At 43.6% G+C, this 288,358-nt stretch overlaps 4 protein-coding genes across 7 annotated transcripts; all 4 read right to left on the minus strand.

Moving 5' to 3' along the window:
• Positions 1-272: 272 nt before the first annotated feature.
• On the minus strand, positions 273-15,603 carry FAM8A1 (family with sequence similarity 8 member A1). Its single transcript, XM_030552457.1, has 5 exons — positions 15,530-15,603; positions 12,811-12,931; positions 2,871-2,994; positions 1,681-1,820; positions 273-1,140 (listed from the first exon to the last, which is right to left on the minus strand). Exons 2-5 carry the CDS (start codon positions 12,882-12,884, stop codon positions 996-998), a joined length of 483 nt encoding a protein of 160 aa, XP_030408317.1. The 5' UTR covers positions 12,885-12,931; positions 15,530-15,603; the 3' UTR covers positions 273-995.
• An 8,521-nt stretch (positions 15,604-24,124) lies between these two features.
• CAP2 (cyclase associated actin cytoskeleton regulatory protein 2) lies at positions 24,125-123,735 on the minus strand. Of its 3 annotated transcripts, none has more exons than XM_030552454.1 (13): positions 123,458-123,735; positions 112,393-112,517; positions 108,704-108,804; positions 77,322-77,399; positions 54,872-55,015; positions 54,287-54,372; positions 52,186-52,291; positions 34,032-34,221; positions 32,840-33,015; positions 31,313-31,436; positions 31,008-31,090; positions 27,854-27,994; positions 24,125-25,936 (listed from the first exon to the last, which is right to left on the minus strand). In XM_030552454.1, exons 2-13 carry the CDS (start codon positions 112,514-112,516, stop codon positions 25,853-25,855), a joined length of 1,437 nt encoding a protein of 478 aa, XP_030408314.1. In that variant the 5' UTR covers position 112,517; positions 123,458-123,735; the 3' UTR covers positions 24,125-25,852. The 3 variants fall into 3 exon arrangements, with proteins under 3 accessions (XP_030408314.1, XP_030408315.1, XP_030408316.1); XM_030552455.1 differs by lacking the exon at positions 123,458-123,735 and adding an exon at positions 123,354-123,446; XM_030552456.1 differs by lacking the exon at positions 123,458-123,735 and adding an exon at positions 111,898-112,089 and having other exon boundaries at positions 112,393-112,477.
• A 47,571-nt stretch (positions 123,736-171,306) lies between these two features.
• Positions 171,307-182,445, minus strand: RBM24 (RNA binding motif protein 24). Its single transcript, XM_030552458.1, is given in 6 exon segments — positions 171,307-173,204; positions 173,207-173,426; positions 179,524-179,578; positions 180,832-180,955; positions 181,905-182,035; positions 182,038-182,445. Coding segments are annotated over 6 exon segments (675 nt in total). The 5' UTR covers positions 182,072-182,445; the 3' UTR covers positions 171,307-173,093.
• Positions 182,446-230,951: 48,506 nt separating this feature from the next.
• On the minus strand, positions 230,952-246,673 carry STMND1 (stathmin domain containing 1). Of its 2 annotated transcripts, none has more exons than XM_030552460.1 (5): positions 246,553-246,673; positions 245,106-245,235; positions 242,023-242,177; positions 234,613-234,738; positions 230,952-234,158 (listed from the first exon to the last, which is right to left on the minus strand). In XM_030552460.1, exons 1-5 carry the CDS (start codon positions 246,634-246,636, stop codon positions 233,883-233,885), a joined length of 771 nt encoding a protein of 256 aa, XP_030408320.1. In that variant the 5' UTR covers positions 246,637-246,673; the 3' UTR covers positions 230,952-233,882. The 2 variants fall into 2 exon arrangements, with proteins under 2 accessions (XP_030408320.1, XP_030408319.1); XM_030552459.1 differs by having other exon boundaries at positions 245,055-245,235.
• Positions 246,674-288,358: the final 41,685 nt, after the last annotated feature.

The raw sequence follows: 288,358 nt of genomic DNA on the forward strand, positions 1-288,358 counted from the left end.
GGCCCCTGGAGCGGGGTCCTTCACTCGCTCCGGGGGCCCCAGAAAACTCTCGTGGGGCCCGGGCCCCCACAGCTTCCTCCACTCTGGGTCTTCAGCAGCAATTTGGCAGCGTGTGGTCCTTCCACCCCAGGACCCGCCGCCAAAGTGCCGGGTCTTTGGCAGCAATTCAGGGGTGGGGGCCCCTGCTGCCAGAGACCCCAAGCCCCCTGAATCCTCTGGACGGCCCTGTATTCTGTTAATTTTATAGCTCTGAAGTTATTTACACAAACCTATTTCACAAATACCACAGTAATTTATTCTTCCCACGAAGTAGTAAACTTATTTATTTCATTAGGATAGACAAATAGTAAGTGACTCAATGCTTAACACAGTCATGCAAAAAACCTGCCACAATACATGTTTAGATAATACATTTAAAAAGTGGTAAAGGAATACAATTCTTGAAGTGAAGGAGTTCACTAAGCCTTTAAGGGGTTGATAATACCCAACCACCGCACAATGCATCAGTTTAATAGAAACACATTAGCTATATTTTTGCCTCCATCCCCCCAAGAAACACTGCAATCCCTTCTAAGGGATACTTTCTGTAATGTGTTTTGTAAACACCAGCGTAGACCACAACTACATTCTCCAACTTATTTTTCCCATAAAATAATCAAGTTGTAGAACTAGTACTTCTTACGATGGCAATATTTCCAGGTATCTCCTTTCTGGAGATGGAGAGAAACTGTCCGTTATGGAGAAATATAACCAGTTTCCTTCCTGTCAATCTAATGTTAATACTTTCAAATTGAATATACTATTTCTCTGAAATGTCTTTGGCATTTAAGAAAAATCAACACTTTCAAGATAATCACTGGCACCATACTGGAATGACTCATTGTTTAACATCTGAATCTGTCTCCAGTTAATTTGGGCAACCAATACTGATGGTCTTCTTTACTTTGTTTTTTAGGAGTTCAAAAAAAGTTTGGTAATCTGGGCTTCTGTTGGTATCATCTGACTACATTTCTTCTTACCACAATAGTTCCTGCTACGATGTCATAGGCTGTTCTGTTATGCTGAAAAAATAGCAGTGTAATGAATGCAGGAAAAAAGGAAGCAATAGAAAAATTCTTGATCAAGGCTCGTATTGTAGACCTAGAATGAGAAGGAAATTAGTTTGTTTTAATTTTCAGTCACTGCCCAGAGAAGTTTTGCCACTGATCCAGTACCTCAAAGTTATGCAGCATAAAGTGAAACATGTGGATTTAGAAATCAAGTATTTTAACATGCAAAGCTAAAATACACCTCTCGGTTTAAGTGATTAAGTAGTCAGGACATGATTCTTGGGTCACTGCAGGATTCTGTCTGATAAGACTCAGTGCCAAAGAGACACAAACTTTAAAGCCAGAAAGGACCATCATGATCCTTTAGGCTGACTTCCTGCACATTGCAGACTACAGAACCTTGCCCACCCACTCCTATAATAGACCCATATTTCAGAAGAAATAGATCCCCTCAATTCTTTACTGTTAACAGACCCCTTGCTATAAAGTATGCACTGAGAGATCTGATTGTACATGATGGTTTTAATAAGAAAACAAATTAGCAAAATGCTGACAAAGTAATCTTATTTCAAATCATGTACTTTCAACCCTATTAATTTGCGAGTGATACAATTAAGTGAAGAATACTTACGTTGTTATGCTAACATTAGAGGATGGAATCACTAACACACGATTTGGTGCAATAAGTACAGATGTATCACACGTCACAACTCGAAGTCCAAGCAGAAACTTCCCTGGGGTTGCCCCACCAGCTCCCCAAATACAGATAATCTGCAAGAGAAATCAACTATTTTATTTCTGCAATCCATCACTGTTGGTTGCCCAAAACATATATAATTTTAATAAGTCTGATCTATAAATAAGAGCAATCCAAATGGCACAGAAGTATAAGTCTTAATAATCTTAATACATTGAATATTTAATTTACATTTGTAAGTTTACATTTATAGTTTTAAAATTAAAAGGTTTAAAGTTAGTTTATCTTGGGTAAGAATTACATATGTGTTTAGTAAACTGTGTAAAGAGCTAAATCAAATGTAACCAAACCTTGAAAAATAATTAGTTCAAATGCTAAAAAAAAATGCAACATCTAACAAGACAAGTTTTGGGACAAGGCTATTTTTGAAATATGGCTAAGAGAGAACCCTCTGAAAAAAACCCTGGTTCTTACAGACAAAAGGGTTGTGATGAATTTATATTTATATTTCATATATCTTAAAATATGGGCCCCTGTAAAGAGAGAAAAGACCAGCTTTGACATTGATACATTCAAAGAAAAAGGCCCAGACTGCCCTATCCGGTCTTAGCCAAGGTCGATGGAAAGCCAAGAGAAGAGCAGTCCCAGACAGCCAAAAATTGGTTCTTAGCTGGAGTAAGCAATAGGCAATGACATCATTTGTTTGTTATACTGTATAAAAAAAAAATGTTTGCTAAGGGTAGTTGTCATTCCTATCTGATCAAGCTGATGGCAGTCAGGATGAGAGAGATGTCCCTAGGATGGGCCTTTTGAAAGTGTACTGATCAACTTATGTTTGCTATTGTATAGATGTACTGATTGCTTATTGTTATTTAGGTTTTTAGAGCAACTGTACAATTTGGCCTTTGGATTTAATAAAGGAATTTATGGTTAAATGAATTTCTAGTAGTATCCTATCTTAATAATTCCAACAACTTCATGGATCAGACACCAGCTGGTGTACTAGTGTTAGATTTCTTAACAAGTTAATGAATCAGTTTTCAAATACTTCTGATAGTCATGGAACAACATTTGACTTGGATATCCAGTTGATAAGTTAGGATTTAATATTCATGACTAGTTACCTCATAGAAGCAGACTAACAACCTGTAGATAAGGGCCACTATCATCATTTTCTGCAAGTCTTCCATGGATGTGTCTTCATCTATTTCTTCTATTATATAATGCATAGCAAACTTGGAAATGTCCCTGTACAAAAGAAGACTTCACTTTAACAAGTGAGCCATTCCACAAGGCTACTGCATTTGACCATTATGGTATTGCCATACCTGCAGCCACCCCTTTGGAACCTAGGCCTGGCCTACACTGAAAGGTTATATTGGCATAGCTATGTCCATCAGAGATGTGAAAAACACACTCCCTTGACAGACGTAGCTATGCCAGCATAATCCCTAGTGCAGATGCAGCTTGCTGACTCAGCCTCATAGCCCAGTTCTACACTACAAATTATGTCGACCTAATTTACATGGACATGCAGCCACCACAATTGTGTGCACACATTTGGCTCCCTGCGTCAGCAGTGCACATTCTTACCAGGAGTGCATGGACTACATTGTCAGGGTGGGACATTGTGGGGCGGCTCCTGGAGGTCAGCAACAGTCAACATAACCAACGCAGTGTCTACACTGACACTGCATCGACCTAAGTACATCAACCATGACAATGCCGCTTGGGGAAAGTGGCACAGAGAAGCACGTTGGCAGGAGCCAAATTTAAGTGAAGACATTTCCACAGCTAGGTCAACGCAAGGCTGCATAGGACTTAACTGTAGGACAGACCAGGCCACAGGCTTCAAGGCTAGAAGGGACCATCACGAACATCTAGTCTGACCTCCTGCATGTTGCAGGCCACAGAACCTCATCCACCCACTCCCTGAATAGGCCTCTAACCTCTGGTTGAGTTACTGAAGTCCTCAAATCATGATTTAAAGACTTCAAGTTACAAACAATCCACCATTTACTCTTGTTTAAAGCTGCAAGTGACCAATCCCCCATGCTGCAGAGGAAGGCGAAAAACCCCCAAGGTCTCTGCCAGTTTGACCTAAGGGAAAATTCCTTCCCAACCCCAAATATGGTGGTCAATTGGACCCTGAGCATGTCAGCAAGACCCAGACACCTTGGTAAGAATTCCTTGTAACTCCACAGCTAGTGTCTCATCACCAGCCGTTGGGGATATTTGCTACTAGCAGTCGCAGCTTGGCTACATGCCATTGTAAACAGTCTCACCATATCATCCCCTCCATAAACATATCAAGCTCAGTCTTGAAGCCAGCTAGGTTTTATGCCTTCATTGCTCCCCTTGTGAAGTTGTTTCGGAAATTCACTCCAATGGTTAAAAACAGGGCCGGCTTTAGGCCGATTCAGCCGATTCCCCGGAATCAGGCCCCGCGCCTTAAAGGCCTTTTATTTTTATTTATTTATTTATTTATTTTTACTTACCCCGGCTGTGGTCTGCTTCGGGGTCTTCCATGGCCCCGCTCCCCTGACCAAAGTGCTGGCGGGAGCGCGGCTGCCCCACAGCCCGGTTCTCCCAGCTGGAGCCCCGGCCGGAGCGGGGCAAGCCCTACCCTGCAGCCCTGCTCTCCCGGCTGGAGCTCTGGGCCCTTTAAATAGCCCCCAAAGCCCTGGGATAGCGGGGGGTTCTGGGGGGTTTTAAAGGGCCGGGGCTCCAGCTGCCTCTGCCACCCCGGTCCTTTAAATAGCCACCAGAGCCACCCCACCCCCAGGTATTCTCCAGGGCTCCCGCAGCTATTTAAAAGGTCCGGGACAGGTAGAAGCAGGGGAGCCTCAGGCCCTTTAAATAACCCCCCACGCCCTGGGATAGCGGGAGCCTTGGGGGCTATTTAAAGGTCAGGGGCTCCAGCTGCCTCTGCTGCACCCCCTGCCCGCACCAGCCCTGCACCCCCTGCCTGCAGCCAGCTCTGCACCCCGTGCCCACAGCCAGCCCCTGCCAAACCCCCTGCCTTGTCTCCAGCCAACCCCTGCCACACACCTCTGTAGCCCTGCTCAAAGCAGCCAGCCCCACACACAGCCCTGCCCGCACCATCCATGCACCCCCTGCCCACACCCAGCCCCACACCCCTTGCCCTGTCTCCAGCCAATCCCTGCTGCATTCCCCTGCCTGAAGCCAGCCAGTTCCGCACTCCTCTGTCTCCAGCCCTCTCAATCCCTGCTGTATCCCCCTGCGGCCCTGCCTGAAGCCAGCCCACCCCACACCCCCCTGTCTCCAGCCAGCCCTGCACCCCTTGCCCTGCCTGCAGCTAGACCTTACCTCCAGTCAGCCCCTGCCCTGCCTCCAACCAGCCTCATGCCCACTGCTGCCCTGCAGTTCCCAGGGCAGTAACCCTGCACACCTGCTTCAATGAGGGGAGCAGGGAGCAGCTGGGACCCACACATGTGCACACCCGCAGGGAGTGGCAGGGACCCACACATGTGAAATGGAGTCATTAATAAGGAATCAACAGCATATATGATGCAATGTACAAAATATATAATTTATATAGTTATGGAAAGTAAATAATACATGGAAGAAATAAAAGGCTTTTTTTTTGTAACATGTTTTTGTTTTTTCAGTCATCCCTGCCAGGGCCCCGCCAAAAATGTTCGACTTGGGCCCCGCACTTCCTAAAGCCAGCCCTGGTTAAAAACCTTTGTCTAATTTCAAGCCTAAACTTGCTGATGGCCAGTTTATATTCATTTGTTCTTGTGTCAACACTGGCACCTAACTTACATAACTTCTCTCCCTCCCTGGTATTTATCCTTCCGATATATTTAGAGAGAGCAATCATATCTCCCCTCAGCCTTTGTTTTGTAAGGCTAACCAAGCCAAGCTCTGAGTCGCCCTTGCATAAGGTAGGTTTTCCATTCCTCTTAACATCCTAGCAGCCCTTTTCTGCACCTTCTCCAGTTTGACGTCATCTTTCTTAAATCTGAGAGACTAGAACTGCACACAGTATTTCAGATGAGGTCTCACCAGTGCCTTGTATAACGGTATAACTTCCCCCTCTCTACTCGAAATACCTCACCTAATGCATTCTAGGACTACAATAGCCTTTTTCACAGCTGCCTCACGTTGGCAGTTCATAGCCATCCTGTAGCCAACCAGTGCACCCAGGTCTTTCTCCTCCTCTGTCATTTCAAACTGATTAAGTCCCCAGCTTATAGCAAAAATTCTTTTGTTTGTCTCTCCTGCATGCCCTTGCACTACTAAATTTCATCCCATTTCTATTACTCCAGTTTTCAAAGTCATCCAGATCTAGCTCAGTGGTTTGAGCATTGGCCTGCTAAACCCAGGGTTGTGAGTTCAATCCTTGAGAGGGCCATTTAGGGAACTGGGGTAAAAATCTGTCTGGGGATTGGTCCTGCTTTGAGCAGGGGGTTGGACTAGATCTCCTGAGGTCCCTTCCAACCCTGATATTCTAGGATTCTTGTATGATAATCTCAATATGGAGGAGGACTGAAATAGCTCTCATCTTTTTGTCATCTACAAATTTTATTAGCACACTCCCACTCTGTGTGTCAGTCATTAATACAAATGTTAAATTAGATTGGTTCCAAGACCGATCCCTCAGGAATTTCACTAATAACTTCCCTCCAGTCTGACTATTCAATATGACCGCCTCTAGTCTTCCATTTAACCAGTTCTTTATCCATCTTTCAATTCTCATTAATTCCCATCTTCTCCAATTTAATAATTTTCCCCACCTGGAAATGTATCAAACGCCTTATTGAAACTAGGTAGATTAGATCTATTTCATTTTCTGTGTCTAAAAAGATCAGTTGTTATCTTTTCAAAGAAAGATCAGGTTCGTCTGGCACGATCTACCTTTTGTAAAACCATGTTGCATTTTATCTCAATTACCTTTTCACCTCTGTCCTTAACTACTTTCTCTTTCAAAATCTGTTCCGAAACCTTACATATAACTGAGGTCAAACTAACAGGCCTGTAGTTTTCTGGATCATTTTCATTCTTCCTTAAAAATAGGTACTACGGTGACTTCTCGCTTAACATTGTACTTATGTTCCTGAAAAATGCTACTTTAAGCAAAATGATGTTAAGTGAATCCAATTTCCCCATAAGAATTAATGTACATGGGGGCAGGGGTAGATTCCAGGGAATTTTTTTCACCAGACAAAAGATTATATATCTATACATACACACACAGTGTAAGTTTTAAACAAACAATTTAATACTATACACAGCAATAATGATTGGGAAGCCTGGTTGAGGTAATGCAGTCAGAGGGTGGGATATTTCCCAGAGAATGCCGTACTGCTAAATGATGAACTAGCACTCGGCTGAGCCCTCAAGGGCTAACACTTTGTTAATGTAGCCTCACACTGTACAAGGCAGCAGGAATGGAGGAAAAAGACAACAGACACATGGCAGTGGCTGCAAACATTTCCTGCAGAAACCTGAAAGTGATGATGAACCCACGCTATCTCACTGGAGCGCACCACTCCCTCCACTTTCCAAAGTGCCGTGCGAGAGAGAGATGCACTGCCCCTTTAAGTATGCTGACCACACTAAGCATATTGGCTTTTTAAGTAGATCAGCAAGCTGAGGCAGCAGCTGCTGCCAGCAAGCTACCTCCGTCCTAAGCCCAGTCGTGTCCATCCACTGCTCTGTGGAGATGGGGTACAAGGAGCAGGGGGACACCCTGACATCAGCACCTCTTCCCCCTAGCCCAGCAAGCAGGAGGCTCCCGGGAACAGCTCCAACACAGAGGGCAGGAGCAGCACACGACAGTGGGGGAAGTGACACCTAAACTGCCTGGCAATTGACAGCCTGTTGGCCGGCTGCCACACAGGGATGTTAGGGGAGCTGATATGGGGGCTGCCGGCCCACTCTGGTTCCAAGCCTCCACCAGCTAGCTCCAACAGGCTGCTCTTCCTGAAAGCAGTGGACAAAGCAGGTGGCTGCCGAACAACATACGGGAGCATTGCGCAACTTTAAACAAGCACGTTCTCTAATAGATCAGCAACGACATTAAGTGAAGAGTTACGACACCATATAGTTAAGCGGTACAACTCCTAGTAGGGATATAGTTACAGCAATGTAAAGATGCAATATACTGATATGGCTATTCCCATACAGGAAGGAGAATAAGGGCTTGACTACCCTTGCGAGTTACAGCGCATTACAGGAGTCCCCCGGGCGCACTAGCTCACTACCTGTTCACACTGGCAAGACACGTAGAGCGTTCTGACTCAGTGGCTAGAGCGCTCCTGGTACTCCACCCCCGCAAGTAGAATAATATTTGCTGTGCCCCTGCTGGAGCGCCGCAGCACCAGTGTGAACTCTGTGTGAAATCACACGTTACTGCACTCTGATTGGCCTCCAGAAACATCCCATAATCCCCTTAAATCAAGTGGCCACTCCTGTCTTTGTTTTGAATCGCAGCAGAAATGTAGATGTGCCCTTTGAAAGCTCCGTTTCTGACAGCCAGCTGCTTATCTGCCCCAAGACAAAAACAACTATTACTGTGGAATGCTGTGAGAGAGAGAGAGAGAGAGAGAGAGAAGCAGGGGGGAGAGAAGAGGGGTCTGCTGCTCTCTGAACTTACAAGAAAGCATGCTGACATGCTCTCAGCCCCCCAAAACCCCACTCTCTCCCTCCATGTACACACAACGCAATCCCTGTCACACTCCACCCTCCCCTCCATTTGAAAAGCACATTGCAGTCACTTGCATGCTGGGATAGCTGCCCATAATGCACTGCTCCCAATACCACTGCAAGTGTAGCAAATGTGGCCACGCCAGCGCACTTGAAGCTGTCAGTGTGGACAGACTGCAGCGCCTTCCCTACTGTACTCTACAATGGCTGGTTTAACTCAAAGCGCTCTACATCTGCAAGTGTAGCCATGCCCTAAGCTATACCAGTATAGGGTACATTTACACTGGTTTAACCATTTAAAAGAAGCCACACCCCTAAATGAAATAGTCATATATGCCTAACTGTCAAACTTGCATACTTCAGTCACATGTATCGAATATACAGCTGTGTTGTAAAGTCTAATAATTTAAGTTAGAAGGCATTATAAAAAAGCATTTCTCCCCCAAAGACTGCTTAAATTAGGTCAAGAGTAGGTGGTTCAAACAACACTGACCCCAACGTTCCATGCAGACTGAGGGCTTGGCTACATTTGCATTTATAGCGAAATAAAGCCTCCCAGAGCGCTCTACCTTACTCCCCGTCCACACTGGCAAGGCACGGAGAGCACTCTGACTCCCTGCCTAGAGCGGTCTTGGTCCTCCACCTCCCCAAGAGGATTAACAGCTGTTGCATATTGGGCGAGATGCTGCAGCGCCAGTGTAAATGAGGACTAACGTTATTACACACTGATTGACCTCCAGAAATGCCCCATAATCCTCTTAACTGAAGTGTTCTCTCTTGTCTTTGTTGTGAACTTGGGACGTGGAAGTGCCCTTTCAAAGCTCCAGTTCTGAGACGGGCTGCTTATCTGGTATGAGAAAAAAACAAACAGGTAATGTTTGCCTTTGAGTATGTGAGATAGAGGAAGGGGAGCTCCGTTTGGACTGAGAAAAAAAATCAGCTACTGTTTGCTTTGAATGAGTGAGAGAGAGGTGGGGGAGTGAGAGGGGTCTGAACTTACAAGACAGCATTCTGACACTCAGCACCCAAAAACCCATTCTCTCCTCCCCTACACTCCTTGTCACTCTCCACCCCATCCCCCTCTGAAAAACATCTTGCAGCCTCTTGAATGCTGGGATAGCTGCCCATAATGCACTGCTCCCAATGCAGCTGCAAGCCCTACAAATGTGACCATGCCAGTGCGCTTTCAGCTCTCAGTGTGGACAGACTGGAGCAATTTCCCTAGTGCACTCTACGAAGGCCACTTTAACTTAAAGCGCTACAGCAGAGTAGAAAAAAGTTTTTCTATGATTAGGATAGCAGTAGACCCTACAGCTCCTAATCAAGATCAAATCCTATTGTGCTACATGCTGTGCAAATATGTAGCTAGAAAGCCTCTGCCCTGAACAGTTTACTTTGAGAAAAATTTCAAAGAGGCAAGAAGAGGACAAGAGTAAAAAACTGGATCATGTGGTTACACAGGGTAGCTATGTTGCAGCCTTGTGAATCCAATTATTCTATTTCAGATTAACTCACCTTTCCCATAACTGCTACACACACAGACATCATTGGTTGGCTCTCTTTTTAGTATCACGGCAGAAATGAATCTGTAGAGAGCAGTAATCTTACGGGTTAATTCAGTGTTCCAAGCATAAGGGCATATATAGAAAGAATAGAGATGTTTGCAAAAGCAGACAAATCAGCCTTAAAAATCTGCATCATTTGTGCAGTAGATAGGAGAACAAACTGAGTTAGAAAGGACTTTGAAGTTGAGAAAAAGCAGTCATCTGTAGCAGATTCCCTCCATTCCCTCTTTTCAACCAAGGAACAGAACCACTTTGACCTCTTAACAGGCCACTTCTAGGCTACTGCACTAGGTTCATTATGCCTCCTTCATTATTCTAGATTACCTCTTAGTTTTATTAAAGTAGATCCTTCCTCTGTATACTCACTTGCAGGATCTGGTGCCCCAGGTGTTGAGTTGAGGCGCTGTCTTGAAAAGCAATATCCTTTGAGGGGTGCACAAGAGATTTTACAGGAAGGAAGCTTCATCACCCAACTCTGTATAAAGGAGAGGAGCCTCAACTACCTCAGCTCCTTCTCTGCTGCCACAGATAGCAAATGGTACTTGCCTTCTTGTCCTAAGGCTAGATCTTCCCTTATTCTAGATTATTTTCATATAATGAGTCAGTGCACAGTACAGGATAGTTTGAGTATACAGACTGCCCTTGTCCTGGGGAACAACTGACTCTCCGCTGTAACCAAGTCCCAAGCTCTTCAAGATGTGCACCTCCTGACTGATCGTACCTTACACATCCGGTACCTTCTACGTCTGGATTATCAAGTGGGTCTCGCACAGCCTGCCACACTTTCACTCCCTCCCACCCACACTAGAAGGGGGAGACACTTGAGGCTCAAGGCTCATCTGGTTTTTCCATGGCTGCAGCCTGATATTCAGATGGGGCCACTGAGGGAACTGAGACTAGCCTCTGTGCCAAGGTCCTCTGACACAGGACCCAAGACATATATTGCCATTCTGGCCTTAGGTCCAAAACTGGAATGCCTTCAGCCTTATACCAGGAGCAAATCCCTTATCCAGCATTATTAGCAGCAGCTAAATCAGAAGTGGCACGGAAGACCAAACCATCAATGTCTACTGAGGCTCTAAAAGTCTTGGTGACTATGCAGGAAAAACTCATCTCAGCACCTACTCCTCATTTGGCACCAACTTTGGACCTATCTCCAGTGCCAGCACCTTTGCAGTGATACTGCAAGTCCACGCAGATGCCCGTCAGGGAAAAGAAAGTAGACCTTTCTACAAGAAGGGCAGAGTCATCCCTTTTCTCCTTTTTATTATGAACCAGTATTTGGGGATCTTGATGGATGATCAGCTGAACATGAGGTCCAGGTGAGATGCTGTGGCCAAAAGGGCTAAAGCAATCCTTGGATGTATAGACATAGGAATATCTAGTAGGATTAGGGAGAATGCATTATCTTTATTTGGCACTGGTGCAACACCCACTGGAATACTATTTTCAGTTCTGATACCCACAATTCAGGAAGGATGTTGATAAATTGGAGAGGGTTCAGAGAAGAACCACAAGAATGATTAAATGATTGGAAAACATGCCTTATAGTGAAACGCTCAAGGAGCTCAATCTTTTAGCTTCATCAAGAGAAGGTTAAGGGGTGACTTGATCAGTCTATTACTGCCTGCATGGGAAACAAATTCAATAGAAACAACAGGAGTACTTGTGGCACCTTAGAGACTAACAAATTTATTTCAGCATAAGCTTTCATGGGCTCACTTCTTCAGATGCATAGAATGGAACACACAGACAGAAGATATTTATATATACAGAGAACATGAAAAGCTCATACTGAAATAAATTTGTTAGTCTCTAAGGTGCCACAAGTACTCCTGTTCTTTTTGTGGATACAGACCAACACGGCTGCTACTATTAAAAAAAAAAAAAAAAAAGAAAAAAAAATCAATAGAGGGCTCCTCAATCTAGCAAAGGTATAACAAGATCTGAAGCTAGACAATTCAGACTAAAAGGCACAAGGGACAAGTTTTAAAACAGCAAAGGTAATAAGCATTGGCACTTACAAGGGCCGCAGTGGATTCTCCATCACTGACAATTTTTAAATCAAGATTTGACGTTTTTTCTAATTTTTCTAGTTCAAACACAAATTAATTCAGGAGGTCATGCTAGATGATCCCAGTGGTCTCTTCCGACTTTATAATCTATTAATGTTCTCAAGTAGCATTTAAAATTACATTTTATACAAAGGAGTAAAGAGAACAGTCAAGGTTGACAGGTTTCACATCTGACTTATCATAACCCCTACTCATACTAAAGAATGGCAAACAAGTGTTTTGTTTAGTAAATGCTACTTAGCCCTTTTTTTAAAATAAATAAAAATTCCACACCAACCATGTAATTTGTGTAGAACAACTGATGGAGGAAAAAACCCTCAAATATATCAGCTTTCAAAGTTTTTCCAAATAGGGCACGTGAGATTTTTGAAAAACCCTAATAGCATCTTTTAAAAGTACAAGCTAGTTTAAAGTGTTTTCCCAACCTGTTCATACTCAGAAATTTCATTTTTATACAAATTGTGACTGCCAACTACTAAGCTTAACCAGAAAAAGTAAACATTTCAGAGCATTTCTAGGCATGTAGAAGTAACTTTTTATACTACACACACCTGTATAATGTATTATTTTAATAAAGATCTATTTTTAAAGACAAAGTATGCTTGAAAGGAGCCTCTTAACAATTAGGGTTCTGTCATGTGCAACCCTAGCTACTCCAAAATGCGCGCGCACACACATATTATATATATTTTCTTTAATCACAAGAGTGAAAAGCTTTATATAATAATGCCTTAAATGGTTTAACTTACTTTATTCCACTGAGATGCATAATACTTAAGACAATGGTTGCCTTTATAAAGAAAAGAATAAAGAAATCCACCATCTCTGCTATAAACCTGTGTGCCAAGGATGGGATAATGTATTCCCGACCTGTAACAAAAACAGTTAATTACCCAAAATTTTACTGTGCTAAAGCAATTTATAACTTAAACTTGAACGTACATTAGTTTGTGCCATACAGAATAAGAGGCAATATTAAAATCGTATTCCACATTGTCCCACTGCAGGGAACATTTTAAAATCCTTATTCTGACCCAAGGAAGCCCATATTATTTTTATTCAATTATCTCCTTAAAATGTACTTTGATACAATGGGAATTGGATGACAAGTTAACTAAGCATGTACCTAAACCAAGTTAACATATTTTTGCTGTTGCTCTTCCTCATCCCATCCCATCCCCTCCCTGCTCCCTTTGAGTCACATATTACACCTAAGTAACTAGACATGGTCTCACCCTTGAAGAGCTTACTTTTTGCAGTGTACCATTTTTGCAGTCTATTATATTTACAAGGAACTTGATACAGAATGTTTTCCTGCAGTTTAATTTTTTTGTCTGGGATTAAAACTGCCTCCTTCCCACCACTCACTCATTCTACCTTAGAAGAAGACTTTAGAAAGAGCTGAGCACCAGCCCTGTGAAAATCAGGCAGGGTCCTTTTAGATATCTCAAGTCAGGTTCCTGAAAATCAGGTATTCTAAATGCCTAGCCACTTTTAGCACCAATTTTTTTTTTTTTAAATAGAACCAAAGACCAAGAAGTTGTCTATTTTTTTAAACTTCAGGAGAAGTAGACAGGTGGTGATAGTAATAAGAGAAAGTTTAAAAACAAAAAAAACAAAAAGACAGGTGTCATATAAAAGAATTGTAGCTAGGCTGATTCTCCGCATTGTATTTCCTCAGCAGCACTTACAGGCGTGCCTATATGAAACATATTCTATCAACTACAATTTAAAATATTCATCCACCTGACTTAATATAACCATATTTGTTAAAATTCACACAAGTATATTTTGGAAGGGAGAAGGAACCCTTTACTATTCCAATTCTTCCCCCACAAAAATCTTCACCACAATAACCTCTCCTACCTAAAAAGCCATCTTCACAAGGCATCTACAGAAGCTGCACAAATGGCACTCTGAATACTAGCCTCAACAAGTTGCTTGAGAGCAGCACAAAGCTCTCAGCCTCTGTGTTCTTGCTTTAAAATGGCAAATACAGTTAGAAGAATGGTTAGGAAAGAAGGGCACCTTCCTAATATTTGCTTCTGTGTATTTTCCTTTTATATCTGCTTATCTCACATACAAAGTCACTCATTAATGCTAAAGAATAGCAAAACAAATTCAATTCCCATTCTTGCATTGTCATAGTTGTCAAATTCTAATTGTACAACCTTTAACCAAAGATGACGCAAGAATGTGAAGAACACAGCTTAACTTCCTCACACCAAGTTGAGCACGCAGTACCAGAAGATAGAAATCAAATGAACTTTCTAAAATGAGCATGTTTAATATGAAAGTTAGTGATATGGAACCTCTGATTTTATTCTTGTATGGCCATGCTAATATAGTAAATGCACAACAACTGGTTAAGATGAAAGGTAAGTGTTAAGACCATGAAAGTCACGACTTAAATATGACACACTTGTTAAAGTGTTGAATTCTTAAATCTATTAACATGGATGGTGCTACTAATATAATACTGCATATGCTATTCTTTGAGGATAACTGTCTATGCTGCATTAATAAGAATTATTGCTTCCATGAAATTCTGACTGTGGTCATAACTATCCATCCTTGACATTCAAAATCACTTTCAGATGCCAGAAGAACACAAAGTACCAAGTATCCCTCATTCCACATTTTGTCCCCTGGCACAGCAGATTAGTGTACTAATTTCTGAAGACAAGGATAAAATTGTTGATTCAAGAATAAAATTTTGATTGTATTTAGTATTTGGATCACCACCATTTCTTTCATTAGGCAGCTAAAGGGGCTGTCATGCACCCAAGTTCAGAGGCACTAAACAATCCCAATAATATTTGAGGGGTAGCCGTGTTAGTCTGGATCTGTAAAAGCAGCAAAGAATCCTGTGGCACATGTTAGTCTATAAGGTGCCACAGGATTCTTTGCTGCCAATAATATTTGTGCTTCTACAAAGAAAGCCCTTTGAGGATTTTGAGAAGGGTGGCAATCTTAACATCTAAAGCTCATCAGTCATAGTTCCCTGTAGTAAAGTGAAGAAATTGAAGCACAGAGATGAAGTTTGCCCACACACCATAAGCCAGTGGCAGGGCCTGGAATGAAATACAGACGTTCCCATTCCCAGGCCAACCACAACGCTACTGCGTCGAAAATATAAAACGCTAAATATCAGAGCCGAAGTGGTGCTCGGTGTAGCTTGTCTCTCTCCCCAACAGCCGTCAGGCCAATAGAAGACAGCACCTCCCCCACACAATCCATAGCAGCAAAGCCCCACCACGGAGAAGCCTGGCGACCAGGCGTGGGACGGGCGGCGCGTTCACAGCACTGGGGAGACAGGAATCCCAGGACACCCCGGCCAGGCAGCTCCCAGATCCCGCCGGGGCCACCCGCTGGAGCCAGAACACCAGTTAGGAGGCTCCTTCTCCCGCTGCCCCTGAGGCTCCACCTCGGCCCGGGTCTCTCGTCAGCCACGCCCCTCGGTCTCACCTGCTGACCGGCCGCTCTCCCTCGGGGCGCTGCTGGCGGCGGGGCCGGGCCGGGGCACAGCGGCCAGGCGGGCGGCTCCCGGCCAGGCGGGCGGCGCGCGGGGCGGCGGCGCGGCCAGGAGGTAGCAGGGGGCGTAGTAGGCGGGCGGCGGGGGGCAGCCGGCGGCGGGCGGGCCTGGGCTGCCGTAGGGGGCGGCGGCGGCCAGGAGCGCGGGGAGGCCGCTCTGCCAGCTCCAGTAGCCGCAGTACGAGTCCCAGAGCCACTGGTGCACGCGCCGCGCGTACTCCCCCGCGCTCAGCGCCTTGGCCTCGGGGCCCTCGGCCGCCACCGCCGCGGGCTCGCCCGGGGCTGCCGCGACCTCCGCCATAGCCCCGTCCCCTCGTCTCTCTGCCCTGTGACGCAAAAACGCTCCCTGACCGCCTTCCCTCACTGCGCAGGCGCGGGGAGCCGCTCCAGCCAATCCACCCGGCGGGGGGGGGGCGGCGTGAGAGAAACGGAAGAGCTCCCCTGTCCCCTACTGCGGTGAGATGGTATCGTCCAGGGTTGAGCTGATAAAGCAGGAGCTCCTGGGCCCGCGGGGGCGGAGTCTGGGACCTTGCAGTCCCGGGAATGGAACCGCGGGGCGGGGCGGGGCGGGGCGGGGCAGTCGCATCCCTTTCCATTCGACCAGGTTCAGTGCAATAGGGACACCCCTAAAGCAGGTGACACAGCTGGGGCTGGGAGGATGGTCGCTAATTCTGAGCGTTTCAGTGTCACCAGGGGTGGGCGGGGCTAGGGAAATCACTCCCCAAAATGCGTTACCCAATTCATGGAGAGTCCCCAGGAGACTTCCCTGCCCTGCCCATCTGGTGAGAGAAAGAAGAGAAATTCCCCACACCTCCTACACCCCTAAAGACCCCCGCCACTGCTCTCAGAGGTGTGTTGGACCTGCTTGGCAGTGGATTTTGTCACCTGTGTCCTTCTGTCATTGCTGACCCTTTGTGGTCCAGAGGCAGGTGCACATGGTCCCCTCAGCTGTCTCTCTCCTTTTTCCAGTTTGGCCTCTGCTTTTTGAGGAGAAGTCTTTAATGATGTCCGCTGATTTGAGAAAAATACCCTTCTCATGCTTCCTCATAGTGAGTACATGAGAATGGCCATAGTGGGTCAGATCAATGGTCTGTCTAGCCCAGTATCCTGTCTTCTGACAGTGGCCAGTGACAGGTGCTTTAGAGACAATGAACAGAAAAGGGCAACAATCCAGTGATTGATCCTGTCCACTCCCAGCTTCTGGCAGTCAGAGGCTACGGATGCTCAGAATGTAAGGTTCTGTCCCTGACCATCTTGGCTCATAGCCATTGATGGACCTATCCTCCTTGAGTAAAAAGTGTTCTCTGCTCCCCACTAGGTTTAGACTGCTTGTGCCGCCTCCTTTCTGCCTCTAGGTTATGGTCACTATACTTGGTTAGAGTTCAGGTGAGTCTTAACACATTTCACTGCAGTGTGAGGTAGTCTTTTTGTCTGGGATCAGTAGTCTGGCAGCTAAAGGTGCGGGGAAATGACCACAGGAATTTCCACTGTAAATCATTTAAGGAAACAAAATAATGCCACTAATGCTAGTGAGAGCCCAGAGTGCAGCAAATGTGATGGTGAGAGCGTTGCTGAAAGATTTCTCAACAGAAATCTGTATAGCTGAGTACTGATTTCTTTATCAAATGTCTTAGTATTCAGAGTTTCTGAGAGAGACAGTTTCACACTCTAAGCTCCTTTAATATCTTCTCAAATGACCTCCTGCATTGCAAGCCACAGAGACCATGTGCACGAAGATTTTTTTTTTAATGTGAGAATGTTAACCTCTAGCTGAAACACACGTGTAGACAGACCCTCCATTCCCAAAGGCCTTCAGCTCTGTTCCTTGGTTAACAAGTTTCTTTAGTCAATGAGAAACATTTGGGGCTCTGCTGTTGATAAGCAAGCATGACTTTGTTTCATTACTCCTATAATTTAAGGTATTTCCATCCCAGTGCTGTCCTCCATCACACTCATGCAATTCTACTGAAGTAAATGGTGTTACATGAGGTGTAAAAGATAGAGTTGGTCTTTTGTACAAACCCCATTACCATGTTGAAATTCAGAACTGAGTTTAAGATGGTATAACAGATGTGCTAAGGGGGCAGGGCATAAGTTACCAATTCAGCTTTCCATAAACTTACCTCTGAATTTGGTTGGCATCACTGATGAATCAGTCTTACCAACAGCTACCTTGTCGTGCCAATAAAGCTTCTGAAATGATTAAAATGTACTCTCACCCTACCGCTACATTTCTGAGCAGATGTAGCTGGATAAATTGAATTTTCTCTGTTCTTGCTATTGCCCATCTGCTTTCAGCTTTTTTGTGGCCTCTGGCTACTTTCAAATCACTTTCTGTTCTGAAAACTGAATTAGGTTTGCAGTTGCATTTTCTAAACTGAAATTAGCCAGAGGCAACAGAATTAGCTAGAGGCATCAAGGCGCAGGAGGATGAGAGGTAGCTAAACGTTGCCATTTTTCTATATATCCTAGTTGTTTCCAAGGCACTTGTCACCTTGGTATCTAGTGATGGCTTTCCTCTGAAGAGCCACCTTCAACAGAGCTGGCGGCAGTACATCAAAGAAAAACCACATCTTCACGCTGCCCGAGTTATGGAGCTCAGCAACATTGGAGAAGCAGCTGCCTATATTCCCTACAAACCTCACAGGGATTAAACCATATTGATTTTAAAGTCAATCTAGTTACTTTGTTGCAAGCCCCAATACAGATGGATTGAAACATTTAAATCATGCTTAAACTGATTTAACTGAGTGGGACAGACATATTAGCTAAATGAGTTTAAGCACATCTGTAGTTAGAAGATCCACTCTAGTGCATGTTTTCTAATATAGCCCAGATGAAAAGTAAAGATCAGATTAGGTAGATGAATTGAGATCTTCTTATACTGCAAAGTCTGGCATAATGGGGAAAGATAAGAGGAGAAAAGGGTAATGCATAAAGTGGTCTGGAAAAAGTGTTTGTGTGGGTCTAATATTTTCTGGTCATCTGATCACCCTACTCTTGGGGTTCTTTGCCTGTCTCTCCTAGGCTCAGGGGCTGCACTGGGGTCCCCTCTCCAAGCTGGGGGGAGGCAGCTCCAGGGGCTCTTCACTCCCATACACTCTCCATTCAAAACCCATTTGTTGCGGGGTGGGGAGGAGGTCCATGAACCATCCCATGGTTCACAGGAGGGAAAGGGAGTGGAGCTACCCTGTGTTTTTTGTGCTCCCTCCAGTGAGAAGGGCTTTGGCTCCTGAAAGGAAGAGGAGAGAAAACGGCTTGTTTCCTGCAGCAGCTCTGATTGAGTGGCCCCAGGAGATGGGCAAGAGAGGAAAGCAGGGCATATTCCCCTCTTTCCCTCCCCCTGCCTCCCCAGGCACGGCTGAAATGTCACCCTGCTTGAGTTTTAGAAATTTTATTTCTGGGCCTCTAACCCAGTGCACTTTAATCACTGAGAGAGGGAAAGGAGAAAAGATAAGAAAGGCAGTAAAGAAGACAAGAACTGCACCATGCGATTCATGTAAGGTAACCTTTTGGATGGAAGACCGTGAGATCAGGAACTCTTACAGTAGAGAGCTGCTCTGCTGCTGAATGACGATGGCAAGCCCAGGGATATTTTTAAGAGATCCTGAAGTGGATTATTAATCCTTAAATGGAGATCTATTCTGAAAAGGGACTGTAAAACTGGTATCATGGGGCTCCTTGTTCATTACTTTTCACTGATTTTTATATTAACTGTACTTTTTAAAAATTTTGCTTTAAATAGGTTTTCTAACTTCCAGCCCTGCAAATTCAACTAGCCTCCAGAAGTCCAACTTAGCTCTTTCCTTCCTGGGCATTACCACTTGTATACAGAGTTCTGAAGGCCAAATTAGACCTCCAGTTACATCTGTGCAACCTCCCAGGCTTCAGGTATGCCCTCAGTGACACCTGTGCAATCCCATTGTCCCCAGGGGTTTTACACAGGTGTAACTGGTTGGAATTTAGTATGTAATTCTGCTCTTGAGGCACAACATGAAAGAGAATCGAGCTCCCTTTCCCACAGCTGTGTTGATTCTGGGGCTGACAAATTTTATTGAAAAAGCAGCTACAAATATCCTCTTGTTATGTAAGTGATCAAACAGGATTGTGAATACACACGGAGAACAGATCTGTTCCATAAGAAGGTGCTATTTTTACATAGTCACTTTTCAGAATAGGACTGCACTAATTCCTTGCGAAGTTAATGAAGTTTGGTGAAAGTATGTAATTCACCTGCAGTGTGGGGTGCACACAATCAGGTGCACTCTGAGTGTTGTGAGTTATTAATATGAAGTAATTTTATTCCCCTGGTACACTTTTGTAATGCTCAGCTTGGTCTTTGGATTCTCAGGCACCAATCCTGTAAACTTGGGTGCTTAACTTTAGTACTGTGAATACTGATTGAAATCACTATTCACGATACTAAAGTTAAACACATATGCACTTGCAGGATTGGGACCCAACCCCTTATCCATAAATAACAGAGTAAATCCATTGTCTAAGGGTTAGCTATACTCTCTTGTGAAGGAAAATCAAAAGGGGGAAGTGGTCTCTGGTAGCCCAACCTGCCATTTGAAGAGAAATAGGAGGGGATGGCCTTTAACAGCTTATTATTTTCTTCTCTAGAGCTGAGACCTAGAAGAAAGCTCTCATCTCTGTCTTCCTCAGGGCAGCAATAGCTAAGGAGTGGAAGTCTCTCACACTAGGTTCTACCTATCTTAAATACTTATACGATCCTCATTACTATAGTATCTGAGTACCTCTTTAATGTATTTCTCCTCACAACATCCCTGTGAGGCTGGGCAATATAATTATCTCCATTGTACAGATGGGGGAGCTGAGGCATCGAGAATGGACTCTTTCCCTAGAGATCTGTAGTAACTCATCTGGGATGGCACTTGAGGCACATAAAACACCACTTGAATGCAATTAAGGACAAGGTAAGAAAAACATTTTAAATGCTTTCATTTCCTTTTATGACAGACTAATTTTTTTAGTCGGTGGAAGAACTCCAACATAGAAAGGAGTAGTAGTGTCTGTGTAGAAAGAGGGCTGAATACATAGTGCTAGTTATGCCTCTGCTATTAATAATGATATCTGTGACTTCTATAACGTTTTATATGGTCAAAATACTTCACAGACATCAGCTTATTAATCATTACTATATAGACCAAATAACAAATGCTACTATCTACTCCAATCTCTCTCTCTCTTATTATGTGGGTGCAGAGAACCTTGGATTGAGCTGAGTGGCTGAACATAGTAGCTGTTTGTGGATAGCCTGGGCCAGACCAGAGAACCCCTTGCCCTCTGGATTCTCTACACCTTCTCCCCGCACCCTGCTAAGTAATCAGAGGGCATTAGAGGCTGGAGTAATAGTCACAGAGTCTTTCTTACCACCATGTGGATCTTCCATTCATCCCCATCCTCTGCAGGTGCAAGGGATATGGAGAGAAATCCTGTCCCCGTTGAAGTCAATGATACCAGCATTTCACCCATGTAGGCTATTTAGCTCTTAGGCTGGAGATCTCCATTGACTTCATGATATTGGCTGATGTTTGGGAGTAGAAATTGGGGTTTCAGGTGTAGGTATTTCTGGGATATGTATATATTACAATGGCACTAAATTAAATACTGAATGCAAGGTCTACAGGGCATGTGACTTGTACAAAGCCGAGCACCCTAACCACACGTAACAATTAAAAATAACATGAATGCTTTGGTTGAACACACTGGAAAGATTTCTGTATTTCAAATGCAGACTGGAAATGATTTCCCCTGTCACCTTCTTTAATAACCCTGCTCACTAGACTTCAGTGCTCTAAGCCAACTAGGTATTTCCTGTTGCATGTCTTTTTAAAAATGGTTATTATAGAAGGTTAGCTGAAAACGGATGAGCTGAATTATTCGCTGATACCTAGAACTGGATGTTCTCTCCCCCCACCCACTGCCCCCTCGGCACTTTCTTAAAAAAATAAATCCTTTTATAACTCTGGATTTACTCAAATGATCGTTTTCAGAATCAATCATTTCTTGTTTTTAACAGTGTTAATTTTGCCTTGTTTTTGGAGTGTAAACTTTCCTAATTCCTGGATTAGCTGCAATTTTAAATTAATACATGCATTCTATGTAAATAGTATAGTTCCTACATTGTCTGATTACCAACAAAGCTTGGAATTGCTTGCACCATAATAGTTTTCTGCCACCCGGTGGATATATAGGGTCAGTACCTCAATACTTACAATCTCTTATGTTTTCCTATATTTTTAATGACAAGTTATGATTAATTAAATCAGGATTTTTACAGAGTTTCCTTTTTAAGACAACATGAAACAAAGGGCCAGTTCACCATTTCTTGATAACAGTTAGGGAATTATTGCATTTACTACCTGAGTTTCTGCTTTCAGGGATATGCCCTGTCATCAGTCTGTATCAAAAATTGGCCCAGAGTCTATTATATAATGTTGGGATTATTTCTAGAATTGCATATCCCTTAAAGTACTTAAGGTGTGATCCTGATCCCATTAAACTCCATGGCAAAACTCATGTTTTTAATTTGGCAAGAGCAGGTTCTCTAGGCCCAAATACTACACAAAATGCAAGGCAGTAGAGACAAAGGCTAAGTGTCAACAAAGGGTGATGAACTTCATATGGGATGTTGCCCCACAGTATCAAGCAATGAAACCTTTATTTTGTGGCTTTCTACACACTTGATCATTCTAACACCATGATATGCAAACTTTTAATTATTTTCATTATTTGGCAATACACATTGTATGTGTCTTTTTGGCCACATACTTACAGTATCACTGAAATGCAGTAACCTCTGGAGTGGACGGCAGTGGCCAGCCAGCCAACAAGTGGCACAACAGTGTGGAGAAGGCAGGGCTGTCCTTACCCATGCACAAAGTATGCAGTTGCATAGGGCACCAGGAAACTTGGGGCACCAAATTTCCTGGTGCCCTGCACAGCTGAGGCCGCTCCAGTCCCTGCCCTGCCTCTTCCCCATGGCCCCCAGCCCTGCCCCCACTCCACCCCTTCCCCAACGCCCCTGCCCTGCTCCGCCTCAGCCCTGCCTCTTCCCACCCCTGAGAACTGCAGCACGGCTGGGCCTGCACTCATTGGTGGCGGGAAGTGCAGGGACGGACCCAGCCACTGCTGCGCCACTGGTGAGTGCTGGGGGGTGGTTCACCCCAAGCCAGCCTCCCACCAGCGGAGGCCTGGGACCAGCCACACACAACCTGTAGAGGCCTGGCCCCCCCCCCCACACCCCCTGCACTGGGCCCCAGAATAGCTAGGGACGGCCCTGGGAGAAGGGACACTTTTGGCTAAGAACCATGAAGCAACCCCTACTTTGTGGAAAGTGTCATAAGATCTCTAACATCCTAGCAAACAGTCCCTCAGGGAAGGTATGATAATAATAAAAAAGGATCTACACAGTGAACAACTTATGGTGCTGTTTATACACCTTGGAAGGATAAAGGGTGGAATTGATGCCAGAAGGATTTTAACCTGTGGTTCCAGAGTCTAGATATTGTCTCTATTAGTACAATGATGATGATCACATTTATCTATAATTACACTGATGAAAAGAAGTTGAGATGTGTTCACAAGATACAACCTTGTGTCCTGTATTTATTACCTTGGATACAAGGCTGACTCTTCACTCCAAAAGCTACAACTCTTCAGCCACTGAAACTAGAAGCTGCTATTTTGGCCACCTCATAACTCCCATCTCTTTCCATTAACAAACAAAAATATACAGACAATGACAACATTGAGAATAAAGGCTTTAAAGTTCAAAAGGGCCCGTTCTCTGTATTATTTCCAATATTTAAATGTTTTGCTTCAGCAGTCCAAAGGTTTGGTTGGCATCATATTGCTGAGTGATGACATACATAGTATCAATATCAGATGTAGGATTAGAAGAGAAGTCGGTGGCTGAGGTTTAAAATGTTCTTTGTGTGATTGTTTTATGGCAGAAATGATTAGTGTTCTTAATGTTAATAAACTGTTCTGTCATGACATACACCAGCCGCCTGTTTTCTTTAGGTATGTGCTCTACATCCAGGTGAAATATATTGCACAACTAGTGGATGATGCTATGCTGTGCATCTCTGACAATCAGCCCAAAAGGGACAAGCCCAAGGGCCCACATTGAGTTATAGGCAGAGCTGAGACTAGAAACAAAGTTTCAGCGACTCCAACTTGAATATGGTCATTTCCAGGACATACTCTATAGCACATACAGGTGCACCAAAAAGAGTGATGTACAATGCAATTATTTAAAGTGAGGGCCTCCGAAGTTCTATAGTTGCTACTAAGGCTTTAATTTTGAAACTATAAGTCTGCCCATTATCAGTAATACATTATATCCAAGCTGGGAGAGGGAAGGGTTGGATATGATGTACAAGAGACACTCGGTCAACAGCAGGGAGTCAGAGCTGCCTCTCCTCATTCAAACCTTTTGAAATGGCATTTAGGAAAATGGATGAAAACACTTAAATGAAGTACACTTTGAACTCGCTGTATTTAAACCAAGTACAGACTCCTTTTTTATTTCAGAATAGGTTTACTGTTCAAAAATGGTATGTACTAAAGCCACAACATTATACATACAGATAAAAACATCAGATAATAAAAGCACTATTGGTTCTGGTACAATCAGATACTTTAAAACTGAAGGAATTTATGTACTCTGAAAAGGTGCAGTAGGCACAATGTATATCCTGTAACTAGCTTTGCAAGCATATAACTATGATTTCACTCTTACAAAATATTACAAGTGATCAAAAATGAATGCTGAATTTTGATTACTACCTACTGAAATTGTAAAATGTATAGCACACTCCACCTTAGTGTTAAAAAAGCATGTAAATAAGAACTGTAACATAGAATCAAGGGTCTTAAACAAGAAATAGTCCCTTTAATTTGGGTTCAGAATTCAGATGGAATACATCTATGGCTTTTATTTATGGACATGTTTGAAGATTAGTATGCAAATCTTGCAAGTGGCTAAAAAAACTCCTGGGACTACATCCCCAACAGAACACTTATACAATAGAATACTTTAGAGAAACAAAATCAGCAAGGAAACCAGGTATAGGGCATCTGACACTTAGGCCTGTTTTATGATTTGGGGCACATACTATCTCAAGCTACCATGGAAAGTCGATCTACATTATGCAACTCCAGCTACACGTAGCTGGAGTCGATGTACCTTAGGTCGAGTTACCGCAGGGTCTACACCACGGGGGGTCGATGGAAGAAACTCTCCCATCGACTTACCTTACTCTTCTTGTTGGGGATAGAGTACAGGGGTCGACTGGAGAATGATCTGCTGTAGATTTGGTGGGTCTTCATTAGACCCGCTAAATCGACCGCCAGTGAATTGATCTCAGAGCATTGATCCTGGCTGTAGTGTAGACCTGCCCTCAGTTTTCAGAGCAGGCTGTGACGTACTGTGTGAAGAAAAAAAATTCCCCTCCTCCCCGTAGCCCCAAATAAAGGAACACAAGAGAAATCAGAGAAGTGAAAAACCTTCAGATGATATGCTGAACATTAAGTAATATTTTCTAGAAGATATTAAGATTAATAATTTACAACCAAAAGGGATACAACAGGTCTGTGTAAACTGAAAGCTGAGGGATACTCTACATATACATATTAGAAAAATGTTTGATTAAAATATCCTGTTTTTATATTCCACTGGCAAAATGTATTGCTGAAAATTGTACTTTTGCGTCTTAAAAACCCCTATGATGATTAGAACAGAACTACAGGAATCACACACTTCCTAGGGGTACATGTTCACCACATCATACATGAATTGTCTAAAAGGTAAAATAAACATCTTAACTGTTTTAAGATTATTTTTGACTAGCAGAAACGTAAAAAAGAATGCACTGAAACATGGTAGCAAAGTATATCATGCAATATTTTTGGCTTATTGTGTGCAGTGTAATAGCCAATAATGTGAATGGAGGTTTTGTTTTTTTTAAATCCCTTACGTTCACATGACATCATGTAGAATCAAAACCATAAATGAAGGCAAACTATGTGGAAACTTTAAAAATATCAGAATGCCTAATAAAAGCGTGCCAGACATGTCATTGTTTCTAGCATACAGAGCTGCTGTTTGAAGACTGACTACAAAAGTATGAGCTACTGTTACTTCTAGTTCTTTATGTTGCAGTTTTATTTAGGCTGACCTTGGTCTGAGATTGTGGTCAGCAGGTGCTGTATGGCATTAGGAAGTTAACCTACAATCTCTGCAGGTTCAGTGACCAACTTAGATCCATCCCATGCTGTCTTGAACTGTTCAGGAACAGGAAATTCTTTCTGGTAAATGGAAAGAGTAACAACCAGTGTTAGATAAACAGTGGCTATCTTATAAAAACTAATGGAGTACTATTAGTGCTGCATGATTGACAAGGCATTTGTAACTCAGACATGCCTGGATTACAAAGAGGCCTTCTTCATTGCCTGCAGGAAACTGTTTGTTTCAATGCCACGCAGAAAACAAGCTCATTACTACCATAATTCACATAGTTTTGTTCATGTGCTAGTTTGTAACAGTCTCCTTTCCTCATTAGTTGGGCAAACTACGTCAATGTACATCTCTATCCCGATATAACGCAACCTGATATAACACAAATTCGGATATAACGAGGTAAAGCGGTGCTCTGGGGGGCCGGGCTGTGCACTCCAGTGGATCAAAGCAAGTTCAATATAATGTAGTTTCACCTATAACACAGTAAGATTTTTTGGCTCCTGAGGACAGCGTTATACCGAGGTAGAGGTGTACCTTCTTTCAAAAAAGACTATGGACTCCATTAGCAGGCAGCCAAGCTAACTGGATGGGAATGAAGAAAAGAAGGACTTAAACCTGGTAAGGTAGTGACAAGACTAACAGGAATTTTAAAGAGAACAGTGATATCCTACAGAGCAAAACCCATGGTCAATCCCCAGAATTCAGTGGCAGATTTAATCTCAGATCTCAAGATAACTGTTCACCATTCTTAGGTGGATGAACAAAGGAGCATGTAACAAAAACGCTGTCATGTTACCACTTTAACAGTGAAGTATTCCAAAAGACACAATATGTACAGTCAGTGATGCAGGACTTCACAGGAGTCCTTAGCTCATTCAGTGTACACCTGTGAAGGTGGCCAGGGACTCTGTTGGAGCCCTGGCCTCAGGTTCTGCACACCCTGTATGGTAAAAATTGTGTGATGCTCCTAAGATGTGGAAGAGAGGGCTCCTTTCTTCATACCCTGCGAAGGCATTTCAGTAGATTTACATTTTCTTAAATGACTAGTGATTTTGGGTACCCAGCTCGAGACACGTTTAAAGGGGCCTGATTTACAGAAAATGAGGCCCTTTTAAGGTGTCTGAAGTTGGGCACCCAGGACCACTAGCCACTGCTGAACATTTAGGGTATAGTGTCTAGCTTTTTTTTTTTAAATTAACAAAGCTCCCCAGTCGAATTGGAGCACAAAAATATTAAGAGAACGTTAAGGTAGCCTGATTAAGCCCTCAGTAAAGTTGCATACACAACTTTAACCCTGCCCCTTTGTGTGTATGTATTACAATACAGTCTAACTATATGCTAACCTGCTGCTGTACTGCATGCAGTGAATGAGGCACAGTTCCACGGGAGGTGCTGAGATACTGCAGTCCTAAGTGCAGTATGAGAACCTCAGTAGAGGAGTCAGAGCCCTTGCTTCAGGTAACGTGCACCTTCTCTATGAATAGCTTTCCTGGACTCTGTCTGGCACACGCAGAAAGTACTACAAGATACTATATGTGTACAAAAAGATTGTATTTAAAAATACATTGTATTATTTGAGAATTAATATGGGATTATGTTGACCTTAACACTATCGTTTCCTGTCTTTTGAGTTAATGTTTTTATAATGTGTGTCAGGAAATTATAGTTAGAAATCTGTTTCACACTGGCTAAAGACTAAATTGACATAGGAGACACTGAATTATTTTCCATCACAATGGAAAAAGATAAAGGCTTTATTAATGTACAAAATTTCCTTGCACCCCAGGAAAAGGTGTTCTTTGATGGACTGTAGCTGAGACTATTGGTGTATGAAAGAGGGTTTATTTTTATGATTTGAATCACACTTTGCTGGGGGGGGAATTGTGGCACTTTATAACTTCTACTTGCCTAGTAATATGAAAGGCTAATCACTGCACAGATTAAAAGAGGGAGAAAAATTGAGTCTTTAAAAATATTCCACTTACATAATCTCCATTTAGGGGGATGAGAATGTTCATTTCAGATGACTTGGCACTCACAATCTCACAGTCTAACGAATCTTCACTGAGGTATATGTGGCAGCCTTCTGTCTTGTTAATCGAAATGGTTGGCACTTTCCCCATTACCTGAAGAACAATAAATGCACCTAATACCAAATGCCACTGTGACAGTGAAAGTAACAGTTAATAACAAAACTCCCATCCACCTTCTGATCCTGACTTTGGCCACCAACCTCTGATGTATGGCAGCTGTATTTACATTTGGGGATTTAAACAGACTAGCATTGACCAATTAATAGATGGTGGGAAGGCTGCTACTGTTTAACTGTATTAAATGTTATTCTCTAGCCCAGAAGTTCTAAAATATCAACTTTTAGACAACAAGCTTCTACTCCTCTCTCACACACACACACAAAGTCTCCACCCCTTGGCACTCTTTACCGAAGGGGATAAGATCATGGACACACACTCCCACCAGTACTAGTGCATAACTTGCATGTAAGTCAGTGGGACTTATGGGGGAAACAGATCCCCCCCACCTCCCCTACACACATACAAAATGACTGACTGCAAATACTCCTTCATTGGAGAGATGGTCTATAAGTTTCTGCATAAAACATTCTGCAGCCTGAAGGGTGTCTGAGGTATTGCAGCACATAGTAAGAAATAATTATTTTTTTTCCCCTGCCAGCTATGGTACAGCTCTAAAAGTGTATTGAAATTGATTACAATTTAAATTAAACAGACATTTCTTTAAGTCAGTTTGAAAGCAAGTGCAAGATTTTTTTGAGGCGAGAAGAGGAAACAAGCCAACTCTTCTTTGCATCTGTGGGGTTGTAAACAACTCTGAGTCACTGTTTGTCAGTAAGAATCCCCTTCTCTGCCCTGCCTCACTCCTCACCCCCCCCAAAGCAGTAACTAGAGCCACATGGTATATGCTCGGCAAGGTGTCAAAAGGACAGAGGTTAGTTAGGGTCATAAAACAGCAGCAGCAGGGGGAAATATAATCTTCAAATATAAATAAAAAGGAGCGTTTGCTCACATCATTCACGTTAATACATTTCAGATTCAGTTCCCGAACAACATGCTGATAAACACAGAGTGTTAAGTGACCATGGCCTTGATTCTATGGCTAGTCTGTGCAAGTGGAGCACTGTGTCTAGGTTGATTTTAATAGAGCTCCACTGAGGCGAAAGTATGCTCCTATATGGATCATATGGTATGACGGGGGATATTTTATTTGATTAAATATTAACCCACCAGGAAAAAAAACAGTAAATAGTTATACTGGTGGGGGTGAAGAGCTAAGAGCATTGCACTACTATTGCTATTTATGGCAAGATCTGCTTATGAATTCCAGTGATCTGTTACATTAACATATCATTCATATGACCAAACCTGCGAAGTGCTGACAGAATTCAGGTGCTCAGCACCTTGCAGGATCAAACCCTTAAAAAGAAGACAGCAGCCTGCTTGAAACAGCTGTTAGTCAGCCTGACTCATACTTTTCTTTAAGTGCAAGACCAGCCATGCTATAAGGCACTGAAATCTTATGCAACATTCATGAAGCCTGAATCATCAAAGGCATTTTGATTTTAGCAAATATATTTCCCTCTTACTTGAAGTTTAACAAGATGTGGCATTCCTATTCATTATGTATATATTTTTCAGCTTTTGTGAATAGATCTAGTCAGAGGCGTAGCGAGCGCCCTCCGTACCCTCCGACCAGAGGGGGCCCCGCAAGGAAGGGGGCCCCTAAAAGTGGCAAAAAAAAATGTAAGGTATAACTAGGTAAGTGACATTTATTGATGCTACTGCACAATCCATGTCGGTTTTACTGACAAAACCGTGAAGTCATTATGATACATCATAATGCTACTGGCTACATCAGTTGTCTGTCGGTCAGTTTCGAATTTTAGTTGGACCCAAAGAATGTGTATTTGCGTTCATAATGGCGGTCGGCGGATAAATGTTATTAATTTAGTTGTTTAGTTTTTTATCGTTTCTGCATTGTAAGGGGCCCCGGACATATGTTCGGAGGGGGCCACGTTCTTTGTTGCTACGGCCCTGGGTCTAGTGCAAACAAACAAAATCCTCTGTTTATTGAAAAAGAGATCACTGTGTCCTAAATAATCATGCCCTTTTCTCTCTCCCAACTGCCTCTTTCCCACAAAAGGAAATGTAGTAATTACCTATAAAGTTACTGGTTAATGTTCAGAAGTAGACACGTAGCTAGTAGTAATGGCATCCACTTGTTTAACATTTAAAAGATACAAAATATCTTCCTGTTTCTCTCCCTGTGATGGCTTTGACCCACATTTCTGAAGCATAGTACACTATTCTTCTTTATTAATGTCACTCACTCTGCTGTATCAGCCCATCGACATGTAAGTAGAAGACCCCACTGATTTCGGTGAGGAAGGTGAACCTTGAGACCAATAGCAGGATATGAGCTGATGAATGTTTCAAGGGTTTTATTTTTTATTGATATTTTAAAGAAAAGCCATTGTCTGCCCTTCTCCCAACGAAGCCGGAGAAGCCATTTCAATTCCATTCTGTTGCTAACAGGGTAGACTTTCAAGGGTGCAGCACCTAGCTCTCAACTGAAGGAATTGAGAGTTAGGTGCCATTTGAAAATCTACTCCAACATCCTCAGTGGGCAAATGGAAAAAATTAGCCGAGCCTCACAACCACTTTCTTGACTTTAGCACGTTAGGCAAACGAGTGGCACTATGCCATGAAGCTTTGCCAAACTCTGGCACTGATGGATCAGGATGCATGGAGTCCAAAGTTGAGGGCCATTCATTGAGAGAACCTGACCACCATTCCCCAGAAGTGACAGTTCCCAGACTATAAGAAAATACCTCTGCTGATCTCAACTATGGCACTAGAACATTAAGGAAAGGTGTTCTTGAAAGGGAGCCTTAATCAGTGGCACTTCAAAACTCAAAGGCAAAAACAATAGTAACTTTTTATCTTTTTCGAGACAAGTTAGAAGAATTTCGTGCATCTAAAAGCTAACTTTTGGAAATATAGAATTTTTTTATATACTCCAGGGAAGCTGCAATCATCTCAAGTAGCTGAATACCACTTTGAAGTTGTTGGTTCTTTTCTTCTTCTTTTCTAATTGGATGTTTACCTGAATCTGAATATCCCTGGAATTGATCACTTCCACGATACCCACGACGTTGTCAAACAGAAGGCCAAACTTTCTGCAGTTGTCTACAAACAAACAAACCCCAAACAAATGAAGGCAAAATAAAAAGATATGTTTTAAAAAAAAATTACATGACCACATTAAAAACTAAAATGCTTCAACCCTTCAATGACTTACATGTGCGAGTACCTTTACACAGGATTACTCATGTCCATAAAGTTAACTGCATGTGCAAATCTTTCCAAGACTTACTGCCCCAAAGCTCATATGTGAGACTGTTCACTCACCAATTGTAATGGAATTTATTTTTCCTTTCATTTGTAGTGTAGATTTGTTGCATTTAAAAATGTAAGCCACTTGCTTGAGTTCAGTATCAGTAATAACAAGGTCGTTCTTATCCTCTTGGTATTCCTGTTTTAAAAAATGCATATAGTGGTTTCATTATCTTTAATAAGGCAGCAATAAGGTAGACTTTAAGCACAACTTATTCCAGTCACTGCATCTTCACACAGAAAGAGAAGGGGGGGAAAAAAAGATTCTCACTTATCTCAGCCTGTGATAAGTCTAACTGATTGGGTTTATGAGGGCACATATTCAGTGTTGTGCGTGCATGATTTAGAGCTGAAATGTCTGTGCTGTGAAGATCTTAACACTGACCAAGACAAAAACATGTTTATTTTGGTACTAGGTTCTTATACTCAACTATTTAAAACTATTCCAGAGAAGTTGTTGCTTGGTTACTACTCAGTTTTAGAACAAGAAGGCTCCTTCAGGAATAGAACAAGTTGTTTGTGCCGTACTGTTATATAATTCATTAGGGTTAGGTGTGAGCAAGGCAGTATCCAACAAGGGGTAGCGCATGAAGACCTTCCCTTCTATCTGCAAGACACTGAGGGCCCATTTTGTGCTCAAGACTTTCAATTGATTTCAATGGGAGACTTGAGGTACGTAAGCTACACACTGCCTGTCCCAGCATGGTAAAACAGAATTCATAGCAAAATGCTGGTCTACTTAGCATGTACACAGGGGCTCTCCCATGTTTTGCCTTTACTGCACTTTCCTGTCTCAGTGAGAATATTCCAGGTACTCTATCACTAGCATAGCACAACCCATGTAGACAATGGCTGTCCCTCATGCACACTGTGACTCATGCAAACAAGGGCCTATGGAAGCTACCAACTGACTAAATCATGTCTTGTCTTCCCCCCCTTATAAACAATGTAACTTTCCATTTAATAAGTTCTTTGCATGCATATGCAACACCCACCCCTCACCCCCCAAAAAACCCCCAAACAAACAAAAAAACCCACCTTTGATTAGTTTAATCTATTCGTTCTATGGGTTGGGAAAGAAGATGGAACACAATCGTTCTCTCTATTTGTAAATACTATGATATCGTGATGATATGAGTACCTAGACAGGTGCTTCCACTGGCTAATAAATGAAGAGAACTTCCATTGCGTCACAACAACTATATCTCTCATATGTAAGAGTGGCTTGCACGATGGGACCTTACTCCCTCTGCGTTTCCTGCTGAGGGACTTTTTGACTGATTTAAGAACTAAAGTATTGGTTCTGAACTTTATAACAGTATTTTCCAGTTCAGGTAAACCATTATACTAATCTCACCAACAAATGAACAAGTTATAAATCCCACAAGAATATTAAGGACTAAGCTGTGGCTATATGGGACAGTGCAGAGCCACTGTGCCCCCAGAGGAGCACTGGAAAGATTGTGCTTCAGGCAGGTACAATTCCTCTGGGGATATTCCAGGCACAAGTACACGTGTATGTGAGATGTGAGCTGAACTTACCACTCTCCATTTCTTTCCCTCTAGTTCTAACAAAGGAGAATGAATCTGCTGAGGAGAATTTTTGGGAGAAGTGGGGCTTGGAGTATGGCTTTTTGTAGGAGAACGAACTGGAGGACCCTGAGCACGTAGATTGGGATTCTTATGGGTCTTCTGGTCATCTGAGACATGTCGTAGCCCTAAAAAAAACAAACAAAAATAAACAAAGAGGTGTTAATATGCCTAAGAATCTCTCTCACAGCATTAGACCCCTAGAGAGGTTAATATTAAAACAGGGAAGAGAATACCATAGCTAGTTTTATTACAAATGTATTCAAATGTCCAACATGCTTTTATGCTGCTTTAGGTATTTAGCCAAAAAGGAACGGTCTGGCCTCATACTTTTATTTAAAAGTTCTTTGACTGTGAATGGACTGGCATTATGTCTCCACAGATAAGCTCAGCAATGTCTATTGGCATCTCTCTGTACATAGATCTGAAGGTTCACTATATTTGTCATGATCTGTGCATGCTGCCACTCCATTAATTTTATAGGTTCATCTGTGAAAATTAGATTCTCTATCTAATCTGATTTGTAATGCACCCATCCTCAGAATATCTAGGGCCAAAGACTGAACTTTACTGTACTGAGTATATTTTAACTCAAAGCTGTGTACACTAATTAAGACTGTCCAGTCTTCTTGAGAAAAGCTTAATAGCTTTATCTAGGTATACTTACGACAACATTATACAGTGGTATAGCAATCGGTACCTGCTTATCTAAACCAATGTCTCACTACAAATCAGTGTACTGGGTGTGAAAATGCAGAGTGGACAAATTCTGGTCTCAGTGACATTTGGGCACTGCCACTGAAGTCAACAGGACCCAAAGTGTCAAACTTGGGGGTCCATATTAAGGTGCCCAAATTCACACCAAGGGATCTAAATAAGTGGCCTGAATTTCAAAGGTGCTGAGCACCTATGAGATCCTACTTATTCAATGCGAGCTGCCAGTGCTCAATATCTCTGAAAATCAGGCTATTTATTTGGGTGCCTCAGTATGAATTTAGATGCCTAAATTTAGGCTTCCAAGCTTAAAAATATACTGGCTTTGGGCTGTATGGATGTGACTGAAGGGAGAATTTGGCTAAGTACGTTTAGCAGTAGCTAGTATCAGTTGGCTGAAGAGTGACAAGTTGAACTATTTCCCTCTAACCTTTGGTAATTGCTTCTCCCTGGTTAAGCTGGGCAAACAAGGCTGAGCGAGATGTGGTTGCTTCATCCTTTCCACTTTCTGTATCAAAGACAGGAGGAGGTCCTGGGGGCAGCGGTGGAGGTGAGGGTGGTGGGAAGCACTGCCCACTTGTTAGAGTGGACAACACAGATGCTGTTGATGCAGTTGGACCCTATGTGTGAGAGAGATGGAAAATATGTTTAATACAGTTTTTCAGAAAACCCTCTATTATGGAATCTCTTACTACTTTTCATCCTTGAATGCTGCTGGGAGCTGGACTTCGGCCAGCAGTGGACTTGGAAAAAATTGATGGTACCAATGAATGAACTTGCATATTAAGAAAGATTAATAGGTAAGGAAGAAGGTTTCTTCTTTCCCCAAATATCCAGATAAAATAAAACCCAGAATGATGCACATTCAATATAGGCCAGACAAATAAAAAAAGCATTTCACTTTAATTTCCAGTGATAACACAATGAATAATAGGGTGGAACTTGGCCAGCCAATTATACACATGCAAAGTGGGTATAAAATGCTACCATTCAGATTTTGCATATACTTTGCAACATGGTGTAAGACTGTGGTGACTCAGGCTGTTAAATTCAACACTATATTTCAGAATTCTGATTTGACTGCTTTTTATTTTTTTAAAATTTCTGTGTTTCTAACACAATTGCTCCAGGTGCATTCATAATACAAGTTAGACACATACTGTAATGGGGGACATGGATATAGTGTGAATAAACTAATCTTTCTAGCAATTAATTTGTATAATCAGCAGTATACGGTATTGGTCTGTCTGAATTATATGTCTATGCCAGTGCACTATGAAAAGAAACAGAACGGCTTTATTAGTAAAAAATCAGATTCAGATCTTAGATTTCTAATTTGCCTGACTCACAGGAAAGTCAGGAAGGATCAAAGGAATAATATTCTTTTTTCTGTCTGACCACTCATTGAGTGTCACTTTGATTTGACCACTCACTGAGTGTCACTTTGATTCCAAGAATCCCTCATCTGGACAGCACCTCTGCAGAGGAGGACAAAGACTATATTTGATAGGATCCATTATGGAAGATCAGACATTTGGAATCTATACCTGAAAACCTCATTGTTTCAGGCATAACTACCACCTAGCAGCAGCAGTCCAGGCTGATTATATGGAAGTAGCATGAGGCCCTCTGCCCCAATTATATCCTGCATGGGGGCTGCACAGGCGGGTTGCTAGGAGAACGGATGCATAATAGTGCCTGGCATCTGTGTGGGTCCAGCACAATCCAATGGGGAAAGTGACTATGGAATGAGGCTTCAGGAAAGGCCATAGGTTCACATGTGAGCAGAGTCACTGAATTATTTCAGCCCATAGACTAGAATAGCAGTCAAGAGGGTGAAGGCTAGGCTGGGCTTCACAAAACCTGAGATGGGAAGGTGGATTTTACCTCCAGAGCCACTCCACTCCCATAGAGCACAGATACTTGAGCCAGATGGGAAAATTTCTCCATTAGAGAAAAGAGAACTTTTTGTGTGGTTTTGGGATCATTTTTCCCCCATGCTGCCCAACTGCCTCACATCCTATTATAGGCCTGGTCAAAAGCCCATTGCAGTCAATGGGAGTCTTTCATTTGAGTTCAGCAGGCTTTGGATCAGGCTCTATAACAATAAGGAAGCATTCTGGCAATTGTGTCAGAAGTAAAAAGCATGGCAGTAATTGACAAAAATATGCTAATAATATATTCAACCAACAGTACCTCTGTAATGTACTTTCCCACCGTTTCAGTCTGGGGTAAGATCGTTGCATACAAGTTATGACTCATGTAGTGAGTAAAGGATCAGAACTCTAAACACTGTAAAACCATCAGTGTTTTGTATTCCTCCTGCTCTGTGGGCTAAATAAACAATAGAGGTTACAAAAATCATTATACTTCCACTATTCTCCTAGAATTCATAGCAGCTCTCACTTAGCCATCAAAGATTGAATGGTAAACAAGCTGCATTTTTCTCTTGTTTCTTACTTTTATGCACATTTAGGTGGCTTGGGAAGGGGAGAAGAGAAAATAACAATCAAATTTGTAACAGAAATCAAGGAAGTTCAAGAGTTAAGTTGAACTTCTGTTGCAAACTTTTTTCCTGTATGCCAAATTCTCTTCTCAGTTACAGCCAAGCAACATAGACAGAATATCAGCAGACTGCAGATAAATCGATCTGCACAACAGCCTGGAGTACAATCATAGGTTTTGAAAGAAGGCTATAAAAGTTGCTGACATCAAATAGGGAAGTGTCTAGAACAGTGGTTTTCAACCTTTTCTCATTTGTGGACCCCTAAAAATGGAGGTGCAGATCCTTTTGGAAATCTTAAGCAGTCTGTGGACCCCAGATAAAAACCACTGGTCTAGAAAGAAGAAGAGTTACAGCCAAGTAATCTTATAAAATCAACAGAATAACATGGGTGTATGTGAGAGCAGAATTTGTCCTGTATTTATGCATAGGAAGAGATTCTCAAAACCTAGTCCCACTTTTTAACCTGTCATGAGTTTCAGTCATAATTTAGGCCAATGAGACATCTAAAAACAAATCTAAAGTAATAAGATTGCTGAGCTATAACTCAGGACTGAGTTTGCTCCAGTGTATGTACACATCTCAAGGCATGAGGAACTCAGATGAAGTTACCAAACACACCCAGTAAGCACACCTGGGATAGAATGACAAGAGAAAAGACAGACAAATTTAAATAATTAGGAGGCATACAGAAACATACTGCAAACACTGGTGCTGCTGTTGTCAACTGTCTGTCTCTGTGTCTACTGTGTCTCTCTCTCTTTCTTTTAACCTGTGCAATATTGAGTTGACCAATTGAGATCAAGTAAATATTCATGCTTCATGAAGTTCATTCCACGGAGGAGGACCCATGTGTAGCACAGAGGCTCCTTGGCCAAGAGTCTCCTGTTCTTTTAAAACAAATCTCACCTCAAACCTGACAATCTCACTACACCAAGCACGTCTTACAGGATATTTAGCCATAAAGAGCCACATGTAAGGTATCTATCAAAAGCTTATAACCAGACATGCCAAAACCTGGGGGGAAAAACGCAGAAATTTGGCTTGTTTTTGGCTTAATTGGCTTGTGAGTTGCTTGTTGACTAGTTTTTTGGCTTGTAGCTTGTTGTGGCTTGTTGCTTCTATTTTTTTGATTGGCTCCCGGCAAGCTGGGGCAAAAGGGGGAGAGAGTTAGGGGTGCACAGCAGGCCCACCACAGTCCCCCACTGCACGCTGGGGGGATCTAGTCACAGAGCATTGGGGTTCTTAGGGATTGGTTGTTTTGGCCTTGTTTTGAAATGGGATTAGCTTGATTTTTGGCTTATTGTGAAAGTCAGGGTGCTTATTTACCACATGAAAGTTGGCAGCTGTGCTTCTAACTTGTCAAGACTCATAGTCTTTGCAAGATATGTATGGCTAATATTTAAGGAATAATGTATTTTATATTGAAATTAGGCTTTATCAATTTGGAGCAAAAGTTAGTCACCAGGGTAGTCTTGGGTGATGACCTATTCGAGCAGGCGTTGTCACCTCTCCCTAGTCAGCTGGTGAGGTAATGCAAGATTCTATTGTCTACCATTGCCACATTGCAGAACAGTCAATGGAAAACCATCAAAGACAAATGCCAACAATCAAAACCACTTGGAGGTGGAAAAGAACATTTTAGCAGGCAGGAGATTACCCTGGCTATGAATAAAAACAAAACATTGTTTCAGTATAACAAAGTGTAGGAAAGGCGCTCTGGACCCATTCACTGAGGAAACCCATTAACAAGGGGGCTTTCATGAATGTTTGGATCCTGGTTCTTGGGAAACCAGCCAGCTCTGCAACAAGCTGAACTTTGGGGGAAGCCTACTTTATTGTATAGGAAAGGTAACTATTGGTAAGCATAGACCCAGGTTTGTGTTTTACAATTGTTTTGTGTTTGTAACCAGTTGTTTCCATCCCTTTCTCTCTAGTTAACTTCTACTTAAATCTTTATTCTTTCTTAAATAAACCTACTTTTGGTTTTTTGTAAGTGTTCACAAGTGCTGTGTGGTTTACAGGAGTGGTGGTTTAAGGTAAAACTTGTAAACTGGGGTACACTGTACCTCTGGGTGCTGAGAATCTGGAATTTCTGTGAGTAGCTAGTGTCTGGGGCTAGATGTCACAAGAGAATGATTTAAAGGGACTCAGGGCTTGGGGTGCACCTATTGTTAACCTGCAAAGTGAAGACAGGGCTGACATAGCCCAGAGGAGAGTGCTTGAGTGGCTGACGGGTATCACCTCCCTGACACCACCAGCCTAGTTACCAGAAGGAAGACTCCCTCTTGCTGGGGGCAGGGGTAAGAGAGATGACTCACAGTCCTGGGTACCCCGAGAACCATCACACCATGAAAGGCCCTCATGCTGTGGAATCCCTGAGATTCCTCTTGGCAAGGGGACAGGGAGCAGGCAAGCAGACTGGATGTGCAGGAAAGTCTCTGCATCCCTAGCCTGCCAGGGCAATGGGTTTTGTGCTGCTTCCAAATATGCTGGTATGGAGGGCAGTTTTGGAGTGGGCTGGGTTAGGGGGTCCACTGGATCCATAAATTGCTCTAATACTTAGGAATGGCTGCATAGAGATGACAGTGGTGCAGGAATCATCATACAAGCTGGAGTAGTAGCTATTGAAGGGGTATTTTACGGTTGGGTGACCTGTCCCTGAATTGGGGTGAATTCCATTCCTGTCCAATTTCCACTGAGTTCCCTTCACAAAGCCCATTTATTTGTGCTTTGTATTGCGTGGTGTGTGTATGCGTGAGCCCCTGGGAATAGGAAAAACAGCACATTATACGCTCATAAAAGTTCATCTTTTCTAGTACAGCAGGTGCTTAAAAGGCTTGCTATTTGCAAACAACTCTTTACATTAACTTTGAGCAGATGTCCACAACAATGTATCTTTACACAAAGAGTATTTAAGAGCCATTTGAGAAGCGAGTGCTGTTATCTGCAAGCCCCTGTCTTCTGTTTTCATTTCAGCTGTTCTCCTTGGTAACAGCTGCTCTCCTCAGTTCTCTGGTTTACATACATCCACTCAAGTTATGCTCAGGGATGTCTGTTCCCACTTGCATCTTTGGGTGGTCATTTTCCATTTGTAATTAAGATCTTCTTGTTGAAATGGTGTCATCACTTGCAAACGTGCCCCTTGTAAGAAATATTAGGGAAGTGACTGACTTCAGCACTAGCTAGCTAAAATGACAATTTTATACAAATACAGGAAGACATCTGAGAAGAAGGGAATGTATCAATAACTTTAAACCCATATATGTTTCATCATACAGTACTAGCAATCTCAATGTGGTTTAAAAGCTGCTTTAGTGAAGATTTATATAGCTGGACAAGGAATTCTTTGTAGCTGTCTGAGTAAGATCCTATGAATATTGGAAAGGCTAGAACCTAACTCTAAGTGGAAATAGCTGTGTAGGGGACAGTAAACTCCACAGGATTATCTTCATGGTGTTTCCTCTGCAGCCTTCCACTGGGGTCAGGGTTTGACCCCGTGTAGGTCAGAGTCATCTGCACAGAGGCCCTGTGCCTCCATACTGACTCTGGCTCCCCAGCAGCCCCCTGTACCTCAGTGACACTGTTCCAGTGGAGTCATGCTTATAAAGCTCCAGCAGCTTGTGCATGCCCCAAGAGTCTCTGTAAAAGGGGAATGCTGCTGTGGAAGGGGTGTATGAATGTAATACAGTCTGTGGCTGTATTATTTCTCCACGCTTAGCTCCACAGAGATATGACATGTTCCTCCTGACCTACCTCTTTTCCCCCACTGGTGAAGGAGTAGAAGGTGAAGGAGTAGAATGTTGCATGGAAGAAGTTGATACCCTCACACCATGCTGGAGGGGTGATATCAAATGTGAAGATCAGTAGGAAGGGGTGTTTGGACCCAAACTCCTTTATTCTGAGTAGCTTCTATATGGTAGCTCTTGGAGCGTAGTTTAAGCCAAGTAATGTGCTTGAGATAACCTGGCCATTCCAAGTATAATGGCATCAGGCACAGAGGGCCAAATTTATTCCTGCGGCAACTCCTTTGATTCAGTGAAATGACATGAAAGATGAATTTGGCCCAGTGCTTGTAGGAGTCTGGGTCTTGATTATGAGAACATTCTCTACTTGGGCAAAAGTACCTATAGCTTAATCTAGAACACAAAGCAACAGCCCATCTCTTGAGTCACGTTGAATGCTGTATGCACATACCATCAGTGCTCCATGCGCTGCCCTGGCACTACCTGTTTGTTGCTACAGGCAATTCCAGGTGTTAGTTATGACCTCTTTAGATCTAAATCATGTCTTATCTTTTTTATTTTTTTATTTTTATGTCCCAGCACAGGCATTACAACCTACCCAGTCACTCTTGCTGCTACTTCCCAAGGTTAAGTTCCTAGGAAGTTTCTGTAGGGCTTGAAGCAGAAACGATTCACTTCTGTCACTCACTCTGACAGAACTGAGTGAGTCACAGAAAGGTATCTATCCTTATGGTAGCATCCAGATGCCACAATGAGAAGTGAGGCCTTATTGTGCTAGGTGATGTACAAACACACAGAAAGACATGGGTGTGCCTCTCTTTTTGTTCAAGCTTATGGTGATCTATTGCAGGGTTTTATGTGTAATAACAAGGAAGATGGGAGGATGAGGGTTCCAGTGTTGTGTGAGATTGCTGCGGAACATTTAAATGGGAACACATCTCATTTTGTAGTCTACTGATTGCTTTTAATGAGGAAAGACATTGGGTATAATTAGACATTTCTAAATGATACATACAATTATATTCTATATAACTAACTGACATAAGTTAGAAATAAAATGTATCCCTGTATATCTATTTCATGATGCAAGTATCTACCTGAGGATGAGACAAGTGGTTTTGAGGGGCATAACCCCCTGAAATTCATTGAACACTTTCCTTTTCAAGGCAACAGATGAATAGGACTCCCAATGGGGAGGTTCACTTTCTCCTCATAAAAGGATACCCCACTCCTCTTTTTATAATCCTAGTTACATGCCTGAAATGATTACTGCTCTGTGTTGTTCTCCTCATACACATGCAGGCACAAAGATGAGGATCACAGAGCTCAAAATATCATGTAACCGTCTCTGGGAACAGGTGGACTGTGACACAGAGACATAGATCTTTTGTTAAGGTGTTTCTTCTGTAAAAGTGGCTTAATGTTATGGCCCTATTAACTACAACATGTTAGGCCACCTGTCTGCAAGCATTCATGCTGCCCAATGATATGGAAGTTATAAGATGAAACAGCTGATGTGCAGGGGCTGCAGTCTTTGTGAATTAAAAAAAAATCCTCTTTTTCTGGTTCTCGGCAGGATTATTTATCTGTCTGGCTCTCCAGCTCTGAAGCCGCTTTTATGCATTTGTGCCATTTATCACCTGTTCAGGATTTAACATAGGGCCTACGTCGCCACGGAGCAATGGTACCATTCAATCATGCAATCAGAGATGCTTTACAACGTCTGGGTTCTCTAAATCACCCTGGAGCTGAATGGTGATGTACTATCTTTAAGTAATTTGTTTAATGGGCCTATTTAAGATGCTTCTTTTTTAAAAGTAAGAAAATGTGGAAATTTTTTGTAATCTAATAAATAGATTAGTAGACATCTTTCTCTCCTTTTCCCTCTATGTATGTTCAGTCCTCCCATTCCGTCCCCCTACTTCTGGAACCTATGGCTGTGTTTCTACTACAGCTCAAGCTGCACTTGATGGTTGGTGTCAAACAAGCCATCCCAGGGTTCTCCTTAACCAGGGCTGAATAACGTTTGGCCACTGGTGTGGATAGGGTCAAATTAGTATACAGTGTCGCCAACCTCTGCTAGAAGCAGGGAGCAAGGACACTTTCTTAGTAAGTGTATTGGATGTAACCGACCCTATCTACACCAGTGAGGAAACTGATTTCAGCCCTGGGTGGTGTTCTGCCATATTCGCAGGGGCGGCTCTAGGCATTTTGCCGCTCCAAGCACGGCAGGCAGGTTGCCTTCGGTGGACCTCCCGCAAGCCACGGGACCAGCGGACCCTCCGCAGGCAAGCCGCCAAAGGCAGCCTGCCTGCTGCCCTCGCGGTGACCGGCAGAGCGCCCCCCTGGCTTGCCATCCCAAGCACGCGCTTGGCATGCTGATGCCTGGAGCCGCCCCTGCATATTTACATTGAATGTCCAGCATGGCAGTTTCTATAACATTAGTGTCTCAGTGGTGAGACTCTGTCTTACAAGGGAAAGGTAACGGCTGAAGCTTTCTGCAGGAACCTCTGCCAGGCAATCTCCAGCTTGGCACTGCACCAGCAACAGTCTCGGAGCACAGCGTGTTCTGTGAAATGGAAGTGGCTAACATTAAAGTGATATAAGTTGGTCAGCAAAATGAGTGAGAGGGAAATACAACATGAGGCAGAAGGGTGTCCCAGAAAAGATTTTTTTTTTTTTTTTTGGCAGGGCAGAAGCCAGGGGGAAGGGCAGGGCAAGCTATATTCTCTTACCAAGACCTAGAGAATTAAAACACTATGTCCAGACTCTGCCCTTACTTATATTTGTGCAGTCCCGTTGAGGTGAGTGGAGTTGCACTGCTATAACTCGGGGTGGAATTTAGCCTGATCATGTTAAGCCCTTGTTTTATGAAAGATGAATGTTGCTGGCAATGGTGGGTGCATCGTTTCTTTTCTAAAGTTCTTGTTGGAAATATGGAATTGCATCAGGTGTGTGTTTATACCTTCCCAACGTCTCTTCTTTTGAGAGGATGGTCAGAAAAGAAATATGAACTGTACTCTACATTAGAACGCAAGACTTATAATTCCTCCTGGACGTGGCTATGTGGATTCTTGATAAAGAGGTCAAACTAAACATAGCATGACAGATATACTATAAAGATAGCATGAGGTTGCTGGTTGCAAAAATCAGCCTTTGCAGCCCCCTCATCTGAGCATGCAGATGGTAGGCACGAGACAAAGTTCTATGGGAAAATGTTGAGGTGTTAAAGGAAATGGTGGAGATTCCGTGAGAGAATGTCTAGAGGAGGCTTACGTAGCTGGGAATGAAATGCCAAATTATTGTATTGGGACTAATATACAGGCAGACTGGCATGCTAATTTATGAGCTGCAGTACTTACCACTGTTTGATCTATCTCTGGTTCTCACTGAAGATGCTTATGGAAGTTTTAATCAACATTTCAGTTTTTTAAAGAACATTTAAAATATTATGTATTCCATTATTAATATTTTAGAAAAATATGTGTTAGGAGGTAAGACTTGCAGACATGGATAAAACTCTCATTGGCTTCAATGGGAGTAGAATCGGGCCACTGTAAATAAATCTCAATTTTGAAACTGTTGGTAAATTGAAGATTTTCTCCCAGGTATCTGTGTTTGATTTATAAACGGGGAAAATGTTTAGTGTTTCCTTGAGATTGTGTTTAAAGAGAACATTATCACTAAATTCACTACTATTTTGAGACTATTTCATCAAATTGAAAACTGGCCAATTTTGTCCCAAATGACCACGGTCTACAGAAAATAATTTATCCCTGCTCTACACAAGTAACTTTAGATGAATGTTTTGGAAAATAATCCTCAAGCAATATTTGTTTGTTAACACTGATTTGAGGTACAGTTATCTACAGCAAACTTGCCTTATTGCCAGTTGTTTTCAGGTCATAAAGTAAACCTGCATGAATAGGAGCAGAAGTGTTTCCCTGGTCCCTCCCAAGACACTCAACCCTTCCAGCAAACTAAAACTTTTATGAGACATTCCTGATAGCTTATACTACAGCTGTTCAGTCCTTTTCTCAAAAAAGAGGGGGGAAAAGTGGGGCGGGGGGAGGGAGAGAAAGATAGTTTAGTAGTCTCTTGCATTTCCCTAGTGACAACTGAAAGGAACACTTTATTACTACAGCTGTATATTTCGTCTAGAGTTCAGAAAGTGGTAACAAGGAAACATGGTTGCAACTGTCACAAAACAGAGCAGTTGTTGTGTGGGGGAAATGCTATGCTGATCATTTTCAACAGTCTCTTCTGACATCTGAAAATGTCCAAACATTAATTAATTAAATTTTACAGAGCTCTATTAGGTAAGTAAATATTATTATCCCCATTATACAGAGAGGTATAATGAGGCACAACACTTAGTGACTTACCTAAGGTCACATAGGAAATGTGTAGTAGAACCAGGTATCATGACTCCCACCCTTTCACGTGATTTCTGAAACTTCACACATTCCAATCAATTCAATGAATCCCAGAAACTTTAGGGAAATGATTTCAGATTTAATTATTTTGGATCATACTGCCAAGAACAGCCTCTTTGAGTTGCACAAACACAGTTCTGTTAACATTCATTGAAGTTTATGCTTGCATATCATGATGAAAAGATAATTCTATATTTTATTCTATAGGTGTCAATGGGGCTGAGTGGTGGGTGGCCTGTATGCACTGGTCAATTACCAAGTTGCAGTCAGGAGATGAGTCGGGGTCAAACTGGGTAAGGATACAGGGAGTCAGGGTCAGGCACCAAGTTACAGCCAGCAGGCAAAGAGCAGAGTCTGGGACAAACCAGGGTCAGAAGCCAGAGTCTAGGGTCCACCGCAAGGCAAAGTCTGGAGAAGAAAGAAGCAGGGAGTCTATATCATTGCTCAGACAATTCCTCATGATGGCTTCCTGGTTTATATACCAGTATGAGATAATCAGTGGGCTATGAGGGGCTGCCACTCAGACCCTGTTAGGCAGTATTTCCTGCAGTGCCTAGCTTCACAGGGCACTCCAGTGAAAACCTGGCTTAAGCTTCCGATGACGATGTTGAATTGTTAGCAGCCCAGAATTCTCGTGATCCAGGTTCTAGTCCCCCGCCCCCACCAGTTCTGGGTTGAGTTCTACTTGACTGTTGGGGGTGGTTCCAGAGCATGAGGTGTGGTGGTGCCCAGGCTGTACCCCCCCTACTGGGCCTGGTCATTTCCTGAGCTGGAGAGGAGGCAAGGGGGAATTCTGGTCCCACACAGTAAAAACAGAGCTTCACTGCTGTCTGTTTTCTCCTGAGATCGGGTGTTGGTGACCCTTGTTGACCTATATGGATTCAGGACTGGGTCCTACAGGCTTTGGTGTAGAGGGTGGACATGGCGGAATCCAGCCACCCCTCACTTCCTCCTGTTACTCACACAGCTGAGAGTTGATGTGAGTTCAATAGAGGCCTGTAGGCAGGTGGGGCAGGCTCGTTCATCTTTTATATACTCAGTGAGCGCCACTGGAATTGATGTAGTTGGGCAGCATCATTCCATTGGACATCTGCTGCACACTGATGGAAATGCCAACATAGTGGCTGGCCCTTGCTCCTGGGAAAGCTTCCAGAGGGCAGCCTCTGCAGAGCTGCTACAATGTGGGTCATCAAAGATGGTTGAGAAGGCTTGCAAGAAGGAGTCCCAGTCAGAGACCATGGGCCTGCTCTGCTCCAACAGGAGGGAAGCCCAATTGAATGCTTCACAGGCAATCAGGCTGACTATTAGCTCCACTTTTGTCTGGTCTGTGGGGTACATTGGGAGCACAGCAGGAAGAGAAGCCTGCCTTGGTTCAGGAACCCCTGGAATTTCCAACAATCCCTGTCAAACTGTTTGGGCAGTGGCACCGCAGGTGTTGGTTCAGGCGATGGGTGATCTGTCAGGCACATAGTGTAGCTGCTTCACCTGTAAGCCTGCCAGCTGTTCGTGTAGGGTTGTACTTTGGCAGTGAGCTGCATTGCTTGGGTCTGTAGTATGAAGTTCTCCGCCTGCAGGTTGGTGACTTGGTCTTGCAGGTTCCAGGCCCTCGGGGAGCTACTGGTTGGAGGGCAGCCCGCCCCTTCCATCATCTGAGGAGGGGTTGGATGGGCTTAGGGGGTGACGGTGATCTGGGCAAACTGTCAGGGCTGGGCTGTGGGTAGCCTATGTGCATGGTCAGTTACTAAATTGCAGGCAGGAGAAGAGCAGCAGGGTTGGGGTCAAGCCATGTCAGGATACCAAGACGTCCGGGTCACGCATCAGGCAAGTAGCAGGGTCAGAGTCAAGCTGGGTTGGGATACCAAGGAATCAGGGACCAAGTTACAGACAGCAGGTAAATAATGGAGACAGGGACAAACCAGGGTCAGAAGTTGGAGTCTAGGGTCCAGAGCAAGGCAAGGTTTGGAGCAGAAGCAAGCAGGCAGTCTGTGTCATTGCTCAGACAGCTCTTCATGGTGGCTTCCTTGTTTATATACCAGCATGAGCCAATCAGTGGGCTGTGAGGGGCAGCTACTTCAGGCTCTGCTGAGAGGTAGTTCCTCCAATGTCTATCTTCACAAAGTCCTCCAGAGGAAACCCAGCTTAAGTGTCCAATGGCAATGTGGAAGTATCAGCAGCCCAGAACCTGCCGTCATCCTAGTCCCTCACGTTCTTCCAATGGGAGCCAGTCTTGTGAATAGTTTTTTCCATGAGCAACGTGCCCAGAAATGCACTAACCCTATTTATTATTTGTTAAAAAATCTGCAAATACAGGTGGCTCATTTCTGCCACCTGTATGCACATTGAGAAGTAAAGTACTCTTCAGATAATTACACACATTTCAGTGGGATTGCTCGAGAAATAAGGTGTTACTCAACAGGGTGGCAGAATCAAGAACAAAGTAAATAAGGGTGACAGAACAGGGCACATTATCAAAATCTTTCAGTCTGTTCAGATCTGTATTTATCAGTGAAAGCACAATAATAAAAACTGTTAGAGTTCCTGTGATTATATTATGAGGGCTGATTGCTTATGTGTGCTTTCACCCTTATTGGCATTAGTGCCTCCATATTGTACTCCATTAAGACCTATCTTAACCCTTCCTCTTAAAGCATCCAGAACTGGCCAGTGCCGGAGACAGAGATACAGTTCTTGATGCCCTAATGGTCTGATCTAATTTGGTAACTCCTATCTTGATTTTGTACATTTTCCCAAGATATTTGCAAACTGCTTGGAAAAAAGTAGTACTGTAATTTGCTAATCATTTTCCAATACACTTTTCTCTCTTTAAAACCCCCCAAAACACCAATCTATTTATTTTATTTGTGTGTATGTGTGATTTCTAGCATTCCTTGTCCAGTTTTATAAATACCATAGGCAAATTATTTGTATGACATAGTACTTATAAATATGCATTCAAGTTGTTCAAAAGTTTTTTTCTATACACGATAGCAATTCTGTACCAACATTTTCTTTTCATAAGCATTCCTCTTTCTCAATGCCTAGCCAACCTACCAGGTTTTCCTTTTATGCACATAAGCGGATGCTATTCCTTGCAAGGATTAACAATTTTGTTTGTAATAGGCCTACAGTACCTATCTATGACCCTGATCCTGCAAACACCTGGGCATGTGCCCGACTTTATGCACTGTGGGTCTGGTCCTGACCTGTTGAAGTCAATGGCAGAGATCCCATTGACTTCAATAATGCAGGATCAGGCCTTGTGAATAGTTCCACTGATTTTATTGGGAGTTACACCTCTGCGAAATTGGTCAAAAGTTCCCTTTTAAATGCAGTATCTTTATGATACAGTCACTTTATGCCTGGCCAAAACTCTTAGGTGTATCAATTTTGAAAGCCTGAGTATATACTCAGAGACTCATTGAAAACTATCCAAAAACATTGATATGTGACTGTTTAATTCTGACTTTAAAAAGTAAAAGAAAAATCAAATTACCATTTTAATAACTCATGGATCTGTTACAGGTGTCTGGTAGAAAATATCTAAAAAGAGAAGATACATGCTAATTTATTAAACTTCTGACTTTGTAAGGTTCACTTGATGGTATGTCAAAAGAATTACATATCACATCAATAAGAAAATATGTTTAGAACTTGACATCTCAGTCCCAGGTCATCTGACATTTAATTGAACCATACTTTCAGGATAACCCACTTCAGATATGAGTACATACTTCAAGTGAGTGAAACTAATACACCTCTACCCCGATTTAACGTGACCTGATATAACACGGGTTCGCATACAACGCAGTAAAGAGCTGACACGCTGCTCTGAGCAGTGTGTTAAGGGTGCCAGGCTGGGGCAGAGGGTCTCAGGGGCAGTCAGAGGCTCCTCCAGCCCAGGGTCTAGGAGGCAGGAGCTGAGGGGGGGCAATTTTGGGGGCACCGCAGTCCCAGAGTGGCCCGGAGCATTAGTGGGGGGCTGGGAGCAGCCCGCTCTGCTTCTCTCACCCCGGCAGGTGAGTGCGGGACCTATCCCCAACCCCCGCCCCCCGCAGCGACATCGTGGCTTCCTGAGTCTCCCAGCTGCAGTGCTCTGCTTCCCGCCGTCGGTGAGTATGGGGGACATCTTTTTCCCAACCTCCTCGCACTCACCAGCGACGGGAAGCGGAGCGCCACAGCCGGGAGCTGGCAGAGTGGAGTGGGATGGGGCCACATTGCTCCACTTCCCGCCGCTGCTGGTGAGCGCCTGTCAGGGAGCGGAGTGTGTGGATAGGGGTCGGAGCAGTCAGGGATCAGGGAGCAGGGGGGTTGGGTAGGGGGTGGGGTCCTGGGGGTTATTAGGGACAGGGGTCTCTGGAGAGGGCGGTCAGGGAACAAGGAACAGAAGGGGCCAAAGCAAGTTCGATATAACACCGTCTCACCTATAACACGGTGAAATTTTTTTGTCTCCTGAGGACCGCGTTATATTGGGGTACAGATGTAATACTGTGGATGAAGTAAATCGTCTTTAACCAACTGTGATGGATTGAGTACTGTCTGTGGAGAAGTTATATTTGATATGACCAAATAGTGGGTCTCGGTCTGTTTGCATACAGCACTCTGACTGACAATTAAACCAAAGGAAACAGAGAGACCCTAGGTGAGAGGTTGAGATGCTGTCTTACAACCAGTCAAATGTATCCTGCAATAGCTACTATTCTGAGAAAGATTGTAAGTGCCCACAAAGCTAAAAATGACTCCTATTTGACAAAATGCAAATGAGATAGCTGTGTCTTATAATATTAGTTCCATACCTGTAAAGTTCCATTATGTGAAATAAAATTATTTCTTTTATATATTAGCAGATATAAAATTGGCCCTTATTCTGATGCTCATTCTGCTAACAGGGTAAGAAGAGTTCCTTAGCCCTGTCTTATAATCATTTCAAAATGGGTAATTCTTCTCACACCCACTGACTGGATTAAAATAGAATAGGATGCAGCAAGGGTGTAATTTTATACTAAACACTGAGAAAGAAACTGAAGTTTAATATTTTAAGCCTTTGCTAAATAAAGAACCCCACAAAAAGCAGCTAATTTCTCAGACACCTCAAAAAAGTTTAATATTTTACTTTGGTTCAGACGAAAAAGTACACACATTTCAGCAAATGCTAGTTTCTTCTTTGATCTTGAATTTGCACTTGCACTTGCTATGCTGCAAGGTCTTGCATGGTGCTCAGGGAAGAGTGCAAAGTTGTAGTCCAGTGCAAATCTGAGCAATGGCTATCCCTGGGCACAAGTAACATGATGTACTAGGCACACTTGTTTTCCCTGAACAGAAGTAAGTTGCAAACCCCTTGAGTGCAAAGCATGTGCAGTGAATGTATGTGTCTAAAGAGACATGTCAAGTGTGATCCTTGGCATGCTAATACATGTTTCTTTCTCTGGGCCAATGTAATTCCTATTAAAGTCAGTGGAAAGACTCCCATTGACTACAATAATAGTTGCATCAGGGCCTTTATCCTGACTCCTACTATTAGGCTGTAGTGATTTGGCAACCATGGGTTTGTAATATTAGAATAAGTCTCAGAAGAGGTGGCTTAGTGGTTAGGACGCAGGCATCAGTGGTTAGAAATAGATGCAGTTTACCACACAGATCTCACCTCTACATATGTGTCATATATATTGGGGGCGGGGGAGAGAGGTATTGTCTTCATAGTTGAAGTTAAAGCTAGTTTCCATTATAAAACACTATTTTAGCTCCTCTATGTCTTTGGATTGGAAAATTGTTTTGGCCTGGAACTGTAACATTCTGGTGGTTGTCCCTTCCCACTTAATTACAAATTTTAAAACTGTCTTTATTTGCTTACACAAAAGAAACTATGAACAATATTGTATGTGTGTGCTTTTTAAAAAAAAATTAGGACACTCCAAAACCAAAAACCTGTTAATGATATTTCATCAAGAATTCCTCTAACTAGATCCCAAGATGTAAGAGTCTAAGATTCTTCTTGGGATTTTAAAGAATGTACACACATTTCAGCAAATGCTAGAATGTACATTCTTTAAAATCCCAACAAGAATCTTAGACTCTTACATTTTTATATTGACAGGGGATCAAAATCCTTGCATGTGTGTAAAACACAGCAAATTCTTTAAGAATAAAGTTTAACCTTATTTAAGAGAAGAATAGACAACAGAGTGCCAGATGATCCTCTCATCACATCACATCATAGCTGTAACACAATGAAAATGTACTTATATTGTATATATGTACACACAATATATACACACCGCATGGAGCTCAATAATTATTTATATTTGTATAACATAATAAAATAAAATTATCTATACTATAATGTGGTACGTGTCCGTTGTATTTCTTTTTCTCATTATTAAACCTCCCTCTTCTCTGTCTTTCCCTCGCATTCTTTCACCTTTCAATCTCTCCTTAATTTTTATCCCCTTCTTAATCTTTCTTCTGCTTTCTATCCCCCCCAACAATGGCGCACCGGACCTGGAGAATCTAATTTTCCTGCTCCTCCCTCATTGCTGCTGAGAACTAGGAGCCCAAAGAATTTCTCTACCTCCCCAAATGTCTAAGCCACAATTGTCCTGAAGCATCATTCCATCCATCTTTCACATGTTTCAGCTGTTCTCAGCAGAGAGCAAAAAGAATGTCACTTCTGATACTGGCTAAGAACAGTGAGCTGTGACTGTTGCCTGCTCTGCCCTGGAGAAGCACAGTTGTGCAGCAATACAGCCAGCACTATTTTGTCTCTGATTTCTGTAAGATATAAAATTTCTGGGGAGGCTTCACTTCCCTAGGGCCCATCAGTCATGATGCTTTGGCAGAGTGAAAGGAAAGATGAGGGTAGAGATGGCACCAGGACCGGTGCCAGGGTTTCTCGCGCCCTAGGCGCATGGCCATTTCACCGCCCCCAGCGCTGATCCCACGGCTCCGGGGGAGCTGCTGCAGGTATTCCTGCAGAGGGTCCGTTGGTCCGTGGCTCTGGGGGAGCAGCCGCAGGCATGCCTGCAGGAGGTCCACCGGAGCCACGGGAGCAGTCGACTGTCCGCAGGCATGCCTGCGGCAGGTCAACCGGAGCTGCCTGCCGCCCCCCCGGCAAAATGCCACCCCCCCAATAATCCTGGCGCCCTAGGCGATTGCCTAGGCTGCCTAAATAGTAGCGCCGGCCCTGGATAGCACTACCCACAAATGCAGATTAAAGAAAGAAAAGTCTTGCAGCCAGCATGCATTGAGCCTAGTTTGTTCATGTCTGATGACTATTTGATTAGGATGTCCACCTCTGCCCGCTGAGGTCTCCGTTTTATTTTATCAATGCACCCAACCCACTTTAGATCTTTCATACTAGGAGACTAAGGCTTTGTCTACACCAGCACTTTTGTCAGCAAAACTTTTGTCAGTCAGGAGTGTGAAAAAACACACCCCTGACCAACATCATTTCCGCTGACAAAAGTGCCAATGTAGATAGTGCTATGTCAGTGGGAGACACTCTCCTGCCAACATAGCTACCACTGCTCATTGGGGATGGTTTAATTATGCCAGCAGGAGAGCTCTCTCCTGCCGGCTCAGAGCAGCCATACAGGAGACCTTACAGCTGTGCCGCTGTAAGATCTGTAGTGTAGACATAGCCTAAAAAGCTACTTTACTACAACATTCACTGCTTTGCACTGTCAGCTTTTGTTCTGAATCTTCTTCCTGTGTCACATTGGTCTTATCCCCTTCTCAAAATATTTTGAGAATTTTAAATACAGAAATGTCTTGTCTTGTTTTGTTTATCCTTTCCTCTCCCAGAGATAATGTTTGGGCTTGCTGCAGTAATGCCAGAATCTGGTAAAAGCATAATCAGCCAGTGTTGTTTCACTGTTAGAACAGGAAAAGGGGAAAAGCACTCACGGTTTTACTCCAGGTGAGGCCTGTGGTATGATGCTCTTTGATGTAAGCTTGAAGCTCAGTCCAGATGTTCAAGTATGATTTCACCCAATCAACATGACGTAAGTCACTGTAAGGGGAAAAAAAAAGGGAAATATTTCTATGTATGATTTATAGTGTTTAAATATAGATACTTGCTACCCTGTATTTAAAGCAGACTAGATACTGCATCTGTCACTGGCCACAGACAATTAAGTCAGAAGACTGCTGACAGACAGGCAGCCCAGCAAACGGTGAGGCCCAGCAGACTGATGAGCCTTGCAGAGGAGAGATAAGGGAACAAGAGGGCTCCAAGACAGAATGCTTCCTGCCGAGGCTCAAAGTGAACCAGGGCAGTAATAAAGCAAGATGGGGCCAGGAATTCAAACCTGGTTCCCCGCAGTGTTTTGATTTTTAGAAAATTAAAGATCAGCATATTCTGTAAAATGTCCTGGCTTCTGAGTCCAAAGGTAGCTTGTTGCTCTCCTTTACACCTCTCAACCCAGAATGTGCTTTGCTACCCTTTCCCCTTGGAACTTTTTAACCAGCATCTTATAAACTCTTAAACACAACCAAAATATTAATCTCAAAAGAAAAGGAGGAGAAGTCATAAATTAAGGCTGGTCAGGAAGCAAAGGTTATATGTATCTTTAGGCTAGATAATATGGTGTCACATTATAATTTCAGTTAGACTCATATTTATAAGCCAAGATTTTAAAAAATAAGTTAGGTTCCCAAATTATTATTTAGGCACCTAAATAAGTGGCCTAATTTTCCTAAACTCCAAGCACTCGAATGACTATCACTGACTGAAATGGGACAATGAGTGGAAGTAAGAATATGCACAGGAGTAACTGTTTGTAGGATGGAGCCCTTAATGGTGAAAATCTAGTTAAAGATAATAACAGTGATCACTAAAAGCCTGATCCACAGCCTGCTGGAGTCAATGGAAAGACTCCCATTGATTCCATTGCTTGGCAGTGGGATCAGGTCTTAAAGTAAATGAAGCCTCAGAGGAAAATCTCCACACTTAAATCCTGTGTCTTGCTTGTTTATTTTTATATAACTTTTCCAGCTCCAATACTCAGAAATATCTTGGTGTGAAATACTAAACAAACATCACCCCTAAAAATCATGCACATAGTTTAGTCCTTTTAAAAAGGCACACTTTCCCAACTGATGCTTATGCCCCTTCAAAAAGTACATTCTAAAATGGAGCAAAGAATTACCCAGAGTAGATAATTTGGGGCTCCAGCAGGCAATTCATAACTATAATTAAAAGAACTTTCACAAAAATTCAGATCTGCAGATTAATTTTTACTTGGGTAAAAGATTAAATTACTTGAGAGCTGCTTCACTTCTGCTGACCAGTGTGGATGAAAATGTGTATCAACAGCCCTGATATAAGGACTTAAATCAGGTATGTTCTATAAAAGAACAAAAGTGCATTTTGAATCAGCCTAATTTGTCATGGAAGATGATGGCTAAGGGGAAAAAAAAACAAATTTGCAGGTATTATATTTTAGTAACAATATGGTACTAACGGCTAAAAACTGACCCCTCTGCAAAGGCCAAGGGAATAGGATTTGTGCCAGGGTTCTCCAAAGGCGCTCGGAAAAGGAGTCATCCTCTTCCTATCTCAGGCCACAGAACGCCAGTATCACTGCACCGTATCTGCTGCTGCAACCACATGCCTCCCTGTGCCCACACCCTTAAGACCCCATGCATTGGTGCAAACAAAGGCCCTTTGGAAACACAGCATCAAGGGGCAGTAAAGTCTCAACTGCATGGAGCCGGACGCCAGGTGACCGAGCCAAAGTGCAATTTTTCAAGCAGAAAAGCAAGATGGGCAGTCAGGGAATTCCATCTCTGCAGCAGTGTATCAGTCAGACAGGGTAGTGCTGTAGTTGCCTCTGTGTGTGTGTGTGGGGGGGGGAAAATAAGTTCATGTGTTGAATGCTTTTCAATTTTCAAAACACTTTCTTGTGATGTTTTTGCAAGTAATACAGTACTCTCTAGCACCTCAGTAAAGCTAGTTCTAGGCTATCAACAGAGAAAGTGTGGACATTAACACCAGGCAACATACCTGTTTTTGTAGTCCTTTAACACCCTGTTAGTATAAAAGGTAGCAGCATCATTCATCTCCTTGACATAAGGGCCTGGTTTAGGAGACTAAGAGAACAGCACCATCACCCAAATATAGCAAGAAAAAAATAAAAGAGAAGATTTAAAACATTAGTCAAAACTGCCCACCAGTATTTTAGACTAAGGGCTTGACTTCACTACAGGGGAGATCAACGAGGCTGCGAGCGATGCAGTGGGGGAACAGTCTAGTGAAAACCCGCTAAATCGACGACAGAGCACTCTTCGGTCGACTCCGGTACCCCAGCTCTCCAAGAAGAGTAAGGGAAGTCGACTGGAGAGCGTCTCCCATCGACACAGTGCAGTGAACATACTGGGGTAAGTCGACCTAAGCTACATTAATCACATAGCTGGAATAGCGTAACTTAGGTCGACTTACTCCCCTAATGTAGACAAGGCCTGAGTGTAGAGATAAGGAGATGGGAATGCAGAGTTAAATAATATTAGGGACTGCTCTGGTGTGGTTATTTGTTTATGGAGTACCATTAAGAAGTGTGTCTAAAAATGCCCTAGTCTGTGTGTAACTCACCACTGTTATCCACCCAAGTGCAGGAATGCTTTCGCTGACAGCTGAAAGGTGGTTGAACATTTTACTTCCTCGGTTTCTCTCTCTGAAGGTCTGGATTTCCTGGATCTTGTCAGATATTGGTTTGAGTAGCACGGCCATCTCACTCTGCAGTAAAACATAAAACTATTGTAACCACTGGAAGACTGGAAGCACTCTGTGCTCAGTACTTCTCTGCGTAGTGCCATCGATTTAGGGAAGGAATAAAGGTCAAAGTCTTGTATCACTTGTAAGCTCACCACACAACTTCATTTGCCCTACTCCAATTACAACAGCAAAACATCCACCCATTAAATACTGATGTGCATTGCAACGTAAATTACAGCCAGCACCAGCAGTGTCTGAGATATGTGCAACCTATATAACAGGGCTGGCCAAACTGTGGCTTGCGAGCCCACATTCTCCCCCATTCTCTGCTTACCAGACTGGGAGGGAGCTCAGGACCTCTGCCCTGCAGTGGGGTGGTGGGGTAGGGGCTTCTGTCCAGCAGAGAGGGAGGGGTCTTGGGGCTTCACCCCTGTAGGGCGCACTTGCCGGGGCTCGGAGCTTCAGCAAGAGCGAGGCTGACGCCCCAAGTCCCAGCTCCTGCCAGGTGTGCTCCAGCTCTCGAACTTCTGAAGATTTTAGTATCTGGCTCACAGGGCAAGTAAGTTTGGCGACCCCGCTACTTAGTTAAACAGGGACCTGTGCTTCCTGAGACCTGTGATGCTCCACAAAGGTACCCAGGGTTGTGAGGCACCTCACCACTACCTGCTAGCAGACACAGACAAGACTCCATCCTACTGTGGATCAGCTCCCTGAAACCAATGGCCTCTGGCAGTACAAGCACTGACTTCCAGGCCTCTGTAGGCTTCACTCCCGCTGAGCAGGTTGGCACACACCAGCGGCCAGGCTCTCTCTGAGCATTCTCTGTTTTGTCCAGCCTCATATGCACTAAACACTCAGAGAAATACCAGGACACAAAGAACACTCACACTTGGGAAAACACATACAGAAAAAACAAACATACACATGAGCGTACACCAGCTTGTAAGGTTCAGCTCAGGACCAGCATTTGCTTAACATCAGTGCACTGAGATATATTTATAGTGAAAACAAGAATAAGTTTATTATCAAATAGTAGATATTCAGGAGATAGTGAGTAAGGATACTGGAAACATGGTTACGTATGAAACAATATAACATACTTGCGAGAGACAGATTAACCTCCTGTCTAAAGATTGTCAGCATTTTCAACCAAAGCTAGCTGAGATCCCATTTTCATGAATATAAACACATCCATTTACTTCCTAGGTACAAGATGAAGGGGTTGTGATGTTGCACTCCATATGTTTTATGGAAATATGCTTATGAGTCTAAATATGATGTAACTGGAATATGCTTTATGCAAAAGGTCTCTTTCTATGTCTGGAGTTAGGAGAATAAGATATAAACTTGTATTACTGATGTAAACATATTAAGTGGAAGCCATTAAGGGTGCTTCAGAATCAATGAACTGTGAATGGGTTTATTTACCTGCAAGCCTTCCTGTGTACGTGTGGGCCAGCCTGTGGGTAATGAAGAATGAGGTCTCACAGGACATGAGACCATGTCACCTGAAATCCATCTTAAATCTTGTACTTTTCCATTTAGAAGGAGGGGTGGGGGCCAAGCACAGACAAAAGCTATAAAAGAGGGTGGAGCAAGGCAAAGGGGGCTGCTAGTCATGAGAGAGCCCCTGTTACCACCTGAGATGTCTGCTGGAACTAACAAAGACTGTGCCAGAGGAAAGGATTGGGCCCAGACTCAGAAGGAGTCTAGTCTGTGAAAGAAGCTTATTGGAACATCTCTGCAGGTGAGATATTACGTGTAATCAGTTTCTTAATGTATTAGGTTTAGACTTGCATGTTTTGCTTTATTTTGCTTGGTGACTTACTTTGTTCTGTCTGTTATTACTCGAAACCATTTAAATCCTACTTTTTATATTTAATAAAATCACTTTGGTTTATTAATAAACCCAGAGTAAGTGATTAATACCTGGGGGAACAAACAGCTGTGCATATCTCTCTATCAGTATTATAGACGGCAGACACTTTCTGAGTTGACCCTGTATAAGCTTTATATAGAGTAAAACTGATTTAGTTGAGGTTTGGATCCCATTGGGAACTGGGTGTCTGGGTGCTGGAGAGGTAACCTGCTGAGCTGTTTTTGGTTAAAGTCTGCAGCTTTGGGGGCATGGCACAGACCCTGAGTATGTGTTGCAGCAGGCTAGCGTGTCTGGCTCAACAAGGCAGGGTTCTGGAGTCTCAAGCTGGCAGGGAAAACAGACTCAGAGGTAATTTCAGCACAACAGATGACAGTCACAAGGGGGGTCTCTATGGCCAAATCCATCACAGGGGTATCTTCTTTGTCTTCTAGATATACCCCTGAAGTTCATGGTCTTTACTCACAGACAGTATAACCTCCCACAGAGTGTCTTTTTTCCTGTGTGTCCCTTCCGTGTTTGCTTCACATCTCTTCATTAATATTTGACTTCATATGTGCTTACAATCCTTAATTTACATCCCGACAGAGAGAGAGACATATTTCTTACCTCTCATTTGGAGGAAAACCTGATTTTCACCTTTGCTGGTGACAAATATCTTGATACAGACTTAAACATATTTTCAGTGTATATATACATAACTTCTTCACACATTTGACTATGATAATAATGACCAGTATGACACTGACTTTAACTTGAGACCTCATGTGACATTCTTTGGTGAACCAAAATGTACCTAGAATCAGGATATGCCCATAACCTTATCAGCCGGCATTAAGTGATTCTTGGGTCATAGGACCCCACTCCTAAAATGACTATACATCTTGGAGTTACTGTGACAGTTAGTTTTTCATATGATATTCCAGAAACTTCTTTAGGACATTTGAAATGCTCTGGGTTTTCATTTTATCTATCAAAATGTATTTTATGTCTGATTTTGTTTTTTAGAATTACAAAATATTTGTTTTGATGTATTGCTATACAAAGGAGAATTTGCTCTGTGTTTACCAGCATCAAACAGTCCAAGAGAATGAGTACTCGGTGCGATGAACAGCGTTTGGAATGCAGAGAAAAGCTGGATGAGCACGGACCTCATTTAAGCTATTCTTTTATTCAGCGTGAATATTAATCACACTTGTCCAGTGTATCAGATAAACTCATTCAGAACATTAAGTTGTTGGAAAATTTACCACATTCAGTAATATACACATGTTGCTGCACAGTGAGAATCTATCAGCATCTTCTTGTCTGTAATATAAACTATCTTGCGACCCTAAAATATGTTGCCACAACAGTGGCTCAGTTTTTGATTTTGAAAGTTCAGTCACCTTACCCATGCCACACACTGATATGTGACCGACTTGAGAGAGCACCATTCCTCAGTGCCCACGCTCTTTCCTCAAATATAACCAGGGGGAGAAGTTGGCACTAGTATTTACAAAGTTGTCTGAGACGGATATTTCTTTTCACTTTTCCTAAGAGTGTAACTGTTTGCCTGACTTAACTGTTTATTGAAGAAAATTCATTTTTCAGAATACTTTGAGGACCAGCATTACCATGCCACATTATTGTACAATTACCTGCCCAGTCTAGGTGCAGGTCCATTCTGTAATAAGAAATTGGTATATCAGAGTGCTTAAGTACTACAGTGATGGATGCTATACAATTCCTAAAATAGGTAGGTAGTGTAACAGAGAGATTAATTATCAGAAAGACTTTCCAGTCAGCAAAGAGAGACTGATTGTAAGTGGCTTCATTTGCAAAAGATGTATCCAAAAGTGGGATGAGTGGAAAAGGTGAAAGCTCCTAAATGGCCTCTTGAGAGCTACACATTCTTCTTTTCTACATATTCAGAAAAGAAGAGAGAGTTGTAACAGAGAGTTCAAATATTCCCCAGATCAGTGGGGAAAACCTTTACAGGATGACCTTCTTCCTCCCTTGCCATTAAAATATCTCATGACTTCTGATTGGGTAACAATATCTCATGACTTCTGATGGCTGTAAAAAAAAAATAACACAGCAGTAAGCTTTGCTCGTTTATTTCCCTCCCCTTTAACATGTGTTTCAAGCCATTCCGCATGACCTAAGCTTCTTAAAATATTCCCCCTACTTAAAATAAATGCATCAAAGTTACCATAAGTCAACACATGGTCAAAAGGCTTTCCCAGCAACAGGGGAAAGATCAGAGTTTCAAAAATTTTAAAGGAGTCAGTCTCGAACATTATTACCGTAACATTGAGGAAGACCAGTGCATCTGGAAAGTTGGTGATATCTGGCCTGCCTCCACAAAGGGAAAAAATATGATATTTACAATATTACGTGGATCAGAAAGGATTCTTGTTTATCTTTGTCTCCCCAACTACGAGTCATTAAGTCTGAAAAGACCCTGCGATCTCTTAAAAATTGGTTGTGTGACCATAATATTATCAAGTTTGGGAAAGTTCTTGTTTTGGTTTTGTTTGTTTACAATTTTTATTTTTTCATATAACAGTCAGGAATCTGAGTATAATAGCGGTTAGCAAAAATGAAATTAAAAAAAAAGTATTTGCCCTGCTTTTGTGTTGTGCCAAATTGTTCTTAGAGTATAAGGAATGTTTACAGTCTCTAGCTCATCATGAACCTTCATGGACCAGATCCAAACAACCCAAGTGAATGTCAGGAGTAGAACATGTAGCTCCAGAAAGGCCTTGCATATCAAGGAAACACGGTTATGGGGATAGGGCACAGGATTGGTAGTTAGGAAACCTCAGTTCTCTTCCAGGCTCTGCCACTGACTTATTGTGTGACTTTTGGAAAGTCACGTCAGTTCCCTGTGCCTCAGTTCCCTATATGTAAAATGGGGCTAACGATGCTTATCATCATTTGTAAAATGCTTTGGGAGCCAAGGATAAAAAGCCCTAAATAAGAGATAAGTATTATTATTACTGCGGGCAGCCAGGGCCCGCTCCAGGGTTTTTGCTGCCCCAACCAGCAAAAAGAAAAAAAGAAAGGGAAAAAAAGCCGCAATCATGATCTGCAGCTCTACCGCTGCCGCTTCAGTTTTCGGTGGCAATTCAGCGGCTGGTCCTTCGCTCCAAGAGGGATCCGCTGCTGAATTGCCGCCAAAGACCCGGACGTGCCGCCCCTCACTGTTGGCCACCCCAAGCAGCTGCTTGCTGGACTGGTGCCAGGAGCCGACCCTGGGGGCAGCGGACTCAGTCCCGCTTTGAAAATTTGAAAATTTTAGCTTTAACTTAAAAACAAAAGTAAGTTTCTACCTCTGCCCCCTCCCTCCCCTGAAGTAGTTGTGGAGCAAAGCTTGAAAATGTGAATCGTAAACCACAAGGCAAATAAAAAGAAGGCAATGTATTACTTTTAGGCCTGGTTCACACTACACGGTTAAATCGATTTAAACAGCGTTAAATTGATTTAACTCTGTACCCGTCCACACTACAAGGCACTTTAAATCGATTTTAAGGGCTCTTAAAATCGATTTCTGTACTCCTCCCCAACGACAGGAGTAACCCTAAAATCGATATTACTATATCGATTTAGCGTTAGTGTGGACGGAAATCGAAGTTATTGGTCTCATTCTTTTACTGAGCTACCCAGAGTGCACTGCTCCGGAAATCGATGGTAGCCTAGGACCATGGACGCACACCACCGAATTAATGTGCCCTAATGTGGACGCATAAAATCGATTTTATAAAACCAGTTTTATAAAACCGGTTTTAATAATTTCGATTTTATGCTGTAGTGTAGACGTGGCCTTAGTCTCATAACTTTAAGCCAATGTCATAGTGTTTTGGGGCTTGACTCATTTTTAAAAACTAAATGCTCGGGGTTGACAATACTTAGGGTATATCTACCCAGCAACTGGGAGGGTGTTCCCCAGCAGGGATCGACAGACACGTGCTAGCACTGCTTGAGCTAGTACACTAAAAATAACCTCGTAGCCAGTGGTAGCACAGGAGGCAGGTCAGGCTAGCCACCCAGCTATATACCTGTGGGGTTGGGTGTGATTGTATTCAGGCGGAAGTCTGAGCCACTGCCTGTGCTGCTAAGGGACACTTATTTTTTTTAGCACACTAGCTCTAGCAGAGTTAGCATGTGTCTCTATGCCTGTGCTTGGAGCAACAGTTAGCTTGAGTTAGTACATTCCAGTTACAGTATCCAGGTTACCTGACTTTTGAGTGAGAGCAGAGAGTGGTCACACTGCAAAACAATGCTGGAGCTACGCAAAGTGATTGGATTAGCATCTGATGAGTTGTAACCTGAGATGCTGCATCCTCACAGCTATCTGGTCATCCTAGATCCTTCCCATCTCGGATTCCAAGTTAGAATAATTCCCTGCACCTCCACCAAGCAGTACAGTATATCTTTGGGCTGGTCTACACTACGAGGGAAAATCGATCTTAGATATGCAACTTCAGCTATGTGAATAACGTAGCTGAAGTTGAAGTATCTAAGATCGAATTACTCACCGTCCTCACGGCGCAGGATCGATGTCCGCGGCTCCCCGTCGATTCCGCAACTCCGTTCGGGTTGGTGGAGTTACGGAATCAATATAAGCGCGTTCGGGGATCGATATATCGCGTCTAGATGAGACGCGATATATCAACCCCCAAGCAATCGATTGCTACCCGCCGATACGGAGGGTAGTGAAGACATACCCTTTTACTGTGAATTGTGTATGGCCATAAGGTAGGCCAGAGTTAGTGATATCACTGTGTATTGCAGAGTAAGGCATTGTAGTTTCTGTTATCACTGATGAGATGAAACTCTTTTATAGATGGATAAAATCATCTAAGAGTTTCTGGCCTAACTACAGTTGCAGAGTTTATGTGCATTAACTGTGTTTTTCCATACTTTCAAATGTTTGTGTTTCTTTCAAAGGAAATCTGTAAAGAGCATTTTTTTAAATTGGACTTGGACCCTTCTTTTATTATGCATAAGGAAGACATGAAAGGTTGTTTTGTTTTTGATATTCAGGAATGTCAGCACTGTGATGGAATAATTTTTCTATTTTATTAACAATCTGAACTCAACTGATGGTGCTTGTGTTAGGCTGACAAATGATTTTCAGAGCTGAATCTAAATAAAACCAAAACAAGCTGCTAAACAGCCTTGAAACTCCAGGGCTTGCTTGGGAAATATCTGGATTGAATGGTTACAATTTTCTATTTATTTATTTCTTAGCAAAAATGTATCCAGCTTTCAAAGACAGCTGCCAGACTGTTCCTTTTGCACACTCCTCTTCCTCCATGGGACGAGATGATTCATCCCTCCTTGCACAATTGGGCTTTGTCTTATGCAAGGTTTGAGTGGGAAGAAATTTCAGCCCCTCTGCATCTGCTACTTCAGCCTATGGGCCAGAATAGCATCTTCTGCCCTGTGCAGTGGGGAGCAAGTAGGTTACTGCTAAATATGTGCAGCTGCAGCTTCAGTAGAACTTTCCCCACCCTGGGCCTATAGGCCCTCACCACACCAGCTTATTAGAGATCAGTACAGAGATCCGTCTTTAGAGATCACTCTGTGTGACCAATCCACTCACACCTCCCTCAGGGAGGGCTAGAGCAATATTTCCATGCAGGGGCCCTTGTGCAGACCCTCCATACGTAAGTGAATTTTCTGATTTTCTTAAATTAAATGCATCGCCAACACAATTGTACATTTAGGGCTTGTTCCTGCATTCACAGAAGTCAATGGCAAAGCTCTGATTGACTTTAATAGTGCAGGACGAGGGCCTTAACAAGGTGCAACAAAAGTGTGGGGAAAAATTCCTGGTCTTACCAAGTCAGTTGTCTATTGACAGAAGCATGTAATTCAGCATAGATTCATAGACTCTAGGACTGGAAGGGACCTCGAGAGGTCATCGAGTCCAGTCCCCTGCCCTTATGGCAGGACCAAATACCGTCTAGACCATTCCTGATAGACATTTATCTAACCTACTCTTAAATATCTCCAGAGATGGAGATTCCACAACCTCCCTAGGAAATCCATTCCAGTGTTTAACCACCCTGACAGTTAGGAACTTTTTCCTAATGTCCAACCTAAACCTCCCTTGCTGCAGTTTAAGCCCATTGTTTCTTGTTCTATCCTAGAAGCTAAAGTGAACAAGTTTTCTCCCTCCTGATGACACCCTTTTAGATACCTGAAAACTGCTATCATGTCCCCTCTCAGTCTTCTCTTTTCCAGACTAAACAAACCCAATTCTGAACCTTTAATCATTCTTGTTGCTCTTTTCTGGACCCTCTCCAATTGCTCCATATCTTTCTCAAAATGCAGTTACCAGAACTGGACACAATACTCCAGCTGAAGTCTAACCAGCACAGAGTAGAGCGGAAGAATGACTTCTCATGTCTTGCTCACAACACACCTGTTAATGCATCCCAGAATCATGTTTGCTTTTTTTTGTAACAGCATCACACTGTTGACTCATATTTAGCTTGTGGTCCACTATAACACCTAGATCCCTTTCTGCTGTACTCCTTCCTAGACAGTCTCTTCCCATTCTGTATGTGTGAAACTGATTGTTCCTTCCTAAGTGGAGCACTTTGCATTTGTCTTTGTTAAACTTCATCCTGTTTACCTCAGACCATTTCTCCAATTTGTCCAGATCATTTTGAATTATGACCCTATCCTCCAAAGCAGTTGCAATCCCTCCCAGTTTGGTATCATCTGCAAACTTAATAAACGTACTTTCTATGCCAATATCTAAGTCGTTGATGAAGATATTGAACACAGCCGGTCCCAAAACAGACCCCTGCAGAACCCCACTTGTTATACCTTTCCAGCAGGATTGGGAACCATTAATAAGTACTCTCTGAGCACAGTTATCCAGCCAGTTATGCACCCACCTTATAGTAACCCCATCTAAGTTGTATTTGCCTAGTTTATTGATAAGAATATCATGTGAGACCGTATCAAATGCCTTACTAAAGTCTAGTTATACCACATCCACCGCTTCTCCCTTATCCACAAGACTCGTTATCCTATCAAAGAAAGCTATCAGATTGGTTTATCTGATGTATTTCTCTTAAAAACTACAGCAATCCCAACCTAATAACTAATAGGTGTTCTGTCAAAACTGACAAATTACTATTTTAGTCACTTGTGGTTTTTATTTTTATGCATAAAATATTAGTAAACAGCCAGGGACATGAAAGAGAAATAGCTTCCTAATCCCTGAAGAAACCTGGGGCTGGTGTAAATTTCAGTGGAGCTGTGCCAAGTTACACCAACAGAGAATCAGGCCCAATATATTTATCCTGGGTGCCTGGATTTAGTCTGACAATGTTTATAATTAGAATTGCATGCTACTGCACACCGTGTTACCCTCTGCAGCCATTCTGGCCAGGCAGCGCTCTGTACATCCAACAAAGAGATACTCCTACGGTCAGACAAACTATGCAGACCCATCTGGGTGTTCTGCTACCCCAGGCAAACTGAACCAATTCCACTCCTAACTGTGGGCTGCTACTCAGGCAAGAGCAGTTATCAAGCTTTTGATTTGCTCTTAATTTTTGCTGCTTGAGGTAATGCTGGGTTCTGTTTGTTAGGTGGTATGCCCTACGTTGTATGTTCTAGCAATACACTGAAGCAAATTTCATGACAGAGAGTGGCTGTATGAGGGCACGTGCACTAACTGAAAACACAGAAGTACGCAGGAAGACTGAGCTGACTAGCTATATAAGCTTCTCGGGTTTTAAAATGCAATCACATGCTGTAGTACCGCTCCAACATGGGCATTCATGGACACTCCAGCTTTAAGAAGGACAATCATTCTTCTCTAAACACTGCCACCTGTAAAATCCACTAACCGGATTCATCCTGTGTTTATGATGGCAAAAACTCCAGTCCCAGGTCACTAGTGGTAGCAAATTTGCCAGAGGTGGAGATTGCAGCAGTGCTCAATCGCCATGTTGTCTTTCCTGCCAGCAGGTGTAGTGGGGGTGAGTGCAGCCCCAAAGTGCTGGGAAGTGGGTGGACATGCTGGCCAAGGGAGTGAGCTACCTCAGTTTTGGGTGTGCAAAAAATGAAGAATATGGTCCCTAGTGGATTAGGGATTCTTCCAGAATGCTTACATCAAAATGGTTTCATGTAAGCTTATCTGGCTCAACGACTTGAGTATGAGCATTGCTGCAGGGACAGAAAACTGGCTGAAGGACTGTGGAGAAAGGATAAATGTTAAAAGGAAATGTTTCAGGCAGGTATCCAGTAAGGTGCTACAGGGATTTTGTTGTTGTGCCCAGAGGCATTTACTATTTCACTCATGATCCTTGAGAGGCAATTAATAGCATATCCGTTAAAAGGGTAAGATGGTGCTCAGCTGCTGCATGGATGTGCTAGAGGGTCAAAGATGGAAGAAGCCTCCCTCTTACTTGTGTCTGGCCCCTGCATGCGTACATGATGATAGTGCTCACACTGAGAAGTGCAAGGTCTGTGAGAGGCTAGTGCTGGTGGTGGTGTCTGCCTCTCAAAAGGGTGTGAAGAAGCAGGACCATAGCCCCACTCATCTTCTGCACTGGCCAGAAAAGCTGGTAGGGTACAGAGAATGGACTTCCTCAATGGCAGCACAACAATCACAGTCTATCTGTACTCCCTGGAGCTCCAGGTGGCATTATGCCTGCCCAAGGCTAAGTGCCCTACCTGCAAAGCAGGGCGGTGTCTCAAACACCTCAAACCATCGAATTGCAGAAGACATTAATTTGGGAGGTTGTGCAGACACCAATGAGGAAAGAGAAACCATACTAGGGGATCTAGAGAGGTTAGCTATGTGGGCAGGAAATAAAATGAGTCTGAAGCTGGTAAAGTGCAGTAGGAGAAAAAAAGTGAGAAATATGCAGTCAGTGACGGGTAGCTATTTGGAAAACAATAATACTTACCAAAAAACAACCAAGGATGGTGGTGGACAACTGGACGTAAGTCTGCAATGCTGACCAAAAAAAGAGCCCATGCATTTTTGGGCTGCATATAAAGAGGCATCATATGAAGGAGCAGGGAACTGTGTGCTGCCTGTGGACCCTCTTTATATGGCATTAATGAGACCACAGGCATCACACAGTGCTAGGCTTATTCATACCTGAAACATGCTGACAATTAGGAAGGAATTCAGAGAACCAGGGGAGGGTGTGTGGGGTGTGGGTGGGCAGGGGGAGAAATAAGAGTCTAATGATGCAAGGTACTGAGTGCCTCCTATTAGGTGCTCAGCACTCTCAACTCTCATTCACTTCAACCTCCACACTTTTTACAAGATTGTGCCCTAAGGGTCTAGAAAGATTTAAGAAAGAAGAAAACATAATTGGACCAAATTCTACTTCTAGTTACAAGGGTGCGGCCTTGCTGAAGTCAACCAAATGAGTAAAACGACAGCAGATCTTGACCTAAAATGTTTAGTTTGGCTGAGCAATAACTGAAGAAGAAAGGATGTATTTAGAAAATAGGTGGTCCATGGGTAGTATATCTAGGAGCAATCAGTAATGAAATGACAATCAACAAAGAGAAATTCTACATAAGTAATCGAAAAAATCTCCTACTACTTGAGGCAGTAGTCTCCCATGGGGAGACTATCAGTGGGGTCATTTAAAAATAGGTTAGTTCCCATGCTGCTGCTTGGAGAGCATAGAGGCCACCGAACAAGTTATATGCCTCCATAATGTCTTGTCCTGAGCCAAATCTGGTGGGTTACTGGATTAGATGCCTATGAGCAACGGGTTTCTGTTGATACTATCCAGCCATTGTGTTTTAGGTCTTCCAAGGGGTCTTTTCTATCCTGCTTTCATTGGATAAAATTGAAAATAGTTCTCTCAGGGGAAGCTGGTGGACATTAGAAGCAAATGACCATACCACCTTAGAGAATGTTGGGTGACCATCCAAGAGAGTGGGACCTGTTTAGTTGGAAGACAGGTTTCTTCAATTGACTTGAATTCATACCATTTGATGTTTTCGAACGTTTCTGAGATGCTAGCTTCATCTGAATGGTGTTCAACTTCTTTTCAATCTGAACAAAATAGACTGGAGAAAAATGTAAGAATATGATGCTGCGAACAATCCTGCACTTGCAGGAACTAGCTGGCTAGAAACATTCATCTCTAATTTCTATAGATTAAATTTTGACACATATATTCAGTCTCTACTCCAGGCAAATTCCCACTGACTTTAATAGAAGTCATGCCTCAATAAAGGGCCCTTTAAAACCTCAGACTTTGCTTCTACAATTCTACTCTAACTTCCCTAGTTTTTGTGGGGTTTTGAGTACAGGTTATTGTGATTTATTTTTTTTCTAGGTGAGCCCTTCCCATCTCCCACCCCCAAATTAGTTATAGCAGAGGTTCTCAAACTGTGGTCTGCAAACCACTAGTGGTCCACGAGCACCATTCAGGTGGTGGCCGCACATGAGAGAATGTGGGGTCACCCACCTAATTAGTGGAACCACATAGGCCTGGCTCCACTAATTAGGTGCCTGGACCCTGGAGAAGATGCACATGTAAGGTGAGATGGTGGCCTTGGGGGGAATAGGGGGGTAGGTGAGAGGGGGCAGTGGGGTGAGAAGAGGGGGTGGGGGGAATTTGGGACTTGCAGGGCTGCAGCGACCAGAGAAAGTGGCAACTTTCCCCACCTCCAGGACTGCGGCTGCTGGGGAGAGACGGCCCTCCTTCCCAGCCTCAACTTGGGGCCTGCTGTGCCAGGGGAGAGAGGGAGAGATTCTGCTCCTTCCCAGCCCCAGCTCAGGGGCTGCTGCGGTGGGGTAGAGAGGGCACATCCATCGCATTAGACTACTGATATTAAAATATGAGTTGTGTGCTTTTATTTGTAGAATTAAAAAAAGTTTTATTATTATTAATTTTTTTATATATAGCGCTTTTATCCAAAGTGCTTTACAATCATTAGCTAATGGTACAAATAACATTTGGAAAGGTCATTAAGTGGTCCGCCGAGACCCTCAGCAATTTTCAAGTGGTCCACGAAAAAAAAGTTTGAGAACCACTGGGTTATAGTATCTGCACATTAAAGGCAGGTATTTGAGCTGAATGTTTGTCTACAGAATGTTAAAATCAGACCAGCTGGGGACTGGCAGACATATGAATTCAATCAGCACTTTTTGTGTATGTGTGTGTGTGAGGAATTATATTCTAGTACCATATATAGTCTGAACTGCATCTGTCATCTGAATCTAGTTGTGATAATCTCTTATGACCAGTTACTTACATTTCTAGCTGTGCCTATTTGTATGGACATTAAATTTTGAATGTAAAGGGCTTTACCTCAGAAGTGCTGTGGTGTAATTTTAAATGAATGGACTTAATGGCAAGTCCATTCATTACATCATGAAAAAAGCAGCCTCTGTCTCCCACAACATATCTGAGGAATAAACTTTAATATGAGAGGTTCCTGATAAAATGGGCTGCAACATCTCAGTCCAGTACTATCTGCAGCAATGCGTTTGACACAGATCTAAAGCTGATACTGCTTATACTTATAATAATTAATGGGCAAATTTATTGTATTAATGCTCCCCTTTGAGGGAACAGCGGTACAAATAGAAGACCAAACTGACAAAGCAGTTTCTTAAGATATTTAAACTCTTGAAGTGAAAAAAACAGTTACTGAAGAAGCAGTGGCATAAAATTTATCATTCATAGAATATTTACTGTTATGACTTTGAATGGTACTATTCTGGAACAAGAATGCATTTCTTGAACATCACAAGTAAAAAATTATGTTGTTCAAAAGATAGTTATTCAAGGAAACAAATAACTTTAAATATGCCACAAAATAATATTCTGTTTGATTCAGAATTAGATTTGGAGTAGAATGTGTGGAATAGGAAATGCAGTTCAAAACTGTCAATGTTTTGTTATCTTAATTTTTTGAACAGCTCAAAAAACATATAAATCGAAGTACTCAAAATGCCTTTAAAATAATTTCTCACAGAACACAACACACTTACACCTCTTTTGCTCTCTTTTCACCCCTTCCATTCCCACATATAAATAATTTATGGTAGATAGGTTTACATTTTATAAAACATTTTAAAATGCATAAGTGGATGAATATAAGAACTACAGCACTAGTTTGTACCCAGCAGCCACTAGTTTTGAGACAAACATTAATATAAAATGATAGTTTTGTCATGTGATCTTTTCCACTGCACCTCCAAATATAGAACATGACCATAAAAAGTAATGAGAACATGCACCCTGCTAAGTAATTTATTGCAGCTGATGCAGGATTGGTATGCCATCTGGAACAGCTATTTTCACATATACAGATGATAAAGGCTGTGCACCACAACAAGCTCCGAGAAGAAAAAATGTAGAAGCTAACCAATTGCGCCACTGGAGCATATTAAGAAACAAATCTGAACAAAAGCAAGCTAAATGAGTTTAAATATTAGAAGAGCACTTGATAGTAACATACTGACTAAAGAACTACATTAATTAGTGACCTCAGCATTTGAATAAAAGAAGAGAAAAAAAATCCCAGCTTCTACACATGTATTTCTATTTTCTGACCCTCAAAGTTATATTATCACCACAACAGGCATCTTTTTAATGCTGATTGCCTAATTCATTAGTTTCTTTAGCAAAGACAGCTGAGCTAATTTGTTTTTTCAGGGTTTTTTCTCTTTATTTTTTTTTTCTTAAAAAGTCACCATGTGCTACATCCCAACACCACAGGAACTCAGTAAATCCTCTCAGTCTCCACACCGCTGTCTCTGAATATCTACAAAGCTACTATGCCATAATTGCAACACTGGCTCATTCACAGCTTTACATTACTAAAGCAAACAGTCTAGACAGCTGAATGACAGAATTACTCGCTTTTCTCTTGCATTTACAGATACCCTGTTATCTTCATTTGCTTTTCTCTGCCCTGTGCATTCCGATAAACTAATGATTAGCTTTCCTGTTTGGATTCCACACTGACTTTGTAGCTTTAGGCTATAAATACAAGCAGACCCAGATGACATCACACTGATATAGTCATGGGGGGTCTCCCCTTCCTTCCCTCTCTTGGGCTATTCTATGCGCACCAGTTTTCATATGTGGTGCAGAAAACAAACTGCAAACCCATTAATCTGTGTAGAATTATTAACATAGTTTTTTTTTCTGCCACTGACATGGAGAGGTGAAAAGACAGAGTAGTGCCTGGAACTGCAGGCTCTGCAATGGAAAATACTATTCAAGCTGCTGCAATGCAAACTACATTTTGCACAGAATAAGCAGCAGTCAGCAGTGTTCAGGTCTGCCCACGGGATAGCTGAGTGTAAAGCTATGCAAAGAACTGGGTCTGAAAAAAAATCAGAATGAACAGCAATATCTTTTTTACGGAGGCACACCAAAATAAATGTGTATATCAGCAATGCTGTCTAATGCTCTTGATATTAAAACCAACAAATGCACTGGGCCTGGTCTCACTCAAAAGTGATCAGAAAAAAAACCTTATTGATTTTTCAATACTTATGACATTTTTAACTTTCCAATGGTGTTCGCCTACACACTATGTCTATGTGGACCTCCGTCTAGAGCTATAACATTCCAGCCTTGACCTTGTAAGTCCTAGGGTAGGTTTCAACAAGGTAAAACAAAACTGTGTCACGGCAGCCAAAGTGCAAGTAAAATTATGCACCAAGTTGCCAAGTCTTGTGATTGTATTGTAAGTTCTGCAATATGTGGTGTGTTCCTTAAAGTCCCAGCTCCTGGAAAGCAGTGATTTACATGAGAATCTTAGAGGGTTTTTGTTTGTTTTTTAATTGAAAGTTTCTAGCCCTCATGGTTGCTGAGAAAAGCCTGAAAATGTGACTCAATTATGCTAAAAGCTCAGAAACAAGAAGACAAACCAAAAGAACCCCAAAATCCATTATTTTTTAAAGCCAGTAATGAACTTTTGGGCAAGCATAACTGATCATTTTTCAGGTTAGCAATACTGCACCGCCTAGTGCTTAAACTATTGTGACCAGGAACCTCTTGATTGGCAATCGACCAATTGGCAGAGGGCAAAGGGGGTTCATAGAGTTTTACAGGGATTCCGTGTATTAGTTATATGGATAATAATGTGCCAAAGAATGTCATGTAAGGATTCTACTGAAAGCCTGTCTCACACTGTTCATCACAATCATGGCAAAATATATTACAGATAATATGGAAGGGATAATGTGTGTATATATACTGAAAACTGCATTCCCAAGGTATGTAAGACAGGTAACCAAAAGGTGATAAACAGCTTCTGTTCAGACAAGGGATAGGAGATACTTATCTCCCTGGCTGACCATTGTGTACTGGGAGTCTTACAATGAAAGTTAGACGTTAATGGACATCATTAATGACTGCTCCTTGGAGCAGTTAGTCCTGGAACCCACAAGGGGAGAGGCAATTCTTGATCAGGGCCAGCGCTACCATTTAGGCAGCCTAGGCAATCGCCTAGGGCGCCAGAATAATTGCTGGGCGCCGTTTTGCCAGAGGGGGTGGCAGGCAGCTCCGGTGGAGTTGCCGCAGTGGTGCCTGCGGAGGGTCCGCTGGTCTGCGGCTCTGGTGGAGCTGCCGCAGTCGTGCCTGCGGACGGTCGGCTCCTCGCGCGGCTCCGGTGGACCGCCCACAGGCATGACTACGGCAGCTCCACCGGAGCCGCGGAGCACTGGACCCTCCACAGGCACCACTGCGGCAGCTCCACCGGAGCCGCGGGAACAGCGCGTGGGGCAGCGAAATTGCCATGCACCTAGGGCGCTCAAACCCCTAGCGCTGGTCCTGTTCTTGATTTCATCCCAAGTGGCGCACAGGATCTGGTCCAAGAGTGAATAGAGCTGAACCACTGAGGAATAGCAACCATAATGTAATTAAATTTAACATCTTTGTTAGGGTGACCAGATATCCCAATTTTATAGGGACAGTCCTGATATTTGGGGCTTTTTCTTATATACCTCCTATTACCCCCCACCCCCATTCTGATTTTTCACACTTGCTATCTGGTCACTCTAATCCTTGTAGGGGAGGAAATTCCAAAAAACCCCACCACAGTAGCATTTAACTTCAAAAGGAGAACTACACAAAAATGAAGAAGCTACATAAATGGAAATTAAAACAAACAGTCAGCAGAGTGAAATGCCTGCAAGGAAATTTTTTAGAACATCATACTATATGTATATCTCAAACAGAAAAAGGACCAAAAAATAGCTAAATGAGAGAGTAAAAGAGGCAGTTAGAGACAAAAGGACATTAAGTCAAATAGAAGGGAACATAAACTCTGGCAAGTCAAGTGGAAAAGTATAAATAGGCAGGCCAAAAAATAATTCGAAGAGCAACTAGCAGAAGACACAAAAACTAACAGCACACTTTTTAAAAGTACATCAGAAGCAGAAAGCCTGCTAAACAATCCATGGTGCTAGAAAAGCAGTCAAGGAAGACAAGGCTTTTGCAGAGAAGCTAAACGAATTCTTTACATTGGTCTTAACTGCAGACAATCTGAGGGAGATTCCCACACGTGAGCCATTATTTTTAGGTGACAAATCTGAGGAACTGTCCCAGATTGAGGAGTCAGGAGAGGTGGTTTTGGACAGTAATAAGTTAACAAGACCAGATGGTATTCACCCAAGAATTCTGCAATTTCATATTTGAGTTCCTTCAGAACTAATAACTGTGGTACGTAACCTATCACTTAAATCAGCCTCTGTATCACATCACTGGTGGATAGCTAATGTAATGCTGATTTTTTAAAAAGGCTTCACAGCGATCCTGGCACTTACAGGCCAATAAGCCTAACTTCAGTACCAGGCAAAAGTAAAGACCAGATTTATCAGACACATAGATGACCATGGTATGTTTGGGAAGAGTCAACACAGCTTTGTAAAGGTAGCCTTACTAATCTATTAGAATTCCTTGAGGGGGCCAACAAACATGTGGACAAGGTTGACCCTGGGGATATATACATACTTGGACTTTCAGAAAGCCTCTGACAAGGTCCTCACCAAAGGCTCTTAAGCAAAGTAGACAGTCATGGGATCGGGGTGACTCTATGTATTTTACCGCCCCAAGCACAGCAGTCAGGCGGCTTTCGGCGGCATGCCTGTGGGAGGTCTGCCAGTAACACGGATTCGTACCTACCACTGAAACCGCAGGACTAGCGGACCTCCCGCAGGCGCGCTGCCGAAGGCAGGCTGACTGCCGCCCTCAAGGCGACCAGCAGGCTGCCCCCCGTGGTTTGCTGCCCCAGGCATGCACTTGGTGCACTGGTGCCTGGAGCCGCCCCTGCATGGGATGAAACGGAAGGTCCTCTCAGGGGTCAGTAACTGGTTAAAAGATAGGAAATAAGGGGGAATAATAAATGGTCACACTGGAGGGTGGCAAATACCAGGGCCCCAAGGATCTGTACTGAGACCATATTCATATTCAACATATTCATAAATGATCTGGAAAAAGGGGGTAAACAGTGAGGTGGAAAAGTTTTTAGACTATACAAAATGACTCAAAATAGGTATGTCCAGTGCTGACTGAGAAGAGTTACAAAGGATCTCACAAAATGGGGTGACTGGGCAACAAAATGGTAATGAAATTCAATGTTGATAAATGCAAAGTAATGTGCGTTGGAAAACATAATCCCAACAATACATAGAAAACGAGGGGGTCTAAATTAGCTGTTAACAATCAAGAGAGAGATCTTTGAGTGATTATGGCCAGTACTCTGTAAACATTTGCTCAATGTGCAGCAGAAGTAAAAAAACCTAGCAGAATGTTAGGAACCATTAGGTAAGGGATAGATAATAAGGCAGAAAACATCATAATGCTACTATATGAGTCCATGGTACACCACACCTTGAATACTGTGTGCAGTTCTGGTTGCCCCACCTCAAAAAAGATATATTAGAACTGGAAAAAAAGAAGGGCAACAAAAATGATTTGGGGTATTGAATGGCTTCCATATGAGGAGAGATTAAAAACACTGGGACTGTTCATCTTACACAAGAGATGACTAAGGGAGGATATGACAGAGGTCTATAAAAGCATGAGTGGTATGGAGAAAGTGAATAAGGAAGTATTATTTACCCCTTCACATAACACAAGAACCAGGGATCACCCAATGAAATCAGTAGGCAGCATGTTTAATAAAAAACAAAAGGAAGTATTTCTTCACACAACTTTGTTGTCAGGGAATATTGTGAAGACCAAAAGTATAACTGAGTTAAAAAAAGAATTAGATAAGTTTATGGAGGATAAATCCATCAATGACTATTAGCCAAGACAGTCAGGGATGCAACCTCATGCTCTGGGTGTCCCTAAACCTCTAACTGTCAGAAGCTAGGACTGGATGACAGGGGATGGATCACTGGATAAATTGCCCTGTTCTGTTCATTCCTTCTGAAGCATCTGGCACTGGTCACTGTTGGAAGACAGAATACTGGGTTAGATGGATCATTGATCTGACCCAGTATGGCTGTTCTTATGAAGTCTGTTTGCATATGGAATCACCAGCTAATCAAGATTGCGAAATTGACAAGAGATCACAAAATCTACAGGAAGGAACGTACTGCAGGAGGGTGTCCAGTTTATGGCCATGAATTAGTTTGGGACATCAGGAGAATGTAAGGAGGCACACAAGTTATTTCACCTAGGAAGTAAGCTGACAATGAGCTTGCTTCATGAACATACAATCACAGCCAAATCTGGCTGTAATACACTGGAAGGATTTTGGGTGAACTTTTTCTTATTAGTTAAATTTAGCCTCTAGCAGGCGTGTTATGATTTTATTTTACATGTAACCCTTTGTTTCTAATATTTCTCCTTGCTATTACTGGAACCTCTGTACTCTGTTAAATAAACTTATACCTGCTTTCTCTATAAACAGATCTAAGTGCCGGGTGTTAAGTGGAGCTGTGATCAAATGTGTAACGGGTACACTGGGGTGTACTGTTCCCTTGGGAGCAGAGGATTTAGGATTTCTGTGAGTGCCCAGTGTATCAGGGCCTGGATACTGCACGGAGATGCTCAGAGGACTCGAGGATTGGCGTGTGCCTATCTATTGCTAACCCACAGAGGGGACAGTATAGCCTGCATGGCCTGAGAGGGGAGGATGTGTGCTACCTGTGGCTGGTGGTTTCAGGGAGCTGACCCCTGACAGGCACAGACAAGGATTCCTCACGCAAAGTGCAGATGCTAATGAGGTCACACCTACCTCGGAAAGGTACCTACCCCCTGGAAAGGGTCACACCTACCTCGGTTGTTATATAGCATCTCCCACTATAGTTTCCATGTCCTTTATGCTGCACGGAAATTAGTCTCAAGTCCATTGCATACCTGTCTCCTTATTCACAAGAGCACAAGGTAAGAAAAAATAGAAGTCCAAAGTTTATGCACGAGCTGAATGTATCTTGTCAGTATGTGTCAGGCTGATTTGTATAAACTGTATGGCTCTGACTTCAGTAAAAAGCTTTTAAAAGTGAAATAAGAGTTAATGAAGGCCATGGGCAGGTTTAATCTTTAGGGCTCTTCAGGATGGTACAGCACTATAGAGCACTGCCTGAAAGTTGTTATGGCTCAGTGTAGGGAAAGGCCACCACAGCTCTCACTGGCAAAGCACGGAGAAAATAATTCTGACTCCCCGACATCTAAAAAGGCAAACAATAGCAATCCTAAATAATCAACTTTTTACTCCTGTCAGAGATGTCTATATAACAAAAATGAATTGGAATCTGTCTATTGTAAAGGGTTGATCTACCTGTGAGTTTCTATAGCTTTGTGCAGGGCTGGACTTGTAAGCAGGACAAATGATTTCTTGAGGCCATGCCCCAATGGGAATCATGACCCACTTCTACCCTCTGAGCCCAGGGCCAGATGGGGATACAATTCACAGCCTGATTCCTTCTTGCTCTGGGTTGGGTAAATCAAAGGTCTGGCCTGGAGTTTGCATGTGTCAAGGTTCGGCCCTGTTTTCGTCCTGGAGTGCCCACACCATTAAAAAGTACTGATTCAAATATCTTTTTATTTGTATCTGTAGGAATGTCAGCGACAGCAGAACCTTGCTAATTCAGACTAGAGACTAGAAGCCCTGCTGAGGGATTACTGGATTATACACTTTATCGAGCAAGGAGCCAAAACAAGGCGGTTGAGATTGCAGGCCACAGACAGACTGTGCACAGGGACATGCATGCTCCATGAAGGAGGATTTGAGGGTGGGCCTGTGGAGAGACTGGGATATTTGATACAGGCAGATCAAAGCCCAGTGTATTACAGAATCTGCAATGCAGGCTCCACGGCAAGTAAGCAAGTACATGGCTGCTCCAAACCTTAGCTTCAAATTGTGAAGAAGGATTCAAATAACTTCCCTTTAAAAAAATAATCATCCTGACAGAGAAATGTTTCTTCCTTCTCCCCATAATACTACCTCCTCATAGTATTTTCCTCCCATAATTCATTTAATCTGGGCCTTAGGCAGGGCATGAGTAACCCTTGGCCAATAATAATTTTTCTATACATAAAAAATGTTGTCAAGTATCAGAGGTGTCAAGTATCAGAGGGTAGCCGTGTTAGTCTGGATCTGTAAAAGCAGCAAAGAATCCTGTGGCACCTTATAGACTAACAGACGTTTTGGAGCATGAGCTCATGCTCCAAAACGTCTGTTAGTCTATAAGGTGCCATAGGATTCTTTGCTGCTTTTAAGTATCAGAGGGTAGCCGTGTTAGTCTGGATCTGTAAAAGCAGCAAAGAATCCTGTGGCACCTTATAGACTAACAGACGTTTTGGAGCATGAGCTTTCGTGGGTGAATACCCACTTCCTCAGATGCAAGTTGCATCTGCCACAGGATTCTTTGCTGCTTTTATAAAAAATGTTGTGACTTTCAAGTCTGTTACCTAGTGTCCCTGCAGGGCTAGAAATGGGAGTTTTATTCCACGGGAAACAGGAGGTTTTCAGCTTCCCAATGAGATACACACAGCACTCACTTCCAGTCCCAGAAGGTCCAAAGGTCCCGTTAGTATTGTGAGACTTTTAGGCATGGGAAAACTGTTTTAGGGAATTTGGTGGATGTTATGACTTACTCTGATCCCTGTGCAATGGAATTTCTAGCTACTAAGGTACCTTGCTTTACAAGTGGAGGGCTGCAAAAACTAGTCCTAGGAAGAAAGTTCTAAAACTCTCTAAAATATTTTTTAAATGTTCTGTCGTATGTGTGACAAACAGCATAAATAATAGTGTGGTTATATCAGCGCTCACTTAAGAGTAGCCATATGACCCACTTCTAGTTTTGCCACTGGTACTGCTCCCATCCCAAACTCATGTGAGTACAGCATTTATACCACACCTTCAAACATTTGCTCTAAATACAGAGCAGTGAATGCACCAGAGCTTGAGTGCTGCCATTTATACATACACAGACATTCTACCAGGTTGCCTCCCAAAATGTTATACTGATTTTCTTACCTCTTGAGGCTCTTGATATTGAGATACTAACAACAGGAAGGCTCTCTGTGCTTGGAAAGCAGCACGTACCATTTCTGCCTATAAGAAGAGGAGGAAAACAAATTAAATTTTAATCTTGGAAGGAAAATAATTGTGAATAGTAACATTAACCTCATCTTTTTAGTATTAACAATTATTCTGTTCCTTCTTTATGCCCTAGTTCCCCCATACAGCTTTCCTTCTTCTAGCTGGTACCTCCAAGTCAAGTGTTAAGACTTAATTCTCTCTTTCTGCTTCTAGTCTAACTCCCTGCAGCAGTACAGACTGGCCACAAGACAGTGGCGGTAGGGGAGTCCAGCACCTTACAGGTACTGCTAGCAATGGGTCTTCTGTGTTTTTGAACATGCACAAACAAGCACAAAACTTGACATGGGCTAGAATGTACCATCTAATCCTCATTCAACTGCAGATCAGGAGAATCCAATACAGGCATAGAAGATAACCATTCATAAATACATATAGCTACATTTTCAAACAAGCATATCTGTGCTTTCTCCTAGCCAGGCTGGGCAAACTTTTTGTCCTGAGGGCCACATCTGAGTATGGAAATGGTATGGCGGGCCACGAATGCTCACAAAATTGGGGGTTGGGATGCAAGAGGGGCTGAGGGCTCTGGCTGGGGATGCAGGTTCTGGGGCCAGAAATGAGGAGTTCAGGGTGCAGGAGGGGGCTCTTGGCTGGGGCAGGGGGTTGGGTGTGGGGGAGGGGGCTCCTGGCTGGTGCTGAGGGGTCTGGAATGTGCTGGGGCTGTGCAGGAGGTGGGGTCTGGAATGCGGAGGGGGCTCTGGGCTGGGGCTGAGGGGTCTGGGACTCATGGGGTGGGGTGAGGGCTCCAGGTGAGGGTGCAGGCTCTGGGCTGGGGCTGAGGGATTTGGGGTGTAGGATAGTGCTCCGGGCTGGGACCAAGGGGTTCGGAGCACAGGAGGGGGATCAGGGCTGAGGCAGAGGGTCAGGGCACAGGAGGAGGTTGGGGTAGAGGCTTCAGGCGGCGCTTTCCTCAAGCAGCTCCTGGAAGCAGCAGCATGTCCTCCTATGCAGAGACATAGCCAGGCGGCTCTGGGCACTGCCCTGTCAGCTGGAGCTGCCCCTGCAGCTCCCGTTGGCTGCGGTTCCCAGCCAATGAGAGCTGGAGAGCCCCCTGGCTGCCCCTACATGTAGGAGCCAGCAGGGGGACATGGTGTTGCTTCTGAAAGCCGCGTGGAGTCACGGACACGTGGAGCAGGGCAAGCCCCTGACCCTGCTCCCTGGTGGGAACTCGAAGGTTGGTTTAAAAGGTTTGACGGGCTGTACATGGCCCGCGGGCCATAGTTTGCCCACCCCTGTCCTACGCAGTCTCTCATGCTTGGGAGGAGCTCCCATAAACATCCACAAAGCTATCTCATTATCCACCTTCAAACTCTCCTTTACTATCAAGCCTTCAGAAAGCTTGACAATAGCTAGGCTGTTGGTGTGCTGAAACCATTGTGTATAATGCTGACTAATACTTCTCTCATTGTTTCCTTGTACTCCCCAGCTGGTCTGTCTGCATACAGTCATTGTCTCTGTAACCTCTCTGTGGGGTAGGGACCATCTTATGGCACCTAGCACAATGGGATCTTGGTTTCTGAATTCGGTTCTTGGGCACTATGGTAATACAACTGAGTAATAATATCAATAAATGAAAAACAGGATGACTATGTTAAATTAACCTAATAACTGTAGCTTCAAATGGGAATGTACATATTGGTCTTTTTGCTTTTCCCCATTGTCTTTCCTCTATTTATCTGCCCCCCCATCTAAAAATATAACAAGGAAATTAAAAAAGCCCATGGGAATATAACTTTTGATTGAGATTTTAAATATATGAGTCAGGAAATTCAAAGTTATAGCAACAGTAAACCAGACACATTTGCACACATGAATGTTACCTTCAATATCATACCTAGTAACCTCACATACTTTGTGAGCCAATTCATGTCTGTGGTGTAATGTTGCTGATTTCCTGTATACCAGGAATTAATCTGGCTTTAGATACTAGAGGCTGCTGTGGGTACCAGAATGCTCATATTCCTGGCATGAGTATTTAAATCTTGACTGAAAGGTTGCGTTAACATAGCCTTTGCAATTAATATAGTATAATTTTATAAGGCCTTTTATTGTCACTGTTTCCTTCCTTCTCCTGGCAATAATATTTAAAGATGATCCTACTTGAGTTCTACTGCATATCAATGTTTCTGGGGGTGTGCTGATTTCATTCCCTCATGTCCCTGCAAAGTAACACAAATGCTTCTTCACATTGAGAATGCAGTGTCATTGGCTGTAATCTACCACTGCACTTCCTTTTTCAATCACCTCACAGACCTGGAACTCTATTTTACAGATTTCATTGTCACCTACCTGATGAGCCCTGCAAATCCGTGGATATCCACTTGATATCCGCGGACCATTTTGCAGCTCGTGGATTGGATGTGGACACACATTTTGTATCCACACAGGGCTCTACCTACCTGGTTCTAACAAACTAGTTATTTATCTAAACAGATACATTTATTTTTACAAAGAGCTGGTCCTTGAACTGGATTCTTTATTCAATGGGCAGCCAGTGTAGTGACAGTGAGCACAGGGGTGATGTGTTTACAGTGACTTTTGTGGCTGCGCAGATGGGCTGCTGCATTTTGTATCAGCTGAAGCTTTTAAAGTTTTATTTGGCTTCCTTCCCAGTTATGAAATGCAGTCTGGAGGTCATAAATGCATGGGTAAACATGGCTAGATTTGTGTCCTACAGGACGAGGCATAACTTCTGGCTATCTGCGGATGCCAAGGAGCATATTTGCAGCCATCGCTCTCTAGGCATGCAAAATCTTTTGGAGTCCTTTTAGTCTGTTCAAGGCTGTGCACAGATTTCACAATTAGTGGGCAGGTGCCTTCAGTTGAGGTGTATGTTACAGAGAAAGAAGGTTCATCAAAGCACTTCCCTCTTCCTAGCAATCTGCCGTACAAGCGTTCAAAAACACTTCATAGCAAGAGGTGAGGCAACATGATTAACAGATTATGGGCCAGGATGCCAAAGTCTGCCTATATTCTAATCCTGGCTCTGACGTGAGTCCTTAGGCAAGGCACTTAACTTTTCTGCCTCCGTTTCCCCGAGAATAAAATGGGGATGATGACACATTATATTATTACTTACCAACCTGAGGGTGTGTTGTATGGAATAATTAGTCGATGATTATACAGTGCTCTGAAGATGAAAATTGCTACAACGACAAGTATCATTAAAAACAAACTATGAAGCCAATTCCTTTCCTATGGAAGTTTATAGTGCAGGGGTAGGCAACCTATGGCACGCATGTCGATAGTGGTATGCGAGCTGATTTTCAGTGGCACCCACACTGCCCAGGTCCTGGCCACTGGTCCAGGAGGCTCTGCATTTTAATTTAATTTTAAATGAAGCTTCTTAAACATTTAAAAACCTTATTTACTTTACATACAACAATAGTTTAGTTATATATTATAGACTTAGAGAAAAAGACATTCTAAAAATGGCACACGAAACCTTAAATCAGAGTGAATAAATGAAGACTCGGCACACCACTTCTGAGAGGATGCCGACCCCTGCCATAGTGCTTCCATTGACTATAATCAGATAAGGAATGGGTCCTTCTGTACGTTCTCAGTAACATTTATCAATACCCAGATCTTATGATAGTGATGCACAGGTCACCCTGAACACCTCCCCCCTATGCGCCACTCACTATGCTGGCTGCACATTGAATAAAGAATCCAATTCATGGACCAGCTCCCTGTAAAAAGAATGCTGTCTGTTTAGGTAGATAACACATAGGTAACAGTGAAATGTGTGAAACAGTCCCAAAGGCTGTGAGGTGTTTAAAAAGGAAGAGCAATGGCATATTACAGACAGTGACACTGCATTTGTCCTACAAAAGGTCACTACAGAATTCTGGCTAGATTGTTGTACAGGCACATTATACATAGAACCAGATGTTCAAAATAGCTCAGCACCCAATAGCTCCCATTTAAGATCCTAAATAAGAGGCTGGATTTTAAAAAGGACTCAGCTCCTAACGGCTGTGAATGGGAGCTGCTGAGCTCTTAGCAGTTTTGAAAATCTGCTCCATAATGTACAAGTACAGTAGAGTAAACTATGCATCTAAAAAGCACTGTGCCCTAGTTCTGGCCAGAATTTCCCCTTCTCTGGAGAAAGCATGATGAAAAACAGCATACCTGTATCATCCTAGCATGACAGCTGACTAAAGCGATTAAATAAACTATATGGTGTGTGTGTGTGTGTGTGTGTGTGTGTGTGTGTGTGTGTGTGTGTGTGTGTGTGTGTGTGTGTGTGTGTGTGTTAAACAGTTTTGAAGCTAAAATTCAGGCTTTAGCGAAGGCTGTCATCAGTACATATGTTTTCAACATCTGGAGGATACATGTATTTTCACAGTGGCTGGTGGCGGCGTGTTCTCAGCAGAGGGATCTTGATTCAGGATTTCACTTCATTCCCTTATCCAGCCAAGTAAGGCCTTGTCTATTCTAGAGAATATTACTGTTCAAAGAACATTTAGTTTCCCTAGCAGACTTGTAAAATATCTCATGTCCACATATAAAAGTGCTCTGAATGGTTAAACTTCCATTTTGGATTAAATTTCCTGTTAGCCAGTCTAAACTACTGCATTGTTTTAGTGCCAGTGTAGATGGAGACCACTGCCCTAATCTCCCACTCTCCCACAGTGCACCCTCATGCTGGGGTCTAAATTAGCTATTACCACTTGTGACAGACCCAGACCAGTGGTGTACAGGAGTCTGGTAGAGGGCAAATATACTGGTCACTGGATGAGTAGTTTTCTGTTCCCTGAGTGACCTGAGTAGGGGCTGCACTAGAGTAATCAGGAACCTGCTAGAACCAATTAAGGCAGACAGGCTGATTAGATCACCTGCAGCCAATCAAGGCAGGCTAATCAGGGCACCTGGGTTTAAAAAGGAGCTCACTCCAGTCAGCTGAGGAGGAGCCAGAGGAGAGGAAGTGCATGTGAGGAGCTGGGAGCAAGAGCATGAGCGCTGCTGGAGGACTAAGGAGTACAAGCGTTATCAGACACCAGGAGGGAGGTCCTGTGGTGAGGATAAAGAAGGTGTTTGGAGGAGGCCATGGGGAAGTAGCCCATGGAGTTGTAGCTGTCATGCAGCTGTTACAAGAGGCACTATAGACAGCTGCAATCCACAGGGCCCTGGGCTGGAACCCGGAGTAGAGGGCGGGCCCGGGTTCCCCCTAAACCTCCCAACTCCTGATTCAACACAGAAGTTGATCCAGACTGTGGGAAAGGTCACTGAGGTGAGCAAATCTGCCAATAAGCACAGGACCCACCAAGGTAGAGGAGGAACTTTGTCACACACTCAAGAAAGAGATCTTGGAGTCATCATAGTTCTCTGAAAGAAGGGTGACCAGATGTCCTGTTTTTATAGGGACAGTCCCATTTTTTGGTACTTTTTCTTTTATAGGTGCCTATTACCCCATTCCATTTTTTCACAGTGGCTATCTGGTCACTCTATCTGAAAGCATCTGCTCAATGTCAACCAGCAGTCAAAAAAATTAACAGAATATTAGGAGCCATTAGGAAAGTGATAGATAATAAGACAGTAAATATCACAATATCACTATATAAATTCCTGGTACACCCACACTTTGAATAGTGCATGCAGTTCTGCATGTAGTTACTCTATCTCAAAAATATATATATTAGAATTGGAAAAAGTACACAGAAAGGCAACAAAAATGATTAGGGGTTTGGAACAGATTCCCTATGAGGAGAGATTAAGAAGACTGGGACTATCTGAAAAGAGATGGCTAAGGAGAGATGTGACAGAAGTCTACACAATTATGAATGGTGTGGAGAAAGTGAATAAGGAAGTGTTATTTACCCCTTCACATAAACACAAGAACCAAGGGTCACCCAATGAAATTAATAGGCAGCAGGTTTAAAACAAATAAAAGGAAGTACTTCTGCACATAATGCAAAGACAACCCGTGGAACTCCTTGCCCCTAAGCCTCTGACTGCCAGATGCTGGGACTAGATGACAGGGCATGGATCACTCAATAATTGCCCTATTCTGTTCATTCACTCTGAAGAATCTGGCACCGGCCACTGTCAGAAGACTGGACCAATAGTCTGATCCGGCATGGCCTTTTTTATATTTGTCCACCACTGGCTTTTTAACATCTCCCTGAATGCACTGCTCTAGTAGTGGTGCCAGGAGCTCTGGGAGTGATGCCTAGGGAGTATATTGCAATCGAACTGTTTAGAATAGTGCTAGTTTGGACACTGGGCAAAGCTTCACTGGTTCAGAATGTGAACTGATAGGGTCATACTGAGCCATTTGTGCTTGAACCAATTCAGTTAGGAACAGTTCAGTTCTGTAGTGCAGAAATGGCCCTAGGGAATGGTAAGTCCATCCCTTCTCTCTGGCTTTGGGGGTGGTGGTGGTAATTCACTTTGGTTTTGGGCAATGTTTCTTCTTTATTATCTTTGCAAACTATGAATTCTGTATCTGTATACATTTCACACCAGTACCTTGAGTTTGGGAATACAAGTGCTGTAGGCTGGTAGACTGTTCCAGCAGCCAGGAAAGGGAAGTAAACTCCATGCTCCAGTCCCATAACAAAGCAAGTAAACAACACAAAATAACAACTCAGCTGAAAAATGCTGCTCACCATCCCCAGGCTTTTCCATGCCTCAACCAGCCAAGGAGAAAGAGGCCACAGTCTTCTTCCCCTATGACCTAGTTTTTATTTCCTTATATATCGTGTCTGGCCAGGGACAGCAAGGATCCTGTTATAGGATGACTGGCTCTGTTAAGAGGGAGTGGTTACAGTTCACCTGTGATTAATTAGCTGCCTTTCAATGGGGCCTCATAGAGAATCCCTGGCCTCTATAAAGAGCCTTGCAGTAGTTAGGACAGTGTATGCATGTGTGTACATGTGTACTCATGGAAGCTCTCTGGGAGAGCTGCACGGTGCTTCCCAGAGTCCCCTGGTGAGGGAAGCAGTAGAGAGCTACTGGGGACAAGGATCAGGGAATTATCCTGGAGCCTGCTCTCCTGTACAAGGGACAGGGTCCTGGGGAAGGACTAGGAGTTTAAGCCCAGGCGAGGGAGGGCAGACACTGATTGCCTGGGAGTTTTGTTTAGGCCCAGGATGTCTGGACGCTATTTATTCAGCTTCATCATTGGGGGCCTTGACAGAGGTAGATTAAGATTTATTGGAACCCTGAGCACAAATAACATTGCTCCCCCCCCACACCACACTATGGAGCTCTGTCCCATGCTCCTCCCCGTCCCCACAACGCCCTGCCTCCTGGCCTGGCCAGAAGCCAGGCTGTGGTAAGAGCTGCCCAGAGAGCTTGGACTGCTATGGGGAGCCCTGGACCCGCCACCTGTCCTGGACAGCGCACCCTGGGAGGCCGGGACATGGGCTGGGGGCTGCTCTCAGGCACCCCAGCTCCTTGCCCAGGGCAGGTGGTGGGTCCGGGGTTTCCCACAGCTACCCAGGCTCCTTGGGCAGCTTTTATTACATTCTAGGGTGACCATATGTCTCATTTTGGCCAGGACAGTCCCCTTTTAAAGCCCTGCCCTGGACGTCCTGACTTTTTTTAATTTTGCAAAACTGGGCATGTGTCCATCATTGGTTGGCAAGAGCAAATGGGATAAATGCCCAGCTTTGCCAAGAAGGGACTTGGGGCAGGAGCAGCTCCGTGCGGGGGGGGGGGAGGGGGAGAGGGACTTGTGGAGGCCCCTAGAAGGGAAGGTCTGTATTCTAATACAGGGAGCAAAGGAGCAGTGTGTATATATGTTTAAAAGAGAGTAAATTTTGGCTGTCTAAAAGGCCTATTCAAATAGGGAAGGAATGACAAGTGGCAAACACTTGACTGGGGGAACAGTGAGGCAATTGATTGCTGTCAAGTCTTGGAGTGGTGAGAAACAAGGAGTTCAAACCCTCCCAAAACAATTCAAATGGCCTGTGCCTCTGTTCACTAGGGAGAATGAGAAAACCAGAGCCAAAAGTCTCAGCTCTTCCTGGGCCCCTAACACTCAGGTCCTCTCCTAGTTCTTGACCACAAAATGTCCCTTGCACAATAGTAATCTGCAGATCTCTCCACCTCCAGCCCCCTCAACTTGTACAATGTAATTTTAAATTGTCCATACAAAAATCTGCAACACATCGATAAATGACAACTCTAGAGCAGCAAACAAAACAAATAAAATTTAATTTTGAAAATAAATGGCCCAGGGGATCCTTACATAATTAAGATTCATATTCACTTTTTAAGTGCTTTTAAAAAAATACCCTCTATTTTTCAATTTGTTTGAAAATGCTGCAGAATTTAAGTGTGCTCTTTAAGTTCAGCATCATGCATGCTGCAGGAGCCTGGTTACAAGATTTAGATTCATCTCGCTGCAGAGTACAAGGGTGCAGATCCTCACCTCATGTAAACTGTTGTAGTTCAGTTTAAGCCAATGAAGGTATGACAATTTACACCAGCTCAGGTTCTGACAATGAAGCTAACTTACTGAGGTACTATTTTGGTTGATATATTCCAAGTTAATTCTCGACATTGCAGAAGTTTGTGCTCTGAAAATCACATTATACAATGTATAATTTCTGATGATCATAAAACTGAACGTGATGGCAACAGCTAGAGTCACTTATAGTGCTTCCCCACACAGTACAAGAGATTGCTTCACTACTAATGTTGGTGTCACTAAGCATAACCCTACGTAACTCGGGAGGGTGGAAGGCCACAAGAGTATGGAGCCTTCCTGGTTTTAGGCCTCAGCAGACAAGAGTCCCTCCATGTTTGAACTTTAATCGACCTAAAAGGCCAGGTGTAACAGCCGTTATCAGTTGCAACAGTTCTAACTGGTCTAAAGCAGAAATAATGAAGCTTGTGCACCTTTAGCAGAAGGACAAGATAACTTGCAGAAGGAAAACTTACTAACGAGCTGCCGGGGCCAAGATTACTTAATGCACCTGCGCTTACGTAATTGCTACAGGGGGAGGAAGGAGGAGGAGGGAGGGGAAACGGGGGATTGCTAGTCAGTGAGAGAAGTTCTCATGGATATAAAGGAACAGACTGCTTGTTTTAGGTGTGCTTGATTTGAGTCAATCTCCCTGCACCGCTTTGAGATCTCAAATAAACTTGGTTTGCTTCTCCACCCTGGTGTGTTTATTGGCGCGGCACACCAGGCGACGGACCCCCCCGCTGTTGCTTGGCCTCAGGCAGTTATCTGCCGGCAACAGTTCTTGGCGCCCAACGTGGGGCATTGAGGCTAAAATTAGCCTTGCCTGGATCCCTTCTGGTGGTCGATGGATTGCGGTGACGACCAACGCCCAGCGCGCACCGGTGACTTCACCGGGGGCCTCGGCGGAGACGCAGTTCGACTGACCCCAGAGGGCACAACGGTGCAACGCGCTCGAGTAGTGGAGAAGCAGTTGAGGGCGACGGTGATTAACCGGTCCCTTGGATAAGGTAGGAACAGTCCAGTGGTCTGGATTTTTGCCTGTTATGACCTGGGGACGCCCAGTGTCACCCTAGGATATGGGGCAGGGACAGAGTACAGGCAGGGCACGGTGTACACCCTTAGAATGCATTCTAGCGAATTGGGAAGTGCTTGGATCAGATCCACTAACTAAAAGCAAACTAAAAAGTTCCGTATAGTAGACTGGCCTCAATATCAACTAGAGGACCAGAAAGGTGGCCACCGGAAGGATCACTTAATTATAACATGATCCTCCAATTACTCCTGTTTTGTCAGCAAATGGGTAGCTTCTGAAGCTGTTTGTATGGAGAGCTCTTGTAAAAATACCCCACTGTAGCTCCAGTTCCTCCTTCTGTCTGGCAGAGTGCAAGGATCCAAAAGCAGGTTAGGGATAGTGCAGGGACAAAGGAGGGACCTGTCTAGAAAGGGGAGACCCTGTGTCCTAGTGCACTCTCTCCCTGTTGTAGCTAAAAAGCAAGATCAGATGCAGAATGGTACTGGGGGCCAGTGTGAATGACTGTTACCGGAAGACGCCCAGAGTACCCTGTGAAGCAAAAGCTCGTGACCAGGACTACTCTAACGCAAGCCCGGTAACTAGTGGATCTTTAGGAGGTCCGACCCATGGTGGGCTGACTTGGCCTGGCATCGTCCGGTGAGGAAGCTGCCTGGGTCTAGGAGTGTGTGTACCCATCTTCCCTTCCCCTTTCCTTTCCGTGTGGGCTACTGACAGTCTGATCATCTCACTGGATGCAATCAGAGTAAGCGGCGCCGTCTCCGAGAGACTAGCCGACGCTCTTTGCTGAAGGGAGGTGTAGGAGGGTCGTGGCCATCCTCGTTAGCCTGTCCTGTGCGAGTACCCTGTAGGGAAAAATCCTTAGTTTATGAGCCGCTAGCGCGGACAGGGCACCCTCCCTGTGTGTGTAAGTGGAAAATGGGTGGGGGGCAGTCTAAACATTCCATCTCACCCCCTAAGGGTACCCCAGCATATTACATGTACGTACATTATGGTTCAACAACCTGCAGGTATTTAGAGAAATGGAATATTTACACGCGTGAAAATCCATCCATCCATCTAAACAATGCCCAGTAGAAGGTACTTCAATCTAGATAAGATCATACATCTAAGAGGAGCGTTTAATCACCAAAAAGCCCTGACACAGGGTGAGCAAATTTGTCTATTGAGGAAAGGAACGGGTTAATTTAAAAATCATCTTGGCCTAGGGATGGAAGTGGGGGGGGTTGCTCTGCGTTCAGGGTCAGGAATCGGCGCGGACTGTGCTTGGTGCAGGGAGGGACTGCTTTCGGCCCCAGCTGGCTGTGAAGGAAAAAAATATAGACAGAGGCAAACCAAAGGCAATACAAGTTACAGAACTAAGATTACATTTGCAAAGCTTAACTGTCCAGTAAGATCCAACAGTGTGCCTTTGTGACCCCGGAGCCAGTGTGGCTTGGTGACACTGAAGAAGCCACAGGCAGCCGACCTGGACTGGAATCTCTGAAAGAGACACTGCAGAAGATTCCAGGGTGCAAGAGAACAGCCCTCCAAAGAGCGGAAGCATGTTAGAAATTCTGGACAAGCTGTATACAGGATAATCTCCAGTCCACCTCTCCCCCCTTCTCTGAACATTATACACAGAAGTGGCCAGTCTGGATGTACGTGTGTGGGTATGAAAGGGGCTTGGGGCATTAATGTTTTCCTGAGTGATGAGGGAGCGTTCCCAACACTCTCCGTTGTTGTTTTATTATTTTATTAATGGAGCTTTAAAATACAGTTATATGGTGTGTTTTCTTTATCTTCCCCCAACGATCCTGTAGTGTCAGCCTGATCACCTGACACGAGGGATAGATTGGTAACAGAAATTTGTCACAGTTTGGTGAGCAATTAAGAAGAGGGGGGAGCCCTGCAGAATTTACACCATCTATTTGTTTTACCCTTGTTATTTTGTGTTTGCTTTGCTTGGTACTGTTGGTGTTATATGTTGAGAACTGCATGAGTAAAAGTGAGTCCTAATAGGATAAGAAAACGCTATCTGGTTCTGGTTCTGTTCTGTTTAACCGGTTACTGTTGTTTTCCTGCTCTGTTCATTTGGGCGTTAGGAGTGTGGGCAGAACTGAACCTCTTGTTCGTAATTCCTCGGAGTGGAAGCCATGTGTGCAAGAAAGTTCTGAGGTTGAATGGAGATCCTTCTGTCCCGTCCCCTGTAGCGGTCAGTGTACAGAAGTGGGAAAGTCTGGCTTAGACTGTAATTCCCTCTGCGTAATTCTCTTTTCTGTTTAAGTGTCAAACAGATGAATGAGTCTCTGGGTAAACCCTCTAAGAATCGTCCTTTAAATTATATGTTAAGTAAATGGCCTTTGCCCAATGGGCCATGTGTTTTTGTCCAGGTGGCAAGCCTCATGAAGGAGGACTCGGGTAGTCTTGTGAGTAAGAATGTTTAAGGGAAGAGACCAGGAGGGCTGGAGGCTAGTTGAGAAGCCCACCCTCCTAACTAAACTGGTAGTGGAACAAGTTGGTGCCCATGGAAGGGACGGTTCAGCAAGAAAAGCAGGATCGGGCCCAGGCAGGCAGGCAACAGAGAGAGAGAGAGAGAGAGATTGGAAAGCAGGTTGGAAAACTTTAAGGGTGTAGTGGAAGGAAGGAGTCAGTAAGTGTAAGCATGGAGATTTCAAATACCCAGGACTTACTTGGAATGATGATTTAAGTTGATAAAAGTGGCTGTTGGGAGACAAGCAAGTGATTTAAGGGAGAGTGAGAAGTTAACTCTGTAGTTGCTGAACGAAACAGCAGTTGAACTTTGTAAAAATGCTAAAGAAAAAAAAGTTTTTGGTGTCTGTGAAATGTTTGTAAATAAATTCAGGCAAAGAAGTTATTGGATTGCAATCATTTGGTTTGGCTATGAACAATTTAGTTGAATTAGCTGAAGAATGTATACAGTGTTATGTAATTGAAAACCTGGGCTGCCTATGAAACAAGTACAAGAAACTATGGGGTAATTCCTCTGTTTTGCCTGAAGCCAACAAGAGTATTTGTATATTTCAAGCGATGATTGTCTGCCTAGAAGGGTAGACCTCTGTTTTTTTTTTGTCTTTCAGATAATCAGAGAAAACTGATGCCAGCTGAACAGCATTCAACGTATCATGCATTTACTGGCACAACAGGAATTATGTTTTGTGTTCTATGTCCTGTCTTGTGGTGTTTGTCTCGTGGCCAAAATTGTTGTGTTTAATATTTTCATAGGATAGTCTAGTTAAAATCAAATAGAAGGGTTAAATTAAAATGCAGATATTTGTTTTGTTCAACTTGGAATACAAAGTGTTTAGATAAATCAGGAGAATGTAATATACTAAAGTCTAATGCATTTCCTTAAGTAAGGAAAAGAAACTTTATTGGTCAAACTGTTAATTGCAAAATTGTTGTTAAAATTTGCATACCAACAGTCTTTGAAAGCAAAGACATGAAAAGTTAACCCACTCCCCATATTGTACATGGGATCTTTCTGGCTACCTCAGATTTCTAGCCAGAGGGCTGGGGATGGTGGAAGGCTATTGGACTAGAGGTTGTATTGAGTGAACTCCTCAAAGTGGGTGTGCTTGTCCTGGCTTGTTGCTCCAAAGCTCTGTAATAAGGTTATTTTAGTAAAAGGGTGTGTGTGGCATATATTAAATAATAAGACTAATTACTGTATAATGACAATGTTTATGTCTTCATTGTTGGGAAAAAGGTGTATAAGTAAAAAGTGGAAGTTTCCTTTGCAGGTTAAAAGAAGACAAGAAAGGAAGAAGAACAAAGCACAGAATGAGTTAACGGGAAAAAAAAAATTAGCTAGCAAGCTCAGGCTATAGATAAGACACTGACTCCATTCAAGGACACTGCTCACAGTTAAGATTTGGCTAACAACTAGGAAAAGGAGGGCTTGAATTTGCCCACACAGCTATGAGATCTGAAAAACATTGCCAGGCACTAATGAAATGTGTTAAGTTTCTTTTCTCACAGGTAAAGAAGGGCTACCCAAAGACCCTAGCAGCCCTGCCACTCCTTGAAACCAGGAGACGGGATTGATGTAAAGGTCCACCGACAAAAGACTGCCTTGGCTCCATGCTGGAAAGGCCCTTATTAAGTCCTGCTACCTACCAACACCGCTGTGAAGTGCCAAAGGCTAACTGCTTGCTCCCAAGATTCTCACTGCAAAAAGACCCCTCCACATCGGGAGAATTCTACTGATGATTAGCCTATTTCACCTTCTAGCTCCACTGTGCCTTCTGGACAGTAGGGAAAAAGTACAAGGATGCTGCACCACGACTGTTTTGGGAAAGAAGAAGGAACACTCGCTCCACTGAAATTGCCAAAGTCCAGGAATTCCTGACTAGAAAGGACATTAAGAACTGACCCTGGTGAAGAAACAAAGAATTATACACTGGTGGGAGGACATTTGTGGGACCCATGTTTGGGAATGTGGTATTAATTGGATTTTGGGGTTTATTCTACAGGCTGCGCCCTGTGTTTTGGATAAATCCTTCAGCATATATATCTCTCTCTAATTGGATTTTAAATAACAAGTACCCAAAGAGTTTGTTCTGCTACTAGAAATTTTACCCGTATTGAAACCATTCCAGTGACTAATAATGTATGCTATTAATGGAAATGCCTTTTGACAGTACCTGAGAATAGTTAAATAACAGGTGTATTATAGTACTACACCAAGAAAAGATGGTATTAAATATAACTGAGGCTGGGAAGGCATTGCAGTGGGATCTAGTATGTTTAGGAATCCGCGATTTCCTAAATGACCAGCTGATGGCCATTCGGAGTGATCTTGAGTACCAGACTTGGCCCACTGCCCTTACAGACGCATCAGGAATACCATCTGATCTGTGATCATGGAGACATACTTGGACACTTCCTGGGTGGAAGTGTGGCTTCCCAGGGCTGGGTGTGCGCCCTTATAGGGGATGAATGCTGTACTTATGTCCCAGAAAGCGCACAGGATATTAACAAGCACATCCTGTCAGCCAAACAGGCTTTTGAACAGTGGAAGGCCCAGGAAAGGAAACCTACTCTTTCTGATTCCCTCTGGGGCTGGTTACTCAACCTGGGAGAACTAGGGGAAGGCATTGTTCACCTCCTGCTCGCTGGTGTGGTGTTGTGTATTGTTACTCTTCTTTTGCTTGCTTGCTGTAAAGCACTCCAGCTCCCTAGAGCTTAATCACATGTTATCCTTTAAATGTGAGAACACTCAGCCAAAAGTTTGTTGAGTATTCTCAAAGGAGGGAGTTGTTGGTGTCACTAAGCATAACCCTACGTAACTCGGGAGGGTGGAAGGCCACAAGAGTATGGAGCCTTCCTGGTTTTAGGCCTCAGCAGACAAGAGTCCCTCCATGTTTGAACTTTAATCGACCTAAAAGGCCAGGTGTAACAGCCGTTATCAGTTGCAACAGTTCTAACTGGTCTAAAGCAGAAATAATGAAGCTTGTGCACCTTTAGCAGAAGGACAAGATAACTTGCAGAAGGAAAACTTACTAACGAGCTGCGGGGCCAAGATTACTTAATGCACCTGCGCTTACGTAATTGCTACAGGGGGAGGAAGGAGGAGGAGGGAGGGGAAACGGGGGATTGCTAGTCAGTGAGAAAAGTTCTCATGGATATAAAGGAACAGACTGCTTGTTTTAGGTGTGCTTGATTTGAGTCAATCTCCCTGCACCGCTTTGAGATCTCAAATAAACTTGGTTTGCTTCTCCACCCTGGTGTGTTTATTGGCGCGGCACACCAGGCGACGGACCCCCCCGCTGTTGCTTGGCCTCAGGCAGTTATCTGCCGGCAACACTAATATACACTATCCTGCCATTCTAGTCCTCAGTCTTTCCTAACTAAAGAAAGTCTGTCTATCATGGCAAGTAATATGAGTTTTGTGATATGGATAAGGGCAAATAGCTATTTCATTCGTGACCCACCTATGATTTGATACCAAGATTCATGAGGAGAAATGTTAATGCTATAGAATAGTGACCACTGAGAACAGCATGTGATTTTCCACGCAGAAATCATTTAACAAAGTGCCTTTGAAGGAATAACCTCCAACCCCATGTCTAAGGTTATAGGGAGTAAACATCACACCAGTGTGATTTGTTTGGAATCACTCCTGAGGATAGCAGGTAGAAAAGGATGGATGGACAGATGTATCACAGCCTGCAAATACATCAACAGAGCAGCATAGACAGCATCTTGGGAAAGGTTATGTCTCTCTTCCTTCTGACTGGATGTTGTGGTCTAGAATGGCAGCTAGTTCAGTGAAAGGGGAATAAAGGGAGGAAAAAAACTACCACTACCCCAAGAGGTCAATAAGGAATGGAAACTGCTGTACCCAATGCCTTCTTATTTCCCCCAAATATTCAAATAGTTTAATATATAACATTACAGGGACCCAAATTCCATCCCCACATGCAAGCATGCTGTTCCCACTGAAGTGAATGAAAATCATGTGCATGCAGTGGACAGATTAAATGCAAGTCATTAAAAAAAAACAAAAAACATTCAGCCCCAGTTCCAAGCAGCTCAAAGACTTTAAGCAGAAGGAATGAGCATCATTAATTTTGGTTCACTTCCCCATGGAAACCTGAGTGCAGATGTCTATTTTCTCTTTTGAGGGCCTGATTGTCCTGTATTAGGGAATTACTCATGTAGGGAATTGAAAACCCTATGAGCTTTTCCTCATAATGTGTATGGGGTATCCTTCCCAGGGGCTGGACTTACCCCTGCAGAATGAACAGGGGCATAGACCCCAAAACTAGCAGATCACCTGAGATCCACAGAGATCCCAGAGAAACCAAAAGGTCTAGAGTCATCCGCACAGAGACCCTGTGCTCTGCACTGGTTCATTCTTCCACTCTGCTCCATGCTGGTTAGGCCTCAACTGGAGTATTGTGTCTAGTTCTGGACACCACATTTCAGGAAAGATGTGGATGAATTGGAGAAAATTCAGAGCATAGCAACAAAAATGATTAAAGGTCTAGAAAACATGACCTGTGAGGAGGGAAGACTGGGTTTGTTTAGTCTGGAGAAGAGAAGACTGAGAGGGGACATGATAGCAGTTTTCAAGTACATAACAGGTGTTACAAGGAGGAGGGAGAAAAAATTATTCTCCTTAACCTCTGCGGATAGGACAAGAAGCAATGGGCTTAAATTGCAGCAAGGGAGGTTTAGGTTGGACATTATGAAAAACTTTCTAACTGTCAGCGTGGTTAAACACTGGAATAAATTGCCTATGGTGTTTCTGAAATCTCCATCATTGGAGAGTTTTAAGAGCAGGTTAGACAAACACATGTCAGGAATGGTCTAGATAATACTTAGTTCTGCCATGAGCGCAGGGGACTGGACTAGATGGCCTCTTGAGAGACCTTCCAGTTCTATGATTCTATGGCTCTCATCATTTCCTGGCAGGTTAGCTTCCACAAGAACTGTGCTGCTATGTAATCCCTCACCAGCCACTACCCCAGAAACCTTTCTAAGAGAAGATTCCAACCTGTAGAGGAGAAACTCAGGAGAGGTATTGTTAATGTGAAGAGCAGCCATTCCTCTGTTCTATGTGCTCTCACCTCCAGCCTGCTCCTTTCCAACACATTCAGGCCCTGGCCAACTCCCTGTAGCCTGGGATTAATCTAGGGTATAATGTGCATCTATCACAAACAACAAGTTCTTTGTTAAGGTGGCTACTTAGAGTTAGTTAAGAAGATGAAATTAGTGAAGCACACATGGAAACTTTGAGCTTTAGTTAATATATACAAATATAATGGAAATAATAGAAAAATCAATGCACAAAAGAATAAGTACAGTAAAGTGTGCACAATGTTACGTTGTGCACACTTACAACCTTATGGAGACCATTAGAAACAAAGATGGAAGAAACCATCATTGGAGCTCTCCACAAGAGGATGGTGCTGGGCCAGGCTTCCTATCCAGTTACCACATGTGATCATCCTGGTGTCCCAGCTATGGATAAGTTTGACAACCTTTCCTATACCTTTTTCAATTCCCCCCCCACACACACACATATATCCGGGACTACATCTCATTAAGGCTCAGACTCCTATGCATATTTGATATTCCAGTTGACCCTAAGCCATTAGCTCTTATTGCAAAAAGCCCCTAAAATGCTATCATATATTCTTTTGTAGTTTACCTGTTTGTTATACAATACATTGCTATCTATCACAACATTGCTACCTATCACAAGATACATATTGCTAAATTTCATGACCTTCTAGAAAGCACATAATAGCAACTTCTACTAGGCTTCACTCTAAATCTCTAACACTAAATGCTTAAAATCTATAGCCAAGTCTATTTTTAGTACATATATTTTAGTTCTTCTACTTGCTATTACAGCTTCAGTAACCTCCATTATTATTTCTAGAAGCTTCCTTAGCAAATAAATATTTCACCCAAACCTATAGACCCTTCAAGATGAGGTCAACAGTCAACACTCCCGTGGAGGGGCTTCAATGAGTTTTGGAGGCAGGTGGGAAATGATATGCAATACCAGTGGCACTTCCTCCTCTGCTTCCAAAATTAATTGGTTTCTCTGAAATGCAATATTAGATGATTTGCAAACACTTGTATTTGTAGTTTAACATGTCTTTGTAAGAAGACTTAGTCAAAAGAAGTTCTGTGAACTTCAGCTATTATGTGTGTAAAGTTGAAAGGTTACAACATTCTTTGAGGTTTCTCTTCGTAAATATTCTTTTTGCTACCTTCACTGGGCTTCCTGATCTCTAAAGGCCAAAGGCCCAACTGAAAGACAATACACAGGGGATGAGGTTTTCTCTATTTAATCACAAATCTGTCAAAATGCCTCAGTACAAAGATTAGATAATTGCTCATTTTTTCTTGTTTGTATTATCTTCAGAAAGAAATCCATGACAAATGAATTCTTATGTTGTTCAGTCATGTGTATGTTATATTTTCTATACACCTAGGTCTAGATTCTGACACCCTTACCCACCTTTCTCTGTGAGTTGTCCTACTGAAATCAGTGATACCATTCAAAGTGAGTAATGGTGTCAGAATCCTGGCTCCTTTGTATTTGACTTCCATTTATATGGTTTTGGAAGACTCCCAGGCCAAAATTTACAAACATAGGTGTTTAAAGTTAAGGCTTTAAACCTATATTTAGGTACCCTTCTGCTAAAGAGTGGCCTGACTTTTAGAGGTGCTGCGTACCAAGGGTTCTCATTGACTTGGATTTGTGGGTGCCTAGGATCTCTGAAAAGCACTAAAGCAGGCCAGTTATCTAGGGCCAGGTTGACACTACAAACTTACTTAGGTATAACTACATTGCTCAGGGGTGTGAAAAATCTACACCCCTGAGCAACATAGTTATATTGACCTTAACACCCCTGTGTAGATAGCACTATGTCAGTGGGAGAGCTTCTCCTGACATAGCTACTGCCTCTCACAGAGGTGGAGTTTTTAAGTCAATGGGAGAGCTCTCTCCTGTCAGCTTAGAGCAGGGGTCACCAACCTTTCAGAAATGGGGTGCTGAGTCTTCATTTATTCACTCTGATTTAAGGTTTCATGTGCCAGTAATACATTTTAATGTTTTTAGAAGGTTTCTTTCTCTAAATCTATAATATATAACTAAACTATTGTTGTATGTAAAGTAAATAAGGTTTTTAAAATGTGTAAGAAGCTTCATTTAAAATTAAATTAAAATGCAGAGCCCCCCGGATTGGTAGCCAGGACCATGCAGTGTGAGTGCCACTGAAAATGAGCTCGTGTGCCGCCTTTGGCATGCATGGCATAGGTTGCCTACCTCTGGCTTAGAGTGTCTTCACCAGAAGTGCTGCAACAGTGCAGCTGCAACAATGTAGACCAGCCCTAAGTATTTAAATATTAATGTAGGGGTCTACTTTCAGGTACCATGTTTGAATATTTTGGGCTCTGATTTAATTTTTAGTATCGATTGCAAAGAAAAGTATTAAATACGCAGTTTCTGCAACCACCCTTGGTCTCTGTTAAACAGGTATTTTATAAGAATAAGCTCATGTGACTAAATTCTGTCCTCAGTTATACCGGATGTAAATTCAAAGTAACTCCACTGAATTAAATTGATTTATTCCAGGTTAACAGTGATATAACTGAAAGCAGAATTTGGCCTCTGGTCATTCTTTAAATAGGAGGCTATAAAAAGATTTCAGACTTAATTACAGATTTCAAGACCCTGCACCTGTCTATTTTAGTGCACCTCCAGGAGTTGGGGAGAAATGTGAAATTTAAATCTGTAAATAACTAAATAAATTCTGGCATTACCCAATGGTGTTTTTGTGTGCACGTGTGCATAATTCCGATTGATTATGAAGTAACAGTTTAGTTTATGATGTCATATGATAACAGAAGATAGAAACAACAGGATTGTTCTACCCAAATTAACTCTCCAGCATTCATGAAACAGGACATACTGATAATATGCTTCAATCTGAACAAAGGGGCAAAGGCACATTTACAACACCAGTCGCTCCCCCCTTTCACAACATCACTCCCAGCTTATTTAAAACAACATTCAAACTGCACATCAGTTTCTCTTGTGCCTTGTTAATGCTCATTATTCCCTGAACTCCTTTTTTCTAGAAACTGACTGAAGAGCCAGATTCTGAACTCATTGTTTGCATATCTGCTGACTGCAATGAATAACCCCCCGTTTCCAAACCCAGCATTTCTATGCGACTCAAACAGTTGCAGCCACCAACTACAAAAAAAAAAGGGAGAGGAGGGGAGAGGAGTTATGCAGGGCAGTGAGAGCACATGGTTCCTGGAGAAAATGAGATTGAAAATTATGAAAAAGCTTGTTCACAGCCTGTAAACAAATAACTCCAATCAAGCATAAGAGAGGGGAACCACTATTTAGCATCAGATGAAAAGCTGTAAAAATGGACACTGAGAGGTATATTCTTCTCAACTTGAAAAACTGGGCTCAGTACTGTAGCACAACAGCTCTGAAATGAAAAAATATATATATTCTCCTTCATTGTGAGAGAAATTAAAACGATTGGAGAGATTCGATGGTGCAAGAAGCTGTCAACTACAGCTTGATGCGGGGAATTTGCCGCAATGGGGAGGGCAGGTAATACTGATTCTGCCATTTTCCCTCAGATTTTCTGCTGGATCAGGGCAGCTTCTATTTTGGCAAGGACTCCATAGGAGTCTGCAAGCACTGTGACAGGCACAGAACTTCCATCCTAGAAGGATGGGTGGCTATGGCGGCTTTAACCCACCTTTGCTCTCTCCCAATCTTGGGCTGTCTGGGGCTGACGAGGTCCCCAGCATAAGTTAGCCTTAGGGCTGTCTAAGGTATGGCCTCTCAGGACTTATTATTTATTTTACCATAGCTCCTAGGAGCCCAAGTCATGCACAAGGACCCCACTACGCTAGGTGCTGTACAAATACAGGGAAAAAAAGATGCCCCAAGGAATTTATAATCAATCAAGAAACAAGCAATAGGTACATGCAGACAGATAGGGGAGTGCAAGGAAACAATGAGATAGTATTGGTCAGCATGATACGCAGTGGTCTCAGAACACGAAGAAGCCTCACCATTGTCAATTTTTTTTTTTTACAGGCAAAGGAGAGCTTCAGGGAGAATTGCCCTACAGCAGTGGCTCCCAAACTATGGGCCGTGACCTCTAGTAGGGTCACTCCGTTAGCAATCCTGAGTGTGTGGGATTGTAAAATGGAATCCTCCATACAGCATGACCTTGGTGTATGTGAGATCACACTCCATGGTGGACACCATTGGTTCGTAGAACAAAATGGCATCCTACATGCAGCCTGATCTTGCACCTACAAGGTGATGCTGTTCAAGGACACTGTTTTAAAATGGCATCCCTCAGACTGTCTGGGGTCATAGGAAACAATACATCTGAAAATGGGATCATGCAGGGAAAAGGTTTGGGAAACGTTGTCCTAATGGCTGTGAACTTCCAAAGTCTGCCTGCTGCAGTGCCACCCCTGACAAGCCCCCTATCCTGGGGCTTAGAATGGGCTCCTTGGAAGGCAACTCTACAGCTGTCTTCTGCAGTGCGTGTGCCAAAGGAACCCTCCCCTAGCTGCAACCAGGGCTTTTAAGACCACTTTTTGACACTCAGACCCTTTAACCAAGCAAAAAGAAGATGGAGCAGGGTTGAGGATGCCACCTCTATAATTAAGAATGCAGAAAAGGCTCAAATTATAACACCATAATCTCACCCAATCCCTATTTTTACTCACTTGTGACTTCCCCCAAAATTCTTCTTATGGGCTAATATTTTACATGCTTGGTTTCTGCACAGAAGACGTTTGTTTTAAACTGAAGCTGATTATGTTCAGCAGTTTTGGGACTTACAAAAAAAAACCCCTCGACAATATTATTTTCTATTCTCATCCCAATTTTTATCATAAGAGATACCTCAAAAATTTTAAAGTTCAAATGTTGATTTAGAGACTTCAAGTGACTGAAAATCCACCACATCCCTCCTAAATTTTTCCAGGGTTAATTACCCTCACTGTTACCTGCACCTTTTTCTAGTCTGAATTTGTCTACTTCAGCTTCCAGTCACCTCTTAACCTTCTCTTGGATAAACTGCACAGATGAAGCTTCTTTAATCTCTTATTGTAAAGCAGATTTTCCAGATCTCAAATCATTCTTGTAACTCTTTTCTGAACCCAGTGGTGGATTAGCCAACAGGCAGATGGGGCCCATGTCCAGGGGCTCCAGCCAATTGGGGGGCCTGCCCCAGGAGACATCTGCCGTGGGGCAGCAGAAGCTCAGAGCCCTGGCAACAGCACCGGGCGCCGTGGGGGAAGCCCCCACACCCCAACCACACTCTCTGGCAGAAGCACAAGGCAGTGGGGGAAGCCCCAGCACCCAGACTCCAGCAGATACCACAGGGCAGATGGGGCAGGGGAAGCCCCAACACCCCGACCCTAATCCCCGGCAGAAGAAGCGCCCAGCACCCAGACCCTGACTGCAGCCCCGAGATGGAGGAGCTCTGACTTCCTGCTGCAACCTCAGGGCTGGGGGAGTTCTCACTCCCCACTGCGGCCCCAGGGCCGTGGCGGGGGACCAGAGCTTCTCCAGTCTTGGAGCCACAGTGGGGGGTGGCAGAAAGGAGCAAACAGGGGCTGCAGTGGGCAGGGCAATATGGTGTGGGGCTTGGGGCGGGGCCACAAGCAGAAGGAGCAGAACAGGAGCAGGAGCATTGGGAGGGCCCTCCCACTTGCTCTGGCCAGGGCCCCACAAAACCTTAATCTGCCTCTGTCTGAACCTTCCCTATTTTGTCCATATCCATTTTGAGATAAGGATCCCACAATATCCAGTGCTGTACAAACAGAAGAAGACACTGTCCCTGCCCTGAGAGGCTTACAATTTAAGGTTGTGATCCTGCAAATGCTTATGCATGTGCTTAACTTTACTGCCTCCCTCAAGCAGTCCCAGGGATTTCAGTGGGACAATCTACATGCTTAAGCATGTGTGTAAATTTATGCAGAATCTAAGCCCAAAGAAGCAGGCTGTTGTATCGAATTGTTGATAGATTGACTGTTTTTGGTTTTGGGTTCTTAATGTTCTGACTTGACTTAAATGCATTCTGGAGCACTCCCAGTAGAATTTTTTCCCCCTTAAAACTTACAGTTGCATGCTTCTGGTGCCAGCAATGCACAGCTAGGTATGCTGGGCACCATTTCCCAAGATTTTAAGCAGTGTCTGTTGGACTTTTTTTCTCCTCCTTTTTAAGATACAGCTGGCATTACTGCAATATGAAGGTTAAGAAACAAAGAACTCAATCCAATTTGTATTACAATCAATAGAAAGATTTTGATTGACTTCCATGGGAGCTGTTTCCAAGCAATCAAAAATCAGGACATTCCAAAAGTTAATGTTGGTATTGCATTGGTAATTTGGTCACATTGCACATATATAATATCTTGTATTCCTGTCTGTCTTCTTAACCAGTAATACATTAAGATTTCAATTTATATTATGTAATATTTTATGGTACAGATATAGGATGTGCAATATAGCTAAGTCAGGATTACTAATGCAACTTTAACTTTGAGAATTTCTGGATTTTTTGAATATTTAATATTTTTCAATCAACATTACATTAAGACTATTTTTTATTTAATTTTATCTTTATTTTATGAAAGTATATTTTGGATATTTTAAAAATACTTTTGCTTCATTATTTTTTATTTTGCTCTGTTGTTTCCCTGCCCTGGAAACAGTTCTACCTTGTGTTTGCTTTCAACAGCTGAGAGAGAGCCCAGCTGCATGCTTCTCACTGGGCAGACTGACATCATTCTGTACTTTGAGTCCTGACTCAACTTTTAGCACAATGCCTGAAACCACACAGCCTGTGGGTACAGCAAGATTAACATGAGAGTACACGTGTGCATTCTGATGCCCTGTAAGCACATTGCCTTGTTAATGAGGAATCAGCCAAATAATAGGTTTGATAGTGCATGGTTAAATTAGGCAATATAAATTGTAACAGTGTTTTCTGCCCATCATAGAGAGGAGATCCTGTTGAAAAATCATGACCATGAAAGTCTATTGTCTACTTCTACACATTTCCCTGTAAAGGACAGATGATTTGAGTACAGGGAGTGTTACATCTTTCAGTAAAATGCTTGTCATGAACAGATGTAGATTATTACTTATTTTGTTTATAGTCGTTACCAACATGAAGACACAGATAGCTACCTTCCCTTAGTCTAATTATTATTAATGATTTGGAAACTTGATCAATTCCACATGTGCTGTGTTTAGTCCATTTGCAAATGGTGAGGCAAGATTCCCAATATCAAAATCCTGAATCACTGTCAGATGTCTGGCATTCAAACATGCTCATAAATGCTCAGCTGCGTTAGTCTGGGCATCTCGTTCTATTGCCAACTTGAGAATACTTAGGGCCATATTTTATGGTCATCTAATGCAAAATACTTGTTCTTGTGGTGGCCAAAAGAAATGATATAAAGACACACTGAAGTCAAATGTGAAAGTATATCAGGTTGACTCCAACAACTGGGAAGCAACAGCCCCCAACAGAGCAAGGTGGCTGCAGAAATGTCATGTCACCATTAACTGCTTTGAAGCAAGGCGCATTAATACATTCTGTGAAAAATGTGAACAGCACAAAGCAAGGATACAATAGCTTGCAAAGATCATGGACAACCTTGTCTGTCTCCCACATAACTATGTTTTTTGCATTAGTCTGACCTCGCATGTACATGTTCAGCTATAGCATTTGCTGAATCTTGGTACATGGATACTGACATGAGATTCCATCATTAATGATCTGCACAGGCACCGGCTTTTTCCTCTGCCTGGGGGTGCTCAACCCCCATTCAGCCCAGGCCCTGCCCCCACTCCACTCTACTCCACTCCTTCCTCCCAAACTCCCACCTGCCCCTTCCTGCCCCAACTCTGCTCAGGCCTTACGCCCACTACACCCCTTCCCCTAAGACCCCACCCCAACCCACTTCTTCTCGCCCCGTCCCACCCCCTTCCCCGAGCCTGCCTTGTCCCTGCTCCTCCCCGCCAGCGCCTCCTGCACGCCATGGAACAGCTGCTCATGGTGGCAGGTGGCGCTGGGAGAGAGGGGGAGGAATTGATTGGCAGGGCGGATGAGAGGTGCTGGGGGTAAAGGGAGATCTGACTGCTAGTGAGTGCTGAGCACCCACTAATTTTTTCGATGGGTGCTCCAGGGCTGGCGCCTATGATGATTTGCATTACAGTATTGCTTAGCAGCCTCTGTTGAGATTGGGGACCCATTGTGCTAAGTGCTGTGTATATGCAGAGCACGAGAGAGTCCCTGCCTGAGCCATCTAAAATCTAAACGGAGAAAGTATGTGGGGGAGAAGAATTATTATCCCCATTTTACAAATGAGGAACAGAGATTAAGGCCAAGATCTTCAAAGGTATGTAGGCACCAAACTCCCATGTATTTTTATTGGGCACCTAAATATCTTTGAGAATCTGGGCCTAAGTAACTTACCCAAGGTCATGCAGAAAGTCTGTGGAAGAGCTAGGAACTGCACCCAGATCTCCTAAGTCCCAGGCCAGTATCTTAACTACAAGACCTTCTTAGAACATAAGAACAGCTAGACGGGGATCAGACCAATGGTCAACCTAGCTCAGTAGCCTGTCTTCCGACGATGGCCAATGCCAGGTACTTCAGAGGGAATGAACAGAACAGACCATCATCGAGTGATCCATCATCGAGTGATCCATCCACTGTCCATTCCTAGCTTCTGGCAGTTAAAGGCTAGGGACACCTAGGGCATGGGGTTGCATCACTGACTATCTTGGCTAACTGCTATTGATGGACCTATCTTCTATGAACTTATCTAATTCTTTTTTTAATCCCATTATAGTTTTGGCCTTCACAACACCCCCTGGCAACAAGTTTCACAGGCTGACTCTGTGCTGTATGAAGAAGTAGTTCCTTTTGTTTTAAACCTTCTGTCTATTAATTTCACTGGATGACCCTTGTTCTTGTGTGATGTGGAGTAAATAACACTTCCTGATTCATCTTCTCCATGCCATTCATGATTTTATAGACCTTGGATATATATCCCCCTCATCGTCTCTTTTCCAAAATGAACAGTTCCAGTCTTTGTAATCTCTCCTTATATGGAAACTGTTCCATATCTATAATCATTTTTGTTGCCCTTCTCTGTACCTTTTCCAATTCTAGTATATCTTTTTTGAGATGAGACAACCAGAACTGCATGCAGTATTCAAGATGTGGGCGTACCATGGATTTATATAGAGGCATTATGATATTTTCTGTGTTATTATTTATCCCTTTCCTAACAATTCCTAACATTGGTAGCTTTTTTGGCTGCCACTGCACATGAAGTGGATATTTTCAGAGGACTATCCATAATGACTCCAAGATCTTCTCAAGAAACTACATAGAAACCCAATTTAAATGTCAAACACAATATACAGGAGGGTTGATTAATTTCTTCTGGTGTATGTGTGTATAAAAATCACCCCATCCCCTCCCCAGCGCGCCAACAGGGACAGCTTCATTCCAGGGGTACTGCCAAGGGAAGGCAGCTTTGAAGGACAGCCAGGGCTCCACAGGAGCCCTACAAGCAGGCACTGCTCAAAGGATTGGCTAAATCAGCACAGCCTGTGGGCACCCTCCATGCCTCTTCCAGGAAAAGCCACCTTTGGCTGGGTCCAGGACCCCTGCTAGAGTCGGGGGGAGAAAGTGTCTTGAGACACTGCAACTACTTTCCAGATACACTTTGTGCCACCAGGGACTGCAGACTGTTTCTCTGGCAGAAATAGTAGAACCTGGAATTGTAGAGAGACCAGTAACCTTTTCCTCTATGGAGTAAATAAGTTGGAATGTGAGGAAAGGGAACTATAATTAGAGTTAACCAGACAACCAATTCTTTGATTACAGTAACACGTATCACGTAATTCTTTTCCATCGTGTGTCCTACAAAATATTGTCATATGCCAATCTTACAATATGCACACCTTACCTCAGAAGACTTCTCTACTTGTATGTTCTATTCTTATCATTACATTGTACATCTTATCTTGTACATCATTATTCTAACTTGCTTGAGCCAAAGCATCCCATAGTCTCTGATATCAGACTCCCACATAACCAACATAAACTGACTCATACTGAACACTTGACAAAGCCAGGTTCTTGGCCCCTTTGTACCACTTGACCAGTCTCCTCAATGTAACAATCACTAGGTAGAACAGATCTAGCATAGCTGGCTCTTTGTCAGAGGCGGCTCTAGGCATTTTGCCGCCCCAAGCACGGCAGGCAGGCTGCCTTCAGCGGCTTGCCTGTGGAGGGTCCGCTGGTCTGCCAAAGCTGCAGGATCAGCGGACACTCCGCAGGCAAGACACCGAAGGCAGCCTGCCTGCTGCCCTCGCGGCGACCGGTAGAGTGTCCCCAGTGGCTTGCCGCCCTAGGCACGTGCTTGGCGTGCTAGGGCCTGGAGCCGCCCCTCCTCTTTGTCACCCTCATCACAGTCCTGGGAGGAGGCGATATGGCCAAGCAAAAGGGGATGTAGCTGATGCACCTCTGTTCCAGCTATCTGTGACTGCTGGAATATCCCTATGGGTGCAATTTAAACCAGAAGGCCACCTTTGCACTCCCCTGATTCCTTCGACCTTTTCAGCCTTGGATGAAACTCAAGTTAGAGCAGCCTCACTCTGGGGTCAGGGGTTCTGAGAGGACTGGATTAAATACCCAGATAGCCAGTTACGTGAGTTTTATGGCCAATATGCATCACCCTAGGGACACAGCAAAGCCAAAGATTTGGCCGTAAATGTTTAATATAGCTTGTTTTCAATAGACTATATAAATATCTTCGTTTTTGGTTTTTAATGTGGTTAGCTATTTTAATGCAGTTGACCTCCCAAAAGAATCATCACTAGACATGCTATAGTTTGAATTCAAAACCATTCTACCACAAATTGACTTGGGTCTATGCCAAACTCTTCTTTAGTGAACTAATCTTTCTGAAATCCACTCCGCTGTTATGTTCAGCAGTGCTTACAAAAGCTAGTTATCAGTCCTCTTTTTTTATTTTGTTCTGTTTCCAAAGACTAGCATACAGTAAGCTCAGAAAAACAGAGCAGGGCACTGCAGCAAACATTAGATGTAGCCGTACTCGTCCTTTCATCAGAAACACAAACCAGACCGTTCTTACAGCAATCAACATGAAATGCATCATGTTAAATCCCTTATTTCTTTAGCATAATATAACATCCCTATGAGCTCTCTCTCATATTACCATCCTGATCAATCAGGTATGTGAGGTTTTCTAGGCAACAGGTGTTTTTTGAAACAAAATACAACCTTCCCTTCAGCTCATTATGTGAAAGAGACAGCAGCTGAAAGCATAATGCTTAGGACATGTGGTCTATAAGACACCCAGAAGAAAAACACTCTTCGTTCTGCTTATTAAGGTAAAGCACAGATGTTGTTGCAGCAGCAAGTAAAAACATAAGGCAACTATGGTCTGTGTTTCATATTGTAAATTCAGAGACTAAAATTTCAGAATATTTTAATAGGTTACAAACAGAATCCCATTTTCTTTATATGATGGAAAGTTGCTAATAGTTTCTGTAGCTCTGAACAAACATTCTTTATTATTATTTTATTTGTATTGCACTAACACCCACAACATGCCAGCACTGCCCACACATTCAGAAAGATTAAATCTTTTCATTTAAGTATTTTTTTAAGTGGACTAAATTGTGTACATCAAACAGTGGCCAGATTAGAGTGGATTTACTCAATTAGCAGAGTTCTGCAGCTGGATTTGGGATTCCATATGTAAATTAGCCCATGTCATTGTTTCGTTTGTTTGTTAGGACGCAATACTAGGTTTTCCTATTTATCATGGGGTTTTATACTGCTGCATGTCAATTGCAATAGTAAAGTTCACAGTGAATTTCATGGTGGCTTTGGCACTTCTCTATTTTTGAGGTCAAATCTCTGCTTAGGGCCAGGTTTTTGTTTTTAAAAATATTTTATTATTATTTTATAATTTGTATTCCCATAGCACCTAGAGGTCCCCTCCCTTTTTTTCTTGTTTTGTTTTATTTTTTGCTGGTAGGGGCTTCAGGCTAGAAGTGTTGGGAGTGTCATTCTTATGGTAGGAAGGCTTTTTCGAAGAGCAAAGTTTTGCAGCAATTTCTAAAGACAGTCAGACTCTGGATCCACCTGATCTCCTGACCCATTCCAATATGCTAGAGCTTCCTGACCAAAGCACTCTAACCCTGTTGGACAATAATATATAAAACCATACAAGAGATCCAGTTCAGAGAGCAACCTCAGAACTCTTGTTCCTTGAGCAGAATGGGTGCAAGGGTCTTTTGAAGGTGATGCTCTCAGCCACTAAGGTGACGGTAAAGTAGATACCCTTGCTTTGCAAACTCAGTGGAGGTTACATGTTTTCCTTGCTGCAGGGTTTGTGGGGTAGAGTAGCACCAGCAATGAGTTAGGCAAGGATTAATTCATATGGTGAAAAGCGTGGATGCACAGCTCTATGGAGATGAGATAAAATCCCTGACACTCTTTCACCCCCAACTCAGATCAGCTAACTGACTTTGAGCGATAAGCCTCCCATTTGCATGTAGCTTTATGACATTACCAGGATAGACAGGATGTTGCAAGCTGTGATCAGATGAATCCATCCTTTGTCCCTCTGCCACAGAAAAGATAGTATACTCCTGATTATCCAAACAGTGTGGGGGACACAGACTTTATCTCAGTAATTAGGAGTTCAGATAATCAAGGGCAGGACCCATTCAGTCATTTGGCAGCAGGGTGGTCTCCCCCAGGACCGGGAGCTCCCTGCACTAGCTCCCTGCACTGCCATGGCTGGTGACACTTGATCCCTGCAGGTGCAAGGTGAGAGAGGGAGGCTGCGCTCTTGGTGGGGCACAGCAGAGATCCCCGTACAGAACTCTGCTCTGCCCTGCCAAGACTGCAGCCTACCCTGTACCTTGCGCCTCCAGGACTCGGGTGTCACTGGCCCTGCAGCTGCACAGGGAGCCCTCTGCAGCGCTGCTCACTCAATCCCATGACAGCAGGGCTGCAGAGGGCTCCCCTTTCTCCCATTCAGCAGCAGGGTAGCCTCCTCATGCCTGGGGTCTCCTCCTCCTGCTCTTCCTCGCAGTCGTGGCCAGGGGTCTCTGTGCTGTTATCAGAACCTCCTCATTATCCAAATCCCTTCCTAGTCCCCCAGCATGAGATACATGCTACAGAGAGTTATGTATCTCATGCTGGGGGACCAGGAGGAATTATGATAATGTGGAGGTTTGGATAATAGGGTTCAGATAAATGGGAGTATATTGTCACTGAATTTTAGAAAAGACAGCTTAAAAAATTTTGTCTTTATAAAAATTCCTTGTTACAAAATTTATTGCAAAAGAAAAAAGAAACAGGTGTAGATATAAAAAACTGGTCATATTAAAAACAATTTAATAATTTAAAACAAAATAGGCAAAAGTCCTGAAAATAAAGAAAGTAGATGAGGATTAAAATAAAAAAAACAACAAAACTTAAGATCTGCAACCAAGTTGTGCACATTAATACCCTCTGTACTCATGTGATCTTACTGGTGCTGGATCCTCCTTATTTCATATTGCTTTTTACTCACTTGTTGCACCTTGTCTTTAATTAGGCCCCAATCCTGCAAATATTCATGCTCTTGCTGAACTGTATGCAATGGGACTACTCATACTGTGTACGCTAGCGCATACGTGTTAGGTTGTTTTTTTTCGACATCAGTGGCTTGGGTTGTAAACTCTCTGGGATAGGGACTGTATCATATTTTGTGTTCATAGAACCACTAGCATAGGGGTCCCCAGCACGCTGCCGGCACCTAAATGCACCCGCGTCCTGGCTGGCAGTCGAGCATCCGCTGAAATGCCGCCGAATTTCTGCGGCATTTTGGCGGCAATGCCTCTAGATGACGCCATTTGCCGCTGACAAGCAACATCATCAAGAGGTGTCACGACCGAAATGCCGCAGAAATTTGGTGGTACTTCGGCAGATGCTCGACCGCTGCCACAGTCCTTCGTCTGGTGCTCGCCAGACTAAAAGGTTGGTGACCACTGTACCAGCACAATGTGGATCTATCTGACTGAGATCTCTGGGAACTACTATTAATAATAATTAAAGCAACAACAATGAGAATTCCATTGCCCTCTCCACAATCAAGACTGGTAGAGGAGGTTTTGTGTATTTACAGACAAACCATAGTTATATTGGGGGGAAATGGGAAAATACTCACATGTAGCTTCACATCACCTTCAAGGATCTTGCTATTCCTGAGAAACTCAGCCACACTCCCATTTAACAGTCTGTCAAAGGCTTCTACATATGGTGCTACACCTTTGGGAGAAAGGCATTTCATTACAACTGGTTCATAAAGTCAGTATTTTGTAATACTGTCTTTTGCTGCTGGAGGGAAAAATTCTGTAGAAATGGGAAAATATTGTTGTAATATTTTGCCATATTCATTGACTTGTAAAATCAGTAAAATTAATGTATAAGCATTATTTCCAGCAACAACCAAACAATATTGCTCCCAGCGGAACCTGGCTAGCCACGTGAAAATAATGTAATCTATATACTGTATGTGGCTAGCTGCCTTTGTGCTAAAATAACAGGTGATAAAATAAATATTCTTCAATATTGCAAAGTCAGAATGGACAGATAAGCATGATTTAGACCTTTTTATTAACACAGTGCTATTAATATACATAAAACAAGTGTCATCCCCCTAAAGGAATCTATACTGAACCACTGCTATGTTTATTCCACACACCAGTTCCTGAAGCTTTATAAATTGTTTGGCAGACATTAAAAAACAATAAGTCAATTTCTAGGAAGATGGGACTTCAATATGGCAACAGTGCAATTCTACCATATGAGGAAACTAGTTCCTAAGCGATCAGTATACTGAAGCACAGCACTGGAATCTACTTGCTTTGTTGTCTGAGTTTGCAAAACTGCAAATTCTGTTAATGATAAAAGCTCCTCCAGTCACTGGAAAAAAATCTAACTTTACTAAATTATTAATCTCAATGACTATGTGACCGTTAACATACCAAGCTGATGAGTACAAGCATGATTTTTCATATAGAGTATACTACTGTATCCGGATACAATGGATACTATTTAAACTGGACGTGGATTGTCTTGACTATTGGGAAATCCAGGTAAGAATCAGTTTCTTACACCAAACTGGCTTTCTGAATAGCCGTATATATCACTTAAGCCAGAGAAAGTAATCTTTTCTTGGATATTTTCCAGTCTCTTTTTCACTCCCTGATATGCTGTCTATATATCCTCTCTATGGAAATGTATCACCTCTATGGCCCTCATCCAGCACATGTGTAAATTTAAGCCACTCAAGTGCTTTGCAGAATCAGGGTCAAAATTCTCTCCTTCCTCTCTCCCTGAGCTTCTCCTCTACTTGGTAAAAAGTAAAACCTGTTCTGAAGGGACATCAGGCTTTGCCCAATGCTGTCTTAACCAGTTGGCACCGCACTACTGCAGAACCCTGATTAATAACGCTGAAAGCTCTTTTTGCAGTAACAGCATTTTGGCCCTTCGACAGAAAACACTAGCTTTGACAATAAGGACTAGGAATTGCCTGTGTTTAGCATTCTGTGCTTAAGCTGCTTGATGGAATGCCTAGGCTGTCCTGTTCTCCTTATGTCACTTACTTTTCCTCTCATCTTTAATTCCTCTCACCTTTAATTCTAAGGAATTCCTAGGCTTTCATAAATATTTACGTGTAAGTTTCTTGTGGGATCTACCGCACAAAGTTTTTTATGGTGGAGTCGGAGAATAAAATGTTTTCCAAATCCCATTTATATTCTTTGTAAAAATCCATGCCAGTCCAAGACACTCATTTTAAGTTTTTATTCTGAAGCACAGAGACTCAAAGAGCAGCCCATCAACTGCACTAACACTGTAGAAAGTCAGAACACAGCTACACCTATTTTTAGAAAGCAAAGCTGCTGATTTCTGAGACCATATCCTAGAGTTTGCTGTGGACCTTTCTGTAATTCAGAAACTGCATGTTTTTCCTGCAAGCCTGCCACCACATGATCTTCAGGAACAAAATGTGTACTCTTCTCCTCTGTGCCATGTATGATAAAAATATTAACCAGCTAAGATGGAATACAATATACATTCAAGCCTAACTGATCACACACATATTCTGAAGTAAGCAATGGTAAATTATTTGGGTCATTGCTATGAAAGAACACATACTCTTTTACATAAGTTCTTGTTTTAACGGAAATAAAGACACACTCCCTTCTTATAAGACAGATGCAACTGTAAAGCTCTAAGACTACTGAGCGATAACGTGGCTTAAAACATGGTATGCCCAGAGCCTCCATTTTTGAGGGACACCGTTAAGGAAAGTGACGTGAATAAATACAGATGGGGAACTTTATGTGTCAAGTTACTGAGCCACATTCATCCTGGTGAGGAACTTGGGCCATCATGTTTAGCCGTAGAGACTATTTGGAATGTGAGAACCTGCCCTGAAACATACCTTCACAGGCATATAACGTATAGCTGTGCTCATGGCACCACACACGTAACAATGGCCTAAAATGAACACTATTGCTAGAACTGATACCATCTCTCCAAACTCATGGATTGGTTGAGTGTGACACTGCACATGATGTGGGCTCTATGCACTCTATCAGCACAGCCTAGGTTCTGGGCTCACATCTGTGGTAATTGCCTATGGCAAGAGTGCCATATAGGGAACATCCTGTCGCCCTTGCTCCTCCAGAAAACTTGGGACTGACAGATGCAGCCTCCAGAACAGGCAGGGCCAGACCAATTGGGAGATGTGTTGATTTACAACCTCTCACAGACAGGCTATGCTGGTTGAGTTCCTGTGTAGCTCAGCCAGGATTTAAAAGCACCACTTTCCGTAGTGGTGAATCTCCCATCTGATGTAGCTGGCCCCATAGGCACAGGGATGTGTAAATGTAATGGGTAGATGTGGCTTTGCAATTAAAATAATCAGAACAGGGACCTTAGTGACAATGGCTCCAATCTGCAGTGAGCTTTCTGTGGATGCAGGGGTCTTCCCCCCGTGGAGCTCATTGCAGGACTGAAGCCTATGTTTTGAAAATACCTATTCTTAATAGTTACTTATTCTCCCAGCTTCTGTGTGGGTCATGTGTTCTCGCTGACTATTTGCATGCAGTTTTGCTTAACCTGGAAATGTCAAGGACAACCAAAAGTCTAACTTAAGATCTGCGCAGTGTGAGTAAGTATGGCTTGGTAACATGGTACAGACAAGCGTGGGTAGATTGTAACCCTAGCCTTCCTTCCTCTGTTCCAAACTCTAGGGCTTTGGAGATGCACTTCTGGGGGCAGAGGATGAAAGAGAGTGTAAAATAAGGCCAATGCTGCAATGGTGGCAGCAATTAGTGAGCAAATGCTTACGAACAAGTTCAGCTGTGATTAAGGGGATCAAGCTATTAAATGCAGTGTTTCTGCACAGTGAAATTCAATTCAAGAGCTGGAAAATAAATCCTGATTGCTGATTTCTTCAGTAAAATGTATGTTCTGACTTTTCAGGAACACTCATGTCTTCTGCTAATTAGCCTCAGCAGACATTTTCAACTGGCGAGTGCTCTGTAACAATATAAACAGTAAAACAGAGCCATAAAGCTTGAAATATGGACTATATATTTAAGACTAGTTCAAATCTTGAATTTTCTAGGGCATGCTAATGTATGATTATGATTAAGATTAAGGTTGCCTTCTGACTTTTCCAACTGTTCTACAAAAAGAAAAAAATTGCTTTCTGCTAATGTGCAGCTCTCAAGGGGCTGGGATTGTTCTTTCTCTCTTGGAACAAAAAACATGCTCCACTTACAAGCTATATATCTGGCATTCCAAAAAAAGGCATGCAGTTCTTGAAAGAGCCACTCTTACCTCCATTGACGCCGTTTACAGCTCCACACTCCATTCCAATGGATCTGTGTGAATCTGAAAACAATGATTCAAGTCGAATTACAGATTTTTCCAGCCTCTCCATCAACATCTGTGTCTCCGCCATTCTGAAAGACACAAGCAATGTTAGACATTTGCATATGAGCACAGGTTTTACAGCACTATCATTCTTCTGTAATTTTTGGTGATTTTAACTTTCATCAATTTCTAGGATAAGGACAGGTTTACTGATCTCCCTTATAAAAACTACTTAGCTGGCATCATCGCAACATTAGAAAAACCATCTCCACTCTCTTCCCCAGTAAATTTGTTATATTTTAAGGGATGGGTTTCCAAAAGTGATCTCTATTTTTACATCTCCAAATGACAGGTACAAATGACTGTCAGTGCAATTTTGGTTACTTGCACAGCCTGATGTCACCTGCAAATTAGGCACTTGGATATCCTAGTGACTGAAATATAGTTGTAAATAATTGTTGGCATAAGGTTGTGCCTGCAGTCATTTGTACCTGCTATTTACAGATACAATATGGAACGCAGTTAAGTCTGGACTAAAAGTTGGATTGTGAATGTACATTCTCTCCTTGGATTTCCTAGATCTTTCCAATCATTGTATATACTGTGGTAAGATTCTGTCTTGGTTGTTTTTACTAATAACTATACAGCTTCAATTCAAGAAACAAAGAAGGTCTTGTATTTGCTTCTTTAAGATCTGACCTCTCATCAGTTATGTTGTCTTCTTTCTCTTCTAAAAGTACATGAAGTGAACAAATCAAATAAACAGCTAGCTTTCAAAGCATGGAACCCCTCCTCCTTCATCATTTACTTAACAGATTTCATGCACACATGCTCCATTTAAGGTTGTGAACATTTTATTCTAGCAAGTGACATCCAGGGTATGCGTATGTTATTTCCTAATAAACATAATCGCTAAAAGTGTTAATCCCTCAGAGATACCACATGTGTAATATTAGATTCCAATAAACTATGTATTATTAAACTACCCTAGCAACCAGAACAAAATTTGCAAAATTAAATATGCTTATTCAGTGAGTGGGGTGGTCATAAACATTCCAAAAATTGTTTGTTTTTTAACATACCGAGTATTTTGTCTGAATGAAATAAGATAGAAGGCACCATGAGAGATTCCACAATGTGCAAGATTTTATGAAAACATAAGAACTTTTTTTTAAAATGAGTATTGTTTACCCCTAAAAAAAACTACAGACTCTCTTCCTTCCACATTCTACACAAATCTCATGTGCTAAGGTCTAAAAGTGAAGTTGTAAAATACTCTAAAGTGCGGTTGGGCTGACTCATCATCTTGAAATAAGGACCATCTACAGTCTACAGACAACTATCTGATGTAAAAAACACAGCTTTCTTTTTCTTCCTAGTAAAGACATAGCCTACCTGAGCCTGGAAAAAGCCTGGAACAATATCTCTGAAAGGTGCTCACTAGGGTGTTAACTCAGATGCCCAATGATGATAATTAAATACCAATGCTATTAATTATTTCATGCATGTAAGAAAGGAGAGGGGATCATGGACCTGCACAATTTACTGTGATATCTCATTTTGGTGTCACGAGTGCATGGTGTTGGCGCGGGGTCACCATTTATTTTTAATCGAAGCCCAAGGAGCCTAGCACAGCCTATGGAGACATGGGCAGAGCATATTTTATAGGCAGACCTTAAAACAGAATCACTATTCCTTCCACTACCCCCATCTGACCTCCATCTACAAATATACTTATGTGTATAACCTAGGAAAGAACAAAACTGCAGAATAACTTCTCTTGACATGCTTCACCTCAAATATTTGCCAACCTAGCAGACAAAGAAAGAGCAGCACAAATGGGCCTGCTCCTGCCATCATTCTGTATGGCTGATGGGAGAAAATCATATTGCTTTGTCTCAAGTAGAAACAAGCTATAATGAGTCCATGAGAGTAAGCAGCACAGTGACTTAAGAAAATAAAAAAATGAAAAAATATGACGACAATCAGAAGAGCAAAGATTCCAATTTTGAACAGAAGAAAGGTTGTCCTCTCTTAAGTGTAGTTTTACTCTGAAAAGTAACTGTAAAAATAGTATCATAGGGTATCATAGGGTTCCATGTTTAGTGGGGCTTTTTGATTCCTTACTATATTCACTCAGTTTAAAATTACAAAGATTTTTTTCCCCCTAGCTGCCAGCCTCTTCAAAATCAGCCTGGGATCTGAAAGTCAAGCTGGGTCCTTTCTTTCTCACATATTTCCACCACACTACAGATAGTGCAGGGCAAATTCTGCCCTCAGTTGTTTCTGTGCAACCTCATGAGATGCAATTTGGAAGTTTTGTTACTAAATCCCTTACACTGCTTGGAGAAATCACTATCATAGTCTTCAAATTATAGTGGCCCATGTAGCATTTGCTCTCTGATAAGATGGAACTGCACTACAAACTATACAAAAATCAAGCCTCCAATATTCTAAAAAGGTAGCATCTTAAAGCCAACCACAAAGGTATTACAGGTTTAGAGTAGTATGTAGCAATCTATATCAGGAAGGCTTGTTTCATCTGCTAGCTAAGAAAGCAGTACAGCATATACTAAGTTAGGAGAAACATGCCAACATGTTCCTGGAATTCTTCTCAAACTGGAGAAGCATCCAATCATAGTTTAACTGTCATAAAACATAGCCAATGTAACCTGAAATGCAAATAATAGCTACTTTCCCCTGTAATTGACATGTAACCTCCTTTAAATTGTTACAGGTGTGTTGGCATTTCCTGGTGAGGAACCCAAATCTTTGCTACTCCCCACACTCAGGTTGTTCATAAAATGAGACCCCACTGTGCCAGCCAATGGCTTATCATTTTAGGGATTAATTCCCAGTCGGGAGGGGAGGGAAGGGGAGAGGAAGAATGGGACTAATTAAGTGCAGCAGAACCTATTTAGTTTCATCACCTTAAAAGGGGTGGGAGGGAAGAGGAGTAGGAGGAAGAAAAGGAAAAAGAGTATTTGTGGTGAGTTTGCTCCATCATAAAGCATAAATGGCAGGAGGAGACAAAATGGGAATTTCTCTCATAGAAGACGGTGTGATAAGAACAGTGTGTTTGCCAACAGCTCACATATGGCATGTTAGAGAAACAGAAGTGCTACCTTGTATGGTTAGTATTTTGTTTTTATGTTAACTCCATGGAAAGAATGTAGCTAGAGACATGCCAAATTAATGTCAATTTAGATTAAACAAGAATCTCTGCAATAAAACCCTACCTAGAAAGAGGGTAACTTTGTACTCAAACCTGAGTCTTTGGTGAGCTTTCTTCTCATTTTGTTCTTAGCCCTGCTGCAGGTTGTTTTACGAACAGTGCTACTAAGTGTAGAGGAGAGCTGTCTGTTCTAAATATTTTAAAAAAAAATTAATGCAATGCTTTTGCATTTTTATGGCAAAAAAAAATCAAAATGCTAACATTTTGATTAGCTTTAACTGCCTTGGAAAAAACTAGGCAAAAAGTGTTCATGGGAGGGGCGAGGTTGGCTGGTTAAAATTTGAAATGGAAAAAATTGTCAGTGTTTGAAGCTTTTGACTGGTTCTAGTATGGTACAAAGTATAAAGGAACTTTCATATCTGTCTCTTGATGGATACAGATGATGGAAACTGATGTTCTATTAATAAAAAAAAAGGGTCCTTTTAGTATAATATTCTAGGCATACAGGATGGTATCCAAAGGTTTTTTTTCCTGTGAGCTACACTCTTCAGGTACAGTGTTAAGTCTTAAAAGCCTTTTTATCAGAAGAGACCTCTATGGAGAAGGGAAAATCCTGACCTTTCCTTGTTTTCGCCTGCTTATCCCCAAGCTTTTTTCCTTTGTTTGACTTCATAGAGTTGGTATGCAAATTGACTAGCACTGCAGAGCCTACCTACTGTGTGTTTGGTTTTTCTGTCACTCTTCCTCTTTCCTGTGTTTTGTCCAATAGACTAAAGTTTAAAAAAAAAATTCAAGAGGACAGTGTGGCATTTTATATTTTGACTATTTTATATTGGGAGAGCTTGCATTTAAAAAAAAATCCCATCCAGCAAAACAGAGACTAAGATTAGAAACACATCTTAAATTTCTTATCATATCCCAATTTAGTCTCATATAATTACAGGTAAGCAATAGCACATGCCAGGATAATTATTCAAGAATCTGTGTATGCACACACTGAGTGTGCTGAGGTCTTTGAAATATTTTACTGATTGACATTTTTGAATACAGTATGTGCATATATATTTAGTATACCTTGAAATAGCAGTTCATTCTCTAATTACACATGAATATCCAGTTTTAAAAAAACAAAAAACACTCCCATCAATAGCTGAATAATTCTTAATGCTTTATCAATGGTGATGACAAAGAAAAGTTCATTATTTAATCATCTATTCTAGCAATCAAGGATTGCTAATTTGATGGAGTTAAAATAACCAAGGCAACCCATTTCCTAGTACACCCTCAATCACTTATGCTTCCTTTTACGTCACTGTGTTCCCAGTCCTCTCCTTATCTTTTGTCTGGCTTTACTTGCGTCTCTTCATGACAACGGAGTGTAAGATTTTAAGCATTTTTCCCATCAATAGATGTACTGTGTTCTTAGGCACCCATTTGCCATCTATTAGCACAATACTTTTCAAGTAATCAAGCATTCTATAGGGCTTGCAAGCCACTTAATTACATGCCACAAGTCTGATTACTGTATGCAAACAAACTTCACTGCTGAACTTGAGAATATACTGCATGTGGCCAAAGATGTTGGAGCTGGTGAAGTATGGCAACCTCACCCAATAAGATTGAATGGTAAAATCCTTAACTAAATTAGAATTCTATCTAAGTTGTGCTTTTAAAACACATTTGTTCTATTTAAAAGAGTATGCTCCCCAATGCAAAGAAGCTGCCAGTGTTTCACTTCTTTGACCAGCCAGAATTATGGTAACTTACAACAACAAAAAATCATGGCAGGAAAGAAGACAATAGTCTCTAGGCAAAACTTCCAGAACTGGCAACCATTAAGTTGCTGTTACTACCACTTAGGGCAAACTTGATCGTTTCTCTATAGTATTCCCAAACTCTTGAGAATGTCCACACTCTGCCAAATCCTGCATTCCTCATTCAATTTTGTTTTATTCAGACAAAATGTGCTGTCAATGGGTAATCTTTTCATCACATTCTCCCACTCAAATCTGAGTGAGTGAGTGTTACTCCAGATTTAAGAGAAACCAGGCAGGAATCCTCCTGCAAGTTCAGGAGGTATGTAGGGACGAGTAAGTAGTTACTCTGCTGCTATTAATACTGCACTCCATGGGCTGTATCAACTGTGGCTTCACAATGCCTGATTCAACTCCCACTAAAGTCAGTGGAAAGACTCCAATTCTCTTCTAAGAGATTTACATAAAGTTCTAAGTGAGGCCTGTGGCATACTAACTGACCACACTCTCTTAGCTCACTTTCGACCACACTCTCTTAGCCCACTTTCCACCACACCCAAATCCTCTTTCATGCTACCACAGAGAAACATACCATGGATTTGTGGAGCACTCCTCTGTACTGCCCCTGCTCTCCTAGTACTTAAGGATGGGGAAGGAACCTTTCTGCAAAATGAGGTAGAATAACATCATCTGAAACTGACTTAATGAGAATTGGTCCATTTCTGTAAGAGAGCTAGGGTAGACCCCTGGGCTGCCTGCCGGTGGCGGCGCGCTGATACTAGTGGATTGAGAAAGGAGGATGGAAAACAGTTACCATGTATATACTATATGATCCAATAAATTTCACAATCAGAAAATGAGGACAGTTCAGCCAATCATAATTATAAAATCCATCACTCATGGACCACATTAAGTCTGAACATTATAAGCAGAGGAAGCACTTCATTCAATATGGGAATGTAGCCTCTTCTGGTGTGACATATAGCATTAGTCTAACAACTCACAGGAGTTTAGAACAAGTGAAGAATACTGCCAAATCCTGTTTAAACTACAAAAGAAATGGCAGTTGTAGGAATGTCTGGAATAGGGCTAGGACAAGGTGGGTACCATTATTACTCTTGCAAAAAGCGCTGATTGATCACAAGTAATCAGGTCCTTTTTTCATGTCTCATTCCAAAGACAAAGGCTCTAATACCACTGTGTCTCCAGAACTATGCTGGGGCATGTGTTCACTTCTGACACAGAATGAAGAGTGCCACCTACTGAATTACCAACAACATTTCTTATAGCACCTTGGTTTCTATCTGAAGAGCTTCCCTTTTAATAGTGACCAAGCTCAACCTTATTCCATTTTTGAGAACTATACTGAGGGTGACAGAGTTGTACACAACTTATCCCCTGTCAGAGTTTCAATATGTGGAATTATTGACTCCAGAAGACCAAGTTAGTCCTGATTAGGTCTTGTTTAATTTGACCATTTGTACAGTTAACCTCTTCTAACATGGCTGTTCTGATGACATGAAATCTTCATATGGTTGAATTGTTCTTTTCCCTAAATCACTGGTGGTTAGGTGCAGAATGTGTCAAATCATTGATTGTCTTGCTTCAGAAAAGTAGCACATTAATATGTAGTTACACTGATGGAAAAACTGAACTGAAATATTACAAATCGTATGCTGTAATAGGATTTGAACTCACTGCCTTGGAACTAAATCAGATACTTTAACCAATTATGTAGTTGGCCACTTATCTACCTTTTAACTAGGCCACAAACCTTATTCATCAAACCAGTGATTTCTAATGCACAGTAGTACCTGCACATCAGGCTTTTATAATTAGTACTCCTGCCTGTTCTGGCCAGCCTTTCTTGAGATGCTGAAGACCACCAGCCACCACTAGCTCAACACCTCACAACAGTGGGTCACTCTCGTGTATGTGTGTTAACACTTGATGGAACGTCCTCCTGCAACCATAAGACTGAAGTCTTCAGCAGCCCAAGTGCCACTGTAAGGGTATGTCTACGCTACCCGCCGGATCGGCAGACAGCGATCGCTCCAGCAGGAATTGATTTATCACATCTAGTCTAGATGCAATAAATTGATCCCTGAGTGCTCTCCCATCGACTCCTGTACTCCACCGCCGCAAGAGGCGCAAGTGGAGTCAATGGGGGAGCAGCAGCAGTCGACTCACTGCAGTGACTAGGTCTAAGTACGTCAACTTCAGCTACGTTATTCATGTAGTTGCGTAACTTAGATTGACCACCCCCCTCCGGTGTAGATCAGGCCTAAATTAATATGTATAGATGAATTAGAGATACATGCAAAGACTTAGCGCCTGAACAAGCTCTCACTGATATCTATAGGAGCAGGGGCAGTGCAAGGAAGTTTCACGCCCTAGTCGAAACTTCCACCTTGTGCCCCCCAGCCCTGCGGCAGCTCCACCCTGAGGCGCTCCCCCTCGCAGCAGCTCCCCCCCTCGGGAGCCGTGCAGCACCTCCCCACCCCAGCTCACTTCTGCTCCAGAAGCCGTGCTGTCGCGCCCGTCGCCAGGCTCGTGCCACGTGCACTAAGCAGAGCTCTGCCCAGCCGCTGGCGCCACCGCCAGCAATAAGAAGAATCACATGGGATGGAGCAGCCGCTGCGCTGGGAGGGAGAGGGAGTCTGAGCTGCCGGCAGGCAGCCAAGGGGTTCCCCTGGGTCAGCGCACTGCCAGCAGCCCAACCCCCTGGGCTGCCTGCCGGCGGCGGCGCACTGATCCAGGGGAACCCCTGGGCTGCCTGCCGGCGGCGGCGCACTGATCCAGGGGAACCCCTGGGCTGCCTGCCGGTGGTGGCACGCTGACCCAGGGGAACCTCTGAGCTGCCTGCTGGCGGCTCAAACTCCCTCTCCCTCCCAGCACAGCGGCTGCTGAAACTCTTTAAAAATAAATTGGGGGTGCTGCTTTTTGGCACCCCCAAATCTTGGCACCCTAGGCAACTGCCTAGTTGGCCTAAATGGTAGCACCAGCCCTGTATAGGAGTCTGACTGGGCCCTTAGTCTGATAAGCTATTACCAGTTTTCCAAAAGATTTGGGAACTCTTGGCATAGACAAGACAGCTTTGGTTACCATTCATGGGAATTTATAACTGTTAAGTTAGCTATACAAAATAACTTGCCTTTTGCATTCCAAATACAAGAGAAACATCTAGAATTAAGAGGAAAGAATTTTTAAAAATTGAATAATGCAGCCAAACAGAGTCTCTTCCTTAGTTTGTTATAAGATCTACGTGCCTGAAAACTTAGTGCAAATCAGGGTTAATTTACTGTCTTGTTGCCTAATAAATGTGAGAAGTAAAGGAATTTTCCCAATTTTTACTATAAAAGTGTCTTACTAAGACACACCTACTAAATTTATTTATTTATTTATTTTTGCATATGATTTTTAGGGCAATGAAGTCTGTGCAAAAGCACAATGACCATTCCATTAAAGGTACTTGGTATGCCAGCATTTTTCCTCTATGGATCTCAAAGCATTTTACTAAGGTGGGTAAATGTCCTTATTCCTTAAAGAGTGTAAACTGAAGTACAGCAAAATTAAATGACTTGCATCAAGTCACACTAAAAGCCAGTGGTAAAGCCAGGAACAAAATATGGGTCTCCCGACTTCCAGTCATCCTGCCCACTCCACTGGGCCATATTCTTTCTCCAGTGTATGATAATTTAGGGTAAAATCCCAGATTCCCATGAAATATAGTCCTGTATAGATGGTAATTTTAGTGTTCTATCAGGATTTTCAGTATTACTCTTGCAAGAGAGATTTAGGTGAGTTACAGTTTGGAATGTGGAAGTCTGATATGAACATAGGTAAACAAATATTTCTTTGTTTATACTTTAGTTAATATAGGATCTTAATATACCAAGATCACTCACCATTAGCTATAGGACTGAGGATACTAAGCATTTTTTTTCACTGAAGTATTTGCCATTGTCTACAATGGATGACTAAGCCATGTAATGTGTTAGACCTACTGTAGTAAATAACGCACACCTTTTTCATTTTTATTTAACAGAGAAAACATATTTTATTCATTACACTTGGAGTTCTGCCTGTGCATCATCTAGATCTGAGCAGTGCTCACTTTCTTGAGGGAGAAGAGGTTGATGAATCACAGAAATATTCTAAGGACCTTGTAACATTTAATTACAACAAAGATCTATAATGTCATATTATTCTACATAACCTTGCTTCCCTACAGAAAAAGCACTGTTCATAGTATTACATTGTTTAAAAGCTTCCCCTGTTCTCCCCCACTTTCAATTTTGTTATGAAATTCTTGTTTTAAAGTTTATAGTGTTAAACAAAAGCTAAAGGAAACTTTATTGTTCTGTGAGCTGTAAACAAAAGAAAAACATGCTTCAATATGTCTGAGGCATAAAAATTAGGATGTGAAAATATTCACTTTGCTAATGTATTATGCAATAATGACATCTTTGAGAAACAGTATTTAACAACTTGCAATTTTGTGGGGTGGTTCTAACTGCCCCCATCATCTACAATATACTTTTAAAAATACCACTCACTCCTTGAAATATAAATGGTTTCCAGATAATGATTTCATAGAACAATGAAGCATGGTACCCACTGAACCAAATATCACTTTTGTCTTTATATCCTGCAGCATTTTTAAAAAACACAGTAGTCCGCTTTTTTAAACAACTGTTAATATAGCTGCCTCTAGATCAATGTTTAAAGAAAAAAATATATGCTATCATTGTATTAGTAGAACACATTTAGATAATGGAACTTCAGAAGTCATTTTTTCAAAAGTCCTTTAATTTTTTTTTACTGATTATAATTAAATTTGGTCTGATTTAATATAAGCCATTAGTTATGTTCATCTATTGCAAACATATGGCTCTAAATTCCCAGTCATTAAAAAAATACATTTATTTTATAGTCTTTCAGGTGGGCTCATGATCAGTTCTACTCTGCTATTGTGCAAAATTAATCTGTTGAGAGTATTCCTTTAAAATGTTCATTTTTTTCAAAATGCAAGGTGTAGGCTTTGAGTTCCTTGATTCTTCTCTCTTGACCTCCCCCCCACCTTCCTCCTTTGGTTTTATAGCATCCTTATAAGTAGAATCTCTCTGTTACATGTCCTCCCTTTCCATAGTATAGCCTAAATTGCTCTTTAACCCTTTGCTTCCCAAGCAGCTATACCTGTAGGCTAATCACTAACCTAAATCTCTTGCTACCAAAAATTTTGCTTCTGTGGCTCTAGGTGTTCTCTGGCACATTTTAAGCCTAGCCCCCATCAAACAGCCCTGGCTCCTGAGCAAAACTAGCTAATCTTAGTCTTGCACTGACCGATTTAGCAGGGCATCACTTGACACTATCAGAACTAAATGAACAACCAGACGGTTTCCGATAATCTCTTAGAAAGACAGGGTGATGCGCGTGTGGGGTTTCTAATCCAGCAAACCTTATGGCTATCTACCCTCAACAAGTCAAATCCTGCAGTGCTGCTCTCAGGGGCTGTCACACACCTTCCCCCCTCCTCCTCTGCTGAATACGAGGTTGAAAAGCAGAGTATGCCGGTACAGCTGTAATAATACAAGCCCTGGTTCTGTGGAGGCGCTTCTCTGGTGCTGCGTGCAGCTGTCAGCCTGGCTTCATTGGGGGTGGGGGGGGTGATGTTGGGGCTTTTTGGGGGCTGAGCCGAAAGTTGCAGAGCGGGCCCGGGCCCTGGCCAGCAGCAGGCCACCGCCCCAGAGCATGTGGGGGAGGCAGCACCAGTGTGCAGAGCTGACCCAGATACAGGAGGCAAAGGCAGCTCTGTCGCTATGCAGCCCCGCCCCCGAAGCCCGCAAGGGCAGCAGCGCTTGGGGATCATGGCCCAATAAACCCCCTATCTCACCCCTCAGCACCCCCCCCTTCCCCCAAGACGTCCTCTGCAGGCAGCAGCCGCTTGGCAACGCAGGGCCCCTCGGCAGCCTCGCGCGCGTACACACACATACCGCGCCACTCCGGATCGCCCCGCAAGGCTGCCCCCACCCCAGCCCTCCTGCGGCACCTCCACAGCGGGCTCCCCCCGGCCCGCCGCGGGCTGCTCTGGAATTACCTGGCTGGAGGAGCCCCCTGCTCGCGTGCTCGCTGCGGGGACAGTCCCTGGCCGCGGCCGCCGCCTCCCTCCCCTCCGGGGGAGCTGGTGTCAGTCAGGCCGGCAGAGAGACACGCGCCGCGGCTTCCGGGAGCGCCAAATAAAGCCAAGTCCAGCAAGAGAGAGATGGAGAAAGACAGCACAGGGGGTGAGGGGCTGTGTGAAAATGGAGAGGGAACGAGAGCTGCCTCTCAGCAGCTCCACCAACCGCCCTGTGTAACAGGCGGAGAGGAAATGGAAATCTTAGCACATCGCTAGGGAGCCGGCAGCCTGGGAGGAGGCTGGGGAAAGTGGGCTCACTGAGGCCAAGGGGAAAGACAGCAGGTGGGGTGGGGGGAGTAATGGAGCAGGCGTAGGACGCAAGGATCTGGGGTAATACCTTGTCCTTGGTGAAAAGCTGGGCAAGAGAAAAGGAAATCTACTCTGGCTGGCTACCCAGGGCAGCCCTGTCTGGTCTTCCCTCTCTAATATGGAGACAGGGCGAGTGTGAGGTAATAATACCTTTTATTGGACCAACTTCTGTTGGTGAGACAAGAAGCAAGCTTTGGAGCTCTTCTTCAAGTGGAGAAAAATGCTCTCTGGAGTGCCAGAGTTTGTCTCTTCTCTCCCTCCAACTGAAGTTGGTCCAATATAAGATGTCACCTCGCTTACCTTGTCTCTCTCATATCCTGGGACCAGCATGGGTGACTGTAACAACACTGCAGGTTTACTGAGATACACGGCCAGGACAGTGCCTTTTATTGTCTCTCAAACTTAAAGGCAGGTTCAATCCAGGTAGAATTCCGCTGAAGTCAATGGAATTAGGCGTGGTCTATGCTAGAAGAGTTATAAGGGTATAATAAATACGTTGGTTAGTGCCATGGGGTTTTTCATTTGTTTTTGTTTTACTGTAAAAGCCATAGTGTGGATGCAGTTGTATCAGTATAGCTTATTTTGATTCCTGAAATGGAATAAGCTATAACAGCACTTTTATAATAACTGCATCCACACTGGGATGGGGGTTACTGCTATAACTATACTGGTATAATTAAAGCATCAACATTTTCTAGTGTAGATAAGCCCTTGTGCTAGGGATGAAGTTGTGTGCTTTAGGCTAAATGCAAAATGCTATTACTCAGCACATGGATAGCATTTGTCATCAGAGGATCTCATATTACTTATGTCCATCATCCTGTGATCTACTCTATCTGTAGGTCTCAGTAAGTTAAACATCTGCAGTTAAATGTAGAGGGGGGGAAGCAGAATATTTTTAAATTCAGGAGGTCTAGAAAAGGCAGTTTGCCTCTAAAAGGAAAATAATTGCCTAACTAAAAAAATATTTATTTTTATATAGACAACCACACAGTTGGGATGTGTGGCAGTTTCCCTTGTTGTAGGTACATATATATTTTAAAAGTCCTTCTGTAACAATGTGGATGATTTTCTAGAATTCAATGTTAACACTGTAAAATATGGAAAATAAAATGTTTGTTTTGAGTTATATAAGTGTTAATTGGGATTGAGGAAACTATACATTAATGAAGTACTGTCTAACCAATTCAGCAGAGTTATATACACCTCTACCTCAATATAACGAGATGTGATATAACAGGAATTTGGATATAATTTGCTGTCAAATTGGGGGGTCATACCTGCAGGGGCCAGTCCTGGGTCCGATACTCTTCAGTATTTTCATTAATGACTTGGATAATAGAGTGAAGAATATGCTTATAAAAGCTGGGAGGGGTTGCTAGCACTTTGGAGAGAACATTAGAATTCAAAATGACCGTGACAAATTGGTCTGAATTCAACAAGATGAAATTCAATGAAGGCAAGAACAAAGTATTTCACGTAGGAAAGAAACATCAAATGCACAGTTACAAAATGGGGAATAATTATTGAGGTATTCCAGTACTGCTGGAAAGGATCTGGGGGTTATAGTGGACCACAAACTGAATATGAGTCATCAATGTGATGCAGCTGCAAAAAAGGCTAACATGATTCTGGGGTGTATTAACAGGAGTGTTGTATGTAAGACCAAGGAGGTAATTGTCCCATTTTACTCAGCACTGGTGAGGCCCCGGCTGGAATATTGTGTCCAATTCTTGGCATCACAATTTAGGAAGGATGTGGACAAATTGGAAAGAGTTCAGAGGAAAGCATCAAAAATGATGAAAACCTGACCTATGAGGAAAGGTTGAAAAAACTCGCCATGTTTAGTGTTGAGAAAAGAAGACTGAAGGGCGACCTGATAACAGTCTTCTACTATGTTAAGGGCTGTTATAAAGAGGCTGAAGATCAATTGTTCTCCATGTTCACTGAAGATAGGATAAGAAATAATGGGCTTAATCTGCAGCAGGGGAGATTTAGGTTAAATATTAGGAGAAACTTTCTAACTATAAGGGTAGTTAAGCTATAGAATAGGCTTCCTAGAGAGATCGTGGAGTCCCCATCACTGGAAGCTTTTAAAAACAAGCTGGAAAAACACCTGTCAGGAATGGTGCTAGGGGCTGGACTTGATAACTTCTTGAGGTCCCTCCCAGCCCTACATTTCTATGATTCTATAAGCAAAAATACAATACATCTAGCCAAGCACTATGGTTATAAACATCACCCATTTGTATTATAGACTCATAGAAATTAGAGATGGAAAAGACCTAATAGGTCAATTCCTTTGGCAGAGTAGGACTGTTCACTTGATTACCAAGATCATAGATGCCCTATAAATATCAAAGATAGATATATAGTTCCCTACAATATATTTTCTAGCACTTTTTTTATTCTGGTTTCAAACATCTTAAACAGGAGCTACAGCTATCAATAAAACAAAATAAATGAGAATGGGCATCCATCACTTCCTTTAAGAGAGGCCTTGTCTACGCTATGGAAGATTGATCTAAGTTACACAACTTCAGTTTCATGAATAACGTAGCTGAATTCGACATAGTTGGATCTACTTACCACAAGGTACACACTATCTGACGTCGACTGGAAACACTCTCCCATCAGCTCCCCTTACTCTTCTCATTCAGGTGGTGTACAGAAGTCGACAGGAGAGTGATTGGCAGTCGGTTTAGTGGGTCTAGACCCACTAAATCAACAGCTGATGCATCAATTGCCGCACGTTGAACCCCCAGTAAGTATAGACAAACCCAGGGTATTGGATGACATCAACAGCAAAGAGAATAGCAACACACGGTAAATTCAATAAGAGGAGAAAATGAATATGATATTGTAAATGACCTTGAAGTACAGAGGAAACCTAGTAGGAACAAAAGACCTAGAAAACAGGTATAGTCAAAATATACAGTCTTAAGAGCCATGTCCACTTCTGTTGCTATATAAATAATAAAAATAATATTAAAAGACAATACCAGGAAATAGAATTCTTATTAATGGTTTTCTAAAAAGTAAAAAAGGATAAAAAAACCTGCAAAATAAGTCTTATGAGCCTATTTGTAGTTTACAGAATACTGTATATGCAAAGGTAATGAACCAATGACTTATGATAAACCATTTCAACCTCTCAAGAAAAAAAGACAAGCTTTGGATCGCAATAGAGCAGGTGATATGAAACTATATGATACTGACTTGAAATGGTAATATGTGTGTACGTAAGGATTGCAGGATCAGGCTATAATGGCTGAGCACTCTGCCCATGATCCAGCAAAACATTTATCCAGATGCTTAACTTTATGCACATGAGTTGTCCCATTGATATCAATAATAAATAATAATGATTACCTTTCAGCATGGGCGTAATTATTTTTCTGGATTGTCAGTGTGTACAGTCGCTTTCAGGATAAAACCCTAAATCTTCAGAGAGACTTTCAATACTACTTATTAATTTATGGAGGTCCGACCTACAGTTCTTACTCAAGCAAAACTCCCATTGAAATTAACAGGAGCTTTGACCGAGTTAAAAACTGCAGAAGTAATCTCTTGCTAGAGAATTTCTGAGATTAAATTTTAATGCTGCATGAAGTGTGTCGTGTTGTATTTTAATGGATCATGTTTAATATACCTTTTGGTTGTACCATTTTTTCATTTTGCTTTTTGACTTTCACACAGATTGTTGCTGCACCCAGGGCTTACATACTTTAGTTCCTTTTCTGGAAGAAAGAGTAGTTCTGAAATTCTGAACAGATCCCACAATGAACTACAGAGTTTGCTACAGAGATATTCTATGTCAAGCTCTATAAAATAGTAGAATTATATTCTATTAAAAATACTATGATGCTTTTTTTTACCTGCATACTTATTTTTACAGAGAAGAAAACTGAGGAAAATGTTAAAAATCCTCTCCTCAATCCCTATAATAATGCACTGGGAATAAAATTACAAAGCATATGTTTGAATTTGTACTGTTGAAAAATTTTACCAATGACATAAGCCATATCTGAATGATAGATGAAACATGGAAACAAATAAATATGGTTATTAGTTACCTTGATTTTATAAAGGCTATTTTGTTGAGGCATTGCAGAACAAAATACCATTGATTGATATTAATTAGATATTGATTTCAAGCCAATATATGTATATAACACAAATAGGTATGTCTCGCAATTCAAACTGCCAAGATGTTCTCAATAAGCTATTCCTATCTCATATTCCAATCTATTCAGGACATATCTTGGTATCTTTCATCTATAAAATCTGCATCTTAACCTATTGAACCAAGTACATACATATAATTAATTAATTGAATGGAGCATTTTGTAGCCACTTTTGCTGTATCAGATATCAAGATATGCAATGAATGAAACAGATACTACCAAGAAGAAATATAAACAAACTAGTTAAAAACAAGCGGAGAATCTGTCTTCATCCAATTTGGCCACCTGTAAGAAAAGGTTAGAGTAGATTCAGATTACATGTAGTCTCAGATAGGGTATTATACTGCTTCTTTTTGGTCTCATTTACTTGTTATGTCTTATCTTTTAGATTGTAAGCTCTCTGGGGCAGTTACTGTTATTTAATGTATATTTGTACAGTGCCTAGCCCAAGAGGGTCATGAGCTGGCTGACCTTTAAGTACGACCACATACAAATGTTAAATAATAAACACATGGTTAGCTTTAAGCATGTGGATAATCCTTTACCTATTTAGCACAGCACATAAGCATTCCACATGTGTTTGGATATATCTACATAGCAAAAGATACACCCAAACATGGGCTAGCCTACCTGAGCAAGCTTGAATCCAGCTAGCATGAGTAAAAATAGAGTGAAATGGAATTCAGAAAGGGTTAGCAAGCCAGGTATATACCCAGGTCCTTACTAGGCTTGGACTGCCCACAATGTGTTGTCTTCACTGATATTGTTACCTGTGCTAGCTGGATTCAAATTAGGGCTAGCCTGCCTGATCTGTGCACAGCTTTTGCTTAAGTGGTTTGCTAATCAGAGATGGAATTGCTCATACACTTCAAGTTCAGTAGATGCTTAAGTGTTTTGCTGAATCAGGGCCTTAATTTAAAAAAAAAATAAACAGGTGTAATCTAGTGTCCTGAGCACTTCACTAACATAAATAAGTTTTTCATGTGTCCGTTCATTAAGTTCAGGGGACAGTTAACATGGGTAAAGCACAGAATAGGGCCCTAAATGTGCTCAGTTTTTGCATCACGTTACTCCATCTCTGTGACGAAAGGATGGGTAATGATTTAGTGTTACAATATACAGGTATTCATTCTATTGCTAAAAGAAAAAGTCATTCCCTACAATATTGCTTTTCTGAATCAGTGTCAAATGAAGTTTTATGTTTTCAATACAAAATAAATAAAAATACAACAAACACACACACAAAACCCCAAGTATTTCAAGCAGGATTACTTATCTGAGAACCAGGAAAAGCAACAAAGAAAAAACAAATTCAGTTTTTCATGAAAGCCAACACAGTGTTGCTCTGTGTGGATTTACAGCAGTGTCCCTCGCCAGAGAACTTTACATTGACAGGTGCAGCACACACTGACCCAGACCAACTTTTTGATGCACTTCTGTCTCATTAGTCTATAAGCACCAATGAAACAATAACTCCAAAGGAATTGTGTACTCTTAGCCATAATGGGCTATTAACTTTTTCAGAGTCCTGTTGATCTCCCCATGCTTTTGGCTTTCCATTCTTTTCATTATCCTTTTCACCCAAACAGATTGGGTTCCTTTAAGAGATTGTCCATATGTCTTAGTTGTATTGCAGTTGGATGGAATGAGGCACTACCTCCAGCATAGTAATTGAATGCATTGCCTCTGCTTTATGACAAACTCCAGCACTAGGCCACCTCAAATGCAAGTTATGATGCAGTAGGGTAATTACAGCTAGTTAAGTGACAATGCTGGAAACCTAGTTGTTGCTCAGGGCTTTGTAATTCATCTGTGTCTAGGGAGCAGATGTGAAAACCTGCTGCTTCCTGCATTTGAGAACCAATACCAAAAGTTCCACCTCTCTTCTCCAGACCACTTATTCACCCTTGTTGGACTCATTCAAAGTGCCTTATCCAGGAGCTCCAATCATCCTCTGGCCCTATATGTGGTTCAGGCCTAAGAGTGTAAGGAGGGTTTTTACCCTCCCATAAATGGGCTTCTACTGAGAGTCACAATCTAGCCATAAATAAATATCTCCTGTAGACAGATTGAGTAATCTTAGCACAATGAATGGCCATTTCAATATTATTATTAAGGTGATAGCACTCATGAAAGGTACTGAACCAAACTAACCCATATTTTTTTCCCCACAGAACAGGATCAGGGCAGCCACAGTGTGAGCTTTCCCCAAACTCCATTACCTCTGTGCTGCAACCAAGAACTTGAAGAATCACATCTAGGATGCAGGATATCTCAGTCTCTGTGTCCTTCTCTTTCCTCTTAAATGAGAGTCATGACATGGATGCCAAGGTACATTACATTATATGAATTGTTCAGTTTAGTCTATCTGAATCAATATCTTTTACAAATGATGGTTCTTTCTGCAGGATTTGTTATTGCTGAAGCCTTTTTTTCGAAAAAGAAATCAAATGTAGCCTTACTGTTTTGTGGTCTTTGTAGTGGTGATTCATATTGGTCCTAGCCTTCAAAATGGTATTGTACCCAACATAAGTGTGTTTAGTGTCCTAATCAGCACAGTGTGTGACTAGGGACAGTGCCTTTAAGGGCTGAGCTTCCCAGGCAGAGAATCTGCATGAGGTGCTATGAAGCATCTTGTTATGCACAGCCAGTTGGAACTTGTTAACAGAGACAGAATAAAGCAGAGCTCTTGAAATCACCTAAAACATTGAATGATCAATGACAACCACACAGTGATTCTCAAACTGTGGTCTGAGAACTCCATAACAACCTGTGAAAAGCTGGATGGGGCTAACTCACGTTGTTTCCACCAGATAAGATAAAATGAAAAGAAAATTAAAATAACATTAAATACGCTTCTAATATTAATTTTCCACATCATTGATTGATGTAGTTGCTACAGTAATGTCATGAATGTGAGAGAAGTATCTGCGAGACAATTGTTCTGCTACAATGTGATCCAAGCTATGAAATCTAGGGTGGTCATTTTGTATTGTAAAATACTGGTGAAAAAAGTAAAGGACATTCTGCAGACTTGACTCAGGCACGATTTTCATTCAGGTCAGTGAGCAAGGACTGCCTGACTGGTGTAGGTATGCTCAGTCTTTCCATTATGATACTCCATCACTGTGAAGAAAGACTTGTACCTTTTTAATTTTTACAATTTTCAAAGGGTTCTTTTATGGTCAAAATGAACTTCATCTGCTGTCTATGCTTTTGCTATTTAATTTCAGCAAAAGTTCATCTTTCTTTCAGTAAAAAAGGAATAATAATGTGTGTTCTCCCTTTGTAAGTACACCTCTACCTCGATATAACGTTGTCCTCAGGAGCCAAAAAAATCTTACTGTGTTACAGGCGAAACCGCGTTATATCGAACTTGCTTTGATCCACTGGAGTGCGCAGCCCCGCCCACCCCGGAGCACTGCTTTACCACGTTATGTCTGAATTCATGTTATATCAGGTCACGTTATATCGAGGTAGACGTGTATTGCAGTCTGAGGGTCTTAACAGACACAGTTTTCTTCTAGTACCTTGGTTTTTGAATTGTGCTCATCTGTGGATGATTTTCTACAATGAAAATACAGTATACATAAAAAATGAAGAGGGAGGGAGGCTTTAAGATGAATGTTGGAATTGAAAGGCTCTCATTCCATTTGCCATATTTTGCTTTAAAAATGTAGCAAACAATTAATTCATATTGATGCATGAAAAATGGACTAGAATGATCTGTAAATGCTTCAGGCTCTAGAGGTGAAATCCCAGTCCCATTGAAGTCAATGGGAGTTTTGCCACAGCCTTCAAAGGGTTCAGAATTTCACTCCAAGTTCCAAGACTAAAGACTGGCTTGAATAAAGATAGGCTAAAAATATTTATGTAGGAAAGTTCAATACCTTGTGTCAGAAATATTTTTCTTTTTATTTCCAAACCATTCCTTCATTTAATACCTCTCTTTCTCACACACACCCCCCATCCCAGTATTTACACTAGCTCTATACCATATATAAAAAGGCGATAATTTTCCTTGGAAAAGGAATTGTTTGTTCTGCTAAATATTTCCTCTTTGAAGTTCTCTGATTAATTCCCCATCAAATATTCCATTCCAACATCTTTCAGAGAGAAAAGAAATGAATAAAACATTCTAAAGCTGATTTATGAATTAAAACATGAACAGAAAAAACTCATAAAGAGTCATTACAAATTAGTATTTCAGGCCAGATTCTGATTTCAGTTACACCTATGTAAATCTGGAATAAGTTCACTGACTGCAGGTTTTGATCTGTGTAATGAAGATCAGAATTGGGTTCTTTACATTGTTTGAAAAATAAGCACAAGAGAGAGGATTTGAGGGAAATTTGGTATTTATTCCTGGAACAATATAGTGAATGATATACAAGAGATTTTTTGGGAAAAGATATTAGTTTGTATAATGGTTAGATATCAGAATGAACATAATACAAACCCCGCAGTAGACAGAATATGGTTTGTAATGTGTGCATATGCAACCGCTTCCTTTATCACTTTTCTTCCCAAATATGTTGGTAAACTACAAATACTTTAAAAAGAAAGGAAAAAAACCATAGTGTAGCCACTAAAAAACTGTGGCACAGAGTTACCCCACATGTTTAATCTTTCACTATACCTACTAATTTATATTAAATTCATAAATGAGATCAGTGAAGCGGCATTTTGGCAGCACGCACAAAGGTTCAATTGGAGCCTGTCAGTCTCATCTGCAGAGGTCATCTAGCCCAGCTGTTGAGTTGGAGTATCTCCAAGGATTTGTTGAAAGGGGACCCAAACTAACTATACTTTTGTCTGTACAAGAAGGGTTCTCACCTAACATCTACAGTTGAAGTGTTGTTTCCAAGTCCTATAGCTCATGGACTCTCATAAAACAATGAGGGATAATAACCAGAACGGTTTATAGTATCTCCTTGAAGAAAGTGTAAGAAATCTTCAAGGTCAAGATCATATTAAAGACACATGTTGGTTCCACATCATTAGACATATTAAAAATATATAAAAGACTGTTAAATTACATCTCAGCTGTGCAATCCTGAAATCTCAACCTCTCTCAGTTTCTTCAGAAAATATGTCTTCCTAGTCCACTTGGCTCATGACACCAGGAGAACTGGTTTTCCATTTCTATAATCGGTTGTCTCCACATGCAGGTGCTCCATATCTTTATCACAACTGTCTTCTGGGCAACCCCTTGTAGTCCGTTGGGGAGAGTGGCTCCTCCTCCTCCGGGTCTGTGGGCAGCCAATCTGTCCCACTACATCTTTGGAGGTCACTTGACGTTGGGGAATCAGCGGGGCAGCAAAGAATCTCACACTCAGGCCTGCACTCTGGCTGAGCAGCCAACAGTCAGTTAGCCCAGGCCCTTGATCAGGGTGGGGCAGGTAATGAGTCTAAGGCTCAGGCTTGCATTCTGGCTGGAGCAGCAAACAGTCAATCAGCCTAGGCTCTGGTTCAGAGCAGAGCAGTAAACAAAGTCACTCCGCTCCAACCTGCCTCAGGAGGGGGCTGCAAACAAAGTCAGTTAACTCAGGCTTTCCTTCAGCTAGCCTGAGGGAGGGGGGAGACTGCCACCCACTGCTTGGGTGCAGGGGTGATGCAGGCCCCCCCACTCCACTGCGTCCTGATCCAGGGCCCTAAGGGTGGCGGAGGGGTCTGCCGCTGCTTCAGCGGGGATCCAAGCTGCAACACGCTGACTCACCCTCTGCCAGTGTTGTAGTCAGACAGGGGTCTACTACCCCTGGGACACTTCCACACTACCCATCCAAGAGTACTTGCTGGTCCAGTGAGGTAAGGTGATTGGTGGGGGCCTCAGTTGCCAGCTGAAGCTCTGCTGGGGTTGGGCCAGCCAGCGGTCTGGGCCAGTTGTCTGTCTCCTGTGGAGTCGGGTCATCCCAGGATCTGGGTGGTCTGGGCCAGTCGTCTGCTTCCCGTGGGGTCAGATTATCCAGGAGTCCGGGTGGTCCGGGCCAGTCATCTGATTCCCCTGGGGTCCGGATCAGTTGTCCGCATTCTGCGGGTCTCAAGCCACCTCCCAGCGCAAGTGCTCAGGGACGCATCTGTCCCCTCCAGTGACTGGGCCCCTACTGAGCTTCCAGGTCTTGCCTTGATACTTCTGGCCCTACCCCCTGACTTAAGGGGGCGGAGCTAGGGGTTAGGGCCACCCACAAGGGGGTGGAGTCACCATCTTCCTCTGTGTCTGGAGAGGGCCAGTCCACCTCACTACACCCTCCATGATTAACGAGCAAGGCCATGGACCACACTGTAGGACTCAATGGTCACATTTAATCTGTGCTCCAGACTATAACCCCTCCTGTTGTGTACACAGAGGACAGTGAGCAGTGGACCGCTGAGAGTCTTTGTGTGCAGCACTAAATGAGACAAAATTAAAAAGGGATTAAGGAAGGGGTAGACTGAATTGTCATTTGGAAAAGAAAAGAAAAAGTCCCCATGTTAAAATATTCTGCAGGTAGATCTACAGTATTAGTCACAGTGAGCAACATGTACAATATCTTGATTTATAAGCCATCAGTAAAGTTTATAGTCATTCATCATGGCTAGGGTGACCAGTTGCCCATTTTTAAAGGGACAGTCTTGTATTTAAGCCCTCCCGCAGGACTCCCGACTTTTTCTTAAAAACGGGCAAATCGTCCTGTATTTTCTGTCTCCCCTGCATCAATACTAGCAGGTTCTGCTACTGGCCGGATCCCTGCTTGCCAGCCGCCCGCCCATCAGAGGTGAGTGTGGGGAAGCGGGTTCTGTGGCTGACAATGGCGGTCAGTGTGCAAGGCTGGTGGTGAGGCAAAACTGCAGGTCAGAGCCGGCTGCTCTTCCTGCTGGTCCTTCAGTGCAGCTCCTGCTGTGTGCCGGCTCTGGGCCAGCAGGGCCCTGCCCTCCGTCCCGTTTCCAGCCAGCACTGACTGCACACTGCAAGCTGCAGTGGCTGGTGCCTCCCTGCTCACCCATTGGCCCTTCACATGATCCCTCTCTGTGTGTCCTCTCCTTGCTTTGCCCTTCACACACACCCAGCCCCACTACTTATATCTCCCCCAACTGGGCGCATCCCACTTCCAGTGTGTGCCGAGAACCAGTCCCTGGTTGGAGTGCTCAGCTCACCAACAGCTTAGCTGGAAGGCTCATTCCTTCCCTCACTGCCTTGGGCTGGGTTGGTGCCCTGGGAAAGCTCAAGACCCTCCAGCCTGGGGCACTGCCCAGGAGGAGCCGAGCCCCATGTGTGCCAAAGTCCTGCACAGCGCTGGCCCAGGCTATCCCCTGTACCCCACAGCTAAATTCTGGAGTGGCCGGGAGAGCAATTTCCAGCTTTTTCGTGCTCCAACCCTGCAGGCTCCACAGCAGTGCCTGGGGCAGGGGCTTAGAATTTTCTTCACCTGTCCCATCCCGTCCCAGGGAATGTGAGGCTGCTTCATCTCTTAGGCACCCTCCTCTGCAGAGCCTCCTCTCTGGCCAGGTTCATTGAATCCCCTACAGTCAAGTTCCCTGGGCCTGGTGCATCCTTAGAGCCTAACCCATCCCTGCCCACGCTGTCGCTGGGGCACAGGAGGTGGCCAGGTTATGTTGGTGGCCAGGTTATGTTGGTGGCCAGCAGCAGCCTGGAGGTGTTAGCTGCCTTTCGACACTGTGCAGGCAGGGAGTGACAAGCTGCTTCCAGCCATGAGAGGGGCCGGGGGAAGAGATGAGCTTTGCAAAAACACAGGCCAGGTCATCCCTCCCCCCACCCCCTGTGGTTGGAAGTAGCTCCCATCCCTTCCCTCCCATATAGTGTCGAAAGGCTGCTGCTGGCCACATTCTGGTGTGAACCCTGGCAGAAATTTGGGGAAGGGGGCACATGACCCTGCATGTCCCATCCCCCCCCGTGTTGCTTCGGGAAGATGCAGTGCCAGGTACTAGGAGAGGCAAGTCTGTCATAGGGGCCAAGCCAGACATGGAGGACGAAGAGCACCAGGCAGGGAGGGTCGCTCATTCCCTCACATGAGAGAGGTGTATGGGAGTGTAGGTGTGTCACCTCTCCCTCTGTGAACCCTAAAGCCTTAAAGATAAGGTAAATAAAAAGAATCCAACCACACAGTATTTCTTTTTAACAGGGGCTCAGTCAACTTGATGTTAATTTGAACATTTATACTGCACAGGGTGGGATCTGAGTTACTACAGAGAATTCTTTCCTGGGTGTCTGGCTGGTGAGTCTTGCCCACATGCTCAGGGTTTAGCTGATCGCCATATTTGGGGTCGGGAAGGAATTTTCCTCCAGGGCAGATTGGCAGAGGCCCTGGGTTTTTTTTTTGCCTTCCTCTGCAGCATGGGGCACAGGTCACTTGCTGGAGGATTCTCTGCACCTTGAAGTCTTTAAACCACAAGTTGAGGAATTCAATAGCTTAGACAAGGTCAGTGGTTTGTTACAGGAGTGGGTGGGTGAGATTCTGTGGCCTGAGTTGTGCAGGAGGTCAGACTAGAAGATCATACTGGTCCCTTCTGACCTTAAAGTCTATGAGTCTATGATTGCCATTGAACTCGCTTGAATACGAGTAATTTGACCAGGTGTCCCGTATTCAGCATAGGGAAATATGGTCACCCTAATCATGGCTGACATGACAACATTTAAACCAGATTAAGTATGTTTAAGGTTCACAACTTTCCCCTGAAGTTTCTGAGCATTCCCAGAAACACTTTCTTGCATCTTTTTTCAATGTCAGTGCACAAGTCTGTCAGAGAATCCAATATTTCATGGCATTCCATATAGTACTTGGAACCATGTTTTTTTAAATACCCCAGTGTCCCAACCAAAACATTGTAGTCCTTTTGTATGGGCTTGGTCACTCTCCCATTTCAGTATTGTTTGGACAGCTGTGGGAGCTATGAATATGTCTTTGCTCTTACTAATTCTAATATTTATTAGCACTACATTTTCTCTGCTGTTGTCATTCCTGTGACATCGGTTCTAAGAAATGATTAGTCACTACTCTGCGCTTAACATGACTCATAATACCGTGTTTTTCAAGAAATGCAAAGTTCATGTTATAAGTAATAAACTAAGCTAAGATTTAAATTGACCAAGACTGATTTCTGATTGGTTGCACGCCAACAAATTACAGCAGTTAAAAAATTAGCTTCACATAATCATATTAAAAGAAGTGGTGATTATTTTTCATTTTTAGGGTCTGATCCTGCACCATTGGAAGGTTAGCCATTGAAGTCAATGGGTGCAGCCGCAGGCCCTTAGATCTCAATCCAACACCAGTTGAAGTCAATAGGGGCCTTTGGTCTAATATGAGCATTAATATAATAGCATAGTGGACAGTGACATGTACAGCCACATCAGGTACTATAGTTCAGAGTACAGCTAGCCAAAAAATATTTAAAATTAAAAAAAAAGATTATGTAAAAAAGGGACACACGTTTTACAAAAATGTTTGTGAAAAATGGTCCCAAAAGCATAAAGGAGGATGAGTTATTATTTATATTTTGATGAGGAAGTGTGCCCCACTGATTAGGGTGTTAGCTCTGGACTTGGGGATGTGAGTTCAAGTCCTTGCTCTGTCTCAGGCTTCTTCTATGACCTTCAGAAAGTCATTTAATTTTACTGTTGGTTAGTTCCCCATCTGTAAAATGGGGACAGTGGCATTTCCCTTCCTCACTGGGCTGTTGTGAGGATTAGTACATTAAAGATTGTGAAGTGCTCAGGTATTAAGGTGATGGGGAATATATAATACTAAAATAGGTAGATAGGTAGGTAGATTATAGTAAGACCAAAAGGCTCCAGATGAGATCAGGCCACACTCTGCTAGGCACTGTATACATGTTATAAAAGACTGTCCCTTTCCCAAATAGATAAGACCGACAAAGGGTGTGAGAAAGGGACTATTATTATCCTCACTTTACAGATAGGGAATGGAGGCACAGGGAGGTCTGTACCAGACTCAAGAATTGAAACCAGAGTTCTGTGGCTTACCCTTCCTCTCTGGAGTTCAGTAAATATTGTGCTCCTGAACCTTTGCAAAGCTGAGTCACTTGCAGTTTTGGAGGACACTGTCCACTCTCAGACACCATAAAGTTATAGAGTAGAACAGCAACAGTGTGCGTGTGTGTGTATGTCCAGCAGTCACCATTCACTGGTGGAGGATTTCACCAGTCACACTCTGTCTCCATAGGGACTGATTACTCAGTTCTATGCAGCTGCAGTGGATTTCACCTGGAATGAATACCTAATCAAAAGGCATTTACCCAGCATGTCCTCACTTTAAAAAACACCAAAAAACTTAATGTAGATGCTAGGATGAAAGTCAGTGGCCCAAATTCTGAGTTCAGGCACAGCTTTATGACCTCATATAACTGAACAGTACCAGATCTGGAGGGGGCTGCCTCTCACTATGTGTATATGCAGCCCCAAGCACAATAAGGCCCTGATCTACGTTGGAGCATCTAGGTGCTATAATAAAATTAAATAATACCATATGTGTTCTTGTTACATACATTATTTTAAATACAATGTGCTACTTCAAAACACAGTGGACCAGAAACTGAAAAGAAATTCCATCCCCCCCCCCACACCAAATCCTTTCCTTCATTGATACTTTTTTGATTTGTACCCTGGATTTTTTTAAAGATAGATGTTTATTCTGCTGTTCTTTTAGTTTTCCATGACTTACCTGATTTTCTACATCCATAGTGAATGCACTCATGTGGAAAATGAAAGTCTTTTATTTAACATCTTTCATCCAAAAGAATGATGAGATTCCCAGGCAGTGCAAACCATCATACTTATTTGACATTGAGGGTGTTAAGCTGATTTACACTATTTGAGAATCTGGTCTCTTTTGAATTGTTCTAAGTTCTTTTTCTATATTTAAAGCCTTCTACTTGTTCAAAGAGCTGGTTTGGTCACTCCATATCTGAGCCACACACCTTGAAAAACTGAAAGGCTTTACACACCTAATTTAGAATTTAGTCTAATATTAATGCTTAACATTTTATTTTGTTCTAACTTCCAAAGTATCCTTGCACTTAGAGTGTCATTGTACTCTAGTTTTTTGTTTGTTTAGCAAATCTGTTTAATATAAAATGTAGTGAGTTAGAATCAGATTCCCTAAATAATTAATTTTAGGGCAAGTTAGATAACTAATTGGATAGGGCACAAAATGGAAGCAACAATCATAAATATGTAGCTGGCTCATTTTCTTCCACCAATAGTCATTGTAAAAAAAGAAAAAAAATCTGTCTCTTGAAAAGTGTGTGTAGTGCAATGAAGAGAATCAGGCTGATACCACTGTAACCTAAAGTCCTTCATTTATCCATAGAACAGAGACAACTCAGACAGCAGCAAATCAAGCTTCCTCACGTTATCTTGCCAATGTCCTTCAATCCTTGACTTAGTGAGTGTAGTATAGCCTTTATGTCCATAGTGTCCTTCACTCCTCTGCTGAGATTTTTAGCAAGGGTTACAGTTAGAGCTATTTGCTTTGATGTTTTTTTTATGTGGACACTGTTAAATGGACTGATCCCACCAACTGATTTCACCTAAGAAACGGCAAAGATTTGAAAAACAATCTCTCATTGATTTCTGTCCTTTTAGAGCTTGATGATGATCTAGCCTAAAATATCCACAGCCTTCTGAGCAGCAGAATCCCTGGAAGGTTGGGGAACCTGATTCCATGACAGGCTGTCCTTTTCTGAGGAAAGATCAGCCTGCCACACACAGACCAGCCAAATCTATTGCTTTTCACAGTAGACTAATGCTTTTGGTCTCTTTCTACAGGTCTGTTATGAAGCTTGACTAGCCTACCTCTTCTTGTGATTTTGGGCACACTGGGAGTGGGAGGGGAATTTTGTATTAAATCAGAACGATTTGTGTGTGTGCTGGAAATAGACTTGACAATAAAAATGTTTAAAAGTCATTTTCTGACTCCCTGAATTATCTCCTAATATAGGTTTTATTATTTCAGACTCTCTAACAAAACAGAAATCTAACAAAATATTTTTTCTCTCTCATTTTCATGTCCATACTTCTTATTTCATCCCATTAAAGTTTGAAATGTATGTGTTCTTCTTGGAGTTACCTTGCAATTGTTCAAATTATTCTAGGGTCAGAAAGTGAACTCTCTGGCAAGGGAGAAAATGGGAAGGTGAGGTTTCTACTTTTATTTTATGGCTCCTTGACTTTCCAGTGTTAAATCTCAGCACATTATTGCCAGTTCTCCTGCGTACATTAGTACAAATGAATCACAAGCGACTTGACCTTTTTTGGCATCAGTTGATGAACAGATCAAGTGATAGTACTAAAGGCACTTGTTCTCCTCATCTTCCGCCTTTTCTTGGAATTTGTGGCGGTGAGGAAGCTAATAGGAATAATACTGGAAATATAGCAGAAGCTGAATAACAACATGATCTTCTTGTTCTATGCCTTTTCCTTTCTCACCACATCCCCCCTACTGCTCTTTATCCCCACTCACTGTGTTATGTCTATATTAAATTGTAATCTCTTCAGGACAAGGAACCATGTCTTCATAAGATGATGTTATGTAAGATGCCTAGGATGCCTTTGGGCATTGTAAAGTAAAAAATAGAGAAATATCTTAGAAGTATATTGATTTAATTTATATTTATATCAAGAACCTATAGTAATTACTCTGGGCCTGATTCTCCCTTGAAAGTCACCATAGCTGCATTGAAGTCAATGGAGCTACACTCATTTACACCAGTTAAGATCTGGTCCTGTGTGCCCCATAATGCATGTAATTATCTTCCCTTGGGGTTTTGTTAGAATGTAATTTCAAAATAGGAAAGTGCATACTTCTGGTAGTTTGCGCCTAAATTTATATGCAAATTTGCAAACCATTGCTTTTTTGTTATAGGATGTTGTCAGGTCTTAATGGAAGCCCAAAAATAGAAATAATAACAGTAATTTTAAAAAGTAGCCCTCTGGCTGCAGATTGTGAAGCCACCCAGAAAGTCAGATAGGATAATATCTATTGTGTTTCACAATGCTTGTTTAGGGGACCTCTAACCTTCCCTTCCCAGCTGTAAATCAAACCATAGTCACTCCCTAACTCTCCTGTGTCAACAAATAAGGCAGACAGGTTCAGTCATCAGAGGCTGGGAGTGATGGGTTCCTTCTGGTTGCCTTTTTAATTTTTCCCCCTAGAACTTTAATAGACGAATAGTTCAGCATTTCTTTTTATTTCCTCTTCTGTTCTTCCCCAATCACCTTTTAAAAAACAAAGACATTACAGTTAAAAGAAAATTAATGTGATTTTAAGTTTGAAAAAAACAGTCAACAGTTAGAAAATTCCTTAATTAAGGTTGCTCTTATAATTTTAACTGAGCAATATTGCACATTTCTAGTATTTGACATTCCTGTTTTCTTCATTAACTATGATTCTTAAAGCATTTGTCTTTTCACAAAGACTGGCTATGGATAGGAGTATGGACGCAGTTGTTTGGAATATGTCCATCCCACATTCAAACCTTTATATCAAACCACGACATCATGTATTTAGTTCTCATTCTCCCCCTTCAATATATGGGTCCCCGTAACAAATTATGGGTTGAGGAGAATGCATTTGGCTCTAATTTAGATTTCCAGGTTCAAAGCCAAATCAGGATTAAGATTTGTGATCGGATTAGATGGTATCAAAATGCCGCAAGCTGTTCTCACAAAGTTTTGGTCCCAAAGGTTGAAATGAAGACAAATCAGCTGTTCTCATGATGTTCCAACCACATCCAAAGGGAGACTAGAAAACAGACACATTCCTACTTTTAGATTTAACACAGATTATCATATAATATCAATAGAAGCATGGTGGAGATCCAAAGAGACTCAGAAAATTGTGGTGCTGGATAGCTGAGGGATGAAGAGTTAGGAGTCTATGTTCATAGGTCAACATACGAAAAATAGAGAACGATGGGGAGAAACTCAGTGAAAAGAGAGGGAGACACATAAACTTCTGGTTTTCTGGTAAATCTACAGGAAGCAGAAAGAAATTGCACCAAAATCTTTGCTATCTGGTGCAAGGAACTGTTCTGTGCCAACCAGCTTAATAAAAAATCATAACAGGCAACTGAAACAAGTTGTTGCACATCATAACTTAAAGGAAAGACTCACACCATCAGATTACATTATACAGAAATTCAGAAAATTCTCAATTAGATCAGCCAGGTCCCTCTGAATTAGGAGCTGTAACAAAAAGCTCAGTTTGTGAACGTGTTAGCAAGTTGCCCAAGATTGTATTTGTTACAAAGAGGCTTAAGCTTTTTACTATTAAAAAAAATCAAAGAAATCCTGCCTTTGAATGAGTGCTCTTCAGGGAGCAGCAAGTTTTTTTGCCCACTTCTTCACTGGTTTGGATGAAGGGAAGTTGGAAATAAGAATGTTGGACTTGAAAGTAGGTGCTCTCAGACTGTGGTACTGATGGGTGTCTCATGCAAAGCATCACTGATATGTGTACTGGGCATCAGCATTTTGAAAAAAGATGTCACTTTATTAATTTCATTGACCATTTGGTAAGCCTCAATCCAGATGTTTACTAGTGGAGCAGAAGGAAAAAAATCAAGTTCCTGAAAGTTGTAATGGAACCTTGGCTATCAAGAACAGTCCATTTTCAAATCATAGGAAATCAAAGGTAAATTAGGTGGTCGTGATTTACAGATTGTCCTGCTTGTAGCAAAGCTCCCTCTCAATTCCAGCAGTCAGAAATACATACTGGATCAGTAGGACTTGAAAGAGCACTATTACTTCTCAGTCACTTAGCAAGGATATAACTAGGTCAGTTTTGCAAAATGCATAAGTAATTTAGGGTATGTCGGCACTATGGAGCCTATATTGGCATAGCTATGCCGGCATAGCCCCCTAGTGTGGATGTATCTTACACTGACAGAGTTTTTCTGTCAGTGTCGGAACATCGCCTTCCCGAACAACATTAGCTATGTGGACAGAAGCCCTCTTCCATTGACATAGCTACATCTATGGGTCTGTCTACACTACTGGATTATTCCGATTTTACATAAACCGGTTTTGTAAAACAGATTGTATAAAGTCGAGTGCACGCGGCCACATTAAGCACATTAATTTGGCGGTGTGCATCCATGTACCGAGGCTAGAGTTGATTTCCGGAGAGTTGCACTGTGGGTAGCTATCCCATAGCTATCCCATAGTTCACGCAGTCTCTTCTACCCATTGGAATTCTGGGTTGAGATCCCAATGCAAAAACAGTGTCGCAGGTGATTCTGGGTAAATGTTGTCACTCAATCCTTCCTCCGTGAAAGCAACGGCAGACAATCATTTCGTGCCCTTTTTCCCTGGATTGCCCTGGCAGAAGCCATAGCACGGCAACCATGGAGCCCGTTTTGCCTTTTGTCACTGTCACCGTATGTGTACTGGATGCTGCTGACAGACGCGGTACTGCAGTGCTACACAGCAGCATTCATTTGCCTTTGCAAGGTAGCAGAGATGATTCCCATCCCTATTGCACCATCTGCCATTGTAAATTGGGGCGATGAGATGACGGTTATCAGTCGTTTTGTACTGTCTGATACTGTCATGGGTGCTCCTGGCTGGCCTCGCTGAGGTCGGCCGGGGGCGCATGGACAAAAATGGGAATGACTTCCCAGGTCTTTCCCTTCTTTATGTTTTGTCTAAAAATAGAGTCAGTACTGCCTAGAGTATGGGGCAAGTGTACTAGAGAACCAGAGAGCACAGCTGCTCTGGGTCAGAGCTCCAGATATCTCGCAGAAATGAGGAGCTGCATGCTATTCTAGGGGTGCCCCTGCAACAACCCCACTCGTTGCTTCCCTCCTCCCCCAACCCTCCTGGGCTACAGTGGCAGTGTCCCCCCATTTGTGTGATGAAGTAATAAAGAATGCAGGAATAAAAAATACTGACTTTTTAGTGAGATAAAATGAGGCAAAGGAAGCCTCCTGCTGCTATGATAGTCCAGGCAGTACAGAATCTTTCCTTTAGACATGAAAGGGAGGGGGCTGATAGAGCTCAGCCTCCAGTTGCTATGATGAGGATGGTTACCAGCCGTTCTGTACCATTTGCCGGGAATGACTGGGAGTCATTCCCATTTTACCCAGGCGCCCCTGGCCGACCTCACTGAGACCAGCCAGGAGCACTCACAGGCTATTGATGATGATGGATAGCAATCGTATTGTACCGTCTGCCACCAGGGAAGGGATGCTGGTGTTCAGCGCTGCAGCACCCCGTCTACCAGCAGCATGCTGTAGACATAGGGTGACACTGAAAAAAGGCGAGAAGCTTTTTTTTCCCTTTTCTTTCGGGGTGGGGGGAAGGGTGTAAATTGACGACATATACCCTGAAACACCCGGGAAAATGTTTTTGACCCTTCAGGCACTGGGAGCTCAGCCAAGAATGCAAATGCTTTTCGGAGACTGCAGGGACTGTGGGATAGCTGGGGTCCTCTGTACCCCCTCCCTCCTCCATGAGCGTCCGTTTCATTCTTTGGCTTTCCGTTATGCTTGTCACACAGCACTGTGCTGTGGACTCTGTATCATAGCCTGGAGACTTTTTCAAATGCTTTGGCATTTCGTCTTCTGTAACGGAGCTGTGATAGAACAGATTTGTCTCCCCATAGAGCGATCAGATCCAGTACCTCCGTACAGTCCATGCGGCAGCTCTTTTTGGATTTGGGACTGCGTCGCCACCTGTGCTGATCAGAGGTCCACGCTGGGCAAACAGGAAATGAAATTCAAAAGTCGCGGGGCTTTTCCTGTCTACCTGGCCAGAGCATCTGAGTTCAGATTGCTTTCCAGAGCGGTCACAATGGTGCACTGTGGGATACCATCCAGAGGCCAATATCGTCAATTTGTGGCCACACTAACCCTAATCCAACATAGCAATACCGATTTCAGCGCTACTCCCCTCATCAGGAAGGAGTACAGAAATCAGTTTAAAGAGCCCTTTATATCGATATAAAGGGCTTTGTTGTATGGACGGATGCAGGGTTAAATCAGTTTAATGCTGCTAAATTCGGTTTAAACCCGTAGTGTGGACCAGGCCTATATTGGGGATTATGTTGGCACAGCTATGTTGATTGAGGTGATTTTTTCGCACCTCTGACTGATGTAGCTACACCAACATAACTTTTAAGTGTAGACCAAGCTTTAGTGTGTATCTATACTACAAGTGTTACAGTGGCACAGCTGCAGCTATCCTCCTGTAGCACTGGAGCAGAGACACTTACTTCAGTGGTGAAAGGGGTTTTTCCATCACTGCAGTAAATCCACCCCCTCAAGAGACAATAGTTAGGTCAATGGAAGAATTCTTCTGTTGGAGTTTCACCAGGCAAGTAGGTGTTGGAACAGAGCAATAATTCTGAAGGTTTCTGTGGCTACTGATCCTCCTGTACAACCGCAAAAAGACAAGAAGAAAGTAATAAAGACCAGCTGTAGAATTCTAATGGACTCTACATGTTTCCATTAGGGAATCCACCTGAATATCAGTTGGATTTTGTTACTTTGTTTTCACTGTCATTGCCACTGAGTGCTGAGAACAAGAAATTCAAGACCACTTTAAAATTAGTATTTGGCATTTTTAATTCTTGTCAGGATAAATATTATCACTGATTACTGGAAAGAGCCTCATTGTTAAAGACCACAAATCAAAGCACATTTTACCAATGTTTCACCTTCTTTGATTAACTGAGTACACACTTTGTTGCCCAAAATGTATAGAAAGAGCTGTCTGAGAAGAAGTAATTCTTCCCTATTCTGGCCTATTCTTTGGCAAAATATTAATTGCAGCATGTGACACTTGAAGGAGTGCTAAGTAGACCACATTCTCATGTATGTATGAGCTGTTTAGACCAGCATTTCTCATCCAGTGGTTTGTGACCCCCAGAGGGGTCAGAAGAGGCAATCAGTGGGAGGAGGTGTTTGCAAGATGTTGAAAATGTTATTACAGTCTAAAGCAAAGAAAATCTCACTCTCCCACTCCCTGCACATCCTTACTCTTCAAGGTCAAGTATTCTCTGTCAGCTTCTCAGAACATACACAAATAAATTATACAGGCTTATCATTATTATCATTGATATAATTTTTACACAGGCTTTTATAGTAAATCTAACAAGGCATTGGAAGAAGGGGTCCGACGAGGTTATTTAGTTCCTTGTCTAAAGATCTTCTTTAGTGATTTCATAGGGTCGTGTTATTTATGTTCTATGGCATTAAACCCAGCAAGAATTGTTTTGCAGTTTAAAAAAACAAATGTTATAAAGGCACAAAACAGGCAGGTAGTGTTTGGGTGCAGACTGTAAATTCTTTATAAGGGAGGTCAGTCTCTCTCGTGTATTTACAGAGAAGTATTTGTAGTAAATATGTTATACAAATTTAGAATTATTTTCTCCCTTCCAGTTAATCACGTTTGGGAGATGGACAACAGTCCAGCTGTAACATAATATCCATAACAAACTGGTGATTCACCATATTTAGGCATTAGGAGATGCTAATAAGAGAAATGAGCGCACAGCAAATCTACTGCATACGCTACATTTTACAGCGTCACTAATTTGGCAGTTTCCATGTCAAAAATAAATAAACAAATGAGACTCCATCACATCCAGTGTTATTTCCCCCCCTAAATTGCTAGTTATTTGGATACCAGATGCAAGGGGCTTCATCGTACACAGTTGGGATTAAAAGATCAGACATTGAACTTTGTGCTGGACTTTATAGGAATAACGCTGCATTATCTTTGTATTTGAGAGTCTGAGCGATACCTGTTATTAAGGATGCAGGACTCTTCTGGTTGCAGTATAACTCAGTTTAGCATAAACGTGTTCACATTTATGTATTTCCCAAGGTATGTAACAAGTTCCATCCAATCAAGGCTGCATCCTGGTTATATATTTTGATGGCTAAAGATGCAAACAGATAACTTGTGTCAAGGTCCATGAGAAGGCAAGGGAGTACATTTAAATCTGGTCTTCTGCAGGTTGATCTATGATAGTAATTGCATTTTCTTTTAAGTTTTGTCTGTTTCAGAAGGGTGACAGACCTGAGTTTGTGGGTGTCCTGTCCTTTGGTAGGCCTAGAGGAAAGCCAGTTATTAGACGGACAGAGAGGCATATTTGAGTCTGGCAGTGGTAGCAGTTATTTGGGCAAGTGTCAGAAGGGATGAACTGTGATTAGCAGATATTCACGTTGTGTGTGTTTAGTAGCAAACATTTGGTTGTCTCCATGAGTTGTATCCATAGACAGGATATCTTTGGTGAGTCAAGAGTCCAAAAAATGTGAGGTTAATGGCAGAAATGCATAACACAGTGCTCTAATGTGTATTATTGCTGTGTTGCAATAATTGAAGGTATGTTAGCTTTTCCAGTATGATCCCCTAATTTTAGGGATTTGAAAGTCTGATGTAAAGATTCACCAAGAAGTGAAACTTTCTAGCAGTTTTCAGATCACATGTGAATTTATTGTACAACTTTTAATATAGCCCCTCTCCCTTCAAATATTACTATTTTCCAATGATCTTATTAAACAATTACTCCATAACATGAGCCAATCCCATGGATTAATTTTGATAACAAAATTCACCTTTGAATCATACCTCTTTCCAGATTATCAGTCCTACTAGCGCTTTATATGTATTTTATATGTATTGTGTGCCTATCCCTTCAAATGGTGGACATGGGATAATTAATTTGAAAAAAAACCCGGTGTCTGTATTTTCCCAATAATTACTTTTCAGAGAACATTCCCAGTAGAAAATTATGGGACAAAATCATTGGGATTACACCAGGGTGAAACCTGTCTTACTGATTCCACAGTTATACCATAGCTAATAAACCCCTCAAAAACATATTAATCATATTTCTTATAACATACAGAGTTTACAGTCTGTGCCCAGATTAGAAATTTGTAAAGATCTGGACCATGAGGCACCTAAAATATTTGGAAACCATACATGGTCATCCTAGGCTATTTGCCACTTCATGATACTCCATTCTGTATGAGTTATCTGGTGATCCCATCTCCCACATTTCACAAATTCTATCTCAATGCACAGATGCATGCACACAGATAACTACATCTAATAATAAGTGAGTGATCAAACTGATATTGTAGTGTGTACCATGTACAACATGGGATTTACTAATGCAGAGAGGATTTTAAAATAATTATATATTATGCATATAACCAAAATTTTTGTGCAAATTAACAGAAAATAATCCCATGTGGAAAAGACATATGTGTATTATACACATAATGGATTACATATTACATATGTGTGTAAGCTTTTATATTAGTTCCTATCTGAGACCAAACTAGGAATATATTTAATATATAAATAGGTAAAACAATGCACTATTTGTATTTGCATATTACCTATATATTTTTTCCACGTGGGAGAAATAAAATGAGATATTTGTTAGTGTCTTTGAGATAACATTGCAAATGATCATTTGTATAAGACAGTGGATCTCAACCTTTCCAGATTATTGTACCTCTTTCAACAGTCTGATTTGTTTTGCATATCCCAAGTTTTACCTCACTTAAAAACTGCTTGCTTACAAAATCAAATATCAAAATACAGAAGTGTTACAGCACACTATTACTGAAAAATGGTTGACTTTCTCATTTTTACCATATCAATATAAAATAAATCAATTGGATTATAAATATTGTACTTTCATTTCAGTATATAGTATATAGAGCAGTATAAACAAGTCATTGTATGAAATTTAGTTTGTACTGACTTCGCTAGTGCTTTTTATGTAGCCTATTGTAAAAATAGGTAAATATCTAGATGAGTTGATGTCCCCCTGGAAAATCTCTGCGTACTCCAGGGGTACGTGTACCCCTGGTTGAGAACCACTGGTATAAGCTAAATAAAAATATAGTGTTTTTTATCTTTCTCTGCATAAGTACTGTAGAGTGTGCATGCAACAATATCAGTTTGATTATTCACTAAATACTAAATTTGTTGGAAGAGCACACTGTAAAAGAGTCAAAACAAAAATTTATATCTTTCCTCTACAAGTACTTACAGATCATACTTTTCCTCCCATTCATAAACGTATGTAATTAATTGTAAAGCTAGTTGAAATTTTTTTTAACATAAAGGTATTTCATTTAAAAATACCTTTTTCCAATTTTTTGTGATAGTTATCAATATTTTTCATTTACCAAAATTTTTTTTGGTGTTTTGGTTTTTTTTCCCCAGTACATTTGTTATTCAAAGCTCTAGTTTTCAGTAAATTAAAAATGTTGATAATGGTTTCAATAAAGAAAAAAACCAGAATAGAAATTCAGTAAATGAAAAATAAGTCCATTATGATCCCTGTGAAACAGAAACAGCTTTGAAAGTTCTCATGGACATTTTTAATTATTTTGACCCAGTGTACTTAATAGTTAGCATGTCTTGTACATATCTCTGATTGTTAATCTTCTTCATTATCACTTAATGTTGTATCTTTCACACTGATAATATGATTGTTCTAAAAGCTAGCAACAAAATAATAATGCTGGTAATAACAATAGAGTCCCAAACTATAGCTTGGCTGCATTGTTTTTATGATGATCTATACAATCTATCTTTAGTTGATTGTCTAACAGTTCAGTCTTAAGTTAGAGACTTAAACTAAGGCACTGGTTGTATTAAATATTTAGTTTGAAAAAAGTAAAGGAGAGCTCCATAAAGGCAGTCCAACTTTTAGTAAATAAATGGGAACTCATCTGAGATTCTCTTAATTAGCTACAAGTACTGCTTTGGATTAAGAATTTCTTTTAAAACTAAATGTATATCCAGCAGAGTGCAGTACTGTGAACTGGTAAAATGCAATATACAGTGTGAGGCTATGCACCATTAAAGAGTGTTTCTGTCTAATTCACTTTTTAAGGGTGGGGGGGGGACATAAATATCTTCTAATCTCAAAAATATGTTTAATCCCATTCCTGTTACCTAATTTGATGTATCTCTTGATCATCCGAAAGGGTGGAGGTGTGTGAGTATGCTGAACATAGAGACATACTCGATACTACTTTCTCACTGTCAAAGATATCTGGTGATCTAATATGAGAAGTTCAGAGTGTGGTGTTACAGTGAGCATATTTGGTTTCTTTGAAACTAGGGCATCATTGGCTTAGTCTTAGCCAAATAACAGCATTTCTTATTAATAGAGTTCTTCACGTGGCCATGGATTATTGACAGTGCTTGATAGTTATGTAGAGCTGCTTGCTATCCCAGACCTTTGTGGCTGATGAGCTATTTAGTTGTAGAGTCTGCTGCAGCTCTTGAGCTAAACACAACACCAAGTTTTCTCAGATTGTTGTCAGAGATTCTTTTTGGGGAAGTAAAATCTGAGTAGGGGAACAATATTGGGATTCTTGTTCTCTGGCCTGGTGATGATCAGGTACCTTACCAAGACCCTAGGGTTGACATGACAACAGTACACATTTTTCAACACCACTGCCTTTGTCTGCACTAAGTTTGAAAACATGTTGATTAACCCGTTAGCTAACATTTGTTAAAAACACCTGATTTCCTAGTCTAAACAGGGCCTCGTGCTTGAGCTGAAGCTCATTGAAGTCAATGGAGATTTTCCTATTGATTTCACTAGGCTTTGGATCAGACCATTAGACTTTGAGGAAAGGCAATGGATGTATTCTCAAAACTCATGCCCTACTGGCTAATTCATGGAGCACCACCTGCTTTGGTCTTGGAGGTAGTCATTCTCCCAGCCCATTAAGGTGAGGGAGGTAGAGTGGTCCAAGATTATACCAGGACAAATAGTTGCATTACAATGAAACTATGCAGCTACAGTGATTCAGATAGGAAGTAAAGCAATGCAACAATCAGACTTTTTGTTCTGTCTTTTGTATTACTTTATGATCCTTTAAGGACGTTTTGTTCAGATGGCATTTTCTACGGGGCTTTTATAGAGTCCTAGCCAGGTTTTACATAATATCTCCTACATATCCTCAAGTTTGTAAGCACTTTCAAAAGTCTTTCTTGACTTCAGCCAAAACAGTTGAAGACGCTAAGGCTTAATAGTAATTTTTATCGAAGTTAACTTGGAAATTTACTTCTGCAGTGAATGAGAAGATTCATCACAGTAGCAGAACTAGCCAATGATCACAAGGTATTTAGGCTACCCTAGATCTGGGTTTAGGTGCCTAATCCCAGTTTTAGGCTCCACTGTGATCCACAAAACTCCACTGAACCCTGTAGGCATCTAAACTTATTTGGCACCTGACTTTTCAGGATAATAGTTCCTAAGGACCTTGTTTATGCCTCTGGGCATATACACTGTTGCCTCACTCTAGGCATCTGGAGGCCTATTTTCTACTTAAGTCCCACAGCAATACATGAGCCATGGAGAGTTAGGTATTCATCCACTTATCTTGCATGCAGGGCCTGATCTGATAGAAGTGCTCAGAGGCCACCTACCAGATTGGGTCTCATTCAAAATCTGGCTGCTGGAGGAGGAGGTGCCGTCCTTTTATAACTTTTAGCTCAATGGTTACAGCACCCTTCTGGGATGTGGGAGACACAGGTTCAATCCTCACCTCTGCCTGGGGGGAGAAAAGATTTGAATAGTGGTTTCCCACCTCTTAGGAGCATGCTCTAGTCTCTGGGGAATGGGATAGTCTGATGTGGGGATCCCTCAGGTCTCCCCCGTTGAAGCTGTTCCACTTTTTATAAATACTTAGGGTTTATTGGGCCACAGAGCAAGAGTGACAATGACTCTGTAGCCTGGTGCTTAAGGCAGCCACGTGGGAGACCCATGGTCCGGTCCAGTCACCCTGCTCCAATCACTCTTTTGTTAGTTATACACAGTGGAACAGCTTCAACAGGAGAGACTGCGGGAGCCCAACATCAGAATAGCCCATAGCTCAGTGTTTAAAGCACACACCAGTGTATAAAAGGCTGCTGTTCAAATCCTTTCTCCCTCTTAGGCAGAGTGGAGTATTGAACCTAGCACTCCCACATCCCATGAGAGTGTGCCAACCACTGGTCTAAAAAGTTATAAGGTGGCTGTTACCACTGCCCCTGCAATCCAAAACAATCATTTAAGAATTAGGTTTTTGGTGTATTGATGACATTAACTGCATGCTGCATGAGTAAGGAAAGAATCAGTAAATTGGTAACCTAATCATTATGAGTTGTTTGAAATTTTTCTATATTTCAGTATTTACATTTTTAATGTAATGTGGGATGCTGAGTAGATTTTCTTAAACAGAGGGTGTTACAAACTCCATAAAATGATCATAACTGAGCTTTAGTCATACTAAGGCAAAGAGAAATCTTGTACAATCATGTCTTTGATGATTTAGCACCATGTGTCTTTCTGTCAGCTTCCCAGCTTTGTCCTTAGCTCACAGTTGGATTCATGACAACTGTGAAGAAGCTTAGATGAGATTCTCTTTAATAGATTTCTATATGGTAAGAAAATTTTTAGATTTTGGAAGACAATCATCCTTGTAAAATTAATCCATGATAACGTGCTAAAAAAACATATTCTGGGGAAGGGGGGGGAAAGGAGAATGAAAGATGTCTGGAGAGCCAAATGTAGCAGCTGGAGGAGAGGAAAAAATAGACAGATGGAGTAGCAAGAAATGCTACAAGGGGTAAGAGAGGCAGCTGAGAGATTTAAAAGAGATGGCTTGAGAGGTGCCAGGAGTCTGTCGAAGAGAGAAACTGGGAGATACGTGGCTCTAGCTGTAACGAGAAATGTGCCAAAAATGAGAAGAAAAACAGCTGTAGGAAACAGAACTTCAAATGTTTTAAAAATATTGGTGGATGTGCAAATTTATAACTACTAAATGAGTACATGGATTAACCACTCCATTTCTTCCGGGGTACCTGCTCTTTCATGGCTCTGAAACCACGCTACCCTCTCAGCTCAGCTTTCACTCGGGACCTCTTCTTCCTCCAGGCCCTTCAAGATTCTTCTCCTGCTCCCATGCCGTACACCCTGGTTTCCTGATGCTCTGCTGACCCCTTCTACTGCTGTTCCTGGATGCCTTCTCCTCTGTGCTATTGGAGTCTGATCCAAAGCCTGCTGAAGGCAAGGGAGACTACCATTCACTTCAATCAACTTTGTGACAGGCCCCTGTACTTCCTCTTTTGCTGTTCATCTTTCATTTCCTGGCCAGCTCCTGTCTATTAGTCAGAGAATGTCATTTTACAAAGTGGGACATCTGTCTCTCTAAAGAGGATATGCTGGCAGCAGACAGTTTTAATAGCTCCTACCCATAAGGAGTTTTTACTATAAGTTTCAAAGGCTTATACTCTAAAGCGCTAATTGGAAGAGGAGCAGGAATTGGCAGAATTGAAGTGTCTGACTGAACAGTTCCTAGAACTGGCAGGTTCTTTCACAAGCTTGTAATGAGCACACACTGTCTTTGATGGAAAGGAAACAGAAAAAACACGGATGGTTAGGCACTTAACAGGCCATGTGCATGTACAAATGTACAAGCTGTGCACACACATTGGGGAAACACACATATAAGCTAGGCAGATGCCAATGTCTGTAAAGTATATACTTGTATGCTCCTACCTTTGAACACCTGGCCCTGTTGTTAATCAGCAGTAACGACAAAGGGAAAGAATAATCAGAAGATATGAAGGTTGTAGAATGAAGGGCCTGGAGCAGGACTGGAGGAGATCATGGTGAACCCTCTCCCATCAAAAACTCTGTTATGCAGCATCATGAAAATTACAGACATGCTGTCTAGCTTCTCCAGTGTTTCGCAGGGACCTATGATTTACTAACGAGATAACCAAGCCACCAGGAGCTGCAGCACGCTCAGCTAACACATGGGAGGACAGAGATAGACAACCAGAGATCCCTATAGCAGTTAGAGAGCACAAGGAAGGAGGATGGGAAGAAAGAGAGTGTGGGTGTGGGTGTGGGGGGAGGAAGAAATGGAGACCAGAAAGAACGAACTTCCCTCAAAAATAAATAAATCCCTACTATGCAGCAGACTTTTACAAACTGCCTGACCTGTTGTGATGTTTTGGAGTCCACCCAGACCCGTAAGGAATTCTGTCACCTGCCCTGTAACTTTGGGAGTTTTTGTGCTGTGCAACTATGGTTTGATTCCTTGACATCAGTAGCTTGCCACAAGCATAAGGTCTCACCCTGGCTTTCACCAGCCTAATTACTCTCTGCAGGGTGAACCAACAACCCTTCCAATCCTAGGTCTCCCCAAATATGTCCTTCCTGAGTTCTTAATTACCAGACTCTCAAATTGTTCCCCTCTGGTTTGCACACCTATATTACCAACAGTAATAAAGGCAGGAGAAGAAATTTGGGGGTTCATAGCATAATGAATAGTGGCAGAAATTACAGGGCTGTATGAGTATGCATTTGTGTGTGCACTAGGCACATTACACAAGAAGAAAATAGGGTCCTCTGTCCAAAGGAGTTTATAATCCAAGCCGACTACATACCAGTTGAAGCAGGCAGAGCTAGAACAACGCTTAAGCATGAGTGGGTTATGCAGGCTTTGGACTGAGGGAGGATCAGCGGTGATGGATGTAGGAATGACTGAGCAAGAAACTTTTTCACTGTGTTTATTTTCAAAGAAAGAGTTAAAAACAGCAGAGGCATTCCACTAATTGGAAACCTTTGATTTAATATTTTGAAAGAGAAGCTTTTCTATGGAAAAATCTGAGATTGTTCTTGTTAGGGCAAATCAATTCATTAAAAATGATTACCTTGCTGGAAACCTTATATATATCACAACATTCCCCTCTTTTTATTTAAATAGTTAGAGGAAATGAATATAAGCTTCATGTGGAATAGGAAATTTCTGCATGCCCACATAAGACACTCCAATGTTCCCATGATTAGCAGTAGTGTGGGGAATTTCATATTTTAAATTATGTTTTAAAGGTAGATTCCATTTTTTAAAAAATGGTTCATGGAAAATGATCAAATTGCATAGATGCTTATGGAAAAAGATACATGTTGATATAAACAATAGACGTGGCATTACTCAGCTATATTCTCAATGCATTCTCTTTCATGGTTAGCTGAAATGGCAAATTGCATACCAAATTGCCCTGGTTTCTCATTGGTCAGAAGAACCCTCTTCAGTGAATCTTGTGATATAAGTGACCACTAGCCCTTGAATGGCTCATGTCCATCTAGTGGAGACTCCTAGGCAAGACTCCTTGACACAGATCTTCAAAGGTATTTAGGTGCCTAACTCCCACTGACTTCAAGGACTTGAACAGGAGGTCTCCCACCTCTCAGGAGGGTGGCCTAACCCCTGGGCTATGGAATATTTTGATGTGGGTCTACTTCAGTATCTCCTGTTGAAGCTGTTCCACTGTGTATAAATACTTGAATAGTCATTAGCTCAGCAAGACAGAGACCACTCTATAACTTGGTGGTTAGGGCTCTGAGGTGGGAGACCCAGGGTCCAGTTGGCATATGTCAATTACTCTTTAGGCAGAGATAGCTGCTTCCCTGCAGCCTGGACTTAGGTGCCTCACTCCATGAGGACTAGGGGCCTAGCCCCTCCCATCTGCTTCTTTTTGGCTATCTTAGCAGCTCCCCGCTTAATGTGCTGGCTTTTGTGGATCCCATTGTTAGTTGCCTCTCTCCCCCATTCATTCTATAGGGAGCGTAGGCACCTAACTCACACTTTGTGGATCCCAATATTAGTCCAGTGATTTCCTAGGCACCTAAAGGTTAGGTGTGCAACCCCTAAGTCCCTTTGTGGATCCAGGCCTTACTGCCTCAATCAGATAGTGCAATATCTACCTATGGAAGGATAGAACCCAGCAAAAATGGAGATGAGCCTCTTTAGATCATGGATAGGGCAGGAGGTGCCTGATGCTTTTGGAATACATCCTTGGGCCTACCAGATGTCAAGATTTGCTCTGTAGATCCATTCTGTAACAGATGATCTGGAGTAAATCTGGAAGTCCTCCGTTCGGTTGGGTCTTCCAAGGAAAACTGGGAGGGGAAATGAATCTCTCAAAGTCATTAGAGAATCCATGAGATCTGTCCCTTCCCAGTACAGGATTGTTCCTACAGTATTTTCTCTAATGTTTTGCCCAGTTTGTTTCCAAAAATTCTACTTACTTCCCATGAGACACTATCCTCTAATCTGATAGATATCACGGCAGCAGTCATCAGCAGTAATAGAACATGAGGCCTTCAGCACCTAAAATACAATATTCTATGCTCTTCCACTTGTTTCATATTATAATAAGAGAATAGGAAAACAAAAACAAAACCAACCAACTCTCCCTCCCTCACATTCATAATTAAAAAAAAAAAAACCTCATGACAGCAGCCACAGCTGCTCAGAGTCTGTTTGTGTACACTGGAACAGCCAGAAGCTATGGCAGCTCTTTTCTGAAGAGAGGTCATTGAATTATGGGATTGGTGAGCCAAGCTGTGAAGTTTGTTTTGGTTTGGTTTTTCTTGAGATGTTTTACGAAGGCCACAATACTTTTGTTGTTCTAAATTTCTCACCTATCTTTATGATGAAGAGCTCAGACTATGTAATAACCTGGGCTAGATTTGACCTAGTAAAGGTACCATAGTCTCATTACCAAACTCCTGCATTCCCCTTGTTCTCACGTTGTAAGATTCTATGGTTTTGTCTTTGAGAATCATGAAAACTGGAATAATTGCACTAATTTTTAACCAGTAATGATCTGGAAATTCTGGTTTTACATTTCCTTCCCAGTATTATTACCTGAGACTATTCTATCATCAGAAATAACATAACAGTGAATGGGAGGAATCTGGAATCACTGGAAGTCTCTAGATGAGTTCATGTGATAGCAGGGTACTGAGCTTTCTGACCCTTTTTGGTTTCTTTGAGTGCACCTGTCATAAACAGATAGCTAAGGGTTAATGTCTCTTTCACCTGGAGCACCTGACCAGAGGACCAATCAGGAAACCGGATTTTTTCAACTTTGGGTGGAGGGAATTGTGTGTCTGAGGTCTTTGTTTTCTGGCTGCCTGCTTTCTCTGAGCTTTGGAGAAGTAGTTCTGTTTTCTAATCTTTTGTTTCTAAGTGTAAGGACAAAGAGATCAGATAGTAAGTTATATGGTTTCTTTTCTTTGGTATTTGCATGAATATAAGTGCTGGAGTGCTTTGATTTGTATTCTTTTTGAATAAGGCTGTTTATTCATATTTCTTTTAAGCAATTGACCCTGTATTGTATCATCTTAATACAGAGAGACCATTTGTATTTTTTCTTTCTTTTTTATATAAAGCTTTCTTTTAAGACCTGTTGGAGTTTTTCTTTACTTCAGGGAAATTGAGTCTGTACTCACCAGGGAATTGGTGGGAGGAAGAAATCAGGGGAGATCTGTGTGTGTTGAATTGGCTAGCCTGATTTTGCATTCCCTTGGGGTGAAGAGGAAAGTGCTTTTTGTTTCCAGGACTGGGAACGGAGAGGGGGAGTCACTCTGTTTGGATTCACAGAGCTTGTGTCTGTGTATCTCTCCAGGAGCACCTGGAGGGGGGGAGGGAAAAAGGATTATTTCCCTTTGTTGTGAGACTCAAGGGATTTGGGTCTTGGGGTCCCCAGGGAAGGTTTTTCAGTGGGACCAGAGTGCCCCAAAACACTCTAATTTTTTGGGTGGTGGCAGCAGGTACCAGGTCCAAGCTGGTGACTAAGCTTGGAGGTTTTCATGCTAACCCCCATATTTTGGACGCTAAGGTCCAAATCTGGGACTAAAGTTATGACATGAGTGGCAGCGGGTGGGAGATAGACAGAATCCAGAAGCCAGTAGGAATATTATATTTTTCTTTTCTCTGCTAAGGGCTTTTTAGCAGAGAGAAACAGTTTGGTTTTAAAAGGGAACCAGAGATAATTTTTTTTTCTGCTCTCTCTGGCAGTTGTGGCTTGCATGTTAAGCAAGAAGTCGTTAAGGGCTATCACGAGTCTTTTGTCACACAATAGCACTCCCATTGAGAGTCATACCAGCACTATATAAATGCAAATAAAGTGGTTTTTCAGGTTTACTTAACATTGAAGATTAGCTAAAGGCACTGTTGCTAGGCAGACTTCAGGAGGCAACAGAGAACCTGCAGTTCGGAAGAGAAACACCGGAGGGCACCCCAACACAAGAAAACAGGAACCATGTCTACCAAGACAAAGATGGAGGCCGAAGAACAAATCAAAGAAGCTGAACACAGGCGACAACTGGAAAAAAGACAAAAAGAGGTGGAGCTGAAAGAAAAGGAAGAAAGCATCAAACTGGCAGCCTACCAAAGAGAACAGGCAGCCTTAGAGGCAGCACACAAAAGAAAACTAGAAGAAGAAGAGGTGGCCCACCGAAGGAAGCAAGCAGAAGAAGAGTTGGCCCACAGAAGGAAGCAAGAAGAAGAAGAGGTGGCCCACCGCCGAGAAATGGAAAAACAACAAAAAGAAATGGTAAAACAACAAAAAGAGAATGAAGAGAAGGAAAAACAGAGAAAACATGAACTGGACTTGGCAAAAGCTGGGCTGCATGTGCCAGCCAATCCTAACAACCCGGCGCCAATTATTGCTCCACAGCACAGGAAATTTCCCACCTACAAGGCAGGTGATGACACCGAGGCCTTCTTGGAAAATTTTGAAAGAGCCTGTCTTGGATACAGCATCCCCGAAGACCAGTACATGGTAGAATTAAGGCCACAACTCAGTGGACCTTTAGCAGAGGTGGCAGCTGAAATGCCTAAGCAGCAAATGAATGACTATAAACTTTTTCAAACCAAGGCCAGATACAGAATGGGGATAACCCCAGATCATGCCCGTCGGCGTTTCAGAACCCAAAAGTGGAAACCAGAGGTGTCATTTCCCAAACACGCCTACTACATTGCCAAAAACTATGAGGCCTGGATAACAGGAAACAACATTCAAACCTTGGAAGAACTGAACCTCCTCATACAAATGGAGCAGTTCTTGGATGGTGTTCCTGAAGACATCACACGGTACATACAAGATGCAAAACCCAAAGATCTCGCTGAGGCAGGGGAGATTGGAGCCAAATGGATGGAACTGGCAGAAAGCAAGAAAGCTACTGTCAAGGGGAACGATTACCCCAGGGGGCACACAGACCATAAACCCTACAACCGAGGACAGCCAAAGACCCCGCATACCACCCAAGTAAAGCCACAGACACCCTACCCTTCCACCTCACCAGTCTCCAGTAACTCACCTCGGCCCAGTGACCCATCAGATGGAAGATGCTTTAAGTGTAATGAACTGGGACATATCAAGGCCAACTGTCCCAAGAACACCATGCGAGTGCAATTCATTACACCACCATCACACCAAAGATCCCCAGGCCCAGATGCCTCTCAAATACCCTTGGAGCGAAGGGAAAAGTTGAGAGTGGGCGGAAAGAAGGTTACTGCGTGGAGAGACACGGGGGCACAAGTCTCAGCTATCCACCAATCCTTCGTAGACCCCAAATTCATCAACCCAAAGGCCAAAGTTACAATTTACCCCTTCATGTCACAAGCTGTAGACTTGCCTACAGCTCAACTGCCTGTCCAGTACAAAGGCTGGTCAGGAATGTGGACTTTTGCAGTCTATGACAACTATCCTATCCCCATGCTACTGGGGGAAGACTTGGCCAACCAGGTGAGGCGGGCCAAGAGAGTGGGAATGGTTACACGTAGCCAAACCAGGCAAGCTTCCAGACCCATTCCTGTTCCTGAGCCGTCCACAGAGGCCCCGTCTGTGTTACCAGAGACCCAGACAGAGGTAGTGGACCCGGATTCCATGCCTACCACTGAAACAGCCACAGCATCTCCAGTCCCAGGCCCGGAACTGGAACAGCAACCAGCACCAGCAAGTGCAACCACATCTTCAAACTCAACGCCAGAGGGCGCCAGCGAGCCAGAACTGGCAGAAGCACAAGACAGCCATACCCAAAAGGCTCAGCCAGAGCCTGAAATACCCTCAGGTGCACCAGCGGAGAGCGGTTCACCAGCAACGGAAACAACCCCATCACCTACATCGCTTCCAGAGGGACCAAGCCCAAGTCCACAGTCTGAGAAAGAACTGGTGACCCCAGCCTCAAGGGAACAGTTCCAGACTGAGCAGGAAGCAGATGACAGCCTTCAGAAAGCGTGGGCGGCAGCACGGAGCACCCCACCGCCTCTCAGCTCTTCTAATCGATCCCGGTTTGTTATAGACCAAGGAATTTTATACAAGGAAATTCTTTCTGGTGGACACCGGGAAGAATGGCAGCCGCAAAAACAGTTGGTGGTTCCAACTAAGTACCGGGGGAAGCTCTTAAGCTTAGCCCATGATCATCCCAGTGGCCATGCTGGGGTGAACAGAACCAAGGACCGGTTGGGGAAGTCCTTCCAATGGGAGGGGATGGGCAAGGATGTTGCCAAGTATGTCCGGTCTTGTGAGGTATGCCAAAGAGTGGGTAAGCCTCAAGACCAGGTCAAGGCCCCTCTCCAGCCACTCCCCATAATTGAGGTCGCATTTCAGCGAGTAGCTGTGGATATTCTGGGCCCTTTCCCAAAAAAGACGCCCAGAGGAAAGCAGTACGTACTGACTTTAGTGGACTTTGCTACCCGATGGCCAGAAGCAGTAGCTCTAGGCAACACCAGGGCTAACACTGTGTGCCTGGCCCTAACAGACATCTTTGCCAGGGTAGGTTGGCCCTCTGACATCCTTACAGATTCAGGGTCTAATTTCCTGGCAGGGACCATGGAAAAACTGTGGGAAACTCATGGGGTGAATCACTTGGTTGCCACCCCGTACCACCATCAAACCAATGGCCTGGTGGAAAGGTTCAATGGAACTTTGGGGGCCATGATACGAAAATTCATCAACGAATTCTCCAATAATTGGGACCTAGTGTTGCAGCAGTTGCTGTTTGCCTACAGGGCTGTACCACATCCCAGTTTAGGGTTTTCACCATTTGAACTTGTGTATGGTCACGAGGTTAAGGGGCCATTACAGTTGGTGAAGCAGCAATGGGAGGGGTTTACGCCTTCTCCAGGAACTAACATTCTGGACTTTGTAAGCAACCTACAAAGCACCCTCCAACACTCTTTAGCCCTTGCTAGAGAGAATCTAAAGGATGCTCAGGAAGAGCAAAAGGCCTGGTATGACAGACATGCCAGAGAACGTTCCTTCACGGTAGGAGACCAGGTTATGGTCTTGAAGGCGCAACAGGCCCATAAGATGGAAGCATCATGGGAAGGGCCATTCACGGTCCAAGAGCGCCTGGGAGCTGTAAACTACCTCATAGCATTTCCCAATTCCCCACTAAAGCCTAAAGTGTACCATGTTAATTCTCTCAAGCCTTTCTATTCCAGAGACTTACAGGTTTATCAGTTTACAGTCCAGGGAGATGATGCTGAGTGGCCTGACGGTGTCTACTACGACGGGAAAAAAGACGGTGGCGTGGAAGAGGTGAACCTCTCAACCACCCTGGAACGTCTGCAGCGGTGACAAATCAAGGAGCTGTGCACTAGCTTCGCCCCATTGTTCTCAGCCACCCCAGGACGGACTGAACAGGCATACCACTCCATTGATACAGGTAATGCTCACCCAATCAGAACCCCACCCTACCGGGTGTCTCCTCATGCCCAAGCTGCTATAGAACGGGAGATCCAGAACATGCTACAGATGGGTATAATCCGCTCATCTACCAGTGCATGGGCATCTCCAGTGGTTCTGGTACCCAAACCAGATGGGGAAATACGCTTTTGCGTGGACTACCGTAAGCTAAATGCTGTAACTCGTCTGGACAACTATCCAATGCCACGCACCGATGAGCTATTGGAGAAGTTGGGACGTGCCCAGTTCATCTCTACAATAGACTTAACCAAGGGGTACTGGCAAGTACCGCTAGATGAACCTGCCAAGGAGAGGTCAGCATTCGTCACCCATGCGGGGGTGTATGAATTCAATGTCCTTCCTTTCGGCCTTTGAAATGCACCCGCCACCTTCCAGAGGCTGGTAGATGGTCTACTAGCTGGACTGGGAGAATTTGCAGTTGCCTACCTCGATGATGTGGCCATTTTTTCAGACTCCTGGCCCGAACACCTACTACACCTGGAAAAGGTCTTTGAGCGCATCAGGCAGGCAGGACTAACTGTTAAGGCCAAAAAGTGTCAAATAGGCCAAAACAGAGTGACTTACCTGGGGCACTAGGTGGGTCGAGGAACCATAAACCCCCTACAGGCCAAGGTGATTGCTATCCAAAAGTGGCCTGTCCCAAGGTCAAAGAAACAGGTCCAATCCTTCTTAGGCTTGGCCGGATACTACCGGCGATTTGTACCACACTACAGCCAAATCACTGCCCCATTGACCGACCTGACTAAAAAGACCCAGCCAAATGCCGTTAAGTGGACTGATGAGTGTCAAAAGGCCTTTACCCAGCTTAAGGCGATGCTCATGTCTGACCCTGTGCTCAGGGCCCCGGACTTTGACAAGCCATTCCTAGTAACCACAGATGCATCTGAGCGTGGTATAGGAGCCGTACTCATGCAGGAAGCAACAGATCACAACTTCCATCCTGTCGTGTTTCTCAGCAAGAAACTGTCTGAGAGGGAAAGTCACTGGTCAGTCAGTGAAAAGGAATGCTATGCCATTGTGTACGCCCTGGAAAAGCTACGCCCATATGTTTGGGGACGGCGGTTCAAACTACAAACTGACCATGCTGCACTAAAGTGGCTTCATACTGCCAAGGGGAACAACAAGAAACTTCTTCGTTGGAGTTTAGCTGTCCAAGATTTTGATTTTGAAATTCAACACATCACAGGAGCTTCTAACAAAGTTGCTGATGCACTCTCCCGTGAGAGTTTCCCAGAATCCAGTAGTTAAAAAGTGTTCTTAAAATGTAAAAGTCTGTTAGTTATATACTTAGTACTATATGTAAAGGTGCATGTGTTGTATTAATCTGTTTATTTTCAAGTTCTAGAAGGAAATCGCCGCCAGTGAGCTTCCCCACTGTCTGCAATTTGGGGGGCGTGTCATAAACAGATAGCTAAGGGTTAATGTCTCTTTCACCTGGAGCACCTGACCAGAGGACCAATCAGGAAACCGGATTTTTTCAACTTTGGGTGGAGGGAATTGTGTGTCTGAGGTCTTTGTTTTCTGGCTGCCTGCTTTCTCTGAGCTTTGGAGAAGTAGTTCTGTTTTCTAATCTTTTGTTTCTAAGTGTAAGGACAAAGAGATCAGATAGTAAGTTATATGGTTTCTTTTCTTTGGTATTTGCATGAATATAAGTGCTGGAGTGCTTTGATTTGTATTCTTTTTGAATAAGGCTGTTTATTCATATTTCTTTTAAGCAATTGACCCTGTATTGTATCATCTTAATACAGAGAGACCATCTGTATTTTTTCTTTCTTTTTTATATAAAGCTTTCTTTTAAGACCTGTTGGAGTTTTTCTTTACTTCAGGGAAATTGAGTCTGTACTCACCAGGGAATTGGTGGGAGGAAGAAATCAGGGGAGATCGGTGTGTGTTGAATTGGCTAGCCTGATTTTGCATTCCCTCTGGGGGAATAGGAAAGTCCTTTTTGTTCCAGGACCGGGAACGGAGAGGGGGAGTCACTCTGTTTGGATTCACAGAGCTTGTGTCTGTGTATCTCTCCAGGAGCACCTGGAGGGGGGGAGGGAAAAAGGATTATTTCCCTTTGTTGTGAGACTCAAGGGATTTGGGTCTTGGGGTCCCCAGGGAAGGTTTTTCAGTGGGACCAGAGTGCCCCAAAACACTCTAATTTTTTGGGTGGTGGCAGCAGGTACCAGGTCCAAGCTGGTGACTAAGCTTGGAGGTTTTCATGCTAACCCCCATATTTTGGACGCTAAGGTCCAAATCTGGGACTAAAGTTATGATAGCACCCTTTTTAGGTCTCCGGCATTGAGCCATCACATCTCTTTCAAGTTGGAATCAGGCGATTTTCCTACTCAGACTGGGCACTGAGTTGCAGGTTTTCTTGTATCAACTGTGTTAACCTCAGCAGATCTGGCTTATGCCTGCTGCAGTTCTGTTCCCTCTGGAGCAATGAGAGTGGTAATTAGAGCTCAAATAGCTTCTTTACAGCAAATACCATTTATTTACAACAGAAATGTTTCAGAGAAGACAAGCTAAAAGCAATGCCTGCTTTTCCCTAAGGCTCACCGTTCCCAGCTCCTTCAGTCTTTCTCTCTCTCTGTCAGCCTGTCCCCTTGACAGCTATTCAGACATGCCCACTTTCACAAGAATCAAAATACTTTATTCATAGCCTTTTGATCTGGTATGACCCGCATTGCAAAATAATGTTTGCAGCATGTTAGAGACAAGACACAGGGTCTCTGAAGCTGACAGCTTGGTCCATTGCCTTTCTAGGATGTACTCAAATGTTCTTATCTTATCTTAAGCCAGTGTGTTAATTCCCTGGTTGCTCTTAACTTTATTAAATTAGATCAATACATTCACACCAAAAAGTCCTATAACCCCAATATAATCTATACAGTGATAACTAGGTTACAGATCTGTATCCTTAGGTACTTACATCACAGCTCCTATAGTATTTATAACATAACTACATATCGCCTCCATTTCTGTCATGAACACTTTGACGTTTGAACAGCACACTTCTGTTTTCACAATCCACAACTACTCTCTGGGTTTCAATCTAGATCTTGATTTCTTTTGGCAGGTTCTCAGGTGTGTTATACAAGATGGGAAAATTGCTGTTCTTGATAAGGTCACAGTAGAGCCAGGGCTAAGATACAGTAGTGTAAGTGGAACTGGTGACATTTTAAAAAGCTCAAAGTTTAGAGATTCTTAAAAATTACCTTTTGCTTTTGTAGTTGAACTCTGTTGTGTATGAATGACAATTTATAGCATTATTACGTTCAGATGTTACTCAAAGAATGTGTTTCATAAAATAAATGTATCCTTTTCATTATTCTTAATAGTTCACCAAAGGAAAAAACCACTACATATGAAAAATAAACAAAATATGCTTAGACTTGCAAACTACAGTATAATAATATTGGATTTTAAAAAGACTGTATTTTCCTTAAATAGTGGTTCTGATAACATCTATTCCTATGAAGGGAAACTGCATTGCAGTTTGGTTTATGATAAAATAGGATTTTTATGCATCACCTATGAGTAGCAAATTAAATATAATATGAATCTTCTAAGGTTAGTGATAGCGCATTGGACTAGGAGGCAGCATGCTCAATGTGCTGCATAACTAATGTGATGAACCACTGCTGGGAACCCTCTGATGCAGTGCAGCAGAACTGAGCACACAACACAGAGTTCCCACCTTTACAAAGGCAAAAACTACTAAGCCCAGTATACTTCTAAAGTAAAACCAAAAGGGGTTGAACAAATTGGTGACATTGGATCGAGCGGGCCTTGTAGCAATTAACTCTGCTTTCCTTAGCCTTTCACCTCTGTGTGCTCCGTGCTGAATTAAGTTTTGTCTTTTATTCCAAACAAGGAAAATAAATAAATAAAAAGACATGGGCCTGAATTCAGTTCTGGCACAAACTGGCTCAACTCCATAGGTTTTCATGGAGAACTTGGCCAATCGATTGAAAACAACTATGTTCAGAACTGAGCTCCTGCCATTGTGAAGGGCTGATACTCTCTGTATATTTCTGGTTGCTTTGAGCACTCTGCCATATTTCAATTTTTTTCTTACCATTTGACATTATACCTGATCAGTTCTTGCTCTCAGCTTTAGACTGAGTTTTTTTCTTTCTTTCTTTTCTTTCTTTCTTTTTGTAATTTGTCTCTGTGAGCGTTTCGTTGTAGTTCACACTGAGCTCACAGTGAAAACTCATATATGCCTTTAAAGGCGTCCACTTGCTGCTTATGACAAGATACTGTCTTAGTTCCATTTTGTCATAGGTCAGGGGTACTGCACCTGTATTTCCCCTTGGGGGTCCAGCAACAGCACCTGCTCTCAGGCTTCTGGCCAGGGCTGCCCAGAGGATTCAGGGGCCTGGGGCAGGGCCGGGTCTTCGGCGGCAATTCAGTGGCAGGTCCCTCTCAGAGGGAAGGACCTGCTGCCAAATGCAGCCGAAGAATGAAGCGGCGGTGGTAGAGCAGCCTAAGTGCTGGCGATTGCGGCTTTTTTTTTCCCCCACCACTTGCAGCACTTGTATTCACTAGGTGGTGCTCCGAGGCTTCAGCAGCGCTTCCGCGGCGGGTCCTTCACTCACTCCAAGGCTTCCGCTGCACTGAAGGACCCGCCACCGAAGACCCGGAGCGAGTGAAGGGCCTGCCGCCGAAAACCTGGAGTGGCTCACTGGGCCCCTGTGGGGCCCGGGGCAAATTGCCCCACTTGCCCCCTCCCACCCCCCGGGAGCGGCCCTGCTTCTGGCTCCTTTGGCAGACACATCTCTGGGGTGGAAACACAGGTCTCTCTTCCTTCTAACTGAACAGCTCCCTGTCTTCACTGTGTTATTCCCAGCAGAGACCGGCTGCCCAAGCAGGCCTGCTTGCTTTCTCTTCTCTTCAGTTATAGTGACCAGACAGCTCTGTTTATGCAAGCCTATTTTATTCTTATGGTAAAAGCACTACAGAGAAAATATAAAAACAATAAAAGAACTTATACAATGTTAATGAGCTTACCAGAGATCACCCCAACCCTAACATGGGCGCTGGGAGGAGCAGTCCTTCACTCCTTCTGGGGCATCTGGTGTTGGCCACTGTCGGTAGACAGATACTGGGCTAGATGGACCTTTGGTCTGACCCAGTATGGCCATTCTTATTGTAAGCGGGGGAATGGTCCTGCTATTGTGGGGAACTTTCCTGGCTTCTGCACTACCCCAGTGAAGTGGGCTGGCGAAAGGATCTGAGTCCTCACTCCCACTTCCTTTACCCAGAGGCCTCCCTCCCTTGAGGACTCCCCTTCCACATTCCTGTCTGGCAGAGTCCTTGTAACCCCAACAAGGCTGGGCCCAGGATTCCTGGGGGGCTCAACCCCCAACCCTGCTGTGGTCACCCAGGACAGGGGCGCTAGGGTGTCCCCACTCCAGGGTACTCTCTTTGCACTGCGCACCTCCCTGACTCACTGATCACATCATATAGTTTAAAGCAAATACAAGTTATTTAATTAACAATTAATTTTAAAAAAGAATAAGGAAAAATGGGCAAGGTTAAAGGAAAACAGATCACCCCTCGGTGGCAGAGAACATTATAAACAGTCTCTTTGGAATGTTAAGGCAGTTCACAGTCTGTTCCTTGTAGGTCCCAGGCCTCCTTCTCAGGCCCTGGCTGTGCTGCAGGGACGCTGCGGGTTGGACACTTGCTCTGGCGGTGGCCACACTCTCTCAGGCTCTGGGTGGCAGGACCCTTCTCCCCAGTGTCACCCCTGCTCTGTCAGGGTTATGATCCCCCTCCAAGTCTGGCATGCAGAGCCTCTTGGCTGAGGCATCTCCCTGAGCTGGGCCCACTGCCCAGGGTCCCCCTCTCCTCCTCATCTGCTCACTGCACCCAGCTCTGGACGCTCCAGCCCCAGCTCCAGCTCCAGCTCCACTCTGCCTCAGCTCCCTGGGCTGCTTCTCTGACCTCTGGCTCCAGTTGCTACAGCTCTGCTCCCAGGGCAAGTCTGCTCTGCAGGCTGCTTCTGTGAATCTCTCTCAGCTCTCACCTGCTTCCTGGGCTGCTTGTCTGGCCCCTCTGGCTCTGGTGGCTGCAGCTCTGCTCCCAGGGCAGGTCTGCTCTCTGGGCTGTGCTCTGGCTTTTTGGGCTGCAGCTCTGCTCTCAGCAGCTTAGCTTGGGCCCCTACTCTTGCCTTAGCTTGGCCCCACTCTGTCAGACCCAGGCAATTTCAGCTCACACGGAGGACGGGACCCATCCTGGCCTTCTGTCTCTTTGATTAGCCTGCCCGCCCTGTGAATCAGGCTGACCTGGAGCATTGGCCCTCGCTATTGTTCCTGGGGACTGTCAGTCTCAGGGTCCTGATTTGCCATCGATCCCTCCCCTTTTAGTGCTGGGAGCTAGCAGCCAAACACCCCCACTGAATGTTAGTAAGGGGATAACAGTCCCCTTACATTATGTTCTTATGTTAACTCCACCCAAGGGGTTTCCTTGTGGTTTCAAGTTCATCACAGGTCTAGCTCAGAACAAGCATGCAGTCTTATGGGGCCTTGTTAGCCCAGTCCTTCTAACCCATCCATAAGGATTGGATCCTTCCGGGGACTAGAGGTCTTATCCATTTACTGGATCAGGAAGAAGGCCAGGAGTGTGTTTAAAACCAGGCTATTTATCCAAAAAAAAAATCTCTTTTGGTCCCTGGAGAATCCAGTTGGAATTAGTATATGAACCTCTCCAAGACCTGATAACTAGAGGAATTGCATCATCCCCCTCCTCTAGAGGAGTTGCACAGTTCCACAATAACACACACACAATTGCATTTTTAATACAGTGGACCCAAAGGCATTCAACCTAATTCAATAAAAGTTTACCCAGGATACTGTCAGCCTGTCACACAGTTCATGCCAATACAGCACACATGCTCCTTGGATTCTTACTGCCAACTGAGATACTAATTTGAAAGCAAGACTTCTACCAGCACTAGCTTGAAAGATTGTGATCCTTTCTCTGCCATTACCCTAATAACTAAGCTCAGTCGTACAGCATCCTCCTACTGTTTTCAGCAATATACCTGGTGCAAACTTTCCAAACTTGTATCTTGTAGTAGGACTTCTTGATATCCAACCTATCACACAGATGCCGTACAATACTGATATGTGTTTAAAAGAAGAAGATTTTTCCATTTCTTAAGTTATCCTAGTCTCCTCATTCTTACATTCACAGGAGCCAATGCTACACTTAAAGTTGAACTCAACTTCTATCACAATTCCCAGTTTTCATTCATTCATTACTTCTTCAAAAATTCCCTGAAGGCTAAACTTTATATGCTTAGACTTTGCCCAGAGGTTGTTTTATTGTAAGTCTGAGGAAATTTCACTTACGTGCTTTGAGTTACGGGAACAGAAAAGAAATGGATACTTTCTGCTTTGAAAATGTTTAGATGTTTACTTGTGCACAAATAACTGAAAAGGAGCCGGAACTTCAAAATTCAGATATAAATTTAATCATTTGTAGATCTTTAAAAATGTATTTTATGCAGGTGCAAAATAAAATGTATCTGTTTTTAACTGTGTAACTGCACGCAGTACTATGAAGTTGCACAATTGTATTTTGTGCAACTCTATGGCAGCCCAGCTAGTGTAGAAGTATTGAGATAGCACAATTTAAATAGTTGCACTATACCAGAGTGCTACTAGGGTATTTTCCTTTCTTTCACTTTAAAACAAAACAAGAAAATTAAACACAGAAAGCTATGTTACTACCAAGTTAAGCTTGTAAATGTCAACATACAAATATTAGTGAATGAAAAAATTACAATTCCTTTAGCAATGTTAATTCTAGTACTTCAAAGCCCTGGATTTTAAGATTCTATCTGTTCTTCAGGAAGGGTGTTTAAAAAGCAAAAACTACACATATATACACTCAGACTCAATATTACTTACTCTACTGTGTAAAATCATTTATGGGTTGGGTGAAAATGTAAGACTCCAGAACTGTACTGTTTATAACTTATTGCTAGTTGTGTAGTTATTGTCTCTCAACTAGATGCACAAATCTGTGTTAATGCAATGGTTTAAGTTGCACAGTTTAAAAAGAGAAAAGAAAGAGAGACATTCTGAAGTTTAGGTCCCAATAGCAATATTAGCATGGTCATATTGCATATGTAGTGGGTCAGCAAATGTACACATTTTACAGTATAAAAATATACTACACGAAGAATAAAAAATGGGAGATACTGTCCATGCAACACATCTGAGTTAACTTTGCTGTGGGAATCTTAATGTTTGTATTTCTTCACTAGGTTATTTTAGCTGTAGTACCAGAGTGATTTACATTTAAAAGGGTCTTCAATCAACAAATCTTTTCTCTACTTTTACATAACTCGTGCAATGGTGTGTCACAAAGCAATCCCTGGAGTGCAGTGTGTCCCCTCTTCATATCCCACAGGGCTTCACATCACCTCAACAGCAGGGAAGAACAGAGGTAGGACCTATGACTATGCACCCTGCTCCCCAACCTGCCCCTGCCCCCCTTCCATGTTCCATGATGGCCCAAGGAGCAGACCCAGTGCAGGAGCAGGGGAGGCTAGTGTGCCACTGAGCTTCAGGAAGTGCGACACTGTGTTCTTGCATTCTGGGAGGAATTGGTATTTCTGAGCCTAGCCAATCCCATGTTTGAATTTAGGCCCTCATTTTCCCCTGTGGGCCTAACACATGTAGGAAAGAAGTGAGTGAGTTTAAACTAGGAATTTCTGACTCATTCTTCTACTGGGTGTTTATATATCCCCAAGGAAGAAGCAAAGGAGATTTTTCTCCCTGAGCCCATGGATCTCAAGTGATCCCACAGGAGGCAGTTCAGCCCCACTCTCTCCTGTCCCTACTAGACTATGAGCAATTCACTGTTTGTTTAGAAGGGAAATTTGATGCTTGTGAACGTGAGTGCAGCAGTCCTGGAGAATTAAGTTCTATATTCACCCAAGGTGGAATTTACCCCCAAGCAGCAGATCAGTACCACTTAAGTCCAACTCATGCCTGCAGGATAAGACTCCAACAGTGCACATACACCTTGTGTTGACCTGCTGTATGAGAGCAACTTTCATGCACAGAACTGATGCAGCAGACATAGCAATAGAGGAAGCGTGCTCTATACCACTCCAGTGTGCAGGGGAGACTACATCTAGGAGAGAGCAGATCAGTCTCCATGCTCAAACTTTCAGCTCTGTCATTCTTCATTACAATCAGCATCAATTATAGTACAGTAGTGATTTTCAGGATGTGGATAACTTGTTCAGTAAGCATTGGCTGAGGCTGCCATTCATTTGATAGGCTCCTCTTAGTTGTTGGATGACAGCTGTTTTTGGTCATTAGCAACTTAGGCTGATCATGAACAGATAGAAGAGCTCTGCCAGAGAGCATGAACTAACGCTAACCACCGAACTCTCCAAAGCTTCCATTTGTAATGCTTGGAAATGTTAAAGGAATAAAAAACACACCCCCTCCCTCAAATGTTCCCTTGCACTAAATGTTTAATAACTTTCCATCCAAAGAGTGTATGTCCTATCCTACATTATCTCCATATTCTATGAATTGCTCAATATAATTTGACAGTGCTCCATTTACATCAGTCTGCAGCTCTGAAACCATTGTATGTGACACCTTGTTCTCCCAGTCCAGAACTTTTACAAACAAGTCAAGGCTTCTAGTTACAATTAGACATCCAATACTGGTTGAGCACAAATGTAAATAGACTAGATGCAACTATTTTATTATATTTAATACAAGTGATAGATTAGAGATCTGAAATGTTATAAGGCAATATACATACTGAATAAATAGCACAGGAGTCATGTCTACATTATATAACACTGGCTAGTATTCAGAATACTTAAAATAAATCCAGTGACATTGGATAAAGTCCATAAAAATGCTATTCTGTCTTCCCTTGTATGAAATTGTTCAAGTATAAAAAATCCAATACAGTGTAAAATATTGAATTCCAATTAGGTCAAGAATAAAAATTGCAAGTATTGCAGTTTCACAGGACAATGTAAAGCAGCATTCTCAAGCAAATGAAACAAGAGTCTACATACAGATACGTGAAAAAAAAATCTGTACTAATGTATTTGAGAGGCCTACATGAAAAAAATACTTAAGAGGGAAAAGCCTGGAACTAGCAATATTTAATGTAAAAACCTAAAAAGTGTTAATTTAAGAGTACCCTCATACAGTGCATGTACTGAATTTAAATAAATCCAAGTCAACATCTTTAATTGATTAGGTTAATATTTAATATGCTACATCTAAACCTGCTAAATAATTTATGCATGAGATGAATACATAATTTTACAGTGTCACATCTAAAGTTGCTTTCTTTAGAGCGCAGCATAGTAAACTTTTTCAAATAAATATTTTTTTTAAATAGCATTACAATTAAGGCACAGTATAAATCACATACCATTAACCCTTGAAGAACTGCAATCTCAGTAACAAAAAGTCTTGTACTGTATGTTCTCTAATAAATATTTTTAAATATTCTGAAGATACTAAAATTGTACAAAGTTTCAAAAAAGGAAAAAAAGTTCCCTTAAAACAGTTCTTAAAGGTTTAAATTCAGCAAGCTTCTTCCTGCCTTTATTCACAAACCATGAACAGATGCAATAAATAGATATAGAAGGCTGTTGTAGTAAAGGGCTGATCCTATTTCAGAACAGAATAGCTGACATGAGCAGTTAAAGTTTCCCAAAAGTGAAACAGGATGGAGAGAGGGATTAGAAAGGACAAGCTCATCAAACGAGCACAAGTGATGTGTTCTTTCCAGAACTGTCTGTGTTATTGATTGTCTCTACAGCTGTTGCGCCCATTAATTCCACATCACTTGCTCCATAGTTCCTCTCATCCAGAGGACAGATAAGAAAATAACTTTGGTGCCTGTCCACCATTTTATCAACCAGCCATGTTCCTCAGATTGTTCGATGCCCATTAATGAGATAGTGAGAAAATATTTTCTCACTAAAACAAGTTCTATAGGCCGCAGTGAAAACTAGAATGACAATCAGTGCTTTACACATTTGTTTTTTAAAATTAAACTTGATACAGGCTACATATTGCTCACTGATTTTTTTTCCTGGTTCAACATTTCAATAATATTTTCTCACTTGTAAAAGGCAGTTTGCTTCCCTGATACTGTAAAATACACATTACTTCTTATTTTTTTTAAATATAAAGTCCCATTGTTACTCCTGCCATGCTTTCATGACAGTACATTAGATTGTTTCTTCTCAATTGATACCTGAAAACTGGTACCCCACCCCTCCCCACCCCTTCTCTACCCTAATAGCAACATTATTTGGATGCATGCTGTATGAAGACAGTGGAATAAAAAAAAAAATCTTTAACTTTGCAGTAGCATAGCTTTTCTTAAAGCTGCTTAGTTAAATGTTAATTGTCTCTTATTAACTACTTATATTGGAAGGCTGGAAAAAAGGAAGAGAAAGAAAGAGATCTATCTTCCTTCAGAAGTCTGTCTGCTATTGCATGCGGTCTGTTTGCAGCTGTTGTGGCTGGTACTGACCAAAGGCTGCAGCAGCTGTCCCAGGTGCTGCAGCAGTGAGTGGTTGCTGGACTGCATAGCCATACCCCCAGCAGTGACATATCCTGCAGCAGCCGGGGATGCTGCATATGGGTACTGGTCATAGGCAGCAGCGGCAGCAGCAGCTGCCGCAGCTGAGTATTGTGCATATGCCGCTCCAGTGTAATCAATGTAAGGTGTGGTGGAGGCAGCAGCTGCTGTAGGTTGGACATGTGGAATTACAACTCCTGGCTGCACAAAAGCCTGTGGATAGACATAATGAGCAGGTATCCTGTTGAAAGATGGAAGACAGAGTTAGAGGAAAACTTATGAATTTTAAGTGCTATTTCCATATTCAGAACTAAAACAAACTCAATTTAGTTGTTGTTATGAGCATAGGGTTGCCACAATAGCTAGATTTATTTAATACACCAATGTATCATTTCAATAGCACAAAGAGATGCATTGTTCAAAAGCCAGCATTAGGCGATGACTTAACAGCATTAAACATTACACCATCAAGCAACACTAAATGTGTTCACTTTAAAATCTTTAGAAGGGCCAGTATTTGGGATGTCAGCTTAAGACATCTGTAAAAGGCTAGATTTGTTTATTCCAGATCCAAGCTTTGATTGTTTATTTTTAAAATAATTTGTAAGTGATTTTGTTGCCCTAATTCTGACTAACCTCATTGACTATTAGTAAAATTCTTTGTTATGAATACAGGTTTTATTATAACGGCTATGCAATTTGACAGTGTAGTCACTGTAATCAGTTGCCAGTAATAATAATGCAGCTAAACAGTTTTTTAGTTGGTCAATTCTGTAGCCCAGCCTTCTCTCCCCTTCCATCCCGCAATCTTCTTATTTAAAAAAAATTGTATTGTGGCAACCCTACTTGGATTGCTATGCAGACTCAGCACACATTAATTTCTCTGCAACCTCAGTCACCCTGATTAAAAATTAAAAAAACAAAAAAAAACAAAAAAACCACAGGCGACAAAGGAGTTTAAAGTTCACAAGTGTGGTAAACACAGCACGAATCACACTTTCCAAACGAACTATAGTGCAGCTCACTCGGTCACAAGAGGCCATTGAGGAGAAGCTACATAGATGCTATTAAAATTCATAACAGTGATTCCTAAGTACATGTGCATCACACTTTTGTAAAGGTCATAAGGACACAAGGGTCAAACCTGTTTGACTATCAGGCCACTGATGTCCTGTTTGTGCCAGCTTGTTTATTTCTATGCAAGACATACAGCACAGAGTTTTGGGAGATGGGGGTAGGATTAAATCTAAATAGATCGGTGTTTAACAAAAGCAAAAAACAAGTTTATGGCTCATTAAATAACTGTTTGAACAAGTCAATAGATACACTTTCCCATCTCCTCCTCCAAATCAGAGAACTTTGCTTACTAGCCCATGATTTGAACTACTTTGATATCAGTAGTAATTCCTCTCACATCACACAGATCTGCATACAAATGAATCCCATCATTCCATTGTATCATGTAATATTAAAGACATGCTTTAGAGTAAAGTAATACCATGTCATTATACACTTAATCCCTCAGTCCTGCAATTGGATCCATGAGTAGACTGAAGTCAGTGGGGCTCTATGCAGCCACCAAGTCTGCTTTTGAAGCTCCTAATTGCAGCATTCAGAGCCTTAGACTTTGCTATGAAAGTTAAAAATTTCCCTCTTCCGGCTGAGTCTAATGACAACTCCAGCCTTTTAGCATTATATTTACATTGTAAAAATAATGCTTGCAATTTTCGAGCTACCATTTGTCCTCTTCCTCCAGCTTTAAGAGCCAGACAGTCTTTTTGAAAATAAATAACTGTTTTACTTCCAGTTGTCAACAGTTCAGTTAATGGGACACTGTCACCTAAAATCATCCCAAGATAAAAAACAAAGCATTAAATCTGATTGGCTTTTAAATTATAAAAACTTAACAACCCAACAGTCAGTTTAACATCCACGTAGAAGCAAATGGGCAGCAGTAGTTATGGCTAAATATTACTTTAAACAGTAAGAAGACAGTAATACATGCTACATTCCTAGATCTCTCTCTGTGCAAACACAAATGACGTTACCGAGGATTTCTTAGAACACTTGTACATGTACTTAACTTCTTTTTAAAAAACCAGACTGAAAGATACACATGCTCCCACTTTAAACCCTTGTGACTTGTTTCCTTAAGCCAAGAAATAAAACAGGTGGTGAATTACAAAACTATCCCCTTTACAACAGCATTTTAGTCTGCATTATACATGAACCCTGTGCAGCCCCCCCACCATCATGCCGTTTCAGATATGGTGATTGACAGTGTAAGCTGCAGTGGGGCTATTTTGATCCATCTGTCATGAGACAAGGGTTTCAAGCAGAGTAAAATGACTTATAAGGCCAAAGTAAATGTCTATCTACTGCAAAGGCAAGCATGCATACATCTCAATGACACTGAAACACTGCTCTTTAATCTATTGACCTCAGTTTCTCATTGTGCTGGGACACCTTAATAAAAGAGTCAGGTTTTTATAAGGAGTACTATATTATATTGGGATAATATTTAATTATACAACAGTCTTATGGCAAGGAATTTTTTTTCCCCATTTGTACTACATAAGTTTATTGCCTCAAGTGACTGCCTTAAAGAAAGAAAAAAGGCAATGTTTAGCACCAAATAATTTTGGTGCATGCATGTGCTCTTGCCATAAGACTTAAGACTTCATTAACCTAAACTGTAAGAATACTTTGCAAAGTTAGAAGGTTGATTAGGTTTAATACTATAGCAGCTGTAAATAATAAACTGCCAAATATATTATGTAAGTGTTATGCATACAAAATACAACTGAAACAAAAGACAGCCTAGGCTGATCTCAAATAGCTGCAATACATAGGAATTCAATATTAATGGACAGAACAATTGTGATACCATTGAATTCTTGAACTAGTAGTTACTGGACTGTGCATAAGACCTGTTTCTTGTATTCTGGATCTTGCATTGCTTCATCAGTTCTTTGTAAGTACAATTAACTAGCAGATTTAATTCAAGTCATTATTGAACAGCCTTCTTATACCAGAACAAGAGTTATATCTGCACACTAAAGAACCAAGCATGTTTGGGGGTTAAGTTTGTGCTCAATGCCTTCTGCAGGATATTGAAAATTTGTATACATTCGGTTTCTTTGGACCATGGCAGTTCATTTCACAACTGTTTCAAAATGACAGCTCCTTGATGTTACACAGATCTTTTAATTATCAACTGAGGTCAGAACTCTTCCCTCCATCCCTTAATAATCAATTATTAGGATTTTGTAAAACTTAAGAGGTGACTTAGCAAGTGTTTGATATCAGCTAACCATTCATTGGCCAGCTTGTCCTCTTGGGACTTAATTCAGCTCTCACTGAAGTCGGTGGGAACTTTTCCATTTACTTCAGGATCAGTCCTTAGACAAACAGGGAAAAAGATCTAACTATTCATATCTTATGTCACCTCTCCCTTCATGCATGTAATTTTCCACTGATGTTAAGTGGTAATTATGAATGCAAAGGAAGAGAAGCTACCTCAGTGGAACAAAATAAAGATTAAAAAAAAAAAACATATGAATTCATTTTGAATGAAATAGCAGCATTTGGTGTTTCAATATACAGCTATGAGTCATAGTGGGTTAAGTAACCAACACTGAACTCTTCAGGGTCCCTTCCTGACCTACATTTCTATGACTGTGGTCAGATTCAGCATGCCAGGTCTCATACATATAGTAAGTGAGATTCTGGATGTAAAGAGGGGATGAGATCAGGAAATATTACTTGGGTGGGAGAATTACCTCTATAGCATAGAAAAAATAAACCAGAACTACGAGTGTTTTATGAACAAGAACTACATTGCTTCTCTTAGCTAGAGTAAAGCGGGGAGGGGAGGGGGTAACCATACTCAGACGTAAGTATATTCTCTGCTAAATCTTATGGTAATGTGATGCTGAAAATAACTGCATTTTGTCTGAAAGGTGGAACTCTGACAGAGCACTGCTGACAAGAGCAAAAGTAGAACCTCACTAATTTGTACTTTGCTAATTAATTCACATGCAAAATGGAACTCTGCTAATTAATCCACATAAAATGGCACTCTCTCCCCTTACAGAGGACAGCTTGAGGTTCCATCTTACTTACTTTGACATAGTATATGGAGGTACACTAATTAGTATCACAGAAAAAAATAAAAACTCAAAGTATGTTTCAATGGAGCCCAGCTATCACCTCAAAATATTACTCTTTACAGAAAAATTGTCCTTTTTAGCAGACCCAAACATTAAAATGTCTGAAAAAGGAGCCCTTACATAATCCAGACTTTTCCCCTTTCTCAAACAGTCATCACTATTACTCCACTCAGTTTTCACTACTCTCCCCAGCCTTAACTTTATCCCCTAAAATATATGCATAGATCAAATAAAGAGTTTAGTGGGAGATTATTGGAAGTGCATCTCTTGAACATGAAGGTAGATTGTATCCTCTCTTGTAACTGGAAGTAACAGAAAAGGTGCAGGGAACAAGGATAAAAATGAATACTTGATTCTGCCAGATTAAAGCACATACCACCCCTCTTTGAAAAGTATGCTTCTAATTCAGATTGATATACAGTGCGTTAGAACCAGAAAAGGCTGATGGATTGGAGAAGAGCATCCATTTTTATTAAGTCCCTTAAGCAGTATATAGTCAGAGTTCCTCCTTTCTGCTATGCTAGACAAGTACTTCCTCTTTTCCTCACAGCTGCTCCCTTCTCATTCCACCAGCTCCTCTTTGTAACTCTGCTTTCATGGCCTTCTAAGTAACCCCTCCCTTAGTGTGAGCATCAAATTATAATCATATTCTTTTCACTTTCCCCACCATTTCTCCAAGAATATTAAGAGATACTTCCCTCCAACAAAGCCAGCAAGACATATCTGGGAATATTATAAGAAGCGGGGAAAAAAGTCATAATTGAGCTTCATATACATTTTCAAAAGTAGTTCCCTGATTATTACCATGCTTCCCAGAAAACCACTAAACCAATCTACTGTGAGATAAGATGTTGTATGTGAAGTTTCAGGAAGACTGATTTCCCATCCCCATAACTTTTGGAAAAGGAAAATGATCAACTTCTAATGGAAAGCTAGCTTCAACTTTAACTTTGGAGCAGCTACTGCCATTTCATAATACCAAGATACAGTATCTTAAATCTACACTTGTCAAGTAATTGAACAAATTACATCCTTTGATGTATTCTCCTGCTTTATTAGCTTATTTATTAAATTAGCAAAATTCATTATTTTGCAGTGACCCAGTCAGCATGAATTAGTGAGGTGGTACAGGACAGAAAATTTAAGCAGACTTCACCTCCTAATTTTAGGTCTAGAAAAAGCAAGGGTTAGAAGTACTTAGGAATAGTATACTTGTTTTTTAAAAAAAAAAGAGAGAAGAAAAGGAAATGCACTACATATTAAGTCTGATGGAGAAGTTAAAGACTGGAATTAGAAAGCCCAAGTGGAAGCACAGTGTTAATCAAAAGAGCTCCACAAAGCTTCATACCCCTCTCAAGGAACAAAACCAAGAACTATAAACATGCAAGCAATATGTTGATTTTCTTTATTAAAAAAAAAAAATCAAGATGTCACACAATTTAGCACTCAATACAAAATACGAATATGGTTAAAAAAAAAAGTCACAGGCTACAGCTTGAAAGCAAGAAAAAAAAAATAGTCCTTTTGCTCCCCATGGCAAAGTCAACACTCCTCAACAACAAAAACAAAATTAAGAGGACCCCCAAAAAACTTTCACTACAGCTTTTTCAATTAAATAAAAGCACACAGTTTAGCTATCAACACCACTTCATTTCTGTAATAAATAAATAAATAAAAAAACCACACGGAGGTCTATTGACTATATGAAAAAAACATACATGCATCGTTAATCACCATTTTAGCTTGTTTGTGTTTGAGTCTACTGGTTACAGTGTTTAATTCCAAACAGAACTATTCCACCTCTTATCATCATATCCTTCTGATCAGTTATCTTAACTGTAAACGATCCCTGTCAGATTAGAAAGAGATAAATAACATTGAGTCAAGCTGGGGAAAAAATAAATATATGGGGGGCACAGCGATCTTGTATAAAGTCATACCACTTTCTTTTATCAGAGGGTGGTATGAGTCTGAGCCACTTGGGTTGGGAGGGCTGCATACTTTGTATACATAACTCAACTCAGCTGTGGTCTTTAGAGCATTATATTTACAAGTATATGTTTTTAAGTCTGGAAATTTGAATGGCAGCATTATAAAGTCAGTGACAGTACTGAGAGAGGCCATCCAAGGTTACACTTTGTTTGTGGACCTGTTTTATAGACTTACCCAAAAGGCCTCTGTATGAGAGCTGGATGAAGATGCTGAACACCAAAGGCAAAACCTACCAACAAAACACATCACATTCTCTATATGAGCATTCCATCAGCTGCTTATTTATGCTATACACACAGTAACCTTCACTAACAAGCACTAGTAAAGATGTTCAAAAAAGAGCAAAGACCCACAGGTTACAGAATGACTGTTTCAGATAATTTTTTTTACAATTTAAAGCAGAGGTACTGATCGTGACTCCTGCCAATTCTCAAAAAGACAACTTATTTGGCAACAACTAGGAGAATTTCACTTAACTGTTATTTAAAAACAAATGTTTTCTAGCAGTAAAGTCTAGTCCTTAACTCTAAAGCCTAAGAATTATAAACTGGATTGTAACTGGATGCATATATGTGGTTTCTACAGACTTCATTGGGAGCCATGCATGCAAACATAAGGGTAGAATTACTCATACTGTAATATACACTGACTTCTTACTTCCTGAAATATTCATGTTGAGCCTGATTGCAAGCCCCTTAGTCACGTGAGTAGACCCATTAACTTCAGTGGGAATACTCAGGTAACTAAGTACTCACATAGGTGACTAAGTACCCACCAATGTGAGTATTTAGCCCCTGAGTATTTCCACTGAAGTTAATGGATCTACTCAGTGACTAACAGCCCACCAACATCAGTAAGGGGATCACACTCTGGCCCCTTTAAAATATGAACATTAATACACTACTATATTCCCATTTATTTTGCTGTGAAGCTGTGGTATTGAACAGGGCATGAAATCAGTGAGTGAGTTTTGGATCTGATCTGGCCTTGTGATAAATCCATTCCTTTTTTCATTCAGTGCAATAGATTCCATGTGTTTTAGAAGTTCCCATTAGGAGACTGACTGTGTTAATAAGACTGGGCACATCTAGAAGTTCCTGTATCCCAGCAATAATCTTTTACCTCAATTATGCTGTAATGTGTTTGTCATTTCATTCATATATAGTGTCCAACAAAATGGAAATTCTGTATGGAGGAAATTTCTCAAAGGGGACATGCATTCCTCTATGTACAGTACACATGCACACCTTTAGATTTATGAAAGCATTTTTACAGATAGCCAACAAGTTATGGATTACGTACACATTCACACACACACACACACACACACACACACACACACACTGTACTCCATGGAAAGTGGTGGCATTGCCTGAGAGACTTTTTTTTTTTTATTTTAACTCAGGACTGAAGTTTTGTTCTTCTCAGAAACTTTGTTGAAGGACAGGGGAGGGAGAAAAGAGAGAAAGAGACTTTCCTCACCTGGTTGCATTATCCTCGGTTTTGCTCCCAGGTATGCCAGGTTCACATTAGCTTTCCTGCCATCAATGATAGGATTGGGATCTTTGCAAGCCCTTTCAGCAGCTGCTCTATCAGCCATGGTGACCTTAACAATATACAATGCTATGAATTAAACCTTTTCCATTGAAAAAGAAGCAGAAGTCACCTTTTCACTAAAAACAACCAGCTTCCCCTCCCAAAAAAGACAGTATGGAAAATATGAAGTTCCATCTCCCTAGATGTTTTTGGTAGAAACTAATGGGCTTTGTTTGAATAATTAAGATAAATCGGGTTTGTTTACATAAAGAGACTGAGGAACTTTAATAGGAATTAATGAAAGGCCCAAGAAGTTAAAATGCATTAGTTAAAGCACATTAATCCCTTGTGGATGCTCTCATTCAGAATTAAGGGACCTAGTTCTTCAGCTTAAAACTCATTGAAGTACAAAAATACCTTTCTTTTCCATTGTTCTGTGCTTAACTGGTAAACAGACACAGAAATCAGGTTATTTTAAGCTTCTAGTTGCTGCAATAAAATATTAGGGGTGTGTACATGTATAGGAGGCCCCTGTACTGCCACAGATAAACTTCTAAGTCATATCAGTAAACAACCAGCTAGCCTAATTTTTACCAGAATCTGCACGTAACTTTTCATGTGCAAACCACGATCCAAATCCCATCATTAGTGATTCCCATCCTTCCCCCTCCCTCAAAAAAGTAAATAACTCCTCAAAACACAGTACCCTTCCCCCCAATCAGACAAACCCTTTATCTAGGGCTGCTATCTAGATCTACGGTGCAGCAGCATGCTGGCCTTTGCCTCACAAGAAGTTTCTCTCCGGATTCACCTGTCTTCCCACCCCCACAGGGGATACAATGCTGGCTTCCCTCCTTGTTTTAGTTTCCCCAGAAAGCGGTCGGATCCCTCCTACCCCAAAGATGATCCAAACTAAAAACAATGCAAAGTAGCCCAGTGCCACACAGCAGCAAGTTGCCACCCGCTGGAAGCAGCAGCGGCAAAAATGATCCCCCAAAGAAACAACCCCCACGACTTACAAATCCGTATCCCCGGGACTTGCCGGTCTGCCTGTCGGTGATGACTACGGCTTCCTCGATGTCCCCGAACACCTCGAAGTACTTGGCGCAGGCTGGAGTCGTGGTGTGATAAGGAAGGCCCCCGACAAAGTCTTGGTGTAAGTGGTGTCCTTCTGGGTCGTGTGCATCTTCCGCGTCGTTCGCTGGCCCTGCCAGCCGGACAGCTCTAGGCAAACAAACGGGGAGAGTAGTGTGCGCCCGGGTGCGTTCACACGTGGTGGGAGGGGGACTTATTCCGGAGTGAAACCCCTTTTGCAACTACACTGCGTTCCCTTTTGCAAACCAATCTGCCGCTGCCGTCGCCTCCTCCTCCTCCTCCTGCTTTCAGGGAGAGAGCCCCGCAGCCTCCAGCAATTTTGAGGTAGGTATTAGACGAAGAGGATGGAGAAAGTCCAGTCTGGCAGAGGCAGCAGCTACTGGAGAGAAATGCAGGGCCCGGACGCTAACAACGGAATGGCTTTTCCCTGTTTGCTTTCCCCTAAAAGCCGGAGGGCCCTGGCATCCTCCGCCTCCCTCACTAGGGGCGGGCATAGGGCGGATCCTTCTCCGCCTATTGGCCCGCTTGGCAGCTGGAGCGGACACACAGCTGTTGCGAACAGCTGGCGGGCTGACTCTCTTCTCGTGTGCCTGGCAGCCCGGGCTGCAGGGAAGGACTCGAGAGAAAGCGCTGCACGCTCAGGTTTCCGCTTCAGGACAGGAGCCGCCGGAGCAGGAGACGCGGATTCTCCTGGCCTGGTGTGAGTGCGAAGAGCCTTGAGGCTGCTCTGTGGCAGGGCTCGCTCACACCCTGGGGCGAGGTTTCTGGCTTCAGCTGCCACTGTCCTGCAATATCGCCGGCCCCCTCCTGCTCCCTCGGCGGTGGGAGCATTGAACGCTGGTAGAGTAGCTTCCTCGGCCCTTCTCTTCACTCACCCCCTTTCCTTTAGTAATCACCACTGAAGAGAAAGAAGAGACCCAGAGAGTACTGAGGGGCAGGATGGGGGCTCGGAGCCCCAGGGGTGTCTGTCATGGTCACAGAACCTCTCCCTGTGCTATACAGGTTGGGGAATTTGAGGTGGGAGATTGGTAGGGGAGAGACAAGAAGGGGGCAAAGGTTATAGGAAAGAAAAGGACCTAACAGGAAAGAAAAGTGATAAAAGACAGTTGTGCATCAATGTAGTAGTGAGAACCAAAGCTATTCACCTCTACTCCCCCACATCTCTCTTAGTACTACTATTGACCCTTCCCTCACTCCTCTGTGCTCATTTGCCCCTTTGGCCTTTTTATTTGAACCCGCCCTTGCTATAAACAGAAGTCACCTATCAATGTGCAAGTGAGCCTTTATCGTCAAAACAGAGTCTACGTTGCTTTCTTTGTAATTTCCCTTACCGGAGTATGCGTGTGCCCTGCAGGATTAACGTACACAGTTTACCTATAGAGGACCTCTAGCCCTTTCATTCTCCAGGCTACTTTGCACAACAAAGCCTTATGGACCACCTCCATTCCAAAATTCTCCTACATCAAAAACAGGTGGTTTTCAAAATGCTCCCTTCCACACATTAGGAAGAAAGACACAACAGACCTTTTGTGGTCAGGGCCGGCTTTAGGAAGTACAGGGCCCAATTCAAAACAGTTTTGGAGGGTCCCCGGCAGTGATGACTTAAAAAAAATCCAACACTTTGGGCTTGTACTCATCGGGCGGTGGCTACAAGTTTTCGGTGGCACTTCGGCGGCGGGTCCTTCACTTGCTCCAGGTCTTCAGCAGCACTGAAGGGTCCGCCACCAAAGTGCCGCCGAAGACCCGGAGCAAGTGAAGGACCCGCCACCGAAGACCTGGAGTGTCTCCAGGTGAGTAAAAATTAAAAGGCGCCTCTAGCCAGGGAAGGGATTCTCACTGGGTGCAGGGCCCTCTTAGGCGCAGGTCCCAATTCTGGGGAATTGGTGGAATAGCCTAAAGCTGGCCTGTTTTTGGTCTATGATCTGCAGTTAAGAAGTCTCTTTCCCTCCCTCTCCAGTGATCAGGTGTTCATGATTAAAAAGCTAGATAATTCATGGAGGAGAGTTCTATCAATGGTTATTAGCCAGGATGGGCAGGGATGGTGTCTCTAGCCTCTGTTTGCTAGAAGCTGGGAATGGGTGACAGGGGATGGATCACTTGATGATTACCTGCTCTGTTTCATTCTCTCTGGGGCACCTGGCATTGGCCACTGTTGGAAGACCGGATACTAGGCTAAATGGATCTTTGGTCTGATCCAGTATGGTTGTTCTTATGTTCTTAAGCCAATTGGCAAATAGCCCTGTCTGTTTCCTGATTCAAATATTAATGAACTTCCTGGATAGGGAATCTGTTTGTCCCTAATACATATTGTTTTTTTATAATGACTTAATATACGATTTACCTAAGAGACAGGTACAGTTCCTTTGTGGCAGTACCTTTCACTTCTAGTAGTGTCACATACAAAGTTATTCTATGTTGTTCTTTTTGAGTTAGAAATAAAAATATTTTAAAAAAGAGAAACTCAGCAGAGACAAATATACAGAACTGGAAAGTTAAAGTGTGTGAAAAGCATTACGGAAGAGACATTGTATTGCTATAAGTACCACTCATTCCTAGCACACTTCTGTAGTCAAAATGGTGGCTAGGTTGACCTAATCACAAACTAACAATCTGATCATAAATAAATTATGTTTGGGCTGACGTACCCATTTATAAAACATTTCTTCTTGGAAGCATATTTTAAAGCAAGAAAATATTTTACCAGCTTTTAAGTTAGAGGAACATCGTCATTACTGGCAGTAGATAGTTATCTTTGTATGCTTTTGGCTTCCATGTCAATTTGGAACATTACTTAGTGCTCTGAGACCCATGTCCAAACTTTTCAAGTTGTACATTTCAAATTGGATAGACTTCTGGGTGTGTTGAGTTCTTTTCCCCCTAGTCTTTGGAAGCCAAAGTTATAGAGACATTTTTGAATCATGGGGCCCTATTGTAATACCCTATTTTTTAACTCAAGCAGAACTCCTTATGGATGCTAAGAGGGAAATCTGCTTAAGCACTGACTGTATGACATAGCCTCAGGGGCTATGCACATGCAGCTCTTTTTACCTGTATCCAGAGCCATTCCTAGGGTATGGCGAATCAGGGCCACTGCCCCAGGCCCCATGCTTGTGAGAAGGCAGGTGGGGAGGTGAGGCTACGGGCAGATGGATGGGGGGATGAGGAGGAGTCACTTCTCAATCTCCTCCTCCCCAGTGCCTCCTGCCCACTGCATGACCCACTGATCAGCACCTCTCCCTCTCCTCCCAGTGCCTGCTGCTGATCAGTTGTTTTGCAGCATCTGGGGGAGGAGCAAGGGCACCGTGCACTTGGGGGAGAGGGCAGGGCTAGGTGGGGAAAAAGGGTGAGGGTGGGGTAGGAGTGCGGATGAGAAGAGGCAGGGCTGGGGCTGGAGCTTTGGGAGAAGAGGTGGAGTAGGGGCAAGGCCTGGGCATAGTCAGGGGGGAGCATACCCCTGGTAGGTAGAAACTCAGTGCCTATGTCCCGGCCCCACACACCCCTAGGGACAGCCCTGCCTTTGTCATGTTCCATTGATTTCCATGAACCTTCAGATAGGAGGAGTCTGCACCTGCAGATCCTCATTCAGCCTTGTGTCATAATCTTTCCACTTTAATTGAGGTGGGATCCATGAACAGTCTTAGGCATTGCAAATCCTGAGTGTTACAGTGCCTAACTTTTAGGCACTTATTAAAATCACAGGAACTAACACTGTGATCCACAAAGCTGAGTTAATCACCTAGGCTTGCTATACAATGAATTGGAGCCAACATTCTCTATTTTGCAACCAGGGTCCCAGTTCTGCAAACGCTTTTGCACATGTTTAGCTTTAAGCACATGAGTTATCCCATTGAAATCAAAAGTGAGGTGTAAAATGGTGTTAATGGGACTGCTCATGCACATGCTTAATGTTAAGCACATATGTAAGTGTTTGCAGGACCAGGGCCTCAATTTACCACCTGAAAATACCAAGCAAAGAGAAAAGTACCAGGGGCTAAGCTTAATAAGGATAAAACATTCAGCAACACTGTCATATTAACTTACACAGCATGATAAAAATTCCTTTTGATGGGTACAAGATTTGAACAATCTCTCATTTGTTGATACGGCTATATAACAGAGATGGGGGGAAATATCCACTTACAGTGTATGTTCCATAGTATAATGTTTAATAAAACAGAGCACACCAGGGAAAATATGTCAAGTCTTGCTCAGAAAGCTTCCACACTGGATTGTTTTCTTTCTTTCTTTCTTTCTTTCTTTTAATAGATCACAGTAGTTTTACTAGGGAGGCCTGACCCAGAACAAATGTCTTATTGGAGTGAATTATTTGGGGCTGCGATGGGGAAATGACTGAAGCAGAAACACTTCCACAAAATAAAAGGCTTTTTATATTAAATATTTTGTTCTCTTGAGTCAATGAACTCATGTTTAGAAAGATCAGTTGTTTATGGTCTGTTTAAAGTTATAATCAACCTAATGACCATCCATGATAGGAAGTGGCTAACTCAAACTCACCAAACACCCATGACGAGCAAAAACTAGGTCACCTGTGAACAAGTGAGTTCTCTGTCATGCACCTGTCTCAATCAGGGAAGGTGTAAGTAAATTCAAGGAGGGAGATGATGTATTAATTCTGAAGGGCGATGGGCAAGGGATTCAAGATTTGTCATTGGTTTATCTTTACAATATTTGTTACAGCATGCTCCTAGAAATATAGCATTAGTTGCTTTTTGTTATAAGTCTAAATAAATATACATAAAAGTAACAGGGGACCAGTTTCCTATGCAGTTCAAGCTTCTGATAATTTCCTATTTCCTGAGAAGCAATCATTTTCCATCTAAGCCCAGCTTAGTTCTTGTTTTCTCTAACTCTTGCTATGAGAGGACACCTTTGTTGTAAACCCCTCACTCAGGCATAGGATTTAACTTTTTCTATACCCATGACTAGATCAGTCTCTATGAGTATGTCTACACTGCAATAAAAGAGGCTTGTCACAGCCACGGGTGGCCCAGGTCAGCTGACTCAGGCTCACAAGATTCAGGCTGCGGGGCTAGAAAATCACAGTGTAGATTTTTGGGATTAGGCTGGAGCCCAGGCTTTCAGACCACCCAAGGGGGGAGGGTCTGAGAGCCTGAGCTTCAGGCTGAGCGTGAACGGCTGCACTGCTGTTTTGAGCCCTGTGAGCATGACTCAGCTGACTGAGGCTCTGAGACTTATTGCTGTGGGTATTTTATCACAGAGTAGATTTAACATCTGTCTCGTATCCTTGCCTTCCATGCAAAGATCCGCCTGATCATTTTGGGGGGTAGTTTTTTAATTTTTGTCTCTCCTGCAGCTAACAAGTTCTCATATAATGGATTATTTATGCATGTATATGAGGTGCGGAGGCATTGGCTGTCACTAGCTTTTCTGTTTCCATCAATCACACACTAGCTTTGGGTGCATAATGAAACTTAGCATAAAAAGTTCAGCAGCATCCTTCCTAAAAATGTCACCTAGTAATAGAACTGAACAGGAATTTTCTAACTGATCAAGGTTTAATTGGAAAAGGACTATTCTGGTCATCTACTCTGATCACCAGTATAACTCAGGACATAAAATTTCACCCCATGATTCCTAATTTAGGGATACTAAAGTTTTAAAATCTGCAATAAGGGCTTCCTGAGGGGTTTTGAACCCAGGATCTTTGGTTCCATAAGAATTAGGTTGTTTAGGCATTAAGCCGGATATTGTTCATGATGAGGATTCTTCTACAGGGAATTTCAGCTGGGTTTAGATTTCTCTTAAGCAAGAAAACAATCCTTTGAGATGCACTTATTTTCTTATAGAGTCACCAGAAATATCTTTAATATCATGTGAACTAAATCACAGAGGTTGCTGGGATGCCTCCAAGGGCAGAATTGAGCCTTATCAGTTTTAGACTTTTGAACCCATTTCACACATGACCTTTGTTTTGGGGGAAGACAATGAGTAATGTCCTCCCTTTCAATGTCAGGCCTTTAGCCAACTTAATAAGTTTGATTTGTTAACATTATCAATTTAAAACTGAAAATAATTTAGTCACCAATAACCCCCTAAATGTTGATTCATGCCCATATATTTTATAATTTATTCTGCAGACATCTGTGGCTCTTGTTTTCATAATTGCCAGTAAACAAAGGTATATTTATTTTAAACAGAAACCTAATCCATGTTATCATTTGATTGTCTAATACAGCTGTTAAATATTTAGTTAATTGTGTGTTGATTAAAGTAGATATTTTTCTCTGAAACAAGTATAAGGATTATAACAATGGTTGAATAGTTAAACACATACAAGCAGGGCTGGCTCCAGGCACCAGCACACCAAGTGCGTGCCTGGGGCGGCAAGCCACGGGGGACGCTCTGCCAGTCGCTGCGAGGGTGGCAGGCAGGTTGCCTTCTGCGGCATGCCTGCGGATGGTCCGCTGGTCCCGTGGCTTCAGCGGGCCTCCCGCAGGCGTGCCGCGGGACTGGGGACCTCCCGCAGGCAAGCCTGCCTGCCGTGCTTGGGGCGGCAAAATATCTAGAGCTGCCCCTGCATACAAGCTACAGTGTATTAATATACTAATGTTTAAACAAATGTAACTGTGTAATGCTATTCAGCCTTAAGATCTCTGTTATACAGGAGGTCAGATTAGATGATCACAATGATCCCTTTTGGCTTTATAATCTTATACATCTATGGAGAGAAATCTGAGTTTGGGCTAGCACATTCACTTAAGCAGATGGACTGGATGTTGGGTCTTCCCTGGTAACCTAACCACTGGATTATAGAATCACTCTCTCACTTGATCCCTTTCTCTGGCTCAATGACTCTTTAGTTAGGCTCAGTGGAACAGCTTCAACAGGAAAGAGTGCTGCACCAGACTATCCCATACCTCAGTGATTTGAGCATGCTCTTGAGGTGGGAGGACCATTCCCCTCCCCTGTTCAAATCCTTTCTCCTTCTCCAGCAGCCTGAGGAATTGAACCTGGGTTGCCCATCTCCCAGGTGAGTGCTTTAAGCGCTGGACTATAAAAGTTACAGCATAGGGAGCGCCACCTTCTCCTTTGGCAGTATTGTATGGACAGAGGCAAGTACCTAACTCATTCTCACCAGAAATGGCTTAGGTGCCTAGGCCGTCTGATTCCGGGAGAAGGGTTCTTGATTGTGGATTGCAGCAGTCTAGACTTAGGCGCTATCACCATGTGAGGGGAGGGGGCTTAGGAAGCACTCTTGTCCTTGATAGGACACTCCCACCAGCTAGTTTAGGTGGTTCCTTGCCTTGCATGCTGACTTTTGTGGATCACATGCTAAGGCACCTGTCATTCCCCATTCATTGTATAGGGAGCTTAAGCATCTAACTCAGGCTTTGTGGATCACAGTTTATGCCTGAGAGTTTCTAGGCACCTAAAAATTAGGTATTACAAAGCTGGGTGTTGCAGTGCCTAAGTCCCTTTTTCGATCTGGGACACTCTTCTTTTTGACTCTCTGGTCCTGGCTATTCTCTCCCACTTCAGGGTTATGTCCTTAAAGGATTTTTTCCCATCATGCCTTTTTTGTGACTGACCCTTTAAATCTGACAGAACCACAGCCCTTCCCTCCCTAAGGTAGCCATTTTGAAACTGGCTTCTGCTTCCTAAGACTCCCTGTCTTCTACCTGGTATGTACTCTGTATTCCTGTTGATTTTCCTTTCTTATTACCAAAGAGATGACATGTTTTCATAGTACTACAGAAAATAACAGCAACAACAGTATCAATGATAGAAATACAGAGGATGGAAAGAGTAGAAATTCACTAATTTCACTTCAATGGCTACATGTCTTGGGTAATAATTAGACGTAGTAGTAATGTGGGGGCTAAGCTGTGTTCTTGATTACACCAGTACAAGCTAATGGAAATCAATGGGGTTGCACAGACACAACAGCAGAATTTAGTCCTTGGTGTGAAATATACTTAGGAGATTAAGTGGCCCCAGACTGACACCTTAACAGTGGTGCAATGCAAATATTGCATAGTGTGTCCTCTCTGTGTTGTAGAGCCAAGATATAGCTGAGCATGTCTGTGTAGATCCCCTTAATAGAGAAATTTTTCACAGCAAAGTGTAAATTTTACTCATTGAACCTGGTTTTGAGCTCATTCTGTTCAACTCTTCTGACGTCAGTGCTGCTCCCCGCCACTTGAAGTGGTTTCTGTCATGTAAAGCATTTATAGTTTGATTCACTGGCTCTCAGCACCCTCATTATACAATTTGTTCCTGCACCTCTGCCCTGTGTGTTGTTTGTTTGAGGAAACAGGACTCATTTACATCTTATAAATGTGGGGTTGCCAGGTGTCTGGTTTTTGACCAGAACGCCCAGCTGAAAAGGGACCCTGGTGTTGGTGCTGACCGTGCCACTAAAAGGCCAGTCAGTGATGCAGCGGGACTGAGGCCAGCATATCCGGCTCCTTGGCACAGGAGTCGTGGCCAATGGGAGCTACTGGGGAGGTGCCTTCAGGCGTGGGCAACATGCAGAGCCCCTTGGCTCTTCTGCCTAGGAGCCGCAGGGACATGCCGGCTGCTTCTGGGAGCTGCCTGAGGTAAGGACTGCCCAGCTGGAGCCTATATGTCGAATTCCCTTCTGTACCCCAACTACCTGCCCCAGCCCTGAGCCCCCTCCAGCACCCCAAACCCCTCATCCCCAGGCCCACCCCAGAGTCCACACCCCCAGCTGGAGCCCTCACCCCCTCCCACATCCCAACCCCCTGCCCCAGCCTGGTGAAAGTGAGTCAGGGTAGGGGAGAGCGAGCAACAGAGGGAGGGGGGATGGAGTACATGGGCAGTTAATTTAGATACTGCTGATGTTGCTGAGGTCCTTAATATTAAAAGCACAAAACTGTGGCTGATGATAACGTAGTGTAACTTAAATAATTGATAGTCATGCATCTGAAGGTATAAATTAAAAGGTTGTCTAATGTTTCTTTTGGGAAAAGCAATAACATTGTTTAACTGAAGAAGCCCCAAAGGCTATCACCTGCAATTAATCATTTTTACGGAGGCATTTTGTTTTATTCTGTCAGGATCACTAGGAGCAGACAGCTTGCCAGCATACCAAATGTTACCAGCTACTGAATTCAGTGGTATCAACGTAATTGTATCGTCAGCCTCTTTATTTATTTATAAACACCATATGCCTGTCATGTCCGAGACCAGTGGATGTCATGTAGTCATTCATTAGGATGCTGAAAACAACAAAGCCCCTCTGATTATATTACACTCCATTCATTCTTGCCAATGCTTTATTTCAGCATGATAATGACTTGTGGGACATTTGGTATACAGTGTCACAGTATAACCAAATTAATATGTCTTGGATATTTGAACCAGTAATAATGTCATCAGAATGCTTGTGGCCTAAACCCTTACAATTATTATGTAAGATTGAGGACAAAAATCAAATACTTCCTCTTTTGTTTTCCTAGGAAAAACATAATCTTGGCTACTGGGAGTTGTATTTCTGTTACAGTTCCATAATGCCCTGAAACTGTGAAAGTATTCAACTGGTAATGTTAGACATTGCTTTGTCTTGTAATCATCACATTTGTGAACTGTAAAGTCCCACTAAAAAAGGGAACAAAATGTCTAATCAGCACTCTGTTCAATATACATATACAATCTGACTTTGTTCTCGCAAATCTTAAATCCTGTTATAGGTTGACTTGGTATCTGAAAAGTACACTTGCATTTTTATGTTAACATCTATGCGCAGGAGACATAAAATCATCATAATTTTATCCATTTTCCTGCCAATGTACAATTACTACTTATAGTATGTTCTCAAGTGCTTTGGCAAATTTACTTGGAAATTACTCAGTTCATGAGGCTTCCACCACTTTTCTTGGGGGATTATTTCTCCATCTTCACAGACTGCATTGTTTTGAATTTTTTTTCTCTGATATCCATTTTTCAAGCACCTGTTGCTGTAGCAGCTAGGTGATAATTAGCCTAGTTTTTTCTGTTGATCATTTTAAAGTTAAATCCCTAAACATAGATTGACAGGCCCTAGATTTGCAGCCCAGTGGGAGTCTTGCCTTGATAAGGACTGCAGGAACAGACTTAGGGTACGTCTACACTACCTGCCGGATTGGCGGGTAGTGATCGATCTATCAGGGATTGATTTATCGCATCTAGTGTAGATATGATAAAATCGATTCCCGATCGCTCTGCCGTTGACTCTGGAACTCCACTGCGGTGAGAGGCGGAAACAGAGTTGATGGGGGAGCGGCAGCAGTCAATTCGCCGCCATCCTCACGGCCAGGCTATTCGCGTAGCTGAAGTTGCATATCTTAGGATGACGCCCACCTCCAATATAGACCCAGCCTTAGAAAGTTCCAACTATTCAGTGGCCAAAATTCAGAGCTATTGAAACTGTGGATGAAAGTCACCATGCTAGTATATGACGATGTAATAGGTACTATGGGTGTGGCCTGAGATGTAAGATATGCTTCTAGGGGATTCAGAACACACATAAGTAGGTGGTAACTGGAGCAAGTTGTAGGTGGGGAAATCTGTTGTATGGGCTGAGGAAGAAAGGTGAAATGTTCATCATTACCCAAATAATAGGGGCCATGTGGGATGAGATGGACATATGGTGGTTCAATGCTAGTGCAAGCTAGAAGTAGGTGGATGTCTAATGCCTGGCAGAAAATAAAGCTGCCCCAAGCTGATGTAACTGTGGAAGAGATCACACCACACTCTGATCCAGGCAAAAATTCAAAGCTTCCATATGGTTCCACCCACATCATGTCACAGGTCGGGTGTTAAGAGAATGATCATTCCTAAGATCTGCAAAGGGAAATTAAGTAGCACAGAGGAATGAGTAACCTCAAATAAATGTGGTCTTGCAAACCAGCTGAGGTGTCAGCTGGAGAGTGAAAGGCAGCAGCTGAGGCAGGGCACTCACCACACACCTGCCTGTTCCAGCCACAGGCAATTGAGAAAAAGCTCTCTTAACAAATCTAAATGTCATTTTAAGACACCTGAACATTTATTTGCCATGTACAATGATAGCTGAATGGCTAAATACAATCCTCCCTCCCCCAGTCCCACTCGCATCCAAAGAATTGCATGCACACTCCCATTTTGGTAACTGACAGAGCAGTATGTGCTCAGAGCTGCCTGCTGGGGCAGATGCCCGTAGGCTGCACCACCACACCCACATAACTTGCTCCATGGCTGCATTTTGTATATGCAGAATGAAGAAGCCTGGGATGAAAAATACTGTGGGTGAAATTCTCATCTGATATAAACTGGTATTAGCTCTAGCAAAGTCATGGAGCTATGGTGAGTTACACAATATGAGGATATGATGAGATAACTGCCTCGTGGATGAGGGGAAAGCAGTGAACATGTTATTCCTTGACTTTAGCAAAGCTTTTGATACAGTATTCTTGCCAGCAAGTTGAAGCATGGGCTGGATGACTGGACTATAAGGTGGATAGAAATCTTACTAGATCGTCGGGCTCAATGGGTAGTGATCAATGGCTCCATGTCTAGTTGGCAGCCACTATCAAGCGGAGTGTCCCAAGGGTCAGTCCTGGGGCCGGTTTTGTTCAATATCTTTATTAATGAACTGGAGGATGACATGGATTGCACCCTCAGCAAATTCACAGATGACACTAAACTGGGAAGAGTGGTAGATATGCTGCAGGGTAGGGATAGGATACAGAGAAACCTAGACAAATTAGAGAATTGGGCTAAAAGAAATCTGATGAGGTTCAACAAGGACAAGTGCAGAGTCCTGCACTTAGGAAGGAAGAATCCCATACACTGCTGCAGATTAGAGACCGAGTGGCTATGCAGCAGTTCTGCAGAAAAGGACCTTGGGGTTATGGTGGATGAGAAGCTGGATATGAGTCAAAAGTGTGCCCTTGTTGCCAAGAAGACTAACAGCATTTTGGGCTGTATAAGTAGGGGCATTGCCAACAGATTGAGGGACATGATCATTCCCCTCTATTCAGCATTGGTGAGGCCTCATCTGGAGTACTGTGTCCAGTTTTGGGCCCCACACTACAAGAAGGACACAGAAAAATTGGAAAGAGTCCAGTGGAGAGCAACAAAAATGATTAGGGGGCTGGAGCACATGATTTATGAGGAGAGGCTGAGGCAACTGGGAATATTTAGTCTACAGAAGAGACAAATGAGGGGGGATTTGATAGCTGCTTTCAACTACCTGAAAGGGGGTTCCAAAGAGGATGGATCTAGATTGTTCTCAGTGGTACCAGATGACGGAACAAGGAGTAATGGTCTCAAGTTGCAGTGGGGGAGGTTTAGGTTGGATATTAGGAAAAACACTTTCACTAGGAGGGTGGTGAAGCACTGGAATGGGTTACCTAGGGAGGTGGTGGAATCTTCTTCCTTAGACGTTTTTAAGGTCAGGCTTGACAAAGCCCTGGCTAGGATGATTTAATTGGGGATTGGGCCTGCTTTGAACAGGAGGTTGGACTAGATGATCTCCTGAGGTCCCTTCCAACCCTGATATTCTATGATCTGGCCCTGTATCAAGATAGACATAAAGGGATGTCTACACAGCTGCTGGGAGCAAGTCTTGCATCCTTGCCTTAGTGGGTTATGCGAAGATAGGGTGACCAGACAGCAAATGTGAAAAATCAGGATGGGGGTGGGGGGTAATAGGAGCCTGTATAAGAAAAAGACCTAAAAATCAGGACTGTCCCTATAAAATTGGGACATCTGGTCACCCTATGCAAAGATAGCATGTGGACCTTCTGGCTTAGGCTGCAGCTCAGGCTCTGAAGCCTAGGGAGGGGGAGTGGGCTTCGGAGCCTCAGTTCCAGCCTTAGGTGAACATCAAAACAACAGCCACCCAGTTACTTTTAGTGTCCCAGCTAGAGGCCCACCAATGCAAGTCTGTCAACCCAGGCTGAGGACTCACTCCCAACAGCTGTGTAGGCATACCTAAAGGCTAGTGAGAAATACATCGATGGTGGTAAATGACAGAAGTCACTAAACCCAGTGTATTATAATTGCAGATGATTAAATAGTTAGTAAAAATTACCCTCAAATCTGCCTTGTAGCATAGCGTATATCTGTGCTGGCCTAAATCAGGTACTTAGTTCAGGAAGCAGAAGGTGAATGTGTATGCACCTTGTACAGAGAAAAATGCATAAGATGCATGGACCTGTGCAGCCAGCTATCATGTTGGTGGCACACAACTGGGGAACCTCTTCTGTAAGTAATAGTCACCTGCCCTGTGAATCCCACTCCCACTGCAGTTCTTGATTCAGCAATTGACTTTCATTCAGTTGCATCCTGCTCTACAATCTGTGCTTTGTGGCCTCTGCAGAACTGACTTCCATCTCTGCCTTAGAAACCGACAGGCTCTTATTTACACTTATAGGATGCCACATCCTCATTTCCTGACTTTAGCCTGTTTTTGTTTTAACAGAAGGAATCAAATCTTTTGAGGGACTTCTTGTATTGTTTATACTATGCCATCCTAGCAAATGGAACTTAACTGTCACTCAACCAGCCAGGCTACTCAAATATAGGACAAGATTGTCATTTGCCCTACAAGCCCACAGGTGAGTTTGTGTGTGTGTAAGAGAACATACATTGTTCGCTTTCTTTCCTGCATGGGCTACCTGCCTGCTGGGTCTCAGTGTGGGTTGGGGGAGCAGTCTAGACAGAGTAGTTACATCTCTTCCCATGCAGGTTTCTGGACATGAATGGAAATAGATGGAATCTTGTATCTGTCCACTCCTTTCCCAAACATGCTGGCCAGTGCAGCTGAGCCAGCACAGAGGAGCTATTGATATTACTTCTCCGTTGGATTAAGGGAAGGCACTGTGGCTGAGTCTGCTTACTCAGGGCAGATTGTACAATTTCACCTTAGCCCAGGGATGGGCAAACTATGGTCTGCGGGCTGGATCTGGCCCCTCAGGATTTTGGATCCAGCCCGTGGGATTACCACCCCTGTGGTGCTCTGGGCCCCCCACGGCTCCTGGAAGTGGCCAGCACCACATCCCTGCGGCTCCTAGGGGAGAGAGGGCAGAGGGCTCCGCGCGCTGCCCTTGCCTGTGGGTACCTCCCACGAAGCTCCCATTGGCCGGGAATGGGAAACCACGGCCAATAGAAGCTTTGGGGGAGGTACCCACAGGCAAGGGCAGTGCTCAGAGCCCTCTGCCACCCCTCCCACAGGGGCCGCAGGGATGTGGTGCTGGCTGCTTCCCGGAGTGGCATGGGGCCGGGGCTAGGACAGGCATGCTGGGAGCCTGCCCTGGCCCCGGTGCGCACTGCTGCCATCCCGGAGCTGCTCCAGGTAAGTGGCGCTGGGCCGGAGCCTGAACCCACCTGTACCCCTCCACCCAACTCCTTGCTCTGACCCCCTTTCTGCACCCCAACCCCCTGCCCTGAGCCCCCTGCCTCACCCTCAGCCCTCCTGCACCCAACCCTGCTGCCCTGAGCACCCTCCCACACTCTGCACCCCTACCTGCACCACTACCCTGAGCCCCCTCCTGCACCCCAACCCCCTTCCCTGAGACCCCTCATACACCCCGCACCTCTTCTCTGCCCCAACTCCTTGCCCCGAGCCCCTTCCTGCACACCGCACTCTTTCCCACACTCTGCACTCCCTCCCGCACCCCAACCCCCTGCCTCAGCCCTACATTCATGGCCCTGCATGCAATTTCCACACCCAGATGTGGCCCTCAGGCCAAAAAGTTTGCCCATTCCTGCTCTAGCTCATATTGAGCTGATTAGTGATGATGTAGGAGTAAGCGGTAAGAAGAGCATAGATGTTACATTTCAGCCAATTGTTTGTAAGTTCATCTATGTTTTCCACTCCAAAGGTATCTACCATATGTTATCACTCTAATATTTGTCACCTGAGCCCTTTCTTTAATCTCCAATTTATTTTGCAGTCTCTTGTTTTCTGTAAGTAAAAATATGTCCAAAACAATAGTGATTGCAAGATGGTATCTCTTTTGGGGCTACACGGAAAAACTCTTTTCAGAAATATTAACATCTTATGGCAATACATAGTGCCTGCAGTTCAAAAGGATCCTGTAGTGCTATACAGTCTGTATGAAGTCACTCATCCACCACCTCACTGTAGTCACTTCTATATAAGCAAATATGACACCACCATTACATTGTGCCTCTCCTTTACATTGTTTAAAGGAGAGGCACAGAAGACTTAACTTCTCCATTTGAAAGATGGTAATTTTTTAGGTAGACAGAATTATCAATGTTGAAATTTGTCCAGAACACCAAAGTTAATGCTTTTACCCTGGGGGGAAAATAACATGGCATCTTTCCATGCCCCCCAAAGTTTAGAACTTTTGTTGTACATTTTATCTGACAGATGGCCCCTCCAGCAGCACATCGTGCTCCCTAGCAACATGCTAGAGCATATTTTCAGAAGTGACTCAGGGTGAAAGAGCACCTTGCCCTAATGCACCAGGGCTTCCTGCAGCACTGTAGCTTTTTTTAGAAATCTCAAATCCAAATGCTGGCAAGAATCCAACCCTGCTAAGCCTATGAGATCCAATGAGATCATGGCCCAGAGTGTTATGGCTTCAGAACCACATGCTTTTCAACAAGCAATAAAAGTAGACATTCTGAGCCTGCTGCCATTGAAACGGTTGAAATTTTGTCATCAGAGTTTAGCCTGGAGTAAATTAAAGTACAGTTTAAATGACAAGATAATTCATATTACACAACCAAAAGACAAAAATAAAAGGAGAGTTCTAGAAAAGTGAGGTTATATTTTGTAGATGTCCTCTCCTTAATTACTCTGTTTGAATTTACACTGACAAGGGTACCACATGGGCCAGATCTAGGTCTCTTTTAAGTTAATAGGTTTTGTCATCAGCTACAATGGAGCTAGTATGTAGTATACAAAGGACAACGTCCTTAAAAAGTATTGCTATAGAACACAATGTGTTGGTGTAGATTATTTGTTGTGTTAAGTACCTGTGTGGACACATATGGCTACACTTAGAGCTGCACAGCGCTGCCGCAGGAGCGCTCCCGCAGCAGCGCTTTGAAGTGTGAGTGTGGTCGCAGCGCCAGCACTGGGAGAGAGCTCTCCCAGCACTGCACGTACTCCACCTCCTGATGGGAATTAGCTTACAGCGCTGGGAGCCGCGCTGGGGCACTGTTTACACTGGCGCTTTACAGCGCTGTAACTTGCTGCGCTTGGGGGGGGTGTTTTTTCACACCCCGAGCGAGAAAGTTGCAGCGCTGTAAAGCTCCAGTGTAGCCAAGGCCTCAGACAGAATTAAAGTGGCCTTAATTTGATTTAGTTTATTTCACTATTATACTGAGCATGCTACTGTATGGAGCAGAGACTTGGCCGATGACAGAGGCTAACAAAGAGATTGGAGGCTGCTCATCACAGTGGCTGAGGAAGATATTACTCATTTCATGGAAAGACAAAATAACAAATGTCAGAGTAAGAAAGCTGATAGACCAGGAAATGTTAGAAAATATCCTCAAAGAAAAAAGGTTCAGGGTGGCTGGGGTATGCATAGAAAAATGGGAGACATGGTAAGCAAACACTGAAGGGAGTACCCAACGGAGGAAAGAGAAAGTGAGAAAGGCCAAGGAAGAATTAGCAGGAGACAGGAACAGAGAATAGTGAATGTGCTGGCATCCCCTGGGAAAAAGTACCACAATTAGTGAGCAACTGTAATCAGTGGAGGAACTGGATTGTCCAATGTGTCAATGGCACAGGATGGGTCTAAGGTAAGGTTAATTCTGAATCACCACAGTAAATTGGATCCCTTCAGCACTTATACTTAAGAGTTTGTTTTAAAGACTATTTAGCTCTCATACATAGAATATTATACATTCCATAGTGGAGGTAGGTTACATTAAACAGAATCAAGAAGAATTAGTAACACAAGGAAATCTTTGTGTTAAAATGTGATTTTGTTGTTTATTTCCATTGGGAAGAAGATTGGAGGCTTTAGCCTATTAAGTGTTCCCTGGCTATTTTTTCCCCTGCTTCATCTTTGAAACTGAATAGGGAAATGAGATACAAGCATAAATAAATCAACAAAAAGGTTTCTCAACACCAATAAATTGAACAAATGAAACATTATACTAGGTGGTGTTTACTTATTGATGGCATCTTCATGAATGCTCCTCTTTTTGGAGGGAAGGGAACATTTTTGTACTTGTTTAATTTTCAACTATCTTACTCAGGTTTTGTTAATATTGTAAAAAAGGTGCTTGAATAAAATATAGAAGCAAAATTTAACACATTACAAATTCATGTTAAACACCAGGGAGGAAGAGGAATTGTTTAAGGAAGTATAATATAGGGGAAATAATTTCATCCTGTTGTTCTTAGTTAAGGAGAGGAAAAACTAGGTAACAGGAAGGCTAGTCTTGTGGTTGAGGCATTGGTCTGGGACTTGGGAGATCTGGTTTCATTTTTTAGCTCTGCTACAGACTCACTGTGTACCCATGTGCAGTTCACTTAGGCCCTGATTCACCAAATATTTGTGCGCATACTCTTACCCTTAAGCATGTGAGAAGGCCCATCAAAATCAGTGAAACTCATCATGCGTAACTATTTTTAGAAATGGGGACTTTATCCCTCTGTGCCTCAGTTCCCTGCCCTTTGTCTGTCTTATTTGTTCATAGATTCCAAGGCCAGAAGGGACCACTGTGCTCATCTAGTCTATGTGACCTCCCATATGACACAGGCCATAGATCTTCCCCCAGATAATTCCTAGGGAAGATCTTTTAGAAAAACTTCCAAACTTGATTTTAAAATGGTCAGTGATGGAGAATCCACCACAACCCTTGGTAAATTATTCCAATGGCTAATTACTCTTACTATTAAAAATGTACATCTTATTTACAGCGTGAATTTGTCTAGCTTCAACTTCCAGCTGTTGGAACATGTTACACCTTTCTCTGGTAGATTGAAGAGCCTATTATTAAATATTTGTTCCCCATGCAGATAATTATGGACTGTAATCAAGTTAATCCTTAACCTTCTCTTTGTTAGGCTCAAAGAGCTCAACCAATTTAGCTTATCACTATAGGCATGTTTTCTAATCCTTTAATCATTCTCGTGGCTCTTCTTTGAACCCTTTCAAATTTATTAACATCCGTCTTGAATTAAGAGCATCAGAACTGGACACAGTATTCCAGCAGCAGTTGCCAAATACAGAGGTAAAATCACCTCTGTACTCCTACTTGAGATTCCCTTGTTTATGCACCCCAGGACCACATTTGCTCATTTGGCCACAGAGTCATACTGGGAGCTCATGTTCAGCTGATTATCCACCATGATGCCAAATCCTTTTCAGAGTTGCTGCTTGTCAGGAAAGAATGGGCTACATTTTTTGTTCCTAGCTGTATACATTTACATTTAGCCTATCCAAAATGCATATTGTTTACTTGTGCCCAGTTCGTCAAGCTCTGTATCAGTGACCTCTGTTCTCTTCATTATTTACCACTCCTCCAATTTTCATGTCATCTGCAAACTTTATCAGGGATGATTTTATGTTTTCTTCCAGGTCATTGATAAAAATGTTACATAAAACAATTCTGGCAGGACTCCACTGGAAACGCCCATTTGATGATGATTCCGTTTATAATTACATTTTTAGACCTATCAGCTGGCCAGTTTTTAATTCATTTAATGTGTATTTTGCTAATTTTGTATCTTTTTAGTTTTTTAATCAAAGTGTCATGCAGTATCAAATTAAATGCCTTACAGAAGTCTAAGTATATTGCATTTACACTATTACTTTATCAACCAGATTTGTCATCTCATAAAAAAATATGAAATCAATTTGAGAGGATCGGTTTTCCAAAAACCCATGCTGATTCGCATTAATTACGTTACCCTCTTTTAATCCTTTATTAATTGAGTCCAGTATCAGCTGCTCCATTCTCTTGTCCAGATTTGATATCAGGCCAACAGGTTTATAATTACCGGGGTCATCCCATTTACTCTTTTAAAAATTGACACAACATTAGCATTCTTCAGTCTTCTGGAACTTCTACTAGGAGACAGGCTGCATTGTACAGCACCTAGTACAATGGGATTCTTGGTAGGGGCTTCAAGGTGCTTCTCTAATACCACGCCTAATAAGTGTCAGCAAAAATGTCCTAGCTGCGAAATCTAGTAGTCTGTGCATATCCCCAAGGGAAGTCATGGGAGTTTTATTATCTGAGTAATTTACAATTAGACTGGGCAAAGTACAAGAAAGTGCAGTCTAGGAAACCATGCTGCATTGGCAAGGACATGGACTACAGTCTCTAATGAGTCTTTTTCATCTCTAATTCCTATTCCAATTTGTGTAACTTCTGCTCTCACTGAAGTCAGTGCATCTCTAGAAGTGTCAGCTCTCATAGAGTTAGGTGCAGCAATACCTATGGCAGACTTTGTCTCTGGGGAAGAAGGTATGGGAATCTTTCAGCAAACTTTTCCAAGCTCCCTGCAAGTTGAGATGAAGCTTATGTGCCTCCAGCATTTGCAGATGACTTAGACATCTACTGGGACGTGTACATTTGGATGCAATGCGGTGAAGGCTTTTGCCAGCAGTGAGTTACTGCTGCTCACATCATCATGTGCTCAGGATCAGTGTTCTGTGATAATCTGCTTTGTAATTCCATGGTAGTACATGTAGTGCTTTGTCTTTGTCCTGACTCTTCCTACATTTTTTCAGACCATACATCCTTTGGGGGAATTTGAAGCTTTTTGCTGACTTTCTGCGTTGGACTTCTTTTTGTAAAGTCTGTCACCGTCTACAAGAGGGAATCCAGGGGGCAGCTTCAAAAACGTTTAGTTTTTATTCCAAACAGCTTTCCTGAGGGGTTTGTGTACAATCACAGAACTACAGAAATGTAGGGCTGAACAGGATCTTGAGAGGTCATTTAGTCCAGCCCCCTGCACTGAATGTCCTAAGCACAAAAAAGGGCAAGATACCTCTTCAGCCAATATCACTAGAGATAGAAGAACAGGTTATGCCCTCCAGGTGCAGATCTCACCCTTGCAGCACAGAAGTCACAATAGTCTCCAAAATGTCCCCAGACCTATGGAGAGCCAGACTTCGGGGCCTGGAGATCCATATGAAGGGACAGGCTGGGCGTGATTGTTCAACCTGCCCATCACTATCTCCTCATTGGAAATCCACAGAAAAGTTAATGCATCCTGAGATTGCATCATGTTCCCATGAAGAAATCTCTGCTGGGGGACTTTTGCTCCCTTTCACTCTCAACAGGCAGTAGGAGGCAGGGGAAGCCCTGGCAGAATCTCTCCCTTGAAACCTTGCTGCCAAAGATGTGGATTCACAGAGCAGATGGAGAGGAAAAAGGGAGCAGGTGGACCTGGGCCTCTGGCAGATGCCACTTGATTTGGAGGAACTTTGGGTTCTGGGAACCTGGAATCCCTTTCCCCAGTTCTGGGTATGCGAGGACAACATATCTTCCCCACTCCCCTGCCACAATGATCTGGGGAAAACACTAAACCCCAGGATTTTCCCTCCCCAGTGGTGTTTTTCTGTGAGCGAGACCAATCCGCCCCTGGAGATCATTATGCACTTATGATATTTTAAATTCTGTGGAGCCTGATCCTGAAGTCTTTACTCAGGTTTTACTCAGCCCTCACTCAGGCAAGGTTGCACTGAGTCTGCGAGAGATGGTCTGAGTAAAGAGAAAGCAAGGGCTTCAGGATTTAGCCCTGTATTTTAAAATCTCTAAGTGTACCTGTTGCCATGATAACTAGTCACTTTTGTGCTTGATGCCATTTTTAACAGAAATTTGGAACTTTTGTATGACACGAGAATTTGCTTCATACAAAAAACAGTGCCCTCCTGCATCTGCAGTGTTCACACATCTATGTGAAGAGGACCATCGTGTCTGAATTAGTTTATGAGAAAAAGGTGAAATAAGCCAAATAAAATAAATGAGAGAGGTGGGAATAAACATTTGTTTGCCTTTGCAAAGGCAGAAAAGGACAAGTAAATTCCATAAAGTGAGGATTGAGACAGTCACAGAAAGATTATGCTTTGATAACACAGTAGCCAGAGTAGGAGCTGGAAACTTGCAGTCGTGGGAAGCTGACACCTCCAGCACTTTATGTGCAAGAGGCAGTTGTCCATCAGTTCCAAAATGACTCTGTGCACGCTGTTATGACAGCTGTTGGAAACTGTTATGTCAGTGTACCCTTTCCCCCTCTTTGGGAATAGGAGATGGTATGCTATTTTGGATACGTTTAGTACTCTGCTTGGTCTGGATCACAAGTGAGTGAGAAACACTGATAATTTTAACCAAGTATTGCGTAGACCTGTTTGTTTCTGACAAACATTTCTATAAGGAGACCTCTTCCTCCTCCACCTTCATTTTTCTCTCTCCCTTTCCCTGGCAAATAGTGCTGCTTTAAGTCCAGGTTCTGAGATTCCAAAAGAAGCGAGTCCATCTGAGTTCTCACTTTGTCACCTGGTTGTCACTTCTCAAGCAATTTCTTAAGGCAGGGGTAGGCAACCAAAGATGGCATGCGAGCTGATTTTCAGTGGCACTCACACTGCCCAGGAACTGGTCACCAGTCCAGGGGGCTCTGCATTTTTAATTTGATTTTAAATGAAGCTTCTTAAACATTTTAAAAACCTTATTTACTTTACATACAACAAGCGTTTAGTTATATATTATAGACTTACAGAAAGAGACTTTCTAAAAACGTTAAAATGTATTACTCGCACGCGAAACCTTAAATTACAGTGAATAAATGAAGACTCAGCATACCACTTCTGAAAGGTTGCCGACCCGTCTTAAGGGATACTGTCAGTTTGGTACTGTCTATTACAAAAAATGAATTAAAAGTAGTTTCAGCTTCTACACCTGCCTCAGTCCAACTGCAGTGCTGTGTTTTAACCGTCACATTTCCTGCTTTGCTCTTCCCTGTTGCTGTGTGATTTGCAGAAATAATGGGAGAAAGTGACTCGTTATACATGGGAATTAGTAAAACTGACTGTACAAAATAAACAAACTGAATAAAACAGAGAAATTATCTGATCTTTCAGTTATAGTAACATTACCCCTAAAACATTGCAGAGAAGTATGATTTCCCCCTACTCCAAGTATGTAATTTCTCTTTTCTCCTCATTAGCCCAAGGAAAAAATGTCATCTGTGTCTCAGAAATTCAGCATAATGTGGTAACCCGATGGGTTAAAGAAAAGTCTTCTGCTCAGCCTTAGCACTGCAAAGAAATTTGATTATCACTTGTTGACAGGAATGCAGGGCATGTCAAGTGTTCTTGCCATGTCTATTTTAAATGGAAATAGAAGTTGTATTTTGAATTAGGACAGAGTTAAAATGCAAGGATAATAGCTCTGTCTTGCCTGGTGAATGAAAACTAGAGCGCGCATGGTAGGGGCAGATTTTACTGTGTCAGGGGTATGAGGCTCTGATTTGATCAGTGTCCAGATGCCCTAATTTAAAAGACACCTCTGCTATTTTGAATGAGAAAATATTGATCACAGAAACTCCGAAGAACTAACATAAAATTACTTGTCATAGATAACTGGTTTAGCATCTGGCTCATTTTAGTGCAGCTATAAAGTACCCACCTCCTTTTGTTTAATCCAATGTTTTACATGCTGCAATTCTATAATTTAGAGGCACCACATTGTTGCTTATGCTGTATGTGTTAAATATTTAGTTGGTCTAAATTTCCTCAGATATACGTCAGTGACTGACTCTATTGAATTCAGTAAGTTACTCCAAAATAAAGTTGGTGTAAGTATGGTCAAAAATCAAGCCCCTCAGTTGAGTTTTCAACATGCTGAAATTAATTGGCCTCCTTCAGGTCTATCTGAAGCAGCAGCAGAGAGCATCTTTTAATACCTCTTTCCCCTCCTGCATAGTACCTGGCTGGCTTGCTCACTGCATCTTCGCCTTGTCCCATTAGCTGGAGTCGGTGATACAGACCCACAGAGTATGTGTGATTGGCACAATCTTTCAAACTGGTTGGCCCACCTGATGTTTTGGTTTGAAATGAGAGTTTTCCTTGTATCTGGACTGCTTGCTGTGGCTGATGAGCCCCTCCTGCCTGACAGAGGCACAGAGAAGTGAAGTGACTTGCCCAAGGTCACCCAGCAGATCTGTGGCAGAGCCAGGAATAAAACCCAGGTCTCCTAAGATCCAGTTCTGCACCCTCTCCACTACCATTCTGCCTCAGTACCTGGCAGTAGTCACTATTTGATTTTGATATCTGAAGGAAATCCAGCACAGACAATGGCTGGTTAAAGCAGGATTCTTGAGCAGCAGGCTCTAGACCCTGTGTGTGAGAAAAACATTGAGCACTGCTCTCCAGACATTTGCCTCCTTTGGGGTGGAAGCAGCGCCTCACAACACTGGCCAGTTTGCACCCATGATGTCCAATCTGATCAGTGCTCAGCTCACTGCGCTGAAAATCAGATTGAGTGGTGGAAGACAGAGACGGTCAGAAGGGCAGAATGTTTTTGAGATGAGGGACACTGAAATGTTGATGGATTCAATATCCATTGGTTTTAATCCAAGTCTGAGCTCAGAGGCAACACATTCTCTTCACCATGGAGACATACTTCCAGATAGACAGCTGCTTTGACATTTCAGGTTGGGAAATCTGCCCTCCGGGTACACCTCAGATGCTGATACATGATGTCTTGACTGCTACACTCATGCATGTCTGTGAGGCTGATATGCCTGTTCAAAGGTGGTATGCCATCACTGCTGTGGTGTGGGTGCCAAGAAAAGATGGCTGCCTTAGGAAGCCAGCAGAGCACTGCAAATGCCACCTCTGCTGTAGCAAGTGTGTTCTCTGCATTGGCATGTTATGTTTGCTCGCACCCGTTAACACTTGTGTGCTAATAAATGGCCTCACTGTACAGGAAAGTAAGACATAGGGCTTGTGATCACTTGTGGTTGCCAACAAACACGAATTGTACTGCTGTAGGCACCTAGAAAACCCACTGAGTGTAAAAGTGTACAGTAAATAAAAGCTTTCATGGGCACTGACGGCTTGATCTTCAGAGCTGCTAAAGACCTGCACCTCCCACTGGCTTTAACTGGCACCATATAATAGGGAATCAGTGCCTGAGTAGACAAGCGACAACCCAGAAAAGTGATTGGACAGAGAGAGGATTAAATGCCGTAGTGCAGATTGTTAACATGTCTAATAATGTGTAGCATAAATTAGGATGTGTTGCTAAGCAGGCTGTTTCTGTACTGGTATTGTATCTACAGTGTCTGCTCCATAGTTCTGCCTGCTTCTGGACAGCCGGGCCTGCAAAATATGTTTTAACAAAGGCATTGTTAGCACAGAGGAGGAGATGGTGGTTGTGGCGCATACCTTCTGTTTGTGCTTCTTGGCACATGTGAACAGAAAGACTGGTGATCATGTACAAATTTAAACAGTACTATTATTCTTTTGCTTTAAAATGCTGCCATCCCTCTATGGCAATGTTTCCCAAACTTGGGATGCCACTTGTGTGGGGAAAGCGCCTGGCGGGCCGAGCCAGATTGTTTACCTGCTGCGTCTGCAGGTTTGGCCGATCACGGCTCCCACTGGCCGTGGTTCACTGCTCTAGGCCAATGGGAGCTGCTGGAAGGGGCAGCCAGTACGTCCCTCGACCCACGCCACTTCCAGCAGCTCCCATTGGCTGGAGCAGCAAAACGCTGCCAGTGGAAGCCACGATCAGCCAGACCTGCGGATGGGGCCAGTAAACAATCTGGCCCGGCCCGCCAGGGCTTTCCCAACACAAGCAGCGTCCCAAATTTGGGAAACACTGCTCTATGGTAAGTTAGTTATCACATGGCTTGGCAGAATTTGATTTTATTTTTTATCATTTTGATGGATAATATCAATGTTTATTTTAAACAATTTTTTTTAAAATACTATCTAAGATTTCTCAGTTGTGGGAAATTATGGAGGGCAGTGTCAGACAACGGTGGGTCAGACATTAATTATTTAATGACAGTAGATGCTGAGATTCAAGAAGTTAAAACTTTATAACTGTTAAAACACAAATTGTCAACATCAAATGTCAAAAAAAGTAAATATCCTTAAATCAAACTCCAATAAGTTCCCAAGCAGCATTTTTCTTACTTTGCCAATATGTAAATTTCAGATATTATTGATGGAAATATTTTGTGGTCGGTTTGTGTGTGTATGGTGAAATCAACCTTTACTGACATTTACCAGTAAGTGTTAAATCCTTCAAAGCTTAGTTATCTCCCATGTTAACAATAAATCAACCTACCTATTGCGAACTTTTATTTGATAATCTACACAGCCACGTCCAGTAAATCTCATACAATCAAAGTGATTTTGAATTGACTCAATTAGTGGTGGTGGGGTCTTACACAAATACTTTATATTATAGAATGGGTCAGTAGTGAATTTGGGACTAATGTTCACTGATCACATTTGACATAAAAAATTGAAAAACTCTGCCAGACAAAATAGCATATTGGATTCAAGATACTCAGGTTTAGTTAAAAAAACCCACTGTTGCTTGGGGGTTTTGTTTTGTTTTGTTTGTTTTTTTTGGCGGGGGCAGGGAGGGGGGTTGTTGATGGGAATCGAAACTGTAAATTTCTTTATCAGTTTGCAAGCATAGCCTAGTTTATAGAAGAGGATTAAGTTGCTGCATCATTTTTCCAGGAAGTCTCAATGCCCAGTCAATGAACGTAAGAGCCCAGTCCTGCTAACGCAGAACCACATGTGTAGTCCTATTGAACTCAACACTGAGGCAGCCTATGCTCTCCCCCCTTTTAACCACCTCCCTTTCAGTAGAAGTGAACTTCACCAACAAGGAGCAAATGCATTAAAAGCTGTTCTTGGATCTAGACTATTTCAAGGAAAGCCTGGGACAAACTTTGGCTCACAGCATGCAATAGTGCTCATTGCCCTTAGAAAGCAATAAGCAAATACATTTAGTTGGCAGAGTGCAGTGATTTCAGGATAGATGAGTGAAGAAAGAGGAAAAAATATGCTTAGAGCATCCCTTCTACTATGAGCCTGTGGGCCAGCTGGAACGTTTACAAGGCTCTAGGGTCAGCCAGCAGGGAGTTGCAATAATCTAATTTTAATTATGTGACAAAAGCATGAAGCATCATTTCAAGGTCTAACAGAGAAAAATGGCTGCTAATAGTCCTTAGATGGTAAAAGAAAACAAGCTATCCCACAGAATTTAGATGTTTCTCAAAAGATTAAATGAGATCTATCACAACTCTCAGGCCCCTTGCTGTTAGAACACACACAATCGCCAGGAAAAGGTTACAGATGTTAAAGTTAGTTCCCAGGAGGTGGTTGGGCAAAATAGCAATACTGATGCCTCCCCACAACCACCTACCCTTAAAAAAACCCCATAATCTGAAGTGATCAGAAAACAAACTCCAATAATTATATTAAACAGGCCAGCATGAAATCCAGAATGTGCACAGAGCTGCTTCAATCTACATTCTCCAGCACCACAACATTCTGGTTGTCCCAAACCAATAAAGCAGCTATTTCGCTGTCCCAAAACAAAGCACCTGCTTTCCCCTGCTGATACATGGGAGGTTTGTGCTCCAGTTTTGTTATTACATGATACCCGTCTAATAGTTTCTGACTTTGAGACAGAATGTAAGCCTTTTCTACATGTATTAATAGAACTATTTTATTTATTCCCATCAACAAGTCATACCCAATTATATTTCCAATCTCCTGGGCTTCCGAGAACCTTCCATGTAATAGCATATACTGTATCTGAGCTTGATGAAGTGCTCTGAGGCTATTCCTACTGCTACACCAATTACTCAAATAAGAGGAATATATGGATTACTGTGACAGCTCTACCCTGTAGGATTTACATTGCTTATTATCTGTTCTCACATGTGCTAATCAATCAAGTGAAATAACGCTTTGCTAAATTAGTGCGTAGCTTTGTCATCCAAGAATCATTAGCACATTGTTATCAATGTAAAAAAAAGAGTGAGTGGGAAAAAAAAGTCTTTTCATGAATCAGAGCAATCACCCATTTAAAATAGCTGCACACTAAAGCAATATTTATCATGTTAGGCAGATGTGGAATTTGGTGCATGTAGTCAGTGCACTGGCTTAGGTCTATTTTTAACTGGCTTTGTAAAACTATAGAGAAAGTGGGTCAAAGTATGCAGCATTTGTCTTCTAAATAGCCACTTGGAGAAAGTGCTAGGTAAAGTATTTCTTTTAAAATGAGATGGGATAGACAGCACTGTGAAGTGGGTGTAATATTTGTGTATGTGCCATGAAGATTATTTAATTTATGTCTGTAGAGTAATTTAAGACTTTTGAGCTACTGTTGAATATAAATCTTCTTACAGCCTTAGTCCATCTATATGGGGCTGGCACTTCGAGTCCTTCTCTTATTCCAGTCTGTCTTGAAGCAGTTTCTCGCAAACTTCACTGCCAATCAAATCCTTTGTATAGCACCCATCCATGTAGTTCTGGGTCTTCCAACTCTTCTTTTACCTCCACTTCTAAATTTAATAGTCTGTTTCCTACATATTTGTCTGATCTTCTTTTCATATGCCCAAACTACCTAAGCATGGATTTCCTCAGCTATTCTATAATTGGTACGTAATTCATTCATTCCAAGTATGGTCCATCCTTGTAACTCCAACCATCCATCTTAACATTTTCATTTCCACTGCATTCAAGATCTGCTCCTGCCTCTTCCTCAGTACTTAGCATTTGGATTCAGATAAAAGTGCAGGCCTAATTACTATCTTGTAGATCTTACTTTTCAGTTTGATAGGCATTCTCCTAACACGGGTCACTCCACTCGCTTCTCTCCATTTAGTCCATGCCTTTCCTGTTCTGCTAAGTACATTGCTGAGTTCACCAATTTCCTGTACTATCAAACCTATGTACTTGATCTTCTCTACCTTTGGTAATGGCTGGCCTACTGGATATGTTGTCCCCAGTCTCACTGTTTTCCTGCAAGGTGGTATCAAATCTACAGCCCGTTTACTCTGTGTTACTTCTGCTGATTTTCATGCTATTTCTTTCAAGTGCACACCCCCATCTCGCTAAACATTCATCTACTTCCTCTTTGCTCTCCTGCAGAAGCACTGCATCATCTGCAAAAAGTGTGCACCATGGTGCCACTCTCTGGATATTTTCTGTAAGCTCATTGAGCACCAACGTGAACGACTGGATATAAAGGTAAGGTACGATTCTCCATAAATTACTTTTGGGCCCATGGCGCTGCGCATCACTCGGTGGCTGCTGATGTGTTGGTCAAGTAAACAACTTGGATTTTATTAACTTTATTCCTTTATCTCTGTGTTTTTACACCACATTTGTATAAACACAAAGTGCAATTGAGGGCTCATGGACCTCAGACCCAGGTCCACTCCAGGCAGCCCTCAGTCTGGAGCCACCACCTTGCAGCTTACTGGTACCAGTGAAGAGTGTGCGCTGGGGGACCTCAGCTTGTCATAGGCACCACCCATAAAATGCCTGATTGGTGGAGACATCTGGCTTCTCCAATGAGCTCAGACTAGCTATTTAAGCCAGAAGGAAGTATGGGAAGTTGTCTGAGCAACCAGGTAAATCTCTGTCTGGCTGTTGTATTGGATCCTGTCTTCTCATCTGACTCCTGGGTTCTGGCTCCCTCTATTGTTCCTTGTCCCTGTCTTCCTGTTGTGTTCCTGCTTTCTTCCTGTAACCCTTCTGCCTCTCTGAATTGGCAGCAACAAGGGCCGGGTTCAGTATCTAGGGGTTCTGTTTCAATAACACCATGCCCCCACCCAGTGACCTGGGACACTTACATACCACACACCCCTGGGCGCCTCTAGGAGGTAATGCTTCCCCTCTCGCAAGCACGGAGTCTGAGTGTAGCAAAATCTTTGTTTCCTTCCTTTATTAAAATGTGGCATCCCACTGGAGAAACACCACAAACAGGATTATAACACAAACCATAAAAAAACCCACCCCAGGTACGTTTGGCAATGTCCTTTTCCCCTTAGGGTCTTAAGTCCAATCACCCCAAAGTCCAACAACCCAAAAGTCTCTGGTCAGTGCCACCCCAGAATTCGAGAGTTTATCTGCAGAGTTTTACCACCCCCAGCCTGAGTGGAAAGGGGGGGGAAGTCCACACAGGGTGTTAAGGGGCACCTTACGTGGGCCAGGGCCAACTGCTCCGCCTCTCCATGGAGTTCTGCTGCAGCCTTCACCACAACCAGCTCCACCACACCAGCTTCCCTGCAATCTGCTTTCACTCCGCTCACTGTTCCATGGGCTGCTCCAACACACTCCAAACTGCTCTGCTTTGCCAGCCGCTTAACAATGGGTCTTCAGGCTCCCCCACTAGTTAACACAGCACTCCGGGATCTCAATTCAGTTCTTTCAGTGATTTCAGCTCTTAGTAGGGGAGCCCTGGTGCACTGTTGGCCCAACATGAATTCAGCTCAGCAGTCTCTAGATGGATTCCTAATAGAATCAAAAAATTAGCTCTACTCTTTAACATTGGAGAGAGGAGGATGTGCAATTGGTGTTCCAGGCCCTCAAAAGGGGCCCATACCATCAGGTACACACACCACTCCCCAACCTCTCTCAATTCATGGGGTTTTGGAACCCATGTCCCATGTTTAGCAAGTACCACCCAACTGAGGTTGAGTCATTTCTGTCACAAAGCAGTCCCACAGCTCCCCATTCACACAATCAGGGTGACAAACTTTTTTTTCCTGCCCCAATAACAAAGAAATTGGGGATGCTGTTAAAATCACCATCCCAAGCTGCTGTGGGCTTATGCTAAGTGGGGGGGTGGCTGCCAATGCAAATTCTTAAAATTCTTTCCACACTCTCTACAATTCACCACCAGATGTCAGGGTAGCGCTCATCCTGACTCTGCTTACATTCCAGATCCCTGCTTCTACCCACAATGCCAACTCTGACTCCAGCTCCGACTCTTGGCTTCATGCCTGACTTTGACACCAGCTCTGATGTTTGCCTTGACTATGGCTCTGAACCCTGGCTCTTGACTCCTGCTCTGACCACTGGGCATGACCCCCATTGCATTCATCACTAGGTCTGACTGCCTACGTCATGGGCCACAACTGATGGTGTGCAAGGTGCTCATATTAGAGTTGCTCTTTTGTGCCTTGTCTAGACTAGGATTTAAAGTGTGGTGTTAGCATGTAAGAGACCAAGAGACCCCTAAGCTTTGAGAAAGGGCTGAGCTGGAGTTCAGTTTTGTGTCTCAGGTCCCAGCCCTGCTATCTAAAAACTGCAATGGTCCATTATGAATAATGAAAAAATAAAGACATTTGCCCACTGCTCCACCTAGTGTTATGTTAAGTAAACTACATGATTACTTACTATTATTTTTCCTTTTTAGTATATTAATATTCCGAGATAGTCATGGGATGAAGTGCAGACAACACTTCTGATCAGCAGGTTTCCTTGCTAATGAGAGCTATCTGTTAGTAAACACCCTCTCCCACTGGCTTCCTTTCACCTGTCACACTGCTTTAGTGAGTCAGCATTTCCAGAAAGGTTAAATAGCCCATAAAGGGAGCTAGTGCTTTCAGGAATGATTAGGGAACGGGGGAAAAAGGCAAGAGGCATGCTGTAATTTCTAAAGGATAAGTAGCTGGTCATGGAGCAATCAGGTCTTTTGAGCAGCTCTCCTGTGTCAAGAGACATGCATGTATGGCCACTGGGAAGCATTTATGGACAGAAGACTGTTCTCTCGGGATGGACTTCACCTGAGTAAGGAGGGAAATAGACTTCCAGGATGGAGGTGTTGTACCAATTATATTAGACCAATAAAAATCAGCAGGATCTTATTAAAGGGGACAAGGCAAAGATGCCACATTTATTATTATAACAATTTATGACTAATAACTAATATCTTAATTCTTATACACACACATTATACCTATTACCTATACACACACACACACACTCACATTATAATACCTAATACCTACACACACACACACACACACACACACACATATATATATTCATCAGGTGTTCTGCAGCTGCTGCGTAGTTACCAGTCCTGAAGATAGCTTAAGTTCATGGCTTGATTTTGCAGCTTGGGTTCGTAGCTTGTGGCAGCTAACTGGCCAGGAAAGCTGGGCACAAGGCTGAGCTGGATCTCTGTTGGGCAGGCACTGATGTCCTTCCATGTTGGCAGCAGAATGTTACCCAGAGTTTCTCATCTCACCCTTCTTTTTAATAGGCTTTTAGTTTGGATTCAAAGTCTATAGGTCTTGCTGTGTCACGCTGCCTCTGGGTTTAGATTGATCACCCATCAATTGCAGGCGTGACTTTCAGCCTTGGACCTGGCTTTGATCTTCCTTCTGTTGTTCTGTTGTCCTTTTCTTTTTAGGGTGGATGCTTCTTACTTTGTTTAGGGCTGTTGTCTAGGTCTTCAGCCGTTGGTATTTGAACTTTGTTTCATCAGGACAGGCTGGGGCTGGAGGTTGATTCCATCATTCATACATACCTCATTCACACATCTAAACTAAACTAATAAGATTACAGTAGGGTTTGCAAAAATGAAGGTTGGAGGAAGCTTTTACAAAATGGAGTGAGTGTTTTAAAATGGGGTTTGAATTACAATATGGAACAGAAGTTACAGTGTAGGCAAGTGTAGTGAATGGTGAACAGAAGTTACATTAATAAAATGAATAATTAAAAACAATTTCATTTATCAGTTCTACAGAGGCTCGCCCAACTGATTAAGAGAGCTTTAAACTAGGAATTTGGGGGAGATGGTTGGGAGATGTCCAGGTGATCTCCACGCTGGAATTTAACCTTGAGAGGGAAGAAAACAAAGTAAGAGGGGATACAGCCGTGGACAGAAGAATTGACATAAGGAGGAAGGGTAGTGTAGATACCAGTGTAATAGGTGATGCTGGTGGTAGAATGTCTGTGCCTAACTGGGTAAAGAATGTCAGTGAAGCCAAACGGCAAAAATTAAGATGTCTGTACACTAATGCGAGGAGCCTAGGTAACAAAATGGAGGAACTAGAGCTACTGGTGCAGGAAGTGAAACCAGATATTATAGGGATAACAGAAACATGGTGGAATAGTAGTCATGACTGGAATACAGGTATTGAAGGTTATGTGCTGTTTAGGAAAGACAGAAATAAAGGCAAAGATGGTGGAATAGCATTGTATATCAATGATGAGGTTAACTGTAAAGAAATAAGAAGTGATGGAATGGATAAGACAGAGTCTGTCTGGGCAAAAATCACACTGGGAAAGTGCTTGGGGTGTGCTACAGACCGCCAGGATCTGATTTGGATATGGATAGAGACCTCTTTAATGTTTTTAATGAAGTAAACGCTAATGGGAATTGTGTGATCATGGGAGACTTTAACTTCCCAGATATAGATAGACAGGAGGACAAGTGCTAGTAAGAATAATAGGGCTCATATTTTTCTGGATGTGATAGCTGAATGATTTCTTCACCAAGTAGTTGAAGAACCAACAAGAGGGGACACCATTTTAGATTTGGTTTTGGAGAGTAGTGAGGACCTCATAGAAGAAATGGTTGTAGGGGACAACCTTGGTTCGAGTGATCATGAGCTAATTCAGTTCAAACTAGATGGAAGGATAAACAAAAATAGATCTGGGACTAGGGTTTTTGACTTCAAAAGGGCTAACTTTAAAGAATTAAGGAAATCAGTTAGGGAAGTGGATTGGACTGAAGAACTTGTGGATCTAAATGCGGAGGAGGCCTGGAATTACTTTAAATCGAAGCTGCAGAAACTATCAGAAGCCTGCATCCCAAGAAAGGGGGAAAAAAACATAGGCAGGAGTTGTAGACCAAGCTGGATGAGCGAGCATCTCAGAGAGGTGATTAAGAAAAAGCAGAAAGCCTACAAGGAGTGGAAGATGGGTGGGATTAGCAAGGAAAGCTACCCTAGTGAGGTCAGAACATGTAGGGATAAAGTGAGAAAGACTAAAAGCCATGTAGAGTTGGACCTTGCAAAGGGAATTAAAACCAATAGTAAAAGGTTCTATAGCCATATCAATAAGAAGAAAACAAAGAAAGAAGAAGTGGGACCGCTAAACACTGAGGATGGAATGGAGGTTAAGGATAACCTGGGCATGGTCCAATAGCTAAATAAATACTTTGCCTCAGTCTTTAATAAGGCTAATGAGGAGCTTAGGGATAATGGAAGGATGACAAATGGGAATGAGGATATGGAGGTAGATATTACCACATCTGAGGTAGAAGCCAAACTTGAACAGCTTAATGGGACAAAATCGGAAGGCCAAGACAATCTTCATCCAAGAATATTAAAGGAACTGGCACATGAGATTGCAAGCCCATTAGCAATGAATTTAATTTAATGAATCGGTAAACTCAGGGGTTGTACCGTACAACTGGAGAATTGCTAACATAGTTCCTACCTTTAAGAAAGGGAAAAAAAAGTGATCCGAGTAACTATAGGCCTGTTAGTTTGACATCTGTAGCATGTAAGGTCTTGGAAAAATTTTTGAAGGAGAAAGTAGTTAAGGACATTGAGGTCAATGGTAATTGGGACAAATTACAATATGGTTTTACAAAGGTAGATCGTGCCAAACCAACCTGATCTCCTTCTTTGAGAAGGTGATAGATTATTTAGACAAAGGAAATGCAGTAGATCTAATTTACCTCGATTTCATTAAGGCATTTGACAAGGTTCCACATGGGGAATTATTAGTTAAATTGGAAAAGATGGGGATCAATATGAAAATTGAAAGGTGGATAAGGAACTGGTTAAAGGGGAGACTACAACGGGTCGTACTGAAGGGTGAACTGTCAGGCTGGAAGGAGGTTGCTAGTGGAGTTCCTCAAGGATCAGTTTGGGGACCAATCTTATTTAACCTTTTTATTACTGACCTTGGCACAAAAAGCAGGAATGTGCTAATAAAGTTTGCGGATGACACAAAGCTGGGAGGTATTGCTAACACAGAGAAGGACCGGGCTATCATACAGGAAGATCTGGATGACCTTGTAAACTGGAGTAATAGTAATAGGATGAAATTTAATAGTGAAAAGTGCAAGGTCATGCATTTAGGGATTAATAATAAGAATTTTAGTTATAAATTGGGGACACATCAGTTGGAATTAACAGAGGAGGAGAAGCACCTTGGAGTATTGGTTGATCACAGGATGACTATGAGCCGCCAATGTGATATGGCCATTAAAAAAGCTAATGCAGTTTTATGATGCATCAGGCGAGGTATTTCCAGCAAAGATAAGGAGGTGTTAGTACCGATACATAAGGCACTGGTGAGACCTCATCTGGAATACTGTGTGCAGTTCTGGTCTCCCATGTTTAAGAAGGATGAATTCAAACTGGAACAGGTTCAGAGACGGACTACTAGGATGATCTGAGGAATGGAAAACCTGTCTCATGAAAGGAGACTCAAAGAGCTTGGCTTGTTTAGCCTAACCAAAAGAAGGTTGAGGGGGGATATGCTTGCTCTTTATAAATATATCAGAGGGATTAATATTAGGGAGGGAGAGGAATTATTTAAGCTTAGTACCAATGTAGACACAAGAACAAATGGGTATAAATTGGACACTGGGAAGTTTAGACTTGAAATTAGATGAAGGTTTCTAACCATTAGAGGAGTGAAGTTCTGGAACAGCCTTCCAAGGGGAGTAGTGGGGGCAAAAGACATATCTGGCTTTAAGACTAAGCTTGATAAGTTTATGGAAGGGATGGTATGATGGGATAGCTTAATTTTGGCAATTGATCTTCGATTATCAGCAGGTAAGTATGCCCAGTGGTCTGTGATGGGATGTTAGATGGGATGGGATCTGAGTTACTGGAGAGAATTCTTTCCTGAGTGCTGGCTGGTGAGTCTTGCCCACATGCTCAGGGTTTAGCTGATCACCATATTGGGGTCGGGAAGGAATTTTCCTCCAGGGCAGATTGGCAGAGGCCCTGGAGGTTTTTCGCCTTCCTCTGCAACGTGGGGCATGGGTCACTTGCTGGTGGATTCTCTGCAGCATGAGGTCTTCAAACCACAATTTGAAGACTTCAATAACTCAGACATAGGTTAGGGGTTTGTTATAGAAGAGGATGGGTAGGATTCTGTGGCCTGCTTTGTGCAGGAGGTCAGACTAGATGATCATATTGGTCCCTTCTGACCCTAAAGTCTATGAGTCTATCTCTGGGGCTAGAAGGGGATACAGTACCAATGGGGGGAGGGGAAAATTGTTTTCAGCTGGTATAACCCACGGTTACCTATTTCCCTTTGTGCCAATCCATAGAGGAGGTGAGTTGGTTACCGCCCCAGCTGGAGAGTACTGGCTCTTTAGCTCAGGCTCTAGCTGCCTGTGCTTTTAGTCTGAAGGGCTCTGGTGCCTCAGCCAAGATGGTGGCTGTTGCACCACAATGAAAGAGGTTTTAATGTCTAAAATGACTTCTGACAAAAAAATACTGTAGTCAAGCAGAGACAAGATTTTAATCAGAAGCCCTAGAGAATAGACTAAGGCCTTGTCTACACTAGAAAGGGTTTGCCTGTATAGCTGTACTGGCAAACCCTCCTAGTGCAGACACAAGCCAGCAAAGAGGGCTTTGGCAGGTGTGCCTTTATTCCAGTTCCCTGAGTGGAATAAGCTGGTGTAACTGCATCTACGCTATGACTTCTGCCAGTACATAAATATTGTAAAAAAACTCATACCCCTCACTGACATTACTATATTGACAAAGGTTTCTGGTGTAGACCTGGCATAAAGCTATTGTTTTGCAGTCCTACAGACTGATCCAGAAATGGAGGGCAGGGCTGACTCCAGGCACCAGTGTAGGAAGCTGGTCCTTGGGGTGGCCAATTCAAAGGGGTGGCACTCCGTCCAGTATCGGGGTGGCATGTCCGGGTCTTCGGTGGGAATTTGGCGGTGGGTCCCTCATTCCCTCTCTTCCTCTTTGAGCTGTTGCCAAATTGCTGCCGAAGAAGCGGTGCGATTGAGCTGCCACCGAAGTGCTGCCGCCTGTTTTTTTGCTACTTGAGGTGGCAGAAAAGCTGAAGCCAGCCCTGCTGGAGGTTCAACCTCAGCCTAGTTCAAGTATGACTTAGGCTAACCTTGCTAAAGCATCTCCAGGAGATGATACAAGTGATCTCTCTTCCTGAACCTCTATAGTTCTAGGTACTTCCAAGGTACAGACAGAACCCCAGATAAGGGAAGCAGTCACTTCAGCACAGCTGATTCACAGGACAGGAAAAGTTTGTTATGCTGTAAAGATTTTGACTTGGAGCAGAGTCTAACTGTTCCACCTGACTGTTTTTATAAGGAAATATTTAATTGGGTTTTGCTACATTTACTGATTCATATTTATCTCTTATCCCTGCCACACTTTAGTGTAGCACCAATTTACCCAAAGCTTCTGGAGAAGAAGGATGGAACTAATAGCTGCAACAGGTGTTCAGGCATGAAAAAGTTTTAAAATCACTCATTAAAAAGTAAATAGAATCCAGAAGGAATAAGAGAAAATAAAATATCTAGATTATTGTGCGGGGATGTAAGGGATAATGAGTAAACCTGTTTCACTATTTATATTTCAGTAGGATCTTTATTTCAGAGTAATTCCACAAAGGCAAAATTCCCTTTATATAATGAAACTCTAGGTAAGAGTGCTAGTGTTAATTGGATAAAAAACTAATTGTGGTTGAGTGGATTTGCTGGTACATTAGGGTAATTTATGCTGACCTGCTCTGTTCTCTAGGATACTTGTTCATAAAACCCCCCTACAATACATAAATAACCATCCCAGAATTTACACAACAGCTATGTTGGTTTGTGTATGGAATAACACTCCCAAGGTTAACTAAAAGTAGGTCACAACATGGAGAGTAGTAAGGAAAGACTGCGATTGAACCCAGATATAGTATCTTCAGAAGAACTACACTGATGGCTGGAGCAAGGCTTCCTTTTGCTAATTAAAAGGAAAAAGAGGGAAATCAGTGAGCCAAAGTCAGTCCTAGCACAACTGGTTACTACTGTTGATTTTAGTAAAACTTTACCTTTTTGTATATGCAATAGGTTTTAAAACAAAGGAAAAGGAGAGAAATGTTTTATTTTAATTCTTTTTGGAGTGCAATAGGGATTTTTCTGTGCTAAAACATTACAGTGTTTAACCCTCCCTCACCAATCTTATCCTTCCCCCAATCTTTCCCAACCCAAAGGTGGCCTTTTCAGTTAAAATCTGAGTCTTAAATCAATTTGGATTTCCTGAGTAGCTACACTTAAAAGTGTCCAAGCCAGGGGTGAAAGTAACTTACAGGACTTACCGGTACTGCCGGCTTCCTGAGGGGGCGTGGCCTCATGCAGAAGAGGCATGGCCTCATCCAGAAGAGGCGTGGCCTCTCAAGATTTAAAGGACCTGGGGCACCAGCTGTGGCTGGGAGACTCAGGGCCTTTAAATCAACCAGGAGCTTCTAGCTGAAGAGGTGGCTGGGAGCCCCCCCGGGGCTCAGGGGCAAATTAAAGGGCCTGGGGCTCTGGCTACAGGGGGGAACCCTGAGCTTTGCGGGGCTGGGGCAGGTATTTAAAGGGCCTAGATCTCCTGCTGCTGAGGGGAGGCCCAAACCCTTTAAATCCTGGCCCCAGCCCGGCTCCCGGAGCTGCGGCCAGGATTTAAAGGGCTCTGGGCTGCCCGCAGCGGCAGGGAGCTCTGAACCATTTAAATCTCAGCCGCAGCCCAGATTTAAAGGGCTCTGGGCTGCCTGCAGCCGCGGGCGCCCAGAGTCCTTTCAGTCCCTGCCGTGGAAGCCCGTGCAGTCCAGCACAGTGTACTGGCTCTTGCTGGTACGCCGGACCGGACCGGACCGGCTTACTTTCACTTCTGGTCCAAGCCCCTTCTAACCTTGTGCTAGGAGGAGAAGTGCTGGTTTCCCTTTGAAGTATACCCAGAGGAGATACGACATCAGCTCTTCAGAAGGAAAACCACCAGTTCCCAGCAGAAGCATCCAAGTTGTATTAAAAAAATTAATTTAGAAACCCAGATTGGCTTAAGGCTCTCAATTCAGATTTTTAATGTTGGGTCCGTCTGTACCAGTAGTGGCATGTCAAGGCACTTTATTCTATTACACAATATTGCCCTGATCATGTTATAAGTTTGGTCTTGAATGCATAGACAGAACCATACACAGAATGAAAACTATTACAGGTGTGCTCTATAAATGATATGCCTATATAAATGTAAATAGTTAACAGGTAAAATGCCAGTAGATGGCACTGAAGAATAAATAGCATAGTTCCTGCTTTCAGTAGATCAGTAAAGCTTGTCGTTGTGTACTGCAAATTACTTCTGTGCAGCTCTTGACATGGAGTTCTTAACAAAAACCGTGTTATGAAACCACTTCATCCCTGGGACCAGATTCAGTAGTGCTTCATTCCTGGGTTAGCTTTGTTCTTTAATTCTAGGCAGTGTTAGGGGTCTGCTCAGTTCTTGGTATAATTCAGAGCAGCCACAGGTCTGTTGTAATGTGTCCTTGCTTTTAGCAGTCCTTGATAGGCTATTACATCAATCCAGAATAGCCAGAGTGCATTGACTTCAATGGGGCTACTCATGTGAGTAAGGTTATATACTTGCTTAAATTGGGAATAATTCATATTTTCAATACCGTATGTTTCCAGTAGGAAGTATTAGTTGAAAAATAGGCTGTTGGGCCACAAAGCACTACTGAAAAGGCAGCCAGGCTCATGGAGATATAGAAAGAGGGGAAAGAGGTCCCACTAATCCAGATAAACTAAAAGGAGAAAAATGAATTCTATCAATTTTACAATTAATATAATGAGAATTGTAGTAGAGGATTGTTATAGACTTTCTCTTGCTATTTTATCTAATACTTCTATATGAACTACTCTTCATAGTAGAAGGATACATGGTCTGAAATTGTTTTAAAACCAAAGAGCTCTGTGCTAGTAGCAATAAGCTACACAGGTGCTTATTATTGGTGCATGTTTTGGGTGACAGAAGGCGTGAGAGGGAATGCACCAACAGCTATTAATGCACACCCTCTTGTTGCTTATTGATGTAGCCCAGACTCTGCCACTCTTCCATACCCACAAGTAGTCACATTTTCTCCCATGGGACTACGCATGGAGAAAGGCATGGCTCAGCCTAAGCAAGGCTGGCAGAATCTGGCCCCCAGTGTTGCAATGATATGCTCATTCTGTTCTGAATGGGAGCAGGGAAATCTGAGAGGAAGTCTCTGTGATCACTGTTGGGTTCAATTACAAGTGAAAGATTCCATTAATGAAAGATTAGAAGGATGGCATTTATATTTCACGATACAAAATAAGATTACATATAGTTCGCTTGGAGTAGGTTAGAGGATGGTGCAACATTGCAGGTGGAAAGTGAATCACAATGGACGTAATCACTCTAGAAAGTAATATGACTGATTTGGGGACTGTGAGGGGGTATATAATCTATCCCACACTGGACAACAAGGGGTTAAGAAGCTGCTCTGGGCTCAACCACCTGCAAGCATTCAAAGGCTGGAGGAGGCGCTTAAAAGTGGAGCAGGGCAGGTGGCTTGTTGGCAGATCAGGGAAGAGAACAGACCTGCAATCCTCAGCTCCTGAGGAAAGGGCTAACTGATGTCAGGAGCTTCCCTGACAACCACTGCCTGAGGGCCGCTCCCTGAGGAAAAAGAGGATCAGACTAGGATGAGCGGATGACAAGAATAAAATATTGGGACACATTAGGGGCAGGGGGCAGCCACAGGCTCACAGTCCCCACCACACTGGAGCCATGGGGGAAGGAGGATACACAGCCTGAGGAAGCTGCGGGTTGGGGGCACATGGCCCTGGCTCCTGCCTGCAGCCCCAGTGATAGCCCTTCTGCTTACGTGGGGGACGGTTCCCACCAACTGGGAAGCACCTGGTAGATTCCTCTAGATCCTAGGGTCAGCAGTGGCCAGCGGGATCTCCACTCCACATGCTGCGCCTGCCACAAGCACTGGCTCCAGCTGCCATTGGCTGAAACCTGTGGGAGCAGGACTTACTTGAGGGCGTGAGTAGCACATAGTGCCCCAGGTCAGGGGCAGCTGGGGCTGGGGTGGAGGGTTTGCCCCCTGTCCGCGCCTGCAGCTCCCATTGGCCACGATGGAGCCAGTGCTTGTGATAGGTGCAGCATGCAGAGATCAGCCCCGGCCGCCCCTGTGCCTAGGGGCTGCTGGGTTCTGCTGCCTGCCGTTTCCTGGGAGCAGCCCCAAATCAGCACCACCGGGACCCCAGGTGAGCGCTCACCAGTATACTCCTCCAGTCTCAAGTCAAAATATCGGGACAAATGGTGTCCTGACCGTACATTGGTCAGGACACGGGGCAAACAACTAAATATTGGGACAGTCCTGATGTTATCGGGATGTCTGGTCACCCTAGACCAGGCCCTGATACCCCCTGACAGGGAGGCATTCCCCTCTCTCTCACTAACTCAGTTTGTTCGAATTTCCCTTGGATTTTTTTTGTTAACAGACTGCTCTGGAAGGGTAGAGACTTGGAAATGATCGTGCCACAGGGCCAACTTACAAGTAAGAAGCAGGCCTCTGCAGAGGTGGAGCAGCCCCCAGCAGGAGACCCCAGTGGAAGGAGAGCTACTATGCCAGGGGTGGGCAAACTTTTTGGCCTGAGAGCTGCATCGGGTTTCGTAAATTGTGTGGAGGGCCAGTTGAGGGAGGGGGTTGTGGCCCGGCCCTCACCTCCTATCTGTCTCCTCCCAGACTCCTGCCCCATCCACACACCCGTGTCCCCTGACCATCCCTGGATCCCCCCCACCCCATCCAACCCCCCCCCATTCCTGATTGCCCCTCCTGGAGCCCCTCCCCGACAGCCCCGACACCTATCCACACCTCCGATCCCTGAGCACTCCCTGAACTCCCCTGCCCTCTATTCACCCCCCCGCTTCAAGCCTCCTTACCTTGCCACCTTGAGCACCAGTGGCTGGCAACATTACATCTGCGCTGCCTGGCTGGAGCCAGCCACGCTGCTGCCACCACCACGCAGCACAGAGCACCGGGTCAGGCCAGGCTCTTCAGCTGCGCTGCCCCAGGAGCTCACAGCCCTGCCACCCAGAGCATTGCACCGGCGGTGGAGCGAGCGAGCTGAGGATGCGGGGGAGGGGGAACAGCAGCGGAGAGGTCGGGGGTGAGCTTCCCAGGCCAGGAGCTCCGGGGCCAGGCAGGACGGTCCTGTGGGCCAGATGTGGCCTGAGGGCCATAGTTTTCCCACCTCTGTGCTACGCCATGCCCAGCCATGAGCAGGCGCCAGATGTGAGTTGACCCCTTCACAGGGACTCAGCTGCTTGGCCCTTAAATCTGCTTATAAAGGAGAGATGAGCTCAAGTTTCAGAATTTTGAATCTAGATTTTGGACACCCCAAAGTCTGAGGGAGTTCAGATCCTGGCGGGTTTGTTCTTGCCATTATGAAGTTGGAGGTCATTTGCCAAATTCACATCCTGATCTAGGTACATATTTTAACCCACCCCCAAGGTGCTTGGAGCTGGTTCTTTGGAGCAGCATTATACAAGTGCCCTGCGAATTCATTTACACGTCCACAAGTGAAATAGAAGTTTCAGATTGGAACAGCTGAAAAGGAAGGGAGTTTAAAACAAGACATGTTTTTCCTCAGCGTGGTCGTAATTGAGACATGTAAGGGTAAGATAAAGAATAATAAATCACCCACATTCTGAAGAGAAAAAGAACTAGGTCAGACAGAAGTACAACATGAGATGAGTAACTGAACAAAGTGAGGAACTTGGGGAAAAAAAACCCCAAACAGGCATGCATATACTTGGCAGAAGAGGAAGAATATTAGTGTAAAGGGAACAACTCTGGCCAAGTCCAGAAAAGAGCTACCATTGTCATCTGCCTAGAAATGAACTTGCCAGTCAATCAAAGCTGTTGGCCTGAAAATTTCAAACAATGGGGGCCAGATTCTGCTCTGTTACACCCATGTAAATCTCAGAAAATCCCCACTGAGAGCAATGTGTACACTAGATTTACACTGATGTAACTGAGGGCAGAACCTAGCCCAGGAATTTTGTTTTCTTCCCCCATCCTGAACTAGTCACCTTAACAGCACATACAGTACTGCCTTTTAATAGATGTGCTTGTTGTAGGCAAAATATAGCCAAATGGTAGGAAATTGCCTATTGGAGGGCTAGGACTAGAAATAGTAATTCAATAACTTAAGTGCAATTTTCATTTAATTTTCATTCTTCTTTCTATATCCCTGGAACTCTGTTGCCTTTGTCTGGTGGCAGTGTAGCAAAAATAATGTTCATGAATTTCTTTAGCTAAGTATCCTTGAAGAATGTGATTTATAGACTCATAGACTTTAAGGTCAGAAGGGACCATTATGATCATCTAGTCTGACCTCCTGCACAATGCAGTGCTGGAGGACAAATTTTGTGTGTGTGTATATCTCCAATTAAAGTTTTGAGCAATACCCTCCCTTCGTGTGCAAAAACACATGGAAATGATACATTTAATGCCAAATATCCATGTTGGTGATGGTACAGCAACCATGCTGCATTCTTTCCTTGAGAGAGAGGGATTAGCAGTGGTATAGCCAGGGTCAGAAAACTTCACACCTCTGCAAATCCCAAGGATCCAAACAATCTTGACCCTCATCTAACAGAATTTGGGTCACTTGTGCTGAATGCTTACCCACTCTATGTGCTGTCTTCTGTATCCCCTCCCATGGCAGTCATTGAGCTGTCATTGGTCTCTGATCTGCAACTAAACACTACTCTCAATAAGGGAGGTAAAAACAATGGATCAGAAGCTAATGCTACAGGAGTCTCTGTGAAATTCCAGAAGGCAAGTTGTAAGGGGAGAATATTCCTATTCTAGATAGGAATAATTTGTCAAAAGGAGACGGGATGCTTTGAGCTGTTGAGCAATGAGCTGTTGTTGGCCAGAATAAAGGCCAAAACCAAACTTTTGCAGCACTAGTACATGTCCAAATGGTGCTATCCCATGATTTGGTCCTAAATTTTGATGACTGTTCAAAAAAGGAGGAAACTCATGATATAAAACGAACCCAGTACTTTCTGAATGTGTTTGCTAAAATATTTACAAACTAGTCAGTATAATTTCTCTGGAACAGAGTGACACCTGCTGGAGAGTGAGAGAGCTAATCGATTCCAATCAGCTTTAGAACTGCAAAACCAGAGCAGAGCTTGCTGCTTACTGTATGGAAATAGCTACAGTCCCGGTGGCAATCTCCGTGATATGTAGTGTCTGTCTTTTAGCGAGAAAAAGAGGACATAATATAGATCTCCTGGAGTATTATTCATGTCACATACTGTGTGATTTATATTGTACCTCACAATGAATCATACCAGAGATGCTGTGTTGAGGAGGTGGTTAGCTGAGAGAATTAGCTCAGAGCACGATAGCTGAGAGAATTAGCTCAGAGCTATGGCCACTCAGTCCTGCTAATCCAATCTCACTGTGTATTTCGAGTGTTGGTTTGCAGCATGGCTGCTCTCGCTCGAGCTAGGCTAACAAGAGGAGTTAACTTGAGCTAACGGTTGCTTGCAGTGAAGACAAGCCTGTAATCTTGCTATGTATTTGGTGGGAGATGAGTAAGTGCTGGGCTGAGGAGATCACTCTTTCTCCACAGTTGTTCTGGGGTAAGAGGACAAGGGCATCTATGCTCCAGTGGACTCTGTCTCTCTCCCAGCTGACAGCTAGCACTAACAGACAAGAATGCTGGGTAAGAGGAGACCCATGCCCTTATTGCAAAGCTGGCACGGTACTGCACATGCGCACTTGCCCACCTGACGTCATTCCCAAGGCTTCAGGAGGCAAGGTTTAGCAGAAGCATAGAAGCAACACAAACTCTGCCCTTTGACCTGAACTACTGGGTCTGGTTCATGGTTATTGCTGAATCGTACAGTGCTTTGTTGTCTTTGGCAATGGGCACTCTAATTACTTAAACAGATGAATAATTTTAAAAGCTTAGAGCTAGGGCCATGAGACAGTGTTAATATGCTCTGTGGTGACACCTACTGGTAGATTTCCTCTACATAGATAAGAAAGAGGGCGGGGAGAGAGTTGCTCTTATTGTCCCCCCTTTGACCTGAGCAGTTAGCCAATATTCAGGGCCTTGCAAGGTTGTTTTCATTAGGATGAGAAATTTATTATATGAATCAGGTATATTCTTGGTGTAAACTTGTTAATTTTCCAAATATATACACAGCATCCTGTTTCCCAGAACATGGTAGAAACAAATAACAGCAGGAAGTTTCCTTGCTCAGAAATACCCAAGTCTGCCACTTCAGCGAGCATTGTGCCCAAGAAGCCCTGGGCTTTGTCTTCCTCTCAGGGTCATTCTCTCAGCTCCTTCTCCTCTCTTTCTGTCTCCAATCCATGCAGGCCGCAACCAGGATTCTAGTCCCTGTGTCCAGAAGCGGCAGAAGGCTCCCCGTACTGCCCCTTCCCCCTGAGGCCCTGCCCCTCCGCCGCCCCTTCCCCCTGAGGCCCGCCCCTCCACCATCCCTTACCCCAAAGCCCTACCCCTTCACTGGCCCTTCCCTCTGAGGCCCCACTCCTCCTCTGCTCCTTCCCTCTGAGGCCCCACCCCTCCTCTGCCCCTTCTCCCAAGGCCCTGCTCTCGTGCTGCCCCTGCCCTGCCCCTTCTCCTCGTGCCCCGTCTTCATGCCTCCTGTTCTTCTCAAGACCCTGCACCCCACTCACTCACTCCTCTCCGCCCCTTCCCCCGTGTTGCTCACCCTTATGGCTGGTAAAAAAAAATGGGAGGGCATATTAACAAAATACACTTTAACACTAAACAGGGAATAAAATAAGTTTAAAGCAGACTCAAGGAATATGTATAGAGTGACCAGATAGCAAGAGTAAAAAATCAGGACAAGGGGTGGGAGGTAATAGGAACCTATATAAGAAAAAGACCCAAAAATCGGGACTGTCCCTATAAAATCGGGACATCTGGTCACCCTAAATATGTATATGTTCCTGTCTAAGTTAAATCTTCCTATTAAACAGATGACCCCTACAACTGTCAACTGTGGTCACTGAAGAGGAGGTAAACATCTTGCCTATAGAGACACTGATTTGCTTGCAGTTCATTCTAGAGCAGGTTATCTTTCCTTTGGGTTTGTTTTTTTTTTTAACATAATGAAAAATGAACCTTTCAAAATGTAAGGCCAATTTTCTGCCTAGCCTTACTTGGGTTCCATGCTGTGATCTCAATATTGCACCCACAAATCAGGGACCAAGATAAGAAACTGCAGACACACATAAGTGTGGATACAAATTTGCTCAAAAACACTGAGGTTAAATTCTGAAGATCTGGTCTTTAATGGGCAATTTTGACAACACTGAATGTTGGCATCTAATTTATAGCAGTTGTTTAAGAACTATTCTGAATTCCAAAGAAACATCTATGGTGTAAATAAATATTTACAGAGCGAGTTGATTGAATGATTTCTTCAAAAGTTATGTTCCATTCTCTACACTTACCAGTGCAGAAGTAAGAAGGAAAGAGATGGCAGTATTAAATAACCATTTACCGTTAAGCCCCAAAGCAAACTAGCTTCATCCTCTTTGTAACCATTTGTGTATCAAGGGCCCAATCCACCTTCCACTGAAGAAAATGGAAAGATTCAGGTTGACTTCATTGGGAGTTAGATCAGGTTTCAAATAATCATTTACATAATTCAATAAATAAATAAATGAATAGCATTTTAAATCTTTATATATAAATATATGCACATACACATACACACGTATTTTTCCAAAAGAAATATTTAAACTTTATTTTGAAATGATTTCTATGTTCAAATAAGTTTTAAAATGTGTTTCATTCCTATGAATTTACTTGTGTTTTATTCACACCTGGTATATTTAAAGCATCTTCCATTTATAAGAAGGAAATAAAAAGCTCAGCCGTTTCTTATTTAAAAAAAAGAAACATTTTCCAAAACATGCATTATTAAATTGTGGCGTTCGATAGAACCTTCTGAATAGATACCAAAAACAAGTGTCATAAATATTTATAAAGAAAATACGCATTGTTCTGAATCTTCATTCTGATCATTTCATAAAGTGTTTGTATTCTGCTAGTATGCCTTCTTGAAAGACTTTTTAGCATTGCATATGCTGCATTGTTACAATCGTTACAACTTTTCACTTTTACTGCCTTCTACTCAAATAGACTACTACTATAAGAACACACAAACATAACACCTGCCATACTGAGTCAGACCATGGTCTATGTTATCCAGTATCGTGTCTCCAACAGTTGCCCATACCACAGCCTCAGAGGGGAATGTACAGAACAGGGCAATTATGGAGTGTTCCACCCCTGGATTCTGATAGTCAGAGGTTATTGTTGCCCCGAACATGGTACTGCATCCCTGACCATCCTGGCTAAGACCATTGATGACCCATCCTCTGTGAACATATCCAGTTCTTTTTCCGAGCCCAGTTATACTTTTGGCCATCACAACATTCCATGGCAATGAGCTCCCTGGGTTAGATGTGTGTTGTGCGAAAACATACTTCCGCTCATTTGTATTAAACCCGTTGTCTGTTCATTCCATCATGTGACCACTGGGCTTTGTATTGTGTGAAAGGGTCAATAACACTTCTCTGTTCACTTTCTCCATTCATGATTTTATAGACCTCTATCACATTCCCCTTTAGTCATCTCTTTTCTAGGTTGACCAGCCCTAATCTTTTTAGTTTCTCCGCAGTGGAAGTAGTTCCATCCCCTGGATCATATTTGTTTCTCTTTTCCGAACCTTTTCCATTATATACTTTTTGAAATGGGATGACCAGAATTGGACACAGTATTCAAGGTGTGGACACACCATGGATTTATATTGTGGTATTATGATATTTTCTGTCCCTTTCCTAATAGTTCCTTGACCGAGACGAATCAGGTTTGACTAAGTGTTTACTCTGGTAAGGAACAACTGAATGCAACTGAGTAAAGTTCAAAAACCAAACAGCTGTTTATTAACCGAACAAGCAACAAGGATAAATTGCAACTTGGATCGAAAAAGAGGCAATTCAACAACTACAGATACTATCAGAACAAAAACACACACGACCTGGTACCAGGCAACAAGAACAACAAAAAGGAAAAATAACCAGACTGAATCAGCAGCAGGAACGAATTACAATTCAGATTGAACAAGGCAATTTATCAGCCAAGAATACTATTAACAATTATATACAAAACTCTATACACAACTTTATATACAACTTTATACCAAGCTGTCATAAACAGATAGCTAAGGGTTAATGTTCTTTTACCTGTAAAGGGTTAACACAGGGAACCAAACACCTGACCAGCGGACCAATCAGGAAACAAGACATTTTCAAATCTGGGTGGAGGGAAGTTTTAGGTGTGAGTTCTTTGTTCTTTGTCTTGGGTCTGACCCTCTCGGCTCTGAGAGTGATCTTTCTATCTCCTGGCTTTCTAATCTTCTGTTTCCGAGTTGTAAGTACAAGGATAGTAAGACAATAGGTTTATATTTTTTTTTTTGTATTTACATGTGTGTAGTTGCTGGAATGTGTTAAATTGTATTCTTTTGGAATAAGGCTGTTTATTCACTTTTTTTCTTAAGCAATTGACCCTGTATATTCTCATCTTAATACAGAGACTATTTTTAATGTCCTTTTTCTTTCTTTTTATATAAAGCTTTCTTTTTAAGACCTGTTGGAGTTTTTCTTTAGTGGGGACTCCAGGGAATTGAGTCTACAGCTCACCAGGGAATTTGTGGGAGGAAGAAGTCAGGGGGAAAATCTCTTTATGTTAGAGTTACTAAGCCTGACTTTGCATACCCTCTGGGTGAGGGGGAAGAGAGATTAGATCTCTCGGTACTTGTGTTTCAAGGACTGGAAGCAGGGAATCTCCTAGGGTCGTCCAGGGAGGGGAGCCTGGGAGGAAGTAACAAGGAAACAAGGGGTGGGGGTTATTTCCCTTTGTTGTAAGACTCAAGGTATCTGACTCTGGAGGTCCCTCAGGGAAGGTTTTGGGGAGACCACAGTGAGCTAGGCACTGTATAATTCCTAGCTGGTGGCAGCAATTATCAAGTCCAAGCTGGTAACTAAGCTTGGAGGTTTTCATGCTAACATCCATATTTTGGATGCTAAGGTCCACATCTGGGAAGAAATGTTATGACACAAGCAGGGAAGAAAAACAGAAGAAGATAACTAAGCAAAAATGGATTATATACAAAAATTAAAATGTTCTTACCACACTCCAGATGCAGCTGACCAGCAGTACAGACACTGAGTACATGGCGAATTGCTGGAAAGTAATCCTAATACGACACAACATGAGCCAGCAAAAACGGAGAAGACCCTGGCTGAAGGGGTGATCAGGCCTTTCAGCTAACACGTGGGACTTCTAATGGTTTTTGGCGCAAGACACAATTTTATCTGAAGACTCTTACTTGTGTCGGCGTTGGATTGGTTCCCAGCTCTTGCACCTATCGGGTTCCAAGCTGGGGCCCTTTACATCAGTAGAAGCTGCACCTGGCACACTAGGGGCTGCACATGACACACCACTTTTGCACACAGCACAGGTAGCACACGGCACACTTGTAGCACATGGCCCTGCAGTAGCATGCGGCACACAAGTGGCACATGGCCCACTAGTAGCACACGGCCCTATACTGACCTTGTGCTGACCCTGTGCTGACCGACGATCAGCCAGACCAAGAGCCAGAGTGTGAGGCCATGGCTACACTCACACTTTACAGCGCTGCAACTTTCGCGCTCAGGGATGTGAAAAAACACCCCCCTGAGCGCTGCAAGATACAGCGCTGTAAAGCGTCAGTGTAATCAGGGCGGCAGCGCTGGGAACGCGGCTCCCAGCGCTGCAAGCTACACCCGTAAGGGATGTGGTTTACATGCAGCGCTGGGAGAGCTCTCTCCCAGCGCTGCCGCTCCGACTACACTCACACTTCAAAGCGCTGCCGCGGGGCAGCGCTTTGAAATTCCAAATGTAGCCATACCCTGAGTTTCGGGTTGTGACATTCCTAACATACGGTTAGCCTTTTTGGCTGCTGTTTTTGTTTTGTTTTGTGTTTTAAATGTGTGGGTGAAGCAATTTAGTTGATTAAAACCAGTGTTCTAAGTGAGGATTGAATTCACTACCTCAGCTGGTCTCTAGTCAGCACGGCTCTATAAGTACCATGCACTAACCCATTGTGTGACAGGAGCACCCATTGAGCAGTTTTCAGAGAACTATTTATGGTGACTCTAAGATCTCTTTCTTGAATCCCAACAGCTAATTTAGATCCCTTTGTTTTGTATGTGTAGCTCGGATTATGTTTTCCAATGTGCATTACTTTGCACTTGTCAGCATTGAATTTAATTTGCCATTTTGTTGCCCAGTGACCCAGTTTTGTGGGATCCCTTTGTAATGCCTCACAGTCTGCTTTGGACTTAACAATCTTGAATAATTTTGTATTGTCTGCAAACTTTGCCACTTCACTGTTCACCATAATGTATATGTTGAACAGCACAGTTCCCAGTACAGATTAATACTATTCATAGTTGTCACTTTAGGTAGTACTTTGTTTGGCTCTCTCCTCCTCCCTTGGCTCCTTCAGGGTATGTCTCCCCTGAAGAGTTTAATTCAGGTGATTGGGCATCTGTGTCTGAGCACCCAGGTTAGCCTAGCCTGGTAGTGAGCAGCCACACTGCACCGCCCTGCTTGAGTTACTATGTGTCCTCACTGGTGCTGCGCTTTCTCATGTGTGTGTCATTAGAACTTCTGGCAGCATAGCCAATGATTTTTAGCACCGTCTTCGGGAGTCCCAGAGGGCTCTGTCCTTGGCTCTCTCTAGACATAGCACTTGGGTGACCTCATCTGCTGAAATCAGTTCAGTCATTGTCATTTTGGTAGGACTCTCCAGTGTATTTCTCCATGCTGGAATTGTGTCTGTGTTCAGTCTTACCTTTGTGATTCTTTCTGCAGTTGCCATCTTGGATGGCTTGTTATCAACGGTAGATCAGCATTTCTGCCTCTGTATTGCTACTGTTCTCCACTGCTGAAAACTTTCATCCTTTTGGCAACCCATTCACATGACACTCGGGTAATCTTCTACCCTTCCCTCACATCCAGTCCATGACCAAATCTCGCACTTTCTCCCTCCATGATACAATAGTTGACATAGACCTGGTCGAGCTCCTCCTTGTTGGACACACCAGGCTGCCGTGTTTGGATCTGTGCATTAGATCCTTGTGCTTTTCAGCTCCCCTAGGTCTGGGTAGACTCCAGGCACTGTTTCTTTCTTTACAGCTGCAGCCATCCATTTGTTCTGCTTGGGCCACAAAGCTCAGTTGTTGATGGTCCTTAGCGATTGGCCCATTTACAGGCAGACCCCCAGGCACCAGTCCCTCACTCCTTGCCACAAGAAGTGTGATTCAAGAATACAGTAAAGACCATCACAAGGGTTTTAAACACAGAGATCATAATCTCAAACAGAATTCAGAGATAAGTCCCCCTGAACCCTCACAATAGCACACAAAAATAGCCCCTCTGCTTTCCTGATGGCTAAATCTTGTACCCTAATTATCTTCAGCCCCAGCCCACTGATTCTCGCTGGTGCTTTCCTGATACCCACATTGCCTCCCTCCAGTTAGTGTAGAATGTTGCCACTAAAACCATTCCTTTCCTGTTGTTCAGACCCTGTCATCCCTCTACTTAAATCCCTTTGCTGGCTCCCCATTGGCCTGCACATTAGGTTCAAACTTCTTGTTCTTACATGAGAGCTGTACCCCACTCTGACCTTGCCTTCTGTCTAATTCCACCACCCCTGAGCTCTGCTAGTTACAACTCCTACCCCTTAATTTGCCTCTCTTTAATTAGACATCGGCCCTGGGATGCAATCCCCACCCAATCTGTATTTGCTAACCTGCCACTCTCTCCTCACTCACATCCTCCCTAAACAAAGAAATCTCCCACATGACTTCTTGATAAATTAAAAATATCATTTTAATGGAAGCATCAAGGTGTGCAATGCCAAGACGGAGTAACCGGGTCACTACTTTAACTGGAGCACTTCCTTGCCCCTCCCGCCTCATTTTTTTTTCTGTTACTTTCAATTGTTGTCACACTTACAATTAGGTTATAAACTTGTTGTCACAGGGTAGGATGCCCCCTTTAGGGAGGTGGACTTAGCCCCCACCTGTGACTAATCAGTTGCTTCCTAGCTGGTGAGAGGAAAGGCCAGTGCGCAGCTCACTAAGAGGGGGAGCTCTTGAGAGGCTCCTTTAGGAGACCCTGGGTCAGGGACAGGATCTGGAAGGGGATTTGCCACACACCAGCTAAGTGAAAGAGCTGGCTGGGGATGCCTGCTGCATAGGCAGCAGCAACAACAACTCTGAGGCCAAGTGGCAGGATGTTGTTTACCTGTCGTGACTGATGTTGAACTATGATTGTATTTGAACCATGGATACAACCTTCAGAACAAGAAAGGAAATACTGACCCCGAGGAGAGCTTCACTGACACACTTGACACCAAAGTGGCCCGCTCTCTAACGTGACTGGGGAAACTGAAGCAGGGCAGATTCTGACACTGGGTTTGGGGAGACCCTGTTATATTTGTCTTTTATTTTTATTGTAGAGTGTCAGCACAATTGAGGGACTGGGCCAAATATTCTACTTCCTGTTTGCAGTCCTCTTCTTCTGCACAAACTCCATACGTGTGTAACCCAGCAAATTTCAATTCATGCTCTTAACTTTAGGAGGGAAAAATGCAACCAACCCTCAATGCAAAATGAGAGAAATTCTTATTGTTTTTTTCATTAAACATAGATGAAAATCCAGGCAATGATTGGAACAAATGAGTTTTGAATAGGACTCCTACATTTCAAAGACATTCAGTGTTTGAGAGAGATTTTTCCTTGTCAGAATGCTTCATTTAAACTGGTGTTATAAGTTGTATCAGACTCTACAGCACCAAAGTGTTCTGAATTGCTGTTTACAATTTCGACAGCTATTTCTTCCTTCTCCAGCAGAGAGTCTGTCTCCAGGTCAAATGATAAAAGCTGAACAATGTTTGTACCTTCTTGACCTTTTGAAGTTGAATAGCCTTCCTCATTCAGCTCAGCTATATTTTGATGGGCAATTGCTGGAAAAGGTCTGCCACTCTGAAGTCTTTCTTTCAGTTGCTCTTCTTTAGTCTGAAAAATACATTGCTTTGTAATGGGGGGTGGGGTGGGGAGTAGGAATAAACTGTATTTGAACACTCACTTTAACAGTTGCTTTTACCTTTCTGTCTGAGTTTAACTGGAATTTTACCCAACTGATTCAGAATTTGGCCAGTTTGCACAAAAAAATTAAAATGTCCTTCAAAACCACTGGGTTTTGTGTATTTTGCTGCAGAACGTGGAAAAATGCTATTCTAGAATTCTCCTTTTTTGTCCCTATCTTCAGCACGATTTTCATGCTCTGAAAACCAGAAAGCTTAACAGCCCTGTCCTCAACATCTGTTGTTGAGAGAGATGCTCCTTCCTGTGACATTGATGTGCATGTTTTACTAGCATTTATCAGAGATGCCGCCACCACTAGCTCAGATTTTAAATGGGGGGTGTTATTGAGAAGACAAAATAATGCGATGTAGCAAAATTAAATTACCTTTCTTCTTTCTTCGGCAGAATTTTTAATGTCCTTCATTGTTAAAGCATTCACTTCCTTCTTTTCGATCTTAAGCTTTTCCAGCTTGGCTGGTGGTTTCTTGAATGGCTTTTCCAGGGCTTCACTCTGTGGAAAGACATTTAAAAAAATGACAATATCATGAGTGTAGTGGGAGCTGGTGCTGGAAGGAGCTAAATCTCATTCTACTTGTGTTGTGTCCCTTCCTGCCTCTTTGTGCAATAATTAAGTGGTTAACTTGGACATAAAAAAGGCTGGAAGCAGTAACATATTAAAAAACTAAAGACCCAGTTATGCAGCTTACTCCTGTTGGTGATCACTTACTGTTGTGAGTAGTTTCACTGTCGTATCCATATTAGTAAGGACTGTACAATCAGACCCCACGTATTGGGAAGATTAAGCAACTGACACTGAAGAGGCTTATAAAAGATTTTATTGTAACTTTATAATCACTTTAAAATTGTTTTCAATATGTGCAAATTAGCAGCCCAATCTTGTAGCTATCTATTGCCGAGTGTAGTGGTTGCTGCTGTGACACTGAAGTTATGTCTGACAACCTCAGAGACTGAATTCTGCTGTTTATCCTTATAGGAGGCAGTTGTGCAACCCACACTGCCCTGTCGATCTGTCTCAACCCTCACCTGGTGTGGGCTACCTCCAGGATGAAAGTTCATTCTCTCATGCCTGTTCTCACTGTGACCTCCCCATTGTCAATAATAGTGGGGTTACTTTGTGATGGGGATAACTGGTCCCCAACCAGTTTTCATTTTCCAATCAGATATCAAATTGCAACAAGTTTCTGTCACTATTGAATTCAAACTAATAGCCTCTGGTAAAAAGCTCTATATTCTGTTACTAGTCCCCTGAGTCATCCAGTCACCAGATTCTATCACAAATAACTCTGCAAGTCAGGCTTCCATGCCAGAAGAATCAAGAAATGCAATTAATATGGAGGATGACTCACTTAATGCGACTGAGGTGGATGAGGAAAACAGTAGATGACTATAATGGAAGAAATTTCATCTACTGAAGAGATGTTTTGCATACAAATGACACACCAAAAACTCATGAATAATGACATGTTCAGTTGTCATAAAAACCTAAAATGGGACAAAATGAAACTCTGAAAATGGTGGTCTTATCATTAATGAAGAAGGCCATTCTAACAGTGTCCAAAAGTGGAAACACTGGAGTACCAGGACCTGAAACTGAGACAGAGGCTAGGTCTGATACTCGGTTTGTGGAGGCCTGTTAACTTGTCTCTTATTTGTACTGTAGAGTGCCAGCACAGCTGAGGGGCTGTGGCAAAAAATTCCACTTCCTGTTTGCAGCCCTTCTCCTCCCCACAAACTCCATGCCTGTATATCGCAGCAAGTTTCAATTCATACTCTTAGCTTTAGGAGGGGAAAATGCAACCAACCCTCAATGTAAAGTGGGAAAAAGTCTTTTCATTAAACATAGGTGAAAATCCAGGCGATTGGAGTAAATGAGATTTGAATAGGGCCCCTAAGTTTCAAAGGCTGAAAGTGGTTGAGAGAGATTTCTGCTTGCCAGAATGCTTCATTTAAGCTGTTGTTTTAAGTTGTATCAGATTCCACAGCACCAAAGTGTTCTGAATTGCTGTTTACAATTCAACAGCTCTTTCTTCTATCCAAACTTAAGATTCTCACAAATCAGGAAAAAAACCCAAACTTATCTCCCAGTTGGATTCCTCAGTAAGGGGACATCATAATGGGTTTCAAGGAGTCCACAAATGAATGATGCCAATAATGGACAGAGAGGAAATATTAACATGATTGAGGTGCACAGTCTATTGACAATTAGGAACTTATGATAAGTGGATCAAATACCTGCAATTTGCCCTACTTGAAATCCATAGCTTTCCGGTTAGTTTCTTCTAGCCTCTCTCTTAATGAGATAGTGTTTATTCTGAAAACAGATTTGGAAAGTGGGTATTTTGCTGTTAATGATTTAGTTATAATTTTTAAGTGTTCAGCCTTCCTGTATAAATGGCAAGGGTTGGGGGAAAATAGAGGAGTATGAATTTTGGACAAAAGTTTAATGCGACTCTTTCTGAAAGAGGAAGAAACCTCTTCATAGATAAACTCAGCTAAACTCTGTCAAAGCACAGGGAGGAAAAACTGTTCTCTCTTAACTCGAGTATTGATCATGGTTATATTTTTGTGTTGAAATGCTAAAACACCGTTACCTGGGGGATATATCAACACAGCGCAACTTGGTTATCAGTATTTTAAGTAGCTCTCTTGATTCTATGATTCCTGTTAGAATTCAATTGACTAATTTATATTGCAGCAGCGAGTGTCTCTCTCTGACCTTGTCTACTCTAGATTTATTGCCATAAAATTTCTCACTGTCTCTATCAATTGTGTAGCTCCACTGGCAGCAGCAATGCTTAGAATACACAGCTATCTAGTCAGTGGGTATTTTAACCACGGGGTCACCTAGACCTGCTTTGTGCAGGGAAAGACAATGTGGTAATTAAAACATTGATGACTCCCAATATTGCTACCCCACTTGTGGAGCTGCATCAATAAGAGCAATATGGGAAATGCTATAAAACAGGGGTGGCCAAACTTACTGACCCTCCGAGCTACATATGACTGTTTTCAGAAGTTCAAAAGCTGGGGGATGCCTGCCAGGACTTGGGGTTTCAGCCCTGGGGGGATGCCTGCCAGGCCTCAGGGCCTCAGCCTCCCAGGGGAGGGGGTCTCGCAGCCTCTGCCCTGTGGGAGACACCTGCTGGGGCTCGGGGTCCCCCACAGGGATGAAGACCTGAGCCCTGGTAGGCGTGCCTTGCAGGGCTGAAACCCCGAGACCCTCCTCCCTGCTGGGCAGGCAAAGGCGATGCATGGGAATTTTTGCCAGGGTTTGCTGTCCCTGCTCACTGACTTGATGCCACTGGGCCCCCTCCCTGCATGGCTGCTGCTGGAACCAGCAAGCTGGGAGCTGCGGTTGTAGAGAAAGGAGGTGGCAAACGGGAGCTGCGGGGAGAGCCACTGTTTTTGCTGCTGCCTTTCCTCATGAAGCTAAAGCAGTGACCCCAACTTGCAGCTGTTTGCTTCACAGAGAGCTAACACCTGGTAGCTGCAAGGAGGGACCATTGAAGGTAAGACGGGGTATGCTGGGGTGAGGGCATGACTCAAGATATTTAGGGGGCAATTTTAAATTGTGCCCCCCACCCCCTCAGCAGGCACCAGTCATCTCTGTTAGCCCCACCATCCCGCCACAGGGCAGAAGCCTTGAACTTCCTCTCTGGTAGGCAGAGAATGGGAGGGGGGTAAAGGGAGGGCTCTGAGAGCCACACTTTAACTGCAAAACAGCCACAGTTTGGCCACCCCTGCTATAAAAGAAAGAAAGCGCAGAGAAGGCCTAAAGGATGTGTAAATTGTTGAGACTAAGCATGTAAGCACAGAAGGGATGGGCTGCTGCTGGGATGGCTCAGTCTTCAATATTTCTGTGCGCAATGTTCTTGAAACCAGCTGTGTAAGTCTCTCACTGTGTCTTGTGCATGTGTGTGGTGCACCTCTTTCCTCTCCATCCATGATACTAGCGCTGAATCCAGATTTTACAAGTGCCCCTTGCATTTGTGCCAGGGAAGCCCAAAACTTCATATCTGAATACTCCCAAATGTTGAGTGATGAAAATCCAGTTTTAAATCATAGAAATGAAGTGCTGGAAGGCACTCTAAGAGGTGAGCTAGCCCATCCCCACCACACTGAGGGAGAACCAAGTATACCTAGACTATCCCTGACTTTGGTTAACCTGTGCTTCAAAACCTCCAATGGTGGGGACTCCATAGCCTCCCTTAGAAGCCTGTTCTAGATCTTAACTATCTTTGTAGTTAGAACATTTTTTCCTAATATCTACCCTAAATCTCCCCTGCTATAGATTAAGCCCATGCCTTCTTGTCTCACCTTCACTGGACATGGAGGACAATCGATCACTATCTTCTTTACAACAACCTGTAAGATATTTGAAGATTATTATCGGATTACGGGTTTGTTACAGAAGTGCGTGGATGAGGTTCTGTGGCTTGTGATATGTAGGAGGTCAGACTAGATGATCACGATGGTCCCTTCTCTCCTTAAAGTCTTTGAGTCTAGGTCTCTCCTCAGTCCTTTTCTGAAGACTCAACCTTTCCTTATTGCTCAGGTTTTCTAAACCTTTTATTGTATGTGTTGCTTTTCTCTAGACTCTATCCAGTTTGTCCACAGCTTTTCTTTAAAGTGTGATCCCCAAAACTGGACACATTACTGCAGCTGAGGCCTCACCAGTGCTGAGTATAGCAGGACAGTTACCTCCTGTGTCTTATATATGACACTCCTATTACTAAACCCCAAAATGATACTAGCCTTTTTCATAACTGTATCACATTATTGTCTCATATTCAATTTGTAAACGACTATAAAATCCAGATCCTTTTCAGGAGTACTACCACCTAGCCAGTTATTCCCCATTTTGTAGCTAGGCATTCAATATTTCCTTCCTAAGTGTATTGCTTTGTACTTGTCTTTGTTGAGTTCCATCATGTTGAATTCAGACCAATTTTCCAATTTATCAAGGTCATTTTAAATTTGAATCCTGCCCTTCAATCAAAGTGCTTCTAGTGTCTCCCAGCTTGGTGTCATCCATAATTTTTATATGCATACTCTCCACTTCATTATCCAAATCATTAATAAAAATATTGAATGGTATTAGACCCAGTACAGATCCCTGTGGGACCCCACTAGATACATCTTCCCAGTTTGACAGCAAACCACTGATAACTGCTTCTTGAGTATGTTTTTTTTAATCAGTTGTGCATCCACTCTGCAGTAATTGAATCTATACCACATTTCCCTAGTTTGATTATGAGAATTTCATGTAAGACTGTGTCTAAAGCTGTACTAAAATCAAGATATATCACAACTTCTGCTTTCCCTCTCTGCCATCCATTAGGCCAGTAATCCTTCTCAAAGAAGGAAATTAATTTGGCTCGGCATGCTTTGTTCTTGACAAATCCATGTTGGCTATTACATATCACCCTATCATCCTCTAGGTGCTTACAAATTGGTTGTTTAATAATTTTTTCCAGTATCTTTCCAAGTATGAAAGCTAGACTGACTGGTCCATAGTTCCCTGGGTGGTCTTTGTTCCTCTTTTCAAAAGACAGGTGCTATATTTGCCCTTCTCCGGCTCTCTGAGATCTCACCTGTCCTCCATGAGTTCTCAAAGATAGTCCCTAATGGTTCTGAGATTTTCAGCTAGTTTCTTAAGTACCCCACAGTGAATTTGATCAGGTCCTGCTGACTTAAATACATCTAACATACCTAAATATTCTTTAACATGTTCTTTCCTTATGCTAGCTTGTGCTCCTTCCTCCAAGTTGTTAATATTAATTATGTTAAGTGTTTGGTCACAATTAACCTTTTTAGTGACGACTTAAGCAAAATAGGCATTAAATACCTCAGCCTTCTTGATGTCATCTGTTATTAGCTCTCCTTTCCCACTAAGCAGTGGACCTACACTTTCCTTCATCTTTCTCTTATTCCCAATGTATTTATAGAATCTCTTCTTATTGCCTTTCATGTCTCCTGCTAGGTGTAACTTGTTTTGTCCCTTAACTTTTCTGATTTTGTCCCTACATGCTTGTACTATTTCTTTGTACTCATCCTTAGCAATTTGTCCATGTTTCCATTTTTTGTAGGATTTATTTTTGATTTGCAGGTAATTAAAGAACCCCTGATGCAGCCATGTTGGCTTCTTAGTCTTCTTCCTTCACAACAGGATAGTTTGCTGCTGTGGTATAATGTTGTGGTTTGGAACCTTCTCTGGTAATACCCCTTTGGGTTTATGTTCCCAGTCAGCTACTTTACAGCTACGACAGAGTGGTAGTCTTGGAGTAGATTGCTCTTATAGGATGTAGTGCAGGCCAAGTTCTCCAGTGTAACTGAGGAATATTTGATAGCTAACACCTTGGTGACAAATCTGTGTTCCTGCTATCAGGCTGCTCAGGAAGGAAGCAGACTCAGCTCCAATTTAAAATATTAAGTGATAAGATGGCTAGAAATGAAACCTGCTCCCTCCAATAAAAAATAATTGATTTAAAAAAAATATCCTTGAGGGAAACAAACAAACGTCAAAGGAGAACAGATAAAGGTTAGCTGAAGTCAATAAAATGGAACATGTAATCTGAATGCTTGAGTAGCTATTAGTATGAAAAAAACAATAGAGCAGACAGCACTCACTTGGGTTATGAACAAAAAATGAATGAACTTTAGCCAGAGAGGGGATAAGAGGAATGCAAACCCCATTCAGATATACAAAAACCTGCTCGGGGGTGGGGGTGGTGGGCACTAGGCAAACCTAATCCTTCACACTCCACAGAAACCCTCAACACAGGTTGTAGGGCTGTAGCCATCCAGTCTCCAGCTGCTTGCCAGGGGGAAGAGATGTTGCACAGAGCATTCTCTTCTTCCATACCCAGACTTGCAATCTGGATAAGCAAGTACCCAAGTACTTTTTCTTGTACAAAGCTCTAGTTCTTTAATTACACAATTTGTGAAGACTAGACCTGTGTGAATGGTTTACCTCAAACCACAAAACTACTCAAAACTATTCTTGGTTTGGATTTGCGCTGTGTCCATGAACCAGCATGGTTTGATCACATTTTGTTTGAATCCACAAACTGTTCATGAGCTTCTTGTGAACTTCCCCTCCCTTACATGTGGATATCCATGAACTTATCTTGAATCTAGTCCCTAGAATAATGTTTGACAGGAAAAAGAAATTTTGCAGGTACAGGGGAAAAAAGCAGCACTATATTTTACTAAAATAAATGGTGATATAGATGTTGTTCAAATCTGGCTTTCATAAAAATGAATTTAATTTTTTAAATAAATTTTGGATTAGGCCAACAGGAATTGTGGATTACTCAGAGACTCAGATATTTCATTCCCAAAATCTTGATTTAGCTGTAACTGTCAACCTCAAATAGTAAAAGACTGAAAGTAGATTGTCAATTAACTTCTTCCACGTATTTTCTGATTTGAAAAACAATTCAGCGATATTCAGTTTCCAGTGAGCATTTCTAACAAAGGGCAAGCAGCACAACTCCCCACCTAAGGCCAGCATGGGGGTGTGAAAACAAATTAATAGAAGTTGTGGTCAGAGTCTTCTGCATTAAAATAAGCTTCTTAATAGTATATTTCTCTGTCATCCAACTTATTTCTAAATCATGTAGGTCCCTATCTTGAAAGGAGTTTTGTATAGAGCTGCACTAATTGCAATGGGCTCTATGTGGGTGCAGTGATGGATCAGCATAGAGCTCATTGCATGATCAGGCCTTTAGTAACTGTCTTAGGTTTTGAATGGCATTGATAAGATACTTGCCTTGGCATCTGCTTCTCCATTTCTAAAAGTTGTACTTTGGCTCTTGATTATTCCTTGCATCATTAGCTCCTCAAGGATATCTGATGACTTTTGCCTCTCCCGTTCCTGTAAGTGCATTGGTTTATTGACAAATCCACCACTGAGTAACATGATGTCTTTAAAAAGAAAGTGTTTAAAATTATTACTCGCACAGAGCTGAGATCAATTTGCCAATTTAATTTCAATGTCACTTCCAATCCTGTAACTTCTCCATGTATTTATTTACAGAGGGTGCCCAATGCACAAAGCCTTATGCGCCACTTAAACTCTGCATTAAGGTTTTAAATGGTCTTAAATGATGTACTGGCTTTGTGCTGGCTGTCTGCATGGGATGAATCCCACACTGTGTCCTCTTAGGTCGACATTCAGGAGAGCATCCCTATTTGAGGATATGCTGAGGTCCCATGGAAGTCAATATTTACATGTTTTCCTGAACCGGGCCTTAGTGAGTCTTTGTAATTCAGATTTTAAAATATTCATTGAGCCAGTTAGAGAACTCTACCATTTTTGGATGAGAATAGGTTATCCATTAGCAATGAGCTTTCTATAGACCATTGCACTCTATGAAATTGAAACAAAAACCTTTCATATGCTTCCATGACCTATATTTGGTTGTAAGAAAGTGTACGCCCTTGCGTCTGATTACATTTGTTTTCTGCACTAATTATATATTTATAAACAGGAATTAAGAATAAAAAAAATTTTTGATAACCCTTCTAAGCTGCTGTTAGGTTTCCACATATTAGACATGAACTATAAACAAGGAACACTTTGTTGCCAAGATAGATCAGGTTTGCAGCCCTTGGTTTGCAATTACACCGTCTACATTAGCAAAAGTGAGGGCTTTTGTGAGATGTAGAGTTGGACCACATCAGAATGACAGTTGTTTGACATCTGTCACTTTTTCATGAGTGGCGTGAAAATCCAATTGATATATTTTATTGTGAGAAAACAAGAACAGTAAGCCTGTATAGGGTTATTTTTTTCAGAATATTGAGATCATACCTGCCCAAAGATGACTTTAGCAGTCATCTGTAGCTGTCACCCAAAAATCAGAGGGGGCTAGCCTTCCAACCAGCATCAAAAATATGTCAGCAAAAACAGGCTTATGTGCTCACAGACTAAGTGTGCTAAAAGGATATGTACTCTTTCAAGTTAAGGAAGGGCCATGTTGCATAATACCCATTTAAAATTAACATTTTCCCAGCAATGAGTTAGCCACTCCCAACTTCCTTTTGAAGACTCTTTGTGAACTGTAATCTCAAAAGTGTCATTGGTCTTTTAGTCTCTCTTACTTTATATTTCTACATGAGTGACACTATGAATAGCTTAGCAATTTTTGGCCAGTAAGTTTGCAGGCACACATATGCAGGTAAGAAAAATCCTTTCTCTTGATGCTGTTATATATATGTGAGCATACTCAATAGTGTGTGTGAAAAATAAGCATGCATTTGTGTGTTCAGCAAACTTTCTGGAATGCAGGACCTTGATGTCTTGGGAACATAGATTATATTTTGCTTTTCTGTAACAAAAAATTAGGAAATGTGTATAATGCTCATTATAATAGGCCCCATAAAAGTATTTTAAATATAGCAAGAAAAATGACAAAAGATGTAATCACATTGACATTTTCTCAACATATTTTACTTATTACTGGGATCAAAACTATGATTCATGATGTAAAATATAAAGCCATATTTAATTGTATGATTTCACCAGAGTGGAGAGAGGAAAAAATATGAAGTTAAACATAACCAAGCAATGATGTTTATCACAAAATATGACTTAAAAGTATTAGTACTACAATCCATATTTATAAAGCACTCATCCCTCAGAGTATGAATGCTAGTAATAACCCTTTGTGCTTACATAGCATTTTTCTATTGAGGGGCTCCAAGTATTTTCAGTGAGGGCAAATAAAGTTTGCTGTAACGACTTTTACTTACATATTTCCTTAACTCGTGTGTGTGTGTGCATGTGTGAGAGAGAGAGTGAGTGAAAAACATGTTACCCCAAAACACAATTTTACCCATTTAGATTTATCAGTCTAGCTCTATATCTTACACAGAATGTTCTCAGGCAAATATAGCTGTTTAATTTTAATGTGGAGGAAACCAAGAGACATGGGAATGGAATTTAAGTTGTTTTTAAAAAGCAGCAAACTCTAGTATTTATTCCTTTAATGTTCACTTGGAAACACTGTTTTATTGCAGGCCTTGCTTGTAACAAAGAACAGTTACTTTAGACTTTCATTTTGACTAAGTTTGTTTATGAAATTCAAACCATTCTTAGTTCTTAGAAGACAGGCAAATACGGGATTTAAACAGCAAAATAAGTGTTTTAATGTGTACCATCTGCTGTTAGTTTAGCAACTCTTACCACTGCCAAAGTATCTTAAACTTATACAAGGGTCAAAGCTGAATGTTCCCTTTTGCACTTACACAGCCTGGGGTAGATCCTTAGCTGGTGTAAAAATTTACATAGCTTTATTGCCTTCGCTGGAGCTATGACAGTTTTCACCAGCAGAGGATCTGCCCCTAAATATTTATTTCCATTTTGTTCCTTAACTTCAATGTGAATTTAGTGCATGTGAAAGGCCAAATTATTCCCCTGCTTAACCACAAAACAGTAACAACACTGGCAGGGTCAATGCCAATATGTCACAACCCTAACTGGGAGTGCGGGATCTTGTGTAGGAGCGACGTGGGAGTTCATTCTCCATGATCTGTTCAACAAGCCTGCCAACAAGGGTGAAAATTACTGTCTATTATGATTGTGAGAATTGAGTCACACAAAGTTAAAATCAGTAATTGTATATTACTGAGTTGGGCCAGATTTGAACAACTGATTAGGGAGCGCAGCCCTGCAAATGCTTGGAGTCAATGGGACATTACATTGCACTGTGTAGTAACTGTTTGCACAACTGGTCTCAAAGAGGTGAATGGCTCTGTATCTTCTTCCTTTTGGTTGCTATGAGGTTTTTGGTTGTTTACCTGTGTTTTGCCCGTTATTTTTTTCTCTGGGAGAAGGTGAACTTTCTTTACCTTTCCCAGGTAAATTTCCCCCACTGAGTTCATCTTCACGTTTTACTCCACTGACTAAGGTGCCTTTTGACCCAGCAGACCCATCTCGAAGGGTGGAGCCAGTTGCTCTCTGAGATGGGTCATTATTAGCCTGTGAGAAAAAGAAATAAATACATGAGAAAGACACTTAGGGAAATTTAATCCCATGTATAAGCAGACAGTTCCTGAAATAGCTCTATAAAAGTGTCAGGCTTAGAGCGGAGCAGAACACAGCTCTGTGCATCTGTGTTACTCCCGAAATGTCCTGACAGTGAGCCACATTTTCTCATAGATTATCGACTATGTTAATAAAATGAAGAAGAATTTCAAGAACAGAAGCAGTGACCTCACACCTGGCTGTGTCCTTGGTCACATTAAAAGTAAAGTCTTGAAACAATTCTAAATGAAGCTTTGTTTGGAACTATGTAGGAAGATGTGACCACAATAAACATTCAGGAGTCTTAAATAATCACTTTCTAAGGATCCCATCCTACATGCCTAACTCAGTGGCAGCTTTGGGTGCCCAAGAAATGCAGGCTTGGGCTTTAAATGTATTTTATTTTTTATGCTTTTGAGCCTTAATTCTGCAATAGCAAGAAGGGCAACAATAGTGTGCTCCATTTTATGCCAATTAATCATGATCCTTATGCTCCCAGCAAATGGCTAAGGCAGCCTTTGGTTGGGCAAAATTTCTGTGCCCTCTGTTATGCTGTGTCCATGACAGTGTGCAGTTGGTACTGACAAAGCTGGTGACAGGGCAATGCCTGCATCTGGACTCTCCCCATTACATGCCGCTTAGAATTCCACTCTCCTGAACTCATGCCATTTCTCTTTTCTAACAAGAGGATGACACCGGACACATTTGCAGCTTCCTTCAATGATCGGACACAAATCCTGTAAAGAAAGTTGCGCACTTGCTGCATACAGAACACACTATTGAATCCGTTGAAACATGACATCAGCTAAAATATTTTTGCCTGCATGTGGTGGCGAATCCATTGTCCACTCCCATAGCACAACATAACCTCTCAAAGCAGATGAGCAAATATGCAACAAACTGTCTTCATATGCTCATGCCACTCCAGAGTGCCCTCAGGCATTGTAATATATAATCTCCTGGGTCAGACTTACCTATACATATGTGATCATTCATCATTGATGTGGAAGGAGCATCTAGAGGGATCTAGCACCCTTAATTAGAGGAATGAGGGAGAGCATTACAAAAACCTTCCAGTCTCCATAAAGAATTGTTAAAATCTATAAATCCATATCCACAGACACACAGTGAGCCTGCCTTGTCTGTGTCCCTGCAATGCAGGCTTGTACCAGCTTGAGTGAGTTCTGTGTTAAGGGCTGATATAAAGAGTTGCCCAAAGAAAGCTCTCTCTTGTAACATCCTGTTCCACATCTGCGTGGGAAAAGTTGTTACCTGGGCCTTGGCTCCCCAGCCATTCGGCAGCTCCTTGACTGATGGCTGCAGCACCTCTACCCTGCTGGAACTGCCGCAGCCCATGGCAAGACCGTGTCCACCTTCTTCTCTTGCTTTGAAGGTCCAGGAGGAGCTCGGCTGTGCACGGTCACTAGGGACTCAGGCAGTTGCCTGGGCCTGTTGCTACAATAAATGACAACACAAAAGGTTTCCTCCTAGAGTTTGGGAGATTGCAGTACACACACACACATCACCTATGTCCAGGTGATCTCACCTTATGGTGAGAGGGAACCTGGCTTCCCTGTGCCAGCTGCGGGCACTGGAGTGACAGCAGCAAGTTTCTGCAGGTCACACAAGAGGGCAGGATGCCTCCAGGCTTTTTAAAGGGAAAAAAAGATGTTTTCATGTAACTTTTTCCCATACTGCAATTTCTACCCAGATTCCTCCCATCACCTGTGATTGTCCATCATTTTTAGTAATGGCAAAGGATGCAGAAAATAAATGCCACCCAACCTAGAATTTCAAGGGTCTTATTGTGGGTTATGTAACTGCAACTTGTTGGCAAAACTTCTGCATTTCAGGGAGAGGTAGTGTAGTCCAACAGAAAGGGAGATTAGCGAACACCAAGGATAGAGCTTTCAAATGTATATTGGAAATGCCAAAGAGCCTAATGATTGTTGTTTGTTTCTGTTACCATCCACAGGGTTAAGTGAGTTTCCAAACATAAAAGAATACACGGTCCTTGCCTCAAAAAGCTTATATGAGAAAAGATAACAGAGAAGTGGTAGGGAAAAGAAGTACAACATGCAAGTAAAGTGATGAAGGTGATAACCTGCTATGTCTTGGTAAAGCAATGTTTTGATATCTCATTGTTTTGTTAGTAAAACAAATGTATTATCTCCCAATATCCATAAAGTTGCTATAATCAGCTATTTAGTTTCTTGTGAACACTGAGAATTTGCTCTTTCTTTTTAAAATTTCCTCTCTTTTTTATTTTTTTTGGCATATTTTGATCTCTTACTGAGAGCCAGTGAGGAGATTTTCACTTCTAGAGACCTGGATCACAAAATTAAAAAGGGTTTGTGGGCTTTTTCAGGTTCATATCACAAAACGCACTACAAAGATTTCCATAATTATCTCCTTTAGAACTGAAGTAGCAGGGGCATTCTGGGTAGATGGGACTGCCTGGAGATATTTACATGCGTATGTACTTTGTGCGAGTCAGTGGGGTTAGTCCATATGTGAGGATCAGGTGAACCCCAGAAGTAAAAGAGAATGCCTGCAAACTACAGTTGCCAGTAACTGTGAATCCAGAGACCCCTGAGATGCAATCCCATTTCAAGGACATTCTCTCTCTCCTGATGGTAAATTCTGTTCTCCTTTTATATCAATGTAACTCCATTGGAGATTGGACTTCTGGGGCAGCTTTCAGTTGACAGGGAGTGCAGGCTTAGCCCAATAAAAATATTACTTTTAGTTTTTCTGGCAAATGTTTATAGAATGTATGTAATCATAATATAATATGATTGCAAAGTTATTTCTTATTAGTATATTAATCAGCATGAATCACAGTGTGCTATGCAGATCTGGTTGCTTGTTTGCTTTTGTGATTAGGCACTTGTAACAATAACAATGCAGTATCAAAGGATTTTTTAAAAATCCATAAACAATTATTTATTTAATCTTAGCAATAAGCCACAGATCTTTATATTTGCTCTTTCAACAACAAAATAGTAAAGTTTGAGAATAGAAATTGAATGTAAATAACTAAACACAGAAAGCTGACTGAACATAAGTTAAAATCTCAAGTTATTATATAATCAAAATCAGGAATGCTTTATGAATCATGCTTCTGCATTTTGTAGATCAAGTTATGCTTGATAGGAGTGTGTAAAGAGAAAGCGAGATAAATGACAATAGAAAAGAAACAGTGAGTATTTTATATGGGCTGAAACAAATTGTGTTGCAGTTTGCATATGTCATATTTATGAATTGAAAAGAATCTTGCTCATTAGTATGTGGACACTTAAAACCTGATCCTGGAAAGACTTAGGGCTTGTCTTCACTACTGGGATATGTCGACCTAAGCTATGTGAATAATGTAGCTGGAGTCAAAGTATCTTAGGTCGACTTACTTTCACTGTGCTGTGTCGATAGGAGATGCTCTCTGGTGAACTTACCTTACTCTTCTCAGAGAGGTGGAGTACCAGGGTCGAGTGAAAGGTGCTCTGCTGTTGATTTAGCAGGTCTTAACTAGACCCACTAAATCAAGACTTGTTGCAACGATTACATCAGCATGGATCTTCCCTGTAGTGAGGACAAGCCTGTACACACATACTTAATGCACTCTACTTTGAAGTCAGTAGGAGCTGTAGGCTTTCACTAGGGATTGTGCAAATAGTCTTACAGGATTTGATCCTACACTTATTGAAGTCGATACCAAAGTTCCCATTAATTGTCCTGCTCAACTCAGCATTGGTGAGGCCTCAGCTGGAGTACTGTATCCAGTTCTGAGCATCACACTTTAGGAAAGGTGTGGACAAATGGGAGAGGGTCTAGAGGAAAGCAAAATAAAAAAAGACAAAAAGTTTAGAAAACCTGACCTATAAGGAAAGGTTAAAAATACTGTGCACATTCAGTTTTGAGCAAAGAAGACCAAAGGGGGACCTGATGACAGTCTTCAAATATATTCAAGTATCAGAGGGGTAGCTGTGTTAGTCTGGATCGGTAAAAGCAGCAAAGAATCCTGTGGCACCTTATAGACTAACAGATGTTTTGGAGCATGAACTTTTGTGGGTGAATACCCACTTCGTCAGATGCATTGCACATATTCACCCATGAAAGCTCATGCTCCAAAACATCTGTTAGTCTATAAGGTGCCACAGGATTCTTTGCTGCTTCAAATATATTAAGGCCTATTAATTTGCTAGGACAGTGATCAGTTGTTCTGCTTGCCCACTGAAGGTAGGACAAAAAGTAATGGGCTTAATCTGCAGCAAGGGAAATTTAGGAAAATCTTTCTAACCATAAGAATAGTTAAACTCTGGAACGGGCTTCCAAAGGAAGCTGTGGAATCCCCATCATTGGAGGTTTTTAGGAGCAGCTTGGACAAACACCTGTCAAGGACAGTCTAGGAATACTTGGTCCTGCCTCAGCAGGGGACTGGACATGATGACTTCTCAAGGTCCCTTCCAGTCTTACATTTCTATAATACTGTAATTAATGAGGCTGTATCACAGTGTATAAATTTAAGCACAGGCATAAGCCTTTGCAGGATCAGGGCCTTAAAGCATTCTATAGAGGTGGTTCAAAAACGTGTGTGCATATCGGGGTGGAGGGGATGGGAGTTTTCCATAAGGATAAATACAGGATGCCTTCCTTTAAGAAGGTAAGTCCACAGAACAGGAGGGCTCGTGTGAGGTACAGAAGTTGAAACAGAAGAGAGAAAAGAAAAGTAAGGCCAATATTTAGCAGTGAGAAAGGAAAAAATGCAAACTACTTCTTTTTTTAAAATCAAAAGCCTTTTTATGGCTTGTCTTGTGAAAATGAAAATAAAAGCCAAATCTGTGGGATGTGAATGGAAAAAAATCACTGCAAAATCAAAAGCAACTTTTAAAAGAATTGCTGGGGTTGAGTGGAGGAAATTGAAATACAGTAGAATGCCAGAGTTACGAACACCTCGAGAATGAAGGTTGTTTGTAACTCTGAAATGATCGTAACTCTGAACAGAATGTGATGGTTGTTCTTTCAAAAGTTTACAGCTGAACATTGACTTAATACAGCTTTGAAACGTTACCATGCAGAAGAAAAGGGCTGCTTTCCCTTAATTTTTAAAGTAATTTACAGTTAACACAGTACCATAGTGTATTTGGGGTTTTATTTTTGTCTCTGCTGCTGCCTGATTGCATACTTCTGGTTCCAAATGAGGTGTGTGGTTGACTGGTCCGTTTGTAACTCTGTGGTAGTAAACACAATTTCTCAAGCAGTTTAGTGGCTTGCAAGCTGGTTGGACATATTGGATAGGAGTCAAGACTTCTCAAATGTATATGACTTTCGCCACCTCTCTCCTCCCATGTGCCCACAAAGTCTCAAACCATATGGGAGAAAAATGGGTGGTGTTAAGAGGTGATACAAAGATTTGTCCCCGGGGAGCCCTTTGCAGTACACAACAAGTTTTATTGGTCCTGTAAGACCAAAGCACTTTGCTACATGTTCTTCAGCATGTGGTATGTTACCTATTGACCGATTTATGGCAGGGTAGTCTGCCTTCTTAAGGGCAGTGGTGCCTAGGGGTCAGCACTACACTGTCATGTGGCGTGGCCCTTTACGATGCTGGGATGTCTGATATATACAAGGACCTAGAACATATTAGTAGAGAGGAAGTGGTCCTGAGAATAAGTAGTGTGTGTGGAAATCTCACTATTGTTTCTTTAACGGCCCGGAACCAGGAGCCTCACAGAGTGAGCAGAGCAAGGCTCCCCTCTCTCCCAGCCAGATGGGATGAGCTGCAGGAAGGGGCCCATCAGATATGCTGCCTCCTCCCTCCTAGCAAGAAGAGGCTTATCTGCTGTACCCTCTGAGCCTGACATTAAGGAGGAGATCTAGGAACTGCTGTCATGAGAGGGGTTATTTGAAGTACAATTCTAACTCAAAGAAGGGGGCTGGGAGTCCTCCTGAACAGGGACAATAAAAACCTACCTGGATGTTTATATGAACCCAGAGTGGGCGTGAACTTGAGCAAGTTACCCTGTGTAATTAATGAACCAGAGCTCCTCTCCTCCCCCTGCTAGCTTTCAGTTCTGCCCTCCTGAGCACTTGTCGTAAACTGTTCCCCCACACCAGTCCATCTCTTGTCCCATCAGCATTCAAATCAAGCTGCTTCCTTCTCCATGCTCATTGGTGGGAAGGACTAGTCATTGAGAGCATGAGAGAGACATGCTCCTTGCTCTCAGATCAGGTGCCTAAAATTTGAGGTCTGGATGAGCATGTGCAAAATGTGATTTTTTTTTTAAAGGCTTATAACTTGGCCAAATTTGGGTGGATTTTCACGGGCACCAAAAAGCACATCTCTCACAGAAAGGTCATCATTCTGCCAAATTTCAAAGTATGGAGGTTGCTAAAGCTTCTTAAAGGAAAGGTCACCAGAATTTTTTAACATTGAGAAAAACATGTCTTTTCCTCATCCCTGGTCTTGGAAACAACTGAAATGTTTTGGCTGAATTTTTTCAAAAAAATTAGCCTGAGGTAGACATCTGGTGTGGAAAATTTCAGCCCAAATGGTTAAAGCTGGGAAAAGTTACACACAACTTAAAACAGGGTTTTACAATGGGAAGTGTCTGGCAACCTCAATAATAGGTGGCCCTGCCCATAATATGCCTGATTTAAATAGAATTAAGAGCATCCACACTGTGTTTTTTGCCCTAATTTGACTAAATCAGTTTTTAAGTGCAGTGCAACACTGAAAATAGACAAGGCCTCAGTCAGCAAGAATGGGGCTCCCTCCCCAACCTCATTTTCTTGGGGGCTTGGTAGGGTTTACTGATAACCTCAGTCATCCGTATCCATAGGATCTAAGGGTTGGACAGATTCCTGGAGGTTTCATCACATGACATAATCTTTAATTAAAGATTAATCTTTAAGTTCAGGAGACTCCAGGACAATCCTGGAGGGTTGGCAACCCACATGGGATCACTGTGGAGGCAATGGAAAGGACTGATAGAAATCTTGTCAGCAGCCTGGGGCAGCTCATGAATTCATCTTACTGAGTTGCCAGGTGTCATGGTACAATTCCCCACTCTGAACCTTAGCGTCCAAAAGATGGGGTACCAGCATGAATTCCTCTAAGCTCAATTACCAGCTTAGAACCTGTAGCGCTGCCACCAACCAGGAATTCCAGTGCCTGGTACACTCTGGTCCCCACAAAATCTTGCCCGGGGACCCCCAAGACCCAGTCCCTCTGGATCTTAACACAAGGAAAGTAAACCCTTTCCTTCACCGTTGCCTCTCCCAGACTTCCCCTCCCTGGGTTACCCTGGAAGATCACTGTGATTCAAACTCCTTGAATCACAAAACAGAGAGGACAATTCACCTTCCTCCCTCCTTCTCTTTCCCCCTCCCAGACTCTTCCTGAGAGAAAGTAATCCTGGCACAGAGAGAAATCAGCCTCTCTCTCCCTCTTCCCTCCTTTCTCCCCACCAATTTCCTGGTGAATCCAGACCCAGTCCCCTGGGGTCTCACCAGAATAAAAAAACAATCAGGTTCTTAAACAAGAAACTTTTAATTAAAGAGAGAAAACCAGTAAAAATTAGCTTTGTAAATTTAAAATGGAATAGGTACAGGGTCTTCAAGCTATAGACACTGGGAATACTCTCCAAGCCTAAGTATACAAGTACAAATTAAAATCTTTTCAGCAAAATACCAATTTGAACTCCTTCCAGCCAAATACACATTTGCAGAATAAGAGAACAACCATAAGCCTAACTCGCTTTATCTACCTAGTACTCACTAGTCTGAATTTATAAGAGCCTGTATTGGAGAGATTGGAGAGAAACCTGGTTGCATGTCTGATCCCCTGAGCCCCCAGGGTGAACAACAACCAAAACTAACAGCACAACACAAAAACTTCTCTCCCTCAAGATTTGAAAGTATCCTGTCCCCCGATTGGTCCTCTGGTCAGGTGACAGCCAGGCTTACTGAACTTGTTAACCCTTTACAGTCAAAGAGATATAAAGTACTTCTGTGCTATTAACTCTTCTTATCTGTTTATGACACCAGGATAAGTCATGCTGGGGCTGAGCTCCCCTCCAGGGCAGTAAGGGCCTCACATCTTTAAGGAGTTGGCCTAGTGGGTGTTAAAGGCATTCAGAACCACCCCAGAGATACTGAACACCTAACAGGGTGAGTCCTAAAGAAGGGTCTGGCCCCAGGTTTGACCTTTGAGAGAGCTCAGTTGCAGCTTTTCTGGGTGGCTGCAGCGTGTGCGGAACTGATTGTTGTCAGTGCAGCTGAAATTCTTTCCCTGGCTAGCACTGCCAGTGTGTGTACATATTGTATATCAATGCTGTATTTGATCCCAATGCTGTGTGCAGTCTCTCCATGGTGACTGCATAGCATTCATGGCTATTTACGGAGGGGGAGAGGGGAGTTTGGGTTTTCTGCCAGAATTCCCACTCAGGTAATTATATTTCTGCCTGCAGACTTTCCCTGTAGCTTCAGCTGAAGAAATCATTTTTCCTCACTCCCACTCCCAAAAGCTCCTGACATGGAATTGCTGCTGTGTATCTAAAACCTAGCAGTAGCCACACTGCTGGAGTGGATGAAGTGGTCCTTGCCTGTACGTCATTTATTATAGACTTGTCCCTAGTGAGGAGTGCTGTATCAAATCAACACACTCCACGGCTCTCATCCTCCAGTGTCTGACTGCAGCATAACAAGTTGGTCCTGCCAGTTACACTGCTAGGTGTTATTCAAGCAGCCAGTTGGAAGCTGGTGAAGAGATGATCAAGAGCCAAGACAAAACCATAAGGGGAAAGAGGGATTTCTCATTGCACAGATATTAAGTAAAAGTGTTTATATGTCTTTGAAACCGAACTAGTTTTTTTTTTTCTTGTCTGCATAAGCAATATTGGTGAGAGGTAGTAGTAGTTGATTAATTGTATGCCAACTTCTTCCACCTTGCTTTAGCTCACCACAGTGTTGTAAACACTATAGATCTGAGACATCTGTGTGTTAATACTCAAAACCAGCAGAGGGCAATGATATCTCAGTGATAACAATAGCAAGTACATGACAGCAATTATGCTAATATTAACTGCACTTATGTTAATATAATGGTAGTATCATACTGTAGTATTTTCTAGCATAGTGTCAGTATAGAAATAATATTAAAGAGACAGTGTCATGTAGCTTTGGTCCCAAATTTAGATTTAGTAAATAATTTTTTTTAAGTAGTAATTTTCTGCAGTTAGTGTCCATTTCAGCAAAGCATATGCTTATGTTCCTCTTTATTCAGCAAAACATTTAAGCACTTGCTTAACTCCCTTTGAAGTCAAGTTGAGCATGTGCTTTGCTGAATCATAGATTTACAGATTCCCAGGCCAGAAGGGATCATTGTGATCATCTAATCTGACTCACATAAAACAGGCCATAGGCTTTCCCTGAATTAATTCCTGTTTGGACTAAAGCATATCAGAGCCTTACATAAAAATGTAAATCCTAGGATGGCTGGCAGTTTCCTGACATTAGTGTGATAAGACTCTCCACACCCATGTGGTAGATAGTAAGCAGAGCCAAGCACATTTTCAGCAAATTATTTGCTCATGGATTTAGCCTCTCTCCATCTACTTAACAAATGGTCATGTGCGGATTGTGATGTTCCCAAATGCACTTGTTCAGGTTAACTAAATGAATGTTGTGTTGTGTGTGTGGGGAGGGTTTAAATAGTCTGTGGATTGGTCTGGAATAGTTCGCTGGGATTATCGATCCTCAAAACTCAAGATGTTTTAGTTCACTGTAATTGGTCACATAAGACATGTGCTATTGTTTCTGTTTCTGTGACTGGTTGAGCATAACACTTATAATCAGTAGGGATGCATGAAGGAGCCACTGGGGCTTTGAGCCCATCTGGGAGACATAGCGGTATAGGGAGAGGCAGCACATAAAACAGGATTTGAGAGTCTTAGAAATGTTCAGTGTTTCCCCTATGGGCCACACTGACCTTGCCCAAGGCATCAAGAACAAGTTATTGTTCTTAGAAAAAGCAGGCTACTGTACTATTTATTGGTCAGGGGCAGAGTTTAAATGTAATTTTTTCTCATTCTATTCACATGAAGTAACAGTGTGTAAGTGGTGCTAGTTTAAAGAGTGAGCTTGGATCCCTGTCCATCTCATTTAATTGTCAAGCAGCAGGACTCTGAGGAGGGGCTGTTGGTAGCTAAATGTATTCTGAGGGCCAGATTGGTCCCTGCCTGGCCATAGGATTGAGTTATGATAAATGTGTCATAGAGCTACTTTTGCCTCTACCTCCACTGCTGTGCTGAGAATGGCTTGGCCATACTAAAGTATGGGCCACACTATCCAGGTCCTGTTTGTATCCAGCTAAAAGAAGCCCCAAACCTTACTAAATGATGCTTATCTGAAGCTTGCCCCTCCAATCTTGCCTGCCTCCAGTTCAGTTTCTTTCTCCCAGTTCAAACTGACCCTTGACCCCCTCTCCCCAGTGATGTTGACTGACTCCCAGGCGCTCTCAATTCCCAACCCAGATGCTTCTTTTATCTCCCCAATCACAACAGGACCTTTCACCTTTGCTGAAATTCCCCAAGCTAGATCTCAGTGTGTCTGTCAGTTTCTACTGGGCTTGAGCTACCAACAGTCTTCAAATTGTGGATGCTCTGGGTCTCCACAGGAACACTCTGCTTCTGACCCTGCAGCATCCCCACAGACCACGAGATATGAAGGCAGCATCTGGCTTAGCAGAGACATTCAGCATGGATGTTTTTGGAATATCAACATAGGCAAAGCTGGGGAGGGGCAAAACATCCCTGTACCGGATATGTGGAGGCCAGGAGAAGGTTTAAAATGCCTCCGTTCAGTTTCCTCCCCAAAATGAGAGGATTACATCATTCTAATAGCGATACAGATAGCCAGGTTTCCTGGAATGTTGTGCGTATTTGATTCTGGCAGTGCAGAAACATGCAGAGTGTTCCAATACCAGAGCTGAAGGCCCAAAGATGAAGTGGAAGCTGCAGCAATATCTGCTTACTAGTTCTTGGCCCAAATTAAACACCCCTCTGATGTGGGGAGTGCAGGGGACATTGGAATCTGAACCCAGACCTGCATCTCATGGCTGGCCGTATCCTTGTAATGGGGCATACTAAAGCTCCACATTTGAAGAGATAGGGGGTTCGATATCGGCATCCAAATTTTGCAACTATGTTACATTTCTCCTTCTTTGGGGCCAGATGGAGCCAAGCTGTTCTGTAGGTGAGTGGCGTGGGGACAAGAGCGGATACAAGGAACCACACCTTGTACCCCTGCCCAGCACTGGGGTACAACTGCAGTCTCCCCATGTGCCATTAGGGTGAATGATGCCTCAAAGGGGGCAAACCATGGCCATGGCCAGAGTCTCTCCTTCACAGGCATATGGTGAGAGTATGATGCACCCAGGGCCATCCTTAGGCATACACGGCTGCATAGGGCACCTGAAAATTTGGGGCGTCCCTGGGTCTTAGTGTCCTCCCTCCTGGGTCTTAGTGTCCTCCCTCCTGCCTCTTCCTATCCCTGTTCTGACTCTTCCTGTAGGCACGCACCACAGCTGGCTGCTGCAGCCTGGTGAGTCTTCCTCCTGAGGTTTCAGAGCGGTAGCCATGTTAGTCTGTATGAGCAAAAAGAATGAGGAGTACTTGTGGCACCATAGAGACTAACACATTTATTTGGGCATAATCTTTCGTGGGCTAAAGTGGGTTTTAGCCCATGAAAGCTTATGCCCAAATAAATTTGTTAGGGTACGTCTATACTACCTGCTGGATCAGCAGGTAGTGTTCGATGTATCGGGGATCGATTTATCACGTCTCGTCTGGATGCAATAAATTGATCCACTAATCGACGCCCGTATTCCACCTCGGCAGGAGGAGTAAGTGCAGTCGACGGGGGCGCCGCGGCAGTCAACTCGCTGCTGTGAGGACGGCCAGGTAAGTCGAATTAAGATACTTCAACTTCAGCAAATAGTGTAGCTGAAGTTGCGTATCTTAGTTCGAACCCCACCCCAGTGTAGACCAGCCTTTAGTCTCTAAGATGCCACAAGTCCTCCTCATTCTTTTTCCTCCAGAGGGGATCTAGTACTTAAAGATGAAAAAGCCTTCCAGCCTGCCAGACCTATTAGCACAACCTTGAAATGGTTAAAGAGCCATTCAAGTGGTAATAAAGTCATTTAACAGGCTTTTGCCCACCCCAGGTATATGCTGTCAGTTTCTGAATTTACTGACAAAAACAGTTGTGCATTGCTGTAATATTTACTCAGAACATGTTAGTCTACAGGCCCTTAGTTTAAAAGTTGCTTTAAAAATATTAATTAGTGTGTTGCTGAAGATGATAAAATCAAATCTCTAAAAAATCCTTGCATAGATTTTTAGATGCAACATCTGAGTATTCATCATTAGCCTTAAATGCTTGGATCTTCAGACATATAGTTTTTTAAATAAATCCTTCAAAAGACCACCCTTATCTAAAATACACATGTGAGCCCCAGGCTGCCACGGGCATAGGGGCACTAGTTTCATGATACTGCATAGGTCCCCATAAATCCTGAGGATGGCCCTGGTTGCACCCCATGAGTGGCCATGGCAGTAGGCTTGCTCCCCATTGATCAGTGCAGCTCCACACTATCCCTGAATTGGGACTGGGCCAAACTGGCAGGATAGAACACTATCCTTGCTGCATCAGCTGGGTCAGAAATGTCATAGAAGTCTGGATCATCCTTCATTCTGGATCATCATAGAGTCATTCTTTTTTAACCTGGTACCATCTGTTTGTTTCTGTCTATCTTTTGTGTTTGATGGAGGGAACCAAGAGTTATCTGAGATAGAGGTCTCATTGTGCTAGGTACTGCACAATACACAGTAACAGACTGTCTCTGCCTCAAAGAGCTTATACTCCAGAGAGACAAGACAGGTATCACATGGGAGAAAGGAAGTGTCATTCTCAATTTTATAGATGGGGAACTGGGGTAAAGAGTGTAAGTGATTTGCCCAAGGTCACCCAGGGAAGCTGTGATAGAGCTGGGAACTGAACTGAGATCTACAATGGCATATAGCTGATCTGCAACTGCTAGCAGCAAATATCTAGAGGAGGAGGGCTCTGAGTTACAACAGAGAATTCTTTCCAGGTGTCTGGCTGGTGGGTCTTGCCCACATGCTCAGGGTCTAACTGATCACCATATCTGCGGTTAGGAAGAAATTTTCTTCCAAGCCAGATTAGCAGAGACGCCGTGCATTTTTCACCTTCCTCTGCAGTATGGGGTCACTTGCAGGTTTAAAGTAGTGTAAATGGTGGATTGTCTGTAACTTGAAGTCTTTAAATCATGATTTCAGGACTTCAGTAACTCAGTCAGAGTTTAGGGGTCTATTACAAGAGTGGATGGGCAAAGTTCTGTGACCTGCAATGTGCAGGAGATCAGACTAGATAATCATGGTGGTCCCTTCTGGCCTTAGAGTCTATTAGTCTATGAATCTATCTCTTGCATTTTGGTGCATTGACAACCAGGAAACCATCCTGCCTCACCTTGCATATACTAGAAGAAGCATGGACTGGCAACTTTCTAAGGACTTGTTTACACTGGGAAATCAATCAGCATTACTATACAGCTGTAATTATACTGCTATAGTTATACCAGTGGAACTCCCATGTGGACATATTCTGGAAGAGAAGCATCCGCGTGGGGAGTTATACTTGTATAACTATAGTGGTGCAGTAATGCTGGTAGGTTTCCTCTGTAGACAAGCCCTAAGAAGGATAAAGTATTGTCTTTATTTTTCTATGCAAGCTACTGATCCTATCTGGGATGGGAGTTTTCCTGAGAATGTTTGTGTGTTAAGGACTCAACTGAAAATCTCTCAGGACAGAAGGGACACAACCAAATGCAACTGGAGAGGGGCCAAAGCTGGGTCCATGTATCTGAACCTCTCCCAGAGGCTTTTTGTGATCCAGAGCCAACTCACTGTGTCCTTGGTTTTATGAGACAAAAAGGCCCTAAGGCTTGGCAGAGCAACAGCCACCTTGTTTTAACCTACAGATGACTCTCCCTTGGTTTTCAAGTATTGAGAGCCCTGGCTTTGGCTTGACCCACTATAGAGGAGAAGATAGAATCCAGATGGAAACTTTGCCAAAGTTTGTGGGTGTTTGAATCTGGCATTCTGCTTTGGGCCCATCTCCAAATACAGCTGCTATAGACTGGATTTAAGATGCTACTGAAGATGAAAAATTGAGCACATAATATAGCTGCTTTCTAGGGACTTGTGTTAATTTAGATGGAATAAAGGGGCCCAAAAATCAAAGGTGTAAACATAACCCAGTCAATGTCCAGCATTGAAGAAGGTTGGAGGGTTGGTATACAGAGACCTCAAGCTGCTTATTACCATGGCAAACTTATCATTAAACATCCTTTTAACCTTTTATTAAAGATACAAAAAAGGAAAAACAGTTAAAGCCTTTGAAATGTGAAGTATTATGTAAGGCTTTCATTTTATCAACATCCGCTGTCCCCTTTCTCTTTCGCTGGAGAGAGCTTTTAGAAAGAAAAAAAAACAACCCTCGTTTGACAGTTGTTTAGCTGGTAATAATTGTCCTTTTGGGGAAAAGAGAAGAAATTAATAGAGTTGGGCTGGAGCTGTCATTGTTAAAGTCTGATCCCATTTCCTAGAAGACAAAACAAAACTCTCACACAGAAGGGGAAGAAAAAAGAGTAGCAAAGATAGAAAAAGCAGCTTCTGTCCCTGGCGGTGATTTTCACTTGCAACCTTACTGTTGGAGAAAAACAGGCACAGTACATGGTCTGATTAGCCATTCCGAGACCTGGCAAAAAGTCTCAGGCTTTCAGCAGTGTTGTGAAATATATACTGTACTCTTGGCAGGCTAAGCCAGACTCTTATTAGATATAACGAAAAAGGAGAGGGATGGGAAAGAAAAGGAACTCTGTGTGTGTGTGTGTGTGTGTGTGTGTGTGTGTGTGTGTGTGTGTGTGTGTGTGTGTGTGTGTGTGTGTGTGTGTGTGTGTAAGAGGGAGAGACAAAGTCTCACATCCCAAGTGGTTTTGAGGATTTATCAGGAGCCAGTGGAGGTGGTGATGCATCTGGCTCCATCTCTCTGGCCTCGTTTGGTCAGGACATCTTTCACGATCAGCATGAAGGTGGTCCAGGGAGGTACCTCAAGAGGTAGTGGGAGTGGCAGCTATGATGGTGAAGCTCAGTCTAGTAGAGAATTTTTCTTCCCAAAATCTCTGTCTTTAAGGACCCCAAATGCGAACAATGTGGGGAATAGCCCCTCTCTTTGTTATTTTGTCCACCAATAATCCTAATTTCTGACATACCAATTTTGGTTCATTTATTTTTGGTCTCACGCTGTGCTTGTTTACCAGGAATGATCTTAGCACCATCCTTGAATTATATCAGGTAGGGCTTTTTGTTAGGACTAATTTAGATTATTTTTTGTTTCCATTTGTGCCTTTTCCCATCAACATTTGTTGGTAGAGGTAATTGTGACATATTATTAACTTACACTCACTTTTTACAGTTGAGCTCACAGCTGAGTTCACAATTAGGGTAAATGTATAGGCCCAAATATCACAACAGACTGGTCAGAGTCTGAATTTAGTTGCTTTCTGTCATGTATTAAACTCAGTACATTCATTAATTTTTTTAAAAAAACAGTTGCTGAAATGAAGTATTTGCAGTTAAATAGAGCTCTGCTGTTGTTCACAACAGAGATTTTTTAAAAGGCCTGGAATACAAAACCCTTCAAGTATAATTTTCCTAAATATGTACAGTCAAAATAAAAAAAAACCTGGACCATCATATATGCTTTGCTGCAGGAAGAAGCAGTAGCATGTTAATTGTTTTCTGTAATTGCTATTTATTTATTTGCTGGTGGATTAGGGGAAGAGCCATGCAAATGACACAGAGTAGTTACTGTGTTTCTCCTCCTATCTATGGAATCATTTTTTCAGTGTGTTATGTAGTAGGCCCTTCTCTTCTCCTCTCCCTCTTTCAGTGGGTGTCCCTCTGGGGTCTATCCTCTTCTCCCTATCTCTGGGTCATCTCATTCACAGACATGGCTAAGAATCAGGCACAGCCTACTATTTTTGTTACTCCTTCTTCCCCACCCCCTGAACCTTTTGTTTCATCCACCTTTATGTCTTGTTTTTTATACTGTAAGCTTTTTGGGACAGGGAGTGTAATCTTCTCTTTGTACGGTGACTAGCTCAAGGTAGAGTTGCCAACTTTCTAGTCGCACAAAACGAAACACTAGCCCCACCCCTTCCCTGAGGCCCCGCTCTTGGTCACTACATTTCCCCTCCCTTGGTGGTTCTCTCTTCCCCACCGTCACTCACTTTCACTGGGCTGGGACAGGGAGTTAGGGTGCAGGAGGGGGTGGGGGTTCTAATGGGGGGGTTGTCTCCAGGGTGGGGCCAGAAATGAGGGGTTCAGGGTGTGGGAGGGGCTCTGGGCTGGGGCAGGGAGCTGGGGTGTGGGAGGGGGTGAGGGCTCCAGTTGAGGGTGCTGGCTTTGGGGTGAGGCCAGGGATGAGGGCTTTGGGGTACAGGAGGGGGCTCCAGGCTGGGGGTGGAACCAAGGGATTTGGAGTGCGGGAGGGGGCTGTGGGTTGAGGCAGGGCGTTGAGGTTCAGGAGAGGGTGAGGGCTCCGGGGTAGGGCCAGAGATGAGGGGTTCAGGGTGTGGGAAGAAGCTCTGGGCTGGGGCAGGGGGTTGGGTCGTGGGATTACCTTGGGCAGCTCACAGTGAGCAGTGCAGCAGGCGGGCCTAAGGCAGGCTGCCTGCCTGTCCTGGCACCGTGCTACTTGTGCCCCAGAAGGTCCAGCTCCTAGGCCGGTGGGGGAGAGGTGCATGAGGCTCCATGTGCCACTCTCCCCTGCAGGTACCACCCACTCCAGCTCCCAGTGTGGAGCTAGTGCTTAGGGCGGGGCAGGGTGTAGAGTCCCCTGGGGCCCCTTCCACCAAGGAGCCAGATCTGCTGGCTGCTTCTGGGATGCACACAACATGGTGCCAGCCAGGACAGGTAGGGACTAGCCTGCCTTAGTGCTGACCAGAGCCACCAGGGTCCCTTTTCAACCAGGTGTTCCGGTCAAAAAAGGGACACCTGGTCACCCTAGCTCAAGGAGGCCCTGAACTGGTTGGGCTCTAGACGTTACTGCAGTATAAGAAGCTTAAATAATACTACTACTGCAGAGGAGTGAAATTCATCCCTAGGCAAAGAGCCTACATAGTCTACGCACCACTTCAAAAATACAGTTTAAGTGGGATTTAAGGAGCGTGTATGTCTTTTGCTGTCTCTCTGCACAGAGGTGAATTTCAACCCCTGTGCAAAAGCAGTTCAGAAACACGAGGCCCGATTCTGCTTTCTCACCAATTTTAACCTGGCGCAACTTTAATGACATAATTGGGGGATTACCCAGCAGGTTAACTGAGGTTACATCCGGTTAGAATTTCATTGTTTAAATATAGTTTTGTTAAGAGTGCACTTGATACCTCCAAAATGTTCTGCGCTGTTTAATACAGGAACTTAGATCTTATCAGCAATATAGAAGTATGTAGACTATTATGGAACCAACAAAAGAGAAACACACCAAAGAAGAAGAGTTAAAAACAGTTGTGTAGAGTAAAAGCAGGACAAGCAATGTTTAAGTGGGACATAAGCTTTGTGTTGGCCCTCTGCCCAAGGGTGATTTTCAGGCTGCGTGAGTAGGACGGTAGAATATTTCAAGCTGTTTTACATGCAAAATACAAGAATCATTTCACTTGTCTTCAGAAAGCAGCCACTCTGGAGTTGAAGGCGGCAGCTATTTTTAGTAGCACACTGCAGTACTGTACAGGAGAATACAAGATGCTGCAACCTCATAGCTTATTTTCACAGATGACTCGGCCAATTTGTTAAGGCAAGATCAGGTGACAAACCATTACAGGAAGCTTGACATCTGAATGAAGCCAAAGGGGCTCTGCTGGGTAATGGTTAAAAAAAAAAAAAAGTACATTGGCCAGACCTACTTTGAACCCTATACTGGGTGGAGAGACAAGAGCAACTGAACCACACAGCTTAATAAATAAGCTTCTGAGAGCAGGGTTCATTTTTTTCTTCTGTTTGTACCATAGCCAGTACAATGAGTTGGAGCCTCTAGACGCTACTGCATTACAAATAAATAGTAATAAGGACTCGTCAGTAGGTTTCTAAGAAGGACAATGTTCTTAATTTTTCCACAGGAGTTGTAGAAAATGAAGTGTTGTAATTAAACAGTTTGCAGTACCACTGTGGGCTCAGAAATCAGGTTTCGGAAGAGTCTTGCAAGGCTGTTGAGTTTCTGAATTAACATTTTGTTTGGGCAATAACGATGTGACCATCACATTTTATCTGCTGTTGGCAGCCCCTCTGTTGATTTCTCTCTGCAAATGACACTTGTTTTGCAAGTATACTGGTGAAGAGCCATGTGAGTGAGACAGAACAGTCTGTTACTGTTGTAAATGAAAAAGAAAAATGCAAACACACAGTCAATAATATGGGAACCTCTGATGTCTTGTATTTTAATTGCTCACTTTTAAAACTAATATAATTGATGTTCACTGGGATTATTTTATGCTGTCTTGTAGTGTCGCACCTCATCCCCCGTCCCCTCCCAATGACTAATACTTATGTACAAGAAGAAATGTGTCTGAGCCTCTGTTGTTGATGATAGAGCCAAAGGACATACACAGAATTAGGTGACGTGGCTAATAGAGAAATACATTGCTATGAATATCCATGAATCTGATGATCAGCAAAGCAACAGGATCCTAGTAAGAAGAGCGTAAGTAGAGTGTGACACTACTGCACATGTCAGTCTAGCACAAAGAGGTTAGGCACTGAATGTGGTGGGAAGAATGTGGTATTGCCTATCCTTAGTAATGCCTGCTTTTCCCCTCACTGTCATAGTAGTGGGGGATGGTAGATGTCCTGCTGGGAAGGCAGTGAAATGAACCCCTCAATCCTTTGAGACGGGGATTTGTATCTCCACCAAAAAGTCAGCCAGCCTTGTAGCTGAGCCTGGCCTGTGGGAGGCTGCTGGCAGAGTGGTGGCATCTGGTGCAAAGGCTACAGGCCTGTGAGAATAGACTAGAGCAGGGGTTCTCAGGACAAATTATTTGATGGCCTCAGTGTTCAGCCACCAACTCTTGCTGGTGGCCACTCTCACAGTTTTTCCTAAAATAGTTAGTTATGTTTAGGAAAAACAAATAAATACGGACACATACATGTCCAAATCATTGTCATTTATTTATTGCTAGCTAGTAAGTCATATGATAGATGCAGATCAGTTGGGAACAGCAGAGTAGTCCTATTGGCATCCAGCGGGGGTGGGCGGGCTTCGCCTAAGGGCCTCCCCCCCGCCTAAGGGGAGGACCCACAGATCTGGGACACCAAGTAATTACGGGGGACAACTAATGAAAAAAACAGGATCGGGAGTGAGGTCATAGGGCTAAACGAAGGGAACCTGATGGGGACACCGAGCAGAGAACCCCGGACAATGCCCACTGCTCCTCGAAGGCGTCAAGGGAGCCAGTGGACGCCGCCCAGAGGAACTCTGCCCGGATGCGTGAGCAGACGGAGGAACGGAAATAGGCCCTACAGTCGCAGGAAATCCCATCGGCCAACCTCCTCTCCCTGGTGTTGTAGATGGCCAGTTTGGCCAGGGCCAAGAGGAGGTTGAGAAGGAGATCCCGCGACTTCATGAGGCCACGGATGGGGAGCGTGTAGATAAAAAGGTGAGGGGAAAAGTGCAACCAAAAACCAGGAAAATATTCAGGAGGAGCCGGAACAGGGGCTGCAACCTGGCGCACTCCAAATAAACGTGCGCCAAGGTCTCCTTCTCACCACAGAAAGGGCAGGTGCTAGGGACAGACATGAACCGCGCCAAGTACACGCCCGTGCTCACGGCTCCGTGAAGGAGCCGCCAACTGATATCCCCGGCAGGCCTTGGGACCAGGGCAGAGTACAAGCTGGCCCACCGGGGCTCCTCACCCTCGAGAGGCGGCAGGAGGTCCCGTCGTTTGGTATCGGGGCGGGACGCGAGGGTGAGATAGTGAAGGGTATGGAGCACGAGCGAGTACAGATGTTTCCATGGTGCGGTCTGGAACAAAACGTGCAGCCGGCTGGCAGTGAAGTGGTGAGGACAGATAGCTAAGGGTTAATGTCTCTTTCACCTGAAACACCTGACCAGAGAACCAATCAGGAAACCGGATTTTTTCAACTTTGGGTGGAGGGAATTGTGTGTCTGAGTCTTTTGTCTGTCTGCCTGCTGTCTCTGAGCTTTGGAGAAGTAGTTCTGTTTTTCTAATCTTCTGTTTCTAAGTGTAAGGACAAAGAGATCAGATAGTAAGTTCTATGGTTTCTTTTCTTTGGTATTTGCATGAATATAAGTGCTGGAGTGCTTTGATTTGTATTCTTTTTGAATAAGGCTGTTTATTCAATATTCTTTTAAGCAATTGACCCTGTGTTGTATCATCTTAATACAGAGAGAACATTTGTATTTTTTCTTTCTTTTTTATATAAAGCTTTCTTTTAAGACCTGTTGGAGTTTTTCTTTACTTCAGGGAAATTGAGTCTGTACTCACCAGGGGATTGGTGGGAGGAAGAAATCAGGGGAGGTCTGTGTGTGTTGAATTGGCTAGCCTGATTTTGCATTCCCTCTGGGGAATAGGAAAGTCCTTTTTGTTGTTTTTCCATTTCTTTTTGTTGTTTTTCCATGTCTCGGCGGTGGGCCAACTCATCTTCTGCTTGTTTCCTTCGGTAGGCCACCTCTTCTTCCTCTAGTTTTCTTTTGTGTGCTGCCTCTTGGGCTGCCTGTTCTCTTTGGAAGGCTGCCAGTTTGATGCTTTCTTTCTTTTCTTTTATCTCCATCTCTTTTTGTTTTATTTCCAGTTGTCGCCTGTGTTCAGCTTCTTTGATTTGTTCTTCGGCGTCAATTTTTTCCTTAGAAGTCATGGTTCCTGTTTTCTTGTGTTGGGGTGCCCTCCGGTGTTTATCTTCTGAACTGCAGGCTCTGTTCCCTCCTGGAGTCTGCCTAGCACCAGTGCTTTTTTCCCTTTCTCTCTCTAGCTAATGTTCAATGAAGGGAAACCAGAAAAACCACTTTATTTGCATGCATATAAGTGCTGGTACTTGCCTCCTAATGGGAGGGCTATTGCATGACAAAAGAACCTCAACAGTCTCTTGCTTAACATGCAAGGCACACACTGCCAGAGAGAGCAGAAAAAAAAATTCTCTCTGGTTCCCTTTTAAAACCAAACTGTTTCTCTCTGCTAAAAAGCCCTTAGCAGAGAAAAGAAAAATATAATATTCCTACTGGCTTCTGGATTCTGTCTATATCCCACCGCTGCCACCATGTTATAACCTTATTCCCAGATTTGGACCTTAGCGTCCAAAATATGGGGGTTAGCATGAAAGCCTCCAAGCTTAGTTACCAGCTTGGACCTGGTACTTGCTGCCACCACCCAAAAAATTAGAGTGTTTTGGGGCACTCTGGTCCCCCTGAAAAACCTTCCCTGGGGACCCCAAGACCCTTGAGTCTCACAACAAAGGGAAATAATCCTGTTTCCCTTCCCCCCTCCAGGTGCTCCTGGAGAGATACACAGACACAAGCTCTGTGAAACTACACAGAGTGATTCCCCCTCTCCGTTCCCCAGTCCTGGGAACAAAAAGGACTTTCCTATTCCCCAGAGGGAATGCAAAATCAGGCTAGCCAATTCAACACACACAGACCTCCCCTGATTTCTTCCTCCCACCAATCCCCTGGTGAGTACAGACTCAATTTCCCTGAAGTAAAGAAAAACTCCAATAGGTCTTAAAAGAAAGCTTTATATAAAAAAGAAAGAAAAAATACAAATGTTCTCTCTGTATTAAGATGATACAACACAGGGTCAATTGCTTAAAAGAATATTGAATAAACAGCCTTATTCAAAAAGAATACAAATCAAAGCACTCCAGCACTTATATTCATGCAAATACCAAAAAAAAAAAACAAAACCATAGAACTTACTATCTGATCTCTTTGTCCTTACACTTAGAAACAGAAGATTAGAAAAACAGAACTACTTCTCCAAAGCTCAGAGACAGCAGGCAGACAGACAAAAGACTCAGACACACAATTCCCTCCACCCAAAGTTGAAAAAATCCGGTTTCCTGATTGGTTCTCTGGTCAGGTGTTTCAGGTGAAAGAGACATTAACCCTTAGCTATCTGTTTATGACAGGGGCCGATTGGGTCCACGGGGCAGGGGCCTGATAAAAATGTCCACAGGGCCTGGGGTGGAGGGTGGGCGGGGCGTGTCCTCTCGCAGGACCCGGTCGAGGTAAGCCCGAGCAGCAGGCAGTAAAGCGGCCTTCACCTCCTGATGTACGCGCTGGGGAGTACGAGGTCTGGAGAGCCCCATGCTGAGCGAGCGTCAGGGGATCCAGCCAGTCTCCCCGGTCGTAGTCCAGGAGGTCTCCGACCCTGGTGACTCCCGCTGAGACCAGCCTCTGGCACACCGTGGGGGACTCCGCCACCTGCACACGAAGCTGGGGATTGTGTAGCAGGGGCTCCGCGAGGAGGTCAACCCCCACGGTGGCCGCCATGGACCTGGTTGTTGAAAAGAGCTTCCAGGTCCGGAGGAGGTCTTGGTAGAAGACCGGCAGCCCGGAGAGGTCTCGCGGAAGACCTCTCGGATGGAGGTAAAAGAGCTGCCGGTCGTATCGGAGCCCTCGGAGGCGGTGGAGGAAGGCGTGCGCCAATACGCTCCATGCCGGACTACCCGCACCAAACAGGAGCCTCTGCAGGGCCTGGAGGCGGAAGACATGGACCTGAGCGCATAAGCACTTCAGGCCCTGCCCCCCTCCTCCAGGGGCAGGTGGAGGACCCCTGCAGAGACCCAGTGCATCCCTGGCCAAAAGAACTCCAGAATCGCCATCCGGAGGTTGGCCAGGAAACCCGGGGCTGGGACCAGGGTGTTAAGCCGGTATCAGAGCATGGACAGGGCCAGCTGATTAAGCACCAGTGCCCTCCCCCGAAGGGAGAGGCAAAGGGATAGTCCTGTCCATTTCCGGAGCCGCTCCGTCACCCTGCCCTGCAAATCCTGCCAGTTCTCCGGCGGAGACGGATGCGTGGCAGAAAGGTAAACGCCGAGATAGAGCAGCGGACCCGCGCTCCACCTGATGGCCTGAAGCGCAGGTGGGAGGGAGCTCGCCTGCCACCCGTCCCCGACCACCAGGCCAGAGCTCTTGACCCAGTTGACCCGGGCGGAGGAGGCCGCCGAGTACACAGCCTGGCAAGCCTCCACCCGCGCCAAGTCGCCCGGGTCCTGAACCACGAGGAGCACATCGTCAGTGTATGCCGACAGGACCAGCCGCAGCCCCAGCTCCCGAAGCACCAACCCCGTCAACCTCTTGCGGAGGAGACAGAGGAAGGGCTCGATCGCCAGAGTGTACAGCTGGCCCGAGAGGGGGCACCCCTGCCGCACTCCCCGCCCGAAGCTGACCGGCTCAGTCAGGGTCCAATTGAGCCTGACCAGACACTCCGCAGAAGCGTACAGCACCTGGAGAAAACCCACAAACAGGGGTCCGAAGCCGAACGCTCGCAGAGTGCCCAGGAGATACCCGTGATCCATCCGGTCGAACGCCTTCTCCTGATCCAGGGACAAGAGGGCGAACGACAGACCATCCCTACACCCCAATTCCAGAAGGTCCCGGACCAGATACAAGTTATCAAAGATGGTGCGGCCTGGGACGGTGTAGGTCTGGTCTGGATGGACCACGTCCGCCAGCATGGACCCTAGCTGCATCGAGATGGCCTTCGCAACAATTTTGTAGTCCGTGCTGAGGAGCGAGACGGGACGCCAATTCCGTAAGTCACGGAGGTCCCCCCTCTTCGGCAATAAGGCCAGCACGGCTCGCCTGCACGAGAGAGGGAGGACCCCGCTCTGCAAAGCCTCGGCCCAGACGGTGACCAAGTCTGGGCCGAGGACGTCCCAGAACACGCGGTAGAACTCCACGGTCAGCCCGTCCAAGCCCGGAGATTTATTGGTGGGCATGTGACGGAGGGCCTCCGAGAACTCGGCCAGAGTGAGAGGCAGCTCTAGCCGGTCCCGGTCGCCCGTGCTGACCGTCGGGAGCCCGTCCCAGAGCACTCTGCAAGCGTTAGGATCGGTCGGATCCGGGGAGAAAAGAGTGGCGTAGAAGGCCCTGGCCCTCTGGCACATCTCCGCCAGATCCGTGAGGGGGGTGCCGTCCTCCGCCAGGAGGCAGGTGACGTGCTTCTTGGCCCCCCTCCTTTTCTCCAGGGCGTAGAAGAAGCGGGAGCCGCGATCCATCTCCCGAAGGAGGTGGATGCGGGATCGAACAAAAGCACCCCGGGCCCAATGGTCTTCGAGGGCCCGGAGCTCCTCCCGCTTCTCCCGGCACGCTCCGCAGAGGGATGGATCCTCGGGGTTGACGGCCAGACGCCTCTCCAGCTCCAAGACCTCCCGCTCCAACTGCCCTATCACCGCATCCCTCCGTCGGCTGGCACCCCGAGTGTAGTCACGGCAGAAGAGCCGGGCGCGCACCTTCCCCAGATCCCACCACCGCCGCGCCGAGGAAAAGGCGCGCCTCTGCCCTCGCCAGGCCAGCCAGAATTCCCGGAAGGACGCCACAAAGCCCGCATCCTCCAGCAAACTATTATTAAAGTGCCAATAGGCCGGCCCCGGCCTCTCCGCGCAGAGAGAGGCCGTCACGGTGGCAAGGTGGTAATCCGAAAAGGGGGCCGGCCGAACGCTGGAGGAGTGGGCCCGTGAAAGGTGGAAATGTGACAGGTAAATACGGTCCAGCCGGGAGTGGCACGACCGATGGGCCTCCACCCGGACGAAGGTGAACGTCGAGACGTCGTCTGGGTGGTGGTCGCGCCAGACGTCCACCAGGGAGTGGCGGTCGACAATCTCCCGGAGGACGTCCGCAGCTGCCGGGCACTGCTCGGTCCCCGAGCGGTCCCGTTCCTCGAGGGTGGTGTTAAAATCCCCTCCCAGGACCAGGCACTCACGAGGATCCAGGGAGCCAAGGAAGGCGGACGCCTGCTGATAAAAATGTAGCCTCTCCGGGGCCGATGTCGGGGCGTAAACGTTGACGAGATTAACCACAAGCCCCTCCACGCGGACCCGGAGGTGCAGCAGGCGACCCGGCACAGCCTCGGCGACCCCTAGCACCTCGGGCCGTAGGTCGGGGGAGAACAGGGTCGCCACTCCAGCCGCACAGACAGAGAAGTGGCTAAAGTAGGCCCCGTCCCCCCACTCCAGCCGTCAGCTAGCTTCAGCGGCAGGATCCGTATGGGTCTCCTGCAGGAAAACCACAGAGTACCCCCCCTCCCGGAGGAAGGAGAGCACCTGGCTCCTGCGGAGACCCATCCTACAGCCTCGGGTGTTTAAGGTGGCAAGGATGATCGGCGCCATGAGGAGGGCTGGGGGGGATCCTCGCTGGCAGACACGCCCACGGCCTCCGGCAGGCCGTGCAGCAATCCGTGACCAACCCCGAAGGTGAGTAAGGAGTCACGGAAGACACGGACCCGCCGGTAGGCCGCGGCGGCCTGCTTCCCGGTCCTCTTACCCTCCCCCATGAGGGCCCTCGCGGCCCGGAGGACCTGATGGAAATCCCCCCACCGCTGGAGCGCAAGATGGACTTTGTTCCGGGAGCCACGGACGTCCTCGAGGAACTCCCGCAGCTCCTCCCTCAGCGCATGGGGGGGTGGGGTCACTGATCGATGACTGGCCCCCAGTGGGGCCCCCGTCACAGCCCCGTGGCCCACTGAGGCGGGTAGGCAGGGGGCAGATCCCCAACATGGCAGCAGATGGACCAACTCCACACGACCCGCCCCGCTCCCAGAATCAAGAAGGGGCGGTGGAAGGGGAACAGCAGCCCCTGGGGGGTCGGGACAGGAAAGAACTAGTGAACCCGCTCCCTGGGAGGGATTGCCAGGGGCGGCACTGACATCACAGGAAGTGGGGGGGACAAGGACAGAGCCAACAGGAGTAGGGCGGGGATCAGGGAGAGAATCCGGGAAGGAGGTAGAGGCAGGATCCGGAGCCTCCGTAGGTGAGACGCCGGAAGGTGGCTCCTCCTGGCCAGGCTCAAGGATCTGGGAAGTGGGCAGGGGACCCCTAACGATGCCGGGCTCAGCCACTGTGGCACGTGCGGCAGCCTCGGCACCCAGAGAGAGATGGTGGTCAATGGGGTCCCCGCTGGGGAAGGAGGGCGGGTCCTCCACACCCAAGATGGACACCCCCTGGGAAGCGGGGCTCGGCAGCGAGGCACTGGCCATCGCTCCAAGGGGCTCGGCGGCCGTCAACAGAGTGCCACCCGCAACCAGGTCGATAGAAGATTCCAGGGGACCCTCAGAGGTGGGAGCAGAAACAGCGGGTAGGGGAAGGGAACCCAGGGACGGGGGGATGTAGGGAGGTCACCCAGATCGAGGCCCGCCGGCAGAGGGTCGTCCTCCCCCTGCGTGACCGGGGTCAAGCCCAGGGCCTCGATCTCCACGTAGATGCCGCGTAGATGGGAGGGAGATCACCGTCCACCACCTCAGGGCCCTCCCCGCCAGCACCTGAGGCGATACCCACCGCGGCACTCTCAGAGGCGTCAAGTGGGAAGGGGGCGAGAGAGGCTCCCTCAGGGGCTTCCACGGGAAGGGACCCCGGAGGAGGGGCGGTGTTACCTTTCGGTGCTGCCACAGCATCTCCAGCCAGCTCCACACAACGGGAGTCATCAGGGGGCAAGGCAGAAGACTCGTCATCGGTGCCCCCCTTCCTGCTCTTCCGGGGGGCCTCCGAATCCGAAGGATGTAAGCAAACTCGAGCCTTCCGCTTGCCCCGCTTCCCCTGCACTAAGGACCAGCCCTCCATGGCATCATCCGGGGGCCGGCTAACAGGGGTCGGCTCGGGGAGCAAGGGCAATGGCTCAGGGACTCGGGGAGGCAGTGGTGGGACAGTAGAAACCAGAGAGGATTCCCCCTGGGATGAGCCCTCTCCCACGTCCGGCGGTAGCCCCGCCACACCCTCCTCCACAGAGGTGGATCGAGAAGGAGGAGGAGGGGCAGCTTCGGGTGCTGGGCAGCCAGGGGCACCGGCGATGACAGGGCCGGCGCCTTGCTGGGTCTCGGGGGTCCCGGACACTCCTCTGTGCTGGGCCAAGGGACAGTCCCTCCGGACGTGCCCCATCGCCCTGCAGAGGTAGCACCGAGCCTCCCCCGTTGAGTAATGCACCCGGTAGTGGGCTCCCTGGTAAGGTACCAGAAAGGACCCCTCGAGCGCCTCTCCGCCACGTGCCGCCGGCGGCAGTAGAAGCTGCACTTGCCGGCGGAACGAGAGAACATGACGGAGGGCGGGGTCCTTGCAGCCCAAGGGGAGAGGGCTGATGACAGAGACGGGGCGTCCCAGGGCAGAAAGGGCGGGCAGCAGGGCGGCATTGGGCAGGAAGGGAGGGACGGAGGTCAAGATCAAGCGGACCCCCAGGTCTTCTAACGGCTCCAGGGGGACGAACACGCCCCCCACCGCCAGGCCCGTCTCTACCGCTTCCTGGGCGGTGGCCTCCGATGCCAGGAAGAAGACCACCTTCCCGTACATTTTGGAGGCCGCCATGATGGCCGTTGGCCCCACCACCCTCGCCAACGCCCGCACGTAGGTCTCCACGTGGGGCGAGGCGGGCACCAGGAGGCAACGGACGCCGTGCTTCCTGGTCTAAGTGGGAAAGGGGCCCCAGCCGCTGTAGATGTTGGCGGAAGCAGCGGTCGGAGGAGCAGCAGCAGGCGGGGGGGCCGCCGCCACCTGGGCGTAAGCCCTGGGGGCCGAGGGAGGGACACCTGCAGAGCTGGTGGAGGGAATAGCGGGGAGGGATGCCGCAGCCGGTAGCGGGGCTGCGGCAGCGGGGGCAGTCTCCGCCATGGAGGGCCTGGCCTTTCTAGCGGGGCCCTTACCCTTCTTCCCACCCCGACCCTTCCCACCGGCTGGGGGGGCTCCCCCCGAATCAGAAGGGGCAAGAGAAGTGGCAGCAACGGAGGTCTCCCCAGTACTCGCCGCCGCCGGTGCCCCAGCAGGGGCGGTGGTAGGTGGATCGGCAGCGGCGGTCGAGGTAGAGGCTTGGGCAGTGGACACGGAGGCAGGTGGAGGAGGGGTAGTGGGAGCATCGCGAGGGGTCTCCCCTGCCGCATCCCCCGCCATAACGAGAGCGGGGAGGGGGACAAACAGCGAGGGGAGGGGAAGGAGAGGAGGCGGCCACCCTTCCCCGCTAGGCTGCAGGCAGGGGAGGAGGGCGCCAGAAGGGGAAGGCTAAAGGGGCGTAGGGAGCAACCAAGGACTAAGGGTGGGATTGTTGCAGGGCACCAACGCAGAGGGGGGTTCCGGCTCCTCCAGTTGCACTAGGGGAGCGGGGGGGCAACGGCAGAGGGGGGAGTGCAGTGAACAAGGGGAAACCAAATGGGGAAGGGCACAAGCGCCTGAGAGGGGGCGTGGGCGCATGGGGGGGAACCGATCAGGGCTGGGGGAGCACAGGGTGGGGGGAAAGGGCGAGCTGAGATTGGGGTAGAGGGACCACGGGGACAGCTACAGGGCCGGGGCAGAACTATCAGGCAGCAGAGGGAAATAGGTGGGGTGGACGAATGTGGCAAAGGGGAGGGGGTCAGTCCAGTATGAGGGGGGAGGTGGTGCACCCACAGGCACTTGTGTCAAAAAGTCAATGGTTGGCTGCTGCTGCTGCAGGCCCAAATGGTGGAAGTGGGCATGGTGAGCCAGGCGAGCAGCTCAGTCCCAGAGGCAGGAGTCCAAAGCAGAAGGAAAACAGCCAGCGGGGGTAGTGGAGGGGGCAACGATGGTGGTGGGGGCGAAGGGGGACACGGATGGACTGGGGACAGGCTCCACGCCACACCCCCGGTGCCCCAGTGGACACAGTCCAAACCCCACCACAAGAGCACAGTTCGAAAAAGACTCAGTCCAGAAAAGCCCCCTCCACAGTGGTCTTCATACTGTCTCCAGCAGCAGGCGGTCCTCTTCTCCTTCCTCTCCTCCTCTGGGCACCAACAGCTCCCCAGCAACAGCCTCAGCAGCTCCAGGTGGTGGTGGTCTGGTGTCCAGGCAGGAGGGACCCCGCTCAGATGGTGTCCTCAGCAACAAGAGCTGGGGTCCCTCACTCCCCCCCCCCCCTCTGGGAAGCAGGCCAGCAGCCTCCCGCCCAAGGGGCTGTAGGTGGAGCAACAGCAGTAACTGAGGTAGGGGGGAACCACTAGCCAGCCAGCAAACAGACAGCAGAGAGAGGGGCTGGTGGTGGTGTCTAGCCCAGCCAGGGGAGCAGCAGGAGCAGGAACAGCAGCAAAAACAGCAGCAGCAGCAACAGTGAGGGCCCAGTGCCCAGCAGGAACAGCAGCAGCAGTAGCAGCCCTCTCCCTCCTTCCTCTACAGCAGAGCAGTTAAAGGGAGAGCCACTGTTGGCCCCAGGAGAAGCAGGCTTCTGTTCTCTGAGTGACCAGAGCAGCGGGGTTCTCTGCTCGGTGTCCCCATCGGGTTCCCTTCGTTTAGCCCTATGACCTCACTCCCGATCCTGTTTTTTTCATTAGTTGTCCCCCGTAATTATTTGGTGTCCCAGACCTGTGGGTCCTCCCCTTAGGCTGGGGGAGGCCCTTTAGAAGTGGGCGGGCTTCGCCCGCCCACCCCCGCTGGATGCCAATAGGACCAGAGCAGGGGCTGCTCCAGGCTAATGAGAACACCTGACTCCAGTTAACCTGCTAAGAGTCAAGTGAGGCTGTTAAGCACCTGACTCTAATTAAGGCCCCTCTGATGCTATAAAAGGCTCACTCCAGTCAGGCCAGAGGAGAGGATATCTGTGTGAGGAACTGGGAGCAAGAGGCATGCAAGAAGCTGAGAGTGAGTAGGCAAACTGCTGGAGGACTGAGAAGTACAAGCATTATCAGACACCAGGAGGAAGGTCCAGAGGTGAGGACAAAGAAGGTGTTGGGAGGAGGCCGTGGGGAAGTAGCCCAGGGAGTTGTAGCTGTTGTGTAACTGTACCAGGAGGCATTATAGACAGCTGCAGTCCACAGGGCCCTGGGCTGGAACCTGGAGTAGAGGGCGGGCCCAGGTTCCCCCAAAACTTCCCAACTCCTGATCAGACACAGGAGGAATTGACCTGGACTGTGGCCCCTACCAGAGGGGAAGATCTCTGGGCTGTTTCCCGACCCACAGGGTGAATCTGTGAGGTGAGCAAATCCGCCAATAAGTGCAGGACCCACCAAGGTGGAGGAAGAATTTTATCACAGTCTGTTGTGAAAAGTGATATTAACAAACATATCTATCACTTTTCACAATAGACTTACTCAGCCCCAGCAAGCCTGGAGACAAATTAAGCCCTGGGTGGGAGATCGGGGGTGACAACAGAGGCGATGGGGGCGGGGAGGCTGGCTGGGGAGGCAGCAGGTGGCCGGAGCTTGAAACACCATGGCTAGGGGATGGAATCCGAAGCCACACGGCCGGAGCCTGGGACTGGACCCTAAAGCCCCATGGCCAGAGCCTACCTTCCATGCCAACCCTGGGCTGAAGCTCAAAGCCTGAGCCCCACCACCCCTGGGAAAGTGGGGAACTCACCAGCTGCCTGCTTCTCCAGCATTGTGCCCCAAGTATCTCCAGAGGGGGGCAGGGCCCACTGGAAGCCCACAACCAACATCAAGACAGTGCATCCAGGAGCACCAGGGAGGGAGAGGGGCCACTGCTTCCCCTGCCCCAATCACAGTCCCGGAGGCTGTGGCTGCAAGAAAATCCCATGGTGGTTGTATGCAGCCACAGTGGTGGCATCTGAGAAACACTGGACTAGAACACAGTTAAGTGAAATTAAAATGGGAGGGGAGCATTCAGAGATGGGAATCTCAGATTGGTTGTTACAGTGTGAAGCTTGTCCTTTTAAAGGAAGGGAAAGAGAGGGCCATTAGAATCGGGGCATGAGGAAAGAGGGGGGCAGTATTACAACGATAGGAAACAATCAGTGCAGTACCTTCCCCAGGGTGTCACAGTCTGGCATTACATTCTATGTGTACAGTGCCTAGCACAATGGGGACTGATCCTTGATTGGGCCTTCAGGTGCTACTGAAATACAAGTACTAATAATCAACTGTCACTGTCTACTTAATGTTCAGCCATATTACACCTCCTTCAAACATGCAATAGTTCAATGAACATTGACAAAAACAACCTTTTTCTGATATGATGAGATAGGAACAAGTATATATTCTTTTAAAAAAAAAAAGCTACCAAAACATGCAACAGATGTCTTGTCACATTGCTTACGTCACTATTGGAAGGCGCTCAGACACTATGGTGAGGAGCGCAGTATAAAAACATACATAGAACAGAAGCCATCAAGGAGCAGAAGTTTCTCTAGAGCCACGCATGATACTATGTAGGTTTATATTGTGTGTAGGGTGACCAGATGTCCTGATTTTTAGGGTCTTTTTCTTATATAGGCTCCTATTACCCCCCTCCCCCATCCAGATTTTTCACATTTGCTGTTTGGTCACCCTAACTGTGTGCAACAGGGTCAGTCACTTCTCAAGTATCCTTTTGCAGCCTGAAGTCATTCTGCAGACATCCTGCCTCTGTCTCCTTCCAGGTTCCTTGTTCAAACACCCCTTCTTAGGGTCTGCGTTTATTAACATAAAAGTTCAGAATGAAATTCAAAGTCATTCCCCCTCCTCTCCCCTCCCCCAAAAAGGCCACAATGTCCAACTCAATTTCTTGCTTTTAGCAGGCCGTTCCCATTCGTACCTGGCTAGAATCTTGTAACCCTGTTGTATCAAACTCACCTGCAGGAGACCTCTAACTCTGTCTCCGCTTCCTCTTTTATAAGGCACAGATGCCTTCTATTATGCCCAGTTTGGGAGCAGGTACAGTCACAAGTGCATTGGACCCCACTTCCTTTTAAAGGTATGCTGCTTGTCATCTTAGTGCTGCATACAGCTGAATGTAGTGAGTGGCCAGATATAGGATATGCTGATCCTTGGAGTAAATTAAACAAATGTGCAACCTTTTTAATACCAGTAATAGTCTCACAGGCGCAGTAAGAAGAACCTGTCACCCCATTAAAGAATAATTTGTGGTTTATTGATATAATGGCAGCTACTCAAAGATAGTTCACCCAGATGCCTGTTCCTGAGCTGAAGTGCCTCTAACGTGCAGTCAGGAGCACCAAGAGAGAGAAGGAATATTTGTAAATGTTTAAGAACAGTTTCCAGGTGAGAGCATCACAGCAACAAGGAGCAGAAAGTGCCCTCTGGCCTGCAACCATCAGTTACCCTGCTTTTTCCCCGCTTCCCTCCCCCCATATAAACTCATAGCTAGTTCCTTTTCAAGGACATTTGTAGCCCTTTGGTTGTAGTTCTGGTGGTTCTGTGATCTTCATTCTTCACTGTTGTTTTTAATATTTAGAGAAATTTCTCACCTGTTTTTTGGATGTTTGGGCAGGGCCAGGAGAGAAGGTGCTCTGCTTTGTGGTTTGTCTTCAGGGCTATTCGGCTTCTCAGTGAGGTCACTCTGGGTATTAAAAGAATTGTATTTCATTTTTTTTCTGGATTAATTGCTGTTTTTGGACTCTGGGCATGCTCCTGCTCTTACACAATGAAAAGTAACTGCACTGCAGTACAATGCTGGTGCAAGTGAGGTCAGAATCAGGGTCATAAAATCCACGTAAGTGGTGCGGATTAGACATGGATGAGGAAGAATGTCCCAATGGCTTTAAATATTGAGCTGTGAAGATTATTTTTTATTAGTGTTGGGAAGAGGGAGAGACCAGGGGACAAGGCAGAGAATCAGGTGCTTTTTTAGACATTCCTGCTTTGAATTATGTTTCATGTAATAGCGTCTGTAACGACGCTGCCTCTGGCGGGACAGAACTGAGAATACCAATTCCGGACAAATTGCTTAAGAGCTGGGCAGTTACAGCCCAAGGCTGGGGTTTCTCCACTTCTAAGGCACACCAAACCAGCCAGAGAGGGAAGACTTTGGTTTTACCCCACTGGCTAATCATAAGTTATACAAGCAATTCCCTTAGACACTCCAGTTTCCTAATATCACCACCAGTGCCACTCGTTATGGGGACGAATGGTTATGAAAACCAATACCCCATTAAAAGAAAAAGGATTCTCCCGATCTCAAAGAACCAAGCCCCAGACCCAGGTCAATATACAAGTCAGATCTTACCCACAAATCACACAGTTGCCAATCCTTTAGATTCTAAAGGTTTATTCATAAAAAGAAAGAAATATATATGAGAGCTAAAATTGGTTAAATGAAATCAGCATTGACTGCTGCCTTCTGTCAGCGAGCTGACACCACCAATCATCTTTAGCCCACGACTTACTCTCTTCAGCCCGCCAGCTCTCCTCACATTCATATTGTGCTTTCCTGCACTCTGACACTGTCTGCCTCCATGTATTCTGCTGTGCTGTCGGTGTGGGAGGACAGCAAGAGCTCAGAGAACATTTCATCCCGAGTGCTTTTTTTTTCGCCTTCTAATCTTCGCTAGTCTCTGGGAAGGAGAAACATATGCAGCTGATGGAGGAAAAAAAGACCCATTTTATAGAACAATGGATACACTCTTTCACGGTAAACCTTGCTGTTAACATTACATGCTTTCATTACAAGGTCGCATTTTGCCTCTTATTGAGGGTATGTCGGTTTGGTGTGAGAGATCACTGATGCAGGGCTGGCCAACAGAATTCAGCTTGCAGGCAGCCATGGTAAGCCACAGTCTTTTGGCTTCTTTAACCTTAATAACATGTGGAAATGGTTTCAAACAGCAGCACCCTCATTTCCCATACCAAGCAGCTGTTGGGTTGGCCATTTAAAATGGGTTGGCAATTTAAAAGGAGGGGCTGTGGTTTCTGGGTTAATGTGCAGCAGAAACCCAACTAACCCCCCACGCACACACCCAGTTCTCTGGGATGATGGCTTCACCCCTCCCCCCACCGCATGGGTAACAGCGGGGAACACTTCTGTTCCCATGGCCCATTACACTCATGAGGTTGTGAATGTCTGATTAATCACCCACCTTGTAGCTGAACCCCTCCCAGCGACAAATGAAACTTCCCCCCCAAGCACCCTGGGGCAGGAAAGGATCTTCCCCATCTGACAGGTGGGGACTAAGACACAGAGGAAGGGTTGTGACCCAGGTTGCACAACCCTGGGTGTAGATCTAGGAACTGCAGGGGTCCCAGGCTAGTGCCTTCCCGCCAGGGACAGCTTCATTTTCTGTCCTATATTCTCCCCTCCTTTTGGGAGTCTGAGTGTGACATGAACAGAAGCTAGGGATGGAGATGTGGTCCCTGGCACATAGCCTGGGTGGGAGCTCCCCCAGCCCTGGATCAGGCCCCGGACAGAGACATTTTGTCATTGTGCTGTCCTTCTTTTATTCTTAGGAAGAGAGTCCCCAGGTGAGGGATCATGGGGCTTGATCCCAGGTCTGCAAGGCTCCAGATGTGCAGTGCATGAGGGTACTGAGTCATCTAGGCAACAAGGCAGATCCCTGCCCTTCTGTAGAGCCAGTCCCCACTTTGATCCTGGTTCCTGCTTCCATACACTACCCTGCTCTGCCCTCCAGTTCCTGGCTATTGACTTGGCTTGACCCTCGTCTCCGGTATCTGGCTGCTGACTCTGGCATGACCCTTGGCTCTAGATCTTGACTACCAACTCTGGCTCAGTATTGTCCTTGCCCTCCTCTAGTCTTGCTCCAGCCTCACCAATGACCTGCTCCAATCTTGCCTCCTCCTCCTGATCTTCCCCAAACTCTCGGACTCTGACTACCTGGCTTTGACCTTCCGCCTGTATCTGGACTCTAGCTCCAGTTCTGATTCTGGTTTGTCTATGGACTCTGATCTTGGTTTTGACCCCGGATCTCAATTCCCTCACCACCCTTCGCCTAGGCCCAGCCCTACATCTAACTGTGACCTACGTGCCAAACACTAGACCTAATTATCTGCGGCAGCACCTGACACCAGGTAGTGCAAATTTTTGCAGAAAGGCAGGCCCTCTGCACGTAAGTGGCCTGTGCACAAAAGGGGACACATTACACCAGGTGTGAACAATGGCCTTGCTACCTGAGCCTGGCCCTGTGGTGCCCCTACTGCAGTGTTTTGATGGGGATAACTGAAAATTCAGGCATTTCCTTAACTAGCCTCTGCTGCTGGACCTACTCCATTATTCTTGGGTTTGACACCCCACATTTCTGATAAATACTAAGGATATCATAGAAGATTAGGGTTGGAAGAGACCTCAGAAGGTCATTTAGTCCAATCCCCTACTCAAATGTGGATATCTTCAAAAGAAATGCAGACACATTGCCTCTGTGTTGAGACTAAGAATACCTTATTGATCACCAGCCTTGGCTGAAAGTTGCCTGTAGCTCTATTTACCCTAAGTCCAAACCATAACTGGTGGCTCTCCCTGTGTATAGTCCAGAAAAACATCCAAAGGGTTTATTTGCTACTCAGCATGTCCTACAGGATCCCTGGCTCTCTTGGGAAAGGAGTGGTGGGAAGCTGAACTTCTCTGTAAACTACCAGGCTCTGAACAAAGTGACAGTTTGGAATCCCTGCTTTTAATCCCAGAATCATTGGATCACATGAAATCTGATGGATATTCATCAAACTAGACCTCCAGGGACTTAGAATCTAATGGTATGTCTACACTATGGGATTATTCCAATTTTACATAAACCAGTTTTGTAAAACAGATTGTATAAAGTCAAGTGCACGTGGCCACACTAAGCACATTAATTCGGCGGTGTGCGTCCATGTACCGAGGCTAGCATCGATTTCTGGAGCGTTGCGCTGTGGGTAGCTATCCCGTAGCTATCCCGTAGTTCCTGCAGTCTCCCCTGCCCATTGGAATTCTGGGTTGAGATCCCAATGCAAAAACAGTGTCTCGGGTGATTCTGGGTAAATGTCGTCACTCAATCCTTCCTCCATGAAAGCAATGGCAGACAATCATTTCGCGCCCTTTTTCCCTGGATTGCCCTGGCAGATGCCATAGCATGGCAACCATGGAGCCCATTTTGTCTTGTCACCGTATGCAGGGCCGGCTCTAGCCATTTTGCTGCCCCAAGCACGGCAGCATGCCGCGGGGGGCGCTTTGCCGCTCGCTGGTCCCGCGGCTCCAGTGGATCTCCCCCAGGTGTGCCTGCGGATGCTCCACCGGAGCCACGGGACCGGCAGACCCTCCGCAGGCGCCCCCCGCAGCATGCCGCCCCAAGCACGCACTTGGTGCACTGGGGCCTGGAGCCAGCCCTGACTGTATGTGTACTGGATACTGCTAACAGATGCGGTACTGCAGTGCTACACAGCAGCATTCATTTGCCTTTGCAAGGTAGCAGAGACGTTACCATCCCTATTGCACTGTCTGCCATGCCATTGTAAACTGGTGATGAGATGATTGTTATCAGTCGTTCTGTGCCATCTGCTGCTGTCATGGGTGCTCCTGGTTGCCTTCACTGAGGTCAGCTGGGGGTGCATAGACAAAAATGGGAATGACTCCCTGGGTCATTCCCTTCTTTATGTTTTGTCTAAAAATAGTCAGTCCTGCCTAGAATATGGGGCAAGTGTACTAGAGAACCAGAGAGCACAGCCACTCCATGTCAGAGATCCCGCAGAAATGATGAGCTGCATGCCATTCTAGGGGGTGCCCCTGCAACAACTCCACCCATTGCTTCCCTCCTCCCCCAACCCTCCTGGGCTACCGTGGCAGTGTCCCCCCATTTGTGTGATGAAGTAATAAAGACTGCAGGAATAAGAAATGCTGACTTTTTAGTGAGAGAAAACGAGGGGGAGGAAGCCTCCCGCTGCTATGATAGTCCGGGCAGTACAGAATCTTTTCTTTAGACATGAAAGGGGGGGGCTGATAGAGCTCAGCCTCCAGTTGCTATGATGAAGACGGTTACCAGCTGTTCTGTAGCATCTGCCGGGGATGACCAGGAGTCATTCCCATTTTTACCCAGGCGCCCCTGCCGACCTCACAAAGGCCAGCCAGGAGCACTCATGGGCTGATGATGAAGATGGATATCAGTCATATTGTACCATCTGCCATTGGGAAGGGGATGCTGGTGTTCAGCGCTGCAGCACCCTGTCTACCAGCAGCATGCAGTAGACATAGGGTGACATTGAAAAAAGGCGAGAAATGTTTTTCCCTTTTCTTTCGGGGGGGGGGGGGGTAAGGATGTAAATTGACGACATATACCCTGAAACACCCGGGAAAATGTTTTTGACCCTTCAGGCATTGGGAGCTCAGCCAAGAATGCAAATGCTTTTCGGAGACTGCGGGGACTGTGGGATAGCTGAAGTCCTCAGTACCCCCTCCCTCCCTACATGAGCGTCCATTTGATTCTTTGGCTTTCCGTTATGCTTGTCACACAGTACTGTGCTGTGGACTCTGTATCATAGCCTGGAGATTTTTTCAAATGCTTTGGCATTTCGTCTTCTGTAATGGAGCTCTGATAGAACAGATTTGTCTCCCCATAGAGCGATCAGATCCAGTATCTCCTGTACGGTCCATGCTGGATCTCTTTTTGGATTTGGGACTGTGTCGCCACCCGTGCTGATCAGAGCTCCACGCTGGGCAAACAGGAAATGAAATTAAAAAGTTTGCGGGGCTTTTCCTGTCTACCTGGCCAGTGCATCTGAGTTCAGATCGCTTTCCAGAGCGGTCACAATGGTGCACTGTGGGATACCGCCCGGAGGCCAATACCATTGATTTGCAGCCACACTAACCCTAACCCGACATGGCAATACCGATTTCAGTGCTACTCCTCTTGTCGGGGAGGAGTACAGAAACCAGTTTAAAGAGCCCTTTATATTGATATAAAGGGCCTCGTTGTGTGGATGGGTGCAGGGTTAAATCGGTTTAACGTTGCTAAATTCGGTTTAAATGCATAGTGTAGACCAGGCCTAATACTCATTTGCAGGGCCGGCTTTCGGAAGTGCGGGGCCCAATTCGAACAGTTTCGATGGGGCCCTGGCAGGGATGACTAAAACAAAAAACTCTTACTTTCATTTCTTCCATATATTATTTACTTTCCATGATTATATAAATAATAACAATTATATATTACATACATTGCATCATATATTAATTAGCTGATTTGCACTTTCATATTAGGAAAATAATTTTGTTTTTGATAGTTGTACAACTGATTTTCTTCACTAATGTTTGTTTGTTAAAATTTATAAAATATTTCCTTATTAATATAATATTGCCCCTTCCTCCCCTGCAGCACCGCCCAGCCCCGTGGAAACAAACTCTCCTTTCCCAGCTCCGCCCCATCAAAAAAAGGTTGGGGGGGGTGCAGGAAGAAACAGCACACATGGGGTGACCAGATCACAGCAGTAAAATAGGACCTGCCCCCTCCCAACTCGGCCACACCATCACACCCCTCTTCACCCCCTAGCCCCCCGCTGGCTTGCTGCATCCCTCCTAGTCAGTCGCCCACCCACCATTCACCTCCTTTCACCTTCTCCCTCCCCTGCCAGAAACCCCCATGCCTGCCCCTAGAACTCCTGCTGGCTCACTGCTCGCCTCTTTGCCCACCTGCCCTCTCACCCCCCCGCAAGTATAAAGCCTCATTCAAAGACCCAGGGGTTACTATATTACTGCACACAGCAGTCAATCAATGCAGTTGTAGATAAATCTCTGCAGTATGCATTTTTATATAACTTTTATATGACTTTGTATTGAACCTTGGTAATCTGTTATAGCAGGTCCCAAAGGTAGTGTAATTAAGGTAAAAGAAAAATGTCTTTTCGCTAGGAGTAGAATAAGGTCTTCCCCCCACTTTGTAATCAGTTGCCCTGTTGAATGAATGAGGTGTGAATTAGGAAGATGTGGAAGGCAGCACCTCCAGACAGCTGCAACCCTTGGAGAGGGGCTGGGAGCCAGACCAAGGAGAGCTTTGCCCAGGCTGAGTGGGACGGAGTTTGGGTGCTGGGTGCAGGCTCCAGGCTGGGGCATGGGGTGGAGAGCAGGAAGGGTGGAGGGGTGCAGGCTCTCAGAGGGAGTGCAGAGGAGTGGGTGCAGGCTCTGGGACAGTTTGGGGACCAGAGAGGGGGTGGTGGGTGCTGGGGGTGGGGAGTGGAGAGGACTAGTATCACATGTGGCTTCCTTCCCCCCGGGCTGCCCCTCACCATAGCCTCGGTGGGGAATGGGGCTGCCCCTTGCCCAGTGTTTGCAGGAGTGGTGGCTGGGGGAAAACCCAGTCCAACTCTGGTTTTACTTTCATTGATGAGTCACTTTAACCCCTTACAAACCCTTTCCCACCTCTCTCACCCCCCTTTTCTACTGGGCTTGTTTGATCTTCTCGGTGGAGCCAGATGAAAACCACAAACCCCAGTGAGATCAAAAGGCTGGAAGACTAGACTGAACCCACCACCTAGCCTAGTCCATCCCAGAGCCCAGGACTGAGGGCAAATGTCCCTCCACCCCCAGGCCACCTGCTTCCACTCCTGGCCTCTGCCAGTGATTCTGTATGGCTGCATCAGGCGGGATTTCAACTGGATGCCCCCCCTGCTAAATTCACCCCTGTTTTGCAACCACTCTACACCAAGAGCACCTTCCTTCCCTGCCCTAGGTCTGCTGGATGACTAGAAAGCTGAGCTCGATATTTGATTGATCTGGAATATTATCATGCCCCCCCTCAAAAAAACCTTAATAGCCACACAGCTTTTGGGGGGGGCTATTCTCCCCCCAAAGCCGGTCTATTTTATTGTTGCAGAACAAACGAAGGAGCCATAGTTTAATGGAAATATTCAACCCCTACAGTGGTCTTGTGGCAGGGAAAGCAGAGTTGATGGGAAGGGAACTGGTTTGGATAGGAGCCCCAGTCCCCTTCCTTTGCAAAATAATTTGGAGAGGAGAATCTGATCTCTCCGTGCCTCAGTTTCCCCTCTTGTGGGGAAGGGTGTGTGTGTGTGATAAAAGTCTCAGCCTGCTGTGTTGCAGACCTTTTGCATTCTCCCCTCTTGATGTATTTGATTTCTCCTCCAAACCTCCCTCTGTCTCACCTGGAATTCACAGCACTAAGTACCAGCTCGGGGCTTTTTTCCTGGGTTAAATGATCCCGACGTTAGTTTTGAAACAGACGCAGGCAGGCACAAACTCACCCTCAAACAGCAACATCACTGAAAACCACAAAACCAACCCAATATTACAAACCTACGGGGAATCACAGGATCAAACACTCACCGTTGGAAGCCCCAGCAGCTGCTCAGGTAAGTGAGGTCCACTGCAGATATTTCTGTCTCTCACCCAACCGGAAGCTCCCTTGGTATCTCCTCCAGGTGAGTGCCAGGGGGAGGGGAGGGGTAGGAAGGCTGCAAAGCACATGTGCCTTCTCCCCCCACTTTCCCTCCTAACCTGCAACAGCCGTGGTTGCCTCTGCCTCAGCCCTCTGCCAGCCAGCATCTCTTGTTGCCTAGCAGCAAGAGCTGCTGCTTCCAGGAGAGATGCTGCCCGGTGGGTGTGGGGCCCTCTCAGCGAGGGGCCCAAATTTGGGGGAATCTGGCAAATCAACCTAAAGCCAGCCCTGCTCATTTGGGAGGGGGACAGATTTGAGTGGAAAGACAGATTTCCAACACACTATGGACATTTTAAATATCTGGTAATGCCATTTGGATGGACTAATGGCTCCGTAACCTTGCAATACTTCATCAGTGATTTATCTGGGGACATTCTGGATCAATACATTGTTATCTCTTTAGATGACATACTTGTATTAGAGAACCCAGAGCAGCACGTGCACCACATCACAATCTGGAGAGATTGTGGCAGCATGGGCTATATGCAAAACTGGAAAAGAATACCTTCAGCCAACCCTCCACGGCATTTTTGGGACACATTCTCTCCCCAGAAGGTGTTAAGATTGATCCAAATGAAATGGAAGCCATTTGCAACTGGGATGCAGCTTAGAGTGCTCAAGAAGTGCAGCACTTCCTAGTCTTCATCAGTTTCTACCACTGCTTCAGCCCAGGGTTCACAGAGTGAATAACCCCCATGATAGCTCTCCTCCACAAAACCGCCAAATTTGTTTGGTTGCCCCAGGCCCAAGAAGCCCTCAAACGGCAAAAAATGCCTTCATTGCTGCATCTATTCTGGTGCACTCCGATCCAATTAGAGCATTCATCATGGAAGTTGATTCATCTAATATGGCCATCGGACTGTGTTTTTTCAGGCATGGCCCCAAGCACCTGTTGCACCCCCCTGCATAACAAACATTGAGGCTCACTGCCCTCCCTCAGACCAAAACTGAGAGCCATGATAATCAGTTGCTTCTGATTAAATCCTCATTTAAAGACTGGTGTCATTAGCTGAAGGGGGCTCGATACTCAGCACAAGTTTATACTGATCACAAACACATTCAGTATCTGCAGAAGGCAAAAGCACTGAATGAGGGACAATTAAGCTAGATCTTATTCTTCTTCTGCTTCAATTTCAAGATTACTTAAAAGCAGCAAAGAATCCTGTGGCACCTTATAGACTAACAGACGTTTTGGAGCATGAGCTTTCGTGGGTGAATACCCACTTCCTCAGATGCATGTAATGGAAATATCCAGGGGCAGGTATATATATGTGTGCTAGCAAGCAAGCTAGAGATAATGAGGTTAGTTCAATCAGGGAGGATGAGGCCCTGTTCTAGCAGTTGAGGTGTGAAAACCAAGAGAGGAGAAACTGGTTCTATAATTGGCAAGCCATTCACAGTCTTTGTTCAATCCTGAGCTGATGGTGTCAAATTTGCAGATGAACTGAAGCTCAGCAGTTTCTCTTTGAAGTCTGGTCCTGAAGTTTTTTTGCTGCAGGATGGCCACCTTAAGGTCTGCTATAGTGTGGCCAGGGAGGTTGAAGTGCTCTCCTACAGGTTTTTGTATATTGCCATTCCTAATGTCTGATTTGTGTCCATTTATCCTTTTCCGTAGAGACTGTCCAGTTTGGCCGATGTACATAGCAGAGGGGCATTGCTGGCATATGATGGCGTATATTAAATTGGTGGATGTGCAGGTGAATGAACCAGTGATGGTGTGGCTGATCTGGTTAGGTCCTGTGATGGTGTCGCTGGTGTAGATATGTGGGCAGAGTTGGCATCGAGGTTTGTTGCATGGATTGGTTCCTGAGCTAGAGTTATTATGGTGTGGTGTGCAGTTACTGGTGAGAATATGTTTCGGGTTGGCAGGTTGTCTGTGGGCAAGGATTGGCCTGCCACCCAAGGCCTGTGAAAGTGTGGGATCATTGTCCAGGATGGGTTGTAGATCCTTGATGATGCGTTGGAGGGGTTTTAGCTGGGGGCTGTATGTGATGGCCAGTGGAGTCCTGTTGGTTTCTCTCTTGGGTTTGTCTTGCAGTAGGAGGCTTCTGGGTACACGTCTGGCTCTGTTGATCTGTTTCCTTATTTCCTCATGCGGGTATTGTAGTTTTGAGAATGCTTGGTGGAGATTTTGTAGGTGTTGGTCTCTGTCTGAGGGGTTAGAGCAGATGCCGTTGTACCTCAGTGCTTGGCTGTAGACAATGGATCGTGTGATGTGCCCGGGATGGAAGCTGGAGGCATGAAGGTAGGCATAGCGGTCGGTGGGTTTTCGATATAGGGTGGTGTTAATGTGACCATCACTTATTTGCACCGTGGTGTCAAGAAAGTGGACCTCCCGTGTAGATTGGTCCAGGCTGAGGTTGATGGTGGGGTGGAAGCTGTTGAAATCATGGTGGAATTTTTCCAGAGTCTCCTTCCCATGGGTCCAGATGATGAAGATGTCATCAATGTAGCGTAGATAGAGAAGGGGTGTGAGTGGACGAGAGCTGAGGAAGCGTTGTTCCAGGTCGGCCATGAAGATATTGGCATATTGTGGGGCCATGCGGGTGCCCATAGCAGTGCCACTGATCTGGAGATATATATTGTCATCAAATTTGAAATAGTTGTGTGTAAGTATAAAGGCACAGAGCTCAGCAGCCAGTTGTGCTGTGGCATCATCAGGGATGGTGTTCCTGACAGCTTGTAT

This window comes from Gopherus evgoodei, chromosome 2 (genome assembly GCF_007399415.2).
Source record: "Gopherus evgoodei ecotype Sinaloan lineage chromosome 2, rGopEvg1_v1.p, whole genome shotgun sequence".
In the NCBI taxonomy this organism is placed as follows: domain Eukaryota; kingdom Metazoa; phylum Chordata; order Testudines; family Testudinidae; genus Gopherus; species Gopherus evgoodei.

Bases quoted from the DNA above. Each gene is read 5' to 3' on its own strand.
- FAM8A1 (XM_030552457.1), bottom strand. From the start codon at position 12,884: ATGGTGGATTTCTTTATTCTTTTCTTTATAAAGGCAACCATTGTCTTA. The intron at 1,821-2,870 runs GTAACTAGTCAT...TTTCTCTTGCAG, and splicing joins TGTTAGTCTGCTTCTATGAG to ATTATCTGTATTTGGGGAGC. The intron at 1,141-1,680 runs GTAAGTATTCTT...TTCTCATTCTAG, and splicing joins TCTAATGTTAGCATAACAAC to GTCTACAATACGAGCCTTGA.
- CAP2 (XM_030552454.1), bottom strand. From the start codon at position 112,516: ATGGCGGAGACACAGATGTTGATGGAGAGGCTGGAAAAATCTGTAATT. The intron at 54,373-54,871 runs GTGAGTTACACA...CTGTTCTCTTAG, and splicing joins CACTTGGGTGGATAACAGTG to TCTCCTAAACCAGGCCCTTA. The intron at 31,091-31,312 runs GTGAGTGAACAG...GTTTGTTTGTAG, and splicing joins AATAAATTCCATTACAATTG to ACAACTGCAGAAAGTTTGGC.
- STMND1 (XM_030552459.1), bottom strand. From the start codon at position 246,636: ATGGGCTGCGGCAGTTCCAGCAGGGTAGAGGTGCTGCAGCCATCAGTC. The intron at 242,178-245,054 runs GTAAACAACCAA...TTCTTTTTAAAG, and splicing joins AAATAACGGGCAAAACACAG to ACATCATGTTACTCAGTGGT. The intron at 234,739-242,022 runs GCAAGTATCTTA...GTCTTTCCACAG, and splicing joins ATGGAGAAGCAGATGCCAAG to AGTGAAGCCCTGGAAAAGCC.